Below are 264588 nucleotides of genomic sequence, written 5' to 3'. Positions count from 1 at the left end.
TCTCTGCCACTTTGCTAGCTCTCAGACCTTGGGCAGATTTCCTTAACCTCTCCAAGACGCAGTTTCCTCATAGGGTTATTTGCCTCATAGGGTTACGGTGAGGATCAAATGTGTTTATATACGAAGATGGTATCTGGCATATAGTAGGTACTCAATAAATAATTCTTCCCTCTTCACATTCCTTTCCCTCTCTCCCTGGCATTTAGCAGGATGATACTGGTTGTAAGTATGTAGCTATTTTGTGGCAATTCAACCTTCTGACACAGCAGCAGAAGCATAAATTGGTAAAACCCCTGCGGAGGGCAGTCTGGCAATAGCTATCAGATTTACAAAATCACTTCCCCTTTGACCCAGCAATTCACTTCAGGGAATTTATTTCACAGATATATTTGCACATGTGTAGCTTCATTTGTAATGGCAAAAAGAAAAAAAAATGCAAACAACCCAAATATTGTCAGTAGGGCACTGTTTAAAGAAATTATGGTACATCCACAAAGCTATAACAGACAACGAGGAAGTTTTCCTTCTACTGATATGGAAAAGACTGCAAGATGTGTTGTTAAATGAAAGAAATCAAGATATAATGAGGACAGGAGATAAGAATATATCGTTTGTTGTCATTGTTGATGTTTTGTTGTCTGCTTTTCATACCTTGTTTTCAAACAGTGTGAATGTTTCACCTATTCTAAAATTTTTTTACTGAAATTATCTATATTTTGCTTGCAGGCAAGGACTGGAATATTGTATGTTCAAGTAAAAGTAGTAATATTGTTATCATGAAATTATGATTTTTTAATTTTTTAAATAGTGCCAAGAGAAATACTCTTCTCTTGCATTTATTTTAGTTTGATTAAACTGAGAATTTTATCTAGGATTTTCCCTCTACCCTTTGCCTCCAGGAAACTCAGAGTTCAATTGTCCATTGTAGAAATTACATTAGCCTCTTAGGGTTTTTATAAATAAGTAAATATAGATTTATAAATAAAAAAAATAGTTGTTTATTTTCTCCTTTCTATGATATCTATGTTTTCTATTTTAATAAAGTTATCATCTGTGTGCCATTTATGAGAACCAACTCAAAAGTTTGGAAAGTCACGAGTTCCAATTAAAATAATTTCAGAGAATATCTTACAGGAAATGGCACAACTCATTTGCAGGGAGGAATTAATCAATTACCATTTGGGATTGTAAAAGTCTTTACAAGTTATGATCATAGTTTTTCCACTCTGAATATTTGGCAGAAGGGTGGGATCCAGAATCTGTCTTTTTCTCATTTGCAGCTATTTCGCAAGAGTTCTTTAGGAATGGCCTGATCAATATTTCCTTGCCTTTTTATTTACATGTTACCATACAGGATCATAATTACATACCAAAACCATGTTGATGTACTGTATAGGTGATTTAAAGTGTCCTCAGGGCTCAAGGATAATTTTGACTATACAGAACTTCAGCCTAACACATACTCACACACTTGAGATTCTATGCATCTAAGTTGCAATTCTACTCTATCTGATACATAGAGAGGAGAGATCCTTGAGGAATGGCGCTACCCTTGTGGATATCAACAGACCTTTGAGATAAAGAAGTGAGAGTCCTGCAAGTTCTTGGACAGCCCCCACCCCACCCCCCACCCCCATCCACCCCCCAAACACACATATCAAGGGTCTAACAGGCACAGGCCATGCTGTTTTGGCACTCAGCCCACTGTCCAAGTGGTTACTTTTGTTATGTTGGCTTGTGAGCCTATAAAGAATAGCAAGCCACTTGGGGTAACTGTTCTAGTTTGCTAATGCTGCTGTTCCACAAAAAAAAAACAGAAATAGATTGGCTTTTATAAAGGGGGTTTATTTGTATACAAAGTTACAGTCTTAAGGCCATAAAGTGTCCAAGGTAAGGTATCAACATGAGTATACCTTCACCGAAGGAAGGCCATTGGTGTCTGGAAAACCTCTGTTAGCTGGGAAGGCACATGGCTGGCATCTGCTTGCTCCCAGGTTGTGTTTCAAAATGGTGTTCTCCAAAATGTCAGCACCAGCTTTCAATGACCATCTTCAAAATGTCTCTCTAAGCTGCAGCCAATGTCAGGGGTCCACAACTCCAAGCATCCCTGAACTAAGCCAACCAGCTTCTGGGTCTGTGTATAGGTGATTTAAAGTGTCCTCAGGGCTCAAGGATAAGTTTGACTATACACAACTTCAGCCTAACAAATATTCATGCACTTGATATTCTATGCCCATGTAAGTTTTTAAAGGACTCCGGTGATTAAATCAAGACCCACACTGAATGGGTGGGGCCACACCTCCATGGAAATAATTCAGAGTTATCACCTACAGTCAATTGAGTCACATCTCCATGGAAACAACTTAATCCAAGGATTCCAACCTAATCAACACTAATACATCTGCCCACACAAGATTGCATCAAAGAACATGACATTTTGGGGGACATAATATATCCAAACCGGCACAGTAACTCAGACAACCAGGATTATTGGGCTGCAACAAAGAAGCCCCAATCTCAGTGAAATCCTGGAGCATGCCATGCCCTGGGATCATGGAGACTGGGACAGGAAGGTCTTTGAGAATCCAAGGTGGCTCCAGGAGCCCCAGCTGCAGGAATTCTGGAGCTTCCCTCTCACCCTCGACCTGCACCGGGGCTTGGCCGGTCTCTGGGTGTCTGTTTCCCTTGGTGCATCTGTGCCATCTCTCCCTGCCTGCAATTGGCTTCCTTGCCTCTGCTCTGTGTAACTCTTCTCCGGCTTCCGCTGCTGAGTCCTCCTAGTCCCATCTGTCCTCTCCCTTTCTCCTGGCTTCTCAGTTTCTACTGACTGTGTGATACTGTCCACATTTCCCAGGTCAAATTCTAGAAATGAAGGGTAGGGCACATGATATGATTGGCCCATTTGATTGGCTGGAACTTCCTCCATACCCTAGCCAGCCTTTGGACGGAATGACTTTGAGGTGACCAGCCCTGATCCAATCAGCAGTGGCAGGAGGAAGTCCAGAGCAGAGCTCCCTTATACAAGAGTGGCTCCGACCATTCCACGATTACCTGACTTGCATTATCCACATGGTCACAAATATATCAGAAAGTGATGGCAAACCATGTGCAAACTCAAGAGTCAATACTCCGGAAGCCAAATTGTGTGAGAGACATGTGCCAAGGCCACACCCCAGATGATTCCAGACCCAAGCAAGGGCTGGCGTGGAGACAGGCAGCTGAAAACAATTGCTGAGTTTGAGGTGGGAAGTACTTGACCATCAGAGTTCCCATAGATGACTGGGTCAGCCTGGCTCAAAAGCACCAAGTTAAACACTATAACAAGGTGGGAATATTTTACTCTCTGTCTTCAAATCCTTGGCATGGAAAATCCAAATTACACACTTAAGAAGAAGAGCATGACTACGTTTTATAACTTACAAGTCCATTATCATTTGAATGAGGTTAGCAAAATGTTACCCAGTAGAGCTATTAAGCCGCTCACTTTCATCATCCACAGAGTAGATTTTCCTTTGGGAGAGAAAATGCCTTTTGCTTGAGAAGGGAAATAGTCACAGCTCCTTTCCTTCAATTGAGAAATATTTATGGGGGTGTGCATGTGCCAGATACTGGTGAATAAGAAGTTTATAGGGTAATAGGGGAAACAAATAAAGGACAAATAGAAAAGTTGAGAAACCAGGTAATTTCAGAGAACGGCAAATAGAAGAGTGGAAGCACACAGACCCCTTAGCGATCCCCTGCAGGTTTCCAGGCTTGGAATAGGATGGGGGCAGTGGAGCTGGGCAACGGTGCAGAGGGTCAGGATACAGTTTAAAAGGATAATCAACAGGACATGCTGATGGATGGGATTGAGGGAGATGGGTCTAGAGCAGCCGTTTGCTGGCCCTAAGAACTTCCTCTCTTTCCAGTGGCAATTTCAGGGCCTGGCCCAGGTAGGCCCATGAGGGTGGGATGGAGGAGTCAGGCCTGGTCATGTTAAGGGGAAAGTGGCCAGCTGGTTGGGAAAATGACTTGGCTACCCAGTGATTCCCCACTTCTTTATTTCAGGCATCTGGAGAATGAGGTCAGCATCACAATTAAAAACTTTTCATTAATTTTAATTACTTTAATTGATGGTTTTTCTCCCCTCACTTGTCTTCTACTTCACAGATATATTTGGTAACCTTCTTTGTGCTCCCTTGGGCTCTTCACTTTAGCTAACACTGGTTCCTTCTGGATTTTTCTGTTTGTTTCATTGTCTGGGGTGAGCTTCTTTTTTCTTCCTTCAACTTGGACAATGGGGGGAAAACATAATCATGTAGATAATTCTTGTTTTTAAAGAGATGAATCTGATAATCTGGACAAAAAATTGGATAAGGCAAAAATCCGTCTGGAATTATCCATGTGCATTTCCTAAGAATATGAGGATTGGGGGAAAGAATTACTGAAATTGTGCTTGCAGACATTCAGTGAAAGCTTGCTGTGTTCCGGTGCTGATCTAGGGACTTGGTCAAGTGCTATTGTTATTTCCAGTTTATGGGTGAGGAAGCTGAGCCACAGATTACGTCATTGTTAAGATCATAAGTAGGGGAGCCAGGTTTCAGACCAGGCTATCTAGCAACAAAGCCCTCATGCTTGCTGTGCTTGGCTGCCTCCCATTCATTAAGCTTAGCCAAGATCATGTTTTCTCTCTCTTGACAAGTCCTCGCTTAATAGTGAAGTAACAGATGCCAATTAAATGTATAACTCAATAAGTATTCATTGTATGCTACTATAAATAGTTTACAAATAGAAGCAGAAATCATGTTCCCTGCCCTCAAATAGCTTCTCTATCAAGAGGTGAAGAAAAAAAGATGGGAAAAAACAAAATATCGACATTGTTTTAAAAGTCATTGGGTGAGATGCCAAAGGCACCTAATTAATTGCTAAATGGACGGCATAAATATTTACTTAATGCAGAGATCAGAGAAAGGAGAGGATACTTGAGTGGAAACTAACATGGAAATCTTTATGAAGGGAGATATAATTTGAGCTAAATATCAAAGTTAGAGAATAATCCTGGAAGAAATCAGGCTGTAGCCGAGTTAAACTAAGCCTCAGAACAGTGGTAGAGTATGCAGGAGGAATTATGTGCAACAGTGTGGCTGGGGTGGGGCAAGAGGAACCCTCCCTAACAGCCAGATCCAAGATCTCAGATAAGGGCTTTGTGAGAACCAAGTTAACAAACAAAAAAAAAAAAACTCTAGGAAGCAGGGACGATTTGGGCTCCACTGAAGAGGTCCCAAGACCAGGAAGGTCCATTTCCAGGCTGCCTGGAAGATTTCAGTCAATGACGTCAAATAAAAATGTGGATTTAATTTGTTCCCTTAATCCACAAATTTGTTCAACAAAATTGTGAAATGCAATAAATCTAATTTGGTTCCAATCTGGCTGTCAGGAGGACAATCGAGAGTAGTGGTGGTTGGAGCCCAAGACGACACCTTTGCCCAGGTACCCACGTCTCTGCTGTTGGGACATTTTCATGAGGAAATGCATCTCCTGCCCAAGGGCAGGGAAAGACAGAAGACAAGAGCTTTCTTCAGACTCGTAGTGGAGTGGCTGTGTCCTTAGCAGAAGGGATCTGGAGTCTCCTGGATACTGCCTTCCAGTAGCTTCGTGTCACAGAGCCTCGTCTCCTCCTCTGTCAGATGGAGCTACTATCACCGCCTTAGAGAGGCTGTTGGGACATTAAAGGGACATGATGACTGTAAAGTACAGTGCTAGAGCTGAGCAGGTACTTGATAAAAGGAGCATAACAGAAAAGTCCAGGTGGAACTAATTCCCGACACAGATTCTGGAGACTTTGGACTTTGTCTCACTCTCTCCATCCTTCAACTCAGTTTTCTTCTGGGCTGGACCCATTCTCATGCAGACTCTCCCTGCTGAGGAGGCAAGCTGGCTTCAGGAGCTTCAGGCTATATCCTTTCCTCTCAACCTCCCCAGTAGGAAGAAAATGCCTGTTCCCTCATAGTTGTGAGCCAAATAGGGCAATTGAGCCTATGATTCTCAGATTGGTTTGGATGTATGCCCGTTCCTGAACCAACCCTCCCAGCTAAAAGGATGCAGTGCTCTGATTGGCCAGACCTGGATCACATGCCCTTGCCTGAACTAATCCTTGTGCTCTGATTGGCCAGAACTGGTCACATGGGATAGCCAGGAAGAGAGTCCACTGTGGGAAGTAGGGGTTGAGTGTGGGGTCGGGGAAGTTCCCCAAAGGAAATCTAGGGTGCTATTTCTAGAAGAGAGGGAATGCATGCTTGGAAGATTTTTAAACTACTTTGTTAAGGTAGCAGTAATAATGATTCTTTACCTTTCCACAATGCTCTGGCAGGGTATTAAGTGATTTCACAGCTAGATCATCTTACTTGGGTCTCAGCACATCTAGACAAGTCATCTCTTGTTTAACACGCTGATGCCTGGGTCTCCTACAGCAGAATTTTCTTCTCCTGCCTTTGAGCCTGTTCAAAGTGCATGTCCAAGGAGGTGGCATGGCAGAACTGAAAGGACAGAGCTTTGGGGTCAAACAGATGTGGTCCAAACCCTGTCCCCTACCCCACCTTCTTCACTGTGTGACCTCAAAAAAGTCACTCCATCTTTCTGAGCCCCAGTCTGTTGGATCATAACATGGGGTTACATCTACATACCTCCCAGCCCTATTTTGAGGATTAAGTAATAATAGTCAACTTTTATTTAGTGTTTAGTATGCTCCAGGCACTATTCTAAGTGCTTACAGACATTACCTTATTTAATCTTTGCAACGAATCTACGCAACAGGTACTATCAGTGTCTTCATGATACACATAAGGAAACTGGGGCACGGGGTACATAAATATCCCAGGGTCACACAGTGGTAGATGGTGGAGCCAGGATGTAAACACAGGCAGGCAAACTCCACCACGTGCTCCAACCCCACCCAGTGCTCCTTCCGGATTAAATGAGGTAATGCACAAGCAAGAGCTATGTAAACTATAACACACTATATAAATGTCACTCGTTATTACTTCTCTCCTCCCACCCTGGTCAATAAAGCCATGAGAGACCTAATGAATCTACCATTCAGATATTTTCTTACAGCTCTAGCCTCGGTCCCTTGACTAGGGCTTGCTCCCAGACTGCCTTTTGACTCCTAGCGATGCTTTTTTACTTGAGCTCAGGCAAAGTCGTTCCTTGGATGTGGCCCGTTAAGCTCTAGAGGGGAATTCAACAAAGTGATACGTAGGGAGAAATTATCAGGCACCAGCTAAGAACTCTGGCCAGGGGAATTTTTCTTGCACACATGCATTCATTCACTCAACAATTACTAATGACCACAAGGATGAGCTGGGGCCATAATGAACAGGAGAAATATTTTGGTGACCAAAATATAGCTTCCTTGTGGAGTTTCCACAACACAGTTCCCTTGTGGAGCTTCCAGTGTGGTGGGGGAAGCAGGCAGAACGGGATCTGAAGCCCAGATCTGCCAGGACGTGGGGAAGACACTCGGCATCATGTGTGAAGTGGGCAGAATGTTAGAACCTGACTCCGAAGTTATTATGAGATGTGTATGAATTCTACTGCCTCCCTCCCTCTGATTCAGAACTTAACACTTAATGCTAACGCACTCGTTCCCTTCTATCAGCCATTCTTCATTTTTCTTGGTTTTTACTTTATGTCTCATATCAAAATGTTTACTTTTTGGCCAAAGTTCAGAAAAAAAATAAAACTTAAAAGTATATTTTTAAAAAATAACAGGAGTAAAGAGACAGAAAGCAGATTAGTGATTGTTGGGAGCCTGTAAGAAGGTAAATGGGAATGACTGCTAATGTGTACAGAGTTTCTGTTTGGGCTGATAAAAAAGTTCTGGAACTTGATAGTGGTGATGGTTGTCCAACATTGCAAATGTACTTATTGCTACTGAATTGTACCCTTTTAAGATGGTTAAAATGCTGATTTCCTGTTGAGTGTTTTTTTACCACAATAAAAACAAATAGCAGGGGAGCATAACCTCACTACCCAAAGTCAGCCACAGAAATATTTTATGCATTTCCTTCTAGTTTTTTGAATGCATATTTTAGATAGTTTAAGGTCATACTGCAGGTTCAGTTTTGTATCCTCCTTTTTTAATCCAACAGTACGTTATAAGCATTTTCCCATGTCCTGTATAACATGGGACATTTAGGGGATCCTTGTCTTCAAAGAACTATTCACTATTAGTAACACATTAGAAAAATGAAAGGCAAGCCATAGACTAGAGGAAATCATTCACAATGCATATATCTGACAAAGAATTTGTATTCAGAATATATAAAGTTCTCCTACAAATCAATAAAAAAAGACAGGACAGACAACTCTATTCTTTAAAATGTGTCATAGGTTTGAATAGACACTTCAGAAAGAAAATAGATGGATAGACAATAAGCATGAGGAAGGTATTTATCAGGTACATGCAAATTAAAATCACAATGAGATACTCCTGGCAATACAGCATGTAGACAGAGAATGTGGAGCCCTAGAGATAGTGAGAGAGTAAAACTGTAGAAACTACTTTGGAAAGCGGTGTGGCAGTTTACTATAAATGCGTACTTACACCATGTCCCGGTGATTCCACTTCCAAGTATTTCCCAAGAGAACTGAAAACAAATGGCTGCAAAAGACTTGCACAAAAATGTTTTTAGCAGCTTTATTCGTAACAGACAAAAACTGGAAACAACTCCATAAGTAAATGTTGGTATATTCATACAATAAAAGACCACTTATAAGTAAAAACGAATGAACTACTGATCCATACAACAGCACGGATGAGTCTCAAAAACATTACATTGCACAAAATAAGCAAGATGCACGAGTGTCTAACATCAGAATCCAGGCAAAACTATGGTAACAGAAATCAAGTCAGTGTGGCAGGAGGTATATAAGGAAACTTTTTGGAGTGATGAAAATATTCTATACTTTGATCTTGGTGGAGTTACATAAGTGTATACTTTTGTTGAAATTCAACACACTGTACACTTTAAGTCTCTGCATTTTATTGTATATAAGTTATACCTCAACAATGTTGATTTAAAATGATAAAATTATACACCTACTCAACAATCTCACTCCTAGATATTTCCCCAATAAAAAAAAATACACCCACAAAAGTCCTGTATAAAAACATTCCTTGCCAGTTTATTCATAAGAGCCACAAAGTAGAAATGGACTAAATACTCCAATTGAAACAAAAAGATTGTTGATATTGATTTTTTTTAATACATGCTGCTTACAAGAGACACAACTTAAATATAAGAACCCAAAAGGGTTAAAAGTACAAGGATGATAACAATAGCCATAAAAACACTTTTTTTTAAAAAGGCAGGGATAACTCTACTAATATCAAATCACATAGATATTAAGGCCAGAAGTATTATTAGACATGAAGTACAATTCATAATTATAAAGAGGTCAAATCAATAGGAATATAAAGCAAGCCTAAATTTAAATGAACTAAATAATATAGCCTCAAAAAAAAAAAAATACACACACACACAGATACATAGACCAAACACTGTAAGAACTAAAAGGAGAAACAGCCAAATCCATAATTATTGTGCAATATTTTGACACACATCTCTCAGCGACTGATAACACAGATACAAAAATTAATGAGGATATAAATCTATATGCAACATGAATAACAAACTTCATTAGACCCTGCATTAGTAAACTGGAACAGATTTTGGTACCAGAGAAGCAGAGTGCTGCTGAGTTTGCAAATACCAAACATGTTGGAACGGCTTTTTAAATGGATAAGGGGAAGATTCTGGAAGAATTGTGAGGAGCTTGATAGAAAGGGCCTAAACTGCTTTGGAGAGACTGTTTGTGGAAATATGGACTCAAGATACTTCTGATGAGGCCCTGAGCAGAAATGATGAATGTGTCATTGCCAACTGGAAGAAAAGTGATCCTTGTTTTAAAGTGGCTGGCAAAATTGTGTCCCAGTGTTGGACTGAAGGCAGAATTTGAAAACGATGAGCTGGGATGCTTAGCTGAAGAGATTTTGACACTAAATATTGAAAGTGCAGCCTGGCTTCTCCTGGTAGCTTATAGTAAAATGTGAGCAGAGACAGATAAACTTAGAACTGAACTCTTGGGTACAAAGAAACCAGAAACTGATGGTTTGGAAAATTCCAGGCTTCCAGGGGGTGGAACCCCAGAAGCTACAGCTGCACATGAGGATTTAACCAAACATGGAACCCGAGTGCCGTTTCAGTAGAAGCCAGTATTGGAGATGGAGTTATCCAGAAAGGATTTGTGGAAACTCCTGTTGTCTGATGGTCTTGACCCCTGTAAACTGTATGCCAAACTTACAAGATTTTTGCAAGATCTGTATAGACGGATTCACTGCTGATCTGGACTGGAGGGGACACAGAAGGAACAAATTGAAGGAAACATTTTTTCAAGGACAGAATCATGGAAGTTGAGGTCTGGAATCAAAAAATCTTGGGCAGGGAGAGCAGAGCAACCCGTGCACGTGGAAAGGGTGAGTTTGCCCCAGAGGTCGAGGGTGAGTCTTCCACCTCGATGAAGAAGAGTGTTGCCACCCCATGCCTCAGAGAGGGTGGAGCACAGTCCCCAGGGATTGGGGAGAGCCTGGCCGCTGCTCCACTGTTCGGAGAGGGGAGAGCGTTTGCCCAGGAGAAGCAGGGTCTGGGTGATGCCCTGATGTTTGAGGAGGGTGGGGCCGATAAGGTGGTCTCCCCATTGTGTGGATATGTTGGAGCACTCACCCCAGTGTTTGGAGAGAAAAGGGCTGCCACGAAGGCCCTTGGAAAGGTTTGGACTCCTGGTCTCTCAAGTCCCGAGTCATTTGATAAATGACTCACAGACTTTGAAATCTAGTAAGTATGCCCTGCGGGTTTTAGGAACTGTTTTGGTCCTGTGAACCCTGTTTTCCTTTCAGTTTCTCCTTATGGCAATGGGAATGTTTATCCTATGACTGTTCCTCCTTTGTATATTAGCAGCAGATAACTTGTTCTAAATTTCACAGGTCCACAGCTAGAGAGGAATTTTGCTTTAGGACAAGACCACGCCTATAATTGATTTTGACGAGATCTTGTACTTACCTAGTGTTAATGAAATGACTTAAGCTTTTTGTGATTTTGTGATGGGATGAATGTATTTTGTATATGGAAAGATCATGTCATTTTGGGGTCCAGGGGATAGAATGCGTCCATTTGGATGTATTATGTCCCTCAAAATGCCATGTTCTTTAATGCAATCTTGTGGGGGCAGACATATTAGTGTTGATTAGGTTGGAATCCTTTGATTGTTTCTATGGAGAGGTGACTCAGTCAACTGTGGGCAAGAACTTTGATTGGAGAATTTCCATGGAGGTGTTACCCCACCCATTCAGGGTGGTTTTAATTAAATCACTGGAGCCATATAAAAGAGTTGACACATAGAAGGAACTCAGAGCAGCTGGGAGTGACATTTTGGAGAGCAGCTTAGAGAGACATTTTGAAGACAGCCATTGGAAGCTGACATTGACATTTTGGAGAATGCCATTTTGAAACGCAACCTGGGAGCAAGCAGACACCAGCCACGTGCCTTCCCAGCTAACAGAGGTTTCCAGATGCCAACAGCCTTTCTCCAGTGAAGGTACCCTACTGTAGTGCCTTACCTTGGACATTTTATGGCCTTCAGTCTGTAACTTTGTAACCAAATAAACCCCTTTTATAAAAGCCAATCCATTCCTGGTGTTTTGCAAAATGGCAACATTAGCAAACCAGAACAGACCCAAACATATACAGTCACTTGATTTATGCCAAAGGTACCAATACAATGCAATGGGGGAAAGAATTATCTATCAATAAATGATACTAGATCAACTGTGCAACTTTATGGAAAATATGAACTTTAACTCTCACCTCATACCATACTCTAAATTTCTGATGAATCAAAGACCCAATGTGAAAAGTAAAACAGTAAAACTTCTATAATAAAACATAGAATACTGTGATGGTTGTAGATACACAAAGATTTCTTAAAACACAAAGAGCACTAAACATAAAGGAAAAGATTAAAAAATTGGACTACAATGAAATTAAGAATTATTCTTCATCAAAAGATACCATTAAGGAGAGAGTGGGATGTTTGGCTTCCAAGCGAGGACCTTCATGTCGTGCGCGATGAAAGCGAATTCAAAATGGGTAATGTTGAGAAGGGCAAGATTTTTGTTCAGAAGTGTGCCCAGTGCCACATGTGGAAAAGGGAGGCAAGCACAAGACTGGGCCAAATCTGCATGGTCTGTTTGGGCAGAAGACAGGTCAGGCCCCTGGATTCTCATGTACAGATGCCAACAAGAACAAAGGTATCACTTGGGACAACAAGACACTCACAGAGTATTTGGAGAATCCCAAGAAGTACATCCCTGGAACAAAAATGATCTTTGCTGGCATTAAGAAGACAGAAAGGGAAGACTTGATAGCTTATCTCAAAAAGCTACTAATGAGTAGTAGTTGGCCTCTGTGTTATTTATTAGTAAACAAATGTCTTCTGACTTTTCTACATGGACAATATTTAAATTAATCTCATACACCAGAATTCAGATCATGAATAGCATCATTTCTGTTGGACAGTCCTGAGTTAAAAATAAGATTAGCTTATAGTTATAGAATATGATCAAGCTTTTCAAATTTTGATAGTAATTCTGGTTTGGCAAGTGCTATCACTATTTCCCCCTTCTAAAGGTTTAATTGGACTTGAGGCTAGGTTGAATTAGTAATGCTAATTCTTTTCAAGAGATGGTGAATGTCAACTCACAACCTATATGAGATTGGTTTTATATTTAGATTTATATAACTGGTTTTATGAATATATTTAAATACTAAGGAAATTTCTTCACTGTTTCATAGAACAGAGCAAGACTCACTGGGTTTCAGATGGTGTTCATCAGCCTGTTTAAAGGCAGGTGCTGAAAATAAACTAGCTATGTCTACTTTATCTTTCTAGACTTAACTGTGTAAATCTAGTTAAAATTCCCTGTATCTGAAATGTTGCCTTTTAATTAACAAAAGGCATTTTGATGTGGTTTATGTATAATACCAAATAAAGAATGCTGAACACTTAAAAAAAAAAAAAAGATACCATTAAGAAAATGAAAAAGGGAAACCACAGAATGGGAGAAGATAATTACAATACATTTATCTGGCAAAGGACCCATCCACTGAAAATTCCTACAAATCAGTGAAAAAAAGACAGATACCCCTCTATATGTGGAACAAACCTTGAACAGGCATTTCACAAATGGGCAAGTCAAACGGCCAATTAGTTACTCATGAAGGAGTAATTAAAACCACAATGAAGTATCACCACCTACCACCAGTGTCTAATTTGTTTTTTTCAACTGACACCAAGCGTTGGCAACGATGGAGAGTTCTTGGAACTCTCATATACTCCCGTGGGAGTGTAAACTGGTGTAACTGCTTTGGAAAACTGGAAAACTGTTGGCCAAACATACACATGCTTTAATGACCCAGAAATTCCACTCCTAGATATATGCTCTCAGGAATGCATGTTTATGTGTACCAAAAGTCAAGTTCAAGAATATCAAAGCAGCATTATTCTTAATGGCTAAGAACTAAAGACAATTCAAAAGCCCATCAACAGCAGAATGGACAAATAAATAGTGTTACACTCAGACAACAGAACATGATTGAACAATGAAAAAGGACAAACTGCTAACAGATGCAAAACCAGGGATAAGTCTCACGAATATAATGTCGAATGAAATAAGTCAGATACAAGAGGGTACATTCTATAGGCTCCTATTCATACGAAGTTCAAAGCAGGCAAAATTAATCTAGAGAGATGGAAGTCAGGATACTGTTTTTTTCCAGGGGGTAATGATCAGGAGAGGGCACAAAAGACACTTTTGGGGTGCCAGTACTATTCTTTACCTTGATCAGGATGGTAGACAACTGGTTATGTTCACTTTGTAAAAACTTCTCAAGTTTTACACTTAAGACTCATGCATTTCACTGTATGCTGGTTGAACTTCAGTTTCAAAGACAGCAGTACATAGCACATGAATTTTATTAAGGTTCATGCTATATATTGCCAAACTACTTTTGGGTAAACTTGTACCAATTCCCACCAGCAGTATATAGGAGTTCTGCTCCAACGAAACCCTCCCAAACATTAAGTATTATGCTCTTCCAAGACATTCTTTAACTTCATTTTAACTTGATTTTATCCAATGTCAGCAAATAGTTATCACACCTCAAGGTACAATGAATTCAGATAAAACTGTTTTCACAGTCTCACTTGGCTCCCTCCTTTCCCCCACCCAGTCAGTGGGAAGAGAAAGGAAGAGATGAATTCGAGACAGATTTATCAGGGAGGATGGAGAACTTACCACAGAGTGTGTGTGTATTGTGCTCAGACCCCTTTTTGAAAGCAGTCCTTAAGGAACTGGTGTGGGGGAGCCATCCTGAAAGACCCATGTCTGGGGCAAAGAGCACTAGGTGATCAGGAGGTCATGGTTCTTACGCCATCTCTACCAATACTCCAAGGTGACTTTGAACAAGTTCCTTGCCCTCTCTGGGCATCTGTTTCCTAACTTATAAGGGCTGGGTTAGCAAGTTTCCAAGGCCTTTTTCGGTTTGAATAGGCCATGATCACATATGATGCTGTGGGTCTACATAAAGCCATGTTAAATGCCCTGTGAGGCACATGGGTACATGTATGCAGGAGTTGAACAACAATTTATTCAGCAGAATTCTCTGAAAGGAAGGGAAATGAATTTGTTGGGGGGTGAGAGCACCCACAGGTCTCTGAGCATGCAATGAAGGGACTCTCCTTTTGAAGAAAGGAGACAACTTTGCCTATTTTTCTAGAGAAAGAAGAAGGGAGAAGCTGGGAAGAGAAGTCCAGTAGGGCAAGCAAGATGGCGGAAGGCTGCGTGGTCTGTGATGCGTCCACTTCCTATGCCCTCAGCAGCTCAGGGGAACACAGGGGGCAGGAGGGAGAGAGAAACATGAAGATATTCACCACAGGAACCAGGCGAAACCATGGAGCAAGCACTAGGCTTGCACATCAAAAGCATGTAATTGGGGCACAGGAGAGCCCCAAATGACAAATAGGTCACATTTTCTCTCCTGATGACTGCTATACACTGCCCTCAACTTGCATGAAATAATCAGACAGACCCCATCTCATCTCTCTCCCCTCCTTTCTGACTGAAATCCCTGCCTTGGGTGGGGTGGGAATCTCCACCCCACCACCCACCACCTGCCTCTTGTTTGAGGTCACCCCACTTCAGCAGGGAGAGTACCTGATGGGTTGGTAGTGGGTACTCCTATAAACTCATCAGAGGGTACAACATGGACCTCTGCACCCATCAGACCGGCTTTGCACCCTGGAAACCATTTCCCTCAAGTCCCTTGATTGAAAACAAAGTTGAATTCATAATTCTACAATTTTTCAAAACCACCTAACTCTAAGGAGGAAAAAAAGGAGCTTTCAGTAACCCCTATTCAGTAGCCAAGAATTAGCAAGGAAAACACGGCTTCCCCCTTTCTAATTGATGCCTCTGCCAAGTGCCCCAGGTACATCGGATTCTGAACACACATCTTTGGGGAATTAGTCTCAGAAAAACATATCCTCCCGCGTCATGTGGGCTTCCTGTCGCCAGCAGTACCCCCATGGCCTGTTGGATGTTAATTTTCTTAATGTAAAATAATTTCTTTTTTCGAAATGAAAAATGACTGGATAAACCCCTCCTGGGTCACTTTAGTTTTCCCTCCCAGAGAAACACATTAAAGTAAACAAACGTGAAATGTAAAATGAAAACAGGGGCCCCCCGTAGCACCTGCAGGGTTTACCAGCTCACATTACAAAGCCTTGTCTGAAGTGGCCCCAGAACTGTTTCCATTACAAATAGCTCGTTCTCTTGGAAGTAAGGCAAAAGCCAAATTAGTCAGATTACATCAGGATATATTTCCCTGTAGCATAAGTTCTTTGGAAACACCTGCCTGACACATTTTAGACGTGTGCCGAGGCAAACCGGGCCCTCAGTGGCTTCAGGGCTCGTCAAAGCCTCAACAAAAAAACGGGTGTTTGGGTTTTACTAAGTAAAACTGGTGAGATGCCTGTGAGAAATGTGAATTGCTACAGCCTGACTTTCCGGCATCTTTTAGCCTCCAAGGTTTAACCAACTCTTGTCCCTACAGCACTTGATGGTGTCACGATATCCTGGACCACACTCCCTTGTATGGGGAGAGGGAAGTGGGGTGAGGTGACCAGGAGGGCTTGAAGGGGCAGATGGAGTTAGGGAACAAAGCAGAAGTAAGGGGAGCCTGTGACACCTGGGTTAAAGGTCAACAGGAGGAGACGCCCCCACCCCATCTTTTCCCTTTTCCTTTGACCTAATTAACATTCAGCCCTAAAGCTTTCTCTCACGTTAGACTTTATGATTTATTTTGATATCACTCGGTAATCACGGGTAATTCACTTTTTCAAATGATCTATGTTGCTTAAAATGTGCCCCATCAATTAGATTAAATAAATTATAGTTAATCCATATTAGGGAACACTGTGTAATCCTTTAAATGAATGAGGGGGCGCAACAGGCACTCTCATGGAAACCCCTCTAAAATATACTGAGTAGAAGAAACTAAGGTGCAAAACTATAGATAAGATGATCCTATTTATTAAAAAAGATAAAAAAGCAAAAACGGGTGCATACATGCATATACATACCAGAAAAAGCTTAAGTGAGGTGGGAGGATGATGGCAAGAAAAGTAAGGAGGGACTGTCCTATTCTGTTCAGAATGTTCCTGAACCATTTACAATAAAAATGGATTCATATATGACTTGTGTAGAGAGAAATGTCCATAATAAAACTATTATGGTGCTTCGTCATTCCAGTTGAGTTCCTAAATATGGAAAGCGGAAGAATCCACACGGCCACATGCGCATGGTTTGTCCTTGCTGTGCTCTGATTGGCTGAATTTTCCTGCACCTGATTGGTTCACAGGCCGGCCGGCCGTGCACATTGGCAAGGCAGGCGCTTATGGAAACCACTCGTGCGGTGACCTCGGCATATCTAGTGGTACAAGCTGCAGGGTCAGTCAGCCTGGATTCAGACCTTGTCTTGTCCACTCACTAGCAGTGTGACTTCAGGCACCTTCCTTGACCTCTCTGTACCTCTTTTATCTCAGCTATACAACGGGCATGATAATAGAACCTACCTGTTACGGTTGAATTGTGCCCTTTCCCCAAAACTTTGTTGCAATCCTAACCACTAGTACCTAAGAATGATCCCTTATTGGAAATAGGGTTGTCACGTGTGCAGTTAAAGATGAGGTTGTACTGGAGTAGGGTAGACCCTTAATTCAATATAGCTGGTTCCTTATAAGAAGAGAGGAGGCACAGGGACAGACAGACACAGCAGGAAGAGGCCATGTAAGGACAAAGGTAGAGGATGAAGTGCTGCAGCTGCAAGCCAAGGAACACCAGGGGTGCTGGCAAACCCACCAGAAGCTAGGAAGAGGCAAGGAAGGACGCTCCCCTGCAGGTTTCAGAGGGAGCAGGGCCCTACAGATTTCAGACTTCTAGCTTACAGAACTTTGAAAGAATAAATTCCTGTTGTGTTAAGCTACCCAATTTGTTGTACTTTGTCACAGCAGCCTCAAGAAACTAAAACACTACTGAATAGCATCAATGAGGAGATAAAAATAAGTAAAGCAAATAAAGGCTCTTAACACAGTGCCTGGCACATGGCAAACACTCTAGAATGAGAGCTATTGTTATTATGTGATCAATAATAAGGGTTTTCTTTTTTACGTTTCTGTCTTCTAAACAAGGATCTGGTAGGACTCAGTTTTTGCAATGGCTTTGGCAGATGACCACTTCCCCCTCAAATAAGATGTAGGTTGTATTCATTGGCACAGTAGGGCCACGCAGATGACCGTGTATGGGTGGAACCAGACTGAGTTCTTTTGCATGGATCAGAGAGCTCTTCATTCTTAAGTGACAGACCCACACCCAATCTGTAGATAGAAGAGTCCAGTCTGCCTCACATGAAGTATCCTAACAGGGCCAGAGCAGACAGCAAAACCAGAGGAAAGGTCTGAACCAGACCCCAAAGCCAAGGAGAGCCAGTCAGCTGTGCTCAGGGAGCCCCACACCTGGCCATCTGCAGGAAGCAGAGTGAAGAGGGGCAGGGAGCTGTACCCCCAGCCCCCCAGCTGCAGCACCTTGCTGGGGCATGGCAGCTGTATTAAAAGGCCAGGGTTGCACTGAACAGCCAGAGTCTGCCTAAAGCCAGGAAATTATTGACCTGGAGAGCAACTGTAGATGATCATCAAATGCAATGTGTGTCAGGTCCAACCTGCCTTCTTTCCTAACCGGCCGGAATCATAACTGTACAAACTCTGAAATCAGCCCCCTGGACTCCTTTGTCTCATACATCACAGCCCAAATCGTCAGCACAATTCCCTGGGTAGGGTTTTTATGACTGGTGATGATGTAAGGAGGCAGAGAAAACACAGCTGGTCCTGCATGCAGTTTACAGAGAGGGTGCTGGGAGAATGTGTGCCTGTCCCCAGACACCAGCCCTTACAGCTGCTCAACTACCCCCCAAGAGCTGGGGGTCCCCGCAACCTCTCACGGAAGGAAACATGTGGTTCGGACCAGTGAGACATTTCTTTAAAAAAAAGAAAGAAAGAAAGAAAGAAAAAACTCAGATATAGACATTATTAAAGCACTGAGGATCTGCACTGAAATGTTTGGAGTCCCCCCACCCTGTCCCCACTCTCCAGTGAGTCCTCATTCATCCCATTTCTTCATCCCCACTACCATTTCCTGGGTAGGGGCCTCATTATCTCTCACTAGGATTCTAGAAACATCTTAGTCTTGGCCCCTCCAGTCTGGTCTCCACCCAGCAGCCAGAGGGACTTTCTCAAACCAAATCACATCCATCCCTCTCCTGTTGAAAAGCCTTCAATGGCTCCCTATTGCTTCCAGGAAAAAGTCTAAATTCCTTTTTCATGACATTTATTACCATCACGTGCCCACCATCTCTTTCTCCCCTTCTTTCCAGCAATATTGAGCACAAGGGTGGGCACATAACCACCTGGAGCCAATCTTAACATTCTATGCCCTTGGCTGCAGTGATTGGTCCAGATGTTGGCATATGACCCAAGCACAGCCGATCAGAGACCTTTCCTGGGATGTTTCTACTGAAACTTGCAGGGGCGATTCGGGAAATTTTGGAATGGATGTGGAAAGATGCTTCTTGCCTCAAAGGCCACGTCGGATAGAAAAGAATGTAACTGAGGATGGGAGAGAGTGAGAGAAAGGCAGAGACTGGTTTTCTGTACTTCTGCCCTCAATTTTCTGAGCTATTGTGGGATGCTTCAACAAATCCACTTTTTTGTTTAATGTCATTTGGTTGCCTCTTACACCTAACAGAATCCAAACTAACACCGAGCAGACAGACAGACCTTTCATGAGCTGGCCCATGTCTCCCTTCCTTCTGCAGTGTTCTTACTTTGAAAGTTATGCTGCAGCAACATAGGAGCATTTGCCCCTTCCCTCTCTGCTCCCTGCAGATGGCCAGGTCTGGGGCTCGCTGACCGCAGGTGACCTCCTTTCCTTGGCTTTGGACTCCTGGTTCAGCACTGTCCTCTGATGCTGTCCCTGTGGACACCCTGCCATTCCATACCTCCACATCTGTGCAAGCTGTTCCCTCTGCCTGGAACCTATTTCTTCAGTACTTAGCTCAGCTAGTATTAAGCCCCTCTCTGGCCCCTCAGGCTGAACTATCTGTCCTGCTAGCACCCAGACCCAGCTCCACTCTTATGATATTGAACTGATAGACCTTGAAGCAGAATTAGTTCATACATCACTTAGCAGGGGCCTGGTGTGCTGGGGATGCTCAGTGGCAGGGTGATAAGCTGCTGAATTTTTGGCCTAAAGTCCCAAGTCCAGGTCTCTGCTGCCACTTTGTTCCTGAGGCTAAGCAGGTGCTGTTGAATTCGGCCCTTAATAAAACACTTCACTTCTGAATGATGTCTTGTAGTTCAAGCCTTTTCCGTGCATGATTTCATACAAGCCATATGACAGCCCCGTGAGGTGGCTGTGTCCTCTCCCTTCAAGGAAACTGAGCATCACAGCTAGTTGGTGACAGGGCAGGGCTTGGAATGCAGGCCTCCTGGCCTTGAGGCCATTGGGTTCTGGAGCACGATGAAAAGTTGTGTCCTTCTTAGACTGACTGTTCCTGAAACTCAAAAAGCCTGTCCACGTCATCTCACATGGATGAAGAAAGTGGGTGGAAAATGCCCCACATGGGAGAGGAGAGTGGCCAGTCCTTTGCTGTCTTAGTGGAAGGAACATCTCACATAATCAAAAACTAGACCATGAATACTGTATGAACCATGTTCAATGAACCATTTTCAATGTGTCTTAAAAACTCTGCAGGCCCTGTCACCTTTAACCCTCACAATTGGGTCACCAACTCATCCCAGCTATTTTGGGAAGTCCCAGTTTTAAAACAGAAAGTCCTGTATCCTGGAACCCCCTCAAACCCGGAAAAACCAGGACAGTTGGTCACCATATCTCACAACAATGATAAGAGGCAGGTGTTGGCATTGTCCCCATTTTATAGGCAAGGCAACTGAGACTCAGAAAGAGAAAGTGACAGTCAAAGGTCACACAAGTAATTAATTAGTGGCTTATCCAAGACCCAAACCAACATCCAACTGATCCAGAGCCCTTAACACCCCTCAGCAAGGTCTCCAACCAGTCAATCAATCATCCAGAAGGTATCAGCAAAATTCGGAGGTGATGACCACAAGGAGAAGAAGTGGGTGTTGGACCACAAACACAACACAGCCACATAAAGAGGGAAACAGTGGATCTAACCACCATGTAGGTTGGGTCTATACTTCTCATCAGACCCCAACTAGAGTTGTTTCCCCCTAGAGCTTCCAGATCACCTAGTGGAACAAGCTTGACAGATGTTTTCCGCACTGAATTGGCCAACGATTTGACTGTAAATGTGTCTGTGCCCAATGCCAAAACAACAGGCCAATCAATCCAATTCCATTGGCCAATACATTGGAAAGAGTAAATAAACAGAGCCAGTTGTCTGACAGAGTCGACCCAGTTGAGAATGGAATCTGGCTAGTTATTTCCCTGCATTGACCAGTAAACTTGATTTATAGGGTCACCTTGAGGCCCTTGGCAGACCCAGTTGGAACCATTTCTTTTGGCAAGGTCTACAGGTGGCTCCTATCTCCTCATCTTTAAAAGACTAGATCAAATTAATGATGGGAGTTGTGCATTTTTCCACGTTATGTAATGACTCCCTGTGTTAAATGCTTGCTGGAAATCATTATTTTCAAAGGCGCCTGAGTTGCATTATGTAAGAGGTACTAGCTCATGCATTATGAACAGACCAGGACAAAAATGACATTTAAGATATTGTACAAGTTTTAAAACTAGTGGCTCTACAAATAAATAGTGATTTTCAAAAGAAAGGGGAAAAATGAGTTTATAAACACAATAAAGATGTGACAGAGGCCAAGCAAGATGAAAAGAAGAAGTTAAAAGCTGTGGTGAGCCACCTCTGATGCCTTCAGAACACTCAAATCCAGAACAATTTCCTTACACAGAAGGAAGGGGCGTATTCTCAGAAACTCCAACCAATAACTCACCCTGCCCCCTCCCTCCCCACCACCACTAAATTGTTTGGATTCTATGTAGAAAGAGGGAGCCAGCCAAGAATTTCACCAAGGAGTAACCCAACTGTCTATTCCTTTTCGGCCCTTTCAGCAGAATCAGGACAGAGACCTTGCCCAGCTCATCTCCAGAAGAACTAAGAGCCTCAGAGAAGGAAATAGACACCCTCTCTGCTTGCTACTCACCCAGATCACATTGGCTTACACATTAGAAGAGCCAACAATCAGTAATAGTTATTAAGCATTTACTGTGTACCAAGTCCTGTTCAAAGCACCTTATGTACATTGTCCCACTTAATCCTCACGCAGTTTTGTGGTAAGTGCTATTTATCAAACCCAATTTAAAATTGAGGCATAGAGAGGTTAAATGATGTGCCCTAGGCCCCACAGTGGTGGAGGGGGCGGGGCAGGTGTGGGATTTGAAACCACCAATCTGATTCTAGAGGGGACCTTGCTTTTTGTTCTGAGTAGCTGTTCCAAATCTCCCTGTTCCCCAGCTATGCCGGTTTGTATGTATTATGTCCCTCAAAGCACCATGTTCTTTAATGAAATCTTGTGGGGGCAGACATATTAGTGTTGATTAGATTGGAACCGTTTGATTGAGTGTCTCCATGGAGATGTGACTCAATCAACTGGGGGCAAGATCTTGGATTGGATAGTTTCCAAGGAGGTGGTTACCCCACCCATTCAGGGTGGGTCTTAATGAAATCACTGGAGACATAAGAAGAACTGACGAACAGAAGGAACTTAGTGCTGCAGCTGAGAGACACAGTTTGAAGATGGCCATTGAAAGTTGATGCTGCATTTTGGAGAAGGCCATTTTGAAACACAACTGGGAGAAAGCAGATGCCAGCCACATGTCTTTTGAGCTAACAGAGGTTTTCCAGGCGCCATTGGCCATCCTTCAGTGGAGGTACCCTATTGTTGATGCAGTAGCTTGGACACTTTTATGGCCTTAAGACTGTAACTTTGTAACCAAATAAACTCCATTTATAAAAGCCAATCCATTTCTGGTATTCTGCATAATGGCAGTATTAGCAAATGGGAACACCAGCCATTGGTGCAATTACTGCCTTATGTTCTCTTTATTTAGGCAGCCTCAGCTGGAGCCCTAAACTCAGATTGAGATGAGGCTAAGTGGGCAAGGGTGGCCACTGGGGTTGGATTAAAGAACTACTCTCTAGAAAGAGTCTACCAGCCAAGGCTTGTGAATGTGCATCTGAGTCCTTTCAAGAGAGGAGCTAAAGACAAGTTAAAAAGAGCTAAGTATCCATCAAAATGCTTCAGAGAGCAAAGAAAAGAAATACCAATTCAAACTGCCTTAAGATAATCAATTTATCTTAAGAGGAGTCCAGGCACTGGAGCACTTCAAATTTAGTTGATGCAGTGTCTCAAAAATATTATCAAGGACTCAGGGTCTTTCTGTCTTTCCATCCACTGTCTGTAGCATCAGCTCCATCCTGAGGCTCGTTCTGTGTGGTGCTAAGAAGGCTCTCAGCAGCTGTCAATGGCTATCTGCATTCCCATCATTTTTGGTGTGAGAGAGAGACTTTGGCTCCCAGTAGCCCTCTCAAAACAGTGAGAAAGCTTCCTTTTCCAGAAGGCACTCTCCCACTCTGCCTGGAACTCATGCTGGCCCCAATACAGAACGAGCTCCAAAAATCATGTGAAGGGTTCAGCTTTGGGAGTAATCAGGGCATCACAACCTTGGCCAAACATCTTGACCTTATGGAGGTCACCAGTGGCATTGACACTGGTAATGCACTGCCCTCAAGTAGGTTTTTGGTCAGCAGATATTATTAAAGGGACTGGAGCATCATCTAAGAGGACCATCTGTGGGTTCACATGAGATGACCCCAGAGATTCCCAGAAATTACCAGGGGAGACATTGCGGAGCCTGATGTCCTATATTGTGTGACTTGTAGTAAGGGTCTGTGAAAGTTGAACACATTTGCACTGAGAAACTGGAGAACCCTGGGGGAAAAAAATAGGTTACATTTGCTTTAGTGACCCTTTTGGAGCCACTTGTACCTCTATCTGACCCTCAGCTCTCACTCTCAGACATATTTGTCCTCTCTGGTCCTTTGCATCAGAGCACTGTAACAGAGACTCTCAGCTGGCAAGACCTGTTCCAAATGGGTCAATTATCCTTGCTTCCCAATCAGGGAAGAGGCTCAGACACCAGTCAACTCAATTTACACATTATCTGACACAGTCCAAGTAATGAAAAAATGTCTTGGCTTAAGTAACCAAGTTTCCATCTGGCTCCAATCATTCCAGTAACCCCATTTCTTCTCTCTTCAGCCTAATAGTCCTATGATTACCTCTACCCGGATAATGTTTATTAGGGAAATGTGAAGGCCAAAGAATGACCCTTGTAGCCTACCTGTCTCTTATCAACCAGTCCACACCATAGTCAGCTGACAAAGAGAACATTAACATCAGGCTTTGGTAGATCTGATGCCACCACCAAGACCAGGGAACTCACTGCCCTCACCTGCTAATGGCAAGACCCATAACATCCCAAGAAGAATGACAGAGATGAGTGCCACTCTTAAAGATCTAAAGGAGCATGGGTTGTTGTCCCATAATACTTCAATTTAACTCACCCATCTGGCCCCTACAGAAACCAGAAGAATTTTGGAGGATGACAGGAGACTATCACAATCTTAACCAGGCAGTAGCAACAATTACAGTGGCTGTTCCAGATGTGGAATATTTGCTAGAGAAAACTAACACAGCTCAAATATGGTATGCAGTTCTGGCTCTGGTAAATATATTCTTTTCTATCCCTGTCAAGAAAGAGTATCAAAAGCAGTTTGCATTCCCATGGAACAGTCAACAGCATAAATTTACAGACTTTCTCTAGGGCTATATTAACTCTCCCATCCTTTTTCATAATATAATCCAAAGGGATCTGGACCATCTGGACATTTAGCAGAACATCCCATGTATCAATGACAGACATGGCACATATCACTGTGTCAGTGACATCAAGTTAATCAAACTGGAAGCATAAGAAGTAACAAGTACATTGGAGGCTCAGTATGCGAGAACATGCCAGAAAGGACTGCTGCTGCTACATTACAGCCCCTCTCAGGGGTGTCCCTGGAAGACAGCATTGAGGAGACATCTTCCTAATGGAAGGACATCAAGAGGTATACCTAGTCATCCACTTCATGTGGAAAGAAAAGTGGCCCAAGATAAGAGAATACATAGATTCATAGGCTGTGGGAAAAGGCTTAACTAGCTGGTCAAAGGCCTGAAGGGAGAAAGATTAGAATACTGGGGACCAGAAAGCCTGGGGAAGAAGTATTGATAAACCTCTGAGAGTGATCATGAACAGTGAAGAGCTTTGATCAAGTGTTAACACCCCACCAAACAACATCCACCATGCAAGAGGAAATAAACAACCCAAGAGACAAAATGACACAAGCCAGTTAGTGTCAGCCGCCTCTGTCATCAGACACCCTAGTATCAGAACGGTGGGCACAGAGTATCCACAAGGGCAGGATTAAGGCCATGCATGGGCCCAATAACCTAGGCTTTTACTCTCCAAGACTCATCTAGCTACTGCCACTGCCGAATGTCCAACCTGCTAGCAACAGAGACCAACGCTGACTGCCTATTCAGTACCATCCCTTGAAGGGTCCTCTGGGGCACCCCTTGGTAATCCCCTGCCCAGTTTTGATAGTAAATTGTCAAGTGCAGCAGCCATGGTCCAAGAAGGGCATGGTGACCAGAAGCTCAGATGCACCAGAGATGAATGTCTGATTTGCCTACCAGGTAAAAAGTCAAGACCTGCAGAGGGGCTAGCTGAGTTTGAGGTTAGGAGAGGAGGAAAATAACGACTATAATTTTTGTCCTGAAGACCAACTGCAGTGTATATGTGGAAGAGGTGGAGGTATTTATACTTCATGCCACTCCTGTAAGTTTAAGTTTCCCCAGGATATTCTAGAGGGACTGATCCCAGATGTCATAATCTTGCTGCATGAAGCAAATGTATCTAAGGGACGGACTGTAGTGGGTGTTTTAGCATACCACCCAGAATCCCCTTCAAACCAAGTCACTCATATCCCCAGATGCTGTGAGTGTTATTTGCTGACAGCTCTCAGCTGAGTCCTTTCCCAAGAATTCCCTCTGCTAAAAAAGACAGCGACATCACTTAAGTTTATGCCCACGGCCAACTGGGGATTCAAAATCCAGCCCCCTTGCCTCAATTTGGAACAACTCTGCAGTGTCATCCCAGCTCTGGCACCCCCGATAGGATTGGCTGACGCCTCTGTTGCAACCACATAGGTGTCCGACTTCTCCAGCTGCCCTATCTTCTTCCCTCACTCTCTCACAAGTATTGTTCCCAAGAACATTCTCCAATAAACTTCACATATACACTTCTCCGTCTCCAAGTCTGTTTCCTGGACAACCCAGCCTAAAGCAAGAAGAAAACGTGACCCAAAGCTCAAACTCACCTGGGGGTCCAAGAGACCAAAACCTGAAAACTCTTGCAAACATTGAGACAAACCCATGAATAATAGTAAAACATTCTCCATAAAGTGAGGGGTGGGGAGGGGACTGCATTTGTTAAGCACTCATCAAATGCCAGGCATTGTGCTAGGTGATTCACATAAAGAAAACTCCATTTGAGAGACAATATTTGGAAGCCACATATCCGATAAGGGTTTAATATCCAGAATATATAAAGAAATCCTTCAATTTAACAACAACAAGATAAACAATCTAATTTAAAAGTGGGCAAAAGACTTGAGCACACATTTCTCCAAAGAAGATATACAAATGGCCAGAAAGCACATGAGAAGATGCTCAATATCATTAGCCATCATGGAAATGCAAATCAAAACTACAATGAAATACCATTTTATACCCAGTAGAATGGCTTCTATTTTAAAAAAATTAAAATAAAGTAAACAGAAAATAAACACGTGTTGGAGAAGATGTGGAGAAATAGGAACACTCATTAACACTCATCCATTGCTGGTGGGAATGGAAAATAGTGCAGCCACCATGAAAGACAGTTTGGCAGTTCCTCAGAAAGCTAAGTATAGAACTACCATATGACCCAGTACTTTGGTTTGCTAAAGCTGCCGGAATACAATATACCAGAAATGGGTTGGCTTTTCCAAAGGAGATTTATTAGTTTGCAAATTTACAGTTCTAAGGCCATGAAAATGTCCAAATTAAAGCATTAAGATATAGGTACCTTCTCTGAAGAAAGGCTGCTGGCATCTGGAGTTCCTCTGTCTCAGGGGAAGGCATATGGTCCATCTGTCTTGGGTTCTGGTTTAAATGATTTCTCCAAAATGTCTCTGAGATTCTCTCTTAGCTTCTCAGGGTCCTTGTTAATTTCTCCTGGGGCATTTTCTTTCTAAGCGCTCTCTCTCTCTCTCTGTGAGCTCTCTTAAAGGACTCCAATAAAGGATTAAGACCCACCATGAATGGGCTGGGTCACATCTCCATGGAGACAACCTAATCAAAATGTCCCATCCAACAATACATTTGTACCCACAAGAATGGATTAAAAGAACATGACATTTTCTGGGGCACATAACAGTTCCAAACCAGCACACCTGGCAATCCCACTACTAGATATATACCCAAAAGAATTGAAAGCAGGGACTGAAACAAATATTTGCACACAGATGTTCATAGCAGCATTATTCACAATAGCCAAAAGATGGAAGCAACCCAAGTGTCCATCAACCAATGAATGGATAAACAAAATGTGGTATATACATACAATGGAATATTATTCCACCATAAAAAGGAATGAAGTCCTGATACATGTGACAATATGAATGAATCTTGAAGACATCATGTTGAGTGAAATAAGCCATACACAAAAGGACAAAAATTGTATGATCTCACTGATTTGAAACAATTAGAATAAGCAAATTCATGGAGTCAGAATCTAGATACTAGGCGACAGGGTAGAAATAGGGAATGGAAAGTTAAGGCTTAAAATGTACAGATTTCCTATTTGAAATGATAAAAATGTTTTGATAATGGATGGTGGTAGTAGTCATGGTAGCACAATATTGTGAATGTAATTACCAGCACTGAAATATATATCTGAATGTGATTAAAATGGGAAATGTTAGATTGTATATATGGTAACAGAAAATTTTTTAAAAATCCATGAAACTGCACTACCCAGACAGTTAAACAATGGACTTTAATGAATAATATGATTATAATAATATGCTATCATCAATTATAACAAATGTTACAAACCAATGCAAGGTGTTGGTGGTAAGGTGGTATACAGGAATCCTGTATTTTATGCGTGATTGTTCTGCAAACCTACAAGTTCTCTAAGAAAGAAAATAATAATAATAATAATAAAGATAATCACATCACTTCTTTGTGATAACTTTAAGTAGAAGCTCACTACAAGAAATTTGTTTTAATTTCTTACCAAAGTAAAATAACAGTAACCAAGAAGGCCCATGGAGAGGCATACAGAATTAAAAAAACAATGCAAGGTGTTGGTCGTAGAGAGGTGTCTGGGAATCTTCTCTTTTATGCATGCTTGTTCTGTAAAGCCACAACTTCTCTAATAAAGGAGAAAAAAAAAAAAAAAAAAAAAGGAAACCCTACTTGAGTCTCACAATCCTCCAGTGAGGTGGCTATTATTAAATCCATTTTCACAGATTGGGAAACTGAGGCTTGGAGAAAATAAGCAACTTGTCCACAGTGACAGAAAGGAAATGACAGAGCCAGAATTTGAAACCACGAAGATCAGCTCCAGAGTTGGATATGCTTTCTACTATATCACTCCTCTCTAGAAAAAAATTAATAAAGCATGAAGACAAAAACATGATGGTTCAGACACAGAGAACAACCAACTGAGGTCTGGCCCGAGAAGGAAGCCAACCAAGAGCCTGAATTGAAGATTAGGTGTTTTTTTTTTTTCCCCACTTAAGCACCGCCCCCTGCCCAGCCCCCCAGTGCCAGCCCTAGAGTGATACGAGTGCAGATGACTCACCCCGGGTGCAAAATTTAAGGGGTCACCAATCTGAGTAATCAAGATAAATAATATTTTAACACAATATTAAAAAAAAAATCAATTCTAATGCCAAAATATGCATGATGAACAAGATAGAATCTGACCCTGCACTTGCAGGACCCATCCCCCTCGCCTCACACTAGTCCCAGTGCCGGTTGACCCATCTAAGTACAAATCTGAACCTCAAATAGTACGGGATACTGGACAGAAAATGATTCCGCCAACGTCACATACGCTCACCGGTGCATTTCTTTGATTTATTGACACAGTTATGTCATGAGGCTGTTCAGGTGAGTGGTTAAGAGATGGAGAACCAGTTTGGGATCCCAATCCAGCGCTGACGCTGTGACCTCAGGTGAGTCTCGCGGCCTCACCCCTGTCCCTGGGATAAGGTCCCTCCCTCCCCGGGGTGGGGGCGTCTGAGGATGTTCGCAGGTGCAAGCACGTGGTGAGGGCCCAGGGAACAGGAAACACGCCGCAGAGCCGTGGGCGCAGACACGTTCCCCGACGGCCCAGACCCTGTGTCTCCCCTCCCGCGTCCTTCTGCTAAGTTCCTGCCAGATAAAAGTTGAATTTCTGTGAAACTTCCTCCATTGAACACAGTGAACCTTCCATAAAAATCCAGACTGTCTTAGAGGAAAGAGGTTTCCTCAAGGGCATTTGAACATTAATCAGGAGAGCTCAAGAAGGCGGGTTGTTTGGGTTTTTTTTTTTTTCCTCCCCTGAATTGTGGATATTTTTAAAGCTGGTTTGCGGTGCGCACACACCCTAATCCTCTCAGAATGCTTGGTCTTGGAGCGCCTCTCACTGAGTTCTGCTCGGTTTCCGCTGAAACAACAAACATCTCTAAGTTTGTACACAGTGAGGTTGAGACAGGCCAACTCTGACCCATCGCAGCTGCTTCCAAAATTATCCAGCAAGCTCGCTGGCGCGGGTTCATGTTCTTTCAGGTTTCAGCAGGGACAGAGGATGAAAATTGGCCTCTTGAAGCACCCTTGGCTGAACTAAATTCATGAGAAGGAAAAAAAAAAAAAATGTGTGGGAAAACAGCTCCAAAAAAATCCTCTTTGGTCAGCTGTTGTGTCAGGTAATCTGACCTTTTCCAAAGTAGGTTAACCATCTTTATAGGATAAAATGCCCCAAAGCATACAGGTACACCGCATGGCATAGTGGGAATTACACAGGCTTTGGCATCAGAAGGAGGCAAATTCAAATTCTTGCTCTGCCTCTGTGTGGCCTTGAGCTGTCAGCTTAACCACTCAGAGCCTTGGTTTCTGCATCTGCAAAACGGGGGTGTTAAACTGAATTCTCACAAAGAGAGAGTGGCTGTGAGGTACCTGGCACCCAGCAGAGGCTCTTGGATGCCCCTCGCCATAATTAGATCAACTTTTGCAGAACCAGAGTTTGTCAGAGTTGGAAAGGGTCAGAGAGAGCACCTTGTCCAAGTTTCAGTTGAATATTCAATACTTACAGACCCTGGGGCTTCTGTCTTGCGGCTGACCACATCCAAAAAAAAAGAGGTATAGAGGTCTCAGGAAATCAAGACTACGTTTTATTAAAAAGAAAAACACTAGAAGTTATATTCCCCCCACCTTGGTTTCTGAGATTTTGCTAACATCCATGGCTGTTGTGTTAATCTGATATATGGACCATGGCAGGAGATGAGGAATGAAGATGGAGGGGGAGGTGAATGGGGCTGGTGCTTGGCAGATATACAGCAACCCATGACCTCCCCCACATGTCATCCCTTGAGCCCAGTGCTGGGAATAACTCAGCAAGATGGCCTGGAAATGCTTCCAAAGAGAAGAACACAGTGGAGGCAGTAGCTCTGTAAATCACTTAAGAACAACTCAGTCCCAAGTAACACAAAACCAATGCACTTAAGAGGACTTACTGGCTCCCACAATTGAGAAATCCAGAGGCAGGAAGGGTTTCGGCAAGGTTTGGTTAGAGGCTCAATGGAGTCTCCAAATACTTCATTTCTTTTGACATCTCTCCACTCTGCCTTCTGCCGATGTCTGCCTTACCCTAAAACTGCCTCTCAGTCACAAGATGGCTGCCAGCAACAACGAGTACTTCCTAGTCCAGTGGGAAAAGAGAGCTCTCCCACATAAGCGTCTGTGAAAGAACAGCAACAAAAAAAGTTTCCTTTTCAGAAGTCCCCAGCAGATGCTTCCCTGGGCCACTTGCCAATCACTGTGGCCAGGGCATTGAGCTGTGAGCACAGGCTGAAGCCAAATCAGGGTCCATCCACATCCAGGAACTAGGGCTAGAGTCTGCTTCCCCTGAAGGTACAAGGGCTATTTGGGGAAATCACCCCCAAAATTGGAGTGTTCATACCAAGATAAAGGGGGAAAAGAGGCTGGACAGTCAAGAGCAGTGAATGTGTACTGCACCATCAAAAAGCTTTGCCCAAATCGGGCCAAAGTGAAAGGTTGAAACTGACTGTGTGTTAAAACTTCAACTTCCATGTGAGACCAAGGGAAGAAATGTTTATTTGGTGTAGGATCTATATTTTCTAAACAATATAACTTCTACAGTCAGTTTGTTCAAACACCACAATTACACGAACTTTGAATAGGAAGTGAGATATGGTAGGTCTGTATAGGTTAGAGTAAAATAGCAACACATCCCAAAGTAATTTGGGCAGAGAATAAAAACATATATTCGGGGCCTCCCTGAGGAGCTAGGGGAGGATGCGGAGATGTTGGACTTCCTCACCTGGATTGTTGCTGATGTTCTCACAAACATTGGGGACTGATGGCTTGACATGCTGAGCCCTCTGTCTTGGGGCTTGCCCCTATGAAGCTTGTTACGGCAAAGGAGAGGCTAAACCTGCTTATTATTGTGCTAAGAGTCTCCCCCTGAGTGCCTCTTTGTTGCTCAGATGTGGCCCTCTCTCTCTAGCTAAGCCACCTCTGCAGGTGATCTCATTGCCTCTCCCCCCACCCCAAGTGGGACCTGACTCCCAGGGGTGTAAATCTCCCTGGCAATGCAGGATATGACTCCCGAGGATGAATCTGGACCTGGCATCATGGGACTGAGAACATCTTCTTGACCAAAGAGGGGATGTGAAATGAAACAAAATAAAGTTTCAGTGGCTAAGAGATTTCAAATGGAGTCGAGAGGTCACTCTGGTGGGCATTCTTACGCACTATATAGATAACACTTTTCAGGTTTTAATGTATTGGAATAGCTAGAAGTAAATACCTGAAACTACCAAACTCCAACCCAGTAGCCTTGACTCTTGAAGATGATTGTTTAACAGTGTAGCCTACAAGGGGTGACAGTATGATTGCGAAAACCTTGTGGATCACACTCCCTTTATCCAGTGTATGGATGGATGAGTAGAAAAATGGGGACAAAAACTAAATGAAAAATAAGGGTGGGATGGGGGGAGAATTTGGGTGTTCTTTTTTACTTTTATTTTTTATTCTTATTCTGATTCTTTCTGGTATAAGGAAAATGTTCAAAAATAGATTGGGGTGATGAATGCACAGCTATATTATGGTACTGTGAACAGTTGATTGTACACCATGGATGATTGTATGGTATGTGAATATATCTCAATAAAACTGAATTAAAAAAAAAAAAAAAAAAAAAAAAACTGCTTTGCCTGCCCTAGACATGGATCAGCTCTGATTCTTCCACCGAGTCCACTGCTTTCTGTTTTCATGAAGGTAGGCAAGCAAATCTAAGCAATTCATCTGTCTCCAGAGTAGCTATGGCTCCTTGATTAACTAATGTTTTGATGGGAAGGTTCCAGGCCTACCCAAATTTTGAAATCACTGGTTTTATAACCTTTGTTCCAAGGACCACATTTTTCCCAGAGGAGTCTCAGGGGGGCCATTATAATTGCAGCAGAAAGAGGGTGCCTCAGGATGGAGAAAGCAGATGGGCCAGGCTATAGATCCCCCTTCTTCTGCTTTAAGCTCATACACCTACCCTGGCACCATGTTATAAAACAGGTCTCTGAAAGGCACTCATTATTTGATCCTGGCCCTTGGCCCTGTCCAACATCCTATGCAAATGCCAAATCTTTCCAGCTTCTGCCTTCAAAAGTTCTTTTCTTACTTGTTTGCGACCTCAGTCTTCAAACTGAGATTTGCTTTGCTCGTGGCCCTGGGCAGACCCCTAGACCTTCTATTTGCTAAACTGGAATGAGCCTTGGCAACTTCCTACCTGTGTGACCTTGGGGGTATCACTTCACCTCTCCCAACCTCAGTTTTCTTGTCTATTAAATTGCAAGAACAACCCACAATTTAGACCGACAAAAACGCTGGCTACTTGGGCATTGGGTAAACTGTCATTACATTTGCAGAGTCCCTCTTTTTATTATCAATAATGGCTGGAACTGCTTGACCTGTTGTAACACTAATGCTAACAGAATCCAGACTCCATTAAAAAAAAAAAAAAAGACTCTTTGTAAAGGGAATTGGAGGCCCCTTAAAGACAACACTTGCACTAAGTGGGCCGAGAGTGGCCCCAGGATGGTTCCCCAGAGCTCCATAACTTTATAGAGCCTCTGCAAATAGGATGCTTAAAGCCAAAGTCTCCACCCCAAAGCTGGGTTCGTTTATAAACAACATGCCTGGTCCTCAGAACTGCTTTCTAGTACTGCTGGTGAAAGCAAGCAACTTTAAAAGTTGACTAAGATGTGCAGGCCCATGCCTTCTTTTTGCTGCTCCATCACAATTGCCTTTGGAAGTCCAGTTGCTAGACTCACCTCAAACCCTGATAGTGAGCCAAAAGCTGCATCAAGGAAATGCACCCATTCATTCATTCATTCATTCACCCAAAAACTTATTGACACCTGTCCTGTGTCTGAAGTTGAAGTGGGGGGTAGATTGGGAAATATTTGTTGGTGTTACCATCAAGGACCCAGAAATGCCTGGACCCACCTTTTACCACCACCACCACGACCTACCCTTTCCACCTCCCTGCCCACAGGGAATCCAAGGAGCAAGGGCAGAACAGAAACCAGAGGAAAAGCATCCCAAGTCACCCTTATAAAATGCAGAACACCCTAGACAGGTGGCTTGAATTCAAGGTCAAAGTAGGACCACCAATCTCTATTCCAAATCTTAACCTTAAAATCATCATACGAATGTATGCTGAGAGCAAGAGTGAGAGTGAGAGTGAAAGAGAACATACCCATGAGAGAGAACCAAACACCAAGAGGAGTTCTGAACGCCCCTTACTCGCCCAGAGGTGTGAAGATGGACAAGAGGAAGCCAACTAACCCTTGGACCCAGGCCTTGATTAGTTAGGAAGGGTGTAATGGGGTTACCAGGCAGACAAAACAGGGAAGAGCATTCTAAGGTCCACAGAATAGCATGTGCAGAGGTACAGAGCATGAAAGATCAGGCATGTCCAGGGAACACAAGTAGTATGCTGTGATTGGAGCAGAAGTGCCAAGAGAGAAGAAAGAGATGAGGCAGGTGAGGTCTGCAGGGGCCAGATCACAAAGGATGGATGTATTATGCATCCACAGCTTTGTTATAGCCCTCCAAGTGTACTTACTGCTCCTTGGCTTTCAGTGACTTGCTTTGGCCTGTGGATGCTAGCAGATACGAGGAGAGCAAAGGCTAGAAATCTCTCTCCAAGGCTATGATGCCCTCTTGTACTCCTGCCATCTGTCATGAGCAGAACATGCTTTGGGCAGCCACCATTCCAAGGAGGATGAGTCACATGGGGCAGATTTGGAACTCAACACATGGCCTGGTGCCAAGCCCGGCTGGGCCCAGCCAAGATCAGTCACACCCTATCCAACTGCAAGTGCCTCAGAAAGAAAATAAATGCTTATTGTTGTGTGCCACACCACTAATATTTTGTGGTAATTTGTTACACACCAAGTGCTAACAGGTACAGCCTGCTGTGCTTAGGTAAGACAATCGGAATGTATCCTGGAAGCAGAAGAAAATCATTTAATAATTTTATGAAGAGGACTAAGATAGTTCTCCTCATAGTCTTCCCAGCTAAAATCTGGGGTATGAAATTCATCCCCACCCTTTGGACATCTAGAACATACATACTAGATCCTTGATGATGAACTGGGAAAATCATGTGACTGCTCAAGCTATTTACTCTGCCTGGAAAAACTTCCCCCACTTCAGCCACCTAGCAGATTTATTTTTTTACTTCAAGCATCCTCTTCAAAATCTCGACAGAAACTTGCCCAAAGCTGGATTAGAAACACCAGCATATATGCTGTTTCTGTGGCTTCTCCTCTTTGAGACCGTGAGCTCCTTGAGAGAAGGGGCAATGCCTCTTTTCTCTTGGATTCCTGGTAAATATTTTTTGGTTTTTTTGTGTGTTTTTTTTTAACAAATAAAATAGACATTTAATTAATGAAAATCTGAAAAACCTGTACACCAAAACAAGTGGCTACTAATGTTAAAATTTAAACTTCGAAGAATCTGTATAACATGATTCATTTTTTTAAACTTTATACAAAAGCTATATTACAAATAGAAAAATGGAACTATTTAAGTACTAACAACACAGTTTATACAAAGAAACTTAGTAGTAAAATGCAAATACATAAGATGTTTATTCTTGGTTCTTCTGGAAAAAAAGAACTAAGTCTATTTCTTTTTTTATATATGGCTCCAGGCACAAAATAGAATATAATTGCAACATCTCTAGTGATTGTCCTTGTAATTCTTTAAATGTCACCAGTCATAATGGCAATGATCTCCTCATGATTTATTGCTCCATCACCAACTTTATCAAATTCACCTATCATAGCCCGAAGTTCTTCATCACTCATGTTTTCACTCAATTCTCAGGCAACATGTAGCAAATTACTCAAGCTTATTTTACCTGAATCATCATCAATGAATAGTTTATATGCCCTCAATATTTCCATTCTGCCAATCCCTGCCTTTTGACTGAAGAGCTTAATCCATTTACACTTAAAGTCACTATTGATAATACAGGACTTTTTTCTGCCACTTTACTATTTGGCCTTTGTAGGTCTTAAACATTTTTTGTTCCTCACTTCTGGTAAAGTCTACTTTTATATTTATTTGATTTTTGTGTTGTACCATATTGAGTGCCTTCTCAGTTCTATCTGAATATATTTTCCATCTCTTTTCCTTGTGGTTACCATGGAGTTAAAATTTAACATCATATACATATAACAATCTTATTTGGTTTGATACCAACTTAACTTCAGTAGCATGCACATATACTTTTCCTATACCCCTCTGTCCCCCATCATTTTTTGTACCTATTACCATTTATATCTTTGTTCATTATACATCCAGAAACCTAGATTTATCATTACTTTTTATGCATTTACATTTTAGCACCCAAAAGAAGTAAGAAGTGGAATTACATGCTGAGTGATACAATTATACTGGCATTTAAAATTACCCAAATGGTTACCTTTACTGGAGCTCTTTATTTCTTTATGCTGCTTTGAACCACTGACTAGTGTCCTTTCCCTTCAGACTGAAGAACTCCCTTTAGCATTGCTCATAGGGCCAGTCTAGCTCCTCAGCTTTTGTTTATCTGAAAATATCTTAATCTCTCCCTCATATTTGAAGGGAAATCTCAAAATATAAAATTCTCAGCTGGCAGTTGTTTTCCTTCAGCACTTTAAGTACTTCAACCCACTACCTCTTGCCTCTATGGTTTCTGATGAGAAATCAGCACTCAATCTTATTGGGACTCCCTAGTACGTAACATGTTGCTTTTCTCTTGCAGTTTTCAGAAACCTCTCCTTGTCCTTTGCATTCATTAGCATGATCAATATATGATGGGGTGTATTTTTCTCCATGTTTATCCTGTTTGGTGTTCTCTGGGATTCTTGGATGTGCATATTCATGTCTTTTGCTAAGTTTGGGAAGTTCTCTCTCATCATTTCTTTGACTATTCCTTCTGCCCCTTCTCTCTTTCTTCTCCTTCTGGGACTCCCACAGTGCATATATTGGTGTGCCTGATGATGTTCCATAGCTGTCTTAGGCTATTTTCACTTTTAATATTTCTTTTTTTCTTTCTAATCCTCAGCCTGATTCATTTTAAGTGTCTCGTCTTCAGGTTCACTGATTCTTTCTTCTGCCCACTCCTTTCTGCTCTTGAAACTCTCCTGGGCATTTTTCATTTCAGTTATTGTAGTTTTCAACTCCAGTAATTCTATTTGGTTCCTTTTTAAATTTTTTATCTCTTTATTTAGACTGCCATATTGTTCATTCACTGTTTTACTGATATCCTTTAATTCTTTCTCTGTACTTTCCTTCATCTCCTTGGGCATTTTTAAGATCATTTTTTAAAGGTTTTGTTTGGTATGTCCACACTCTTGTCTTCTTTACTAGTGTTTTCTGTATTTTTATCCTCTTCCTTTGGATGGGCCATCATTCACTATTTCTTTGTTTGTCTTGTACTCTTTTGTTGAACACCGTACATTTTAATATTTTAAAATGTTAACTCTGGGATTTACTCCCTGGGATGTCTGTTTCTTGGTTTTGTAACCAGCTGGTGATAAGACAGAGATTTTCTTGAGCTTCAGCCCTCCTATCAGGAAGGTCTGCCCAAGGCGAATGTAGTGTGCGAGGTTTTCCCTGTCTTTCTGGGCCTCTGTCTTGCCCTGGGCCTTTGCTTTTTAGTTGTTTTGGAGTTACTCTGTTTACAGGAATTTGGTTGTGCCCTCTGTTTCCAAGGAGATAGACCTTCCTCTCCCAGGTAATTGACACTGGCAGGTTTTTGTCCCAGATTGTCTGCCTCTGTAGTTCTTTGCACTCCTTTCATTGTTTCATACTGCTTTTACCTGGTGGGAAAATTCTGGGAAGAGGGTCACCCCAGAGAGGATGTTCCCAAATCAGCCTTTCTCAGCCAAAACAGAGCCAGATACCCACAAAGTGGGCAGAGACTACCCTCCAAAGTGCCCTGGGGAAGGGATCAGGAAGGGCTCCAAAAGTTTCTCTGATGGCTCCCAAAGCTGAACTTTCTTGGCCTTCCCAGCAAATGCAGCTCTTCAGCTAACCATCCTCCACAGCCCTGAGGAAGTTCTGTGTCTCTAAATCTCCACCACCTCCACGCCTGTCCAGAGTGGGTTGAAATAATATCTGCCCTCAGAGTCGGGACCCAGTGATCTGAATGCACTAATCAAAAACCACTATCAGAAATTGGCAGTGCCCACCCCAGTTCTTGAGAAAGAGGATTTTTATGTCCCTTTGTCTTATCAGCTACTAGCCAGAGACTAGACCCAATGGCGGCCAGCTGCACAAGTGGGGGGTGGGTGCCAGTCGCCACCATGCGGAGAAAGCAGTTTACAGTTCTTTGTCATAATTTAACTGCCTCTTTCTCTTGCTCTTCCCTGGATGCTGTACAATGTTCTTCTGGCTTCTGAAGTTTCAAAATCATTGTTTTAGACACCTCCTGCCTAATTAATAGTTGTTTTGGTGGGTGGACTGAGTCCTGGAGCTCCCTACTCCGCTATCTTCCCCAGAAGTCACCTGGCAAATGCTTGTTGAATAAATGAATGAACTCCTCCCCACAGCTCCTGGCACACCTGGCTGCCAATATTTGTCCCAATTTATCCCCTCACCTGTTATTTCTTTCTTTCCCCATTTAGAATGGCAAACTCCCTTCCATTTGCTACTCAGCCTCTGCTACAGTAACCTCTTTATTCTAACTTAATAATACCTAGACTATGGACAGGGTGACATAAAGGAAACCCATGAGTCAAAACATCTATGGTAGGCAAAATACAGGTGACTTATAAAGTAACTCACCAACTTTCCTGAACACTTCATGTTTGGACCTTATAAATCATGGTGTCTGTCCGTCACAGGCTGGGCCAGTCTTGCTGCAGCGAGCTGCCCATCTTTAAAAGGCCTGTAGCACAATGGCTTGTTGATGCAGGGTATTTATACAGAATTTCCCACATCAGTCTTCATGTAAAAGGGGATGTGATGCCACTAAGTGGTGAAACAACTGTCATCCATAGAAAACCCTAGCAGCCTCAGCAACAGAGCCACACTTGTTTACTTATCCCACAGTGTAAGGATTGTAAGATGAACACTGACGCTGTGCTACCAAGACCAGGAGCTTTAAAAATGTTCATCTCCTCAGACCGAGGAACCATTCCCTTTCCAGGAATCTGTCCTAATAAAATCATCAGGGAGGCACACAGAGAGATGCACAAAGATTTATGTTAATAGTTCGGTCCTTGGAATGGTATTTAGAAAACAAGAAAATTGCAAACTACCTCTACTTAATATAGCTGGGGATAGTTAAGAAAACTGGATTACATCTGCTTCATGCAGTGTTTTGCAGTGATTAAGAATGATCTTTTGGTAACCACCACCACCCCCCTCCCCTTTCCTTCCTGATTAATTCAGACCAAAAGCCATTAGGTACAACCAACCATGGTAGGTGTCTGCAGAGGGTGCAGGTAGGGTGGGAATTTCAAGCCTGAGCCAGGTGAAGAGTGTGAAGAGGGTGGTGGTGGTGGCAGAGGTGCCCAGCCCAGGGTGTTGAAGCATGAGTGTCCATGCAAGAGGATGGCCTGGCACAGGGTGCTCACGAGGGGGGTTGAGAAGGGGAGCACACAAGGAGCTGGTGGTGATGGCGCCTGGTACAGGGAGTTCAGAACCTGAGTGGGTTGAGGAGGGCATCTACAGGAGGGGAGCAGTGGCACCACAGTGACCCAGCATGGGGTGTTGGAACCTGACTGAGGTGAAGAGGACCTCCATATAGGGGGAAAGGAGAAGCATCCCAGCACAGCAGGTCAGAACCCTAGTGGAGTTAGGAAATTATTCATGTGACTGAGGGTTGGGTAGCAGTGACAAGAGATTGGTCACCTACAGGAGGGTTAAACAAATAAATATATTCATTTTTGGTTTCTCATTGTCAGAGAAGGATGTTGCAGATGTAGAAAGGGAGAAGACTAGAACAAACCTGTGGTACTGGATTGGAGTTGGAGATATCAGCATGGATGCATGGTTTTAGATAGACAGATGATGGATAGAAAGATGATAGAGAAATAAGCATAAATGTGTGTATGTGTGTGTGCTTACATATATTTCCTAGCTCTGTCCACTGAGAGCATCTGGGAGCAACCACAGGTCAATAGCAATGAGCACATCTAGCAAGATGACCTTAGTTTCTAAATACCATTCTCTACCAAAAGAAATCAGGTAGCTTCTAGAGCTAATAAATTCAGCTAAGTTGCAGGGTACAAGATCTATGCACAAACGTCAGTCATGTTTCTGTATACCAGCAATGAGCAATCCAAAGCAGAAATCAAGAAGCATCTAAAAAAAATGAAATATCTAGGGATAAATTTAACCAAGGATGTGAAAGACTTGTACACTGACAACTACAAAAAATTGCTGAAAGAAATTAAAGATGACCTACATAAATATTCATGGATTGGAAGACTTAACACTATTAAGATATCAATACTACCCAAAGTGAGCTACAGAGTCAATGCCATCCCAATCAAAATTCCAGCAGCCTTTTTTGCAGAAATGGAAAAGCCAATCATCAAATTCATATGGAATTGCAAGGGACCCTAAATAGCCAAATCAATCTTAAAAAAGAACAGTTAGAGGAAACACACTTTCCAATTTCCAGACTTAGTACAAAGCTACAGTAATCAAAATAGTGTGGTACTGGCATAAGGATAGACACATATACCAGAGAATAGAATTGAGAGTTCAGAAATAAACCCACATATTTATAGCCAATTGATTTTCTATGAAGGTGCCAAGTCCACTCAATAGGAAGAGTCTCTTCAACAAATGGTGCTGGGAAAACAGGGTTTCCACATGTAAAAGAATGAAATTGGACCCCTACCTCAAACCATATACAAAAATTAACTCAAAATGGATCAATAACCTAAATAGAAGGGGAAATCTTCAAGACCTTTTATTTGCCAACGGATTCTTAGATATGGCACCAAAAGCATGAGCAATGAAAGAAAAAATGGATAAATAGGATTTTATCAAAATTAAAAACTTTTATGCCTCAAAGGAGATTATCAAGAAAGTGAAAAGACAAAGTACAGAATGGGGGAAAATAGTTTCAAAACATATATCTGACAAGAGTTTAATATCCAGAGTATGTACAGAACTCCTCCAACTGAACAACAAAAAGACAAACAACCCAATTTTAAAATGGGCAAAGGATTTGAATAGACATTTCTCCAAAGAAGATATACAAATGGCCAGTAATCACATGAAAAGATGCTCAACATCATTAGCCATTAGGAAAATTCAAATAAAAATCACGAGATACCACTTTACACTCATTAAAATGGCTGTTATTTTTTTTAATGGAAAATAACAAGTGTTGGTGAGGATGTGGCAAAATTGGAACTCTCACACATTGCTAATGGAAATGTAAAATGGTGCAGCTCCTGTGGAAAACAGTTTGGCAGTTCCCCAGAAAGTTAAACACATAAGTACCAGATGGCATTGCAATTCCATCCTTAGGTATATGCCCCAAAGAAATGAAAGCAAAGATTCAGATACTTGTACATTGATGTACAAAGCAGCATTATTCACAATAGTCACAAGGTGAAAAGAATTCAAGTATCCATCAATAGATGAATGTATAAACAAAATGTAGTATATACATAATAACGGAATATTATTCAGCCATAATGAGGAATAAGCCATAAAAAGGAATGAAGTTTTGATCCATGCTACAACATGGGTGAACCCTGGAAACATTATACTAAGTGAAATAAGGTAGACATAAAAGGATATTATTTTATGATTCCACTTATAGGAAAAATATAGAATAATCAAATTCATAGAGACATAAAGTAGATTCAAGGCAACAAGTAGGGAATAAGGGGAAATTATTGCTTAGTGGGTGAGGTGCTTCTGTTTTGGATAATGAAAACATTTTGTAATGGATGGTGGTGATGGTAGCAAAACATTAAAAATATAATTATTATTACTAAGTTATACACTTAAAAATGGTTAAAATGGAAAATTTTTTTGTTATATATAGGTTTCCACAATATAACAAATTAAAAAAAAAAAAAAAAAAAAGGAACTGGGGTCCTTGTAGAAATGGCCATTGAAAGAGACAATTTGCTGCAGGCCTGAGCATCCCTGCACATTCTTGCTTGCTGCGCACTCTTTCCGAGGCCTGTCAAGGGTTCTGTTAAAGTGAGCAACCTTATGGAATGAGCAATGTCTCATTCCAGAACAAATAGCAGGCTTGCTTACTGCTTGCTATAAAAGTCATGGATTCCCTGAAACTCAGTGTCTTCAACTGTCCTGCAAATCCAGAGCACTCATCTGGGCCATCCCACATTGGCTCCATTGGACTTTGATAAAGGAAAATCAATGTGGTTATGCTGATTCTCATGTTGCTTGCTATTTTGTGAGTAATAAACTCCTTTTTCTCTGATTCAGGAGTCTCTTGTGTCATTAACAGGCTATTATTAGCTTGTAAGTATGGTAAAAAATCAAGTCTGAGACCTGATGAGACTGATTCCAGTGCCGGGGGCAGGAAAAGTAAAAGACAATTCTGGAATTTCTTTTGCCAGAAAATAAGTGCTCAGAAAAAGATGGGGGCACTTCAAAAGGATTCAGAATGAAGCTTGAAGGGGCTCTCAAAGGCCAAATCTGGAACAATTTGATCATCAAAATATTGATAGTAACAGATTATATCACCCATTAAATAAAATAGGAACCCATGACTTCATACTCATATGAATAAATACATGTATAAACTGAAAGATAATCAATCAAAAATAAAATTTCCTATGCTGGCAAAATAAAATGTTCAGAAGATGTTTTAGAAGATGTGGGCAAAATGTTCCTCTCTATACATAGGATGGAAGATGGGAACTGGTTGGTTGGTTGGTTGGTTGGTTTTTCATCAGAATCCATTTCCCATTTTCCACTATTTGTCTGAGTTTCCCCATCTCCTCCCAGGCTATGAGCTCTGGATGAGAGTCTTCAGGAGTTGAGCACAGGACCCACTCCTGGCCCATCTAAGCAGGCCATGCTGGGACTGGATCACAAACAGGCACTTGATCTAGCCTGTCAATTAAAATGAATCTCAAAACTGTGGGAAAATAAAAAGACTCTTGCTCTTGTCCATTGGTCTTAAACCTGAAATGTGAGTTTGGAGATGCTCAGCCATCCTGTCACCATCAGGAGAGCCTAGAACTCTGGGGACACCATGCAGAACTTGTGAATGAAGTGTAGTGAACATTTGTCATGCTGTCTGGCTGCTCAGTAACTTCTGAACATCCTTGATGTGTTTATGGAATGTCCAGCTTTATGAATACTTCCTCCCTAAAGTGGAATTCAGAAAACTTGCTTCTCTGGTCCTCTTTGCACCAGGCCTGTGTTCTAGGGGCCACCAATAAGACGTAGTCATGCAGACTTTGAATATGAAGTGAGAAACATGGGAAGGAGGCTCTGATCAGAATCCTTGTTGCTGGTTGTTCTAGTTTGCTAATGCTGCAGAATGCAAAACACCAGAGATGGACTGGCTTTTATAAAAAGGGGGTTTATTTGGCTATACAGTTACAGTCTTAAGGCCATAAAGTATCCAAGGTAACACATCAGTAATCAGGTACCTTCACTGGAGGATGGCAAATGGCGTCCGGAAAACCTCTGTTAGCTGGGAAGGCACGTGGCTGGCGTCTGCTCCAAAGTTCTGGTTTCAAAATGGCTTTCTCCCAGGACGTTCCTCTCTAGCAAGCTTGCTCTTCTTCAAAACATCACTCACAGCTGCACTCTGTTCAGTCTCTTTGAGTCAGCATGTTTTATATGGCTCCACTGATCAAGGCCCACCCTGAATGGGTGGGGTCATGCCTCCATGGGAGTATCCCACCAAAGTCACCACCCACAGCTGGGTGGGGCACATTCCAAGCAAATCTAAGCAGCACCAAAACGTCTGTCCCACAAGACTACAAAGATAATGGCATTTGGGGGACACAATACACTCAAACCGGCACACTGGTGCAGGCAGCAGCAGAGGCATCTGGTTTCAGGGGTGGTGGTTGTTGAGAGGCCAGATTATTGGCACAGAAACAGCATCAGTGCTGGCAGCAGTATTAATTGCACTAAAGTTGAGTTGCTGGTAACAGGGCAAGCATCTGGTGTTTGATGACAGCAGTAGCAACAGTTTTCTCATCAGCACAGTTCCCCAATGTTTGGGTTTGCCAAAGCTGCCAGAATGCAGTATACCAGAAATGGGGATTTATTCGTTTACAAATTTACAGTTCTAAGGCCATGGAAATGTCCCAATTAAGGCATCAACAGTATGATACCTGGAATTTGAAGACAGGCTGCTGGCATCTAGGGTTCCTCTCTCAGATGGCAATGCACATGACTGGCGTATGCTGCTCCTCCACTCTCGGGTCTTGTTGCTTTCAGCTTCTGGTTCCAGTGGTCTCCTCTCTGTCAGCTCCTCTGGGGGCTTTCTCTCCGAGCTCTCTGGGTGTTTCTCTCTGTGAGCTCTTTTCAGGTGTTTCTCTCTAAGCTGTTTTTTCCCTCTCATAAAGGACTCCAGTAAAAGATTAAGACCCACCTTGAACAAGCTGGGTCAATCTCAATTGAAACAAGCTAATCAAAAGGTCCCACCCACAATAGATCTGCCCCCACAGGAATGTATTAAAAGAAATGGTCTTTTCTTGGATAGTAATAGCTTCAAACCAGCACACTCCACTCTCTGGACCCCAAAAATACATGCTCTTTCTATATGCAAAATACATTAATTCCATCACAATATCACAAAATCCTTAAATCATTTCAGTAACAATATTAAGTACAAAGTCTTATCAAAATCAGCTACAGGCATGGTCTGTCCTAGGGCAAAATTCTCCTCTGGCTGAAGATCTGTGAAACTTAGAACAAGTTATCTGCTTCCAATAAACAAAGGAGGGATAGTCACAGGATAAACATTCAACCAAACAGGAGTTATGGGTCTCAAACAGTTCCAAAAACCTGCAGGGCATATTTCATTATATTTCAAGGTCTGAGAGTCATCTGTAGAAAGATGTTTTGTCCTTGGAGCTTGAGAGAGCAGCAGTTCCACCCTTTCCAAGGTCTGTGCAGCAGCCCTGCTCTCTCCAAACACTGGGGTGAGGGCTCCAACATCTTTCAAGCATTGGGGAGACTGCCATGTTCTCACCCCCACCCTCCTCAAGCATCTGGTTGGCGGCCAAACTCTCTCCAGGGCACAGACTCAGCCCCCTCAAAACAGTGGGGTGGTGACCAGGCTCTTCACAATCCCCAAAAATGTGCTCCAACCTCTCTGAAACCTGGGGCAGTATCATTCTTCCTGAACAATGGTGTGGCCAAGCTCCCCTTAATTCCCCAGGCATCTGAGAGCCTTAGGGCAGTAACGTTCTTCCTGAACAATGGGGAGGAAGGCACACCCTCTGCAAACTCCTGGGCAAACTCACCCTTTCCACTTGCATGGGTGGGTCTGCTCTCCTGGCCCAAGGTTTTGTGGCTTCAGATCTCAGTTTCCATAGTTCTGCCCTTGAAGTCATTTTTCCTCCACTCTGTCCCTTTTCTGTCCCTTTTCGTCCAGGCTGGCAGTGGTTCTGTTCATACAGATCTTGCAAAAAAAACCCTCACTGGTTTCACATGATGCACAGGGGTGCCAACCATCAGACAATAGGACTTTCCACAAATCCTTTCTGGATAACTCCATCTCCAATCCTGACTCACACTGAAATGACTGGCTGGTAAATCCTCATGTGGGGCTCTATTCTCTGGGGACTCACTTTCTGGAAACTCAGAATTTTCCAAGCCATCAATTTCTGATTTCTTTGTACCCAAGAGTTCAGTTTTCAGTTTATCCCTTTCCTCTCACATTTTACTATAAGCTGCATGGAGAAGCCAGGCTACATTTTCCACATTGAGTTTGGAAGTCTCTTCAACTAAGTATCCCAGCTCATCACTTTCAATTCTTCCTTCCATCTAACACCAATATTCAATTTTGCCAAATTCTCTACCACTTTAAAACAAGGATTGCCTTTCTTTCAGTTGGCAATGACACATTCATCATTTCTGTCTAAAGCCTCACTGGAAGTACCTTAGCATCCATATTTCTACCAACAGTCTCTTCAAAGCAATCTAGGCCTTTCTATCAAGCATCTCACAATTCTTCCAGAATCTTATCCATTAATAAAGCCATTCCAGAATTTTTGCTATTTGCAAATTATAGCACCCCACTTCTCTGGTAAAGCTATATTAGTCAGGGTTCTCTAGGAAAACAGAACAACAGGAGATATCTGTAAATATGAGATTTTATAAAAGTGTCTCAGACAACTGTGGGGATGCATGAGTCCAAATTCCAGAGGATAGGCTGCAAGCTGGCAACTCCAATGAAGGTTTTTAATAAATTCCCCAAGGGAGGCTGGCTGGCTGAAGTAGGGATGAAAATTCTCTCTTCTGACTGCTGAAGTCATCACTTCACCTTTTAAAGCCTTCAACTGATTGGATCAAATGTCTCTCATTGAGGAAGACATTCCCCTTAACTGATTGTAGATGTAATCAGCCATAGAAACAATCAACTTACTGATGATTTAAGTCCATCAAATGTCTTTGCAGTAGCAATAAGGCCAGTGCTTGCTTGACCAGACAAGCGGGCACCATTACCTGGCCAAGTTGACACACGAATCTAACCATCACACCCAGCATGATTAGGAACATCATTTCTGGAAACTTACTCTTTAAACCTGATTTCCCAGCCCTTGCAACAATTCTAAATTAGCCAATAGCCTTTAATTAATCTCCTTTTCTGCTTAATAAGCCAGAATCAACTTCTGTTGCACAAGACTCAAAGTCCTCTGTGATTTAAAATAAAAATTGGTACCAGGAGTGGAGTGCAAACACTTATAAAACCTCAAATATGGAGAAGGACCTAATCATTACTGGCTGAAGCTGCTGACCCTGTTTATTCAGTGGCAAACATTTGGTCAAATTGTTGCCTTCTGTATCTTAAGATTTCATGCCAGTTAAAGTTTTATAGAGTCAGGAAGAAGGAAAGGAAAATTTCAGAATATTAGTGCATACTGGCTACTTCTTGCCATTTTCAACAAAGTCCTACAAGAGAAAGATGATCTCAGACAAGAGCTAACTGGTCTTCAAGTCAATGAAACAGATACAGTTTTGCAAAGAGAGACACTAACTCACTGGAGTCTATAATATAAATTGACTGAGAAGCCCATAATTTGAAGTCTTACAAGTTGAAAAAGTCCCAGATGAAGCTGGCACATGTATTAGCAATGAAGCAAAAACCATAGCAGGAAATTAGATTAGTGTCCAAGGCCTCTAACACCTTCCCTTAAGAGTTTCTGCCAAGTAGAATGGGAGCACCAACATGCAAAGATCAAATGAAAGGAGGTGTCTCTCCACCCAAGGTTACTATTTTACCATTTTAAATTGCCTCCAAGGTATCAGCCAATACACAAAGGTCTAGAGGGTTAGGCAGAGCACAGAAAGGGTGAGAAGGAGGGTAAAAGATGAGACAATTTAGACTTACTATGTCTAGACCATCTCTTTTGCTATGGATCCTTACACATGGAAGCCTCTGAAATCACAAAGACTGGATCCTTATTTCATTTTTGATTCCAAAACAATCTGATCTTGGCCTATGATAAGGCTGTGATCTTTAAGTCCTAAAATTAATTCCTGGGCAGAACTTGTACAAAGGATAAATGGGCTGCTAAAGCTGTGCAGCCCCCAGAAAACATACCCTCCCCCCTCCCCAATTTCTGTCTCAGACGTAGCTAAGGAGGATAACAGACAAGCAGCATCCTCCCACATCTGGACCTGATGGAGTGGACTGCACATCACTGGGCTTCAACATGGATGCAGTAATGAAATCTGGGTATGTTTTGTTGGTAAGGGGTGAATGCATTTCCTGTAAGGTATAAGTATAGAAAGAAAGGCATGTGTGAATGTTGAGTAACAAAAGAGGCGAACCATGGCAGACCTTTTGAACTGGCCATCCCAAAACATTCACAACTCCCTGCCTCCTGGCTTTCCTCTACCAGCCAAGCTAAAAAATATTCACCTTCTCAGACTCTTTTGCTAAGGGTGGCCATGTGACCCAGTTCTGTCCAATATGGAATTAGGGAAATTGCTTCCAGGAAAGCTTTTTAAAAGAGATCTGCTTTTAAAAGGTGACATGCACCTTCAGTCCTTTGCCCAACCCCCCTTGATTCCAGACTGAAATAGGTTTCTTGTGACAGGGACAAGTGTGAAGAATCCCAGAACTCACAGCAGGCATGGACAGAAAAAACTCCAAGAGAAATCCTCACTCTCTGCTCAGATAGCCTGAAAGAGGGACCCTCACAGGAAGGGAAGTGTGCAGGAAATTTCTGGATATTTTTCTCTTCTAGTCCTGTTCTGAGGCAAGCCCCAGTCTCTTAGCTGAACTCCTGCAGCTGAGGTGCAGCTACCTAAAACATTTGACTGCAAAGGCACAATACAAAGGAATCCAGAGAGATGGAACTGCTATGAACGCTGACTGTGGTGGTGGCTATGCAAATCTCTGCATGTAGTAGAATTCATCAAATTATGCATAAAAATAGTAAATTTTACAGTATGTAAATTTAAAATAAAAATTTAATTACAAAAGTAAGGCAATTAAAATTGTCATTAAAAACTATCAAACACTTTACATACACAGCTGAAGTCTCCTTTAGCCATGCCTCTACTCCAGCCTTTTACCTTCCCCTCCCATACCCTTCCATACCCTTTCCCATACATTTGAATATATTTATATATGTATGTGTATGCATATATATATATATATATATATATATATATATATGCAAAGAAGATATATAATATTGTTGGGGGGTACATAAATGGCATCATATTGAGGATATCATTCTGCAACCTGCTTTTTAAATTTAACAATTTGTTTTGGAGATATTTTCATGTCATACTTCTAGATCAATCTCATTCTGTACCTGCTGCAGTTTTCCATAATATGGGTGCTCCAAAATTTATTTAGCCATTTATTTGTTGACAGACATTTCGACTGTTTCTAATTATACTATTTACTGTTTACTCTTAGGAACTACACTGCAATGAAAATTCTTGTACATGGCTCTGTGTGCACATGTGCAAGTATTTCTCTAGGGTAGACAGTCAAAAGTGTAATTACTGGGTCAGAGGCTATGCACATTTTTTATTTTTATGTCCTTTTAAAATTTTAATAGATCCTGCCAAATTTCCCTCCAAAGTGGCAGTGCAAATTTATAGTCTCTCAGCAGTGCCTGAGAATTCCCCACACTCTCACCAATTTTAATTCTTTTTTCCAATCTGATAGGTAAGAAATGGCTTCTGGTTGTGTTCATTTGCAATTTGCTGATGCGTAGCAAGTTTGGCCGCATTTTTCTGACCTCTTTCTCCACGAAGTCTGTTTTGGTCCCAGTAGCTCATAGGGTTCAGGTTGACTCTGCACCATGTGGGGGACAGGGTCTCTGGAGCAGGAACCACCAGACAGGCCCTAATATCTTTGCTGAAGTAATTCAAGGAAATTCATGAACCTTCCTGGTTCAGAGAGGCATGTGGGGATTAAATGAGACAATGCATCGAAGGGATTTCACCCAGTGCCCAGCACATCAAAAGCAGCCAATAAATGCCAGCTTTTGTCACCAGCCTCGTAATTATTATTATTATTATGCCCACCATCTCCACTTTTATGATGTGTGTGAGGTGGCTGCTGACACGGCTCCTGGTGAGCCTGGCCTCCTGGCATTTATGCCCTGTGTAATCCCTCTCCTTGACCTAGTGACTAGCTTCAAAGGGGATGAATCCAGCAAAGACAACAGGAGGTCACTTCCATGATTAGGTTATAAAAGGCTGTGCTTGCGTCTTGCTGACATACTCATATTGCCTTCTTGCCTTGTGCTTTGATGAAATAAGCAGCCATCCTGGGGAGGACCCTGAGGTAAGGAACTGAGGGTGACTTCCAGCCACGAGCCAGTGAGGAACTGAGGGTTAGGGTTAGGGTTAGGGTTAAGGTTAGGGTTAGGATTAGGGAAACCAAATCCCACCAACAGCCTTGAGACGACTATAGCCTGGACTGTGAGGGACCCTCAGAGAGCACCCAGACAAACCATCCCAAATTCCTGACCGACAGAAACTGTGACATGCACTGCTAAAAGCCTATAAATTTGTACTGCCCATTTGGAGGGAAGTGTTGCTGTTTCAAGACACCAGTTCTGGGGGTAATTTGTAACATGGTGTTCTAGTTTGCTAATGCTGCCGGAATGCAAAACACCAGAAATGGATTGGCTTTTATAAAGGGGGTTTATTTGGTTACACAGTTACAGTCTTAAGGCCATAAAGTGTTCAAGGTAAGGCATCAACCAATAGGGTACCTTCACTGGAGGATGGCCAATGGCATCCGGAAAACCTCTGTTAGCTGGGAGGGCACATGGCTGGTGTCTGCTCCAAAGTTATGGTTTCAAAATGGCTTTCTCCCAGGATGTTCCTCTCTAGGCCAAAGCTCCTCTTCAAAATGTCACTCTCAATTGCTCTTGGGGAATTTGTCCTCTCTTAGCTTCTCCAGAGCAAGAGTCTGCTTTCAAAGGCCACCTCCAAAATGTCTCTGTAAACTGCAGTTCCTCTCTCAGCTTCCTGTGCATTCTTCAAAGTGTCCCTCTTGGCTGCAGCAAGCTCGCTCCTTCTGTCTGAGCTTATATAGTGCTCCAGTAAACTAACCAAGGCCCATGCTGAATGGGCGGGGCCACGCCTCCATGGAAATTATCCAATGAAAGATCTCACCCACAGTTCAGTGATCACATCTCCACAGAAACATCCAATCAAAAGTCTCCAACCCAATCAACACCAATACATCTCCTGCCCACACAAGACTGCATCAAAGATAATGGCGTTTTGGGGGACGTAATACATCCAAACCAGCACACATGGCAACAGATAACTAATACATGATGTCTGTTTCTTAAGGAAACAGGCTCCATTAACCATCTTTCTTAATCAGTCCATGAAACTTAGAGACCCTCCTAGAAATGTAGCAATTATGTATATTTCACTGAAAGTAACCCTGCTGAATAGCTCCCCAAGACTCACGGGAAGAACTGTGCAGTATTTGGAAGAAAAGCAGTGTGTGACTTCTAGGCATTTTCATGGTTATTGGCTTGATTCACCAGCCCATGTTTCCAAAGATGAGAGACAACAGACTGTGACAGAAGGAGCAAGGGCTTGGGAGTCAGACGGAGCTGCCCTTCAAGTCCAACTCTGCAACTTCACAGCTGTGCAACCTTGGGCAAGTCACTTCTCCTCTCTCATCCTCTTTTCCCCCAACCATCAAAAAAGTTTTAAAAGATGAGAACAACCTCACCAATCTCATGGGGCGTTCCTTGCGAGGATTTGGAGATGTATGACATATGCAAGCACCTAACACGCAGAGGGTACATCAATATTTCTTTCTTCTTTTAAGACTCATTACCTTGCATTGACAGCCTCTTGACAAAAGTGTCACTGAAATGGTAAAGGAAAATCCCAGCTCTTTCGAGCTTGCACCAGAAGAGAAGGGAGGCCCAGGATTTTCCTCATGGTACTAAGAATAAAAGCATATGAGGTGTGTGAATCCACTTGAAAATGGACAGCTTCATAGTATTAAAGGGGAACATTATCAGATTGCCATATACATTTGCCCTCCCTTCAGCCTGAAAAAGAGAGAGAGAAACAGACAGAAAAAGGGATCGATTTGGAATGGTAACTAGAAGGGTGAGTATGGCTTTTTAACAGTTAATCTTTTCAATCATACTCACTTAAAGGGTGAGTATGGCTTTTTAACAGTTAATCTTTTAACTTAGAAGTTAATTCACTTCTAAGTAATTAAGAGCTGAAAGCAAAGTTCTGCTGGCTTTAAGAAGACCTTATCTGGAGCACTTTGCCTTCTTTTTTCCAAAACAAATATTCTCTCTAAAACCACAGACCTGCACCTGTTTCCCTAAAATGATGTTTTCAGTGATTGCATGCCTTACTTTCTAAAAATGATCTTAGGCCAGAGATTTATAGCTAAAATATCAACTATCTTTCACCACTGCCACCCCTCTCCATTCCAAAAAATAAAAAACATAAGAGAATGAAGAATCCCATGTTTCTTACTTTTCATTAATTTTTTCAATGTGAAAATTCAAACTTTTCCTTTGGTGGAAGCACAGATCCTTTGAAATTGGAGCAAGAAACAGCCCCAGGCCAATTCTGGCTGTGGCCCAGACAGCCAACCCGTCTGAGGATGGCTCAGAAGGTCTGGCGGTGATGGCTTGAGTTTCAGTTTTGGCCAAAGCCTGCTCTGTCTGCTTTTCTCCCCATCCACAGGATTCAAGTTCTGTCTAGACAGTCAGCCCCATAGATTGTTTCCATTTCAGCTCAGCTCCTTCCTTCACCTGATCGGGAGTGGCAAGGGCATTCCCAAGAGCCTTGAATTCTCTGCTGCCGCGAAGGCCTGGGGTGGAGGCTAGTGAGATGGGAAAGCAGCAGCCTTTGAATAATGAAAATTGGGCACAGAAAATGTTCAACCATGTGGGCATTCCTACCACCAGGCCTTGTCTGGGTGAAGGCAGCTGTGCTAGGCCCCTGGAGCAGCTGTAACACAGAACCACAAACCGGGTACAGCAGAAATGTTTTCTCCAACAGTTCTGGAGGCCCAAAGTCCAAAATCAAGGTATTGACGGGTTGCATTCCCTCTGAAGCCTCTAGAGGAAGATCTTTCTTTGCCTCTTCCAGCAATGGTGTTCCTGGGCATCCCTTGGCTTGTGGCAGTGTCACTTTACTCTCTGTCTCCATCTTCAGGTAGCTGCTTTCATTTGTGTTCCCCATGCATACTGGATTTAGGACCCTCCCTAATCCAGTATGATTCAGCTTAACTAATTACATCTGCAAAGACTATTTCCGAAGAAGATCTGAGGTTCTGGGTGGGCATGAATTTGGAGAGGACACCTTTCCACCCAGTACATCAGCTTTGAAAACAAATCAGGATAGTGACTTAAAAAAAAAGGGGGTTCTAAGGAATTGCAGTTGGCATTTTCTTTCCTGACTATTCTACTTCCAAACAATGCAATCAATCCAATCCCCCCAAGATGGGCAGTCTCACCACAGAAGGTGGAAGGGGCAGACATTCCCTCCAACAACTAGAGCTGGTCGCAGGTCCAGAACTGGGCCAGCAGATGCTCCCTCTGCAGAGGGTTGCCAGATTTAGCAGATAAATACAGAACACCCAGTTCAATTTTAATCTCAGATAAACTTTCTTTTTTCCCCTACAAAAATTTTCTTTTGTTAATCTGAAATTCAAATTTTCCTGGGCGACCTATATTTTATCCAGCAGCCCTGCCTCTAGGGAATTTGATCTGGAAGGAGTGACCCAAAGGTACAGAGTGAGAGGTGGCTCCCAGAGCTTTGGTGGAGTCAGGAGTGCAGGGGATAGAGCAGGACCCAGTGCTGCCGTGTGCCTGGTAGCAAAGAACCCGTGGTGATGTGCCAAGGGTGATGCAAGAAGCAAACTACGACCAGGCAGGGGCTTAGCTGTGCCTCAGTTTCCTCTGTTCCTGCCTGTATTAGTCAGGGTTCTCTAGGGAAACAGAACCAACAGGAAATATCTGTATTTACGAGATTTTATAAAAGTGTCTCATGCAACTGTGGGAATGCACAAATATAAATTCCATAGGGCAGGCAGCAAGCTGGCAGCTCTGATGAAGATCTTTGATGAACTCCCTAGGAAAGGCTGGCTGGCTGAAGAAGAAGTGAAAGTTCTCTTTATTCTCCCTTAAAAGTCTCCAACTGATTGGATTAAACCCAGCTGATTGAATTATCTCATTGTGGAAGAAACTCCCTTCATTGATGTAGTCAGCCACAGATGCAATCAATTCACCGATGATTAAACAAACCAGCCTTCTGGTTTATTAACTAGCCACAAATGTCCCTGCAATAACGGTTAGGTCAGTGCTTGCTTGACCAGACAACTGGGCACCATCGCCTGGCCAAGCTGACACATGAACCTAACCATCACACTGCCTAAGGCTGATTCTCCATGCCACACTCACCACCACCACCACCACCCCCATCTTCCTTTTGATTCTGGGAGCTACCTACTAATCATCCAAGAAATTCCTTTCCTGAAAATTCATATTTAATTGTAGCTTCTCCAAAAGTATCTCCTTTCCCACAAAAACCCGATACAAGAAAAAACGTGCCATCACAAACTCCACCTCTGGTTCTCAGTTCTCTTGGAGGCTAAGCAACGTTTGCCTCCCTGGGCAGTCCCAGCAGGGGACAGGGACCAGAACCCCTCACCACGATCCCAATCCCTTAAAAGGGATTGTCCTTTTCCCCAGGGGGACGTGGAGCCATTCTTCTTACTCTTGACCTTGGAGGACTCGGTCATGCTACAGAAATTCTTCTGGTTGGCCTTGTTCTCTGCTGTCTGTGGGTTCACAAAGAAAGGGGCCATTGAGCCCAACTCAGATGCTGCTGTCGCAGTGCCCACAGAGTTTCGTTAGCCTCAGAAGCCCCATGCGGGCAAGGGGGTTACTGTGCTCCATCCTCTGCAGGTGGAAATAACAAGTCCCTCAGTCCTCTTTCAGCTCCGTTGAGTGTGGGTCCGATGGAGCCACTTGGTAAGGAATTTGGAGGCGCACGGGACACAGCACCCACCAAAAATGAGGGACCTCTGCCCTGTGGTTCATTCCTGCCAGCCATTCTGCAGCTGATCCAGGCTCTGCCCTCCACCCAGTGACTCTGTCCCTTGATCTTTCCTTCAGCTGGTTTCTGCATGCATCTGCCTTGTTTACAAATTCAGGATTGAACCCCAGCTGTGCCACTCCCTAGTGGAAGAATCTCAGTCACTGTCCTTCTCTGAGCCTCAACTTTCTCATCTGTAAAATGGGGGTAATGACTGAATCTAGCCTATAGGGTGTATTTGTTCCCTAGGGCTGCTGTAACAAATTACTACAAACAGCGTGGCTTAAAATAACCGAAATTCATTCTTTCACGACTCTGGAGGCCAGAAGTTCAAAAGCAAGGTGTCTACAGGGCCAGGCTCCTTCTGAAGGCTCCTTCCTCACCAATTCCTAGCTTCTGGTCACTCCCACATTCCTTGGCTGGTGGCTGCATGGCTCCAATTCCCACCTCCGTCTTCACATGGCTATCTTCTCTGTCTGTGTCTCCGAATCCAAGTTTCCCTCTTCTCATAAGGACACCAGTCATATCAGATTTAGGGTCCATCCTAATCAGTATGACCTCAACTAAATATATCTGCAAAGACCCTATTTCCAAATAAGGTCACATTTATTCAACCCAGTACGGAGGGTGTGAGTGAGGATACAGTGAAATGATGCAGATGAGACACTTAAACAGTGTCAAGGACAGCTGCCAGCCTTTCGTCTCCTGCAGAATCAGAATGTTATCCCATCTCAGGAGGCAGAGTTCCCGAAGGGTGCCAGCTGTGATGTACTAGTCATTCCCACCCAGAACACAAGCCCACAGGCAGCCCCTATAGGACGCTGCACAGAACAGTTAGCCTCAGTCAATGCCAGACGACAATGAATCATGATAACAATAATAACTGCTCCCATTTATTTATTGCCTTTACATCCTGTTCTGGTTTTCTAATGCTGCCATTATGCAAAATACCAGAAATGGATTGGCTTTTATAAAAGTGGTTTATTTGGTTACAAATTTACAGTCTGAAGGCCATGAAGATGTCCAAATTAAGGCATCAACACGAGTATACCTTCACTGAAAGAAGGTCAATGGCATCCAGAAAACCCTGTTAGCTGGGAAGGCACATAGCTGGTGTCTGCTGATCCCAGGTTGTGTTCCAGCTCCTGTGCATTCTTCAAAATGTTGCTCTTGGGGCGTTTTGCCCTCTCTTAGCTTCTCTGGAACAAAGTGTCAGCAAAAGTCTGCTTTCAATGGCTGTCTCTAAAATGTCTCTCTTGGCTGTAGCACTGAGCTCCTTCTGTCTGAGCTCTTATAGGGCTCAGGTAAACTAATCAAGACCCACCCTGAATGGGCAGGTCAACATCTCCATGGAAATAATTTACTCAAATGTTTCACCCACAGTTGATTGAGTCACATCTCCATGGAAACACTCGATCAAAAGATTCCAACCTAATCAACACTAATACATCTGCCCCCACAAGATAGCATTAAAAACACGGCATTTTCGGGGGACATAATACATCCAAACTGGCACACCTCCCAAGAAGGGCAGCTGGGATAAACTAAATAAATTGATAAAACCCCTGCCCTCAGGAAGATCACATCCTTTATCTCAGTTGGTTCCTGCACTGGCGCCATGAGGTAAGTACCACTGCTAAGCTCACTTTGCAGATCTGAAAACTGAGGCTCAGAGAGAGTATGTGATGTGCCTAAGGTCACCCAGCTTAGTAAATAAGTCAACTGGAATTCAAATCCAGACTCCAGGGTCTGTCTCTTTAAGATTGCTTTGTTTCACTTAAGCTGCAGAAGAAGGCTGTGAGGTTGAGATTATTGGTGCCATTTTGCCAACAGTGAGGAAAAAAGAGACTCAGTCAAGGGAAGTCACTTGCCCCAAGTTGCCGGGTTGGTCAGGCATCAGGTGCAGAGCTGTGAGTGAACGCTGACATGTCTGATTTCACAAGGTTGTGATGCTCTCATCTTACTGTCAGGAGGACGACCACCAAGCATCCTTGAAGGAGGCCGACAGAGCATCGAGCCCAGAGCCCCTCAAAAAACATCCATTGAAAGAGACTTTGCATTCAGCTCAGCTGCCCCTAGAATGAGATCTATACAACTAACGCAGACTCCTCTTTTAGACATGACTGATTGCAGGAAATGCCAGAGATAAAAACCATGGCAAAGTCAGGGCATCCACATCATGACCAGAAGGAATAGAAGCTGAACTCCCTCCTCCTCCCAAATCTAATTCCTTCTCCTTGTTTCTGGATGGTTGATGGGCACTTCCTCAGCTTGGGCTCCTCCTTGCTCTGCCCCCAATCCCAGCTGCCCCCAAGCCTTCTGAGTTTCCTCTGAGCATCTCGGGGCAGAATCCACCAACCCGTGAAACAATGTCCTGAGTTCGTCTTCACCAGCCTCAACCAAGGCTTTTCAAAATGATTCCTTCCCTTCTTAAAACCACAAACTACTGTCTTATTTTTCACTCCCAGTATCCCAACCTGGTCCACACATTAGGAACGTGGTGGGAAAGGAGGTTTCTTTGGCCCTGTCCTGGGTGGCTACAGAGTCAATGTGGGAATTTCAACCTAAGCAGGAGGAAGCTAGAGCCAACTCTGCTCATTTTTTTTTCTTCTGTATTTGCTCTCTCTAGCCCTTGAAATTAGACAGGTCTAGGTGCAAATACAAGCTCCGTCCTTCCAAGTGATAATTTAATTAGGGTAGACTATCTAAATAGTTTACTAACTGGTTCCCCTGCATATTACTCAGGAATTTTGTCTGTAAGTGACAGAACCCAACTCAAGCTAGTTTATGAAAAAATAAAAGGGGGTTGGGGGGACACTACATATTTCTTGGCTCATGGAACTCAAGAGTCCAGGACAGTATTAGCTTCGGCTTCAGGCACAGCTGGATACAGAAGCTCAAAGTTATCAGGACTTGGTCTCTCCCTATGGCTCTGATATGTTTTCTTCTGTCTTAGTTTTATGCTCAGGCAGGTTGTTCTCACATAGTGATAATATGGCCCCTGGCAGTTCCAGATTCATATCCACCATTCAGCAACTTCAGTAAAAAGAGTCTCTTTTCCCCAACAGGGCCAATAAAAATCCCAGAACCGAGTCTCATTAGTCTGACTTGGGTCACATGTACACTCCTGAGCCAATCCCTATGGCCAGGGGAATGGCAAAGGCTGATTGGCCAGACCAGGGTCATGTGCCTGCCCCTCAATTTTAGATTGGCATCAAGGCCATTCAGATCATATGGCCTGAGAGTGAGGAGTGGGTGCCAGGAGGTTAAAACAACAGGCGACCATTCTCCTCTGTCTGGAATATAACCCTCATCCTGCAATACATCCTCCACGGAGCAGCCAGAGAGCCCCTTCTTCATTTTAAATCAAACCATCTTACCCCCTCCTTAAATAGGATTTCATTATCAGGCCCTGCCTGCCTCTTCTTCATACCCGCTCTGAGGACATATACACACCTGTTGCAGGAACTGGCATACGGCAGGCTCCCTCAACTGCTGGGACCCTGTGTTGCTGCTTTCCTTCCTCAGAAACCTCCCTCCTGGCTCCCAAGACCTAGACTAAACATCACTCTCTTTGTGAACCCTTCCCTCTTGAGACAGACCCCCTCATTTCCAGGGCTAGGCTGGATAGCGTGATGGTAAGAAGCTGGACAGACTGCCAGAGTGCAAATCGAGCTTTGCCACTTGCTTGCTGTGTGACCTTGGGTAAGTTACTTCACATGTCTATGCTTCCTTTTTCTCAGTACCTAGCTGGGTGAGAGAACTTAGCAAGTTAACACTTGCAAAGTGCTTGGAGCCATGTCTGGTCCATGGTAGTAAGTGTTAGCTATTATTAACTCATGTCACTGGGACACCCCTGTTGGAAATTATCTATTTGCTTGTCTGTTTCCCCTGAGCTCTCCTGTGAAGGAGGGAATGCCCATTCATCATCAGATCCCCAGTGCTTATAGATGTGCTAGATCCCCAGTGCAGAAAAGTACTCAGAGATTTCTCAAATTCATGAATGCAGGAATGAATGAGTGAGTACAAGCAAGTCAATGAACACAGAGGAAGACTCTTGGACAACAGATGGAACAACATCCTCCCTCCATCTGCACAAACCTCCACCTGCCCCTAAATGTCCTCACCCTAGAGCCAACCCCACCCCTTCTCTTTGAAGCCATTTTCTTCCTGCCCCCTTCACCTACTTCATTCAGTCGAAGTTCAAGCACAAACCGCCAGGAAAACCCACAGAACGTTCATCGGATAAATCACCCGATTACTAATCAAATCCATCCCATCCCACCGTTGACCACTATTTTCCCCGCGAAAAGTAAACACCATCACCTCCTCCTCGCCCAACAGCGAAGGTCATTAAACCCAGGAAGGGCGTGTCTCCACAGCAGCTCAGAAACAACTTGAAAGTGGAAAAATACGGTGAATTGGGTGATTCAGTGGCCGATGAGATAGCCAAAATGTTGGGTTTCAGCTCTGTGGGAACCCACTCCTCTCCTATTTCGGCCCTTCCGGGATCAGAAGGGGCGGAGCCTGAGAAAACACCTGCCCGGCTTTGGTATCTCTGCGCTCCCTCTGGTGAGCTTCGCCGAGCCCTGGAGGCCCTTTCAGACTGGCCCCCTCCGGGTGGGACTGGGCCCCGCGGTGTCCGGCGGCGCCGGGTGGTGCCGGGAGCCGCCTGCATGCCCGTGCGCGTGCGCGGCAGGTGAGCCCGAACAGCGCCCCCTGCAGGAAGCGGAGCGGCGCTCCCTCAGCCCGCGAGCACGGCCCCCAGCAGGCGGGCGACACAATTGGCTTGCGCTCCTGGCAGCTGAGGCCGAAGACAGAAACACATCGGGTCGCATAGTTTTCATTTTCCGACAACAGAAAACATGTTCAAACCTCGGCAGAGACAACATTTTTACTGGAACCAGGCTCCAGAAGGAATGTATTAGGGCGCTCCGGGGATAAAGGACACGGGGTGACAAAGCAGATGATTTCTGCAACTGCAGTTGCATCTGTGCCCGCATTGCTTCGTTCGTTCACCTGCTGAACCACACGCTGTGCCTGATCTTGGTGGGGGTTTGGAGCCACAGATGATACATGACACGGTCGCTGCTGCCCCTGGGCTTCTCCCTCGCCCTTCAGTAACAACCAATACAGCAGTGTTACTCAGCCTCTACCATGTGCAAAACAACACTCTAGGTGCTGGATTGGACTTCTTCCCTGGCTCCAGGATGTATCCATTTGGAGAGGAGATGGGGCCAGTTGTAGCCCACAATACACATAGGTGCCTCCAGCGGCCAGCCTCCCACTTCACCTTTGCCAACCACTTCACCTTTGCCAACAGAACCTGTCTTGGCAGGGTGTGCCCAGCCCTAGGGAATGCATGATTGATCCAAGAAAGCCAGGGCATTCCTATTCCCTGTTGTTAGATACTCACTTTACCATCCCTTGTAGCTGGGGCTAGTTATGTGGCCAAGTTCTGGTCAATGAGAGGTCTTCCTAAGGCCTCTGGGAAAGTTCTTTCCTCACTAACAAATAGCCCCTACTTTCTGCCTTGAGCATAGAGGTGGAAAGACATGATCTCTGGAGCTGTGGCAACTGTCTTAGGACTATGAGATGGTAAGGCTGTACTCCTAAGGAAATGCATTCAAAAATGACCAAATAAAAAGATAAAAAGGATTTTGGATGTTAACTTTGAACCAGTGAATCAACCTGTCTTACTGCACACCTCCAGATATCTGGAATAAGATGGGTTTATCGCTTATACTCTTAGTCTATTCCTTGCAGCCAAATGCATCCTAATTAATACAAGAGGCATACAAACAATGTAAGAAAATTCAGTCCTGGGAAGACCTCAGGGAGTTGTGAAAAGAAAGCATGCTTTGGAGTAAAATAATTCTGGCTTTCATCTCGGGCTCTAACATTTACTTGCTTTGTGTTCTCAGAAAGTCATTTTTCACCTCGTCAGGCCTCTGTGTCCTCACAAGCCTGGTGTAAAGATGAAAGGAGAGACTAAATGTGAAAGTACTGGACACACTTTCTGGCTGGCTGGTTGGCTGCCTCTAAGCTTCCCTGGCATCTAGAAGCAAGTCTAGAACATAATAGGCCCTCAGTAAAGTTTTGTTAAACAAAGAAATAAATTCCTCTTTCCCTCTTGTAAAATGTGGATTTGGTGTTCATTGCCAAATTTGCCTCCTTGGTTAATTCAGATCTTCTCCCCATTCCCTGCATGTCAGTTGGCCATTTGAGCCTCACCAGTGGAGTGTTTAATGAATACTATCTTGATAAATGCTATCATAATATTCATTTGACAAACACCAGAAGAGCCCTTTCTTGCCCTTTCCAAAGCACTGTCTATATCTATTATCCCACTGCCTCCTAGTGGTGTTCTCATTTTGCACATGAGGAAACTAAAGCTTAGAAAGGTTGAGGGGCTTTCCCAAGGTCATTTACTAACAGCGGAACCAACGGACCGGAGGCCTGAGAATCTGACACTGGGACCTGGCCTCTCCCCACTGCCTCAGGATGGGGATCTCCAACCTCTTCATCAGGGAAACTCTTTCCTGCAATTAGTCCCCGCCATGTCCCACCCCTCCCAATCTTTCACTTCATACTCCAATTTTACCCAACTTCCCTGACACACACACTATGCCACTTGGGGCTCAGCACTGTGGACGGGCTGTGTTCTCTGCAGAGCATGACCTTACCCTGCTCCTGTGCATCATCCTTCACATCTTCTCGATTCCTCCAGAAAATGCCTGCACTCCCTTCCCCTGTAATCTCCATAGTAGCCCTCACTCGGCATTTGAACACTGTCCAAGACTGGTGCCCTCCCCACTTCCGGTTCACTCCTGCATCCTCTGCACCCAGCGCAAAGCTGGGCATGGCATTCTTGCTTGGAGAATATTGATCTGAACCAATTTGAAGCCCAGAGGGTTAACTGAGGTGCCCAAACTGCAAATCTAAGAAAGGGAACTGTGGGCAGAGGCAGGAAGAAGAGCTTGTCACAGGAAAAAGCCACCGTGATCACGGTCTCCAGGAGGGCGGGAGTTGGGCTTGTGCACGGATCGTCCCCACCCTAGAAAAACAAGGAGTGGGCCTTGCCTCCTGTCTTTCAGCCAACATCTTAGCATCCTGCATGTGACTTCCTTGCCTGGGGAAGGAGGAAAATCCTATTTTACTGCCAAGGAGGAGGCCCAGTTAGCTTTTGGTAGAGAAATAATGACATCCAGTGGACATCTGTGTCATCCCTAGACTCAGGCAGTGACTGCCCCAGCTGGGAGGCCTTTGGGGCTGAGACAAGGAGAAGCAGTGGATCGAGCACTGGAAAGTTGGGTTTGAATCCTGATTTTGCTGTTCAGCTGTGTGATCTTGGGATAGTCACTTCACCTGCCTGGGCCTCTGTTTCTCCCTATTGAAATGGAGAGACTCTGTAAGCATTTTTGCAAATGTTAAGCAGAAATGTTCTGTTTTGTTTTGCTTTCTGTTATCAGACCTTGCGTTTCTAGCTAAGAGGTTTGAGGCAGTGTTGTGAAGTAGAAGGAGAGCATGCTTTGGAATCAGAAAGACCTGGGTTCGAATGCCAAATTCCTAGCTGAATGTGCAAGTTAGCATCTCCCTGAGCACTTAATTCTGCAAAATGGGTTCACGGCATCTTCCAACCCAGAGGTTTGTTGCCAGTATAGGGTAAGACCCTCTTACAGGCAGACAGGGGTTAGCATTCCTGGAATGTGGGAAGGCAGACATCCCCAGGGGCACTCCAGATGGTAGTGCTGACTGGCAGCATCCAAGAAAACCAGGGGAGAGCCTCAAGTGCCCACCTTTCCCTAGTGGGTTCAAGCAGTAGCTGAAAGAGAGCCAATGGCCGCAGAGACCTCAGGCAGGGGTCGGGAGTGGGGCGCGGCTGGGATCCCACAGGTCTCCAGGGCCAGCAGCAGGTCAAGGATAGAAAGGTCCCCCAGCGAGGGAACCAGGATGGAGAGAAGTGGAGGGGAGCCAGGGAAGAGATGAACTCCCCCAGCCACCCCATCCCACTGCTGCCTGGGGAAGGAGGAAGAAACCCCGAGGGACCATCAAACTTGAATGTGACTGGATTGTAAACCCAAACCAACAGAGTTGGTTGAATTTGGACCAAGGCAAACCTGAAAATGACTAGATTAAGTGGTCCACTATGAGGCACCCGGGGGAGCTAAGAAAGAGAGAGTTAGCCTGCATTCTAGAAACAAAGTTGCATTTTTTACAGGCCTAGGTTTGCCACTGTGAAATTAATGTTCTTGATTTAGGCCAAGCTTCTGGGAATGGGAGGCCCCAAGTGAGGTCCTCTGCCTTTCTGTTACCACAAAATTAGCTCCTGTTTGTTTGGAACCCCCAGACCCCATTTTGCACGTCTGCACTTGAGCATGTGCTGAGTCACCCATCCAGTTCATCTCAATTTCCTTTCCAAAAAAGGTCATCTCCACAGGTATACAAAGTTTAGACTTGAACGTATCTTTTTGGGGGACATGATCCAACCCATAAATAATAATTGCCCATGTGCCCTATATCAGGCATATCCTTATGCTATAAACAATATAAAATATTTCTTTTCTCTTCCCATCTCTACCTAGCTCCACCACCTTGTACAAGTGACCCCACTTCTCTAAGCACCAGTGTTCACATACATAAAATGGGGACTTTACACCCCGTCTCCAAAAGTACTGTGAGCTTTTGTTTTCATCCTAGATCTCTCTTTTCCCTGATAACACCTGTAGGTGTCCTCTTCTCCCCACCCCACCTTCCAGACTCCAGCCCACCAGCTCTCTGCACCTGGCTTTTAACCTGGGTCCCTGCCAAAATCCAGAACGTCTGCCTGACACCACCGTGGAACTCTGGCCCTGGGCTGGGTCCTGCCAGCAAAAGGTTTAAACAAACAGAGCTGGGCAGAAATGAAATGGCCCGTCTGTTGTAGAGTCATGCCTCATGCTCGGGTGCTCAGGTTTCATGATAATCAAGTGATGGTTCTCCTGAGGAGGATTAGGAGGAAAATGGTAGGGGGGCTTCTGAGGGAGCAAGAAAAACTGGTCATGTACCCAAGGCAAACACTGCCAAGAAAGTGGCCACAGATGTCCAATAAACCAAAGTTTGCGGGGGGGGGGGGGGGGAAGGAGGACACTGGATGAAAGGAAAATTGGGGTTCTTTCCAACTCTGCTAGTGCCTAAGTCAGACCTTCACTAGTGGGAGAATTTTTCATTGAATTTGTGCAGATAGACTACCAACAACCCCAAAACCACTGAGTTCAAAAGATGGGAGCGGTAGCCTGATGGGCAGGTAGGACAGCAAATGCCCTTCGAGGCCAGGCATTACTAGAATAAGGAAAAAAACAGAACATACACAATGACTCATGGCAATGACACTCAGCCTCAGTGTTGGGAATCAATAGGGAGTGGCGGGGACTGCGGCGAGTTGGCGCACATGCACCCAAGGTGGAGACATCTGGGACTAAGCTGTCAGCTCCAGCTGATCTCTGCAAGAGACAGAAATGCAGGCCCAGTGTTGTCAGATCTTCTGTTTTGTTTTCAAATGAATCTGGAAATAACGGATTTTGTTTTTTAATGTGCAGTTTCCCGATTTTTAAAAGTTGACAACCAATCCAAATGTTTTTAAAAGACCGTGTAGGCCAGACAAAATATATCTGGGAGCCAGATTTGATTCCCAGACCACTAGTTTGCAATTTATGAAGTTAGAGTCATGGTAAAGGCAATGGAATCTGCCTGGATATAAATGCCAGTTCTTCCTTTTACTGGCAGAGTGACCTTGGGCAAGTCACTTAACCTATCGGTCGCTTCATCTGTAAATGGGGATTAGAGCAGCATCTACTTCATATGCTAGTTGAGAAATTTAAATGGAATTATGCAGAAATTCCTTGGCCCAATGCCTGCCATGCAGTAAGCCCTCTAGAAATGCCAGCTATTATTATTAATGCACCCCTCTGCAGGGCCCCCAGGGGACAGAAAATAGAACAGCTGCAGTGGGCAAAGAATGAGGCCAGGAAAATAGACCAAGCAGGAGAAAGAGGGCTGAGTCTGAAAATGCCAATCAAGAGTTCTCTGTCGTGTCATGTCAGGAATGGCCCTTAGAGGATTATTGTTACAAATTGGCATCAAGTTGACAAGGGATCTCGAAGAGGCCAGTCAGTGATCTGAAGAGTGGCCCTCGGCTGTCCCTCCACCTCTTCCCAGAATATATCTAAAGACACCTGTGGAACCTGGACACTGTTTAGTTTTATTTTGTTTTAGTTTTTTTAATGCCATTTTATTGAGATATGTTCACAGACCATATAGTCCATCCGAAATACACAATCAGTGGCTCACAGTATCATCGTATAGCTGTGCATTCATCACTGCAATCAATCTTAGAACATTTTCATTAATGCAAAATACAGAAAAAAATAAAAATTAAAAAAAATACTCAAAATACCCCATACCCCTTATCCCCCCCATTATTTATATATATTTTTTGTCTTTATTTTATTACTCATCTGCCCATACGCTGGGTAAAAGGAGTGTCAGTCACCAGGTTTTCAGTATCATATGGTCGCACGATAAAAGCTATAGTTATATCATCATCAAGAATCAAGGCTACTGGGTTGCAGTTCGACAGTTCCAGGTATTTCCTTCTATCTATTCTAATACACTAGAAGCTAGAAAGGGATATCTAAATAACACATGAGAGTAACCTCCCAAGTGACCTCTCAACTCCATTTGAATTCTCTCAGCCACTGAAACTTTATTTTGTTTCATTTCTCTTCTGCCTTTTGGTCAAGAAGATTTACTCAATCCCACGATGCCAGGTCCAGGCTCATCCCCAGGAGTCATGTCCCACGTTGCAAGGGAGCTGGTCTCTGTTTTGATTGCTACAGAGACAAAGGTGTTTGGGGAGTGTACCCTGGGGTGTCCCAGGTCTGTGACTCAGCCATTGCCCGTGGAACTTTGATCAAATCATTTCATCTCCCTTTGAGACTCTACTTTCCCATCTGCAAAATGAGATGACAATAGGGGTTTCTCAGGCTCCTGGTGTAACAGAACTGGTATTCCACAAATGGGAGCCACCGTTATTGATCGTTGTTAATTATAGTTATTAGTTTTAACTGAGCTGGAGAGGTGCTTGTCTGACCAGCCACCATTGACAGATCCTCTGGGAACCATCCCTCCCCTACTCCCAGTTCAGGTGGTTCCCTTGGTGTCGGCTCCATCCCAGGCTCCAGCTTTCCCTATTGAGAGTAGCAGAGTCTCCTGGGCCAGAGATCTAGGACATTTGTTCAAACTGTGAGGGAAGAGAATCTTCCTTTCCCACCAGACTTGTCATGGTGAGAAGGAGGCCAGAGCTGCTGGCAGCCATCTCACCACCAAACGGCAGGAGCTCAAGAATGGAGCCAATATAAAGGCAGGCAGAGCAAAGAATAGGAACAATTCTTGATTCTTGATAACATCATTTGATCACCTGGATCCAGCTGTGCCTGAGGCTCTAGAAATATGTTTGTACTATTTGGTTACACAAGCCAAAAAGAATTCCCTTTTCTGCTTAGGCTGTTTTGGCTTGGGTTTACTGTTACCTGCAACCAAGAAGCTCAACCGTGAGAATTAGTAAAGAAAATCCTCAAAAGGGAGAGCCTAATTAGCTGGAGGTCTTATAGGCTCTCCAATTGTGCTCTGGGTATTATAGCAATGTTTGCCTTCTTCCAAGAATCTACATACTCTATAACTAATAACATACTCAAAAAGAGGCCATGGTCAAGCATCCCTTAAAGCAATGGTTCTCAACTAGGGGCAATTTTGCAACCCAGGAAACATTTGGCAATATCTGGAAACATTTTTGGTTGTCACAATTTGGGGGATGGTGGTAGAGCAGTCCTTCTGGAATATCATGAGTAAAAGCCCGGGATGCTGCTAAATATCCTACGATACACAGGACAGCTCCCCACAACAAAACATGATCTCACTCGAAATGTCCATGGTGCTGAGGTTGAGAAACCCTGCCTTAAAGAATTGCTGAAGAAAAGAAAGCAATACTTCATTCAAGATATTACCCCTCTCAAATCCTACTTTAGAGCTTCCCTAATGTAATATATTCTTGAAGACAATGACCTGCTGCTTTGTGGAGGTTAAGTGTGCTGGTTTGGAGCTATTATGTACCCCAGAAAAGACCATGTTCTTTTAATCCACTCTTATGGGGGCAGACCTACTGTGGGTGGGAACTTTTGGTTAGGCTATTTCAACTGAGATGTGACCCAGCCCATTGAAGGTGGGTCTTAATCCTTTAATGGAGTCCTTTGTGAAGAGGATGAAAAATGGCAAAAGCCCAGAGAGCAGAGAGAGAACCCTGGGAGAAATAAGCCAGGACCCACAGGAGCTGCAAGAGACAGCCATTGAAACCAGAACCCAGGAGAGACAGACCAGCAGATGTCACCATGTGCCTTCCCGTGTGACAGAGGACCCCCAGATGCCAGCAGCCTTTCTTTGGAGAAGATATCCTCTTGTTGATGCCTTAATTTAGACGTTTTCAGGGCCTTAGAATTATAACTTGTAACCTAATAAATCCCCACTGAGCAAGCCAATCCATTTCTGGTCTATTGCATTCCAGCAGCTTTAGCAAACTGAAACATTAAGGAATTGTACGTACTTCATGATAGATGCTTAGAGTAGGCAATGCTGTGATTCAAGCCCAGTTCAAAGAAATAAGCTTTGCCCAAGGTTAGGCATAGGTTATGCATAAGCCCCTCCCAGGTCTGCAGCCTCACTCCCGTCACTACGCCAACACAACCCATAACTACTGGCCAACAGGAAGAGCAAGCAACCTCTCTGAAGATGAACAGTTTCACACAGTAACAAACACATACCCTCTACAGGTCCCCCAGTAATGGATCAGACAAGTAAGCAAATGATGTAAATCCTACATATCCAATAAAGAAGAAAGATAGAATTTCCTTTCTGTCTAGACTAGCATTTCTCAGTGTGGTGTCTTCAGAGTGCTAGTCTTGTGAGATTCCCACAGGAAAAAAAGAATGATTCCAAGATCAAGCAAGTGTGGGAAACCTGAAAGCCTTTATTCCCTTCTAGGATTGTCACAACGTGCATTAGCACATTAAAGGCTCTGATAAGTCTCGCAGTAAATAAACCTATTTAATTTGCTTTAACTTGATGTTTCCCAAACTTATTTGATCACAGAATCCCTTCTCACTTGCGATGCTTATTAATACCCCATGGAACTATTGTCCCACGGGACACACATTGGGAAACATTTCAAGGGAAGTAGAGAGAAAAGGAAATATAAAATGCTAAGGAGATGTAAAAGCTGATCCAGGGAAACCAAGTGTTGGTAGAAACAGACCAAGGCACTTTGGCCTGAGAACTCTGCCTCTCAGAATTGCTCATCTAATTTCATTTGAACATCCTTATATTTTTATGGCTACTCCAAAAAAAAAAAATATCTTGGGGGCAAATTAAGCACCATGAATTGTGCTAGATACTGGGGTTTAGAATTAAGTCAGACTCCAGTAGAGACTGCAAGGTGGATAGAATTTGGAGAAACTGCTGCAGAGAAATGAAGGAGACCCTTTCTGATGAGCCTTCATACCTGTGCCAGGAGCAACGGAGAATAGGGGCACTTGCCACACTGAATGTTAAAACCCCTGAATAATTTCAGGATCATGCAATTCCCACATATGAGTCAGTTATGCTGACCTTATAAAAAGTTTATCAGGCAGCTTTTGGGGGTGAAGGAGGCAGAGCCCACCTGGCAGGTTGTGACACTGGAGATGTGAATGAATGATGGTGTCAGCCACACCAAATTACTCTCCAAAGGGAAACTTCCCCTCCCAAGGCCACCGTGAAGGGAAATGGGCTGCACTTGAATGAGGGATGGCCGTAGCTTGGACAAAAGGGGTCATGTGGCTCAAGGGCAGCCCATCTATTAGCTGTGCAGTAACCAGTGAGGAGGCTGGAACAAAAAGCCCTGCCCAGTAGTTCCAAGTAGTTGATCTGATCAGGCTTTGTCCCTCCGCAATTTGAACAGGAAAATATGGAGTAAATAAGCAAATTGGTGGCAAGGGAAAAAAAGGTGCCCTAGGAACATAAATGGACCCCAAAGTGATGGAGCGAAGATTCATGAAGTCTGGCTTTTGAGGGACCCAAGAGCAAAACCCCACCCAAATTCCTGATTGTGGACCCTGACTGTGGACCCAAAGCCCAGGCTCCAAACCCCTAGGTCAGCAACCAGAACCAGTGTCACTGCGGGCCTCACCTCTCCTGAAGGAAAGACGGCAGGTTTAGAGCAGGTTGCTTTAACCCACAGCCAGGGGAAATGGGGCCTTGTTAGTGGTGACGGTCACATGTCCAAATGCCAGCTGGGGTGGACCTGGGGCTTTAGCAGCGAGAGGCAGCCCCTTCACCTCTGAAGGCACCTTTGCAGCTGGGAGCATTTTGAAGTCACAGTTTGCCTTCTTCCCAAAGGAGCCTGCAGTGATGCCATCTTATGGCTAAAGTCACACTCAGAATTTTGACCCAGCTGTCCCAGAAATCCCATGGAGGGCATTTGCAAAAACACAACCAGAGGATGTTCTTGGAATAAAAAAGCCACACTGCAGTTACCAATAGCCTCTTGACAGGCTTGGTTTGGGGGCTTTTTATTTTTTCTTGATGGGGTAGTTGGTGATCAAGTTTACATACTTGTCTCGAGATGAAATTATACTAAAGAAGGCTCACAGAAAAGGGGCTTAGGCTGACTTCACTTGCCTGAGTTCTGTTGCTTGGCCACCAGAGTATGGAGAGGAGAGCAGCAGCAACACAAGTCACATGCTCCTGGAGTCCCATCCACCCACCACCCACCCTGCTTTGAGACCTACACATCATAGGAGCAGCAACCGATGTCTTGGAGCATGGGGGTGAGAGTCCGTCAGCGGATGCACCGCCAGGAGACATGGGAGCAGAGGCTCAACCTTTCTCTGCCTCTGCATCTTCCCAGGGAACGGCATGTATGTCAGAACACCAGGCACAACTTGATTCAAATCCCACCACATTTACTGAGCTCCGGCTCCTTGCTACACCCTGCCCTGAAAGCATTTACAAATATTGTCACATTGCTTTCCCATAACACACAAGCTCTAACACGTATTAAAGCTGTACAGTAGGGCTTGAAATTGAGCCAGGAAGGAGTGAGCCTTGCAGGCGATTTAAAATCCCGCCTCTCTTTCACCCTCGCTAGTTATCTGAAGAGAAGAATCATTCGAATGACCCCAGGACCTGCATTTAGACTTTGCTCTGATTTCCTTAGTCCCGCTTGGTGGTCCTCAAACTCTAAGTGTGGACAGGAATTACTGCACTGGATCATCCAGCACACACCTTGGCTTCTATAATGAATTCACATTTTAAAGGGTTTTTCAAGTCTTTGACCCTATGATTTTTCACCCGAAGGGCTCACTTTAGAATCTGAATGCAATTCAACTGTGAGACTCCACAGCACCCTGTCAGTTCTGGAATCCACGGGTTTGTTAGTTCAACTCACACTTATTCTTATCTGTGATCCATAAGGGCTGGAGACACAGAGGTGACAGGTGACGAGGGCATGGATCTAGGTGTAAAGGAAATTAGAGGCTCTTGGTGAACCCAGGCAGGGCAGCCTTTATCCCGTTTAATTTTCAGAGCAGGCCCGGAGAGAAAGGTGACGTGCCTTGTCCTGGGGCCCCGAACAGCGAACAGCAGGGATGGGATCTGAATCCAAAGATCTCTAACCCCAAAGGCATACTCTTTTACCCTTTGCACCAAGGGGCCTCAAACTTGCACACGACAGCTACAATACCGAGGAGAAAGTGATCAGGGCATAAGGAGAGTTCAGGGGCTGTGGAGTTAGCTCCTGCTCAGTGGACAGGGGAGGAGGAGTGGTCACTATAGTGGAGCCTTGAAGATAATGCAAAATTTGTCATTGACCATGAGGAAAGGCATGCATGGAGGTGGGAGCTGCAGACCCTAGATTTTGCCTGCCCAGCCTCCATTCCCCTTTCTCCTCGGACACCAGCACTCTGATCATCCTTTGCAAAGCTGACTCTCTGCTGTTCTCAGTCCATGTGGTTTGTATGGACCCCGACATAACTCCGGGGCAGCCATGTGACTTAGACCTGGCCAATCAGAGCATCATGTTCCTCTGACAACAGTGCTTGGTGTAAGGATGGGCACACAACCCAATCTGAGCCAAGGAAGCTTAATTCCAGGACTCTTTCAGTCTGCTGGGGATTTGCCCCATTGGAAAAACTCAGAGGGTAGGATGTGCTCCTGGGAGCACTGGCAGCCATCTACCCACCATGTGGGAAAACAGCCTTCCTGAGGATAAGACCATGAGAAAGGAGAGCAGGACAGAGAGGCAGAGTGAGACCCAAGAGTTGAGGACACAGTTTGAGCCCCTGGATGCAGCCATGCCTGAAGCCAACCCCATTCCTGGACTCACGTGTAGTATGAGCCAACAAATGCCCATTTTACCTAAGCCAGATTGAATTGGCCTTCTATCCTGGATCAATAGCATGAACAGAAGTGGAGGGCTAGAAATACTAGTCTGAGAAGAGTCAACAGCTAAGACTACGTTGGATGATACTATTCAGCTAGGGAGGTAGAAATCAATATCATGCTGCAATCTCTTATTGCTCACAATTTACTGATTGATCAGAAGGCAGGATAATAGAATCTTAAGAACTTTAGCAGATCTACTGTGGTTCAAGCTCTCTTTCTACTGATGAGGAAACTGAGGCTCAGAAAAGGATCATCTATGGCAACACAGAGAGCTTGTAGCCCCACAGAAAGTAGGATGCTAAGGGAATGGCTCATGGGCAGGTAGCCTTAGATGTGTGTGTGGAGGCGGGGTTGGGGGTGGACTTAAATATTGGGCTGGGGAGAAAGAAGCAGTGGAGAAGGCATCCTTTAAGAGGCCTTGGGGTGGGCAGACAGTTGTGGAGCCCCAGCTTCAGAGCCAGAAAGAGCTGGCTTCAGAGCCCTGCTCCTCCATTTTACTAGCTGAAAGCCACTTCCCTGTTTGATACCTTGATGCCATTGTTTATAAAATGAGGATTCGGTCCTTCATTTACCAGGCTCTGATTATGAGGCCCCCAAATGGTCTCTGAACTAGATAGACAAGGCCCTGGTCTACAGGGAGGTTACATTCCTAGTGAGGGAAGTCAGGAAATATATTATTTATCATCTGCCTCCCGTCACTACTATATATCCAGTGCAAACTTCAGTGTCTGACACATAGTAGGCCTTCAAAAAATGTCTTGAATAAATACAAGTGAACAAATAAAATAATAAAGTGGTAAGTACTATAGAGCCGATAAAACTCAGGATGTGAGAGTGACATTGACAAATTTTGACTGCCTGGTCGGAGAAGGCTTCTCTGAGGATGGAGCATTTAAGCTGGGACCTGAATGAAGGGGACGCAGCCCGGAGAACACCTGGGGAAACACATGCAAGGCAAAGGGGATGGCAGTTCCAAAGGCCCTGAGACAGAAGGAGGAATTGACAGTGGTGAGACTGGCAGGGGCTAGATCGCCGTGGATCCTAATGAGGAGTTTGAACTCGATTCTAAGCACAATGGGAGGAGGTTAGGCAGGGAAGTGGCAGAACCTGACTTAGGGCTAAAGGAACCACTCTGCCTGCTGTGTGGCAGCTGGTCTGCAGCAGGAAAGACAAGACTGTGTTGCATACAGCAGCTGGCACACAGTAGGTTCTCAATGAACAGAAGCTTGACTCACCAGCCCTAACTGCACATCCACAAATGCTTGGCAAATTCTGTTGCAAGCCAAGAAACGTGGTCTTTAGCCTCGAAGTTGGGGCCCTCTCCAGCTCCCCTCTGTGTACTGTGATGATCATAGTAAAGCCAACAGGCCAAGCTTTGGGGAAAATCCTCCCCTCTCCTTTTGGGGGGCAAGGGGGACGGGGAATGGCAGCCTTCTGCTCAATGTTGAGTTGCTCCCAACATACTTTTTAAACATTTGTTTGCTTTTGCCCAGTCTCCTCTGTAAGAGACATGCTTGCGGATGTGTTTTGAAAAATATTCCATATGCTAATGGAATGTCACCATCTGCCAAAGAAGGCAAAGCTGTTTTTAAAGGAAAAACTATTACAGAAATGAGGTATTCACAGAGGGGCACTAAAGAGCCCAAATGTCGCTGGCCTGAGGCTGACCTCGCCGCCTTGTTTTACCAACATGAAAAGAGAGTGAGAAAAGCTGAGGCCAATTAACTTCTCTCTCTCCCTCTCTCCCTCTCTCTTTCTCTCTCTCTTTTTTTCCCCCTCCCCTTCTTGGAGACATGATGAAATTTCCTGAAACAAAAACTCGCAGCCCGTTCTATAAAATAATTTTGCCTTTGGTGGAAAAAGCCCCGATGGTCCCTTTTATCTCCTCATTCCTGAGGCGCAGACCTGGCCCCCGTCTGTTTGTGCAGATGGGCTGCAGGGAACGTTCCCAAGGAGCAGGCAAGGGCCGAGCGGGGAAGCTATTCCCGGGCGCCTGTTTGTTATTGCTGCCAGAGCCCTCGCCATTAGGGAGAGTGCAGTGCTGTCTTGGAAGAAGTGAGAAGCAGGATTAGGCGTCCTGCGGCAAAATTAGTGGACAGGCATTGTTCCCCAGGAGGCCCCGGGGCAGCTTGGAGGCAATCGTTTGGCAAGGAGGGTTTTCCAAGTTCTGGGAGCATCACACAGCCCCTGAAAAGACGGCTTGTTATCTCACCTCTACCTTTCCGGCTGCTCCTTCTTTGCCTTTGTCGCTGGCTTGTCCCCCCCACCCCGTGCCCTTTTTTTAAATGCATTGTTCCTTAGGATTCAGTGTTTGGCCGCCTTCTTTCTGAAGCTGCCCACTTGCCTATCTCTTCTAACCAGCTGGAGTGGGCTCCACGTAGATATCCTCTAGGCACCAAATGTGTCACTCTTCTAGAATCCAAACCAGCTCCTCATTTTCTTATCTGGGAGAGTGAGCAGCTCTCTTCCCACTCACCAGTGGCCCCCGCCAGGTGCCTTCCTACCCCAGGACCTTTGCATTGCACTTCCGTTCCCTTAGCCTGAAATCTCTCTTCCCCAGTTCTTTGCATGGCTGGCTCCTCCTTATCATTCAGGTCTTGGCTCAATTGTTCCCCAGGGCACTCCAATCCATTGCCCAGTTTAATCTCTGCACAATCTGAAATCATCTTAACTCATGAGTTTATGGGTATTGTATATATATATATTTTTTCAGCTGGAGTCTATGCTTCCTGAAGGCAGGGTCCATATTTTGATTTCCATTGTAGAATATTTAGTGGCACATAGGAGACATGTATTAAACATGGGTGCCATTCCCAACCCCTCCTCTCACACCTCACAAGACCACCCTCTCTTCACCTCCTCAGTGTTCTGGTTTGTTCCAGACCTCAACATCTGTCTCCTGAATCATGACACTAGCCGCCTTACTAGCCCCAACATAAAACCATCTGTTGGCTGCCCACCACCCTCAGGGGAAAGCCCAGACTCCTCGGCATAGCCCTTGGGGCTGGCCAGAGTCAGGCCCCCCGGCACCCATCCTGTGCAGCTCCTTGCCCTCCACTGGTGAAGATACTGTGCCCAGTGGTTAATGACAGAAGAACATAAACTGGGGACCCACCAGTGGGAGGGAAGAAGAGGGTGCAGTCTGTTAGTGCCAGGAGACTGCTCAGTGCGTGGCTTGGGGAGGCACTGCTGGTCAAAGCTCCCATGGGCATGGCAGAAGGGGGCGTTAGTGCAGCTTGGTGTGGGGGGTCAAGGTCAAGGTCAGGGTGGTTGCCAAGACTGACTGGAACCAAAGCTAAACTCAGCTGCTCACTAGCCAGAGAGATCCGAGCCCCAGTTTCTTCAACTGTAAAATATTAGTATCTACTGTGCAGATGTTATCATGAGGAGGTGAGAATGCATCAAGCCCTAAGTGGCAGGCCGGGCACTCAACTATGTGGCAGATGTTTCTGTTCTTGGTGTGGCTGTAGTTGGTGTTGACTTTTACCCATTACCATCATCTAGACACACACACAAATGTGGAATTCTCCCCTGTCCATCTTGGAGAAACTACAAATTGCATGTGCAGATCTCATCTTCTTCCCAGAGACCCTTGTGGGGTGAGTTCCTAAGAAGCTTTATTGTTTTTAATAACAAAGTTAACAAAAATAACCCCCCGGCCCATATCCCTCTCTCCCACCCAACAGCCAGGTCGTGGTCACCAATCTAGCCCTCGCTGGGACCAGTCCTCACGGGGGCCATCAGTACCCACCTCAAGAGTGTCGACTCTCATATTTCCCTCCAAGAGGCCCAGATAGTGGTGGAGGCCTATTATATACCAGGCACTGTGCAAGGTACTTTAGACCATATCATTTCATCTTTACAATAATCTTGAGATGTTGTCTCCACTTTCTAGGTGAGTAAGCTCAGGCTCGAGGAAGCAAATCCCCTTGCCCATGAGGTCTGCTTCCAATCAAGTGGCAGAACTTGAATTTGGAGATAGATCTGCTTGGCCCCAAAGATCATCCTCTTTCTTCTCTAGCATCCAAGAGATGGCCTCAATCAAGAGCCAAAGGACATAGTGTTCAAAGAGCATTCCCTCCCAGTCGCCAGAGCTGTAGAGGATTTGGGAGTGTAAATACAGTCCAAAGAATGGACAGGTCCGTTGAATCCAGAGATGGTGGCGAAAAGGAGAGGGAGCTTAAGTTGTACTAAGTGAGATCTCCTTGGAACCTCAGGTTTAAGCTGTTCCTAGGGCAGGTCCCCACTACAGATTAAGTCTCTGGCTTTGTACCTCCAGGTCCTCCCAGGCCATGTACTCTTGAGCAATCAAGCCATTCCTGGAGACAGGATGACTAGGCTACAAAATTGAAAGCAATGCAACAGTACAATTGCATTCATAGGATTCTGTCTTCCAGGTTACCCTGCATGCACTGAGAAAACAATTACTTACGATTTGTACTACAATTCTTTCAAGTGGATGCACCTCATTTTCAAACTTCAGTGCATTTGGTGTGTGTGATATATACCCCATCTTTGAGCAGGTAAACATCTGAAGACAGCCATACAGTCAGTCATCCTACAGATGTATTGAGTGGCTCCCCGGTGTTAGACTGGGCTTTATGCGACGGACGGACAAGGCAGATACCCCGAGTTCTTCTTGGAACTCTCCAGGGACCAACTTGAAGAATCTTCCCCAGCTGGAAGGCAAGGCTGATCTTAGGCTTAAATTCTGTCTTGCTTTAATGTGTGCTCCAACTCAGCACAAAAGCAGGCAGCTCCTCCCTCCTCTTCTTCTTTTCAAACTTTTTTTTGGGGGGTGGGGGTGGGGGGTGTCATTTTTCATAAGCAAGCATGTATTGAGTGATTAGTGTGTGCTGGTCACCTTGATATGTGACATTTAATATGTCCCTTTTCTCTAGAACTTCTTCAGTTCTTCAAGAGTGCAGCTGCCAAACTTGGACAGAATGCTTAAACAGGTCACTAATAAGAATGCTTAAAATCATATTGGCTCAGAGATGGCAAACTCATGCCCCAGCCATTTATTTAATATTAATAATAATAAAATTTAGTTGCCAACTTTCAGAAGCTGGTTCTCTATATAATCTGGATTTCCAGCTTCTCTTGAAAATTCAGACTTGGCATCACTGGTCTGAATCCTAAGTAACAGATCATCCAGCTGTCCCCTTGAGATGGGGCAAGTGCCCACCAGGACCTGCACTAGTGAAGCTTTCTCCTTTGGAGCACAGGGAAGCTAAGATCGCAAAGGGGGTACTGCCACACAGCTGATTAGTAACAGGATTTTCACCCAAATAGCATAACTTCCTTTCTCCTCATTAACTATAAAACAAATAGGCTGAAATGGCAAAGCATCACTCCAACCTCTGATTATATACCCAAGGAGTTCTACAAAATCTATCTTAGAATTTTTCCATAATGAATACAGGATGCATTCGTAGCTGTGAATTTCTTGCAGTAATTCACCAACTATGTGAGGGGAAGAAACAGGACAGGAGAGGTTAAGAACCAGTCTGACACCTGTACTTCTGTTCTTTCCACTCTGCAGCAATGCTGGGGTTTAATATCTGCTGTTCATAATGATCAGCCCAAATCATCAAGAATAGTTAATTATGTTTAGCACAGGCAGGGATAGAAAAACCTATGTAAAGGAATAGAAACAACCTAAAACTTCACCATCAAGGAACTGGTTAAATAAATTACAGTACATCTTGATAACCAAATACTCAACAGCCATTAACAAGAATGAGGTAGAATTGTATGTACTGATTTGGAATGATCTCCCAAAGAATATGAAATGAAAAAGCAAGGTACAGCCAGCATGCACAGCTGATGCTGGGAGGTAGGGGGAAGCAACATAGCCTTCTGAACATAGAGTATCTGTTGAAGGATAAGAAACTAGTTATCAATGACTGGGCAACTGAGGTTGTCAAGAGTGAGAGGGGAGAATTACTTTTCACTCCATCTACTGATGGTTTGTAAATGTAAACCTTTTTTTCTAAAAAATAAAAAAAGTAAGTAATGCCTTATAGAAATAATAGTCTAATTTCATCCTGAAGTCCACAGTTGGCTGATTAATGGGGAAAATCCTGTAGGTGCTAACTGTATTCTTTCTGCTTTACTACTCAACAGGTGACGTGTGAATTTACAAACACGAGAGACTGAAGGACTTCACTGCTGCTGCGTAAAGTGGGATGGGCTCTATCTGCACCCACAGACCTCCACCATCTTCCTCAGGACAGAGGGGTGCATGAGCCACCACCACTCTCACATGGAAGCCACCTGGGACATTTAAGGGGCTATTTCATATTTATACAGTAACTTGTAAAGCAATTAAGTATGTGTGGGAAGCAGATCTGCAGAGAAAGAGTCTTGAACTAGCCATTTGCAGAGAAAAGAGTCTTGAACTAGCCCCCAGCTCCTGCAATTAAAGACAACTTTCAGCAAAAGACCCCACCGCATGGAATCACATAATCTTACACAAAGTTCTGTAGACTGAAAGCAGTTTTCCTTCAACCTCATTTTACAAAGCAGATGATTGTTTGTTTGTTCTAATCTATAAACTTTAATTGCATGTCACTGAATTACTGATAGCACAAAACAGTTTCCTTGAAAAATTCCTTAACAGGACATCAGAGTATTGCAACACTTTTATTAAGAGTATTGGTTTTGAATTAGTAGCTGAAGTAACAATTGCATAAAGCCAGATTAGGTGTACTGCATAATACTCATACTTGATTTATTGACATTACTTAGCAATTTATTGGACAAAGGTCAAACTTTTTGTTTTTTATTAAGCACATTCCACGGTACAAAGCTGTTATGAATAATATCTGTACAATTTAACAGTTTCAATAGCTGTTCAGACACAAATTTATTTCAAACAGATAATTGGCAAACATAATTAATTACAAGTTAGAATTAGACTATCCCAGTGCTTTAAAACGTTAATATAGCAGTAATTTACAGTTGCTCAATTATGGTAGCAAAATAAAGTCCAGAGTACGGCTGGGAATTACTACTATAATCCCAGAAAGTCAGATTTCCTTGGGTGCCAAAGTCCCCTGCTATAATTTACTAGGCACAATTCAAAGGTTGTGTGCATATTCAAAGGCCATGATCTCCCAAGGAAAAAAAAGGAACTTCTATATTAAACATGCAAAAACAACAAAAAGAAATCCATTCTTTCAGAACTGCCTCCGCCCCTCCCCACTCCCCCCTTCCCCTGCCTGGGCTTTCCTAACCAGTTTGCTATTAAAGCTGTAAGATGAAGAGTGGCAAAAGTTAAAAATCACTTTCTCAACCATGGTCAAGCATACAACATCCACTTTACAATGGAGGTTTAATTTTTACACTTTGAGATTCAACCTCTCAACAACAGAAATGAATTGAGTGACATAAAGGAGGAAAGGATGTATTAAAAAAAAAAAGGAAAAAAAAACCTAAAAAGCAAAACTAACCTCAATAAACAAATCACATACACACACATTGATCCCCACACCGTTCTCAACGCAAAGGACAAAACTGAGCCCAGTGACCTTCCCTGTAGGACTGCAAGCGTGTTTCCCCGGGTAGAGGTTCATAAGTAGGAGGTTGTTCATTGGTCCTTTAACATGTTATTGATATTCCTTGATCTTTGGAAACAATGGCAAGGAACAAATCAAAACCTAGTATCAAACAAGGAGAAAGGAGTGCAGACTGGATGTCAGTGTCCTCACAGTGCCCATTCAGGATGCCGGGCTGTTCGCACCCTGGAGCTGTGGTGCACTCGGGAGCTCTGAGCACCCATCAGCCACAGCAGCAGGGGACACCAGCGATGAGCTGGCTGGGACCCGCAAGCCTGAGGCTTTGTCGCACTTTGAAGTACCCTGCCCCTCATGTCAGCCTCTCAACAGACTGACCTAGAAGACAGGCGTGGACACTCAGGGAGGCTCTGCTTATCTATGGAGCCTCAGCCTGTGGGTTCTAGGGGTAGGAAAACCCAGTCAACAGGGCCTGTTCTTCCCCTCCCAGGGTTACTAATGCGTGGAATACAATTTTTGACAGTAAGGCCAAATGAATACTATGGGAAGTGACCACTGGTACTCGGGAGTACTTCTGAGGAAGAGAACAACAAAAAGTTTTAAGGTACCTCTCTATTTATATACTGCACAACAAATAAAACATTTTGTGTTAAATTTCAGAAATTGCATTTAAAAATAAGATTCTCGTTAAAAACACGTGTACACACACACACACACACACATGACAACAACAAAATAAAAACACCATATGAATACTGCAGGAAGGGTCCTAGGTGATCCATATCAGCCCCGGCATCAGGTCACTGAGCCCAGCCCAAGGCCAAGTACGAACACACTCCCTATTAGTGTCTCAGGCACAGGCCTGACCTGGCAACCTGGAGGTTGAACTGTTATGTACATTTTATCTACATGTGGATACAGTATCTTAAATTAGGCGGCAAGCACACATGTAAAGGTGTTATTCTACCAAGTATCAGGAGATGGTTGGGGTACAGAGAACAGTTAATAAAAGAGCTATATTACCTGATGGGAGATAATATAACCTGATTTATCGTTCTTTAAATTAAAAGAAATTGGTACAGAAAGGAAGTATACTCCAAAAAATATTTCTAAAACAATCCAGAGAGATTTTTCTGTTGTCCAACATGCTCCTAACACAAGTCAGAATTCATAATGACTTGGACGGTCAAAAGGAGAACGCCGATTGCTGAAAAGGAAAGCCCTGGACATTCTGGGTAGGTGATTGGCACCCAAAATTTCACTGAAGAAGAATGCTGTTCCTTAATATCAGACCAAAGTGCAAAGCAATATAAATTAGAGGCCAAGTCTTCTCTTGACAGTTGATTTACTTCCGTAAAACAAGACTGTACGTTCCTTTTATATGAACAATTTACATTTGAAGCATTAGATTTTTTTTCACTGATGGGGGAGGAAAGTGGGCTTCTGTTCTACTTGAAGTCAGTGAAGCTAAGGTATCCTTCTCAAAGTAGAGGCCGGGAATCAGAGGTGAGAAATGTCGGTGCTGAAGAGTTAGGCTGCTTTGCATCTACCCAGCATCTAGAACCAATTCCAGCTTCTTAACTCAGCTGTGAATGAACTCCCTTAGGCATTTGGTAGCCATGTAGCCAGTAGTTCAAGACTAGGAAACCCTGAAAAAAAGCAAAGGGGGTGTGGATGGGATATTCTAATTAGACCCGGATATATAACACCACATACCATCTACATCCACACATTCACTTACATCTGTACACAGAATAGATTATGATTTTCAAATAAATAGCAACAAAAAGTAGAAGCTGCCAGTTGTTTTGAGTGTACCATATACCAGACATCATATTTATTTAAAGCTCACAACCTTATGAGATAGAAACTATTAATATATCTACTTCACAAATAAAAGAACTAAGGCTCAGAAAGGTTAAATATTTAGTTCAAAGTGTCAACCAGTAAGTGACAGAGAGGAAATTCAAAGAGAGGTCTAACCCTATAGCCTGTCATCTCTCGGTGCTGCTGCTAAAAAATATGCATATAACAAAATATGCTTAATATTAGATTTTACATTTACCATAATCTTTTACAACATTCATGGCCTACAAAGGACCTGTCTCATATCCTCACAAGGGCCCTCATCTATCACACACACTGCGAAACAGAAATATACAAAGCGAATAAATAAATTATTCCTTCTAAATTAAAATGCTAATAATCAGAAATGGCTTCATTTTAAAATAAATAGTAAGTAAAAGGACAACACAATGTAGGGGGAAAGACCACTGACTGTTCCATAGTTTTTCGACCATGGCCTTGAGTCAGAAACACATTTTAATTGCAATCTCTAAATTCATCCATGTTATGTAAATAAGTATACACACACCTCAAACAGAACATTCATGAGACAATACTTACCATTTCTATGTATAATGCAGGCTGACATTTTTCTATTCTAAATTTCATCAAAACAAAGTCATAAGTCATTAAAATGATTTCTCAATCACTAATGTGTCACAACCCTTTTCACATACTACACTAAACTATTTGCCTAGAAGATCTAAAATCATCTTTAGGTTTAAAGTTCTAAGGTTAAAAAAAAACAAAAAAGTTTTTGGGTTTTTAAAAGGTAACTTTCCTAAAGGGATGTCAATTTTCAGGAATATCAAGAATCCTAATAAGCTTTCTCAAAGAATTCAAGAAAGGGAAATTTCATTCATAACTGTTTTCCCATTAAGGATATTTAACAGTATCTGAATTATTTTGCAAATCCTAATATCAGGAGTTTAGAAATGAGCACTCTCAAGCACTGCTGGTGGGAGTGTTAACTGGTTGAACTCCTCTGGAGGGTAACATGGCCGTATGTATCAGAAGTCTTTAAAATTATCCCTTTTAACCGCGACACTCCGGACATTTCTAGACTTCTATCCAAAAATAATAAAGGACTGGGCAAAGATTAAGAGAAAACAATGATCATGACCCTGTTTTTTCATAATAATTAAGAGCTGGGGGCAGGAGGTGGTGGTGCTGCTGCTGAAATATCTAACAACAGGGCATATCGGCCATTAGGAATAGTTAAGTTTATCTAAACTTAACTAACATTACTGACATTCAAGTTCACAACAAAGAAGAACAGGGCATTTAAAAAACAACATGTACAGTTAAAAACCAAAGTTTTTAAAGCCTGAAAGGATGTATCAAAGGACTTAAGAGTAATGAACCATGAGTGGGATTTTTTCTTCTTCTTTGAGCTCATCTATTTTTTCTAATTTCTTAATATTGATCCTAATATTGTCTTGAAATAAGAAAAAAGAGAATAATAAACTTTGAGCTCCTGTACATACAGCCCTTAGGAGTCAGTAATTTTAAAAAAACTCGGCAAACACATCTATAGCTTCATTTCCTGACTTGGAGATGATCTTACCTGATATTTCAGAGGTGAATATTTTACTGCAAGGTTAAATCATCATTAGGGTAGTTTTTCTTGTTTATTTATCAATCTTACAGCGTCACATGGTGATAATTTTTTTCATGTTACAATAAATGAAAAGAATTTGGAAAAGAGCAATAAAATCCATAGAGCTGAGTGCCAGGATTGTCAAAAGTAACTCACTTTGAAGAGACAAACACATTTGGGGTTTCATTACTTGTGCTGGGATACATAGAGCCACTATCTTACAAAGCAGATAAGATTTTCCCACTGATTTATAATTGTGATCCTAACTAGTCAGTTGTTCTTAGGTTCCCAAAAAAGGGGGTGGGAAGAAGGGCCTGTTTCACACTTTCATTTCTACCACAGCCAAGGAGAGAAAGGACACTGGTGGTCATTATTTCATCTCTCAACCATAGGAATTTTATTTCAGGGCACTTTTAGGTAATATATATAAGCTACCCAACCGTGAAAGTTTACTAAGTTCTGTAATTTATATATTAAATATGCCAGAAAAAAAACAAAACAAAAAACACCATACCATGGATGCCTGGGATTTTACCATGTGCCTCTTTAAACAGTGTAAAGAAACAAATGCTAACCAAAAACACAAAGGAGGTACACTTAAGTTGTTCCCTGAAATGCCTACTCCCCTGAGTCTATTCATTCCAGAACCACTTATAGCTATACTCATCCATGTTCTGTTTTACATGCTGCTCTTTTGTGGAAAAACAAAGCAGGATGCAATGCAGCTCAAACAATAAATAGAGGTAAAAATGTATAGCTTTAAAATTTTCCATTAGAAAGAAAAAGTTAAGACTGGAATAAATTTAACAAAAGTTGTGCAAAAAATCTTCACTGAAAATGGAGAAACATTGTTAAAAGAAAACTGAAGATGACCTGATTAATAGAGTGATACCCTATGTTTCTGACTGGGAAACTCAACATCTTTTAGATGGAAACTCTCCCCAAGATGATCTTTAGATTCAAAGCAGTCCCAACCATAACTCCAGCAGTCATCTTTATAGAACTGGACAATTTGATTTAAAAATGAATATGAAATAAAAAAATAACAAAATAACAAAAGATATAAAAATTTAAAAAAATATGAAAATTTAAAGAACCTAGAATAGTCAAAGCAATTATTAAAAAGAAGAACAGGGAGGGGGTGGAATGGGTAGATTTAGGCTGTATATATGTTTCCACAATTGAAAAAAAAAGACAGTCTAAATAGATGACAATTGAATGCCAAGGATGAATCTGGATGGGATTGGAGGATGGAGGACAGAGGCTCACAGGAAAAGGAAAAGGAAATATAGAATGTAAGCTTTGTATCATTGTTGAATCTCTTGTACTTCTTAGCTGCACTTAACAGGATTGCATAAAAGAATGTTCTTATTCATGGGAAGTGTATATGTGAATTATAGTGTTTGTTCAAGGGTATGTGCAGGTAGCTCTCATATGTTCAGAAGACAGAGCAATAGATGATGGATGACAGGGAGGGAGGGAGGGAGGGAGGGAAATAGCGATGTGACAGCATGTTAAATTTGGTGGATTGGGCTATCGGGGGAAGGGGGTCAGGGTATGATGGAATTCTGTGTATGGGGTTAGTATTGTTTTTGTAACTGCTCCTATTACTTTGAATTTATTTAAAAATAAAGGAAAAAAAAAAAAAAGAAGAAGAAGAACAAAGCCGGAGATCTTATTTCAAGATTTACTATAAAGCTACAATAATTCAAGACAGTGTGGTACTGGCAAAAGGACAGCCACATAGATAACAGAAGAGAATAGAGTCCAGAAATAGACCTACATATAAGCAGTCAACCGACTTTTTGACATAGGTGCCAAAGTATTTCAATGGGAAGAGGAAAGTCCTTTCCACAAAGAGTGCCAGAACAACTACAGAGCTGTACAAAAAATAAGAACAAAGCATTGACTCTTACCTCACACTATACACAAAAATTAACTCTAAATGGATCAAAGACCTAAATGTAAAAGCTAAAAGTATAAAACTTCTAAAACTATGTCAGAACACAGAACACAGTAGTCACTACCCACACATGGTTATTTACACTGAAGTTCAAACAAATTATAATTAAACACAATTAAAAATTCAGTTGATCAGTCATACTAGCTACATTGCATGAGTTTAAGAGCCACATGTGGCTAGTGCCCACCATAGTGGGCAAGGCAGCAAGCTCATCTAGTGAGAGAAAGCGGCTTGGCAGTGGCCAAGGGTGAAGTGGAGCAGGCTCTGACTACATAGGGACACAAGGGAACTTTAAGGAGTCAAGCCTGTACCTTGACCGTGGTGATGGTTATAGGGCTGTATACATTTGTAAAAATCCACTAAGCAGTACACTTTAAATGGAAACCACCATTTTATACAAATCATACCTTCATATGTAGGGGCATAGTGAAGGTGAGGGGGGACGGTAGAAGGAGACAAATATAATTAGGAACCTTTCTATGTAGAAGATATATCCAGGTATTTGTCTGTGTCCATTTAGATAATTTGTTTCAAGTTTTTACTAAGTTATTATCTTTGTACTTGCTAAAGTACACAGGGGCTTCATAACATTTATTTTTATCCAGGTGAATTCTGACATTTATTTTTATTTGGGTGAATTCTTGTGTGGCCTAGGTGAAAGAGCACAAATATATTTATTATGGTAGCCCTGGATGCTTATAACACACTAGGCACTATATGATATACTGGGGCTCATGATAAAAGGAGCACCACAGCCTTATGGCGGAGCCAGGCAATTTCAATACTAAATACTAAATTAAGCCAGGTGAAGTAAACAGCAGGGGGTGGGGTTGGGGGGGACCTGGGTAGCCATAATAACACAAGCAAGGGGAAGTAGGTGGTAGAGGACTGCACTACCCAAGTGTGATGATAGAAATAAAACATAAGTCAGTCTAGTTGGAACCCAGGATTTTTGGAAGGGATAATGGGAGATTCGGTGGGGGTGTGGCTTAGAGGGGAAAGAAGGTGATAGCAGATGGTGAGACTCCTGTCAGCTAACCTAAGTGTTAAGGTTTGATCCTGAAGGCAACAGGGAGTGACTGACACAGAAGGTTGGAAGGCAGGGCTCAGATTACCCTAATTGGGTAGAAGGAGGGAGGTGGGCTGAAGAAGGGAAGGAAAAAATAGGGAGGGAAACCAGTTTTTATTTGAGTCAATTCCTCCTTCCCTATATTTTCCTTAGGCTTTTCTGGGGGAGGGGGGAGAAAGCAATCATTCGAGAGCTCCTTGCCTTCTTTCTCTGTAATTCCCTATAAAGTCTACTTTAAGACTCCATTCAATAAATGTAGTATTTCTGCCATATGGAAGTTTCTACTGACTTACAAAGACTCTACCAGAGAGAAAGCAGCAGCAAGGAAGATGGTTCTCATCACAAGACACAGAATGAACACACTTGAGAACAGAAGGGCAAGCTGTATATGGTTTTCAGTCCACTGCTGCTTGCCTCCCAAACTGAAGGCAGACAATGCCAACCCAACGCAGCACTCATTCCTTTGGAGTCCACCTGGGGTCCCAGAATCCTGCTGCAGGCAGCACTCCAGCCAGTCACTACTGATCCAAGCTGAGGTGGCATGAAGAAAATCCTTACTTGCCATTCCTGATGCAGACCCTTGGTTTATCACTAATAGATGGAGCAGGGGCAAGACCAGGGAGCAGCATACTTTTTCTTAAAGTTTGAGAGTAAACATTTTAAGTGTTGTGGGCCATCAAGCCACATATCTGTTGCAACTACTCAACTCTTGTCAATGAAGCACGAAAACAGTCACTGACAAATGAGCATGGCTATGTTCCAATAAAGCTTTATTTAGGGACACTGAAATTTTAATTTCATACAATTTTCTGTCATGAAATGTTATTCTTACAACTGTTTTTCAACCATTTAAAAACGTAAACATCATTTTTACTTGGGGGCAGTTAAAAAAAAAAATCAGGCAGTGGGCCAGATTGGCCTGCAGGCTATAGTTTGCTGTCCCCCATTTCCTAGAGGAGATCTATTTATTGGGTCTTAGAATCTTGAATAAAGAGTACTGAAACGATGGTAACTTGGTGATCCAGGTATCATGGCTCCCAATCTTTTCATCAAAAAAATTTCTCAATTCTGCACAGGGACCTTCTTTATACTTTTAATATTCAATGAATAGAAAAATATAAAATGATATGTAAAGCCACTAAGAATTAAGTCATGTTTTGAAATAAATACAAATTTTATTAATCGCAACAATGTTTACGTACATATACACATGGTACTACAAATAAATGAAAACTTATTTATTCAATCTACACAGTTTCATGTGCACAGGATTTACTGCTTCTCAGGGACCTGTTGTGTCTCATGACGAAGACTGTGTTTCAACAAATAACCCTGCTGCCGATTCATTTTCTAGGGAATGATGGTGGTTGTTGGGATTAGGGAGGGCAGGTAAATTTTGAGTTTTTTGTTGGTGGTGATTTTCTTTTTAAAATAAAAGACAGAACTGAAAGACAGGAAGAAAAGAGAAAAAGGAGATTTCTGAACCCCAAAATAGGACTCAGGGGACCTAATGATGTTTAACTGATATGCCCTGGGAAACCTTAGGAAAACCGTTTTAGAAAACAGGAACTGTGTTGTCTGTCAATGTGGAAACCCACAATCTGCAGAATTTCGATTTTAGACTTTATTCTGATATGACCATAAAGATCTAGCCTTACAGTAGAATTCTACAAAAGTTGGCACACGTAATAGAAACCACCTTGGATCCCATCACCAAGGAAACCAAGCCACAAAACTTCCCCAAAGGGTATATGAATGCAACAGCAGCACAATCAAAAGGCTCGACAGCACTCACCTGAAGTGGGTAAAAGTGCAGACTGTTATCTGGAGATGTAAGTGTATGTTCTGGAGGGAGAGCGCGTCTCATTCTGGGCACTGGGAGGCACATTTAAGAAATCCCAAATCAAAATAGTGTCATCATGGGAGCTGCTGATGATTTGAAACTCATCAAACTGAAGCCGAAACACACGACCAGAATGCTCCTAGGAAATTACAACAGTTTAGTGAATAAAATGAGACCTTCATAATCCCTCATATCTCACAGGGATTTAGCATAGGCTGAAAATGCAGCTGCTTACATGGGCTTCCTAAATAATTTTCCAGAGCTTACAGAGCTTTGTCCTTCATCCCAGGAACAAATATTTTTCTTTTCCTTCTAGATTTTTTCTTTCATTAAGCTTTGTATCCTAAATCCTGGCCCATTAATATATCAAAGAAGGAAAACTATGTGATCATCTCACAAAGGGCTTTAACAGAGTAAACAATCATATTTAATACGCATTCTTGATACACTGTAAAAATTAGAACCAGAAGGATAGTTTAACATGGCCAAGAATATTTATCTCAAGCCATAGCCAACATTAAAATTAATGCTGAAACATTAGAAACATTCCATTATAATCATGAAGACAACAAGAAAGGCTCTAGCTATAGTTATGCACATTCTAGTCAATGCAAGATGTGATAAAATAAAAATAAAAGGTAAAACCACTAAAAATGAGAAAAATCTATCAATATTTTCCAATGATTGTCTCCTAAAAAATACAAGACTCAACCAGACTATAAGAAATAAGTTCCATAAAATTGGTAAAACAAAATTAACACATCAACCTAAAAGTATGCCAATATGTCAAAGCAATAATCCATAGAATACAAATCAGAGGAAATTCCATTGTAATAGTACAAATACGTGTTACAAATATATAACAAGCATACAGATATTAGTACTAAGAAAAACTTACAGGAAGGAAATAACTATGTGCTCTATGAGGAAAACTGGCCACCTACAAATGAGGATGCCTGCTTTCATATTTTAAGTTAACACTCTTTAGGAAAAAGCTCATGATAATATAAATGTCAAATATCCTCTAATTTTAGCTAAACAAATTGACACAACAATGAATCTCTCTGAAGGCATGGCGTGAAATCGACAAGCCTTCTTGTGATGCACAGGCCCATCTGCAGATGGCCATCCTCCAGCACAGGGCCCCCATTCCCATTCCCACAGATCACATACCACCAATGTGCGCAAACACAAAGTGCTTGCTGGTGCGCGGGGGTCAAGAGCGGCTTGCAAGTCCCAAACTTTAATCTTCCTAGAAAGGAAAATGAAACTGAGATTAGTGAAAAAGTCAAAGTTTTGTAAATATCTGCATTTCCTTGACAGAAAGAAGTGTGTCTGTACTGCCTGAGACAAAAGCTAATGGGAAATGTGCTCATGTTTTTATGTTCTTTCAACCTGTTACACTTGATTTTGGTAAAAATAAGGGCCTACACATTCTCAGAATTGCTGAAATTCTGCAATATCATTTAAAGGGAGACAAGAAGACAACTTCTAACTATGTGAATTCAAGTCCTGACTTGATAATCTATGTCACCAAACTCATTAATCAGGGGGCTCTCTGGGGCTGAGGAGGTGCTGCTGACAGAGGCTAGAGCTCTGTGTGAAATTCCAAAGATACCTTTCTCCAAACTAAGCAAATGCTGAAAGTTAGTAACAGGAGTATAAACAGACCAACTAAACTGTTTGTGAGGTATATATAAGGTCATCTTGAAAGGTTTACAACCGCCATTTGTTCATTTAAAAGATCATGAGGCTTATTTAGAAGATTTGCTCAATTCACCAAAAGGAGAAAAGAAGAAATTTATCTTTTAACTTGACCAAAAAAAAAAGAAAAAAGCCTGATTTAATTTAGGGCTAAGGCAAAGAACTGAGTTCTCCTACAGCCTAAGTTACACCCTCATTTTACAACAATGTCTAAAGCATAAGCTTAGGAGTCATGATGCCTCTGCTACTGTGTCATTTTAGGGAAGACAGTTCATCCTTCTGGGCCTAGGTGTCCTCACCTGATCAGCTGCCATCCACCATTTACAAAGAAAGTACCTAGCACAGGACCTGGCACACACACAGCTGCTTAATATACAGCAGGTCTCTTTCTTCCTGATACAGTCAGAGCAACGCACTTGAAAGTTTAAAGCACTTACCCATCATAGGCCCCACTGACAATCCTCTTGTTATCAAACCGGATGCAGCGGACCAATTCTTCATGTCCCTCTAAGACTCTTAAACAGGCACCACATTCGATATCCCATAGCCTTGAATGAAAAATGGACCTCTGAGAAATGACTTTCCACACAAGAGTCACACTATCCTAAATTCCTTTATGTCCGTCCCATATGTGATTTTCACTTCCTAGAATTCTCTAAATCTATCTCACTCCTGGTCCACACACTACACGTATGCAAGGTACATATGTACATATGTACTATTACAGCACTTTTGTGCTCATAAGCAATAACTGGGAAGGAAGCCTTACTTTATACAGTTCAAAATTTTTTTTAACCATGTGCGTATTTTAATATTTAAATAAGATCAACAAACAAGAAACTATGATTATATTTAGTTCCTAGGCATGTCCTTGATGTCTTTGTTGATGAAACCATGTTGCCAAAATGGTCTACGAAGGATTTTCTCAGGAAGAAAGGGATTACCGGCAGTAAAGGAGAAAGAGCATGCAAGTAAGGTGGGGTGCGTGGGAACAATACATGTAGCTGGGGAGGTCGGCTTCCACCCCAGGCACTTCCAGCCAGGAGTCCATGAGGCCCGCTAAGGTCAGAACTGGTGAGCCAGCATGGTGGTCTCTCTCCTGATGAGGCTTAGGGACGCTCCTTCCTTGATACATTCTGTATGGGAGCATTGTCTGGTTTACAAAGTTAGAATGGGAAACTCTCATTAGGTATATGAAATGTCTTAGAAATATAAACCCAGTGACTACATCCAGCCATTCTCTCTCCATATAATCTGTATAACAATTCTGAAGTGAGACTTTTTTTCTTTTTTCATTACACTGATTTTTCTACATTAATTGCAAAAGGAAATCACAGCAAACTAGTATGCACAAAATAAAGTTAGCAAACTAATTCTATAATGACCTTTTCTTAGCCTCTCCAACAGGAACTCCTGTCATACATCCAATGAATATTCTACCCACATCTGCCGTCTGCAAGTCTTATCAGTGTCAGCAGAGATAGTTTCTGTAATCTACTGTGAATAGATTCATTCAGCACTGTAAAGGTGACTCCAAAGGGGTTCCCTTCTATCAGCTGTACAGCATTATACATTATTTTTTTGTAAAATCTCAGAGAATCCAATGAGAAAGTTAAGGATTGTTTATTGCTGAAACATTAGGTAATATCACAAAGCATGAGGAATGTAACAAAACAAGATTCAAGTTCTACTCTAATGATATCTTAAAACTTAAAATGATAATTTACAGTTATAGCTCTTTCGTTGTGGTTCACTGACTTTTTTTTAAATAACCTTTATGTCTTCATTTTGGTCAAATATTAGGCAATTTGGTTGTGAATCTCCAGGTTATGATCGTTTATGTAAAGCTGCTACCATGTGTTGGGAGAGTGACTTGGGATAATTAAATAGATATCTACAGGAAGATTTAATATGAAATAAAATGCTTAAGGATGGCCATCATTATTAGAAAGCAAGGAGACAGACTGTTGGGAAGAAAAAAGGGAAGTAAAACAAATGATTAAACAGGAGCAGATGATTCTGTAATGCAGTCTTGGGAGAGCTCTGTTAGGGAGGGAGGCAAGAGTGCACAGGTAAGGGAAAGAAGACTCAGGCTGGAGCACTCTACCCTGTTCTGAGGAGCTCTGGTACTAGGTGATCCTGGGTAGAGTTGAGGTTATAAAACATTACACACTCGGGGAATCTTGGAAGAACACTCAGGGTGTACACAATTTTCCCACTTTAGGATGCAGAGCCAAATAGATTAATCAAAGGTACCTAAAATGTTGTTATGTGAAGCATCCCATTTATTCTGAGTCTTTTGAGCATTTGGACTGGGAAAGGAGTCAACACCATGGGAAAAAACCTGCTCTGTCAGCACACCATCTACCCACCTAATGGTATTATCTGATGATCCACTAACAACGAGCCGATCCCTGTACTGCAGACAGGCAATGCCTCGCTTGTGCCCATTCAGAGTACGAACAAATTCACAGGTACTCGTGCTCCACACCTGTATAACAAATTAGCAATATTTTTGAGAAATGAACACAGAAAAGCCCTCCCATAATAAACCTTTTTAACAATTGGAGCGTCTGAGAATGACCCAAATACATGATTTTGAAATGCAGTCTAACTCAAAGTTGGGAAGCTGAGGGACAGGTTGGACAGCATAAAATTCTCTTGGCTGCTGCGTGATAGAACTGGAATGAGATACAGAGGGAAGTTTTGAAGTCTCCAGACCTTGAGAACTTCACAAAGAGAACATCTCCTGGATGGTTTAGACATTCATTTGCCTGGAGGGAAGAGTTTGGGCCAGATTTTATGTTTTTATTCCAGCAGACATGTCAAATCCAATGTAACTGATGTAAAAAAGCTTCACCTTTCATATCGTCTTCTTTTCCAGGATAGCTTAAGAGCTCCATTCGTTTTGAACACTCCTTCCTAATATTATGGATGCAGAATAAATAATCCCCTTTTATGAAATCATCTCCAAGACTCAGATGTTCACTGACACATTTAACTATATTACAAGCTGATTACAGAAACCCAAAGCAACCAGAGTGCCCTAAATTATTTTTATTTTACCAGCTGCATTTGTAGCTCTATTAACATAAATAGGACAACTGGATATCCACCTGCAAATGAATGAAGTTAGACCCCTTCCTTACCCCATTTTCAAAAGTTAACTCAAAATGGCTCAGAGGCCTAAATAGACGAGCCAAAACTATCAAATTCTTAGAAGAAAACAGTTAACTCTTCATGATTTTGGATTAGGCAGTGGCTTATTAGATAAGACATCAAAAGCACAAGTGACAAAAGAAAATAATAAATTGGACTTGGCCAAGATTTAAATATTTTGTCCTTCAAAGGACACATCAAGAAAGCAAAAAGATAACCCACAGAATGGGAGAAAATATTTGCAAATCATATATCTGACAAAGGACTTGTATCCAGAATAGATAAAGAACTTTTACTACTCAACAATAAAAAGACAACCCAATTAAAAAATGGGAACAGGATTTAAACTGATGTTTCTCCAAAGAAGACATATAAATGGTCAATAAGTACGTGAAAAGATGCTCGACATCATTAGTCACACAAAGCAAAACCACAGTGAGATATCCCTACATATGCACTAGGATGACTATAATAAAAAAGACAGATAATAATAAGTGATGGTGAGGACAGATAGAAACTGGAACCCTCATACACTTTCTGTAGGGTTGGAAAATAGTAGGGCCTCTTTGGAAACAGGTTAACAATTCCTCAAAATGTTAAATATAGACTTACAACATTACCCAGCAATTCCACACTTAAGTAGATACACAAGTAATTGAAAACATATATCCACACAAAACTTGTACACAAGTGTTCACAGCTGCATTATTCATCAAAAAGTGGAAACAATCCAAATGTCCATCAACTGATGAATGGATAAACAAAATGTGGTATTATCCATATAGTGGAATATTATTCTACCATAGAAAGAGAAGTACTGATACAAACTATGCCATAGATGAACCCATGCTAAGTGAAAGAAGCCAGACACAAAAGGCCATATATGGTATAATTCTATTTATATGAAATGTCCAAAATAGGCAAATCCATAGGGAGAAAGTAGATTGGTGGTTGCAGAGACTGGGAGTGGTAAAGGGGTGACTGCTAATGGGTATGGGGTTTTCTGGGGAGGGGGTGATGAAAATCTTCTGCAATTAAATAGCAGCAATGGTCACACAACATTATGAATGTTCTTATAAAGGCCAACTCAATTGTACACTTCAAAATGATGAATTTTATGGTATATAAATTATAGCTCAATAAAGCCATTATAAAAATATAAGAAAGCTGAAATTTTAAAAGTTCACATGGATACTGGGATCAAAACTGCAATGACCATATGCTGTGGCTCACCCTAGACTACAATTGCTCAGCACGAGTCTCCTTCCCTCCCACAGTGTGAAGCTTCTTGAAGGCAGGAACCTGCCTTGTTCATCATCCTATCTCTAGTATCTAGCCCAGGGTATATGGCATGCCGGCTTTCAAAATTAGGCAAATGAATCAAAGCTCATCTCTGCCACTAACTAGCTTTATGATCTCCAGAACAGTTCTTCACTTCTCTGAGCCACTTCTGGGAAATGGAGGCAATATCTAGCTCACGGGAGTACAGTGAGTGTCAAGTGAGATGGTAATCTAAAGCGCTCTTGGCACACAGAACACGCCCAAGTCTTTCCCTTAAAAAGATTATCAACAATGTCATTTCATGGGATAGAAGACTGTTCTCTATCTTGAGCTACAACTCTGTCCTCCCATCTTGCCTGTGACTCTAGGAGCATGCCGTTGAGATGGCCTCATGGAGGTCCATTAGCAAAGAGAAGAGAATTATTATCTTGCAAGGTACCAGACTAGTAGGAGCCACCTCTGATCTCTCTCTGCTCTAAAAGGGACTGCAGACAGACTTACTTTGATGGTTCTGTCACCAGAGGCAGACACGATGTACTTATCGTCAAAGTCTACCACATTGACAGCAGCACGGTGGCCAACCAGGACACGGCGTAAAGTGATATCGGTGGCAGAAGCCATGTCCCACACGGCGATGGAGCGGTCCTTGGAACAGGTCACCATGAGTCCATTGCTGAAGCGTAAGTGCAATACAGCCTCATTGTGGTGGATCAGTGTATTCAGAACTTCGCCTGTGTTCACATCCCAGACTCTAGATGAGAACAGAAAAGCATGGTGCTTATTTACTGAGACAGCCAGGAAGAGATTCTGATGTCTGAGCCCTGGGCTCATTCTTAATAGGCCAGGGTGGTGTGGACTCTACTCATGTTTGGGGATTGGGAGCTGACATTTAAGGACATGCTCAAAAGGAGCTTCCAGAAGCCATTTCTTTATTTGCTGAGAAGTTGCTGAGGTGTTTTCAAAGAAGGCCAATTCTGGCTCTGCCCAGGCTTAGGTCTGACAGTCAGGTATTCAGGGATGGTGTTTGCAGGCCTGTGTTGACAGCAAAAGATGATTCCTCAAGTGGGTGGGCTTTGCAATGAGTTTGAAATAAAAGGAGGAAGGAGGCTTGGGGAATTAGCAACAGTTCCAAGCTTAAGGTTCTTTTTGACCTTTGACAGTTTATTATTTATCCATGAAAACTGGAAATAGTGAGTTGTGATGTCTCATCAAATCCCAAACTCATTTATTTACCCAACTGTTTTACAGACAAAGCCACTGCCTCCCAATTGCTTCACCCTTGGAACATGGAGTTCTTTGGGGCAGCACTTTCACATCACAGCTTTTCAGCAATCCCAGTCTCCTAAGAGGAGACGTTCACACAAAGCAGAAGAGGAAAGACTCAAGCTTCTAAGACTGAGACATGATCTATGACAGAAGTAGTGACCTAGAAGCACAGCATCAGCAAAAGAACACGAGGCATGCTGAGAGGCTGGGATGGGGAAAGAAACCAGGGATGTGGAAAGAGACTAGTAACAAAAGTACTAAAGTAACAAACACAAGGAGAGGAGAGAAAGGAAGAGAATGTGGGAACCCCAAAACAGACTGAGTGACTCTTCCTATCCCTAAGGTGCTCCTATAAAACACCCAAAGTATGTGACTCAGCCCTGAAGAGGCATTTGCTTCTCCTCCACATCACATGCTTTCCCCAAGCCACCAGCTGTCCAGCTGAGGTTTCACTCAATCTTGAGGCTCATGAGCTCATCACTACACCCAATTCCAAAGCTCATCCTATGTGGGGAAATGTTCTTGCCCCAGCAGTTTAGGATTGAATCTCAACAATGTTCCCTTTCCACTCTCAACTCCCAAAGAGCAGAAGATACATTCCTTGTACTGTAGAACATTGCATTTTTTTCATCTTCATCATGATGCCCCTGAGGTGGCAACTGACAACTGGTGCCTCCATTAATGCAAAGGCTACATCATATGAAGACAGTACTGACTGCTACAAATCCCAGGTTTGAAATTTACTAGGTGACTGATAAATTATTTAACCTCTCTGGTCTCAGTTTCTTAATTCAGCTATATAAAAAAGGAGATGACATCTACCTACTTTGAAAGGTTGAAGGGAGAATCAATAGGCTAGCATTACAAAAAACACCTAGCACACTATCTGGCTCTCAAATTTTACTTTCTCTGTGTCTTTCAAAGGGTTCTACAAATATCTGCTTATGATTTTTCCAGTATTCATAGATTGCTACCCACATACTCCTAGAACACCTGCTGCCTTCCTTTTCTTTCCTCTGGCCCACAATCTCCCCAGAGGAGAAAACCAGCCAAATACTAGGCAATGTGCTTTCATTTTCTGGGAAAGCATGTTGCCAACTCTATAATGGATGCCACGGCAAATAGGACCCAGTTAGCAAAAATTAACTTTCCTGCTTACTTTGCTCAAAACAATCAATCAAACAAAATAACCCAAGTGTTTTCGAAATATAGCATACCAAAACATATGCAAAGTAAGTGCATGCCTCTGCCACAAGACGGTGTGAATCTCAGTCTCCTCAGAGAAGGCACACAGGTTCAGACCAATGAAGCCAAACTACTCACCTCACTGTAGAGTCTGAAGAGCCGGTTACAATGACACGTTCGTCATACTGGAGACAAAGGACAGAGCCTGTGTGTCCCGTTAACACTTTCAAACATTCCAAGCTGGTTTTATCCCAAATCTATTGAGATAAGATCAACCACAAACAGTGATTTAGTGTAACACATTTTGGTAAATATTATTGTCTCATCTTATCTTCTGAATCACAAGAGGGGGGAAATGACAAGAAGGAAAAGAGGCAATACTGAAATGCCAAAACAGATTTGCTCCTTTGTTTACTTTGTATCCTTAACTACTGTACTCATTACACCTACCAAAAGCCTTATAAAGGAAACTTTTTAATAATAAAATCTGTAAAAAGAGCTGGCTTACCTTCTGGAACACAATTTGAAAACATCTAATAAGAGGATTTAAAATTTCATACCTCTTAACCCATTATGTTTGTTTACAAAAATGAAAACTGAGATGTTCAACATTACAGAAAAATTTCAAAGTAAACCATGAAGAGCTTTTAATGAAAAAAGTATAATGCTTACATTACAGTGTTAAGCTTAAAAAACTCAGAATAAAAATTGTCTGGATAGTGACATCACCACTATGTTTATTTAAAATAAGAAAAAAATAGATTAAGGGCAATAAAGTGTTAATAATACTTTTTAGGGTACTCTGAGTACTCTTCTTCTCCCTTCTTTTTATCTTTCCAGTGTTCTCCAAATTTTCAGTATTATCCATATATAATGGGGGATGGGAAGTGATTTTTTTTTAACAACTGGATTGTTAAAAATGGACTCTATGGACCTATTTCTTTACTACTGAAACAAAACTATCATAATTTGCAATGTCCCTAAAGTTTACTGCAAATAGCAAAGATATTACAAGTGCTATAGACATTTAAATGCCTTTCCATAACAGCCAAGGTTTGCTTTTAATTTCTGACCTAGTGGAGCCTGAGTTATTTTGAAAGAGTGATTAGTAATCAAGGACTAATGGAGAATAATGTAAAAAAGGTTTCTAACCACTAGACTAGATAAACTCTGTAAAGTGCATTTCTGCTCTACTATTCTTTGTCTTATAAATCAAATGTAAGCCTGAGTCAAACACGGGTATGCTTCTTTAAATGACTCCTTTAGAATCACAAGTGAAAGGCAAGCCCAGGGTCAGCCTATGCTTTGACAATCTCATTATAAACCATTCTTATCTATCTCTTAAAGTAGAATTATCAAAATTAAATAATAATGTATGTCACTCTTTCTAGGGTATATTTGTGGTCACAGGTTAGGGCTATCAACAAGTTATTACATAAAAAATAGAGTTCTGTGGTCAAATAAAATTTGGGGAAGTGGGAGACACTGGGTGTCTCTACTGTAGGCCTTCTCGGAGCCTTTACAAGCTACTATAGCCTGTGAATTTCTAACATGGAAATATAGGATGCAGTGTTTTCTAAACTTCTTTGAAGGGAATTATTTTTTGCCTAGAATGCCTATCAACAACCTTTAGATTCACATCAACCTTTTGAGAAACACTGCCATACATGTAGGAAAACAACAAAGCAGTTTCTTTAAATTCTATATTTTAGTGTTCTTTGCCCTAGTTATCTGAATTACTGAAATTACACTGTTTCTCTCTCTCTCTCTCTCTCTCTCTCTCTCTCTCTCTCTCACACACACACACACACACACACACACACACTTCTTTAGCCAAAAGAAAACAATAAAGAAAACCTGGCCAAGATGGAGAAAGCCCACTAAAGCCTCTCTCCAGTTGATTACAATTAAAAACTCTAGACAAAATACAAAAAGCAAGTAGCTGAGGACTCCAAAAAGTAAAAAAAAAAAAAAAAAGGGAAAAGAAAAGGCAGGCGGATTGTGGCAAGGAGTTATAATCTGTAGAAGCAACCCACATGGGGTTGAATTTACCATTGTCGTTATTTGTTGTTTTCCCTTTTCTTTCTATTGTAGCTTTGGCCAGAGGCAGGCCCCAATCAGGGAGATGTGCAGTGGAGGAACAACACAGGCAACTAAAATTCTGAAAAAACCCGTCTTTCTGGACTAAAGGGCTAGAAAAGGGACCCCTTGGGGGCCAAAGAACGCATGAGGAAATTTTGTTGTTTGTTTTTTTTTTTTTTCCTCACATGACTTTGACCCAAAAGCAGATCCCAAAAAGGAAAAAGGGTTCCCATGGCCCAAAGAGACTTGGGGAAGTGCCAAAGAGGAAAGAGTCAGAAAAAGGGATCCCCTAGTTCTCTATAAGAACCCATATAGCACAGATCTTGGGTTCACACTTGTGCTGCACACGCACAGGACAGACCAAACCAGCACAGTCAATGCTCTAAAGAGTGAATTGATATTTAAACCACTGCTGATGTCTCAGACTAACTCTACCTGGTACAAGCCCAAGACAGACCCAAAGCAGCAGGGAAAGGCTTTGAAAAGCAGAAAATAGATTAGAACCACTCCCCAACCCATCCATTCCCACCCACCCCTGCCCGCCTCTTTGCTGAAGTCAAGACAGAACTTGTGTTCTGAACCTAGCTGAACGAATGCTTGTTTAACACTACTCATCCACACTCCCCCAGAGGATTATAAAGGGACCCACCGCCTTCACAACATAACACCCACAAGGTCCAAGATACAATCCAAAATTACCTGCCATACCAAGAACCAAAAAAAAAAAGTGATCATTTTCCAGGGGGAAAGACAATCAACAGATGCCAAGCTGGAGATTATGCAGATGTTGACATCGTCAAAGACTTTAAAGCAGCTACTATAACTAGGTTCCATGAGGTAAAGATAAACATATGTGATGCAAAAAAAAAAAGACAGAAGTTCACAACAGAGAAACTATAAAATAAAATATCTGAAATAAAAAAAAATTCACTGGATGGGGTCAATAGTCAAATGGAAATGAAACACAAAAAAATTGGTCAACTTGAACATAGACCAATAGAAATTATCTAGAACAGAGAGGGGAAAAAAGATGAAAACAACTGTGGACAATAATAAAAGGGCTATTATTTGTGCAATTGGAGTTCCAGAAGGAGAGGAGAAATAGATGGCAGCAGAAAAATATTTTAAAAAAATAATGGCCAAAAACTTTCATTTGGTGAAAGATATAAATCTACAGATTTAAGAAACCCAGCAAAAGACATCTTAGATATGACACCAAAAACTTGACCCATAAAAGAAAAATTTAATGAACTGAACTTCATCAAAATTAAAATATTCTGCTCTATGAGAGAGATCATCAAGAAAATGAAAAGACAAGCCAGAGATTGGAAGAAAATATTTGCAGAACAGACATCTGACAAAGAACTTGTATCCAGAATGTATAAAGAACCCTCAAAACTCATTAATAAGAAAACAAACAACTCGTTTAAAAAATGGTAAAAGACTGTAACAGAAACTTCACCAAGGACTATAGATGGCAAATAAATAAGCGAAAAGATGCTCACTATCATCAATCACTGGGGAAATACACGGGATATCTCTACACACCTATTAGAAAAGCTAATAGCAAAAAACCTGAAACCATCAAGTGCTAACAAGGATGCAGAACAAAAGGAACTCAAACATTAGAGATGGTAATGTTAAATGGTACGATCACTTTGGACAACTGTTTGGCAATTTCTTAACAAGTGGAAGATACACTTACTAATCTAGCCCACTCCTAGGTTTTTACCCAACTGAAAACCTAGGTTCCCGCAAAAACCTACATGCATATGTTTATAGCAGCTTTATTCATAATTGTGAAAAACTGTAAACTACACAAATCTCCTTCAATGGGTAAATGGATAAGCATACTGTGGTGAACACATACAATGGAAAACTATTTAGCAATATAAAGGAAAGAACTGATAAACACAACATGGATGAATCTGAAATACACTAGACTAAGTGCAAGAGTCTTTTTATAGGGCATTCTGGAAAAGGCAAAATTATAGGAAAAGAAAAAAGATCAGTGGCTGCCAGAGCCTAGGGGGATGTAGGGGAGGAGTTGACTACAAACAGGCAGCATATCAGAATTTGGGGGGATGATGGGGCAGTTCTATTTCTTGATTGCTGTAATGGTTATGCAACTCTATGTGTTTGTTTCATAGAGCTTTACATCAAAAAGAAGGAATTTTCCTGTATCTAAATCATACCTCAAATTTTAAAAAAGTTAAAAAAAAAAACAAACCCAATGTTTTCTTAAACATGAGAAAATAAGCTACAAGCAATGTAAAATAAAACCAGTAGGTCTGGCCGTCAAGCAGATTATGTCAACACAGAGAAATAATCCAGTTTGTTATTGAAAAGTGAGTAAAAATAATATGGATTGCTCTATCATTCTTTTGTGTTATCATCTGAGCCCTCTCAGAATCCATATAAGGTAACAGATTTGATTTACAAGCAAGCTAGCAACACTTTCACCAGCTAGCAAAGTAATCAGGAGTCCTGGGATATTTTCTATTTGCACCTAAACAGAATACAGAATATGAACATGCTTAGAGGAGGATAAGAAGTGAGACAGTCCAGAGGTCTGGTGTTAGTTAAAAGGAAAAGCTCTGGCTCTAGTTCTTTAGAACCACACTAAGAGCTGCCAAGATTGAGTGGTCCAGATAAAAACCAATCTGGAGTAAATGGAGAGATTGTCATATCTGGTGTCTAACACATAACCATGATTCTAAAAATAATACAAACAAAATGCAGTCATTCACCTTAATAGAATTATCTCGTAGGCCACTGATAATTTTTTCATCATCATACTGTAAACAGTAGACACCTTTACTATTTTCAGAGCGGCACTGAATCCTCTGTAAGTTGTGTCGTCCACACCGCCAGTTAGATTCTATAGTCTAGGGGAAAAAGGAGACAACAGATGAGTTTTAGCGAATCAACTATTGTATTAGGCTTCAGACAGTGGCCCTGCTTCCAGAAACAGCATACCACTGATATCCCGATCTTGGTTTGCATAAGTGTCTGTGAAGAGGAATCACACTTTCTTCCAAGTAAGACGTTAGGCTCAGCAATGTTTTCGCTCAAACTTTTCCTGCCTGTCTGGCAATTACCATAGGATTTCCAACAGACAGGGTTGGGTTTGAGAAAAATGGCCCAGACAAAATTCAATATGTTTAAAGAATGCCATTTGCACACAAAACACACAACTAAATAGTAACTCATAGGGTCGCTTCCTAATGCTAATTACAATATATGGCCAAAGAGTACCACCATCATCAAGCATATACTGACAACACAAGCATCTATTAAAAGCACTGCTCTGATCACTGAGATACTGAGCAACTACTACTGTCCACCACTGAAAAAGAATTTTGTTATTTTTAATCTCCCACCACACTAGAAACTCCTTTAGAGTAAGAAAGGTACATTTCAGCAGTGGATTCTCATTCTTCCATCATCCACGCAACATGTACATTCTAGTACATTCCAGGTACTGTGCTAGGCACTGGAGGTACAAAGACTGACAAGAAGCATGCTGCTTCAAGGGAGGCACCACTCTTAACACCTAGGCACACAGGATCTGGACCTGGATGTACTCTAAACCTAAGTTTATTTTATTAAATGATCAACACAGTAACCTTGGGAGGACATTCTTATTTTTTTTAACCAATTAACAAACAAGAAAACAGAGTTAAATTTGCCTGAGGCCACAAAGCTAATAATTGGATGAGCTGGAAATCAAACCCAGTTCTTCTTGATTCTTTGCCCATGCTTTTTCTATCAAAATATGCAGGGCCTATAAAGAAGTATGAGGCAGTAAACACAGAACATAAAAAGATCAGTAACGATTCCAGATAAACTGTAAGTGCAAAATGAGTGGTAAAAAATGGAAGAGCTCCAGCATCCAAAGGAACAATATGGACTGGGACACTGGGAAAAGTTGAATGAGGAAGCGGGTCATGCCCAGAGCACTAAATGACCTAACTTCTGCTAGTGGATGAGACGGATTTTTTAGGATCAAAAGATATGTTCCTACTAATAACAACAAAGGTCTAAATTCCTGATCCTTGAAATCAGGGGACAATAAGAGACTATAATAACTGGTTATACTTCAGCACATATTTTGAAAGATTGTCTCTGTGTAGCTTTTAATCTAATTATTAGCTGCTTTGTTGAAGAAAGTAGACAAATTTCATCTTTATTCCCAATAAGGCTTTAAATTACCGGCTCTGTTGACATCTAACAAACAGCATTTCCCATTATTTTGAAGGAAGTATGCTTCTGTATGCTCCAAAATGTTAAAATTTACTGTCTGCTATGTGCCAGGTACTATGTTACTGTAACACTATACTATGTGCTTTATACAGTTTAAGCTTATTTAATTTAATCATCACAACTCTGAGGCAGGAATTATTGTTCTCAATTTTCAAAAAAGAAATGAAAGGTTGATATATTTATACTTAAAAGAAGGACTATTCCATCATTTGTGGCTCCATACTTAACAAAATGGTACTGGAAATACAATCCCTGCCCTCCAAGCGTTCCCACACACAGTCTTGAGAAAGGGCAGGATAGCATATTTCCAATACTCAGGAGATGGAAGGAGGTGCTGTGGAGATATAAGGAGCAAGGAAATGCTCATATGCTCACCTGCCCATCGGCCACCAAGTCCGAACTTCCTTACCAGCTTCATCACTCCAGTGACTGTGTAAAATGTCAGACATATAAACCCACATTTCAGAACCCAAAACACTAATTCACTCCACCTCTCTACCTCTATTAAGGCAGACAACATACCTGTCTGTATAATCAACTTTTTAAAGAGGGATCTGGAATATAAAGAATTTCTTAAACTGAATTCGATGTGTAGAATCATTTACAGAAATAATTTATTTTTACATAGTGACTGAGCCACTTCAGCATGCCAAGTATACCAGCAAAATGCTGACTTAAGAGGCAGGTGTACTGGTAACAAGTTTTATTCATGGTCAGCTACTCTTGGCAGTGGTTACCAATGTTCAGGCTACACCCTCTGGGAGCCCAGAAATTTGGTGCAGAATTTGACTCCAAAGGAACCCAAAATATTACAAAGATACACAACATGTCTTACATATATAACAGGTGTCCTCTCTAAAATTCATATGGCTGTTCTTAGCTTTCAAACAAATGCAACTGCTTTAAAACTGGACCAGCAACTAGCTTTGTTACTCTATTTCAATTATTTACAGCACATTTATTATTACATAAGAGTTTGCCCAAAAGAATTTTATTTAAAAAAGAGAGGGTGGGGGACTCCCCATAGCAAAAAGCATTTCCTGTATGCTATTTCACAACTCTAACATGTTTTCAAGAACTGGTGACTAGAACTTGGTGACCCAATTGCCCTGAAGCTACAGAAGAGTGGACTACAGGAAAGGGGAGCAGTTGAAAGGCTTCACTGTTAGCTTGTGGTAGAAAGTCCCCGAGATGTATGGACAGAGAACCACAACCTGACCTGAGTCATAACCTCCATCCCTGACCCTCAAAGAAGATCTAGAACAGAATCTCCCCAAAACCCTGCTAGAAATGAGAATATTATTCTAAATAAAATGGAAGTTAGCAGGTAACGGCTTAGCTTCTCAATGCTTATAAAAATCCTAATTTTCTAAAATACATTTCTGAATTTTAGAAGAAAAAGTTTGCTAAGTTATTTTTAATGGGTATTTTAGGAAGCCCCATTTAGGCTTGTTTTATAAATTATTCGGTCCCTGAATCCCAAGACAGGTGTAGCTTGTTTTGAAACGCCACAAAAACAACATTGAACCAGATCAGGACGTCATTCACGTTGCCGCACACGAACCCAGTGTAATTCCTGAGACTTCAATCTTCTCAATCGCTCGGGCCACCCACAGGAGAAAGTGGCACTTCCTGCTGACTAGGACTGCCCAAAAGACTACCACCATGAGTGATGGCCTCAACTCTTACTTGAATGCATAAGCCACGTCTTTTTTAGAAAAACTAGACCTCTAAAAACAGGAGGCAGTCCAGTGTAGTGGGAAAGTACCCAGGTCAATTAGCAGCTTTGGCAAATAACTTAAGACCATCTGAGCTGCAGAGTTTCTTCCTCTGTAAAAAATGGGAATAATAATATCCACCACTCCCCTCCTTTGAAACTACTGAAAGGATCAGATGGGATTACATGCATAAAGTGCCCATTATAGTGCCTATAAATGCTAACAGTTATGCTCTCCCTTGTTTGTTGAGAACACTGACCAAAAATTGTGGGCTATGACAACAACAACAACAACAACAACAAAAATCATCTCACCCAACTGCCAGAAATTGTTGTCTCAGTCTCCTAGGCTGATACTTAATGCTGATGGCCTAAGCCTGCCCTAAATGTTCTCAAGAATGGACTCAATCTTCAAATGGAATTCAATTATTATCTTAACTTTGGAAGTAGGAATACAGGTCATATACAGGTGCACCTCTTTCAGTTTGTGGCTACCTGCCATTTCACTTGAACATCATATGGTATGGCTACTGTAGAGGAATATTTCATGTTTTTGAGAACTTGTAAAATCCCCTTACCCTTCGCAAATTTTCAAAATACTGGGAAAGTAGCCATGATACACAGAGTATACAGCGGCATTTAAATTTGCAATAGAGTAAAAACAGATGTCTGAATATGGAGGAATAACATTATTTTTAGAAGCCTAAACACAACTGGCTGGGTGGGCAAGTTTCAGCATTTTCTGGTCAGTACAATTAATATCAAGTTTGCAAACCACAAGAAAGCTCCCCACTTTCCCTGAATAAAATGTGGTTTATTAAAAGGTGCGATACAACATACCATCATTTTACCAGTGGTCTGTTCCAAGGAGAGCGCTTCAAAGACTTAAATCCAGTGAATAAAAAGAGGAAAAAGGCAAATTACACGAAGGAGTTTGCTGTTACTCTGAAAGGGCAAAAGAGAAAAATCCAAGTTCGGGACATCAGGACTCTGACTTTTAAACCTATTATAACAACTCCCATTTCTCTGCTGAAGGGCACTCGGGGACATGATAGAGTGAAAAAGCGTGGCCTTTGGAGTGAGAATCTCAGTTCTGGAAATTGGAGGATTAAATTAAGTCACGGTAGCAAAGTATCGCGCAATAAACTCACTAATAATAATAACAACAACAACAACAACAACAGCTAAGCCCCTAGTTAGCAAAGGAGAATACGGCTGCTTCTTTAAGAATGTTACCTCAGATTTTTCAAGAATTCCTTCTCAATTCAGAGTCTGTGTGTGGCAAGAACACCCATGAGAGATGAACCTTTGCAGAAAGCTAAAAATTCTTACTTACTCTCCCCAGACTTCATTTCTCATATCCTCATTTCCTAAATAATGAGAGTTGGTCACACTAAGCCAGACACTCTACTTTTACCTTAAAAATCATCTAATTTCTGGAGGGTCAATGTGGAAAGGCAAATTCAGGGATGAACATTTCTATTTCTGTTCTGCTTGTCAGAGCCAAATCTGGGAATGGAGGAGCCAGTACATGAACCAGAGCCGTCACGGTAGAGTAAGAAGAGAAGAAAGAAAAAGGTGGTGTAAACTGGCAACCTTGCAAAACTTTAGGGAAAAAACATGGAGACTGCAGTTGTATATGGACAAACTGAGGAGGAGTGATGCAAACATCCACTTGACATACATGGTATAATTTATCTTTTGGCAACGTGCTTAAAGCCCTTTAGAGCACTATCTTTCCCATAAACGGACTGAATCGAGGCCAACTAATCCTATCTTAACTCAAACTTTTTTTCAACTAAGAGTCAGGAACACTGAGTATTAACACAATTGGAGAAGAATGAGCCTTGAGATATCTGTAGCAACGTCCCTCTTTCTCCCTCACTTTGAAAATGACAAACAACAATTCTAAGCCTAGAAGTAGACAGACCTCAGTTAAAATCCCATTTCTTCTACGTATGTGGCAGGTTCTAAAACTTCTCAGTCTTGGTTTCCTCCTATTACAGATGGGGATAATAATATGTACCTCATGTAAGAATTACCTGCAACAATTTATGTAAATTACCAACACACATCACAGTATACTGCCGGGGCACAAAAGTGGTTCCTGGTAATTATGATAGACTGCTTTTGAAGGTTCCAGACCATCCTTATGGGCTAGAGCCAAGCCCGTGGGTCTCAGTCTCTCAGTTTTCCAATCCATGATCACTGAAAGAACTCTACATGTAACGCTACTCTGGACAGAACAAAACATACTCCCAAAACAGAGGTAAGAAGTGCTATTTTGATGAGGTGCCGGTGACATATAGTACAAAAAAAGTTTTATTAACTGCAGAAGAGTGTAAGGTTGATCACAGACTCCATTACTCACTAGCCATGTGATCTTGCGCAAGCCACTTCCCTTCTTTGGAGATTACCTACCTTTCAGGTTTTGTTTAGAGTGCTAACTGAGAAAATGTATTATAAAGGGCTTAACAAAGTATCTGGCACAAGTAAATGCTGTATAAGTGGTAAATTGTTTTTATCATTATTACTATTAATGACTATACCAAAGTAAAAATATCACCCCTGAGAATAAGCGATCAAGCTCACAAAAATCTGGAGGAGACTCTTGCAGCCAACCTGTGGGTTTCCCCAAACCACACTTTAAGAACCACTGGGTAGACCACCATGATGGAGAGGTTTTGTGTCAAATAGGGTTTTCCCCTATCACTCTGTTTTCCCTCACATCTGCCTCCTCTACTAACTTTAAAATATTATTTTAGCCAGAGGAAATGGTTACAGTAGGCGGTGTCGCACACCATCATGCCACAAAATACTGAGTTCATACAGTCGATTATAAGAGTAGACATGAGGAAGGAATTAAATAAAATAATCCAGGTCACCAAGTCTTCAACCTGATCAAAGTTCTTCCAGAGATCCTGCTTATTAATGATTGGGTATAAACACTGTCCTTTTTACAATAAAGGACTTGATAAAATTATTCTAAGAAATTTGGAAATGCTTTATAAAGGATACTTGGGGGAAAACGGAGAAGGTACTATAGTTCCTTAAATGTGTGCACAAACAATGCCTTGGCCCACTCTACATAGGGGTAAAAAATAGCCCCACTCCTCTGAAACATACTGTGCTAGTTTGAATATATTGTGTCCCCCAAACGCCATTATCTTTGAGGTAATCTTGTGTGGGCAAATGTTATCAGTGTTAATTAGATTGCAATTCTTTGAGTGTTTCTTTGGAATGCGCCCCACCCAACTGTGGGTGATAATTCTGATTCAGTAATTTCCATGGAGGTGTTGGCTGCCCATTGGGTGGGTCTGAATTAAATTACTGGTGCACTATATAAGATCAAACAGAAGGAGCAAGCTTGCTACAGTGCAGCTGAGAGAGACGTTGAAGAGGAGCTACAGCCAAGAGGGACACTTTGAAGAAAGCACAGGAGCTGCGGATGAGAGACATTTTGAAGAAGGCCAGTGAAAGCAGACTCTTGCTCTGGAGAAACTAAGAGGTCAAATATCCCAAGTGCAACTGAGAGTGACATTTTTGAGGAACTGCAGCCTAGAGAGGAACGTCCTGGGAGAAAGCCATTTTGAACCCAGAACTTTGGAGCCGACGCCAGCCACGTGCCTTCCCAGCTAACTGAGGTTTTCCAGACATCAATACCCTTTGTTGATGGACATTTTATGGCCTTAACACTGTAACTTTGTAACCAAATAAACCCACTTTTATAAAAGCCAATCCATTTCTGGTGTTTTGCATTCCGGCAGCATTAGCAAACTAGAACACATACATACACACACTGCAAACTAAGATTAAAGTTAACATTATGTCTCAACTACTAACACAGTAGGGGCAATTTATTCTGCCAATGGATCAGTTAATCCCTAAACTTTGTGATTTGTCCAGCAAAAGTTTTAAATTATTTAACCCTCCTTAAAAGGTAATTTATAGCTCATTTTAGAGAAGCAGATTAAGTGAGACAAGGGTTTGTGTTTTAAATAATGATATTCCAGTCACATTCAGATTTACTGTTAATGGAATGATTCCATCAGTTCACATCTGCCTAAATAGGGGCGAACCCTCCAAAAAAGCAGATGTTTCTCCACTAATGAAGTTTGGCACAATAACTTTTATGTCTATCACCTGGGGGAGAGGATTACTTCACGTTTGGGAAACTGAGTGTAACTTTATGGGTGATACAACATTGCCTAGTTAAGGTTAAACTTTTCTGCCAAGGAGGAAATAGTGAAGTAACCAAGACGTGCCAAGAACACATGTGAAAGAGTTTATGAGAAATGCCTGTGCATGTCTTTCCTGGTTGAAGGAAAGGGGTTAAATAATAAAATCGAACTAATTAAAATACATGAACAATATCAAACATCTACAATGTTTCTCATCAAGTTTACAAAGTTTTACTGGTCTGGTGAAGGTACACTCAAACACCAAAATTGAACAGGACCATAATTTGCCCAAAAAAACCCACTTGACTATTGCTCAGATCATATTTCAGTCATTTTTATGAAAAACTATGGGTAATTTATAGAGGAAGCTGAGACTATGACTTCTCTTATTTCTCTAGAGATGGCTCAAAATGTAGGACTATGCTTATCTGAAAAGCTTTGGATTGTGGAAAGCTTAGCAAATTAGAAAAAGTCAATTTTGTATTAAGGTTTTAATATAGCCCTGCAGAAACATTTCACCTTTTAGAAATTTAGATTATTTTTTGCAAAAAGTCATTATCTACTCTGAAGAACTGCTGATTATACATAGATTGTAACACTGTTGCTCCAAGAGCAGCTCAACTTAAAAAAAAAAAAAAAATTACTAGTTCCATGAATTTTAGAAAAAAGAACACACCAGGACAACATAAAAAGTTGAGAACAAGACACAAAGCCCCCACAAAACAGATAAATCATAAAGTTACCTCTATATCCTGGATAATCTTTGGGTATAATGACCTATAAAATGAATTGGGAGGGCCATCTGTGGGTCTGTTTTTAAACAGGTACTGATCCCTGGCAAATAAAAACAAACAGATGTTACATTTTTGCACATCAAAGGGTGAATTTTACTTAAACATGGTGCTTACAAAGATACTGTATCTCCCGTGTTTTTTGACATGCATTGAGTATTAGTGGTTCAAACAGTATTTCTGACTATTAATTAATTTCTGACAATTTTATGTTAGAGGCAAATTTACTTCAACATACAGTTCTGTAACATGATCCTGGCCTTTTTATTTTGTGACTGTACCTAAAATACAATAATCTAGCCTTTCATTCTAGTGAGTTTTTTTTTAAATAAAAAAAGTATGTAATGCTAATGTAGCTTTAGTCCTTACTCACTAAACTTCCTCCAGTAAAGAAAATACTTTCCTAACCCTCACTCACACCACCTGTACTGCCATCTGTAGCTCCATTTTTCTTTGTGCTAACTGGGCCAGGTCACTGACCTGCATAGAGCTATAAAGCTGCATTTAAGCTAATGGTATTTCTCTGAAAAACCCCACCCCCAGTGCCCCCCTAATCCTCAACCTGGAGCAACAACAAATAGCAAAATGGCATTATTTGGTGTCTCATATTTTCTTTTAATTATCTTCTGATAATTAAGAAAAATGTGGAGGGAAACTCACAGTTTTCAAAAGTCAAGTCACCCATACAAATGGTATGGTACTTCCTAATGTTCAACAAATTTAAAGAAAATATACATTTCAGAAGGGAAAACGGAGGACATTCTAACAGCTTTAACCTTTTTTTTGCCTTAACTCTTAACCACTCACCTTTTTTCCACTTGTTTAAAACAGGCCAACACATTGTGAAAGTATAATTGCCTTTTTGGGTAAACAAGCTGACCCTGTGCCCAATAAACTTTTTTCCAAGGGTCCAAGCAACCCAAGTACTTACCACCCTCTTCTTTCTGAAAGTCCCTTCCATAGAGGATCTGTGCGTACCATTCGTTCAATCAGCTTCTTCCAAAGCATTCCTTCTGAGATCACTCGTTGCCATTCTTTACAAACCAGCTCTGCTGCACACAGAGACCTGGCATCCAGGTAGGAAAGAATGTTTTCTGCTATGTGATCTAAGCCTTGCTCTACAAAATAGAAAAGGCAATGAAGAAATGGGAAGAGCAGATGGAGACACATCAGCCATTATTTCCTTAAAGATAAAAGGAATAAAGATATCCTGAACCAGGTAAAATACTGAAGTAATATCAGAAGTTCTACAGATATACAGTGCATGAGTACATAAACAAGTATACTTCTTTTTGGCTCTGATTTTTTAACATAAAACAATTAATGGCAACTGTTCTCTGTGTGTAAAAGCTGACCTTGGACAGGTCTATAATTGTCAGGACTATGATTAAAAGACTTATTTTCATTTTTTTTTTCACATAACTCTTACAAAACCCTTCTAAGGTAATGACTCCAAGTGTTACAGATGAGACACAGAGCGGTAAAATACTCAAGATTACACAATTAGTGAGTGGTAAAGCCAAGAAGGGACTCAGATCTCTCATTTCAAAGTCTGTGTTCTTTCCCCTCACATTCACTGTCTCAGTAAACAAACCATATCCCATTAATACATGGAATCCCTGGGTGATAGGGAGGCAAAAAAGGTAAACAATGAATGACCTCTTAAAAAGTTGATGAAAAGTTAAATGATGATGAATGTGGACCTGGCATCGTGGGACTGAGAGTATCTTCTTGACCAAAAGGGGGATGCAAAATGAGACGAAATGGTTTCAGTAGCTGAGAGATTCCAAATGGAGTCGAGAGGTCACTCTGGTGGACATTCTTATGCACTATATAGATAACACCTCTTAGGCTTTAATGTATTGGAATAGCTAGAAGTAAATACCTGAAACTACCAAACTAAAACCCAGCAGTCTGGACTCCTGAAGACAATTATATAATAATGCAGAGATTACAAGGGGTGACAGTGTGACTGTGAAGACCTTGTGGATCACACCCCCTTTATCTAGTGTATGGATGAGTGGAGGAATGGGGATAAAAACTAAAGGACAAATGGGGTGGGATGGGGGGATGATTTGGGTGTTCTTTTTTCACTTTTATTTTTTATTCTTGTTCTGGTTCTTTCTGATGTAAGGAAAATGTTCAGAGATAGACTGTGGTGATGAACGCATAACTGTTATCATACTGTGGACAGTGGATTGTATATCATGGATGATTGTATGGTGTGTGATGTATTTCAATAAAACTGAATTTAATAAAAAAAAAAAAAAAAAAGTTAAATGATGATCCAAGAGTTAAAGTCAGTTGTACTTAGATGTATTTTTGTCAATCTTTTCTTCATCTTCTTGTGGGTATCCATTTTCTATTCCCAAATAGATGGTAAAAATCTCAAAAGCAAGAGCTGCATGTCTACAACTTCTAGAACTTTAGAGGTTATTCGATTCAGCCTCCCACTCAAACACAATACAAGGGTCCTCTCAGCCACTGCCGAAGATCACTAAGGAGTGCACAGTTGCACCTGTAAACTCCCACCCTGCAGGTCTGGTCACGTCCTCTGCAGCTACAAGAAATAAAGCTCATACCCAAGTCCATTCTGTACAGTGAACACTGAGCATTTAGTCAGAAAACTGAACTTTTAAGTCTCAGTTTCACCACTGACATGAAATACATACTGAAACATCTCTGTGCCTTGGTTTTCTATTCTATAAAATGGTAATCACTAGTATGATGGTTTGAAGCTGTATGTTTTGCAGCTTAATCCGTTTCCATAGATGTACACTCATAAGTAGGACCTTTTGATGAGGATACTTCAGTTAAGGTGTGGCCCACCAAAATCAGGATGGGTCTTAATACTATTACTGGGGTCCTTTATAAGTAGAATAAAATTCAGACAGATAGAAAGCCACAGGAAGCAAGAAGCTGAAGGTCAGTGGAACCCAGAAAAGAAGGGAGAGGTTGCCATGTGCATTGCCATATGATAGAAATGGCACACAGGACACAAGGATCACTGTCAGCCACCCCAGAATACTAGTCTTCAGAAAGAAAAGCATCACCTTGACGACACCTTGATTTGGAGTTTATCTTAGCCTCAAGACCATGGGCTAATAAATCCCATTATTTAAGGCAACCCACTGCATGCTATTTGCTTGAGCAGCCAAGGAAATTAAAACAACCAGTAATAACTTTCCTTTCCAACACTGTATCTGTAAGAATCAAATTAATTTTATGAAAATATTTTAAAGATAATAAAGCACTATGCAAGGTTAATATTTGTTCTCTTTTACAAGATAAATAAACATAGTATAGTAGAACTAAACTCCGTATTCAAAGAACAGGATATAGGTATATAACTAAACTTTCAGAGCCACAGCTTCCTCATCTGTATAAAATGGGGACAGAATAATCTATGCCTTATTTTGAAAACATCAAACATTGTATTACAAACTAACATCTTATTCAATTCTAAGAATGACTATTATTACAATGTTGATTATAGTTTCCAGGCCTTACATGTATTAATTCTCCTACTCTGAACCAGATCTAATACCCAAGCTACAGACTGATGATGAAGACCACACTGGGACTACTATCTTTTCTTGCACTCACCATTGTATTACAGCTAATATAGTCAGATTGCATCACCTTCATCTAATACTCATATCACAGCCCACTTATAAAGTGGCAGTAAGTTAAAATAAAATCCTAGGCCTTTCACCCAAGAACATATATTAAACAAATTCCCCTAATTCTGTATTTATACAGCTGGTTGTGAGGTTAGGTGACTGCTGTAGGCAGGAATTTATAATTCACCTTCAAAATCTTATCAGACCCATTTGTAGTGGGTTTAACTGTGCCCCCAAAGAGATATACTCAAGCCCTAATCCCCAGTACCTATGAATGGTACCTTATTTGGAAATAGAGGCTTTGCAGATGTAATCAAGGTAAGATTGGGTCACACTGGATTAGCGGAGATCCTAAATCCAATGACTGATACCTTCATAAGAGGAAGACAGGGAAATTTGGAAACAAAGACATGGCAAGATACACCAGAAAGAAGGCCATGTAAAGACAAGAGGCAGAGACTGGAGTGATGTAGCTACAAGCCAAGGAATACTAAGGATTGCCAGGAACTACCAGAAGCTGGGAGAGAGGCATGGAACAGATTCACCCTTAGAGTCTCCAAAAAAAGCCAAGCCTGCCAACACCTTGATTTCAGACCTCTGGCCTCCAGAACTGTGAAAGAATAAATTCTGTTGTTTTTAATTACAATGTACTTAGGTCTACTTGTTTACAGGAGCTATGTGTTTCCCAACTATCTTCACATCTTTCCTGGTTTTAAAGGCATTACCACTGGAAGGAGAAAAAGGATAAGTTAAATGAGAGTGAAACTGTCCTGTTTCTTTTTATTATCTCTATAATACCATCAATTCCAAATAAACTATCTCTTCATTTTTTAATCATCCTGCTCCAAGTATTTTGATTATTTTGTTCATTTTCAACTCTCCCAGATTACTTAAACACTTTGGACAATTTTACATTATTCAGGCTTTGCCCTTCTTGACAACATTTCTCAAAGATTCAGGCCACCTCTTTCGGTGTATCTCCACAATCCTGTGTCCCTTTCTTCTATCTTGTATCATGTTTATTCAAAATCAGGGAAGTTCAAGAACAGTCCCATGAGATTCTATTTGTGCCTCTCCATTGCTAGGATTGACAAATTATTGACCAGAATTTCAAATTTCAGAATCTCTCAGCCCTCTGTAATTATATTTTCTTTTAGAGTCTCTAGCCATGAGCTAACAGACTTAGTTCTTCTCTGAATTTTTCTAATTCTGGGGTGCTAATATATCTTCCTCTTCTACTTTCTACATTTAATTATTATAACAATCACTTCTCAAGATTTATATTACTTCCATGCCACAAACCAAATTCTCCTTATTGGTTATAAACCCCAACCAATTACCCTCTTAAGTTCTCTATTCTCTAAGAGATGAAGCAACTAGCAAGACACGAATACATTAGATATTTGGCTTTTCAGGACTCAATGGCTCCAAAAGCCCCATCATCTATGTATGAAATGGGAACGCAGCATCCAAATCTCTCACCTGGCCGCAAGGTCTACAAGCTGGTTCTGTGGTATGCATCTGAATTACCTACAGCATCTGATTTTAAAAACAAACAAACAAAAACAACAGCAACAAAAACAAATCCCTGGGATCTTCCCCTGACCTACTGAATTAAATTAGTCTCAAGTTGGCCAGGCCCCCAAAAATCTATATTTTTAAGAGTTGTCACCAGAAAATTTGACATGCTGGGAACTTTGGTTTATAGCAATGATAATTCTGCTAGTTCTCTTTGACTCCCCCACCCCCACCCCCAAATGCTCACCACTAGGCTATCATTGAGATTCTGCACAAGTAAATCCCTTACTAACACATAATTACTCCTTTTTCACATGCCATCAGTCCAGTTAAACAACATCTCTATGATATTTAAGAGATTAGATTTATTTCCCTAGGTTAATACTTCAAATTTACTTTATCCTTCTAGGAGGCAGCATGTTCTAGTTTGTGGAAAATGGAGAATCAGATAACATGGGTTACATCTTGGTTTTGTCAACTGCTAACTGTTTGACCTTAAACAGATCAAGTTTTCCTCTGCTGATCTTAGTCTTCTATAAAATAAGAATTGTGTTAAATGCTTGAAACAGATTTATCACATACAATCTACACAATAATCTTTTGAGATAGGTACTCTCAATATCCTCATTTTACAGAGAAGTAATCCATAGGTTTGTTAGAGAAGTTAATAAGATAATGTTTATAAGGGGCCACATACATAACAAGTACTCAGTAAATGCCAGCCTTTGTTCTTCTTTCCCTCTCCCCCAAATCCCCTTAGTTGATATGAATGGTCAATGAGACTATGCAGTGTGAGAAAATACTACACACCTTCTCCAGCAAAAGGCTAAGCCCACTCTAACATCTTGGTATACGTCTGTGCAGGTTTGGATATATTATGTCCCCAAAAAGAGCCATGATCTTTTAGCCCAATTTTGTCAGGTGGAAACTTTAGATTGAGTGTTTCCACGGAGATGTGACTCACCCAACTGTAGGTAATACTGTGATTAGATTATTTCCATGGAGGTGTTACCCCACCCATTCAGTGTGGGTCTTAATTAAATCACTGGAGTCCTATAAGAGCTCACAGACAGAAGGAGCTCAGTGCTGCAGCTGAGAGAGACTTTTGGAGAGATGCTTGGGGGCTGATGGTTTGGAGATGCTAGCCCAGAGTTTGCTCCAAAGAACCTACGAGGGACAAGCCCAGAGACATTCTGGAGAAAGCCATTTTGAAATCAGAATCCTGGAGCAGACTCCAGCCACATGCCTTCCCAGCTAACAGAGGTTTTAAAGACTCCATCAGATGTTCTTCAGTAAGATACCTTCTTACTGATGCCTTAATTTGGACACTTTTATGGCTTTAGAACTGTAAATTTGTAACCTAATAAATCCCTTTATAAAAACCAATCCATTTCTGGTATTTTGCTTAATGGCAGCATTAACAAACGGAAACAGCATCCCATATCCCCTTAAATGTGTGGGATTTTTTTTTTACCAGTTTTATTGAGATAAAATAAGAGATTGAGTTATCACACACCATAAAATCCATCCAAAGTATACTATCAATAGCTCACAGTATCATCACATAGTTGTGCATTCACAACCACAATCATCTGTAGAACATTTTCATTACTCAAAACAAAAACAAAAACAAAAACCCAAAACATTCCATATCCTCCTCTATTTTGACCCCTAGCATTGGGTGGTACATTTGTTGCTGTTGACGAAAGAATATTAGAATTTCACTGTTAACTGTAGTCCATACTTTGCCAGAGGTGCACTCTCCCCATACACCACTCTATTATTAACTCCTTGTAATAGTGATGTACCTTTGTTCTAGCTCATGAAAAGAACATTTTTATATTTGTACTATTAATCACAGTCATTGTCCACCACAGGGTTCACTGTGTTATACAGTCCCTTGTTTTATCCTCTAGCTTTCCTTTTAGTGAAAGAAACGATTCTAAACTTTCCCTTTCAACCGCAATCACACACATAATTCTGTGCTGTTAATTACACTCACAATATTATGATACCATCTCCTCTATCCATTTCCAAACATTTAAATTCAACCTAGTTAAAAATTCTGCACACATTAAGCATCCGCTCCCCATTCTCTACCCTCCTTAAAGGTTTTCATTTTTTTGAGAAGAACAGGAACCACACAACCTGTGTTTTGGAGCCTTGGAGTAGCTACCCCAGGGAGTCATGCAGTCCACGAAACTTTCTGGTTTCAAGTCTATTCAGGACAAAGAGGTTTCTGAAAAAGGTAGTCCATTTGCCCAGACTAAAAAGTGCTTTGAGGTGTTAAAACTAAGCATTTTTTCTTAAGTACCAATGTCTGGCTCTCATTACTCGACAGTGAAGAGACTTCCCCCATCTCCTACCACCACCCCCTACCCAAGGCAACAAGAGGACAACATTATGGCCTAAGAAAGTGAGGACAGAATACTACACAAAGAGTGCTGAAGAAGGGCTGCTGTTGCTAATTACAGGCACCATATGAAGGTCTGGAAAATTTTCAATAATAAATTAAAACAATTAAAAGGCACAAATTTCAAAGCTCAATATGTAAATAACAATGTATCAAAATGAAATTCAAATGTGTAATGTCACTTCAATGCCCTTGACTACAGCCAGTTTTACCACAGCTGCTTAGATCATACAATTACAGAAACTTTTATTTTAGAAGTGAGTTTCAAAGAGCAGCTGTAAAGAAACTTCCTTCCTCACCCACCCCTGCCTCCTTTCCCTCTCCTTCCTAATCACAGATCTAGTTGCAAAATCTGAAGTTAGAAACTTTTAAAAGAAAAACATTTCAATTGCTGATATCAACAGTCTATCAATGGACATATCTGAATTGAAATACACTGACCGAAGGATTTAAACAGAAATGAAGTGAAAAGATGCTCAGGTCACAAAGTCCAACATCTCTTTCCTTAACACATTCAGGAAACAAAACAACAAAGAGGCACACACACCTATGTGATGTCAAGATGAATCAGTTCGGAAATTAGTGGGTGAATAATTAAAACTTCCTAGCAATAAATCTTATTACCTCTAGAGAAGCAGGTGTTTCCTGCCTCACTGGGCTTTTTTTTTTTTTTTTTAAGCCATTATCTTCCTAGTACCCACTAGATACCAAGCATATTACATACATTGTCTTTAATCCTCACATTATTCCCATGAAGTATTATTATTATTATTCCCATGCAGATGGGGAACCTGAGGCTCCAAAACGTGAGTCACATAGCTATTAAGGACAGGGGCCAGGATTCAAAACTAGGAGCTATCTAAACCCAATACCCACACTCTTTCCACTTGGTCATGCTGGGATTTTGACCCTGCATCCAGTCTGAAGCCTTAACTATACTCTTCAATATTTTCCAAGACCTTTGATCTAGTCTTTGTCACATTTACAGTGCATAATGGCTTATCATCCTTTCTTGGTAAAACAACCGAATAAACCATAGCCAGGAGGGTAAGTGTTTCAAAATTAATTGCTTAGACACCTCACTAAACTGACCACCAAAGCTTATCTTCTTTTTTGAAGTATGATCTGCCTCTACTTTAAATGGTATAAATTTCCCCTTTAACAACAGTTCTTACAAACCACAAACTTTGCCGGCAGAAATTGACATTGCAGACTAAACATTTACCATGATTTTTAGAAAAGCATATCATAATTATCACTTTTTCCACTGAACCAAAAGGAGCCAAAAACCACAAACATTTTCCATTTTCTTTCTACTGACAGGTATGATATTCACAGTAAACATTTAAAAGTCAAAACTATAGATAATTTCTATAAAATTAATGGCTTTCACAATCAAAAGAAGTCTTCAGTTGACTATCAGTTTCAATAGAGTAAAAATTCAAGTTCAAGATCATCTACAGTAATAATTAAACACCAAACTAGAATAATGATTCATAAAGTCACCCCACACATTGTTAAATCTAAGTAAAAACATACACATGGACTTGTTTTTCTCCTAATGCTCTTAAGGCAGGGTCTGTGTTAAGCAACTAATGCCAGGTTTAATCCAAGTCTGCTAGACACTAACTAACACAATCAGCTAGGCCAGCTTGTCCCCAGATATTAGATTCATATGTATGATATATACTGACATGTGTATACATGTTCAGATCAAATCCTGTTAAAACAAATACCACTTTAACAAAAATATTTCCACGTCCCAGCCAATGGTCCATTCATTTCATGTAATATCCAATACCACAGAATTCCACTTTAACAGAGATATGGACAATACCTTAAAATTCACTATAATGAAAACAGAATTGTATGAAATTATACTAACCATATTTATATACATAACACATGTTCATCTGTTCTGTCTCTTCTCCAAGACTATACGCTCCCCAAGAGAAGGGGCTGCTTCTGATCTATACTCTGCAAATCAAGAGAACTTCAACAGTGCCACCTTGTGGATATTCTATAAATACAAGATACGTTCCCTGGCACTCTAAAATATTTGATAGCAAATAAAACCAAAATAGTGGAAAGCAGACAATCAAACAATAAACAGATTTGTTTGAGAAGCATGGAGCCATAACCTCATTTAGTTAAAAGCACTTATAAGGAACAAGAACAATCATCAACTTAAAAAAACTACCACGTCTTTTCTCGGTGTGAGATGAAGTCTCTCACAAAGTCTTGGATGATTTCGTTTCTGAGTTTGGGCACTGCACAAACAGAGGAGCCGCACCACATGTGCACTCATCTCACTTCAATGTAACTATAATTTTCATATATTTTCTCTGTTTCTCTCTCTCTCTCACTTACTTAAAAGCATCTCTCTTTCTCTCTCTTATAATTAAAAACAAATATTACTGAAACAGGCTGTAAATCAGATATTCTATACTTAGGGCCAATTTAAGGAATTTTCTCAGCGTGATCTTAACTATAAGTGATTTTAGCCTTTGCACTAACTTTTGAATCAACCCATCCTACCTCCTCCCCATCATCACACGATGCATGATCTTGGACATTTCACCTAATTTCTCTGATCTTCTCTTTCCTAATCTATACAATGAGAAACAGGACTAAGTGACGGCCATGATCCCTTTCAGCAATTAAGTACTATGATTCTAGAAAAAGGGAGCTTGTATTTTGCTTTTCCAGAGATACTAATGGAAGAAATGGGGCAAATAGTGCTGTATTTCAGCATAAAAGGAAAAGGAGAGTCCACAATTTCTAAACTAACTCTCAACAATCCTTAAACACTTCCATTGTAGAAAGTCAATTTATAAGTTTTGAAGAGAGGATTAGAAATCAGAAGCTAGTCTGTCAATTTGCAGCCCTATATTTCAGGCCTGAGACCAAGTTTGTGTTGGTTTGCTGTATAAGTACTTAGAAATGGAAATCACAGAAAGGCCAAGGGAAGAGCTTCTCTTTAAGGAGGCATCCAGTGGTGCTAATGAAGACAGGGTTAGCGACAGTGGTGCTGGTTCATCCCAGCTATTTCTCAGCCTACCCCGCATGGCAGTTGTGACCTCCAGACTGACCACAACAGAGGAAATGTTCTGGCCAACATTCTTTTCAGGGTTGAAATCTCTATACCTAACCAATTATAAATCTGAAAGAGAGAAAGAAGACAGAAAGGTAGAGAGAGGAAAAAAAGGGAAAAGAGTGATCAAAAATCAAACAAACTTAACCAGGAGACTGTGTGTATGTGTGTGTTTATGTACCTATGTGTGTGTGACAGAGAGATGGGGGTAAGGTGGTAATGGAGAGGATGCAGAAACAAGTTTTGAGAAATGTAATAAAGTCATCCTGTAAGTTTTTGCAATGTATATGCCATTTAGCTAAGTGTCATTTCATATACAATTGAGCATCCTAAAGTTTGGGACACTTCCCAAACAATACTACAGGAAAAACAGTCATATACTTAAAAATTCCCTATACAGACTATATTAAAATAAAAAGCATATTATTAACTCATTTAACAAATGAAATAAAGCAAAAGTATTGACCAGGGAACACTATAAATTGCAGAAACTGACTACACTTACTAAGTAGATGCTAAATTATAATTCCTCCTCAACTGCCACAGATTAAAATGCAGTATGTATACAAAGAAACGTTGTCTCACACAATGCTCATCCACAATGCTCATTCATTCATTTCACAAATATCTACTCAGCTCTGCCCAAATTCTTGGCCTGGGCATTCTTCCAGTGCTCAGCTTTGCTAAAGACGAGTGTAGTTACCTGGTAAAGCGGTAATAAAGTCCCGCTGCAACATGGGCTTCAGGTAAGAGTTAATATGTCCATGCTGATAGTGACACATTCGTGAAATAAGATGTTCCACAAATTCCACTTGATCTGATTCAGACCACTGGTCAAAATATTTAATACACAAGTCTTTTTCTTTTTGATAGTTTCCTTCTGATGGCCTCTTTCTGGAGACGATCACAGATGATGTTCCATTACTTATCTATTTCAGGAAAAGAAAAAAGAATTAGTTTTGACAAGGGAAAGAAATCTAATTAATATTTCATTAGAAACATTTTTTACCCTGGGTATTTAATCTTAAAAGCCAAATTTATTCCTTTATTAATTCATTAGGGAAGTAATTTAAAATGTATTCAGGACCCAAATCCTCAAACCAGTCACTAAAGTAAATAGATGTCAAAGTTACAGACATTTCTAAAGTTAAATGGTATATTACATGATCATTTTTCAATTCTTATTCCAAAATTTGCTGTTATGAGGTAGCTCAAGTTAGAAATAACCATCTTAGAGGAACTGCTCAACTTGGCAAAAGGGCAACTGATTGACTATTAATAGTTTGCTTCACTGCCTACAAGTTGAAAGTTAATGCTAGATACAGTGTATTCCAAAGGTTCTCAAACTTGAGCGCACATCAGAATCACACAGAGGGTTTATTAACACACAGACTGCTGAGTTCCACCCCCAGAGGTTCTGATTCCATCTGTCTGGGGTAGAGCCCAAGAATTTGTATTTCTAGTAAGTTCCCAGGTGATGCTGATACTGCTGGTGCAGGGATCACATTTTTGAAAACCACTGGTCTATCTAATGGAGAAGATAAGCAACTTGTGTATTGAAACCTGGAGGCAATTAAATCTAAAAAGCTTTGTTTTACCCAACCATTTTTGATCCCCTCCATATTGTTTCCCAGTGCAGCTAAACTGTTGGCAATATGGTTTAATCCTTCCTTCCCTTCTTTTAACCACCTTGTCAAAAAGTGACCCAAGGAAATCCATAGGCACCTATAAAGTTCCTCATCTTGTATAGATGGTATATGGATAATCCATAAATTTCTATATTAGTGATGTATTTCTCATCAAATCTACCCACCACGTCCTTGGATAAAATCAGGATATAAAAAAAAAATTTCAAATTTCACACACTGCATCCGAAAAATAGCATAAAAAATAATCTAAATCCCCAGACTCAAGCAAAAACTACTACTGATGCTATGAGGCTCAGTAATTCCCTGTTTAAAACCAAGAGAGCTTCAACACTTGTGTTAAACATTTGCCAAGCCATCTGTCCATCACTCCTCTAATAGGCTCCTAGTGTATAAAATCATAAGGAGAAACATATAAGAGAATTTTGAAAAACTGAAGAGTCCCACTGAAAATTTCTATTAATTTCATTACAAACTTACCACAGACATCTTCCATAGAAAGAACTAAGAGTTTTCATTATCAGTATGTCCTCTGACTTAAAGTGGACTGAGTCCATCCCATAAAGAAGACACCCTAAAATATCCAAAGGAGTCTTCAGCTTTCCTTGATAAAACCTTACAAATCTTTCATGTCTACAGCAAGTCCTGATGTCCACATTTAGAGGTCTCAAGTAGGAAAGTATTTACTACCCAATTATCTAAGAATGTTTTTCACCTTGGGTGAGGGAGAACTCACTGACACCACGTACCACCAGGGGGTAGCATTGAACAGGGATTTTTTTCAAAAAGAATTTGACCTTGTTTGTGGTAGAACATTCATATCTAACAGATCCCCAAATTTAAAAAAAAATTAAAAAAATAAAGAGTTCAAAACAGTTAGAGGTGAAGTGAGAATCCTCAGCTGTGGTGAATATCAGGAGGTATAAGTAAGGGACATCTTTGCTGTTTAAGCATAAGGATGTTCACCAAAATATGAGAGAAAAATGAGAAATAACTCTGCCCAATGTTAGGCAAATAGTTAAAACAAATTATAACACATCTACACAAAGTGCCATAATGTAGCCATTAAAATTAGGTTTATAAAATAAGATTAATAACAAGAGAACATACTTAGGAATTAATGTTAAGAAAAAAAGGCAAGATCCAGAATTTTATATAGCATTTTGATCACAAGAACTTGTATGAAGGGGAGCGCATCAAGACAGACTAAAGGATATATATACATCAAAATGCTAAAAGTGCCTAAACTTGAGAAAGAAAGCTGTTCTGTATTCCTTCTCCTTTTCATTCTATACTTTTTTCACAATAACTTGCCAAAACAATTGTTTTCATAACTGGTTAAATAGCCTTTAAAAAGAAAACCAGTAAACGCTACCAGATAATGATGGTAACAATTTGTAACTGCGCCTTATATTTTACAAAGTATTTTTACACCCATTATTTCATTTGCTAAGCAAAAGTGTTATTATTTCATTTACAGAAACATTCCTAACCATCTAAGCTCCCCAGAGCACTTGTATACCATTAACAAGTTGACTGGAAAGAGAAATTGAAAGCTAAAGTGTTAATAACCACTGTGAGTTGAAAAATCAATAGGAAATAAAGAGAATCCTATTGCAAAATAACCAATGTGAAGGAAGGAACAAAATATAGTCTGCACAAAATGTCAAAAAAAAAAAAAAAAATAGTGGCATGTGCACTGTTCTACAACAAATTTTCAATATTCTGTTTTCAATCACCACCTGGACCAGAAAGATCTTCCTGGTATTGTTTTGCTTTGTTTCATTTTATCTTAAATTTGTTGGGGGCACTTTATTCTTGCTAACCAACCTGCCTGTTTAGCTTCAAATCAAATGAACCCAGATAATTTCTTTACATTATTCTCCCCTGATTTAGATTTGTTTTGCCTTTAATCATGACTTCATGAATGGAAAAACTATGTATGCCATATGGTTGATGAAAATACCAAATCATAAAACATCACACGACTACCCTCTTCCTCCCACTCCCCACATCAAAAAAACAAAAAACAAACAACTGAGGGGTTGGGAGAAAACTAGTAAACTAAAATAGAGTGAGGAAAGAAGGAAAGTGAATCTAAAAGGAAATGGCAAAACAATCAGAAATGGGAGAGAAGGGATGGGGGTGAGGGCAAACGGAGAAAAAGTCATCAATGCAAACACTAGCATGTAGTCTGGTGCCATTAAGGTGACAGAAGATGGCACCATTTTTCATCTTTGGCTTCCACAATGGCCACAGACAGAACATTTTGGGCTACAGTCACTTCAGAATCTTTATGAAACCCCAAAACACTTCATTCTTTATTAGACATGAAGACATTTCCCTAAGGAAAAGAAGACCAATTAGGGTAGATTCTGAAACCAGCAAAACTGCATAAAAGTAAGCAAAAAAAAAAATGCTTGGCTCTTGTTCTCATTGAGGACATTAGCTAAGGGAGCACCTTATCTACATTAAGTCAATTGCTATCTTATCTGTGCGCAGTCATTCCTACCTGCCAAAGAGTATTTTTCTTTGGGGACTCATCTTCATTTTGATCCTCCATAACTGAAGTGTTCTAAGGGGGGAAAAACAGGTTATTTGAATTATGCCAAGTTTTGCAAATTCTAAATAACTACACCAAGATATAATTTTGAAAACTCAAACTAGGGTCTACCAACACGAACCCAAGAGCTATTTTGGCTTGTGGCTAACACACGCCTTTTTGGGTCAAAGGGACTGTACTCAACACTCATAAATCAATATAGTTAACGGCTGGACAAAATTTATTATTTAAAAAGGTTGGGCGTGCTTAGAAAACAGGCTAAATTGTAGAAGCAGGGCTGAAGTTCTACCTCAATCATCACTGTTATTCTTTTACTTGGACAAGAAGCCCCAGAGACCCTCTAAGTTCCCGCTGATTACACAAAACATTTACTAGACTGTCTGCTATTCAGTAATCCAGCCCAACCATCAGCAATTAAAACTGACAAAGCCTTGGAAGCCCCCTGGCCTTTCTCTTTGCTCTCTTGATAGCCTTGTTTTTCTGGAATGGCTTTGCAATCTCCCCTAGCAAGCATGGTGGGTGCCCCAGCCTTTTCCCTGAAGAGGATGCTGTTAGCCTGTAACAATCTGGCTTGCCTTGGGAATGCATTAGCTTTTGATTTTTGTGTTTACTGCACAAAGAGGCACTGTGTAATTATTCTTTCTGGTGACCTAGTAGCTCAATAGATGCCCATTAACTGGAGATTATACATGATTGGCTTTTCCCTTTTGAAGCTCCTACCTAATGGCTAAATGGAAACTTAATGAGAAGGGGAAGTGGGAGAGTTGTGCTCTGAAAGGAGTAACAACTCATTTATCTCTCTAAGATCCCTTCCAGCCCTAAAATTCTAAAATTGGAGTACAAAATTTAGAAAACATTTATCCTATAGCATTAGTCAAAAGGATCCTGAAGGTCTGTTTAAATTATCAATGTTTACAAGAACCTGCTTACTGCCTTTAGGGGATAAGCCCATCTTCACATTTTTCCTATTTTTTCTTTATGTTCTTCAAGTCCTAAAATGTTTGGACCCATACAGTATTTCCAAACAATGTGTGTGAAAATACCCAATACAGGTAATGGTAGAAGAATCATCACTGAACACTAGTAGCTCTATAGGTCACATAACTACCTGACCAAGTATGCAATTTAATGTAGTAGGAAAGTCAAAAGCTTTGGAACCAAAGTGAGGGTTTTGAATACTGTTCTGGTCAGGTAACTTACTCAATGCCTGTGTGTGACCTTGAGGAAGTTATTTTACCCATGTAATGAATATAAATCACAGAGAGCTGTGCGGATTGAAACTACCTCATAGAAAGCTTGCTGCACAATGGGTAGTTCAAAAATATTAATTCACTCCCTACCTTGAAGATGCTACTTCCCCCCTGAAGTGTCTTCTCCCACCTTTCTAAACTCAAAGACTTGAACAGAAGGGCTCCAGATGACTAATTATAGGGAAACCCACTGGCTTCCTCAATAAAATCTTCTAAGCCCCATAGCTCCAAGGTCTGCAGTAGGAAAGGGATGGAGAGGGACTCTATATGAAAGCCAACCATGAGGTACAGAGGAAGGCAGCATGTGTACAGGAGATAAATTGTCCTTTATAAACCAGATTACCTAAATTTCATGTTGCTCAGTATTCATTTCCCTTTTGCTATTCCCAAGTTCTTCAGTAAAACCTTGTTTAAATGTTTCTGCCTGGACTTTGCTAAGCTACAAGAATTTAAGCAGACAGAATTCAGGAAGAACCCAGTGTCTAAATCAGGGCACATTGGCGGCAGCAGTAAATAATCCCAAATGGGGAGAAGGGAATGAGGAATAAGTGAATAAAAGTAGCATTTATAAAGTCTTCTCCACACAATTTTTCTTTTACTGCCAGCTTAAAGGACCTTCAGATTAATAAACCCAGCAGGTTTCCTTAGGGTAATGAACAAGGTAGGGACAGTGACTCAGTACACCATCTCACAGATTTGACTGATACATTTACAAAGCCATCCATGCAATGTCACAATGTCCTGGGTTCTAAGAAGGTGGCAAGGAGAGAAAGAAGAATGGCTGGAAACATAAGAGGTGAGCATGTAAAGGAATGACAAATTAAGTGGAAGACAGATGGGAAGTAAATCCCCACCCTCGTGTCCCCAGATACCTCAGGAAATGTATGAGGGATATATATATGTTTTAAACTAAAAACTCTTGAAAAAACAGGAGTCGGAATTCTCCCGAGTTATTCTGACCCAAGTTACCTTAATACTTTCCTCACTGAGGGAGAAAGTGAAAAAAGTCAGAAGTCCCTGGAGATGACACAAGAAGCACTTGTCATTACAATGAGAAAATCTCATTTTTCCTTTCATTCATTCCAAAAGAAAGAAATGGTGTTTACTTGTACGGTTGAGAAGGCAAGGCATAATCCCTCTGATGAAACTATTCTCTTAAGGCCTGATAAAAGTGGATAAAGATGTACAGTTTAATAGAACTGTATTTAGTAAAACCCTCAAGGGGCTGGAATAGCTCCACCATCATACATATTTTTTCAACTCTCTTAGAAAGCATGCCAAAGGGAAAATTCTGTTCTCAAGCTACATTAAGAGGAGAATCATTTCCAAAGAGTATTTCAGGTAACACTAACCCCAGGAGATGTTCAGAGAAAAAAGGGTCCCATGGTCTAAGTAAGAAATGCTACACACTCTAGCTCACTCTCTCAGAGGATACAATACACTTCAGGAGTAACGAAAATGTTCTAAAACTAACCATGGTGCTGAGTGCACAACTATGTGATGATACCGTGAGCCAATGATTGTATACTTCAGATGGACTGCAGGGTGTGTAAATACCTCGATATAATTGCCTTTTAAAAAAAGATACTAAAGGCTCTGTAAATCCCTACAATTTAAAAATCAGGCTATTTTATAACATAGTTTAATTCAGCTTTCCCTAGCTTGTTGGACACAGACACTCTCCACTCTCTTTATAATATATCTATTAATAATAGCTCAGCACATATTGGCAACACTGGACTAAGGCAATTGCATGGCATATTTCCTTCCTCCTCCTACTTCGCCAGATAAATAGTTCTGGGAGACAAAAGAAACACCCACTTTGGTAAATACAAAACATTCTTCTCCTCTTCCCCATCATCTTTCTCAGCCTGCTATACGGGGTCATGAGGGTGAGAGACGACAAGTATAGAAAATTCTTACAGGAGCTACAAAACTTTTTTTTGTTATCACTTTGACTTAAGGCAACAGACAAAAGATCACAAGTTCAAGAACAAGGTAAGTAAAAATGATGAGCCTCCAAAAGAAAAGGAAGGTTGTTTTCTACATCCCAACTCTTAGGTGAAACCATGAGATAAGGCAATCAGAGAGCTGAAATCCTCTTTGATCCTCCAACATTTCTGGGAAAAAGCAATTCTTTGAAATACCATACCAGCTTACTCACTTCCTACTTTCTCACCATCTTCTCTTTCCTTCTACACCTACCAAAGAAGCATCACAAGTAAACAGATAAAAATGCAGATCCTCCTGTTCTGATAATACTAACAATGAAAGCTAGAATCCAGGAGGAAGCAGCTAGACTCTAGAGCAGACCAACCTTGGTACTAATGACATTTTGGGCCAGATAACTGTTTGCTGTGAAACTGTCCTGTGCACTGCAAGACGTTCAGCAGCATCCCTGTGCACCACCCACTAGAAGACAGCAGCACACCCCAATGCATTTCCAGCTGTGACAACCAAAAATGTTTCCAGATTGCAAAAGATCCCCTTAGGGTAGGGGGCAAAATCACCCCTCCTCTTGAGAACCACTGCTCTAGGGGCACATGAACTTCTAAACTTGGCTTTTTTGAAAGACAGATTAAATCACAGTCATCACAGGCCTGATTTTTCTTTCTCCTTGGGCTTCTTTCCTCAGCCTCTGTGACGGTATGTGATGTTGTCCAAATAAAGCCTGATCTCACCATGAGCAAGTAACAGATGTCATTAATTGCATACTTGAGAAACTTTCACTTAAGGAAGTTCTTTACTACAGGGTCATGCACTTGGGGGTGTAGGTGAGGGCTACAAATATTACAGAACTATACAAAAGTTAGTTTATGCATTTCTCCAGAAAAATCCAGGGCTTTCATTAGATTCCCAAAGGTACCTCAAAGGCAAGAAAATAGCAAAGCACATCTTTGACCAAATAACTGACCAGAGAGACTGGGCTGAAGCTTAGGCATATATAGGTTTTTGTTTTTTGTTTTTTTAATTCCCCTGGTAACTTTAATAATCTCTAAACTTAAAATCACTGCCCATGTGGTAGGATCAACCTAAGTATGGCTGCATTGACATGACAGACTCCATCCTACTTCATGATATTTCAGAGTTACCAAATACCACTAGAATCTAATACCTGTTCCTGGGTATATTCCTCAAGTAACACTGTCAATTACATTAAAAATGTGACCAACCATACACTATAACCAATAGCTCCATAGAGGAATAGAAATGACAATAATTAATGATTGCCTATGATATGCCAGGCATTGTGTCAGAAACTATACATAATTATCTCTTAACACTTACAGTAACCCTGAAAGATGGTACACATTATCCCCATTTTACAGACAGGGAACAATGGCTCAGAAATTTTATGCAACTTCCTTGTGGTTATGCAGCAAATAAGTGCCAGGATTCAAAGCTAGCCTCTTTCTATCTACACTCTATCTTCACAACACTGCCTCCTCAGTTACGTAGCATGTATAGCTATTTGCAGCGTGACGAAGATCCTGATCTTATTTAAAAACACTTGTTCCACCACTGTAAAGGAGAACACAGGCACAAGGGGTGGCTCTGTTTTCGAAAATGGCATTGTGAGAAAAACAGAGTATTATAACTTTCCATTCAAAGGACAATTAGTTGGTTGGTGAGTTCAATTAGTCAGGTATCCATTATCCTCAGAGTCAGATTTGGAAATTTTATACCCCCAATCACAAATGAGTCTAATTTGAAGAATAATCAAATTCAACAATGCTGTTAAAAAAACAACTGAAAATACATATAGGGTAGTCTTTGAAAATGGTGACAACCTAAGCAAATTGTAACTTTTCTTTTTATCCATGCATTTTGATTAACACTGCTGCTATAGCAAAAATTTCTGCCCTTAATAAACAAACACATTCTAGGTAGCCCTAATGTAAAGTACATTTCTTAAAGTGAATTCTTTTTAAAAACAAAACAAAATGACAAAAAGTTTACCCACTGTACCATTATTAAAAAACACACAAACAAAAAACTCACAATATCGTGAGTTGAAAATTTGTTAAGAAAGATAGAAGTAAGCTAGTATTTTGATCAGCTGGATAGTATGGTAGAGCAGCATTACATCTGGTATGGAATCTCAGCCTCCATCTAGGATTCCTTTTTTCTTTGTAGTGTTTCACTAATCCTAGAATCTCTTTTTCACATTCTGCTTTCCATTGTTATGCCGATCAGTGCAAGTGGTAGGCTAGTTCCAATAATCTACCCTCCATTTTATCTTAACGTATAGGCACAGCAGGCTCTAAGCAGTGATATATCTTTGCCAGCAGGTGCCCCCATCTAACAGAGAATATATCTCATTTGGAAAATACACTGCCTTTGAGAGTTATATAAGAGGAATTCATTCCCTACTTTAAAAAATGCCACAAATTCTGCATTTTGAGTTTCATGATGAGAAATACTTACACAATCTAAGATATTAACACAAAACGCATCTTTACTCCTGAAAGGAAGCAACAAAAACCTGGGGGGTGTTCTGCCATTTTCTTGTGTTTTAAAGATTTTTGAACTTAAGACAATCATTAAGACAGAAATACAATCCAAAATGCAATTAGCTAACTTTATTGAGTCTCTGTACTAGGTACGTTTGTACACGTCTAATCTTTGAAAAATATGAAAGTAGATATTCCAATTTTACAGCAGAAAGTGAGAAGCAGACAAATTAAGCAACTGGTTAAGAGTCATTCACAGCTATAAATGACTTAGGACTCACATCTAGGTCTATTCTGTTTAGAAGTCAGTGTTGATTCAATTCGGAAAAACAAAAACCTAGGATATTTTCTAACTGCTCTTTATGTTCCAGGGGATCAATTTAATGGGTTGCAATGAGCATTTTTTAATAAAATAAAACTAAATCTGGGCATTCCCCTGCCCACAGAGGGAGGCATAATAAAATCACACAAAAAGGCTAAAAGGAATGAACACAAAAACATAATAGGAAAATTCAAATAAAAAGGAAAGAGTCATTATTGCAAGGAAAGCAACATTTAAGTCAAACCACTGAATAACATAAAGAGTTTTAAAAACCTCTAAAGAGCAAAATTTATAAAGAGGATAATATCTGCTTTCATGTGCTGAGTAAAATCCCATAAAGTACATCAAGGAAAAAAGTTAGAAATATATTTTACTTTTTCAAACACCTTCCCATCTTTGACAGCTCAGACAGAAAAATAAAAATAAATTTACTAGCTATATCTCAAATTTTCTACCCTACAAAAAAATGATACATTATTTTCAAGTTTACATGGAGCATTTAAAAAAACAACATAGGCCACAGAAGAAATCTCAAAAACAGCTAGAAAGCAGGATGAAATTGCTATATGTTTAAAAATTATAAATATACTCTGCCAATCACCACTTGCCCTAAATTCCAAAGATAAACACATAGGACAATGACTGGCAAAGGTAAAGAAACTTTTGTGGTTGTTAATTCACTCTGGGTTCCTAATCTCTAATCTAGCACTCTGGTAAACTGGATTTGAGCTCATAATCTAGCCTAAGGTCTATAAGTATTTACCCTCCCCTTAAACCTAAATCTTACTATTCACAGTGCTGGGAAGTGAAATCACTGAAAAGATATAAGCATTCTTTGGAAAGAGAACTAACTTTTCCAAAAACAGTCCTTATCTCTCACACTAATCTGACAAATCAGAAGGAAGAAAGCCATATAGGCAATGACCCCAGCCACCATTCAACCTACCTCAATCAGAAAACATCTCCTTCCTCCAACCAAATGCTAAAAATAAAGGAACACACAAGTTGTTCTTTTCTTACAATACAATCAAAATATAAACATTAAAATTTGAATCCATTGGGAAGTTGGTTGACACTGCTGCTACACGAATTTTTATAATGTAATAAGTTTTTTTCTACTTAATCTAAATTGTAGTTCTATGCAAATTTCTAACAGGTATTTTGTTGTTGTTGATATCATATTACAAGATTCTGGAAGAATGTACATAGGGGAATGTTTATATTCCTTGCTTCAGAACCAATTTTTAAAAGAAGGATGTGCCAGTGTGATTATATTTTAAGGTTTATTCTTACAAGCTACAAAAATTAAAACCGTGTGGTCCTGGTAAAGCAAGACAGATCAATGAAACAGAAGAGTAAGCTCAGAAACAGATTCATTTGCATTTATGAACTTGTGAATGATAAAGTTAGAACTTCAAATTGGTGGGAATAATTAACACAATAAATAGTACTAAGTATAAAATATAAATATAAAATTAAATATAAAAGGCATATGTTACATCATGCCACATAAAAAGATAAACTACAAACAAAAAGAATCAAGTGTAAAAAACAAAACCATAAAACTAAAAAAGAAACCACAGTTGTTGAAAGACAGACTGTCTAGGCATGACACTTAACAAAGAAATAGATTGTGATTTCACTAAACAAAGAAATTTTTAACTCCTAAATGTTCAAAACAACAAAAACTTAAAGTGCATTAGGGGAAATATTGTAATGCACAACAAATAACTTACTATATAAAGATCACTTACAAATTGTTAGGAAACAAAAAAATTAATATCTTAATAGGCAAGGAAGCAAAAAGGTAACTACAGATATTTCAAAATAGAAATTTAAATGGCTGCCAAAAATGAACACCTATAGTAACAAATGAGATGCAATTGTTCATCTATCAAATTAGCAACTCTTATTTTTCTATACTATATAAAAATTGGGCTCTCTGGTACAGTTATATATGGTTACCTTACAGGGAACATTTATAGATATGTAACTTTAAAAAGTATTTTGTGAGGCTGGACAAGATGGTGGCATAGGGAGATGTGGAATTTAGTTAGTCCCCTAGACAAAAACTAAATAATCAAGAGTAACTAGAAAATAGTCTGGAACAACTGTCTAGGGGATATCAGTGACCAGACACACATCAAACACGAGTATGGAATGGATAGAATAGCTGAGACAGCAGCTTAGAACTGTAAAGTAAAGCTTTCCAACCTGCAGAGCTGGCATCCCTCCCCCACTGGCACAGAAGACTGAGTTGGAACACTTCCCTGTGGGAAAAAGACGTGATCTCTGCTGGGAGCAAGGGAAGGTAGCTGTCAACCAAGCTCCAATTGCAGTTTTAATTAACAAATTTGGTCTACTGAATACAAGCTATGAGCACAGACAAACCCAGAGCAAGCAGGAAAGAAACTCTGAGGTCTCTCCCAGCAGACAGGAGGTGGGGCTAACAGGAAAAAAAATAAATTAACACAGAGGCTTTTGTAGTCTGCTGAGCTCAGAATACTGTAAAAGGGCTGTGTCCCAAGAAAAGCGGCACATAGAACTGGTACCAACTCCAATCGACAGGCAAAACAGGGGGCTGGGGACTGGCTATGAAAGGGGGATTACTTTTTCTTTTTCTTTTTCTTTTTCTTTTTCTCTCATTCTAAGATGCTCATGAGAGAAAGCCTCAGGCATTTTCAATTGTCAGCACTGACCCAGGCAAGGGTGGAGTTCAGACAGAGAGACAAAGAAAGAAGTCAAGTAAAGGAGTTAATTCCCTAAAGAGCCTATCTTCCCTAAGAAAAGGGGAGGGGAGGGCCAAGCTCAAGTGGCTGCCCTCCCTCAGAGAATTCAGATGCCAGGGCCTGGGGAAAAAGCAAGCAAGCAAACAACAACAACAAAAACAAACAAAAAAAAAACAGCTTAAGCTTGGCTTCTGATTCACCCTCAGCCCTAGGCATGGACAGGGTCTGAAAGGCACTGCACCTCTATATGCTAGTGGGAAGCTACAGGCTTTGTGTACAACCTGGTCAGTCCCTGTAACTTCAGGTATCTATGTGACACCTGAGACTCAGCCGGAGTCTGGCATCTATGAATGTTAGTATTACCCCATACAGCAAATGGTTAAGGAGTCTGAGAAAAGAGATCAGACTTCAAATAGAGATATGAAAGAAATGGACTTGGTTAGGATTAAGGTAAATCAGACTAAAGGGTAACAGATGATTTGACAGTGTTTTTAAAATTTCAACTTCTGTGTGAGACCAAAGGAGGAGATGTTTGTTAGGTGCAAAATCTATATTTTTTGTAATATAGTATATAATTTAACTTATGTGGTCAGTTTATTCGAACACCATATTTACATGGAACATTGAATAGGGAGTGAAATCTGGTTGATTTGTATAGGTTAGTGTGAAGAAGCCCCAAAACATCCCAGAATAATTTGGGCAGAGAATAAAAAGTATCTGTAAAACCCCCTTGAGAGACTCGGGGGGGAAATGTGGTAATATTAAACTTCCCCACCTGGGAATTCCTGATATTCTTGCAAGCATCGGAGACTACCAGTTTAGTAGGCTGAGACTTTGATCTTGGAGCTTGCCCTTATGAAGCTTATTACTGCAAAGGAGAGGCTAACCCTATATATAATTGTGCCTAAGCATCAACCCCAGAGAACCTCTTTTGCTCAGATGTGGCCTCTCTCTCTCTAAGCCAACTCTACAGGTAAACTCACTGTCTTCCCCGCTATGTGGGCCATGACTCCCAAGGTTGTAAATCTCCCTGGCAACATGGGACATGACTCTTGGGGATGAGCTTGGACCCAGCACTGTAGGATTGGGAAAGCCTTCTGGACCAAAAGGGGGAAGAGAAATGAAACAAAATAAAGTTTCAGTGGCTGAGAGATTACAAATAGTCAGAGGTCATTCTGGAGGTTACTGTCATGCACTACATATATACCCCTTTTCAGTTTTTAGTGTATTAGAATAGCTAGAAGGAAATACCTGAAACTGTTGAACTGCAACCCAGTAGCCTTGATTCTTGAAGATAATCATATAACCATATAGTTTGCACAGTGTGACCATGTGACTGTGGCTCACACTCTCTTTATCCAGCGTATGGAGAGACGAGTAGAAAAACAGGGGCAAAAAGTAAATGAATAGAAGGGGTAGAGAAAGGGTGATGAGACGTTTTGGGTGTTCTTTTTTGCTTTTATTTGTATTCTTATTTTTATTTTTTGTAGTAATGAAAATGTTCAAAAATTAAATGCAAACTATAAGATGGTGTGAACAACTGATTGTACACTTCAGACAATTGTATGGTTTATGAATACATTCAATAAAATTAATTTATTTTAAGAGTACTTTGTAATACATGACACAGATTATCTTGCAGCAATTTATCCTATGGAATTATGGTCCCATACAAAATTGTAGTTGTAACAATTTATAACATGGAAAAATTGAAAAAAAAAGAAAATGTCCAACAATAATGTATCATAAAAAATACGATACGGAGAGATGAAATTTTTAATTATTTTAAAAAAACATTTTTAAGTATAATATGGTAAATAGCATGCTTTCGAGTGTAACTGGTATTCAGGTGAACATAAAGAATATTACCAGGGCCCTAAACCCCTTCCTTCATATTACCCCCCAGTTATTAATGCTCAAGGTAATCACTAGATTTTGACTATTCCCATTGATTCATTTTGTCTGTTTTTGAACCCTATGCAAATGCAATCATCTAGTATATACTCTTTGAGTCTGACTTCTTTTGCTTAACATTATGTCTTTGAGATTCTTGAGTATAGCAGCAGTTCATTCACTCTCATTCTTGTATACTACTTAAAAATTACTTATTCATTCTTTGTTGATGGACAAATTGGTGGTGTATGAAACTCTGCAGATCACCCCGTCAACCAGAACAATGACTAAGCTGGAAAAAGGGACTGGATTTCCAGAGTAGGTAACTCTGAAACCAGAATGGACACTTAGAACAACCAAAGAACTACCAAACAAAAGTAAAAGATACCAACTTTACAAGCTTTCTTAAATGAAGGCATGTGAGTGTGAGCAACCATCCCAATTCTTCCACACCACAGCAGCAGATACAGTAACAGTGGTCTGCATTCTGGGAGAGGCCAGCAATAGAAACCTTACCTCCAAAAAGTTGGGAGTACAAGTCAAGGTCAGTCAGGCAGATCCCTGAGGGACCAGACCAGATGCTAGCCTTGGTTTCAGATCTCTTGGCAGCAGAGATTTGTCACCAGCATCTTTAAGGAAACTTAAAGTGGCACTGCACCCTTTTTATGTTCTTTTTTTTTTCTTTAATCTGGTGAACCCTTAAGGAAAAGTCATATATGGACAGCTCCAGTTGTCAACAGTAAAAATCAGAGTTCCCTTAATACTGAGAAGTGGGAAAACTAGATTTCCAGGAAGCCACAATATAATACTTATAATGTCCAGTTCTCAACCAAAAATTTAAAAACATAGTAAGAGCAGGAAAGTATGGAGGCCCAGTTACATGAAAAAAAAGAATTTAACAGACACTGTCTCAGAGGAAGACCAGTAACTGGAATTACTAATCAAAACATTTTATAAATTATTTTAAATAGGATCAATGATTAAAAAAGAAGAAGATATGGTAAAAGAACTAAAGGAAATGATAAAAAATGATACATGAACAAAATGACAGTTTCAATAAACAGATAAAGATGATAAAGAGTAATCAGAAATTCTAGAGCAGAAATGTACAATAATTGAATTGAAAAATTTGAAAGAGGTGTTGGACAGCAAGTATCAGCAGGCAGAAATAAAGATTAGCCAGTAGTTTTTTACTCTTACCCAGAGTTAGGAGCATGAAAGCCAGGGGTGTGTCTTCGTGAGGTGGAGGTGGGGGGACGACTCGGAATCTGGAGATGCCATCCACAGCCAAGAAGTGCTGAAAACCGTCCAATACCCATCCTAATTCCCGGGACAAGGTGGAAGGTGACAAGATGGCGGACTGGTGGTGGTGTTTTAGTTACTCCTCCAGGAAAGTAGGTAGAAAGCCAGGAACTGCGTGGACTGGACACCACAGAGCAATCTGACTTTGGGCATACTTCATACAACACTCATGAAAACGTGGAACTGCTGAGATCAGCGAAATCTGTAAGTTTTTGCGGCCAGGGGACCCGCGCCCCTCCCTGCCAGGCTCAGTCCCGTGGGAGGAGGGGCTGTCAGCTCCGGGAAGGAGAAGGGAGAACTGCAGTGGCAGACCTTATCGGAAACTCATTCTACTGATTCAAACTCCAACCATAGACAGACTGAGACCAGACACCAGAGAATCTGAGAGCAGCCAGCCCAGCAGAGAGGAGACAGGCATACGAAAAAAACAACACGAAAAACTCCAAAATAAAAGCAGAGGATTTTTGGAGTTCTGGTGAACATAGAAAGGGGAAGGGCCCTGAGGTGCATATGCAAATCCCGAAGAAAAGCTGATCTCTCTGCCCTGTGGACCTTTCCTTAATGGCCCTGGTTGCTTTGTCTATTAGCATTTCAATAACCCATTAGATCTCTGAGGAGGGCCCGTTTTTTTTTTTGTTTTTTTTTTTTTTAAACCTTTTTTCTTTTTCTAAAACAATTACTCTAAGAAGCCCAATACAGAAACCTTCAAAGTCTTGCTATTTGGGCAGGTCAAGTCAAGAGCAGAACTAGGAGAGCTCTGAGACAAAACGCAATAATCCAGTGGCTGAGAAAATTCACTAAACACCACAACTTCCCAAGAAAAGGGGGGTCTCCACTCACAGCCATCATCCTGGTGGACAGGAAACACTCCTGCTCATCGCCAGCCCCATAGCCCAGAACTGCCCCCAGACAACCCAGTGTGACGTAAGTGCTTCAAATAACAGGCACACACCACAAAACTGGGCGTGGACATTAGCCTTCCCTGCAACCTCAGCTGATTGTCCCAGAGTTGGGAAGGTGGAGCAGTGTGAATTAACAAAGCCCCATTCAGCCATCATTTCAGCAGACTGGGAGCCTCCCTACACAGCCCAGCAGCCCAGAACTGCCCTGGGGGGACGGCACTCACCTGTGACATAGCACAGTCATCCCTCAACAGAGGACCCGGGGTGCACAGCCTGGAAGAGGGGCCCACTTGCAAGTCTCAGGAGCCATACGCCAATACCAAGGACTTGTGGGTCAGTGGCAGAGACAAACTGTGGCAGGACTGAACTGAAGGATTAGACTATTGCAGCAGCTTTAAAACTCTAGGATCACCAGGGAGATTTGATTGTTAGGGCCACCCCCCCCCTCACTGCCCAGAAACACGCCCCATATACAGGGCAGGCAACACCAACTACACACACAAGCTTGGTACACCAATTGGACCCCACAAGACTCACTCCCCCACTCACCAAAAAGCCTAAGCAGGGGAGAACTGGCTTGTGGAGAACAGGTGGCTCGTGGACGCCACCTGCTGGTTACTTAGAGAAAGTGTACTCCACGAAGCTGTAGATCTGATAAATTAGAGATAAGGACTTCAACTGGTCTACAAACCCTAAAAGAACCCTATCAAGGTCAGCAAATGCCACGAGGCCAAAAACAACAGAAAATTATAAAGCATATGAAAAAACCAGACGATATGGATAACCCAAGCCCAAGCACCCAAATCAAAAGACCAGAAGAGACACACCTAGAGCAGCTACTCAAAGAACTAAAGATGAACAATGAGACCCTAGTAGGGGATATGAAGGAAATCAAGAAGACCCTAGAAGAGCATAAAGAAGACATTGCAAGACTAAATAAAAAAATGGATAATCTTATGGAAATTAAAGAAACTGTTGACCAAATTAAAAAGATTCTGGACACTCATAGTACAAGACTAGAGGAAGTTGAACAACGAATCAGTGACCTGGAAGATGACAGAATGGAAAATGAAAGCATAAAAGAAAGAATGGGGAAAAAAATTGAAAAACTCGAAATGGACCTCAGGGATATGATAGATAATATGAAACGTCCAAATATAAGACTCATTGGTGTCCCAGAAGGGGAAGAAAAGGGTAAAGGTCTAGGAAGAGTATTCAAAGAAATTGTTGGGGAAAACTTCCCAAATCTTCTAAACAACATAAATACACAAATCATAAATGCTCAGCGAACTCCAAATAGAATAAATCCAAAAAAACCCACTCCGAGACATATACTGATCACACTGTCAAACATAGAAGAGAAGGAGCAAGTTCTGAAAGCAGCAAGAGAAAAGCAACTCACCACATACAAAGGAAACAGCATAAGACTAAGTAGTGACTACTCAGCAGCCACCATGGAGGCGAGAAGGCAGTGGCGCGATATATTTAAAATTCTGAGAGAGAGGAATTTCCAGCCAAGAATACTTTATCCAGTAAAGCTCTCCTTCAAATTTGAGGGAGAGCTTAAATTTTTCACAGACAAACAAATGCTGAGAGAATTTGCTAACAAGAGACCTGCCCTACTGGAGATACTAAAGGGAGCCCTACAGACAGAGAAGCAAAGACAGGACAGAGAGACTTGGAGAAAGGTTAAGTACTAAAGAGATTCGGTATGGGTACAATAAAGGATATTAATAGAGAGAGGGAAAAATATGGCAAACATAATCCAAAGGATAAGATGGCCGATTCAAGAAATGCCTTCACGGTTTTAACGTTCAATGTAAATGGATTAAACTCCCCAATTAAAAGATATAGATTCGCAGAATGGATCAAAAAAAATGAACCATCAATATGTTGCATACAAGAGACTCATCTTAGACACAGGGACACAAAGAAATTGAAAGTGAAAGGATGGAAAAAAATATTTCATGCAAGCTACAGCCAAAAGAAAGCAGGTGTAGCAATATTAATCTCAGATAAAATAGACTTCAAATGCAGGGATGTTTTGAGAGACAAAGAAGGCCACTACATACTAATAAAAGGGGCAATTCAGCAAGAAGAAATAACAATCGTAAATGTCTATGCACCCAATCAAGGTGCCACAAAATACATGAGAGAAACATTGGCAAAACTAAAGGAAGCAATTGATGTTTCCACAATAATTGTGGGAGACTTCAACACATCACTCTCTCCTATAGATAGATCAACCAGACAGAAGACCACTAAGGAAATTGAAAACCTAAACAATCTGACAAATGAATTAGATTTAACAGACATCTACAGGACATTACATCCCAAATCACCAGGATACACATACTTTTCTAGTGCTCACGGAACTTTCTCCAGAATAGATCATATGCTGGGACATAAAACAAGCCTCAATAAATTTAAAAAGATTGAAATTATTCAAAGCACATTCTCTGACCACAATGGAATACAATTAGAAGTCAATAACCATCAGAGACTTAGAAAATTCACAAATACCTGGAGGTTAAACAACACACTCCTAAACAATCAGTGGGTTAAAGAAGAAATAGCAAGAGAAATTGCTAAATATATAGAGACGAATGAAAATGAGAACACAACATACCAAAACCTATGGGATGCAGCAAAAGCAGTGCTAAGGGGGAAATTTATAGCACTAAACGCATATATTAAAAAGGAAGAAAGAGCCAAAATCAAAGAACTAATGGATCAACTGAAGAAGCTAGAAAATGAACAGCAAACCAATCCTAAACCAAGTAGAAGAAAAGAAATAACAAGGATTAAAGCAGAAATAAATGACATAGACAACAAAAAAACAATAGAAAGGATAAATATCACCAAAAGTTGGTTCTTTGAGAAGATCAACAAGATTGACAAGCCCCTAGCTAGACTGACAAAATCAAAAAGAGAGAAGACCCATATAAACAAAATAATGAATGAAAAAGGTGACATAACTGCAGATCCTGAAGAAATTAAAAAAATTATAAGAGGATATTATGAACAACTGTATGGCAACAAACTGGATAATGTAGAAGAAATGGACAATTTCCTGGAAACATATGAACAACCTAGACTGACCAGAGAAGAAATAGAAGACCTCAACCAACCCATCACAAGCAAAGAGATCCAATCAGTCATCAAAAATCTTCCCACAAATAAATGCCCAGGGCCAGATGGCTTCACAGGGGAATTCTACCAAACTTTCCAGAAAGAACTGACACCAATCTTACTCAAACTCTTTCAAAACATTGAAAAAAATGGAACACTACCTAACTCATTTTATGAAGCTAACATCAATCTAATACCAAAACCAGGCAAAGATGCTACAAAAAAGGAAAACTACCGGCCAATCTCCCTAATGAATATAGATGCAAAAATCCTCAACAAAATACTTGCAAATCGAATCCAAAGACACATTAAAAAAATCATACACCATGACCAAGTGGGGTTCATTCCAGGCATGCACGGATGGTTCAACATCAGAAAAACAATCAATGTATTACAACACATTAAAAACTCGAAAGGGAAAAATCAATTGATCATCTCAATAGATGCTGAAAAAGCATTTGACAAAATCCAACATCCCTTTTTGATAAAAACACTTCAAAAGGTAGGAATTGAAGGAAACTTCCTCAACATGATAAAGAGCATATATGAAAAACCCACAGCCAGCATAGTACTCAATGGTGAGAGACTGAAAGCCTTCCCTCTAAGATCAGGAACAAGACAAGGATGCCCGCTGTCACCACTGTTATTCAACATTGTGCTGGATGTGCTAGCCAGGGCAATCCGGCAAGACAAAGAAATAAAAGGCATCCAAATTGGAAAAGAAGAAGTAAAACTGTCATTGTTTGTAGATGATATGATCTTATATCTAGAAAACCCTGAGAAATCAACGATACACCTACTAGAGCTAATAAACAAATTTAGCAAAGTAGCGGGATACAAGATTAATGCACATAAGTCAGTAATGTTTCTATATGCTAGAAATGAACAAACTGAAGAGACACTCAAGAAAAAGATACCATTTTCAATAGCAACTAAAAAAATCAAGTACCTAGGAATCAACTTAACCAAAGATGTAAAAGACCTATACAAAGAAAACTACATAACTCTACTAAAAGAAATAGAAGGGGACCTTAAAAGATGGAAAAATATTCCATGTTCATGGATAGGAAGGCTAAATGTCATTAAGATGTCAATTCTACCCAAACTCATCTACAGATTCAATGCAATCCCAATCAAAATTCCAACAACCTACTTTGCAGACTTGGAAAAGCTAGTTATCAAATTTATTTGGAAAGGGAAGATGCCTCGAATTGCTAAAGACACTCTAAAAAAGAAAAACGAAGTGGGAGGACTTACACTCCCTGACTTTGAAGCTTATTATAAAGCCACAGTTGCCAAAACAGCATGGTACTGGCACAAAGATAGACATATAGATCAATGGAATCGAATTGAGAATTCAGAGATAGACCCTCAGATCTATGGCCGACTGATCTTTGATAAGGCCCCCAAAGTCACCGAACTGAGCCATAATGGTCTTTTCAACAAATGGGGCTGGGAGAGTTGGATATCCATATCCAAAAGAATGAAAGAGGACCCCTACCTCACCCCCTACACAAAAATTAACTCAAAATGGACCAAAGATCTCAATATAAAAGAAAGTACCATAAAACTCCTAGAAGATAATGTAGGAAAACATCTTCAAGACCTTGTATTAGGAGGCCACTTCCTAGACTTTACACCCAAAGCTCAAGCAACTAAAGAGAAAATAGATAAATGGGAACTCCTCAAGCTTAGAAGTTTCTGCACCTCAAAGGAATTTCTCAAAAAGGTAAAGAGGCAGCCAACTCAATGGGAAAAAATTTTTGGAAACCATGTATCTGACAAAAGACTGATATCTTGCATATACAAAGAAATCCTACAACTCAATGACAATAGTACAGACAGCCCAATTATAAAATGGGCAAAAGATATGAAAAGACAGTTCTCTGAAGAGGAAATACAAATGGCCAAGAAACACATGAAAAAATGTTCAGCTTCACTAGCTATTAGAGAGATGCAAATTAAGACCACAATGAGATACCATCTAACACCGGTTAGAATGGCTGCCATTAAACAAACAGGAAACTACAAATGCTGGAGGGGATGTGGAGAAATTGGAACTCTTATTCATTGTTGGTGGGACTGTATAATGGTTCAGCCACTCTGGAAGTCAGTCTGGCAGTTCCTTAGAAAACTAGATATAGAGCTACCATTCGATCCAGCGATTGCACTCCTCGGTATATACCCGGAAGATCGGAAAGCAGTGACACGAACAGATATCTGCACGCCAATGTTCATAGCAGCATTATTCACAATTGCCAAGAGATGGAAACAACCCAAATGTCCTTCAACAGATGAGTGGATAAATAAAATGTGGTATATACACACGATGGAATACTACGCGGCAGTAAGAAGGAACGATCTGGTGAAACATATGACAACATGGATGAACCTTGAAGACATAATGCTGAGCGAAATAAGCCAGGCACAAAAAGAGAAATATTATATGCTACCACTAATGTGAACTTTGAAAAATGTAAAACAAATGGTTTATAATGTAGAATGTAGGGGAACTAGCAGTAGAGAGCAATTAAGGAAGGGGGGAACAATAATCCAGGAAGAACAGATAAGCTATTTAACGTTCTGGGGATGCCCAGAAATGACTATGGTCTGTTAATTTCTGATGGTTGTAGTAGGAACAAGTTCACTGAAATGTTGCTATATTATGTAACTTTCTTGGGGTAAAGTAGGAACATGTTGGAAGTTAAGCAGTTATCTTAGGTTAGTTGTCTTTTTCTTACTCCCTTGCTATGGTCTCTTTGAAATGCTCTTTTATTGTATGTTTGTTTTCTTTTTAACTTTTTTTTTCATACAGGTGATTTGAAAAAAGAAGGGAAAGTTAAAAAAAATAAAAAAAAAAAGAAAAGAAAAAAGACAAGGGGAAAAAAAAAAAAAAAAAAAGATGTAGTGCCCCCTTGAGGAGCCTGTGGAGAATGCAGGGGTATTCGCCTACCCCACCTCCATGGTTGCTAACATGACCACAGACATAGGGGACTGGTGGTTTGATGGGTTGAGCCCTCTACCATAAGTTTTACCCTTGGGAAGACGGTTGCTGCAAAGGAGAGGCTAGGCCTCCCTGTATTTGTGCCTAAGAGTCTCCTCCTGAATGCCTCTTTGTTGCTCAGATGTGGCCCTCTCTCTCTGGCTAAGCCAACTTGAAAGGTGAAATCACTGCCCTCCCCCCTACGTGGGATCAGACACCCAGGGAAGTGAATCTCCCTGGCAACGTGGAATATGACTCCCGGGGAGGAATGTAGACCTGGCATCGTGGGATGGAGAACATCTTCTTGACCAAAAGGGGGATGTGAAAGGAAATGAAATAAGCTTCAGTGGCAGAGAGATTCCAAAAGGAGCCGAGAGGTCACTCTGGTGGGCACTCTTATGCACACTTTAGACAACCCTTTTTAGGTTCTAAAGAATTGGGGTAGCGGGTGGTGGATACCTGAAACTATCAAACTACAACCCAGAACCCATGAATCTCGAAGACAGTTGTATAAAAATGTAGCTTATGAGGGGTGACAATGGGATTGGGAAAGCCATAAGGACCAAACACCACTTTGTCTAGTTTATGGATGGATGTGTAGAAAAGTAGGGGAAGGAAACAAACAGACAAAGGTACCCAGTGTTCTTTTTTACTTCAATTGCTCTTTTTCACTCTAATTATTATTCTTGTTATTTTTGTGTGTGTGCTAATGAAGGTGTCAGGGATTGATTTAGGTGATGAATGTACAACTATGTAATGGTACTGTAAACAATCGAAAGTACAATTTGTTTTGTATGACTGCGTGGTATGTGAATATATCTCAATAAAATGATGATTAAAAAAAAAAAAAAAAGACTAATTTCAAACGACTAATGGAGGACAACTGATTATAACTATCTTACTTTTGAAGATTTTAAACCATGTATTATTACATTGATGCTGTCATTTTAAAAATTCCTTATCATATTATACTCCATCTACTCCAATCATAAAATCAACAGTTATGAGGCAGTTGAAAGTAATAAATATCAGTATTACTAGGCATAAGATAATGTAGAATCTTATTTTAAAGCATCATAATACTGTACTTTAAAAGAACTATAGGACACTGAATATAGCCAAGGCCAAGTGCATTTCTTCTTGTTTGCAACTTTTTTAAAAATAAAATTTTATAAAAAAAAAAAAAAAAAAAAAAAAAAAACATAGTAAGAGCAGGAAAGTATGGAGGCCCAGTTACATGAAAAAAAAGAATTTAACAGACACTGTCTCAGAGGAAGACCAGTAACTGGAATTACTAATCAAAACATTTTATAAATTATTTTAAATAGGATCAATGATTAAAAAAGAAGAAGATATGGTAAAAGAACTAAAGGAAATGATAAAAAATGATACATGAACAAAATGACAGTTTCAATAAACAGATAAAGATGATAAAGAGTAATCAGAAATTCTAGAGCAGAAATGTACAATAACTGAATTGAAAAATTTGAAAGAGGTGTTGGACAGCAAGTATCAGCAGGCAGAAATAAAGATTAGCCAGTAGTTTTTTACTCTTACCCAGAGTTAGGAGCATGAAAGCCAGGGGTGTGTCTTCGTGAGGTGGAGGTGGGGGGACGACTCGGAATCTGGAGATGCCATCCACAGCCAAGAAGTGCTGAAAACCGTCCAATACCCATCCTAATTCCCGGGACAAGGTGGAAGGTGACAAGATGGCGGACTGGTGGTGGTGTTTTAGTTACTCCTCCAGGAAAGTAGGTAGAAAGCCAGGAACTGCGTGGACTGGACACCACAGAGCAATCTGACTTTGGGCATACTTCATACAACACTCATGAAAACGTGGAACTGCTGAGATCAGCGAAATCTGTAAGTTTTTGCGGCCAGGGGACCCGCGCCCCTCCCTGCCAGGCTCAGTCCCGTGGGAGGAGGGGCTGTCAGCTCCGGGAAGGAGAAGGGAGAACTGCAGTGGCAGACCTTATCGGAAACTCATTCTACTGATTCAAACTCCAACCATAGACAGACTGAGACCAGACACCAGAGAATCTGAGAGCAGCCAGCCCAGCAGAGAGGAGACAGGCATACGAAAAAAACAACACGAAAAACTCCAAAATAAAAGCAGAGGATTTTTGGAGTTCTGGTGAACATAGAAAGGGGAAGGGCCCTGAGGTGCATATGCAAATCCCGAAGAAAAGCTGATCTCTCTGCCCTGTGGACCTTTCCTTAATGGCCCTGGTTGCTTTGTCTATTAGCATTTCAATAACCCATTAGATCTCTGAGGAGGGCCCGTTTTTTTTTTTGTTTTTTTTTTTTTTAAACCTTTTTTCTTTTTCTAAAACAATTACTCTAAGAAGCCCAATACAGAAACCTTCAAAGTCTTGCTATTTGGGCAGGTCAAGTCAAGAGCAGAACTAGGAGAGCTCTGAGACAAAACGCAATAATCCAGTGGCTGAGAAAATTCACTAAACACCACAACTTCCCAAGAAAAGGGGGGTCTCCACTCACAGCCATCATCCTGGTGGACAGGAAACACTCCTGCTCATCGCCAGCCCCATAGCCCAGAACTGCCCCCAGACAACCCAGTGTGACGTAAGTGCTTCAAATAACAGGCACACACCACAAAACTGGGCGTGGACATTAGCCTTCCCTGCAACCTCAGCTGATTGTCCCAGAGTTGGGAAGGTGGAGCAGTGTGAATTAACAAAGCCCCATTCAGCCATCATTTCAGCAGACTGGGAGCCTCCCTACACAGCCCAGCAGCCCAGAACTGCCCTGGGGGGACGGCACTCACCTGTGACATAGCACAGTCATCCCTCAACAGAGGACCCGGGGTGCACAGCCTGGAAGAGGGGCCCACTTGCAAGTCTCAGGAGCCATACGCCAATACCAAGGACTTGTGGGTCAGTGGCAGAGACAAACTGTGGCAGGACTGAACTGAAGGATTAGACTATTGCAGCAGCTTTAAAACTCTAGGATCACCAGGGAGATTTGATTGTTAGGGCCACCCCCCCCTCCCTGACTGCCCAGAAACACGCCCCATATACAGGGCAGGCAACACCAACTACACACGCAAGCTTGGTACACCAATTGGACCCCACAAGACTCACTCCCCCACTCACCAAAAAGCCTAAGCAGGGGAGAACTGGCTTGTGGAGAACAGGTGGCTCGTGGACGCCACCTGCTGGTTACTTAGAGAAAGTGTACTCCACGAAGCTGTAGATCTGATAAATTAGATATAAGGACTTCAATTGGTCTACAAATCCTAAAAGAACCCTATCAAGTTCAGCAAATGCCACGAGGCCAAAAACAACAGAAAATTATAAAGCATATGAAAAAACCAGACGATATGGATAACCCAAGCCCAAGCACCCAAATCAAAAGACCAGAAGAGACACAGCACCTAGAGCAGCTACTCAAAGAACTAAAGATGAACAATGAGACCATAGTACGGGAGATAAAGGAAATCAAGAAGACCCTAGAAGAGCATAAAGAAGACATTGCAAGACTAAATAAAAAAATGGATGATCTTATGGAAATTAAAGAAACTATTGACCAAATTAAAAAGATTCTGGACCCTCATAGTACAAGACTAGAGGAAGTTGAACAACGAATCAGTGACCTCGAACATGACAGAATGGAAAATGAAAGCATAAAAGAAAGAATGGGGAAAAAAATTGAAAAAATCGAAATGGACCTCAGGGATATGATAGATAATATGAAACGTCCAAATATAAGACTCATTGGTGTCCCAGAAGGGGAAGAAAAGGGTAAAGGTCTAGGAAGAGTATTCAAAGAAATTGTTGGGGAAAACTTCCCAAATCTGCTAAACAACATAAATACACAAATCATAAATGCTCAGCGAACCCCAAATAGAATAAATCCAAATAAACCCACTCCGAGACATATACTGATCACACTATCAAACACAGAAGAGAAGGAGCAAGTTCTGAAGCAGCAAGAGAAAAGCAATTCACCACATACAAAGGAAACAGCATAAGACTAAGTAGTGACTACTCAGCAGCCACCATGGAGGCGAGAAGGCAGTGGCACGATATATTTAAAATTCTGAGTGAGAAAAATTTCCAACCAAGAATACTTTATCCAGCAAAGCTCTCCTTCAAATTTGAGGGAGAGCTTAAATTTTTCACAGACAAACAAATGCTGAGAGAATTTGCTAACAAGAGACCTGCCCTACTGGAGATACTCAAGGGAGCCCTACAGACAGAGAAATAAAGAAAGGACAGAGAGACTTGGAGAAAAGTTCAGTACTAAAGAGATTCGGTATGGGTACAATAAAGGATATAAATAGACAGAGGGGAAAAATATGACAAACATAAACCAAAGGATAAGATGGCTGATTCAAGAAATGCCTTCACGGTTATAACGTTGACTGTAAATGGATTAAACTCCCCAATTAAAAGATACAGATTCGCAGAATGGATTAAAAAAAATGAACCATCAATATGTTGCATACAAGAGACTCATCTTAGACACAGGGACACAAAGAAACTGAAAGTGAAAGGATGGAAAAAAATATTTCATGCAAGCTACAGCCAAAAGAAAGCAGGTGTAGCAACATTAATCTCAGATAAAATAGACTTCAAATGCAGGGATGTTTTCAGAGACAAAGAAGGCCACTACATACTAATAAAAGGGGCAACTCAGCAAGAAGAAATAACAATCGTAAATGTCTATGCACCCAACCAAGGTGCCACAAAATACATGAGAGAAACACTGGCAAAACTAAAGGAAGCAATTGATGTTTCCACTATAATTGTGGGAGACTTCAACACATCACTCTCTCCTATAGATAGATCAACCAGACAGAAGACCAATAAGGAAATTGAAAACCTAAACAATCTGATAAATGAATTAGACTTAACAGACATATACAGGACATTACATCCCAAATCACCAGGATACACATACTTTTCTAGTGCTCATGGAACTTTCTCCAGAATAGATCATATGCTGGGACATAAAACAAGCCTCAATAAATTTAAAAAGATTGAAATTATTCAAAGCACATTCTCTGACCACAATGGAATACAATTAGAAGTCAATAACCATCAGAGACTTAGAAAATTCACGAATACCTGGAGGTTAAACAACACACTCCTAAACAATCAGTGGGTTAAAGAAGAAATAGCAAGAGAAATTGCTAAATATATAGAGAGGAATGAAAATGAGAACACAACATACCAAAACCTATGGGATGCAGCAAAAGCAGTGCTAAGGGGGAAATTTATAGCACTAAATGCATATATTAAAAAGGAAGAAAGAGCCAAAATCAAAGAACTAATGGATCAACTGAAGAAGCTAGAAAATGAACAGCAAACCAATCCTAAACCAAGTACAAGAAAAGAAATAACAAGGATTAAAGCAGAAATAAATGACATAGAGAACAAAAAAACAATAGAGAGGATAAATATCACCAAAAGTTGGTTCTTTGAGAAGATCAACAAGATTGACAAGCCCCTAGCTAGACTGACAAAATCAAAAAGAGAGAAGACCCATTTAAACAAAATAATGAATGAAAAAGGTGACATAACTGCAGATCCTGAAGAAATTAAAAAAATTATAAGAGGATACTATGAACAACTGTATGGCAACAAACTGGATAATGTAGAGGAAATGGACAATTTCCTGGAAACATATGAACAACCTAGACTGACCAGAGAAGAAATAGAAGACCTCAACCAACCCATCACAAGCAAAGAGATCCAATCAGTCATCAAAAATCTTCCCACAAATAAATGCCCAGGGCCAGATGGCTTCACAGGGGAATTCTACCAAACTTTCCAGAAAGAACTGACACCAATCTTACTCAAACTCTTTCAAAACATTGAAGAAAATGGAACACTATCTAACTCATTTTATGAAGCTAACATCAATCTAATACCAAAACCAGGCAAAGATGTTACAAAAAAGGAAAACTACCGGCCAATCTCCCTAATGAATATCGATGCAAAAATCCTCAACAAAATACTTGCAAATCGAATCCAAAGACACATTAAAAAAATCATACACCATGACCAAGTGGGGTTTATTCCAGGCATGCAAGGATGGTTCAACATAAGAAAATCAATCAATGTATTACAACACATTAACAAGTCAAAAGGGAAAAATCAATTGATCATCTCAATAGATGCTGAAAAAGCATTTGACAAAATCCAACATCCCTTTTTGATAAAAACACTTCAAAAGGTAGGAATTGAAGGAAACTTCCTCAACATGATAAAGAGCATATATGAAAAACCCACAGCCAGCATAGTACTCAATGGTGAGAGACTGAAAGCCTTCCCTCTAAGATCAGGAACAAGACAAGGATGCCCGCTATCACCACTGTTATTCAACATTGTGCTGGAAGTGCTAGCCAGGGCAATCCGGCAAGACAAAGAAATAAAAGGCATCCAAATTGGAAAAGAAGAAGTAAAACTGTCATTGTTTGCAGATGATATGATCTTATATCTAGAAAACCCTGAGAAATCGACGATACAGCTACTAGAGCTAATCAACAAATTTAGCAAAGTAGCGGGATACAAGGTTAATGCACATAAGTCAGTAATGTTTCTATATGCTAGAAATGAACAAACTGAAGAGACACTCAAGAAAAAGATACCATTTTCAATAGCAACTAAAAAAATCAAGTACCTAGGAATAAACTTAACCAAAGATGTAAAAGACCTATACAAAGAAAACTACATAACTCTACTAAAAGAAATAGAAGGGGACCTTAAAAGATGGAAAAATATTCCATGTTCATGGATAGGAAGACTAAATGTCATTAAGATGTCAATTCTACCCAAACTCATTTACAGATTCAATGCAATCCCAATCAAAATTCCAACAACCTACTTTGCAGACTTGGAAAAGCTAGTTATCAAATTTATTTGGAAAGGGAAGATGCCTCGAATTGCTAAAGACCCTCTAAAAAAGAAAAACGAAGTGGGAGGACTTACACTCCCTGACTTTGAAGCTTATTATAAAGCCACAGTTGCCCAAACAGCATGGTACTGGCACAAAGATAGACATATAGATCAATGGAATCGAATTGAGAATTCGGAGATAGACCCTCAGATCTATGGCCGACTCATCTTTGATAAGGCCCCCAAAGTCACTGAACTGAGTCATAATGGTCTTTTCAACAAATGGGGCTGGGAGAGTTGGATATCCATATCCAAAAGAATGAAAGAGGACCCCTACTTCACCCCCTACACAAAAATTAACTCAAAATGGACCAAAGATCTCAATATAAAAGAAAGTACCATAAAACTCCTAGAAGATAATGTAGGAAAACATCTTCAAGACCTTGTATTAGGCGGCCACTTCCTAGACTTTACACCCAAAGCACAAGCAACAAAAGAAAAAATAGATAAATGGGAACTCCTCAAGCTTAGAAGTTTCTGCACCTCAAAGGAATTTCCCAAAAAGGTAAAGAGGCAGCCAACTCAATGGGAAAAAATTTTTGGAAACCATGTATCTGACAAAAGACTGATATCTTGCATATATAAAGAAATCCTACAACTCAATGACAATAGTACAGTCGGCCCAATTATAAAATGGGCAAAAGATATGAAAAGACAGTTCTCTGAAGAGGAAATACAAATGGCCAAGAAACACATGAAAAAATGTTCAGCTTCCCTAGCTATTAGAGAGATGCAAATTAAGACCACAATGAGATACCATCTAACACCAGTTAGAATGGCTGCCATTAAACAAACAGGAAACTACAAATGCTGGAGGGGATGTGGAGAAATTGGAACTCTTATTCACTGTTGGTGGGACTGTATAATGGTTCAGCCACTCTGGAAGTCAGTCTGGCAGTTCCTTAGAAAACTAGATATAGAGTTACCATTCGACCCAGCGATTGCACTTCTCGGTATATACCAGGAAGATCGGAAAGCAGTGACACGAACAGATATCTGCACACCAATGTTCATAGCAGCATTATTCACAATTGCCAAAAGATGGAAACAACCCAAATGTCCTTCAACAGATGAGTGGATAAATAAAATGTGGTATATACACATGGTGGAATACTACGCGGCAGTAAGAAGGAACGATCTCGTGAAACATATGACAACATGGATGAACCCTGAAGACATAATGCTAAGCGAAATAAGCCAGGCACAAAAAGAGAAATATTATATGCTACCACTAATGTGAACTTTGAAAAATATAAAACAAATGGCTTATAATGTAGAATGTAGGGGAACTAGCAATAGAGAGCAATTAAGGAAGGGGGAACAATAATCCAAGAAGAACAGATAAGCTATTTAACATTCTGGGGATGCCCAGGAATGACTATGGTCTGTTAATTTCTGATGGATATATTAGGAGCAAGTTCACAGAAATGTTGCTATATTAGGTAACTTTCTTGGGGTAAAGCAGGAACATGTTGGAAGTTAAGCAGTTATCTTAGGTTAGTTGTCTTTTTCTTACTCCCTTGTTATGGTCTCTTTAAAATGTTCTTTTATTGTCTGTTTGTTTTTTTTTTAACTACGTGGGATCAGACACCCAGGGGAGTGAATCTCCCTGGCAACGTGGAATATGACTCCCGGGGAGGAATGTAGACCCGGCATCGTGGGACGGAGAACATCTTCTTGACCAAAAGGGGGATGTGAAAGGAAATGAAATAAGCTTCAGTGGCAGAGAGAATCCAAAAGGAGCCGAGAGGTCACTCTGGTGGGCACTCTTACGCACACTTTAGACAACCCTTTTTAGGTTCTAAAGAATTGGGGTAGCTGGTGGTGGATACCTGAAACTATCAAACTACAACCCAGAACCCATGAATCTCGAAGACAGTTGTATAAAAATGTAGCTTATGAGGGGTGACAAGGGGATTGGGAAAGCCATAAGGACCACACTCCACTTTGTCTAGTTTATGGATGGATGAGTAGAAAAATAGGGGAAGGAAACAAACAGACAAAGGTACCCAGTGTTCTTTTTTACTTCAATTGCTCTTTTTCACTCTAATTATTATTCTTGTTATTCTTGTGTGTGTGCTAATGAAGGTGTCAGGGATTGATTTGGGTGATGAATGTACAACTATGTAATGGTACTGTGAACAATCGAAAGTACAATTTGTTTTGTATGACTGCGTGGTATATGAATATATCTCAATAAAATGAAGATTAAAAAAAAAAAAAAAAAAAGACATAATGCTGAGCAAAATAAGCCAGGCACAAAAAGAGAGATATTGTATGTTACCACTAATGTGAATTCTGTGAAAAATGTACAATGTTTTATACTGTAGATTGTAGGGGACCTAGAGATACCAATTAGTGGAGGGGGAATGATAATCTAATAAGAACAGATAAACTATGGAGGGTAATCTCAATGTTATGGGAATGCTCAGGAATGATTATGGTTTGTAAACTTTCTTGGATATAGTAAGATCATGTTGGAAGCAATAGAGTTATTTTAGTTTTTTTTTTTTTTTCTCTTATTCCTTTGTTTTCTTAGGGGTAGTTAATTTTCTTGTGGTATGGTAGGAACATGTTGGAAGCAATGTAGTTATTTTAGATTATTTGTTTTTCTTACTCCTCTGTTTGGACATGGTTTATTAATTTTCTTGGGGTATGGTAGGAACATATTGGAAGCAAAGTAGTTATGTTAGGTTATTTGTTTTCCTTAATCCATTGCTTTGTTTGAAATGTTGTGGGGTTTTTTTGGTTGTTGTTTGCCTGTTTGTTTTTAATTTTTTGATAAACAAAGTTAAAAAATTGAAAAAAAATCAGTAGAAAAATGGGAGTAAAAACTAAATGACAAATAGGGTGGGATGGGGGGATGGTTTGGGTATTCTCTTTTCACTTTTATTTTTTATTCTTATTCTGATTCTTTCTGATGTAAGGAAAATGTTCAGAAATAGATTGTGGTGATGAACGCATAACTATATGATCATACTGTGAACAGCTGATTGTATACCATGGATGACTGTATGGTTTGTGAATATATTTCAATAAAACTGAATTAAAAATAAATAAATAAATAAATAAATAAATAAAAATAAAAGGGGGCAGAGGGTTATTGGAGCAGAGCATGTGTAGGCTGCTGAGGGTAAATTACTATCAATACAAAATGTAATAAATTTAGGATAAATGCAATAGATTTAAGATGTTACATGTAATCCCCAAAGTAAACAAAAGAAAATATCTAAAAAATTTACACAAAAGAAAATGAAAAATAATTAAAGTGGTTCACATCAAACGATCATATACACAGAAAGAAGGCAGTAATAGGGGAAAGGAGGGACAAAAAGGTATAAGGCATACATAAACATTAGCAAAAAGGCAGAAGTCTTGCCTTATCAGTGATTATCTTAAATGCACATGAGTGAAACGCTACAATCAAAACAGAGATGTTGACAGAATGAGTAAAGAAGAATGATCAATCTACATTCTGCTTTCGGGAAACTCACCTCAGAACTAAGGACACAAAGATGTTAAAAATGAAAAGACAGTAAAAAAAATATTACATACAAATAGTAACAAAAAGAGAGCTGAAGTGGCTATAGTAATGTCCAACAATATTGACTTTAAGTCAAAAACTGTTATGAGAGACAAAGAGGGACTTTATAGATTAAAAGTCAATTAAAAGAATAAATAATGATTATAAACATATATGTACCTAACAACATGTCTCCAAAATACATGAAGCAAAAATTGATAGAACTGAAGGGAGAAATAGACAATCCTAATTAATAGTTGGAGAATTCAATATGCCACTTTCATTAACAGATAGAATATAAGGACAGAAGGCAACAGCACATGAGTAACATTACAAGCCAATTAACCCTAACAGACATATATAGAACACTTCTCACAACAACAGCAGAATAAACATTCTTCTCCAGTACACATAGATCATTCTCCAGAACAGACCACATGTTAGAGTATAAAGTAAGTCTCAATGAATTTAAAACTGTTGAAATAATTAAATGCATCTTCTTAGACAACAATGAAATGAAGGCAGAAATCAGTAACGAGGGAGAAATCAAATGACACTCAAATAACCAATGACTTAAAGAAGAAATCAAAAGAAAATGAGGAAATACTTAAGAGACAAATGAATATGAAAACACCACACACCAAAACTTATGGGATGCAAAGAAGGCAGCACTCAGAGAGAAATTTATAGCTATAAACACTTATATTTAAAAAGAAGAAAGCTTTCAAATCAATAACTAGCTTCACATCTTGAGGAACTAGGAAAAGAAGCCCAAACTAAACCAGTTAGCAGAAGAAAGGAAATAAGATTAGAGCTGACATAAATAAAAGAGAACAGAAAAACAATGAAGAGAATTAATGAAGCTCAAAGTTGTTTCTTTGAAAAGATCGATAAAATCGACAAACCTTTTGCTAGACTGACAAAAAAGGAGAAAAGATGCAAATACCTAAAATCACAAAAGAAACTGGTGAGAGCACTGTGGTCTTTACAGAAATAAAAGATTGTAAGAGATTTTATTCCCATTATTCTACTCATCCATACACTAGATAAAGGGGGTGTAGAAAAATGGGGATAAAAACTAAAGGACAAATGGGGTGGGATGGGGGGATGATTTGGGTGCTCTTTTTTCACTTTTATTTTTTATTCTTGTTCTGGCTCCTTCTGATGTAAGGAAAATGTTCAGAGATAGATTATGGTGATGAACGCATAACTATGTTATCATACTGTGGACTGTTGATTGTATGCCATGGATGATCATATGGTGTGTGAACGTATTTCAATAAAACTGGAAAAAAAAAAAAAAAAGTGAATGAAGTCCAATGCATGTGACAACATGGATGAACCTTGAGGACTGAGTGAAATAAGCCAGGCATAAAAGGACAAATGTATGATCTCACTGATATGAACTAAGTATAATAAGCAAACTCACAGAGTTAGAATCTAAGATATAGGTTACCAGGGGATAGACTGGGGGTAGAGAATGGGGAGCTAATACTTAATTTGTACAGAGTTTCTATTTAGGTTGATTGTATAAGTTTGGAAATGGATGATGGTGATGGTAGCACATTATTGTGAATGTAACTAACAGTGCTGAATTATGTATGTGAATGTGGTTGAAAGAGGAAGTTTTGGATCATGTATGTTACTAAAATGAAAGTAAAGATGTAACATGGGGTTGTATAACACCTGAATCCTGTTGTGGACATTGGACTGGGGTTAATAATACAAGTATAATAATCTGCTTTCATGAATTATAACAAATGGATGACACTAATATAAGGTGTTAATAATAACGTGGTATGTGGAAAAATACACCTAATGTAAACTATGGACTATAGTTAATAGTATTATTTTAGTATCCTTTCATCAATTGTAACAAAGGTACCACACTAATGCAAAGTGTTAACAATAGGGGGATATATGGGAATGCTGTATTTTTACATGATTTTGCTCTAATTAAAACAATAATAACAACAACTGTAATAATAAATCAGTTGGCCATAGGGGAAAAAAAAACAAGATTATAAGAGAATATTATGAACAATTGTTGTAGGGAAATAAATTAGAAAATCTAGAAGAAATGGACAAATCCCTAGAAACACACAATTACCTAAACTGACCCAAGAAGACATAAAAATCTCAACAGACCTATAACGAGTAAAGAGATTGAATCAATAATCAAAACCCGCCTAAGGAAAAGTCCAGGACCAGATAAATGGCTTCACTAGAGAATGCTACCAATCATTTAAAGAAGTATTAATGCCAATCCTCTCAAACTCTTCCAAAAAATGGAACAGGAAGGAACACTTCCTAACTCATTCTATAAGGCCAGCATTATCCTGAAAAAGGTAAAGACAACACAAGAAAGGAAACTTACAAATTTCCCTTTGGCCAGAAATGCAAAATTCCTCAACAAAATACTAGCAAATCAAACCCAACAGCATATTAAAAGGGTTGTAAAACTGACCAAATGAGGTTGTACCAGGAATACAACAGTGGTGGAACAAAGGAAAATCAATTAATGTAATACATCACATTAACAGAATGAAGGGAAAAAACATATGTGATCATCTCAATTGACGTAGAAAAAGCATTTGACAAAATCCAAAACGCTTTCATGATTAAAACGCTCAGGAAGGCAGGGCAAGATGGCGGCATAGAGAGGTGTGGAATTTAGTGAGTCCTCTAGAGCAACTAGTAAATAGCCAGGAAAACTAGTAAACAGTCTGGAACAACTGTTGGGGGATATCCATGACTGTTCACAGATCAAAAACCAGCCTGAAATAGGTGGAATGTCTGCGATCGGAGCATAAGAACTGTAAGTAAAGCTCCCAAAACTGCGGAGCTGGTGCCCCTCCCTCACTGGCACTGCAAACGGAGTTGCAAAACTTCTGCGGGAGAAAGAAGCAGTCCCTGCCAGGAGCAAGAGAATGTAGCTCAATCAAACTCCAACTGTGGTTTTAATCAACAAATTTGGACTACTGAATACAAGCTACAAACACTTATAAATGCAGAGCAAGAAGGAATCTGAGGTTCCTCCCTGAGGAGAGGAGGCAGGGCTGTAGGAAAAAAAAATACGTAACTCAATAAAATCAAAGGCTTTTGGAGACAGCTGAGCTCAGAACACTGGAAAATGGCTGTGTCCCAAGAAAAGGGGCACAGAGATTTGGGTATCAACACCAGTTGACCAGTGAAACTGGGGGTCTGGGGACAGGCTCTGAAAGGGGGCTTTTGCTGTTTTTCATTTTTTTTCCCTGTCTCTCTCATTCCAAGTAGCTCATTAGAGAAAGCCCTGAGGCATTTTCAATTGTCAGTGCTGACCCAGGCGAGGGTGGAGTTAACAGAGTCAGAGAAACAAAGGAGGAAATCAAGTGTAGAAGATAATTCCCTATAGGGTGTATCTTCCCTAAGAAAATGGGGGGGGTGAGACACTGCTCAAGTAGCTGCCCTTCCTCAGAAAATTCAGACACCAGGGCCTGGGGGAGGGGGGACAGAAACAACTTAAGCTTAGCTTCTGATACCCTCAGCCCCTGGCCAGGACAGGGTCCACAGAGAATTAAAGGGACCACACTGCTTACAGAAGTGGGGAGCTGCAGGCTGACAAGTGCTACCTGCTGGGCAGGAAAGGAAAAGCACAGTGTCTAGAGGCCTCATGGGAAAGTCAACCAACCTACTGGATTTCATCCCCAGGGAAACGCAATACTGATTACATCTTCCTCCTAAGACCTAGGCCTGTCTGGTCTGGAAAAATCTGAATGGGGTAATCAAGGAAACCAGATGCCTAGACAACAAAAAATTTCAAGTCACCTTAGGAAAAATGAAGATACAGCCTGTACCAGTTTGTATATATTATGTCCCCCAGAAAAAGCCAAGTTCTTTGATGCAATCTTGTGGGGGCAGACATATTAGTGTTGATTAAGTTGGAACCTTTAGATTAGGTGTTTCCATGGAGATGTGACCCACCCAACTGTAGGTGAAAACTCTGATTTAGGTAATTTCCATGTAGGTGTGGCCCCACCCATTCAGCATGGACCTTGATTAGTTTACTAGAGCCCTATATAAGAGTTCAGAGAGAAGGAGCTTGCTGCTGCAACTTACAGAGACATTTTGAAGATGGCTGTTGAAAGCAGAGTTTTGCTGACGCTTTAGAGGTTCTAGCCCAGAGTTAGCCCCAAGAGGCAGATAGAGAGACATTTTGGAGAATGCCACTTTTAAACGCAACCTGGGAACAAGTAAACACCAGCCACATGCCTTCCCAGCTAACATAGGTTTTCCTGATGCCAATGGCCTTTCTCCAGTGAAGGTACCCTATTGCTAATGCCTTACCTTGGACACTTTATGGCCTTAAGACTGTAACTGTGTAACCAAGTAAACCCTCTTTATAAAAGCCAACCCATCTCTGGTGTTTTGAAAACGGGAGAATTAGCAAACCAGAACATGGCCGAAAGGAACAAACTTTCAAGAACTGAAACAACTATTAACCAAACAAATCTCCTAAATCAATTGAAAAATCAAATCAATGAGTTGAGGGAGGCTATGGCAAAAGAGCTGAAGGATATAAAGAAGGCATTGGATGAACACAAGGAAGAACTCAAAAGTGTGAAAAACAACTGGCAGAACTTATGGGAATGAAAAGCACAATACAAGAGATGTAAAGCACAAAGGAGACATAAAACAGCAGATTTAAAGAAGCAGAAGAAAAGATTCAAGAACTGGAGGACAGGATATCTCAAATCCTACAAACAAAAGAACAGATAGGGAAAAGAATGGAAAAATATGAACAGCATCTTAGACAACTGAATGACAACATGAAACACATGAATGTACATGTCATAGAAGTTCCAGAAAGAGAAGAGAAAGGAAAAGTGGCTGTGCTGGTCTGTATATATTATGTCCCGCAGAAAAAGCCATATTCTTTAATGCATTCTTGTAGCAGCAGAAATATTAGTGTGGATTAAGTTGAAACCTATTGGCTCAGTATTTCCACGGAGGTGTGGCCATGCCCACTCAGCATGGGCCTTGATTAGTTTACTAGAGCCTTATATAAGCTCAGACAGAAGGAGCTCACAGCTAACTGTAGCTGAGACAGACATTTTGGAGAATGCCATTTTGAAATGCAACCTGAGAGCAAGCAGACGCCAGCCACGTGCCTTCCCAGCTAATAGAGGTTTTCCGGGCATCACTGGCCATCCTCCAGTGAAGGTACCCAATTGTCACTGTGTTACCTTGGACACTTTATAGCCTTAAGACTGCAACTGTGTAACCAAATAAACCCCCTTCTGCAAAAGCCAATCCATTTCTGGTATTTTGCATTCTGGCAGCATTAGCAAACTGCAACAGGGGCAGAAGCAATAATAGAGGAAATAATCAATGAAAATTTCCCATCTCTTATGAAAGACATAAAATTATAGATCCAAGAATCACAGCATACCACAAACAGAATGAGTTCCAAACAGATCTACATCGAGACACTTAATAATCAGATTATCAAATGTCAAAGACAAAGAGAGAATTCTGGAAGCAGCAAGAGAAAAGCAATCCATCACATACAAGGGAAGCTCAATAAGACTATGTGTGGGTTTCTCAGTAGAAACAATGGAGGCAAGAAGGCAGTGGTATGATATATTTAAGATACCGAAAGAGAAAAACTGCCAAACAAGAATTCTATATCCGGAAAAAATGTCCTTCAAAAATGAGGGAGAGCTTAAAATATTCTCTGACAGACAGACACTGAGAGAGTCTGTGAACAAGATACCTGCTCTACAGGAAATACTAAAGGGAGCACTACAAACAGATAGGAAAAGACAGGATACAGAGGTTGAAGCACAATACTGGGTGATGGTAGCACAATAATGTAAGTACACTGAACAAAGACAACTGTGAGTACAGTCGTAAGAGAAAGGTTAGAGGCATGTAGGAAACCAGAAGGAAACACAGAAGATAAAGACTTGAACTATATAACTTATTGTGGTCAATGATGTTGATTAAATGTATAAATATATTTTTACATGAGGTAGAATTAAATGAATGTCTACTTTGCAAGGTGTTTAAAATGGGTGCTATTGGGGAAAAATACAATCAATGCAAACTAGAGTTTATAGTTAACAGTAACACTGTAAAATGGTTCCACTAATTGTAACAATGGCAATATACCGAAGCTAAATGTCTATAAGAGAGGGATATAAGGGAGAGTACGGGATCATGGCATTGGTGTTATTGTCTGCCTTTTATTTTGTATTTTATTTTTTCTTTTGTTGCTTTTTAGTTGTCACTTTTTTCTTTCTCTTTTTTCTTTTTTCACCTCTTCCTCTTTCTTTGTGGAAGAAATACAAATGTCCTTATATAAATAATGGTGGTAAATGTGTAACTATGTGATTATACAGGGAACCACTGATTGCTTACTTAGGATGGAATGTATGGTGTGTGAATAACACCATCTGAAAAATAAAGAGAGGGATACAAGTGCTGGAGAAAATGTGGAAAAAGGGATATACCTAATCACCACTGTTGGAGAAGCAGAAAGGTGGAGCCCATCTGGAGGGAAGTGTGGTGGTTCCACAGGAAGCTAAGCATGGGGATGCCATATGATCTTGCAACTTGGTTATTGGGTATATACTTGAAAGAACTGAAAAGAGGGACATGAAGAGACATTTACACAGTGGGGTTTATGGTATCAGTATTCACAATTTGCAGTGGATGGAGGTGACCTAAGGGTACACTGACTGATGAATGGAATGGTGAACTGTGAATGGAATACTGAGCTGCCACATGAAGGAGTGAAGTTGTGACGTGAATGGATATTGAGGACAGTATGTTGAGTGAAATAAACCAGAAATGAAAAGAAAAACATTATAATGCCTCACTAATATAGACTAAATATAATGTGCAAACTCTGAGAATTGAATCTCAGAGCATAGGTTATCAGGGGAGTGCTTAGTGTAAAGCTTCCTAGATTGTAAGCTCTTAGAGCAGTTACATCTATTCCTGACTTGTAATGGTTATTTCTAAATTCTGAGAGGCTGAGATCTTTGTGTATACACATGGTCGATCTCTGGAACTTTGGGTATCTATGTGACACCTGAGACTCAGAGCCAGAGTCCAGCAGCTATGAACGTCAGTATTATTCCATACAGCAAATATTAAAGAGTCTGAAAAAAAGAGATCAGACTTCAATTAGAGATATGGACTTGGTTAGGACTAAGGTAAAGCAGACTGAAGGATAAAGGATGATACTGACGGTGTTTCTGAGGTTTCGGCTTCTGTGTGGGATCAAAGGAAGAGATCTTTATTAGGTGCAAAATCTATATTTTTGTAACACACTATATAATTTGACTTGCGTGGTCACCTTATTCAAACAATATAACTACATGGAGCGCTGAGAGGGGAGTGAGGTCTGGTTGGTTTGTGCAGGTTAGTGTGAAGCTCCAATACCTCTCGGAGTAATTTTGGCAGAGAATGAAAATGTATTTGAAAACCCCCTTGAGGGACTGGGTGAAAATGTGGAAATATTAAATTTCCCCACCTGGGGAATTAATGATATTCTCACAAGCATTGGGGGCTACCAATTTAGAAGGCTGAACTCTCGATCTTGGGACTTGCCCCTTATGAAGTTTGTCACTGCAAGGGAGGGGCTAAGCCTACTTAAAATTGTGTCTAAGAGCCACTACCAGAGAACCTCTTTTGCTGCTCAGAGGTAGCCTCTCTCTCTAAGCCTACTCTGCAGGTAAACTCACTGCCCTACCCCCTACGTGGGACGTCCCAGGGGTATGGATCTCCCTGGCCATGTGGGACATGAGTTGTGGGAATCAGCTTGGCCCTGGCAATGTGAGACGGAGAAAGCCTTCTTGGACCAAGAAAGGGAAGATAAATGAAACAAAATAAAGTTTCAGTGGCTGACATCTCAAATAAGAGTCGAGAGGTCATTCTGGAGTTATTCTTATGGATTATAGAGATATAGTTTTTTAGTTTTTAGTGTATTGGAATAACTAGAAGGAAATACCTGAAACTGTTGAGCTGCAACCCAGTAGCCTTGATTCTTGAAGACGACTGTATAACTATGTAGTTTACACTGTGAATGTATGATTATGAAAACTCTGTGGCTCCCACTCCCTTTACATAGTGTATGGACAGATGAAGAGAAAAATGAGAACAAAAAGTAAATGAATAATAGGGAGGGATGAGGAGTATGGGATGTTTTGGGTGTTCTTCTTCACTTTAACTTTTATTCTTATTCTTTTTTGTTGGTGGTAATGAAAATGTTCAAAAATTGTTTGTGGTGATGAATGCACAACTATATAATGGTGCTGTTAACAACTGATCATACACCATGGATGACTGTATGGTTTGTGAACATATCTCAATAAAATTGAATTAAAAAAAACACTCAGGAAACTAGGTAAAGAAGGGAACTTTCTCAACATGATAAAGGCCATTTGTGAAAAACCAACAGCAAACATCATACTCAATAGTAAAAGACAAAGTTTTCATTCCCCCTAATAGCAGCTACAAGACAAGGATGCCTGCTTTCATCAACGGCATTCAACATTGGACTAGAAGTTCTAGTCAGAGCAATTAGGGAAGAAAAAAAATTAAATTAAATTAAATTAAAATATCCAAATTGGAAAGGAAGAAGGGAATTATCTCTATTTGCAGAAGACATGATCCTATATATAGAAAAATCCCCCAAAATCCACAAGACTACTACTAATGCTCATAAACAAATTCAGCAAACTTTCAGGACATAACATCAACACACAAAAAGCAACTGGGTTTCTATAACACTAGCAATGAACAAGCCAAACAGGAAATTTTAAAAATAACTCCATTTAAAATAACATCTAATGTAGCTTATGAGGGGTGACAGTGGGATTGGGAGGGCCATAGGGACCAGGCACCACTTTGTCTAGTTTATGGATGGATGTGTAGAAAAGTAGGGGAGGGAAACAGACAGACAAAGGTACCCAGTGTTCTTTTTTACTTCAATTGCTCTTTTTCACTCTAATTATTATTCTTGTTATTTTTGTGTGTGTGCTAATGAAGGTGTCAGGGATTGATTTAGGTGATGAATGTACAACTGTGTGGTGGTACTGTAGACAATCGAAAGTACAGTTTGTTTTGTATGACTGCGTGGTATGTGAATGTATCTCAATAAAATGATGATTTAAAAAAAAAAAAAAAAAAAGCTAACATGGAAAAAAAAAAAAAAAATAACATCTAAAATGATAAAATATATAGGAATAAATTTAACCAAGATGCAAGGCTTGTACACTGAAAACTACAAAACACTGCTGAAAAAATTAGTAAGAATTAAATAATGGGCAAGATATCGCATCTTCATGGATTAGAAGACAATACTATTGTCAATGCAACCTAATGCAAACTACACATTCAACATAATCCTTACAGAAATTTCAGCAGCCTTTTCTGCAAAAATGGAAAAGCCAATTTCCTCACATTCGTATGGAATTTTAAGGGGTCTCAAAAGAGCCAAAACAATTTTGAAAAAGGAAAACAAGGTTGGAGGAATAACAACTCCCAATGTCAAACCTTAGTACAAAGCTACAGTAATCAAAGCAGTGTGCTACTGGAATAAAGAGAGACATACAGACCAATGGAATAGAACTGAAAGTCCAGATATAGCCTCACATATCTATGACAATTGATTTTGACAAGGGCATTAAGTACGTGAAACTGGAAAAGAATGGTCTCTTTGACAAATGGTGCCAGGAAAACTAATTTCTGCATGAAAAAAGAATGAAGTTGGACACTGTTCTGGTTTGCTAATGCTGCCTTTTTGCAAAACACCAGAAGTGGACTGGCTTTTATAAAAGGGGGTTTATTTGGTTACAAAGTTACAATAAGGCCATAAAATGTCCAAGGTAAGGCATCAACAACCAGGTACCTTCACTGGAGGATGGCCAATGGCATCCGGAAAACCTCTATTAGGTGGGAAGGCATGTGGCTGGTGTCTGCTTTCAATGGCCGTCTTCAAACTGTCTAAGTTGCAGCTCTTCTCTCCATTCTTGGGCATTCTTCAGAGTGTCCCTCTTGACTGTAGCTCCTCTTCAAAATGTCACTCTCAGCTGCACTGAGTTCCCTCTGTTTGTCAGCTCATTTATATGGCTCGTGATTTAGTTCAGACCCATCCTGAATGGGTGAGGTAACACCTCCATGGAAATTATCCAATCAAAGTGATCACACACAGTTGGGTGGGTTATTATCTCCATGGAAACATCCAATCAAAAGGTCACACTCTAATCAAAAAGATTACTCAATCTGCCCCACAAGATTGCATCAAAGATAATGGCATTTGGGGGGCCACAATACATCTAAACCAGCATAGACACCTACATCACACCATATACAAAAATTAATTCAAAATGGATCAATGCAGCACCATGGCGTCCGGCTGCAAGATTGGTCCATCTGTCCTCAACAGCAACCTGGCCCCCAGAGTGCCTCCTGATGCTAGACTCCAGGGCCGATTATCTGCACCTGGATGTAATGGACGGGTAAAGCAACTAGACAAGATTATACCTGGTTGAATGGATGAGTGAATGACTTGATACCTGTTAGTAATTTATCATAATGGGAGGGGTCTCAAGAAATCTTTTTTGCCCCCTCCCAGTCTTATGGCAGACAGAGTTTATTAAGGCATTTTGTTCCCAACATCACCTTTGGTCACCCTGTGGTAGAAAGCCTCTGAAAGCAGCTAGGCCAGGACCCTTTCTTTGACATGCACAGAACCTTTCTTTGAGTGGGTAAAAGCCGATGGCAGTAGCAGGGGCCAATCAATATACCTTTCATCTTGAGGCTACTAAGAACCCAGGAGCTTTGACCAAAGACATTCAGGAGAATGGGATGAAGGTTCGCTTGGCCATCAAAACAGGAACTACAGTTGAGAATTTGGTACCATGGGCTAATCAGATAGATATGGCCTTGGTTATGACAGTGGAACCCGGGTTTGGAGGGCAGAAGTTCATGGAAGATATGATGCCAAAGGTTCACCAGTTGAGGACCCAGTTCCCGTCTTTGGACATTGTTCTAGTTTGCTAATGCCGCAGAATGCAAAACACCAGAGATGGATAGGCTTTTATAAAACGGGGGTTTATTTCGCTACACAGTTACAGTCTTAAGGCCACAAAGCGTCCAAGGTAACACCTCAGCAATCGGGTACCTTCACCCGAGGATGGCCAATGGTGTCCGGAAAACCTCTGCTAGCTAGGAAGGCAGCTGGCGTCTGCTCCAAAGCTCTGGCCTCAAAACGGCTTTCTCCCAGGACGTTCCTCTCTAGCAAGCTTGCTCCTCTTCAAAACATCACTCCCAGCTGCACTCCGTTCCCTCCCCCACCCCCAGTCAGCTCATTTATATAACTCCACTGATCAAGGCCCGCCCTGAACGGGCGGGGCCATGCGTCCATGGGAACATCTCATCAGAATCATTACCCACAGCTGGGTGGGGCACATTCCAAGCAAATCCAACCATCACCAAAATGTCTGCCCCACAAAACCACAAAGATAATGGCATTTGGGGGACACAATACATTCAAACCGGCACAGACATAGAGGCCAATGGTGGAGTAGGTCCTGACACTGTCCATAAATGTGCAGAGGCAGGAGCTAACATGATTGTGTCTGGCAGTGCCATTATGAGGAGTGAAAACCCCAGATCTGTGATGAACCTATTGAGAAATGTTTGCTCAGAAGCTGCTCAGAAACATTCTCTTGATCGATGAAACCTCAGAGAGTCCAGTGTTTCTGCTCATTATATCTTTTTATTGGAAAACAAGAAGGTTGTCTACCAAATCATATTGCAGTTGAAACTGTGTTGCTTTTCTGAGAAATTATTAATTCCACTGACTAAAATCTATTGTGCAGAATGTTCTGAGAGGTTAGAAATTGGTGTTATATTATAACTACATTTTTAGTGAAGGAATTTAACGATTAGTATGGTAAATACCATTTTTACTTTTTTATATAAGAGTATGGCTACATTATTAATGTTTTAAACAAAAATGTGTCCAATGCCTAAGGGAGGCATATTAGCTACTATAAAAAAAAGGATTTTGTGCATTTCTCAAAGAATTTTCTGTTTTTTCTCAGCTGTTTTCCAAAAGCAAATAAGTCTTTATGTTTTTACTGTTTCATGTCATTTGTGATTTGTGTTTATGCTTAACACCATGACTAGAATGGAACTTATGAAAAATCTAAGCATGGATCTGGCTGGAATGGGATACCATATTCTTATGTCACTTAAAATATCTATTTTTCACTTTTTTCCTTCTACTTGATACATCAAAACAATTTAAAAAATAGTATTAAAAAAATGGATCAATGACCTTAAGTATAAAGAGCTAAAACCATAAAAATTTTAACAGAAAACAAAGGGGGGAATCTTCATGACCTTGGATACACAAGAGAATTCTTAGATATGATCCCAAAAGCATGAGCAACAAAAGAAATACAGACAAATACAATTTCATCAAAATTTAAAACTTTTGTGCATCAAAGGACATTATCAAGAAAGTGAAAAGACAACCTAAAGAATGGGAGAAAATAGTTGCAAATCATTTATCTAATAAGGGCTCAATATCTAGAATATATAAAGAACTGCTACAACTCAAAAATAAAAAGACAACCCATTTAAAAAAATAGACAAAGGACTTGAATAGACTTCTCCAAAGAAGATAATACGAATGGCCAGTAAGCACATGAAAAGATGCCCAACATCATTAGTCATTAGAGAAATGAAAACTCAAACCAGGAGATAACTACTTCACACCTACTAGGATGGCTATTATTTTAAAAATGGAAAATAACAAATGTTGGAGAGGATGAGGAGAAATAGGAACCCTGTGCATTGTTGGTGTGAATGTACAATGATGCAGACAGTGTGGAAAACGGCATTGCAGCTTCTCAAAAAGTTAAATATAGAATTACCATATGACCCAGCCATTCAACTCTTAGGCATATGTCCAGAGAAAAGAAAACAGGAACTCAAACAGGTAATTGTCTACCAATGTTCACAGCAATGTTATTCACAATAGTCAAAAGATGGAACAAGAAGTACCCAGCGACGAATGGATAAACAAAACATGGTGCATGCACACAATGGAATATTTATTCAGTTGTGAAAAGGAATGAAGTTCTGACACATGCTGCAACATGGGTGAACCTTGAAAACAAGCTGAGCGAAATAAGCAAGTCACATAAAGACAAATATCATGATTTCACTTATATGAAATATCTAGAAATACAAATTTATATATTAGACAGAAAGTAGATTAGAGGTTATCAGGGGATGAGGAAGGGGTGTAAGGGGGGAGGAGGCTTGATATTTGGTGCATATAGAATGTAATAGTAAAAATAAATTTTTTAAAAACTAAGAAAAATAATCAGCCATGTCTTTTGGTGTAACATGAGTATGCATTCCTGTTGGGTCTATATCTAGGAGTGGATTTGCTAGGTGATAAAAGTATACACTTCACTGTTCCAAAGTAACTCGACCAACAAGCACTCCTGCCAGCAGTGGTTTGTAAGTTCCAGTTGTTCCTCATCAGGCATGCGTTCTGTAGTTTTGTTTGTTTTTAACCATTCTGTATCTCTCTATGGTATCTGCATTTTCCTGATAACTAATGATGTTTAGCACCTTTTCACAAATTTATTAGCCATTCTGATATCCTCTTGTGAACTTCAACGCTTCTGACCATTTTTAAAAAATAAATTTATTTAGTACTAATATTTTTACTATGAAATAAAGCAGTATTTTATATGTTAACACAACCTTACAGTAAAAACATTTTATGATGAAGAACCACTGTACAGATAGCCTCCAACTTAAAAATGGGTTGTATTTTAAAAGTACACTGAGTTGTTTTTGATAAGTAAATTGGAAAATATTTGCTCTGCAGAAAATGGCAAAAATAACACTTCCCAGGCTAGCCCAACAAGCCTATTTAAGTCAAACACTAATTGAATTATACATTTATAAATATGGTTTGAGTTCTGGGATCCAGAACAAACTTTAATCTTCCCTCTTATTCTTGATTTATGTCTGATTTTTTTCTTTAGGATAATCCACATCAAGATTTTAGCTGTCTTTTCCTAGAGGACAAGTACCATATCCTTTTGGCAAGGCACCCATCCCTATCCAAATCAGGAATGTTCTGGTTGTCATTAAAGCCTGCCCAATATCTGGGTAAAACCAGAATCTAACCTAGTAAATTATAATCCACAAGACACAAATATGTGGACTGATCCAACACTTTCCTCTAAGTCCCTGCGGTTTTCTTGGGAGCCAATGAGGAATAGGGATAGAAGTGTTAAAACTGCCTGACCATTTTTTAATTACCTGTCTTCTTCTTACGTATTTAGAAATTCTTTATATATTCTGAAATGAAGCCCTTGTCAAATATATTTATTCTGAAAGTCTTCTCTGAATCTGTGGCTTAATTTTTCATTTTCTTAATGGTATCTTTTGATGAAAAGAAGTAATTAATTTTAATGAAGTCTAATTTAACAATTGTTTGCATTATTGTTTGTGCTTTCTGTGTCCTGTTTAAAAACTTTTTCATTTCCTAAAGTTAAAAAGACATTCTCCCATGTAATATCTTAGAATTTTTAAAGAACCTTCCACATTTACATCAAAAATCCATCTATACTGATTTTTATGTAAGGTAGGAGTCAAGAGTCAAATTTCTCAATTTGGAGTCCATGTTTTTCAAACTGAAAATTGCAATTCAGTATGGGTTATAATATCAATTCAATGCATAACCAACATTTTTTTAAGAACTGACATAGAAAAGAACACACCACTTGTGTCAGTTTTCACATCTTAAAATCTTAAGTTGGGATTTTTTTTTATAATCAATGGCATCTCACAATTAAAATTGGCAGTGCTTTTTCTGAATGCTGTATAAAATAACAGTGCCTCTACAACTGATGCCGTCTTACGTATGATGAAATACAGTATATATAGAGACAGGGTTGAGGTGTGTGGTTTTGTTATGTATATGAGACACACACACAAATATATATACATATACATCAATACATACGCATGTATATATAAATTACACATGCACATATAAACACACATGCTCATATGTACTAGGTCTGATATAAAATTTATTTCTCACTGTGAAAATAGTTAAAAACATTTGAAAGTCTATGGCTAAGGTATCAGAGTACAATGAATCCCATAGTGCAAAAGTTACCAACTTTTCAGTTTTCTTTCAATTCTTCTAATTACATCAAAAGAAATTCTTACATCTCTCTAATACTTACAATGGTTTGTTTATAACAAAAGGAGAAGAACTCCAACTCAGTCTTCTGTAAAAGATAGTATCTGGCTAGAAGAATTTCATATGGGTTTTGTTTTTATGGTATTTATTTTTACAGTAACTTATTTCAGCAAGTGCCATGGATTTTTCCAGTTATGCAGTGATACACAGTTTCCTTTCTGATTACCTAAGAAAGCGGATATTGTAAATATGTAAAGAAGATCAAAGAATAAATTATATGGAGATATGTCAAAAATTGTGAAGGCTGTAGTCAACTGTCTAAAACCGTTTAAATACTATTTTAGAAAGCAGTGACATGTAAAAAAGTCTCAACAACATGCTAAGTGGGGAAAAAAGCAGGCTGAAATGTCTGTATGATATCATCTTTATGAATCAAATTTAAATATTTAGTTATTTAGAAAAGCAACTAGAAAAGGCATACTAAAATTCTAACCATTATTTCTGTATTTTTTACTTTTTTTGCTCACATATACTAACTTTTCTTCAGAGATTTCTTTTTTTAATATAGAGCAAAGTGGCTTTTAGAATTAAACTCAAAAAAGTAAAAGATACAAGCCAAGAACCCATATATACGGTCTAGGAGAGGAAATCAGAAACTAGTAATTGAAAGTTTCAGGAGAAGTCAGATCCTCTCACATGGCTTTTGACCTTTCTGTGCCTATTTCCTCACCCATAAAATCGAGGGGAAAACAGGGCTTCCCTTACAGGGAGAGAGAGAAGTTAAAATCATCTTGGCACTTAGCAAGGGCTCCCTTGATCAAATTAAAGCTCCACATGCAGAGCTGTTTGGCTGCTTTGATCATTCTATGTCCTTAGCACTTAGAACAACTCCTGGTGTGCTACATAAGTATAATAAACATTTGCTGATAATTAATATTAACTATAATTATTATAATCTTCCTTTTAATTGTAGCGCAAAAAATAGTAATGCTGTTTTTGCTTACTCCTATCTCTTATTTTCCAAATTGTCTGCAATGAGTTAGAATTTAAAACGTAGGGGGAAAACACTCAACACCATTTCTGGTCCCTACAAAAGGTGATAAGAAAGTCTATTTTCAGAAAGGTAGTCACCCTTATCACCCCCAATGTATTCAGTTACCCAGGTAAAAGACGAATACCTCATTAATTATTTGCATGTTTGAAAAGTTCCACAAGAAGGATAGATACAAGTCTGCTAATATCTTCCCTGAGAAAAAAGACATGGGGTGGCATGATGTGTGTTTTGATTCTTCCCAGTGCAAAGCACTTCCTAGTGCTACCAGGATAATTATAAAAGGGGGAAACACTTTATTTTTGCACAGTTAAAATAAAAGTTATAGACTAATACACAGCAATCATGCATGGGAAGAGGGAGCTATATCATTTTATTTACTGTAAAAATGGAACTAAAAGGAAGGTTTTCTGTTAATTGTTGAGTTTAAATAAATACTTTATACTGGGGGGGGGGGGGGTGCTTTGCTTTAAAAGTAAAACTTGTAAAATTCTGAAGGAAGCCAGAAAAGTAGGTGCTTTTAGAAGCTGTCATGGAAAACCAGTGAAAGGACACCAAGTCGAAGAATGGCACAAAGGAGGGCATCAGTATGCTGATGTATAAAGAACAGGCCTTTGGCGGGAGGCATATCCAAGGCAAACGCCAGGCTCTACCAATGATAAAATGCGTGACTTCAAGTAAGTTACTAGACCACTCTAAGACTGAGCTTCCTCTTTTATAAAACAGGATTAACACTACCTACACTGTTTGGATAGAAATAATAAATGCACAACACACATAAGGTAACTCTGTCCACAGAGGAAAAAAATAATAAAGCCAGAAAAACATCTTTAGTCTTTTGCTTCTACTATAAATCATTTTAAAAGAAACATATCTGTCAATGATGTCAAAGCAAAGCTAGAGAAATACTATACCACATTACAATCATTTCTAGTATTACCATATTCAAGTTTTACTTGACAGACTCATCTAAGACTCATAAATAAAACTTACCCAAGAGATTATAAAGCAATGGCTTACTGAGCACCTGTCAGAGATTATCTCATTTAATGAAAACCAGGAAAAGAAAACTGTAAACCCACCAAAAACTTAAAATAAATTCACCAGAATCCCAATCAAAATTTCAGTAGGCTACTCACCCCCCACCACCACCAAAATGAGAAGCCGATTTTAAAATTAATATGGAAATACAAAGGTCTGAGAATAGCAAAGGCAATCTGAAAAAACAAAGCTAGAGGATTTACACCATGAGACATCAAGATCTATTATACAGCTATAATAATTAAGACAATGTTATAAATGCATAAAGGTAGGCAAACAATCAATAGAGCAGAACAGCATCCAAACACAAATCCACACATATAAGTTCATCTGATTTAACACCAAGGTGACACTTCAGTGCAGATGCGGGAAAATGGTCTTGTCAGTAAAAATCAATTCTAGATAGATTGAAGATCTCAATATGAAAAGTAAAATAATAAAGCTTTGAGAAGTCATAGCACATCTTCATGGACTAGACAAAGCTGTCTTAAATAGGACACAAATACTAACCATAAAGAAAGTTTTGATAAATTGAATTATATTAAAATAAAAAAACTTCTGTTCATTAAATGTACTATTTAAGAGATTGAAAAAACAACCCACATTACCGGGGAGACTAAAATGCTCTAAAACTGACTTATGGTAATGGTGCATCAGAACTGAACACTTGAAATGAATTAATTTTATGATATGCAAAATATGCTTCAATATGTTTTAAAGAATTTTTAAAAATCTTTAAAGGCACCCACAGGAGAATGCAGGGGTATTCGCCTACCCCACCTCCATGGTTGCTAACATGACCACAGACATAGGGGACTGGTGGTTTGATGGGTTGAGCCCTCTACCATAAGTTTTACCCTTGGGAAGACGGTTGCTGCAAAGGAGAGGCTAGGCCTCCCTATATTTGTGCCTAAGAGTCTCCTCCTGAATGCCTCTTTGTTGCTCAGATGTGGCCCTCTCTCTCTGGCTAAGCCAACTTGACAGGTGAAATCACCACCCTCCCCCCTACGTGGGATCAGACACCCAGGGGAGTGAATCTCCCTGGCAACGTGGAATATGACTCCCGGGGAGGAATGTAGACCCGGCATCGTGGGACGGAGAACATCTTCTTGACCAAAAGGGGGATGTGAAAGGAAATGAAATAAGCTTCAGTGGCAGAGAGATTCCAAAACGAGCCGAGAGATCACTCTGGTGGGCACTCTTACGCACACTTTAGACAACCCTTTTTAGGTTCTAAAGAATTGGGGTAGCTGGTGGTGGATACCTGAAACTATCAAACTACAACCCAGAACCCATGAATCTCGAAGACAGTTGTATAAAAATGTAGCTTATGAGGGGTGACAAGGGGATTGGGAAAGCCATAAGGACCAAACTCCACTTTGTCTAGTTTATGGATGGATGTGTAGAAAAGTAGGGGAAGGAAACAAACAGACAAAGGTACCCAGTGTTCTTTTTTACTTCAATTGCTCTTTTTCACTCTAATTATTATTCTTGTTATTTTTGTGTGTGTGCTAATGAAGGTGTCAGGGATTGATTTAGGTGATGAATGTACAACTATGTAATGGTACTGTAAACAATCGAAAGTACAATTTGTTTTGTATGACTGCGTGGTATGTGAATATATCTCAATAAAATGATGATTAAAAAAAATAATAATAAAAAAAAAAATAAAGGCACCCACAGGTGGGAGAAGATAGAGAATACATCCACAATATTTTTTAAAAAACAAAAAAATCAATAAAGAAAAAACACACATACAAACACCCAACAATGAAAAACTGGCAAAAGACAGGCACTTCACAAAAGAAAATATCCAAAAGAAATTTGAAAAAAGAAAAGTCAATCAACCAAAATATTGCCAACAAGAGATAAACCTCTATTAGCATTTTGGTACACAGATTGAAAACTGCATAGATGAAATAGATAACACAATTATAGATAGAGAGAGAAAAAGATATGAATATGGAAACTGTTTAAAACACGATTCTTAGTAACTGCTTTTTTCCATGTGTCATGGACATCTTTCCATGCTACTGTAGATCTACATCTTTGTCTTTAATGACCAGAGTTCACTTCATCTCATAATTCACGTGTTCAATAGAGGTAATAATGGACTTTTTGCTATTATACACAGCACTGCAATGAATCTTCATGCCTACTTCTTTTGGTTAAATTCCTAGAATTTCTGGGTCTATAAGAATATGCATTTAATAAATGGGTGACTGAAGAGAATTTCATTTCCTTTGATTTATTTATTTTCACCGGAACAGTCTTCATATTACAAGTTACTAAATCCAATGGTAAATTCTCATTTCTCATATTTCTTGACCTATCAACAAGGTTGAGCACCCCGCTCCTACTTGATATACTTCATTCCCTTGGCTTCTAGTACTCTTTGCTCATCTAGCTCTCGTCTTACCTCTCTGCTTACAACACACCCATTGCTACCATCCCGGTCCATGCCACCACGGCTTCCAGCAGTGTCTCCTTCACTCTATTCTCAACATAGCAGCCCAAGCAATCCTTTTAAAATTTAAGTCAGGTCATGTCACTTCTCAGATCAAAACCCTCTAATGGCTATCTATCTTTTAAATAAAAGCCAAAAACATGCAAAGCGCTACAGAATCTGCCCACCAGACCTCCCCATCTTCCGGCACTCCCCCTCTCATTCACTCTGCTAAAGCCATCTTGGCCTTCTTGCTGTTCCTCCAGGTATGCTCCCAACTCAGGACCTGTACACTTGCTGCTTCCTCTGCCTGGAACATTGTTCTACCAAGTATGTCCAAAGCTAACTCCCTCACCACCTCTTGCAAGTTTTGCTCAAATGTCACTCTATAATGAGGTCTTACCTATCCATCCCATTTAAAATTGAAACCTCAAACTAGCAATCTCTATTTCCCATCTCTTTATTTATAATTTTATTTTTCTCCATAATATTTATCCTCATTATCTGATATATTATGGATTTTGCATCTATTACTTATTGTCTGTCTTCCCTGCTAGAAATATAACCTCCATGAAGACAGGGAATTTTGTCTGTTTTGTGTATCACACCCCCAACACATACAACAATGCCCACCACAATGTAAGCATTCAATATTTATTGAAATTATGAATTATACATGATCACCTGTATGATACTGGGTCTGAGACCAAAAAAGGGGGCAGGAGAAGGAAGGTTCTGTGAGACAGGGTAAGACAGTGTCCAAGGCAACCGTGGCTGAACAAGGGCTCAAACTTGTATCTCCCATTCAAGGGATCTCTCTAATGTACCACAAGCAATTTATAAATCAGGGAATCCAGCGGATAAATTTCAAATTAGCTTAGGTACTAGAAAGTAGTAATTTGGGTGGTAAATAGAAAAGGCAAGATTTTTATTAAATAATGAAAGCCTTGAGCACAGTAGCTGGTACATAATGGGCATTTTAAAAAGTAAGGTCTCGGAGAAGCAAACACATTTCCATACTCAGGGCCTCCATACCTACCTGAATCTCTGCAACACTGTGCCAGTTCTTCCCGCCCTGGATTAGGCCCTACGGCTGCAGAGAAAAGAGTCTCAGGTGAAAACTCAAGGATAAAAATGGAGGAAGTGATGCTTCAGCCTGAAATTACTAGAAATCTCCAGGAAGTAAAAGAGGAAGAAGACACTCAAGAACCAGAGAAGCCCTCAGGCCAGCTAAATATTCCTTGGAGTGATGAGGAAATCAGGAGTTTCCTTCAGGAATGGGAATCCCTTGAACATGCGATGTATCCCATTCAGAAGAAAAAGAATTACATGCTGTCGAAATCAACTGCCCAGGGGCTCAGGAAGAGGGGTATAAAGAAGAACTGGTGACAGTGTCTCCACTTGTTGATAAGTTTGACGGACTGATATTGGACTGTACATGAGGCCAACCAGAAGTCAAGGACTGAATCCCTGCCCTGTCCTTACAGAGAGGCCCTACACAGGATAATGGAGTATAACTGGGAGGACAGTGCCTCCTCAGGTTGCCACCATGCAGGCATGGCCAACCTTTCACCTCCCGAGTTCCAGCTCCAGGCCTGCACCATCTTTGTGCGCCCTGAAGAGCAGATGTGGACTTCCCCACATGTGATCTACATGGAGAACCCTCAGATGCCAGGATGGGCACCCTGGACCCCAAGCCCTCCATGGTATGGTCACCTCCATACCTGTATCCTGCCATTCTCCCAGGAGACCCCACCCCCCAGCAGCAGTGGTCGACCGCCTTTAACTGACGCAGATGTTGGTCTTTAAGACAACTTGAACTTGGATCCCCATTCTGTTTGAGATGTAACAGAATATCTCAGATCCATGCATTCATTCCAGGTTCCTTCCCTTCACCAAATCTAATGTAATGAAAATAAAATTTGAAGTTGAATGAGAAAAAAAAAAAAAGTAAGGTCTCCCTTTCCCCCTTTACCTATAGAAGTAACCAAGAAGAATATGGAAAAATAGGCTTCTGAATGGGTTAAAATAAATAATGACCATAGCCTGGACACTGGCTATCAGGGTAGAAGAAGGTCTGTATAAGATCTGAGAAAGAGTGATGTCATCAACATGGCAACATAAACAAGAACTGAGAAAGCTTATTTACAAACACAAAGATATATCTAATTGTATCTATGTTGGTTTGAAAATAAAATTAGAAGATAATCACCATGGTCTCCCCTATATTCTTTTAAGAATAAATTCTCTTTCTGGTTTTTCTAATTATTAAGTTAGGCACTTCAGATTTTCTACCACTTCTACAGTCTTACAATTTTCTACCAGCACCATTTTGGGATTGAGAAAGAAAGACTAGGACCAATCCTGGAGCCAGCCAATCTAAGAAATCAGCCTCAAGAGATAACTTCTAAGTATATAATTTAGGGAATATAAAATACATGGTATTTGCGACCCAAGATAGCACATACCTAACTTGCAAGGCCCCTGATGGATTGTGGGAGGAAGGAAAAAGAGGAAGCAGATAAGACTCCTCTGTGGCTTCTAACCACTCTATGCAAAAATACAAGGTAGCAGGAATTATAAGATGGTAGAGAAAGGCTTTGGGTTTATTTCCTATTATGCAAGCAAATCAAGGGGTGGTTAGAAAAAGGAAGAGCCTAACTCTAGTTTTCATGGGTCTCTATGGCTGGTAAGATCACAAAGGATTAAGTTACCATTGAGGATACAGAGGTCAGTAATCAACATGAGTTGGAGCTAATTCGAGGACTGGTTAACTCCACCAAGAACCAAGGAAGTTAACAGCCCCAACTACGTCAAAAGGGGGGAGATAAGTTCACAAGCTAGAGATGTCACTAACAGCCAGGCTGCTGAAACCCTTCAGTATGGACAGCACCCTTCTAGCCCTTACCAGCTTCCCCAGCCCTGCAAGGACACATTAAAACCCTGAAATAAACAACCAGATGCTACCTATCTTGGGGGTTAAAGTTGGGCAGAGAAAAGAAAGGAAATCTGAAAAATTGACCATTAATCCAAAACTAGACTGATGTGTCAGAGACTTATGTATATAATTAAGCAAGAAGGGGTTTATGAGATTATATGAGAAGGTCTGTGTAACATCTGAGAAAGGGTGATGTCATCAACATGGGTTTACGAAATTATATCAAATTCAACCAACAGAGGGGTTTACGAGGAAGAGCTGTCAAGCTTAGAAAAATGAAGATACACTTTCTATGATGAATGTTATGCATATAAATTACTGACCTTACTAGAAAGTTGGTATTGCAGCCATCTTTTCCACTACAAGTTCAAAAGAATAAGAGATTCTATTTGTTTCAATTTACTGAATCATCCCAATACATAGCACAGTGCCTGGTTCCTGGTAAGTATGTAATAAATATTTGATGACCTAATTAACAATTAATTCTCACCTTTGAATTTAATTAGGCTGAGAAGACATATATATACCAAAAACATATGAGGAGAAGTTCAAAAAATAAAGTGTTAACTATGCTTGTCAAACTTGTGGATTTTTAAACACTACAGTTCACAAGGATTTTTCTGAAGTGAAGTTTTTTTTTTTAATTCAGTTTTACTGAAATATATTCACATACCATACAATCATACATGGTATACAATCAACTGTTCACAGTACAATCATACAGTTATGCATTCATCACCACAATCTATTTCTGAACATTTTCCTTACATCAGAAAGAATCAGAGTAAGAGTAAAAAAATAAAAGTAAACAAAGAACACTCACCCCATTTTTCTACTCATCCATCCATACACTAGATAAAGGGAGTGTGATCTACTAGGTTTTCACAATCACACTGTCACCCCTTGTAATCTACATTATTATATAATCATCTTCAGGAGTCCAGACTACTGGGTTAGAGTTTGGTAGTTTCAGGTATTTACTTCTAGCTATTCCAATACATTAAAACCTAAGAGGTGTTATCTATATAGTGCATAAGAATGTCCACCAGAGTGACCTCTCGATCCATTTGAAATCTCTCAGCCACTGAAACTATTTCATCTCATTTTGCATCCCCCTTTTGGTCAAGAAGATATTCTTAATCCCACAATGCCAGGTCCAGATTCATCCCCGGGAGTCATATCCTGTGTTGCCAGGGAGATTTACACCCCTGGGAGTCAGATCCCACGTAGAGGGGAGGGCAGTGAGTTCACCTGCCGAGGTGGCTCAGTTAGAGAGAGAGGGGGCCACATCTGAGCAACAAAGAGGTACTCAGGGGGAGACTCTTATGCACAATTATATGCAAGTTTAGCCTCTCCTTTGCAGTAACAAGCTTCATAAGGGCAAGTCCCACAATCGAGGGCTTGGCACATCAAACCACCAGTCCCAATGTTTGTGACAACATCAACACCAGTCCAGGTGAGGAAATCCAACATGAAGTGAAGTTATTTTATCTCAATGAAGGCAGGTGCAAACTTTGGGGACACAGATGTGCTTTGTTTTTTTGTTTTTTTTTTTTTGAGGGGGGAGGAATCCTTGCATTTAAAACTTGCTTTTCTCCTAGTACTTTGAAGAAATTTTTCCAGTTCTTAGAAGAGCTTAGAAAAGTTAAGGAAATGAAAAATTTAATGTCTTCCATGTCTAGACACGATCAAGTAACTAAAAGCAAACTTAATCTCTACAAAACTAGGAAAATGGAAATACACACACGCATACATATGTGTGTGTGTGTGTGTGTGTATTCACACATACATGAAACAACATTTTTTAAACACAGGAAAACAGGAAGTAGACGATTGTGATTCCAGAGAGTAGGCAAAGCAGGTCACATGGATATCACTAGATTCAGAAGACATGGATCAGAATTCAGCAGTTAGAATTTGTGGTGCAGAGAGCTGAAAAGCAGAAAGCTACATGGGGGGGGGGGGGGGGGGGGCGGGGGCCTGCTCCAGAAATCCACGTAAGGATACTCTTGAGTCAAGTGCTGAAAACCAAACTAAGCATGTGTATATGACATTCCACAAGGCCAAAGAACAACTAGGAAGATGCAACTTGAAGAATCCCTATAAAGCACAAATAGCTGGGCAACATTTAAGTTCCAAGCATCCAGAGTGGAGAGTTCTCACTGATCATGAGGCACATTCAGTAGAGACCTTAAAAGAGTTGTGCATTAGTAATAGGGATAGACAGAAGATTAAAACAACAGACAATAAGAAAATAAGCCTAGAAAGGATCAAGCTGATTCTTAAGCAGCATAACTGTCACCACAACAATGTCTAACATTCTTTGAAGGAAGACAACAATATTCAGCATTCAGTAGCATAAAATTTACTATGTGCTTCATCGAATCAATTTATTACACATGCTAAAAAGCAGGAAACTATGACCCTTATCTAGGACAAAAACCAGTCAACAGAAAAGACCCAAAAATGATAGAGTTGATGGGTTAGGGGAACCGAATTTTAAAACAGTATAAATATGTTCCATATGCAAGTATTTGAAAGAAAACAAATACAATGGAGACAGGAAAAAAAGGATAAACAATAATAAAAGCATTAAGTGGAACTTCTAAGATGAAATATACAATAAGAAATTTTTTTAAAAGATCAACTTAAAGTTTTATATACAACAAAAGCTTCTTTCAAAAAATGTAGGTAAAATAAAGACTTCTAACAATAACGAAAAAAAGCAGAGAGACTATGTTGACAGCAGACCTCCACTACAAGAAATGTTAAAGACAGTTCTTTAGACAGAAGGAAAATGAAGCCAGAAGAAAACTTAGGTCTAATGAAGGAATGAAGAGCACTAAAAACGGTAAACAGGGTAAATATAAAATAATTTTTCTTATTTCTTAATTTCTTTAAAATTTGATTGGCTAGTTAAAGCAAAGTATTAATAACGGATTGTAGAGTCTATAACCTTGGCAGAAGTAAACTGTAAGACATCAATAGCACCAAGGATGGGAGGAGGGAAATGGAAGTATACTGTTATCTTTCTTCCAATACACATATTATTTTAGGATAGACTGTGATAACTTTAAGACACAAATGGTAAATCCTATGACAACCATGAAAAATAACAGAGCAAAGAGGTTTAGTTAATAAGCCAACAGTAGAGCTAAAGATAGAATCATTTAAAAACTGAATTAATCCAAGAGAAGATAGAAAAAGAGGAAAAAATGAAAGAAGAGCAGAGGGGACAAACAAAAAAGAAATAATGAGACAGAAGCTCCAAAACCAAACATATTAATAATTAATTAAAAGTAAGTGATCAAAATGTCCCAGTTAAAAGGCAGAAATTGTGACGTTAACTAACTGTTTATAAGAAACCCACTTTAAACACAAAGGCACACTGGTTAAAAGTAAAAGGATGGAAAAAGATATACTAAGCAATCACTAATCAAAGGAAATCTACCAATTCTGTGTTAATACCAAAGTAGATTTTTTAAAAAGAGGAAGAGTATAGAGGACTTGTACAATGCTATCAACCAACTTGACCTAACTGACCTATATAAAACACTCTACCCAATAAAAAAAGAACAAACATTCTTTTCAAGAACACACACTGAATATTCGCCAAGATAAATGTGATTCTGGGCCATAAAATAAGTCATTGACATTTCTATGTCATTGAAACAATCAGTAAATTTGATAGAACCCTAGTCAGGCTGAAAAAATGAGATAAGACAAAAATTACCTAAATCAGGAATAAAAGCAGGAACAACAATCAGCTCCTACAGACATTATAGGAAAATAAGGGAATATTACAAACTTTATACCAGTAAATTCCACCACGCAGGGGAAAGAGACAAATTCTTTAAAAGATACAAGGATACCAACACTTACACAAGGAGAAATGGTTAACTGTAATGTATCTGTTAAAGAAATTGACTTCAATGGTGAATTTATTTAATATTTAAGAAATAATACTTATGCTATAAAAACTCTTACAGAAAGTAGGAAAGAATACCTCCAACTCATTTTTTGAGGCCAGCATTACCTTGATACCAAAACCCAGCAAAAATATTACAAGAAAAAAATATATATCATGATTGTTGTAGTGATACTACCTTCATTTGCCAACCCTCACTGAAAAGTAAACATAGTATTGGTGAATTACATTGTACATAAATTATACATCATAAAGTTGATTAAAACAAATTAGCTGTTACACAAAAACAAAAACTTTCTCACAAAGCAAACTCAAGGTCCCAATGGTTTCACTAGAATGTACTATTAAACAATTAAGGAAGCAATAACACCAATCTGTCCCAAACACTTTCAAAACACAGAGAAGGTAACCCACTTTATGAAGACAACCCCGACACCAAAACCTAAGGAGTGACATTATCAGTAAAGAAAATTATCCATCAATTGCCTTCATGGTAACTGGACATGGACATGCCTGATCAAGTCCTAACCCCTGATCTTGTGAATGTAAACTCATTTGTTAACAGAGTAATGGAGAAATAGGGTAATAAACTCATTTGTTAATAGGCTATTCAAAGATCCTATCAGTTAAGGTGATGCCAAACTGGAAACAACCAACATGCTTAAAAATAGGAGATTGGCTGAATAAACAATGACATCAATATAATGGAGTATGATACAGCCATAAGAAAGAATAAGGGAGACCTCTTTGAACTGATATGGAATAATCTTCAGCACACATTTTTAGGCAGAAAAACAAAGTGCAAGAGAGTATCTACAGTACAATACCTTTTGTGTAAGAAAACTGGAGAAATAAGAAAATTTACATGTACCTGCCTGAAGTTCATAAAGAAACTCAGGAAGGATAAACCAGAAACTAATGAGATTGATTATCTAAAGGGGATGACTGGAAACACAATAGAAAGGAGAAGAGGTACTCACATTTCTATGGGTATATACTTTTTTGTATTGTTTTGACTTTTAGAACCACGTTAAATGATTTCTGTATTTAAATACAACATAAAATCAGCAACGATTGGGAGAGAAGGATGGAATATCAGCAGAAACAAATGAACCTAAAATATATCAAACAAGCAACAAAACCACACTTAATGGTGAGGGTGAAAAACTAAGCCAAGTGACTCCAATTCTATAGTTGGACTATACAGCTACAGGATAAAGATTTAAAAAGAAAGAAGGAAATATTCACATATAGTTAGAACATTTCTTTTCAATGATGTAGAAGAGCAATTCTAAAATAACTTAATATATATTCTAGGACTGAGCAAGTAAGTAAATATATTGTAGAAAATAAGAGCCAAGTTAGGTAACTGACCGTCAGAGAAGAGAGTTGTAAGGCAGACCAGAATGAAATCTGTGGGGGTGCACTGGAATTCGAGATACAGGTGTGAACTCATGGTTTTTAATACATAGAAAAGGAGGGAGACAAATTATGTGTGTGTATGTATATATATTTCCTAGCTTAGGCTACTGAGAGGGCCTAAAAGCAATGACATCCAATGGTACTAAGCACACCTACCATCCAGATCTAAATTTAACCATTCTTCACTAAAAAGAACCAGGGCAAAATAAAAGATGAGCCTAGAATATCTTGTTGCAAGTGAAAGTAAGGAAGTGCTTAAAGACTTATGAGGACAGATCAAAAGGACAAAAGAGATGGCTTGAAAGGGCACCAACTAACCAAACTTGGAACAATGTGACCATCAAAATGATGAAAACAGATTATAACCCACTGAATAAAATAAGAAACCATGAGTCCACTGACACAATAATAAATGTTTGATGAAAACAAGGTATTTACATAGTTTCAAAGTATCTCCCCACAAAATACACAGCGAAAAAGGATGACTGTACCATAAAGAAGGCTGCTAGACACCCCCTTATTCAAGTGATCAAAGTGATCACCCTTACTAATGGGACAAATCAAAATCAGGCACCACCTGCTAGGATGCAATGAGAACAAAGCATCATTTTTGTGATATCCCTACCAAAGATACATCAACTTAATCTAATCAGAAAGAAATATTAAACACAGTTTGAGGGGGAACTACTACAAAATAACTTGATCTGTAATCTTCAAAAGTGTCAAGGTCGTGAAAGTCAGCCAATGACTGAGAAACTGTGCCACAGTGAAAGAAATTAAAGAGCCATGACTACTAAAGGCAACTAATGATTCTGAACTGGATTCCTTTACTAAAAAGGATATTCAGAACTTTGGCAAAACTTAAAATAGGGACTGAGGATTAGGTAGTAATGAATCCATGTTAACTGACTGGTTAGATTATCATATTATGATTATGTGGGAGACATAACAGAACTATACACTGAAGTATTAGAGTATGATGGTGCATTCAAACAGCAATGCTACTTTCAAATGGTCGCAACTTTTCTGTAAGCTTGCTACTGTTGCAAAATAAATAAACAACTGATCTTTCAATGATTTGTACTAATTAATACCCTACACTTCAAATTGTGGATTCATATCCCCAGAAATAAATGCACTGTAATCTTCTGTGCCCTTTATTACCACCTCTGTCAGATGACCTTAACAAACATCTCAAACAATACTGACTGAAGACACTGCAGGTTATGTGCCTTCTCCAAGCCATTCACTACTGGTCAACAATAAGGGGTTCATCCATCTCTCCCTTTCCTGTGAACTCTAACTGAACTCGTTCGGCAATATATCTCTAGGCAGTCTTTTTCTTCAAAATTAATTAGATGATAGTTTCTTACTATCTACCATCACAGCTAGCATTACTCTAATCCTTTTCATTTCCTGTCTGCTTAAAAATGAAGGACTTAACATTTGCTTTTTACTCCAAATAAAGTAACTGCAGGTTTGGAGCTGTTATGTACCCCAGAAAAGTCTTGTTCTTTTAATCCATTCTTGTGGGTGGGACCTTTTAATTAGGTTGTTTCCATGGACATGTGACCCAGCCCACTCAAGGTGGCTCTTAATCCCCTTGCTGGAATCCTTTATGGGAGGATAAAAGACAGAAGAAACTCAGACAGCTCAGAGAAGCTAAGAGATGAAATCCAAAGAAAAGCCTCTGGAGGAGACAGAGCCATTTGAAACCAACCCAGGACAGAAGGACCAGCAGACATCAACAAGTGCCTTCCCATATGATAGAGGAACCCTGGATGCCAGCAGCTTTTCCTCCAAGAAGGCATCTTCCTCTTGATGCCTTAATTTGGACATTTGTTTGGCCTTAGTACTGTAAATCTGTAGCCTAATAAATATCCATTGAAAAAGCCAACCCATTTCTGGTATATTGCATTCCAGCAGCTTTAGCAAACTGAAACAGTAATTAAGAAGCATTATTTTAGAGATTTTGCAAGACCTTCAGTAAGTGAGTGACTCCTGGTTTTCTAAAGGGGGGAGGAAGTATCAAAAGCCTGCTTTAGATTAAAGTGTCTTTATATGCAATCTTTCTATCAAGATTGGCAGCTAGTATTAGATTTACCAGGTTATTGGATAGGGTATGGCACATAGTAGGTGCTCAGTAAACACACTCAAGATGTATGAGTGAGTCTATGCTTTCTTAAGTATTCAGTGAATAACATCATTCTAAATGAATGATCCCAGTTTTAAATCAATAGCACCCAGGCAATTGGGATAGAAGACATGGGCTCAAACAGTTGTTCTGTGTTTCAAAATGTTTCTGGAGTTCTTTTCCTTGGCCTAGCATATCCAATAGTAGATCTTCTTTTAGAAGGCCATGCCTTAGCTAACTTGACACATACTCAAACTACTCAATGAAGAGTCGCCACTTGTGAAGAGGTTTGTGGACACGTATTTAGGGTATGCTACTAAATCATACAGAGCAATAGGCTTACTAAAAACTTTCAAAATAATAATATTCAATGCTGAGGGTACAATGAGATGCAAACCCTCTGGAAAACAACTGTAAAAGACATATATAGATAGATATAGATATAGATATATTTTTTATAATCAGAAAAGAGTACTTTTCTAAAGCAAAACAAAAATAAAGTTGAAGTTGAAAGCAAAATCAATTTTTACTCAATACACTCTTTCAGCTCACATCAATACTTGGATTCACAGAACTGAGAGAAGTCCAAAGTAGTCCTGACTATAATAGCCAATAACACTGAACAACAGACTCCTAACAAAACTTAGAGATGGCCATTCCTTCACATTCCAGTTTATTATGCCTATTCTTCATTCAATACTAATCATTTAGCATCTACCACCTGTCAGGAACTATTCTACAAACTAGTGTGTTTACCAAGCAGTGAACAAGAAGACATGACACTTTTTCTCATGGAACTTGCATTCTGGTGGGAGAGAAGACAACAGACAAGAAAAACTAAATAAACATGAAATATAGTTTCAGGCAGTGCTAAGTGCTGTGAGGAAAAAAATAACGTAGGGTAAAGGAATAGAATGGAAAGCAAGAAACTATTTTAGTCTAGGAAGACAAAAAAGGCCAGAATCTTGGTATAATAACATAAATAGCATCCCTATTGCATAATTGTTTTAAGATTCGGAAAAGTCAAATATTAAAATACAATATTCACATCTATTAAAATAGTTTCTACTTTAAAAGGCATTAAGATATACTGGAAATAGAGAGACCACTTAAAATCCTGGCTCTGCCACCTACTGGATCGGATATGTACCCTTAAACAAGTCACAGGTTCACTCTCTCTGAGTCTCGACTTTCTCATGCATAAAACAGACATAATGCCACCTAGTTTACAATGTTGTTCAAAAGATTAAGGAAGATAATGTATGAGAAAGAGCTTGGTGCCTCATCTGGCATATGTGTTCACTAATTGTGAGTTCCCTAAATATTTGTGTTCTTCTAAATGTGTTCCATACATATGCTCTATTCTTCCACAAAATGAGTGCCATATACTGAATGATTCTTCATAAAGCACTATTTCGTTATTGCAAGTAGACAAACATATCATATTTTTATCTTCCAGGATTCCAAAATCCAAATCATCTCATGATTAAATTCCTGATAGATACTGGTGATATCAATGATATTACTGGCTTGACAAGATTGATACCATTTCTACTAATGTCACACTCATCTCCTCTTCTCTCTTCATTCTGTCATGAATTGCCTCTGTTTTCATACCACAGTGTGACCTCTCCCCAGTGAACAGACAACCTTAGAGTAGGATTAAAACTATTCGAAAGTAAATATGACTAATCTCTGAATCAATAAATGAACTCCCAAAATAACAGTATTACCTCAGAAAATCTTTACAGGTCCACCTTTAATACATACCCAGAATCTGGCAATTTCTCTCTCAACCTCCACTGCTACTACCCTGGTTCAAGCCACCATCTTCTCTCACCTTGATACATACTGATGTTCACATTGATACTACAACAGCTTGCAAACTGCTTCACCTCTTCATTCTACTGTCTACACAGCAGGCAGAGCAATCCTGTTAAAATGTTAGTCAGAAAGATGACTCCTCTGTTCAAAATCCTCCAATGACTTCCACCTCATCCAAAATAAAAGCCAAAGTCTACCAAGGCCTACAAGCCTCACGCAATTTGTCCTGTTTTACCTCTCTGACTTCATCTCCTGTCTCCCTCAGTCCACACTTCAGCCACACATCTGCCCTCTTGCTGTTCTTACACACCAGGAACATACCTACCTTTGGGCCTTTACACTTGTTGCTTTCTCTACTGGGGATTCTCTGTCCCCCAGATATCAGCACAGCTTGCCCCACATTTTCTTCAGGTCTTTGCAAAAATGCCATCCTTTCAGGGAGGTTTTCCTTGATCATCCCATTTAAAATTGAAGCCCTTTCCCAAACCTTGGCACACCATATCCCCCTTTTCCTCCAAAGTGCATATTACCATCTATTTAACAAATTATGTTTTTCCCTAATTTCCCTTCTTCCTCACTAAAATGCATGTTCCAAGACAGTATGGCTTTTGGCCATTTTGTGCACACCTGTTTTCCCAGCACCTTTGCTAACACCTGGCACGTGGTAAGAAGATAATAAATCTTTGTTGACTGAAGGAGAAAAATGAATGAAAAAAAGGGCGATTTTTAATTTATTCTTTGTGTTTTCCTACAAATTTTCCAGTTTTCTATATTGTGCATTTATTTCTATTATGACCATACACTGCTGATAGTGTAAAGTAGGATAATCTTTCTGGAAGACAATTTGGGATAAATTTAAAAACCTTAAAAAAGTTCATATCCTTTGACTCAGAATTTGCCAATCAAAAATAAGACCTAAGAAATTAACTATGAATTAACACATCCACTGATTAAAAAAACTGATTAAATTCCTATAGACCCCCATAATGAAACTCTACACAGTTAAGAGTGCAGACCTAAGTTTACTAATATGAACCATATTGTTCATGATACTGTTTAAGTTTTAAAATCTGGTTATAATTCAGTATATATAGAATGAGCTTGTATGCAAACAAATAAATATATATATATATATATATATATAAACACACAAACATATATAGAAATAAAACATCAAGAGAAAAAAAACAATGGACCCCAAAATGAAGTGAGATTATGGCTGATGGGTAATTTCTCCTTTATACTTAAATACTGTCTAAAATTTTTGCAATGGAAAGTGTTATTTTCACAAGAACAAACAGTAAATATGTCAATACAAATGAGTAAAACCAGCATTTTTACAATCTACATAATTAATGTCCATAGTATAAGCTTTGTGAAATCATTTCATTCAAACAGTAAAGATTTTTTTTAATGTGGCCCATTTCCCTATCCTCAAATTACACTGTTAAACCTTATCCATGCATACTGTTTTGGAAACCATAAATTATAACTGTTGATAAAGCAAGATATAGCTTTAAAGGCTCTCTTCCATATGTGCTTTCTTGAGTACCAGTCCACATGCCTGGCATTGTGTTATCACTAGAACTTTCTCTAAAATACTAAATTACTTACTGCTCATCTACTGCTTCAAATTCTTAGATCACCAAGTCACCCTTGCTGCTTTCAGAAAATATGATGTGAAAATGATAAAGAATAGAGAAAATCATTATTTTAGAAAAATGTTTTTTAAAGAGTCTCTGTTTGGCACAGAACTTTTTTTAAAGCCTATCTTCATTAACAAAATACCTTCATATTAGCACATGTAAAAGACAGCATGATATGGCATGTGGACCATGAGCCTATAGATGATGACTAATGATTGATGATGATAATAGGGATGTGAAGAAGAATAAAAATGAGAAAGAGACTTCTGTATCTGGATACAATGAAGTGAAACATGTATGGAGGATTTCAAATTTATGGGAAAAAAACAGAAGAGTAAATAGCATACAGAAAACAGACTGGCCATTTAGAAAGAAATATGGATTCCTAATTCACAGCATATAGTAAAATAAATTACAGAGACTGAGAGATTTAAATGGAAATCATAATGCCATAAACCACTAGAAGAATACATAATCTTGGGATGAAGGCCATCTTTCTAAGCATGACACTCTAAGGAAAGGAATAAATGTGACTACATAAATAGAATATCTTTTCAAAGCTTTCTTCATGGCAAAAAGTATTATAAACAAAACTGAAAGGCAAATGTCAAACGGGAGAAAATATTTGCAATAAACAACAGACTTACTATACTAAATAAATATATAAAGAGACCCTACAATTCTTTTTTTTAATGAAGACATCAACAGAAAAATGGAGAAAGGACATTAAGAAGCAACTCATAAAACAAGAAGTAAAAACGGCCAGTAAATAAATATTTATATATGTATTCCACCTCACTAGCAATCAAATAAATGTCAAAATACCATTTTCACAGTTTTATCCATTAAAATGGCAAAGAAGTAAAAAATTAAAATATCCAGAGTCAGCCAGGCAAGCGAAAAAGGAATCTTCCCTACCCAGCTTTTAGAAGTGTAATTTGACCTAGCCTCTCAAAAGTGCAATTTACCAACCTTAAGTCTTTAAATGTGCACAACCTTTTACCTAAGGAAATAACCACAGAAGTATACAAATGTTTAGCTACAATGATGTTCAATTCAACATGGCTTAAAATGTCTCAGAAATGGGAAGCATTTTTAATATAGAAGGGAGGGTTTCTTTAAATCAATAATGTATCTATTAAATGAAATATGCAGTGACTTTAAATGAGGGTACAAAGTATTTATTCATGTTACTAGTTGTCACTTTTTGTTGGTTTAATTTTGACAAGCATGTGCTATTTTTAAAGACAGTTTTTAAATAAACCTTAAACATTTTTAAATGACGTTCAGTGCTTATGGAAGTAACTAGAATATAAACTGGTCCACCTTCCATGAAAGCAAATTTGCCACACCTATCAAAAGAAAGCACTGTTCACTTTGTGATAAATCACTGAGGTGTACACTTAAGATTTCTGCACTTTTCTATATGCATGTTACACTTAAAAAAAAAAAAAAAAGCCCCTTCCCCCCCACAAAACAAAAACAAAAACAAAAAACTATGGATGATAAAAGTACCAGTGGTGAAAATTAGACCCTTATGTACTGACCTGGGGACATGTATGCAATGTGTGTGTGTTAAGTAAATAAAGCAAGTAAATTTTTCCTATTTAAAAAAATGGGAAAATCCCAGTAATTATATGGTTGCATATATTCCTACGAACAAAAGAAGAACAATTATGCAGGGATAGACAACCAACTGTATTGTTAACATTTGTTTCGAGAATAAGAATGGAAGAAGGGAGAGATTATTAAACTTTTCTGCATACAGATTATTTAATTAATTAATAATGCACTGATACTCTTTGACAAGCAACTGCACTTCTAGGAATTTATTCTACAGACATAATCATGCAAGTCTAAAGATTTATGTGCAATGAAATTACTTAACTGTTTATGATACCAAAAAAAAAAAAAAAAGAAAAGAAAACTGAAGGCTAAAGGTTCATCAACAGAGAACTAGTTGCATTTTTTTTAATGATATAACTATAAGTTGGAACACTATTGTAGCTGTAAGAATAAAGTCGATTTTTATCTTTGCTGATATGGAAAGAGATCAACATGTAGTATCAATTTAAAATAAAATTAATATACATAGTATGGTTCTATTTGTATTTTTAAAAGCTTTTTTTCTGAAAGAACAATAAGAAGCTGGTAATTGATATTTTGGGAAGTGAGATCTGGGGTCAAAGAAAACATTCTGTGTCCTTTTGTATCCTTCAGTAACAACTGTGTAATTTTTTTATTTTTTGAACCTTGTTTGAAATTTTTAAAATGATGACATAAAACAGTGATTAGCCAAACACTTTTTTATTAAGCCATCTTAGATTTGCTTTAAAATGCTCCAGAAAAAACAAAGTTGGAGGAAGGGGAAAGGTGAACTAAGAATAGCATGATTTTGAAAATTGTTGAAGGTGGGGTTGAATGATACTCTATTTTTGTGTTTGTTTTGAAATTCCACAGTAGAAAGTTTTTCAAATAACATCTTACTGAGAGTTCCTCTATATAAAACAGACAGATCCAGAGCTACTCTGGTGAAGTAGAAGTGGGAAGGGGCACTATGCTAGGCCCTACTTTATCCCTCTAATGACCCCCAGAGCCAAACTTCAGGATTTCATGGAATATTTAAAACACCACTATTAACATCATCATCACCACAACCACATAAAGAATCTGCACAAGGTGAAGGAGTTCTCCCTGCCCAAAAGGCAGGAAGAAGACAGACCCTAAAATAGCAACTCTGGGTGGTAAGGTTACTAGCGGATTTTTTTTCAAAAACCATATTTTCAAAATTTTTTAATAAAAAGAAAAAAAACATGCTTTTAATATGCATAAGATATTATGGACTCCTCTCACCGAGCAACTCAAAAGGTTACTCAGAGCCTTCACATTATTGGACCCAGAATGCAACAGGATAATCAACAGGAAATGAAAAATCCTCAGTGCTTATTAAGAAATAGATAAAGGCAGTGAGTTGGGACAGATATGCCTGCCCTAAGAAGACAGGTCCTGGCTTCAGTTTACCTTCACTACATTATGGACAAAAGGAGAACATATAGCCTTTTACTTATCCTTACCCTACTAGATTAATCTGAACACTGGAATCGAAGCCTATAAGCTTCGAATTCCCTTTTCTTGAATAAGGAACCAGGAACAAGTAAAGAAAGAAATGAATTTTTGTCTCCTGTGGCAAACAGAAGTAGTAGTTATTAACTTCCTCTATTTCACAACGTAGATACGACTACCTCCATTTATAAGGATAAGGAAACTGAGGTTCAGGAAAGTAAAGTAACTTGTCCAGGATCTCAGAGCTATTAAGTAGTGGGAACAGGACTAGAATCATGGTTGGTCTGGTCCAAAGCAGGGTTCTTTCCGCCAAGTTATCTCCCTTCTCTAGATACCAACATATCTTTTTATGTTGGTAGCTATAAGTTCCAAGTATAGTGTTCTTAGGCCACTACAACTCACTATACCCTCATGATCAGTGAAAGTAAGAAAACAAACAAGAAAAGCAGCTATCAAGAAGTTGCATTATTGCCCAATGCCATACACACTGGAGCTGGGATAGAGGCACTAAAACTTAATTCACATGGTCCTCTCTGTCAATATTGAAAATAGCTTATCACTAATACTCTTCCCCACTGAGAGGTTGCAAATGGCATTCCCAAGAAAACTTGTCAGTCTGCTACACAGCAACTCTACATGCTAGGTGCATTAGCTTTGAAATGTTTAACACTGAAAATAAAGAACTTGCATCAACTAAAAATGAACGTTGCCAAGTTAAATGTTATTACAGCATCATAACTAGAGCAATGGCTTTGGGGTTATCCAGACCTAAATTCATAGCTCAGTTCTGCCTCTCAAATATATATGTAACCTTAGGCAAATCAATTCAGTTCTATGACTCTGTATACAAAGGAAACATGAAAAATAACTTCTCCATATAAGAATACATGAGCTAACCATAACTTCCCCATAAAAGAGTAGATGAGATAACCTAGTGCCTAGAGCCTGATACAAAGAAAGTAGAAAACAAATGTTAATATTACTATCATTAACATTAATTAATATTACACAAATTAATATTACTAATATGGGTGTTACTCTTGTGCCACAGAAGCCTTGGCAAATCAATACCCTACACGTCACGGTCTGAACTCTTGATTACCTGAGGTTACAATCAACTACAAGTATCTGAACCAAATGAAATATTGATTCAGTTCAGCTTGGTTCAGAGACATCTGGATATTCCAGTTCAACTGTTCTAAAAAATGTAGATGATTAGTTCTAGTTTAAACTGGTTTATATTTTTTTGAAAGCACCAATAGGTTTGGCTAACTTCAGCGTTTTATTATACACACACACACACACACACACACACACACACACACACACACACGGACTTAATTTGTGGTTCAGTCTAGATTTCGTAGCTTCGCTTCACTCAAATCACTGAAGGGTCAATACATCCTAAACACTATAAAAGGGTCATCCTTGAGAGCAGGGAACAAGTCTGTATTATTCATCTTTATATGCCCAGCACCAAGATGGGTCCTGGCACGTACCAACTGCCCAGTCAACATTCGTGGGATTAAACTGCAGAGAGGATATTCAGGAACCTCATTTGGGCAAAGGGAATTCCAATTTTTTACCTCATTTGGGTAAAGAGAATTCCAATTTTTTTTTTCCCTATAGATATTTCATAAGTTTTTCTCTTTTTTATTTCCAAATAAATGACTAACCAAACCACACACCAGATATCAATAGTACAGGTTCCACAAACAAAACTAAGGTGAAAAAATCTAGAAATAGTGACATTCCAGTGTAAAGGAAAGAAAGCCAGTTTTGGAATCAGACAAATATGGGGTTCAAATCCCAGCTCCATCACTTAACAACTACGCAAATATTAACTGAGGTCAAATCACACACATCGCCTGAGACTGAATTTCCACATTTGAACAATGGGGATAATAATGCCTACCTAAAGGGTTGTCACAAAGCTAGTGTATAAAGCACTAAGTACAGTCCATGGAAGGTGATTTTTTTTTTTAATTTTTTTTTCTACTATTCCTCTACCCTTCTCATAGAGGGCAGAAACTGAAGTGGTTGTATTATGCCTAAAGGCAACTACTATCTTTGCTCTTGCTTTACAAAAGGTACAATAATTCAGTCACAGAGATAAGCTATTTGGCTGAAGTTGCAACTATCAGTGGGTCCAGTGTGACAATTTTAAGGGGGACGCTTTCATGTAACTCCAGAGCCCAAACAAAGGCAATCAGACTCTGCCCTTTCCAGTTAGCCTGTTCCCTCTCTTTTTAGGCCTGCTTAAAATAAGTTTACAGAAGGGGCACAATGCCAAGGAATAGTCAGTCCCCTTTGTATAAGACAAAGATGAAATATATAAATAACAGGCATTCCTTAAAAGCCCAAATCCAAATTAAGTCAGTAAATTTAGCATTGTTTGGAGACTGGAGGGAGAAAGGAACACACTGGCATTAAATAACACATAAAACAAATGAGTTGGGAAGGGAGTTTCCAGGTTCATTAATATATGTTTACTTTTCATTCACACATGGAGCAAAACAGAATAATGATTTGCTAAACCAATCAGCTGAGTACACATTTCATTTTACTGTGCTACATACCCTCAATTGTATACTAGGAAAAATAAAACCTAAGTAAACAAAATTCCCTACACACCTCTGAAGTCAATATTGCTTCATTCACTAAAATAAGGTTCAATTCAAGGTAGAGTTGCAATTTTCTCTCCTAAACGTTTTTCACTTGGAGAGACGAGTTGAATAACTTTTAACACATTGGATTTCCATTTTCATCAAGGTAGGAACCAATACTTCCTCCCACTCCCCCCGCCTCCAAACAGAGAATTCACAATACTTATACTTCAAAAAAAAAAAAAATGGTGTCTTCCAATGGTCAATTACTTTTAACTGAATGCAATAAAAAGAATCTGCACTTCCAGACCTTATGAACAATTCTTACCCTACTTAAATTTCCAGTTCTAGAAAAAACAGGGGCAGCCCACTAAATTCAGCAACTCTAATTGTCTAGTAAGCATTTTCAGAAAAATGCAAATATCCATTATATAGCAACAAGGAGAGAATATGCAATAATGTCTGCTATTTCAATGAATTTTTGTAAAAGTTCCATTGCATGCAAGGAAGCTGTTTTTCCAAAGATAAATACCCATTACAATGGAGCCTCACTGAAGCACCCAATTCTTGGATCCCAAGATTGTAACCCACCTTTTTACATGGAATCTAAGACAACTGGGCCTTAAATTGAATTCATTCGCCAGTTAATTGTATTATAGTCAGGTTCCAGTACAATTTGCTAAATAAAGCAATTTGAATCAATAACTACATCAATACTGGTCAGAATGTCTGTCAATAACTAAAAAAATTAAAATGCACAACCCCAATATGAGGAAATTTTTCCTCCTTTCTGGTACTCAGCTCCATTTAAAGACTGTAAACATGAATAGAAAGATAAGCTTGAGAACATTAAATCACCCATGCCATCAACAATATCCCTCTACTCATTTCCTAATTATACACTACTTTTCTTAAAAAGGGAAGTTTCCACAGGACACTGGGAATTCAATACTGCTTTTTAAAGATATATCAAACTGTCTGGAATATATAGAGTGATGAAAATAAAATATTGCTATTGAAACCATATTTAATTAAACACATGCTTTCTTAAAATAGAGCATACCAAATAAAGCCACAATATTTTCTGCCTTGGCTCCCTTAGAACCCATCCAATAGGTGAGGTCAGTCCAGCTGCACTCCAGCTAATAGTATTTTCCTGAGCATCCCTCCTCCCCCTTCCACATCCAGCCCCCCAAAAGTTTTACTTTTCTCTGTGGAATTCTCTGCCAGCCTCGGCCTGGAAAACCGGGTGAATCCTGAGGATAGCTGTCAGATCTGGCCTTTGGGAAATGGCCCAAACTGACCATTATTAGCAGCATAAAGCTATGATCTTTAAAGACTTCAATTTGAGTTTTATACTATTAGTGATTCTATCCACCCCCATCTCCCAACTTTTTTGAAGGGGGGAAGAGAAAAAGCAAGTCAAAAGGACAAGTTTCAAAATAGAAACATCATCACTTCAATTATGAAACCCTCCCAACTCAACAAAGAACTATTAAAGGTAGCCAAATGGAAACTGCCAGGTTTTTTTTTTTTTTTTTTTTTTTTTTTGGCACATGCACAACTATTAAACATGAGAATCACAAGTTCAAGGAGGGGAAGGGTTTATAAAAAGCAAGAGCAGAAAAAGGGGAAGGAGATAGGGCCCAGCCAAAGACCCATTTGCTCAGAAAGGCCCCTCTTGGTCCTAACTCCTCCATGTGGAGCACCCAGGCTGGAGGAAAGCAGAGGGTTACACAGAACATTTAGCAGACTTAACATTGGATTAAACACACTACTGCAAGTTTCAACAAATGTTCATGGCATACGTAAAAAACACATTTACAACAAGAAAGAAGAGAGGCACCTGGAGACATCTGACACTGGGCATGCTCTGCAGGCAACTCAGTGCGCACATGCTCTCTACCAGGTTGGCGCAGCCTAGCCACAAAGACCTTGGCACAGAACACTGCAGGATGACAAAAAGGAAGGAAGAGAAGAAGCAGTTAGAGGCCGCAACAAATCACTCCTTCACACAGGCATCTTGAATGTTAGTTGGGGAGGGAGGTGCACCAGTTTGGAAATCAGTGATAGTCCCAGACAGCTTACTGAAATCCTTTGGAGAGGGACCCACTTTCTGTCCTTTCTGTCCTGCTACTACCCATTAATTTCTCAGGATACAGCGAACAGAATTAAGAAGGAGAGAGAGAGTGTGTTTCAATAAAAACCCACTAAAAGGAACTATGAAAATCTGAGGGCAAAACAAAATTAGGGGTGAGACTGTGACTATAACCTCATAAAAGTTACGGTTTCTGGTCTATTTCATATAATCATAATTGCCATCATTGCTTAAGAACCTACTATTTGCCAGTCATTTTATATGTATTCTCTAATCCTCACACCACAGTTTAAGAAAACCGAGGCTCAGAGGTTAAGTGATTTGCACAAGAACACACAGCAAATGAGGGAGAACCAAAAACAAACCGTTTTGTCTGCTACCAAACCCACAGACTATGATGCCTCTTATAAAAACTTTGATTAACCCAAATTTTAAAGTACATTTTTACATTTCCCTGAAACAAAGTCACAGGAGACCTAGAGACAAAAGGCAAAAGAACAAGAAAGATGAGTGATAAGACTGATGGATTCAGGCAAATAAAAGAGCTGATTAAAATCACATCTGATTTTCAGTGACATCCACATCTCTACCTTCCCAAAGTAAAAACTTGGGAACAGTGTGATTTTCATTTTGGATTTTGTTTACCAAGTTCATATGACATGACTATAAATTAAAAGCTTATTTCATTTACCCATTCCCATCCTCTTTTAAAAGCTTGCTGATCTTAAGCGTATAAAGAAAAAAGTATAATATAAAAATGAATGTAAATATTATGGTTAGTATTTAATAACTATTAGATTATTTATGTTATTCAACAAATACTTTTTCAGATCTGACCAATTAATTTACCATGGCAAAATCAATAATCATGCAAAAAACTTAAGGTGGTCCAACCAAAATACTCCAGGAGTCTTAGACCCAACTTTATAAACACCCTCCTTTGCCTGGGATAATCCTGGTTTACATTTGTCCCAGCATAACTTTCTTATTTACAAGTGTTCTTGTTTGGTGAATCAATTCTATGGTCACCCTAACTGTAATATAAACAAACCCAGCTTCCTTGAAATCAAACAGACCCAGGTTCCTATTCAGCATCTGCTACTTAATAGTTTCACGTCACCCAAAATGTAATGGAATATTATGTCGTCTTTAAATGTCTTTTCTAAATAATCAGAGGAAGCAAATGGAATTAACAAATTGAGCAACTTTCTAGTTAACATTATGAAAATGCCATATATTTCTAATTTTTGTTATTATCCCAAAGCTTACCACAACTAATACTGCAGAAGGTTATCACTTATAATCTAGACATACATATTTTGTCAACCCAACACTTTCAGCAATTGCCAAGCACACAGAAGATGCTTAATGTTTGCAAATTATAATAGAAGAAACTATCATATATTAAGTTCTTGTTACGTGCTAGACAGCTGATATAGTAAACCCTTGTAAGATAGGTTATTCCCATTTTACAGATGAGAAAACTGGATCAGAAAAGGGGAACGTGGTTTGTTAATAGCCAACTTGTCCAAGCTGCAAGGAAACAAGCGCTAATTGATGGCAGAAGTAGGACTAGAAGATATTCCTATCTGACTCTAAAACAAACTGGTTTTCTTTCCACTGCAAGAGTCTCTATCCATAAAGATACTCTAGTAAATGCTTATTAAAAGAGCATTTACATCAGCTTGTTTCAGAAGTGCATGGACAGAGAAAGGCCCAGACACATTACCTATTGAAAATTACATGGATTATTTAATTTAAATAAACTAGCGACATCCTTGTAGTTCAATTCTTTTTGGAATATTTGTAGTTATCCAAATCACAGAATCATTTAGAGTCAAGGATACAGTTTAAGGATTACACCTGTATCCAGCAACTAATATCAAATTAACAACACAGCTCAACAGTATATCAATTTTCATTTATTTAGTAAAAACAGACAATTTCCCTTTGTAAGGTTTAACATGTAATTTGCCTCGAAGGGTAAAAACCATGAAGACAGCTGGTATCATAGCCTGATTAGATTTTGCTAATAACGTGGGATTTAAAATTAAAAAAGAAGAAGACAATTTTCACATTCAATAAATCAAAGAATCATGTGCTATGAGAAATGGAAGGAACCTTAAAGACCATTTAATCCAATCTCTGATTTTAGAGGTGAAGAAACTAAAGCCTAAAGAGGAAAAATTATTTTCCCAAGGTTTCCTAATCATCTAACGGTTAGTGTGCCAGTCTGAACGTATTATGTACCCTCAAATGCCATTATCTTTCATGTAATCTTGTGTGGGCAGAATCAATAACCACGCAAAAAACGTAAGGTGGTCCAACCAAAATCAGTGTTAATTAGATTGTAATCTTTGACTGTTTCCATGGGCATGCACCCCACCCAACCGTGGGTGATGACTCTGATCGGGTAATTTCCATGGAGGTGTTGGCCCGCCCATTCAGGGCGGGTCTGAATTAAATTACTGGAGCACTATATAAGATCAGACAGAAGAAGCAAGCTAGTACAGCCAAGAGGGACACTTTGAAGAAAGCACAGGAGCTGCAGATGAGAGACATTTTGGAGACGGCCACTGAAAGCAGACTCTTGCTCTGGAGAAGCTAAGAGAAGACAAATACCCCAAGTGCAACTAAGAGTGACATTTTTGAGGAACTGCAGCCTAGAGAGGAACGTCCTGGGAAAAAGCCATATTAAAACCAGAACTTTGGAGCAGATGCCAGCCACATGCCTTCCCAGCTAACAGAGGTTTTCCAGACACCATTGGCTATCCTCCAGTGAAGGTACCCAACTGCTGATGTGTTACCTTGGTCACTTTATGACCTTAAGACTGTACTGTGTAACCAAATAAACCCCCTTTTATAAAAGCCAAACCATCTCTGGTGTTTTGCATTCCGGCAGCGTTAGCAAACTAGAACAGTTAGTATCTAATCAATACTTAGAAAAATATGGGAAACAACATAATGAAAATTTTTCTTAATTTCAAAATATTAACATTTATTACAAGTGCTTTTTAAAGCTTGATATTGAACCTGTATTTTCAGGAAAAGACCTTTAAATGTGTATTCTGAGGGTCTGATTTCCAAGAATTTATCTTTATAATATATGTGGAAGATACGGTGGGGTATAGAGAATGATGCCAATATTTATAAAAGGCCTACTAGGTGCCAGTGTTGTGTTCAATTCTTTATAAGGGATATCTCATCTCATTTTCACAATAATCATACACACAGGAGTCACTTCTTTCAGCATTCAGAAGAGAAAATGCAGGCTCACAAGAGATGAAATACTTTATGTGTATAATGTTACACAGTGATTAAGTGCTGGGCTTATTTAAATCCAGGTCTAGAGCCAGAGTCACTTTTCACTATGTCCCTTTACATTATTTGCTTCAGAATAGAACACAAGAAGGGACAGCTTGATTCTGGGCATCATCCAAACTGATAAGTGATACAACTGCCAAAATCTATTAATCAGAGGTCGCAACTATCAGGTCAGTTTCAAGACCTGCAGTGTTATCCATTTGGTAAGCGTAAACACAGTGGTAGTTAAAAGGTATCAGAACTGCCCTACTTTCACACTCAATTACCTTAGAGCTAGAGCCCAACCACACTGCTGAAAAATAGTCTTTACTCAATAGAAGAGACTTCTCTAGGAAACAGACCTAATTTTTAATAAGGAAGTCTGTACCTGCTGGTCTGAACAAGATTCCCATTAGGTCTACCAGACCAGGAGGATACTGATCAAACTCGCAAAAGGATAAAAATAAAAGGTCCACATTCATCAACCAAAGAGCATGAAAATGCAGCTAGAACACAGCATTAACCGATTCTTGAAACTTCTGATTTTAAATTTACGGACCTGGTCAGAACCCCATCTTGTCCATTCTGGAATAACCACTCTCCATCATTCTTTAGCTGAGTAATGCAAAGATTCTTATATTAGCTATATTCACAACAAAGACTATAGTCTCTCTTATTAAAAGTTAACAGCAATTTATCTTCAAGTTTCTGGAACACTATCTAATTGTTAAAATATGTCTCAAAAACTTACCCTGAAACCCATGAGTATTTACCAATTTTAAGAAACACTTATTGGCCTTCTTATTAAGCTAACAACCATACAACCTGAGCCTCTTTCCTCCTGAGACTTCAGCCTTGTGCTCAAGAGAAACCCAGAAGGATCACACTGGGGATACTTAAGAGATGACTTTTGGGAATGGAAAAACTCCAAGATATGTTTTTTTTTAATATCACATTTAACTACTTATAATGACCAATATTCTCACTTAGGAATGTTCATAGAGAACAGGAAATGATTCACACTGGTTCTGATATTAACAGCAATTAGACTGATTACATCTGTAGGTTCTATAGCCAAAGTAACATTAGCCAAGAAAACTAATAGTGCTTATTAATTTTGTCATATCCACTGTACAATCAAAAAACAAAATCAGGGCCACTATACTAAAAAAACATCAAATCAGTAAAGAAAAGAATAATGCTTTCAGCATTCTTCAAAAACAAAAAATATTAACAGAGGCAGAAGAGAAATGTCCTAGGCACTCTTCCTACTGCCTTAGGAACCACAAATCAAAAGGAAAAAGTGGTTGCAGGCACCCTGTCTTCCAAGTGGCTGGCTTTAAGAAGATCCACAAAAAACTAATTTCTATCTAATTCTAGATAGGATGGCTTTGAACCTCCTGCCCTGATTCTTTCTCAAAGAGACAATTCTTTTTAAAGCTATCATAGAGGGTATTTTGTGTTAATCATCTCTCTAATGACACTCAGATTTAGAAATCTACCTTATTTCAAGTTTTTTACACACACCCACAACATACACATTTTTTTTTCTTCAAACCAGCTCCCACAGAATCATTATCAGCCTCTTCTAACTCATCATCATGCACAGTGATAACTAAGTTGAGTGGCTTAAATATAAGTTCCATAAAACAAAAAAAAACTCATCTGAACTTGCATCTGCAAACAGAAATGCAAGTTAGGACATATTCTCTATCCTCCAGGAGTTCATAGGAGGGAATCTTGAGAACGTGCGATATAACTACACACACATACACACTGAGAAACTTAACACCACCACCCCACCCCCAAAGGAGGAGGATGCTTGAACTAAGCCATGAAGGATGAGTAGGAGGCAGCCAGGGGAAAAAGAGGGAGAAAAAAATTCCAGGCAGAATAGCATAAGCAAAGCTAAAAAGCTAAGAAATGGTACATCCTAAGCAAGGATCTGCTTAATACTAAAGAATTAAGTGAAAGATAAGGAAAACTTAGATAGAAACGGGCCAATCACAGAGGACTCCCTATGGCACTCTATGACTACATCCTATATAGCAAGGACTCTTCAACTATGTGCCAAAGCCCACTGGTAAACAGCCAATTCTTCCCAGGTATGCCATCCAATTTTATATCAACATATACAAGAATTTTTCCTGCAACTTAGCATGTAAACTATTTCAACAATAACTAACAGAAAATAATTCTAACAGGTCATGCAACACATAGGTGGGGGGTCAAGGGAGTTCTTAAACTAAGACTAAGGGGTGAAGCAAAATATCAAGCCAAAGCCAAGCCAATTCAAGCATCAAAGAGAGATACTGTTTTCTAGAACAGTGGAGAAACATTTGCCACAAGCAAAGTCAAGAGAGAAAAGAAGTTTGCTCAACAGTAACCCAATGGAATGGCTGTTTTTATAGATCCTGTGAAATGTTATTATACTTAAAGACTAATAAGAGTGTTTTGAATTTTTTCATTCCTTCAAGTGAGACATTGAAAACTTTAATATTCAAACCACTATCAGAGGCAATGATGAGATGGCTATTAAACTGCTTTAAGCTGAGGAATGACGCTTTAGCAGCTGGAGTGAAACATGATTTAAAGAAAAGTCTTTTAGTGAACCTACAGGACATTCTCTCATTTCTCTTTTACAACATGCAAATTTCTTTCAGCTGGGCTTCAAAAAGTAGACACAAGGGCTAGCACTTCCCTTTGGAACATGGTCTAAAGCCAATTAACTTTCATACTCGCCCTTCTTTTCCCATAAATTTCCACCATGCCCCACTGATAGGATATAAAACAAAGAGCTTAAGGACAAAAATGGGAGCACCCAGAAACATAAGGAATGAAACAAAAGATCCATTTTATGGTAACCATCTGGTGGTAACACCTACCCCACTGGGACTCCTACCAGGGATGGGGACTCAGTTCTGCAGAATCATACAGTAGGTGGGCTCAAGGAATGTATGTAACCCCAGCTCTCTCAACATGGGTTTGAGAGCTACCAAGTCCTCATTCAGTCCTCTTGGAGGCGGTCCTCACCTCAAGCTAAATAAAGCAAGCATTAAAGTTAATCCAAACTGGGAACTACCCTATTGGGACTAATTCCACGGACTATTGTTTTACAAGAAGTAGCAGTATTTGTAGCGAAACAGGGCCACAAAGCTTTATAAGAATCTTCCAAGATTCAGAACCTAGGCTTCTGCGGTTAAAATGTTTGATGGCAACCTATAAAGAAATAGCACACTCTCACCAAAACAACCGTTTTGTTTTTAAAACCAAGAATCATAAAACACTAATTAGGTTGCAGAATATAAGTTAATTCACAATTTAAAGATATCTTCCAAAGCTTTTAAAGAACTGAATTAATGTGTTAAAGACTTTCTTTTCTTTATAATGGTATCTTACTATTACAGAATTTGACAGTAAGCATGTGACATATAGCCAAGAAAGTTGACACTTTCTAATTCTTAGCAACTCTATTTTATAATTTTTATATTTATTTATCAGAGATAATACTCTACAAAGTATTTTCAGGCTGGGATATATACTAAGGGTAGAAAAGGAGATGGGAAGGAGGAAGCAGCAGAAGGGGGAGACAAAAAAACAGATGAGAAGAATGGGACAAACTAAAATTTACTCTCTGGCAAGTTTTAGAGATTTAAACAGAGCCAAAAAATAGTGAAATCAGGTTTCAAAGTCTGAGCCCAAACTGTACTTAAACGCAATAACAATTTTTTTTTAATTCTTTTAATGTCTGATCATCTCATTTTGAATGATTATCTAAGATAAGATATCAGAACCCAAATGATAACTAAGCAAAAATGGATCTTCCTGGTCATCTCCGGTAAAGAAAAAAAGGATAATTTTTTCTTGTTATATTTGTATTCATTCATATTTTCTGATTTTTCTCCAATATCATCTAGCACTTGTGTAATATTTTAATACTACCTTGTGAAATTTTAAGTGATTTTTTTGTTTTAATTATAAATAGTAGTGACAATTTAAAGTAATAAAAACAAATCATTTTCCCAAGAATTAATTCTGAGTTCATCTTAAACACCTCTGGTTTAAAATGTGTTAAAATGCTAAGTGCTAAAAAGATGTCTGACCTAGTGACCCTGTGAAATAGCAGTGAACATCGAAATAAGGCGTTATTCCTGAGGAACTCTAAAGGGGGGGGAATCATCCTGTCCACTTCAGATCTTCCACCCATGATTCAAAAATGTCATCTGTTTTTTCAGAGCTCTCACAGAGCTGGAGAGGGGAAGGATTAGATGTATGAGGCGGAAAGCAGAATCTCTATTCTAAGAAGCATGACAGAGAACAGGATGTAACAAAATAATCTATTTCCGGCATAGCCACATGGGTCCTCAGTGTTAGGACCAGTCTGAGAATTGGTTGCCAAGGAAAAACAGATTCCCACAGCAAGCTCCAGGTCAGATCAGTCAGAACCCAATCCCAGTGGGGTTCCAAGATCCACAAATCCTGAGACTGGAGAGAATTTAACAGTTAAATTAGGAACATCTGGCCCTTTGTCAGTTAGCACCTGTGGTCCAATTAGGAATGTTCAGAAGGAGGGAAGCCCACGAAGTAAGCTGAACCTGCTTTTCAGTACTAAATGATATCTAAATTTACAAAAAAAAAAAAAAAAAGGATAAATTGGGAGAGTGGTGTCAATTGTTATTTCCAGAATGCCTACAATGTGCCAGGCACTGTACTAGGGACGTTAGGGCTCTTGTAATCCCAGTTTTTCTCACACAACCTCTGGCCAAATAGGTATTACCTTAATTTTACAGAGGAGGAAAATGAGGACCAGAGACATCCAGTAATTTGCCGAAAGGTCAAACACAGCAGAAGTGCAATTTTATCTGACTCCAAAATCCCTGCCTTCTTCGACTCCAAAATCCCTGCTTTCTTCCCTAAACTATACTGCCTGTCACTTCCTTTGCATGGCATTAAATGTCCTAAAAGCAGCAAGTTCTCCTGATTTATTTTCAAATATTATCTACTTGTCACTCTTCTACACTGCTGATGGGAATGTAATTGGTGCAACCTCTCTGGTGTGCACTTTTCCAAAACACATTTAGAAGTCTTGAAAAAATGTGTACATCATTTGTCTCAGCTATTTCGCTTGTAGAAAATGACAAGGAAAAAATATATAGATGCAAAAATATACATTAAAAAGATGTTCATCACATTGTTTTTATATAGCAAAGGGGAAAAATGCCCAACAACAGGGATTGGTTAAGTAAATTATGGATCATCCATAAGGCAGAATATTATATGGTCACCAAATAAAAATAATGTTGTAGGAGTATATTCAATGACAGAAGAAAGTTTACAATACACAGAAAGAATTCAAGAAACATTAATAAAGGCTACAAAGCAGGACTTAACATTGTGGAGCTATTTTTATTTAATATATATAAAATATCCAAAATTAAATACAGGTGATTTTTATTTTATTCTTCTTGTCTACCATATTTTTTCAGATGCTGCCAATATATAAACGGCAATACACACACTTCTCAACCCTTTCTCCTTCCAGGTCATCTCAAAACAGAGTAACTGGCATTGACACACAGGTGTTGCTCTGTTACTTGGGTATATGTCTGGTCCTAGCAAACTGCCCCCTTGATTCTAGGCCATTCTCCTTCAGTGAAGTTGGAGAGCAGGTGGGGTTAAGATAGCTATTGGAGTCTAGTTGTACTCTGAGGTGACAAAGACACTATCCTAAAATCATGTCAATGTCTTTGCCTTCTCAATGAGAATACCCAGCCAGAAAGCTTCTAAGAAAAGGTATTGTCTTATCAAGCTCCCCTTCTAAATATCTGCCAAACCATATTCTATACTGCATGACACCTGAAGGACTTGCAGCTGAGAGATAAAATCCCACCTTGCTTTTTTGACATCATCTGAGAACTGAGTGACATCTGCTCTAAGTACCTATCCCAGGACCCCTGCCTCTACCCTTGAGTTAGTCCGACTTCTGCTTCCTTACTCTCCCAGACACAGGTACTGGCTATGTCCCTTCCTAGTCCTCCTACCTGGCCTCACAAGCCAAAAAACTTTCATCAGAGAATTTCTCTAAGTATCTGCACAACATCTGATTATCCTCCAATGTATCTAGCAAAAACCTTTCCCTAACTTCAGGTAAGGGAGTGCAGTTTACCATGTTCTTAAAGAATATTAGAACATATTGAAAGCAAAAACTTTTTCTTTTCCCTGATAAACTGAACATTCTCATTTTTTCTAGGAAGAGTTATCACTTTCAGGAAGGTGACTTCAGGAATATTATTTTATTTACTCTCAGAAAGGTATGACTCAAGTATAGTCAGATCTCATAATCCTATTAAACTTTTTCATTTTGAACTGCTTATTTAGTCAAAAAAGTTTACTGAACATGCCAGTATACTATATGTTTCTATAGACAACATAAGAATTTTCAAAACCAAATATTAAAGTATCAAACCTATTTCTGCAAATAAAGCTATTTTATTCTCCAGTTCACTAAAGGGAAACAGCTGGCTGAATTCCTGAAAGAGTATAAAACATTTTAAAGAAATGTAGTTTCACTGCTTTCAAGAGTTATTATACTTAAACTCAACTAATGGGATTTAGAAAAGTCCTTTGTAGATTTATCACTTCCAAAGACTTTCAAAGCTCCTCCATTAGCATACTGTCTCATTGCAAGCTCTAAATAAGCACCTGTAGAACGAAATTTGGCCCTAAGAAACCTTTTCAACTTAAACCTTACAACATTTTAACAAGCCCTCTACTATTTTCTTTACACTGCTCATTTCTTGAATACATATTTATTTTCAGAGATGTTACCAGACTCATCCCAAATAAACACATATTCCAAGTTGGGAGAGTCTCAATGTTTAAAATTTTATACACACACACAACACACACACACCGATGCAGAAATCACTAACAATCAAATTTTACTCCTTTAGCTAGGAATAGCATAAAAAGTGACTTGCCAAAGCTACTAGATAGAAAGGGACACATTTTATGACCCTTTAATTATATTTATAGTAAACTTTACACTTGCTCTTCTATCTCATTGTTCCTCATATACTAAACTGACGTGGCTCTCAATTGAGAATGAAGATGTGTTCCTTACAGTCCACCAGGCTCCAAGAACAAGTGAATTTGTCTTTTAGCCAGGGGCTAAGACAGCCTTGGTCAGGGATTCCTGCTGCTTGCCGCACAGTGAGAATGTCTTTGATTCTATTCACACTGCTTCCTGCAGGCAAATGGGTAAGGGGAGTCTTCATTGCTTGAAGCCAGACATTTTTTCATTAATTCTGTCCATGTTTTAAAATATTTTACTAGCCTAGGTCCTCTAAATCTCTTGCATGGTGCTTTTGGTATGTACCCCCTTGAGGGCACCTGTTCTCAAAACCATATAATTACTGCTAAATATATGATACAATAAAGTCAACTTATAAATTTATGGATTATTTTTGCATGGGTGCAAGTGAATAAGGACAATATACAACACTCTGGATCTCCTCACACAAAGGAGGTAAGGAAGTCATTGACATAAAGGCCCAAAATAAATTTAAGAGATAGTGGACTGCATATCAAGTTCTTTTATCAAAAGACATGTTTAACTCCCTTGTGGGTTTTTTTGTATTTTTTTATTTTTAATTCAGTTTTATTGAGGTATATTCGCAAGCCGTCCAGTCATCCATGGTGCACAATCAACTGTTCACAGTACCATCATATAGTTGTGTATTCATCACCACAATCAATTTTTCAACATTTTCATTACTCCAAAAAGAATAAAAATAAGAATTAAAATAAAAGTAAAAAAAGAACACCCAAAGCATTCCATCCCCCACATCTCACCCTATTTTTCATTTGGTTTTTGTCCCCATTTCTCTACTCATCTGTCCATACACCGGATAAAGAGAGTAGGAGCCACAAGGTTTTCACAATCATACAGTCACACCGTGTAAGCTATATAGTTACACAATGGTCTTCAAGAATCAAGGCTACTGGGTTGCAGTTCAACAGCTTCAGGTACTTCCTTCTAGCTATTCCAATACACTAAGAAGTGATATCTATATAGCACATAAGAATGCCCTGCAGAGTGACCTGACCTCTCAACTCCATATGAAATCTCTCAGCCACTGAAACTTTATTTTGTTTCATTTCACATCCCCCTTTTGGTCAAGATGTTCTCAATCCCACGATGCTGTGTCCAGGCTCATTCCCAGGAGTCATGACCCGTGTTGCCAGGGAGATTTACACCCCTGGATAACTCCCTTGTTTTAATAACTTTAGGAACGACTTGAACATAAGAATCAATCAAGATGTTCTAGACAACACAGAACACAGATGTCACCATGATAAAATTTTCATAAAGTCTGGGAGAATACAGAATTGAGTGGAGGATCAGAGGACAAATCTCATGGAGACATTTCATGCTGCATCTGAGAGTAAAACAATCCATAATCCAAACTTCTTTTAATTGATGAGTTTTTAAAAGTCTATAAAGTAAGAATAGAAACAGCCTCCAAGATTGGGAGATGGGGAGAGGGGTGGCAGGGTTGACAGGGTGACAATACTCTTAATTTGAAAATAAATTCAAAAAGCAAGAAGTGTCTATAAACCACAGAAGAATACTTAAAGTAATAAAACAGCTGTAATTGCTCTTATATGTCTTAACTGGGTGTTTTATTTCCAAAGCAATTTATAAGAAATAAAGCAATTTATAAGCAATTGGTAAAAATTTGCCAATTTACAATTTAATGTTTTCAGGTCCATATAGAGCCACTGTAACACACTAGCACAGTAAGGGAGCAACCAATATTTGCTGAATTATCAAATAATTAACACATAAAGTCCAAAGAAGTTCACATATAGAGCAAAATTTGATTAGGAGGCTATAGAAGAACATAATGTCATAATTTTAAGGGGCTTATGGACATTTGTTTTTGGTCACATTCCCTAATTACTGTGATTCATTCAGGAATGGGCACATTTCAAACTGAATCCCAGGACTTCTATGGGAGCCACAAGAAAAGAAATCTCTTTCCTTACTGAACTTAAACATGAGGGGATGAAGTCTGGAGCTGCTGATGTCATTGTGCTACCAAAAGGGAGAGCCTGGGGCTGGTACAACCAGTAACCACATCAAATCTGAAGAAGCAACCTGAATTCAGAACTACCTCTGGATTTTTCATATGATAAATCTTCTTTACTGGTTTAAGACTGATTTGAATTGAGTTTTCTGTCACTTCCAAATGGAAAAATGAAAACCTTAAATATTTAGTTAAAATAAAATAGAGAAAACCCAAAAAAAGATACTTGGCATGAACAAAGTTATAAAGATATAGTATTCTGTGGATGAAACATTCTTAAGTTATATTTACTTTTCTAAGTACTGAAAAGTCTGACAAAACAGAGGTATTCAAAACTAAATGTTCCAAGAATATCCCATGAATAGTCCATTCATGCTCGAGTCATAGACACTAGAGAAAGAAAAAAATATGTAAGAGAATAAACTAATCAAAACTCTTACAAAAACCACAGAAAGAAAGCACAAAAGAAAAATGAGAGTCCTGATTTTTCCAAGAGCTCTTACAACCAAATACTCAGTAACCTGGCCCACGTCTTAACGGTACTCCATTCCCACTAAGCAATAAGACTACCAAGTATAAACACCAACTAAATAGGTAAATAACCTTAGAGAAAGGAATATATTTATCATCTAAAATTACAATAGTCCTGCAAACTATTGCAGACAAAGAACACTACCATTATAAGTAAAGCCTAATCTGTGTCCCTCCTGCCAACCAACCTTGCTCTATGCATTCTGTATAACTTTGCCCATGAATTGCTATTTTCCTACATTATCTTCAATTTCCCACTTATTTTACTTTTATTGTCCCATGTTGTATATGTCACTGTAATCACTCAAATCATTTTTTGTAGTAAAGTTTAAGTATATATTAAAAGTAGCAAAAGTGTTCACATTTCTGAGCTGAGAAAAACAAAGACGACGAAAATTTTAAAACTTTAAGGCTAATATTCTGATTTGTCAGGGCCATAAAATGTGTCATCCCTGTCCTTGGAAAAAGTGACAACCACATGAGGATTTTCCTGCAGCCGAGTTATTGCTTCACTATCGACCATCAACAAATTGTGCAGTTTTTAACTCGGACACTAGCATAGCACATATTTCTTCAAGGATCACTTACTTGGAAAGGATGGAAAATATAACAAAAGTAAGAAAGCACAATGGCACAGTGAAAAGAGCATGGGTTTTTTGTTTGGTTTGATTTTTTTAATTCAGGCAGAAATACACTGAATCTGAATCCAGCAAGCCTCGAGACCCAAGTAAGAATTTACAAGAAATACAAAGAACAACAGATTATGCAGACCTCACAGGAACATAATCAGCAAAATCCAGAATATGGAAAGTCATCAAGAACAAATGACCAACCCAGTTTCTTCAATAAATAAATGATAAGAATAAACAATGGGAGAAGCAATTTTCATAAAGCAAAAGAGATTCAACAGACTATCAACCAAGTCTGGATTATGAATTTTAAAACTAACTACAAAATAAAAATTTATGACAAAAACATCAGACAAAGTCCAAGAAAGGGCATCCTACAATATCCCTAAGCAGTACTCCTCAAAACTGCCCAGGTCATCAAAAACAAGGAGAGTCTAAAGATACATGACAACTAAATGTAATGCAGTTTCCTGGGTGGGATACTAGAACAGAAAAAGGACATCAGGTAAAAACTATATAAAGTCTGAATAAACTATGGAGTTTAGTTAATGATAACATTATCAATGTTGGTTCATTAATTTTAACAAACATAACCAAGATGTTAATAACAGGAAGAGGGGGTAAACAAGAACTCTGTATGATCTGCTCCATTTTTCTGTAAATATAGAACTATTCTTAAAGTATATTAATTTTAAAATGTTATGAGACAGTTAGGCAAAGATGATCACTGACTAGTTGATATTAAGGAATTATTGTTAATTTTTTAGGTACAATAATGGAATTGTGTGTAATGTTTAATGAACCTTTATTTTGTTTTTGATTACTCATCTCTTCTGGATACATAGTGAAGTATTCATGGGGGTGGATGAATAGAGGGTAAACTAGAGGGTAGACCAGAGGCAGGCTAGAGCAATGTTTCCCAAAGTTTGATACTCAGTGATTTCTGATAGTACATGAAGGCCTTTTAAAAAAAAGTTTAATAATTACATGTTTATTTAAATCTAAATTATAAAAAATAACCAGCACATCAAACCCAAGATTTCACAGATTTTAATTGTTATGGGCAGATTTCCTTTAAGAATAAATTTATCGAGCTTAAAAACAATGGGCAGGGAGGTGGGTAGGCGGGTAACGTATCCCCAGGTTCCAGGGACTAAGATGTGGATGTGGGCGTGGGGAGAGAGGCATTCTGCCTACCACAAAAGTGTCCTGAGGTGGACCCAAAATCCCGCATAACAAGGTTCGGGGCAGATGGCACAGGCCCTCCTCAGGTCTCAGGCTACCAGGTAGAAGAGGAGACCCCTGCCCGATGGGAGGCCTGGTCCTGGGAGCTGGCTCCTGCAAGCTCATATGCATCCCTGCTGGTCTCCAGGCCCTGGCCATGCCCAGCCTCAGAGCTCAGCCCACGGAAGCAGACATGGAGCTGACAGGACTGGGGCCCTGCCCTGGAACCCCTGCTTCCTAGGCCTGTGTGAGTGACGTGCCTGCTGCCGCCTACCCTGGATCTGCATTCCTTGGTTCCCTCTGCTGCCACGATGCTGTGCCAGGAGCCATCCACCCTCACCGTCAGCATCCAGCTCCTGATATTCAAGGAAATCTTGTCAAAACCCTGGCCGAACACAAGCTAAGCCTTCCACAATCAAGCAAACAGCAAACCCTGTGGAAAGTGAAGAATCTCATTTTCCGAGTCACCCTGTTATATTTCAATGAGATTACAACAGAAATTCACAAAACGTACAAAGGATTAGGAAAGTATGGCCCAATTAAAGGAAAAAATCAAAATTGTCCCTGAGGAAGCCCAGACATTGGACTTACTAGGAAAAGACTATAAATCAACTGTTTTAAATGTGTTCAAAGAGCTAAAGGAAATCATGGACAAAGGACTAAAGGAAACTAGGGAAATGATGCTTGAACAAAATGAGAAAATCAATAAAGGGATATAAATTGTTAAAAGGAAACAAATAGAAATTCTTGACTTGAAAAATACAATATCTGAAGCAAAAAGTTCATTAGAAGAATTGAACAGCAGATGCAAGTGGACAGAAGAAAGAATCAGCAAACTTGATAGGACAATTGAAATTATCCAGGCTAGAGGAATAGAAGGAAAAAAGAATGAAAAGTGAAGAGAGCCTAAGGGACTGATGGGACACCATCAAGCATGCCAACATACACATTGTGGGAGTCCCAAAAGGAGAAGAGGCAGGGGGGATGGGAGATTGGAGAAGAATATTTGAAGAAACAATGGCTGAAAACTCCATAAATCTACACATCCAAGCAGCTCAATGAACTCAAAACTGCACAAACTGAAAGAGATCTAAACTGAGATACATTATACTCAAATTGTTGAAAGACAAAAGAGAGACTCCTGAAAGCACCAAGCAAGAGGTGACTAATCATGCATAAGAGATCCTCAATAAAACCAATAGCCGATTTCTCATTAGAAACCATGGAGCCCAGAAGGCAGTGGGATGACATATTAAAGTGATAAAAAAAAACTGCCAGTAAGGTAACCATTAAAAAATTAACAAATATACACACAAAAGGAAAGAAGGGAATTAAAATGGCCCACTGCAAATAACAACTAAATATTAAAAAGTAGCTATGGAGTAATTAAGAAACAAACATATAAGACATACAGAAAACAAATAGCTAAATGGCAGAAGTAAATCCTTCCTTATCAGTAATTATTTTAAACAAAAGGGGAGATTAGCAGAATGTATATTTTATTTTATTTTTTTTGGATTTTGTTTTTTTAAAATTCATTTTTGTTGGGCTATGTTCGCATACCATGCAGTCATACAAAGTGTGCATTGAGTTGTTCATAGTGCCATTGTATGGTTGTGCATTCATCACCAAAATTAATTTTTGAATATTTTCGTTGCCACACACAAAGATAATAAGAATGGGAATTGAGGTGAAGGGGAGCAATTAAAGTAAAAAAGAACAAAAAAAAAATAAAATAAAATAAAAATAAAAATAAAAAAAATAAAAACAATGGGCAGATTCCAAGTCCAATACTATGTGACCTTAAGCAAGCTGCATAACCTAAGAGCTTGCTGCTCAGAGGGTCAGAGAGGTATACCACCCCTGTACATCCAAAGCAGGCTTCCAATAAATATTAGCTACCACTACAGTATTGACAAAAGTCATCCTAAGACTCCCAGAAAGGAGCCATCTGCCAGCAGAAAAGACTGAACCTGAGGAGTGTGAGTTCAGCCTGAAATGAGGGAGGAAAGGAGGCATGAGGGCTGACAGAGGCAGTTTGAGCAGGGGTAGTCTTTACTTTACTTCTCAAACTGCAAATCACCCCCTCCCCAATACTGCTGCCCACCCAGAGCCTGGAGATCCTGCTGCTCTGAGCCTATGGCTCTCCTGAGAGTCCCAAGTTGCCACCTGACACTCCTCACACTAAGACTGGGTAGCTGGGAGTACATAGCCTCTAAAATAATCATTAGAGTTTTTCTTATACCCCAGGTTGGGGTGAGAAAGAGCACAGACTTTGCAATTGAAAAAAAGAAAAAAATCCAATCATCTTGCTAGCTATGTGACCTATGAGCATGTGAGCAAAAAAATAATCTCCTTCGCCAGCTCCCATCTGCTCACATGTATAGTGAAGGCTGAAAGGAATAATGGAAGTAAATCTAGCATAAAGTAAGTATTGAACAAGTGCTAGTTCCCTCCCTCCTTACTTTGGCAGAGTGATCAAGAAAATCCTAGTGAATAAAAGAAGTTGAGATGAAATGCACAAAAAGGAGTTGGAATGAAATGAAAGGAGTTGGGAGGAACAGCATTCCCAAAAGCGTGTCCCTTGGTTTGCATAGGTTTTGAACCAAAATAAAGGGGGAGGAGTAGTCTGGGGACAGGAAGTTTATGAAATGCTGGGAAACACATTATTAAAATGACAGTGAATCTCCAAGAGGAGATTATATGCAACATTTACTACATTTACTTGACCACAGGAAGCAATTCACAGGAATAATGATCCTATTAATCACTGATACATAGTGATTGAGGAGAGAGAGAACACCAAGAGCTTAAGGAGATAGGAACTGATTAATTTACAAAGTACATACAGACTTCTGCTGCCACATGGTAACTCCCATCTGCCCTCCCAAATTTATTCCCTCATTCAACTGGGCAATTAACTACACCAAGCACTGTGCTAGATGCTGGGAATAGGCTATGTATTGAATATAACCTGCTTCTTCGCCCCATGGAAATTGCATTCTAGTAACGAAGTTTACTGTCTAGAGGGAGATTATGCAATACATTTATCAAATACAATTATGTTAACAGTTATGAAGGAGAAGACCTAAGTACTGTGAGAGTATAACAAGGGTACCTAACCTGAAGGGTATCCTAGGGGACCCAGACCCAGACCCTGAGGAATTGATGCTTAAGTGCAGACCTGAAGGATAAGCAAAGTTAAGATGGTAAGAAAGGAGGAAGGAGTGAAGTCTCCTTGATAACAATAATGAGAACTTGATGGTAACATATGATAATACCTGTTAGGTCCCTAAAGCAGGATCTGGTGCAATGGAGGAACAGAAACAAAACAAACAACAACCAAAAAAAAAAAAAACCACTGTGACTGAAGTGCAGAAAGGTAGGGTGAAAAAGCAAAAATAGACAAGACTTTGAAGGAAAAGGAAGGTGTCATGGTTGGGGTTTCTATCTGGTGCAAGTGGGATCATGAAATGAGTATCAAAATAAAAGACAATCTACACTGGCATCAGAAACTCAGCAAGGGTAACTTCCACATACAAAAGACATTTCAAGAAATTTCTACAGAATAAAATACAGGAAAAAATAACCTGGACTGGAAATAGGGTTCACTGTGTGAAAACAAAACAACAACAACAAAAAAGCCCACCCGGGAATAGAAGGAATTTCCAGCAGAATCCTCTCTCCTAGCTCAAAGCAGCAGAGGCTGGTCGTGGTAGGGAGTGCGTATCCTTGACACTGTCAGTGAGGCCAACATGACTGATCCTGAAGTGTTTCGGTAAAGAGCATCAAGAGCCAAGGTCTACCCGGCAAAGAGACCTGGTTCATGCATGATATGGACAGTATGTTGAGTAAAGCAAAGACACTTAGACACTTCAGCAACTGGCTTCTAACAAAAATGGACATTTCAATCACAAAAAGGCAGTGCAGCTCCAGTCACAACAAACTCACAAGTTTCTCACCATGGTCATTTCCTTCCACCTCACTCCCCCAAATGCCCCTGGATCTAGAATCAGTAAAGGAGAACTATGGCCAATCTAAATATATCCTTTTCTTCACACACCAAAAAAACAGAAATAACCACAGATATAAGGAAAAAGTTGTTCAATATCACTAGTAATTAAAGAAATAATTAAAAAAAAAACCTTTACTCAAACTGGGAATTGTTTTTAATTATTAATACCCTAAAATGGCATAAACATGGAGAAAAAAGTACTTTCATACATAGAATATGGTCTGTCCTATAGTGTTCATATATGTAAGAGTAGAGACTGGGTAAAATCTTTGGCTATATAAAATGTACATGTTTTTAAAAATGGGCACACCTTACTTTGAGATGGTAAAACCATAAAGCTTCTAGAAGAAAACAGGAGAATATCTTCAAGACCTTAGAGTAGTCAAAAAAATTTTAAATAGGACATGAAAAATAATAACTATGAAAGAAAAGATTGCTGAATAAGAACTTCATGTGACCATGAAAAAGCAAACCACAAAATGGAAGACGTCTGCAACATATGTATCTGACAAAGGACTCATTTCCAGACTATATAAAGAAATCCCACAAATCAATAAGAAAAAGACAATTCCATTTTTAAAAAGAGGCAACAGCTCTTAACAGGAACTTCTCTAAAGAGGATATTCAAACGGCCAACAAAAAAATGAAAATATGCTCAACATCATCAGTCATTAGGGAAAGTCTAATAAAACAAAATGAGATACCACTTCACGCCTGTCAAAATGGCTAAAATTAAAAACTGACAATACCAAGTGCTGACAAGGATGTAGAGCAATTGGAATGCTCATATATCACTGGAGGGAGTGCAAGAATGCACAACCACTTTAGGGAAAATTCAAACATATATCTACACTATATTCCAGCAATTCCCACTGCTAGGTATACCCAGAGGAAAGCAAACATGCACACAAAATTTAAACACAAGTGTTCATAGAAGTTTTATTCATAATAGACAAGCACTTGAAACAACCCAAATGTCCATCAGCAGAAGACTGGACAAACAAACTGTTGTATGCTCATAAAAAGCAATACTACTCAGCAATAAAAATGAATGATGGAGGACCAAGAAGATGGCAGCATAGAGAGGAGTAGAAGTTAGTTAGTCCCCCTGGAACAACTAATAAACAACCAGGAACAACAAGTAAATAATCTGGAATAATTGCTGGGGGACAACCGAGACTGCCCACACATCATACACCAACCTGGACTGGGAGGAATGCCTGAGATTGCAGCATAAAATCTGTTAAGTACAAACTGCAGAGCCAAGCCGGGAGCCCCCTCCCCCCACCGCAGCCCAAACGGCAAAACCTCACTGTGGGAGAAAGCAACACTCTCTGAACAAGCAAACATACCTCAGTCCAGCTCCAACTTGGGTTTTAATTAACAAATGTGGACTGTTCAATACAAGCTACAAATCCCCAACAAGTAGACAGAGGCTGTTAGTGATGACTGACCTTAAAGAGCCAGAAGAATTCTCTGTCCCGGGATGGGGAGCCCAGAAGACCAACTGCTATCTCTGAATGATGAGTGAAACTGGGGGGCCATGTACTGGCTCTGAAAGGGGGCTTTCAGTCCCTTTCTCTCTCTCTCAACCTGAGGGGCTCAGAGGAAAAAACCTTAGCCATTTTCAGTTTGCAGCACTCTGACTCAGACAGGGGTGGAGACAGCAGAGTCAGAGAGACAAAGAACCTGTTAAATGCAGATGATAACTCCCTAAGGGTGTATCTTCCCTAAGAGGAAGGAGGTGGTGCCCAGCTCTACTATGGGCCTTCCGTTCAGAACAGATCCCAGAGCCTGGGGGAAAACAGCAAAAACAGAAACTAAGGGGTCCACACCTCCTTACACCAGTCAGGAGTGACAGGCTGACAGGCGCCACCTGCTGGGAAGGTTGGGAAAAGTACAGCAGCTAGAGGCCTCACAGGGTGTGTCAATCTTCTAAGGCACACGCTCAGGGAAACCGGATACTGAATATTTCCCCTTTCTGGGACCTGAGCCTGTTCTGATCTGGGAAAACCTGATTGGGGTAACCAAGGAAACCAGACACCTAGAAAACAGAAAACTACAACCTACCCTAAGAAAAACAAAGTTATGGCCCAATCAAAGGAACAAACTTATACTTCAACTGAGATACAGGAATTGAAACAAATAATGCTAAATCAATTCAAAAAGTTTAGAGAAGATATGGCAAATGAAATGACAGGTATAAAGAAAACACTGAGCAAACATAAGGTAGAAACTGAAAGTTTGAAAAAACAACTGGCAGAATCTACGGAAATGAAAGGCATAACACAAGAGACAAAAGATACAATGGAGACATACAACAGCAGATCTCAAGAGGCAGAAGAAAACACTCAGGATCTGGAGAACAAGACACCTGAAATCCTACACACAAAAGAACAGATAGGGAAAAGAATGGAAAAACATGAGCAATGTCTCAGGGAACTGAACAACAACATGAAGAGCATGATTGTATGTGTCATGGGTGTACCAGGAGAAGAGAAGGAAAAAGGGGCAGAAGCAATAACAGAGGAAATAATCAATGAAAATTTCCCCTCTCTTGTGAAAGACATAAAATTACAGATCCAAGAAGCACAGCCTAAGCCAAAACACTTAAATAATTAGATTATCGAACATCAAAGACAAAGAATCCTGAAAGCAGCAAGAGAAAAGCAATCCATCACATACAAAGGAAGCTTGATAAGACTATGTGCGGATTTCTCAGTAGAAACCATGGAGGCAAGAAGGAAGTGGTGTGATGTGTTTAAGTTATTGAAAGAGAAAAACCACCAACCAAGAATCCTATATCCAGCAAAACTTCCTTCAAATATGAGGGAGAGCTTAAAATATTCTCTGACAAACAGACAATGACAGAGTTTGTGAACAAGATACCTGCTCTACAGAAAATACTAAAGGGAGCACTACAAATAGGAAAAGACAGGAGTGAGAGGTTTGGAACACAATTTTGGTTGATGGTGGCACAGCAATGTAAGTGCACTGAACAAAGATGACTGTGAGTATGGTTGAAAGAAGAATCTTAGGAGCAAGTGGGACAACAAAAAGAAAGAGGAAAGATAAAGACTGGGACTGTATAACTCAGTGAAACCTAGAGTGCTCAACAATTGTGATAAAATGTACAAATATGTTTTTACATGAGGGAGAACAAATGAACGTCAACTTTGCAAGGTGTTAAAAATAGGGTGGTATTGTAGAAAAAATACAATCAATGCAAACTAGAGACTGTAGCTAACAGAAACATTGTCTTATGCTTCCTTTAACGTAACAAAGGCAATATACCAAAGTTAAATTCATATAAGAGGGAGACATAAGGCTGGGGTATGGAACTCTTGGCACTGGTGAGGTTGTTGTCTGACTCTTTATTCTACTTTAGTTTAATTCTATCTTTCCTTCTGTTGCTTCCTAGCTGTCATGTTTGTTTGTTTGTTTGTTTTGTTTTGTTTCTCTTTCTTTTGTCTACCTTCTTTGACTCTCCTCCTTTTTTGTGGAAGAATGGAGATGTCCTTATATAGATAGTGGTGATGGTGGTAAATATATAAATACGTGACTATACAGGGAACCACTGAATGTTTATTTAGGATGGAATGTATGGTGTGTGAACAAAACTGTCTAAACAAATGGGCTGATGAAGAAACCTTGAGGGCACTATATTGAGTGAAATAAGTCAGACTCATAAGGACAAATATTGCAGGGTCTCACTGATATGAACTAATTATAAAATGTAAACTCACAGACATGAAATATAAGTTACCAGGACATAGAAAGAGGCTAAAGAATGGGGAGCGGTTGCTTACTATGAGCAGAATGTTCAACTAGGTTGAACTTAAATGTTTGGAAATGGACAGAGGTGACAGTAGTAGCACGTTGTGAGAATAACTAACAGTGCCAAATGTTGTGTGAATGTGGTGGAAAGGGGAAGCTCAGAGTCACCAGAAGGAAAGTTGGAGGTTAAAAGATGGGAATGCATAAAACAGTGACTCTTGCGGTGGACAATGTCCATAATTAGCCATACAAATATTAGGAGTCTCTTTCACAAACCAGAACAAATGTATGACACTATAACTAGAAGTTAATAATAGAGGGGCATATAGGGAAAAATAAATACCTATTGCAAACTATATACTACAGTTAGTAGTATTTTAACATACTTTCATCAACAGTAACAAATGTACTATACCAGTACTATGAATCAATAATGGAGGGGGGTTAGTTAGGGGTATGGGAGGATTTTAGTTCCCTTTTTTTGTCTTTATTTCTTTTCTGGAGTAATGAAAATGTTTTAAAAATTGAAAAAAAAATTAATTGTGGTGATGGATGCACAGCTGTATGACAGTACTGTGGGCAACTGATTGTACACTTTGGATCTTTGGATAATTATATGGTATGTGAAGAATCTCAATTTTTAAAAAAATACATTGTACTTTAAAAAAAACGAATGAAACTCATATACTCAACAAGGATAAATCTCAAAAATATTATGCGGAACAAAATGATTGCACTGATACGAAATTCTAGAACAGGCATATCAACAGCGACAAAAAGCTGGTTACCTGGGGCCAGGGGTGGGGGAAGGAGGTGGGAATGACTGCAAAAGAGAAGGAGAAAACTTTTCAGGAGGGTGGAAATGTTCTATATCTTAATTGTGTTAGCAGTTATGAGTATGTATTTCTCAAAGCTCAAACAGTACACCTAAAATGGATGCATTTTACTGCATGTAAACTATACCTCAATAAAGCTGATTAAATAAACAAAAACCACAACGCAGATACCACTGCACACCCATCAGAATAGAATGGCTAAAGTTAAAAGGACTGACAATACCAAGTGATGACTGAAATGCCCTACATTAGAGGTGTGAGTGTAAATCAGTACAAACACTTAGAAAACGGTTTAGCAGTATCTATTTAAGCTAAATATACGCCTACTCCATGACCCAGTAATTTTGCTCTTGGATTTTTACACCCAATAAAAATGAGTGCTTATGTCCACCTTATAAGTTTTTTTCATAATAGCCAAAAATTGGAAATAACCCAAGTATTCATCAACAGTAAAATAAACTAACTGTACTAAATATATACACAATGGAATAATGAACAGAAAGGGGAAAAAACTACTACATGCAACAAAATGGATGAATCTCACAGATACAATAATGAGTGTGGGAGGGTGGAGGGTGGAGAGGTGGGGAGAACCACAAGAGTATATACCGTGTTATTCCATTTATGTAAAATTCAAAAACAGGCATAACTAATCTATACTCAAAGAGGTCAGAATAGAACTTTGAGGGTTTACTGACTGGGTTAGGCAAAGGCACTGGAAATGTTCTCTATCTTGACCTGGGTAGTGGTTACCAAGTATGATGTAAACATAAGCAACACTGAGCTGTATACTTATGATGTATGTTCTTTGCTGTATATGAGTTATATACAACAAAAAGATATACAAATGCTCAGCCCCTAGAGGCTGGAAGTTTATTACAGGGTAGCCAGATGCAGCTTCTTTTGGTGTGAGTCAATCTCACTTCCAGTCTACTCATTTATGTGTTCTTCATGTCTATTTCCCTCAGACGATCTAAGCTGGGGGGCTTTACTAAATATCCGGAGTAATGGGACTGGATAAAGGCATACCCCAGGCAAACAGGAAGAATTCCCAACAAAATGCTATTCAACAGTACAGACGGTCTTAATATGTGTAATTTTAAGTATATGAGAGCAGAACCTGGTGGACCTTGTAGATTCATATCCTTTTGATTAACTTCTTGTGAAGACTGTGGAAAAATTAAACACAAGCAAAGTAGTTAGCTCTTTGAAAATGAGTATACAGCATCGCTAATATTTTTTTATGTTTGAAAATAAAACTCTATAATTATAAGGTGATAAAATGATAAATGATTTTTAAAATTTTGCAATACAAATAATCATTTTATATACAACTTTCAGAAATAAAGTCAGAGTTATACTCATTAGCAAAGCATGTTATCTGCATATTGCAAAGTTAAACTTTACACAGTTCATCAATTTATGAAACTATTACTACTGTCTTCTAAAACTGACCCACAGATTACAAAAAAAACAAGTGGTTAACATCCACAAACCCATTTATGGATGCAAAGCTTTTTAGAAACAGAACCCCATGTTTTAATAGTTAGATTTACATTCTTGCCAACTGCATATACACACACACATACATCTACAAAATCTATCCATTCTACATTTAAAATGTCTTATTTCCTCCTCCTTCATACCATCTGTCACTACCTTGTCTTTTCTTCCCTGGTATCTTTCAACAGTCTATTAATTAACTGGTCTCTGCTCCCATTTCTCCTGCTCCAAAGCATCCTCCGAACTGACTGCCAGAGTGATTTTTCTAAAGCTAAAGCACAGATCTTGTTCCTACACCTTCAAAATCACCTCCACTCTTAAATCGCACTTCCCACCTCTGCCAATTCTTGCCAAGGTGACAAACTGAAAAGCATATAGTGACAAGGAGAGTGAGGCTGTCTTGTATAGGGGCTACGTTGAACAGGAAAGTACCAAGCCCTGATGCAAAAGAGTAGCCACTACTCAGCTCCAATTTTCAAGCAAAAACAGACATTAGCATTTTGACATGAAATGTTTCAATTTTTTAAATTGTGAAGGGCAAATCAAATTTGCCTGTGGAGCCCTATCTATTCACAGGCTACTAATTTGCAACTTCTGGCCTATAGTATTAATGAAGTCCAAGATTTAGTTACATTCTGTCTTTCCAAATTTATCTACTTCAGTCCTTTAACACAGCTATTCTGCAATAATCCACAGAACCACTTATTTATCTCTTTCAACATACAATACATAACACTGCATGCCAGCCTCTATTTATTCGGCTTCCTTTACTATGAAAGCCCTCCCCAGCTCTAATGCATCCACATCTAAATTATGCTCAGGCCTCAAAGGGTAACTTTTAAAAAAGTTCCTTATGAAATTTCCTTCCTTTTCTAACTCCCACAACACCGTACTTGACAATCTTTCATGATCATTATCAGTTGTTACGTTATACTAGTTATTTCTGTAAAAGACTGCAAGCTTCTTTAAGCAAGGTGCACATCTGATTTTGTTCTATATCCCCCACATACCTAGCACAGTACCTAGCACAGAGTAGGTGTTAAAAAAATGAATGAATGAAACTATTTATCTGCCTATTTACATAACAATGTGTACCTTAATTCGATAGCTATTATACCAATATGGTCCCTTTGATTTGGAAAATCAAAAGGCTATCATTTAAGGAAAAAAATTCCTATAATATTCAACTCAAATCTGAAATTACATGAACTCATGATATTTTTTAAATGTTTCTTAGCTCTGTCAACTGAAAGAGTCAAGAAGCAATGACAACCCCAAAGCAATGATTTTGGTTTCTAAATACCATTCCCCACTAAAAGAAACCAGAGAGAGCTTCTTGTGAAATGACTGATCCCTGATCTGTAGGGAAAGTACAAGGTAAGTTTGGGATATCTTATGCCAAAAAAGCAAAGAAACATGCCAAGACTAATGGTATCATGTCAAGAGGAAGGAGGAGCTAGTGTGAAAAGGCTCTCAATCACCAAATCCAAGATAATTTGAGTATCAATAAAAATAATAACTGTAGTTGACTTTTAACACACTGAATAAATAAGTCAGTCCATGAGAGTATGGTGATATACAAAAGGAGAGAGGAGAGGGAGTACCCTTTGTGAATGCTGCCTAATAAATGAAGAAGGAAAAACAGAATTAAAAAAACCACAATTTTGTAACCCTTATTGTAATAACCAATTTCAGGACTGTTGCTGCAAAGGAGAGGCTAGGCCTCCCTATAATTGTGCCTAAGAGCCTCCTCCCAAATGACTCTTTGTTGCTCACATGTGGCCCTCTCTCTCTAGCTAAGCCAAACTGAAAGGTAAAATCACTGCCCTCCCCACTACGTGGGATCAGACACCCAGGGGAGTGAACCTCCCTGGCAACATGGAATATGACTCCCGGGGAGGAATGTAGACCCGGCATCGTGGGACAGAGAACATCTTCTTGACCAAAAGGGGGATGTGAAAGGAAATGAAATAAACTTCAGTGGCAGAGAGATTACAAAAGGAGCCAAGAGGTCACTCTGGTGGGCACTCTTACACACAGTATAACCAACGCTTTTTAAGTTCTAATGAATTGGGGTAGCTGGTGGTAGATACCTGAAACTATCAAACTACAACCCAGAACCCATGAATCTTGAAGACAATTGTATAAAAATGTAGCTTATGAGGGGTGACAATGGGATTGGGAAAGCTGTAAGGACCACACTCCACTTTGTCTAGTTTATGGATGGATGTGTAGAAAAATATGGGAAGGAAACAAACAAACAAACAGACAAAGGCATCCAGTGTTCTTTTTTACTTTAATTGCTCTTTTTCACTTTAATTATTTTCTTGTTATTTTTGTGTGTGTGTTAATGAAGGCATCAGGGATTGATTTTGGTGATGAATGTACAACTATGTAATGGTACTGTGAACAATCGAATGTACGATTTGTTTTGTTTGACTGCGTGGTATGTGAATATATCTCAATAAAATGAATATTAAAAAAAAACACCAATTTCAGGATTAGGATGCTAAAACCATTGGGTGAAAGACTGTAATGGAACAGGATATTTACAAAGTGCCAAAATATTGTCCCAAAAACTACTTTCTCATAGCCGAAGAGAAAATTGTACCTTTATAATACAGGAATCGTACTGTTGCCACCTTAACCATAGGATCAAATTTAGTGTAGCTCCTAATGGGACAACCTGTCATTAAGTGCCTCCCAATGTGACTCATTATCAAGGACATTTTACCTATGATGAAGTATTCTTGTCAAAATGTTTACCCTGGATGTAATCAAGCCTCACACCTAACTTTCAAGTTACAGGAAGCACAGGAGCTAGAGAAACAAGTTAAATGACACCATGAAGAAATACTCAAAAAATGCATATCCTATAAGACAACTAATTTGCCTGGACCCTACAAAGATGTCACTGCCAGGAAAGGAGGAAAAAAAGGGTGGAGGGGCTATTATAAATTAAAGAGATTAAAGAAGCATAACAACCAAATACAAATGGTGTACTTTGTTTGGATCCTGCTTTTTAAGAAGTTGATGGAGGGCGTACAAGATAGCCCCGAGACCACTGGGGAAATTTAAATTTAAATGAATACCTGATACAATGATATTATGGAATTACTTTCATTTCCTTAAATGTGAAAATAGTACTGTGGCTTTATCTGTATGTATAAAATATATGATTTTTTATACATGTGGTTTTGTACATGTATGTATGTAAGTATGTATGTATGAATGACATATATACTGTCATTCTTTGGAGAAACATGCTGAAATAATAAGGGGTGAAGTGTCATAATGTTTGCAGGTTATTTTCAAATTATTTAACAACAACAACAACAAAAGGATATGGATTGGGAGAGGGAGAAAGAGAGGGAAAGGGAAGCAGAAGAAGGGAGGAAGAAGGTGTGAGAAATGGCCCAAATAATGGCAAAACATTAACAATTGTTGAAACTATATATGTATGAAAATTGTGATACCATTCAAGATGGCAAGTGAGCCACTTTAGGGCTCCATCTCCCCACAGAAGCTTTGAACAACCAGCAAGAACTGGTAGAAACATCTTTCCCAAAGCTCCAAAAAACAGTTAAAGGACTGCATTAACACAACAAGCACCAGATCAAGAAAAAGGCTACTTAAAAGCAGTAGGATCCTGTGGCACCCTAACTGGCCCTTTCCCTACCTCTCACCAGCTGGGCACTGAGCCAGCCCATGCTCCCAGTCCAGATACCTGATCCTGGTTCGGGAGGGAGCAGAGTAACCCTCATGCAGACACTGGGAACCCAATCTGTCTGGTGTGATCCAGAACTTACTCTGATGTAGAAGGCAGCTCACAGAACTCCCCTACAGAAAGCTGCAGGAGAACGGTCAAGTGCTGCCCGAGGCAAGAGACTGCTGGCTGCAGGACCCACAAAGCAGTGCCCCGGACCATGAGGAAATTTTCCTAGGGAAGAGGGGACATGTGTATCCATGTAAACAGGGAGATTCCTAGGGCCATATGCACATGCCCAAGAAAACACACATGGGCAGAAAGGATCAGGAAGCCCTTATGCTTTATTCTTGAGCTATTCTCTAAACTCATTGTGTGCACAAACCCTAAAAGAAAGCACTTTCACAGGTCAATCTGCAAAGACTATGAAAGGCATTTTTGTTTGTTTTTATCCCTTCCCTTTTCTTGTTGTTTTGTTTTTTGTTTGTTTTGTTTTTGTTAGTTCCTGTCATTCAAGGAAAATTCTGTCACACCACCAGCTGGATATAAGATTAAGGAACACATACCTCAGGGTCTAAATTCCAGCAATAACACACATTAAAATATACAAATGTCTAGGTCTTGACAAAAGTTTACAAAACATACAAACAAACAGAAAGTGAAGGCCCAGGCAAAGGAGAAAGTTAAAGCATTAAAAATCACCAGTGAGGCCTTCCCCCTATGTGGGACATAACTCCCAGATGTGTAACTCTCCCTGGCAACGTGGGACATGACTCCCAGGGATGAGCTGAGTCCCAGCATTGTGGGACTGAGCAAGACTTCTTGCCCAAAAGGGGGAAGAGAAATGAAACAAAATGAAGTTTCAGTGGCTGAGAGATTTCAAATGGTGGAGAGGTCATTCTGGAGGTTACTCATATGCATTACAGAGATATCCCTTTGCAATTTTTAGTGTACTGGAATAGCTGAAAGGAAATACCTGAAACTGGAACTGCAACCCAGTAGCCTTGACTGTTGAAGACAACTGTAAGATTATATAGTTTATATGGTGTGACTGTGTGATTGTGAAAACCTTGCGGCTTATACTCCCTTTATCCAGTGTATGGACAGATGAATAGAAAAATGGGGACAAAAATTAGATGAATAATGGTGGGGATGGGCGGATGGGATGTTTTGTGTGTTCTTTTTAAAGTTTAATTTTTATTCTTATTTTTATTTTTCTTGGAGTAATGAAAATCAATTCAAACACTGTGGTGATGAATCCACAAGTATATGATGATATTGTGAAAAACCGTACACTTTGAATGATTGTACGGTATGTGAATATATCTCAATTAAAAAAACTGACAAAGAAACATAATTTTAAAAATTAAAAAAATAAAAAAATAAAAAACCACCAGTGAGGAATAACAGATCTGGGACATACCAAGGACTTTTTTAAAATGGTCCTAAGTATATTCTAAGAGCTAAAGGAAATCAGAAAAACAGTAGATGAACACAAAGAGAATAGCAAAAGAGAGATAAAATTATGAAAAGGAACCAAACAGAGCTGAATACCACAGTAACAGTAATTAAAAACCCCTAGAGGGGTCCAGCAGATTGCGGCTGGCAGAAGGATCAGTGAACGTGAAGATCAGACAACTGAAATCATTCAGTCTGAGAAGCAGAATGAAGAAAAAAAGAAAAGTGAACAGAGCCTGAAGAACTTATCGGATACCATCAAGAATACCAATATACATATTGTGGGAGTCCCAGAAGGAGAAGAACAAGAGAACAGGGGGCAAAGAGAAAATTCAAAGAAATAATGGCTGAAAACATCCCAAATTTAACAAAAGACATGAAAAAACACTTCCAAGACACCAGTGAACTCCAAATAAAATAAACCCAAATAGATCCACACCGTGGCACATTATTACCAAACTGTCAATGTCAAGGTTGTAGTAATGAAAGGAGGTGGTAACAATACTGCAACATTGTGAATATGATTAATCCCATTAATAGTATGCTCAGGAGTGGTTGAGATGGGAAAGTTTATGTTACATGCATGGTCCCATAATTAAAAAGAAAGAAAGAAAAAACTAAAGAGACAATGACAATGAAATGAAATACACGATCCTGGAAGATATCTAGCAAGGGAAGAGAAAAGATTCAAAAGGACATTACTGAGACATATGAAAAAACTGGAATATAGACTATAAGCTTTGTATCAATGTTAAATTTATCTTACTAGTAACAGTAATTATGGTGGTTATAAAACTGCATATCCTTGTTCTTAGGAAATGTACATGGTAGCATTAACTATTCAAGGAGTATGATGCATAAAACCTACACTCAAATGTTCAGAAAACGAACTGACAGATAAGACAAACAGACAAAATGATGCAGCAAATGTGACAAAATGTTATAATTGTTGGATCTGGGTATCTTGGGGAGGTAGAGGTATGCTGGAGTTCTCTGTATGGGGTTCTACTACCTTTTAAACTCTCCTGTAAGTTTAAAAGAATTTCAAAATAAAAAGTTAAAAAAAAAAAAAGTTAAGAGGGACAAAGGAAAAGAGCGACCAACTCAAAACACATATAACAACATGGTGAGATTATCAGGAAATAAGCACTCATGCAAAGCCTATGAGAGTATAAATTGTTGCAACCTGACTGGAGGGCAATGCAGCAATGTCTATCAGATTTTAAAATCACCTATCCAGGAAATCCAACATTACCAGGAATCTGTCCTGCAGATAAACCACTACATTGTGAAGTGACATATGTACAAAGCTACTCTTTATAGCCTTAAGTCTAATAGCAAGACTGGAAATAACCTATATATGCATCAGGTAGGACTGGTTGCCCAAATTACGGCACATTTGTACAATAAATCTGCATGCATCTTTTAAATTATCTGCTTTCAATGTTTGGGTGGTCTTTAGGAACTGATACAAAAGATCACTAAGTTATATCCTACATAAAAATATCAAGGTACACAAGAATGTGTCATCCTCACCCCAAACCCCCTCACCCCCACAGGAAGGCTACATAAGAATCTTGTTGGATGGCAGGAGCTAGAGGGAATGGGAAACTTTTTTTTGTTGTTTTTAACTATGGCCTCCCCTTTGTACCTTAAGAATTCTGTACCACAGACATATATAACTTATTCCAAAAAAAAATAGGTATTGACTGGAGCTGTAATAAACGATTCATGCTTCCATTACCAAAATTAATTATAGTGGAGTGACGTCTTACCTTGGAGTTAGGGTCAAAAGTCAGCACATAAGGTACAAATAGCATAAAGTAAAAATTTGCCTCAAAAATCCCTTAAGGTTATGCCATACTGGAGACCAACACACCATCTCAATAATTCCAACATAATTAATTTCTTCTCTAGCACTGGAACAGTTAGCTCACTATTTCTTCAACTGACTACCAGATAAAATAGTTCACTTATAATACCATAATATTGTAAGCTCTCATGTTATAATGTTTAAAATGTCTTTAAAATACCATAATTGCACTCACTCATAACAGCTAGATGAGAAGCATTCAAGCTTCAGGCTGAAGGTAGAGTAGATTTCCACTTCCCAAATCTCACACTCACTCCAGAACCTTTAATGTTTAGGTTATTTTTCTCTTATTTTTGTCTCAGATGCAAAGAGTTGGATTTACATAAATGTACAGATAATGTGAAGTGACAACACTGAGTTTCTAAAAACATGTTTTCAAAACTGTGCCTCTGTTAATTAAACCACTGAAGTGAAAGGGAAAATCACAACCCAAACATAATGGGCTGATTTGCAGACTAGGAATAGGTACTAGCTGGCTAAAACAGAATTTGCAGCTCATGGTGAAAGGTGAGAATGGTAACAACACCTCTTGGTCATCATTACATATTACCTCAGGTTGTGACCTTAGTTGCAGCCCATTCTTTTATGTTGGTATGCTCATATACCAACATATGCATTCTTCAATCAACACTCCTGATAATCTTTTGCAACTCCTGAAGCTAAAAACTCCAAATCTTTCTCTCTACCCTGCCCTCTCTGGTGAGTTCCAGACCAATATTCCTACTAGATAAGTTCTTCTGGATGACTCACCCATGGGCAACTCAAACTCATTATAACCCAAAATGAACCTATTCTTTCTCCTCCAAACCTGATCTTCTACTTTTGCCTATCTTGATGTGGTAGGTTGAATTAACTACCCCAGAAAAACATGTTCTTAATTTTAATCCATTCCTGTGGGCTAAACTCAGAGTACATGGGCCTTCTGAAGATGTTATTTTCAGATAAGGTATGGCCAATTGAATCAGGAAGGGTCTTAATCCTATTACCAGAGGCCTTATAGAGAAGGCCACAAGAAGAAAGCCACCAGGGGAGAAGTAGAAGCTGGAAGTCAATATAACCTAGAAGAAATGAGATGTCACTATGTGCACTGCCATGTGACAGAAAAGGCAAGGACCCAAGGATCATCAGCAAGCAGCCCCAGAACACCATAGTCCTCAGGAAGAAAGCAACTCCTTGCTGACATCTTGATTCTGGACTTCAAAACCGTGAGCCCAGAAATTCCTGTTGTTGAAACCAACCCATCGTATGATATTTGTTTTAGCAGCTGGGAAACTAAGACACTTGGAAAAGAGAACAAACATCCATCCATCTGCCTACCAACAAAACCTAAAATTTATATTAGATTCCTTCCCTCTCCCACTCTTCTAATCAATCCCCAAGGTCAGCAGATACTACCACTTACATCTCTTTTAAATTCATCCCACACACACCCCCTTCCATTATCCCTACTGCCAACCTCAGTTTGCTTTTATCACTGCTTGCTTGAACTACCTCGTCTTCCTGACTTCCATCATTCAGTTCATCCTGCACACATCTGCTAAAGTTAATTTCCTAAACTATGAATTTGCTTATGTCACTCTTTCTACATCAAGAACAGAAGCAAGAACAGGTCCCAATGTAATGATATAGTAAACTAAAAGCAAATTCCATTTAATAGCATGATGTAATGCAGACCTATGTTCCTATTCCACCACATATCATGTGACGAAATTAAAGACACTAATACACGTGTTTTCAGTAGAAAGAGGCTACAGTGAAGCAAGGAAAATTCAACTGCCTTCTTAAAATTGAAAATGAATACATAATGGATTGTAGGAGTGGTAAAGGCATTTTGAGGAAATCAAAGGGCCACCGAGACCTATAAGTCAAGAGTACATTCAAGCTGAACATAATGATGCATCTAAAAACGAATGCCTTAATCAAAAAGGGATTTGGGAAACAAAAGCAAGCAGAGAAGCTGAAGGAAGACATCTTGCCATAGGGAAAAACCATCCATCCCTAAAGTAGGCTGAATGAGGTTGTGTGGGTCTCAGTCCCCGTCATCACATATCTCACTTCTCTGGTTGAGTCCATACTAACCAAGCCACCTGTTTACACTCTGACCTGATAGGTAGGTTCTACCTACATGAAGAGAATGTTCCATTCATTTGGCTTGAGTATTTAGGCTCCTCTAACTCCTATTTCTTATTTGAAAAAATGTAATAATCAACTGGCATATTCATTAGGACCTAGAAAGCAAATATGCCTATCAGTAAAGAATAGACTAATCATGTCAACAGAAATAAATCATTGTAAATCAATAAACTGGCATTCTGGTTTTACACATAATCTTGTAAGCCTAGTTAATGTGAGTCCAACCCTGGGATAAGACGCTGCTTTTAGCATGGTGACCAAATCAGATTTCTGAAGGTGCTAACCCAAGGATCAGACCTAGGATGATGGTACGTTCTAAAATGGCACTCTATAATATGGTAGCCACTAGTCACAGGTGGCAATTTAAATTAATTAAGATTAAGTAAAACTAAAATTCAGTTCCTCAGTCATGGAGTCACATTCCAGAACAGGTTTATGTGGCTAGTGACTCCCATACTGAACAGGGCAAATATTGAACATTCCTGTCATCAAAGATGCTCTTTTGGACAGCATTGTTCTGGAAGATAACCTCAAAATAGTCCTGTGAGGCCTCTTGGGAAACAGTCTGGCAGGTAGCCCTGGATGGTTACTTGAGAGGTAGACTGTTTTCTAAATAAGGTAAGTAGATATTCAACAATTATTTCCTTTCCCTTTGCAATGTTTTCTTGAAATCTAAATATACAATAAGTGTTCAGGATTTCTGCCCCTCTATTTATTACTGGATGATACTCTAAACTAGAGGCAGTATAGCACAGAGGGTAGAGGCACATTCTCTGAATCCAGACTGCCTGGTTCATACTTCATCTTCATCCCTTACTAGATATGTGACCTTGATCACATTATTTCACTAGTCTATCTTTCAGTTTTCTCATCTGTAAAGTGGAAGAAAACTGTACCTATCTCACCAGGTTACTATAAGAATAAAATAAGTTTATACCTACAAAGTGCCTAGAATAGCACTTGGTACAGAGTATAAGTGCCCAATAAGTGTTAGCGGCTATGACATTCACTACTACGATTGCTGCCACCACCACCACCCCAACAGCCCTTCAGATAAGTGTCAAAAATGCTCACCTAGGAGAAATATTAGCAAATAAAAACGAATTAAGCTAAAACAAGGATCACATACTCAGAAAATTAGTCTATGATACAAAATAAATAAAAGTTAAAAAAAATTAAGATCAAAGGGAGTGGGTAATCAGGAGAGAATATTAAATACCAAAGAGAAGTCATGTTTTGAAGGAGAGTTGCCTGACAATGTCTTACAAGTAAGGCTAGCAGACCACAAGTCAAAAGAAATCTACATAATGAGCTACAGTGCTATTTAAATAACCAACAAATACAAAGGAGGAACTGAAAAGACAAAGGTTCAAGTTCACTAGACCAAATCAAACTTCCCATGTATTGACATTTAAATGCATTCTCTTTCCTTCACTCCCAAAGTTACCTTTAAGTTCACTTGATGAACTGTCTGAAGATCTGAGTTTTCATTTAAGCAGAGCACCAGACATTATGCCATGCCAACACCACGCCAAACAATGGACCAGCATGTGTTCTTCAAGTGGAAACCCATTTTAGATAACTACGCATTGTTCTTGCAGATAGGCAATTTGAAAATCCAGAAGATCAAGTACAAACTTCAGCATATATAGTAAAATGGAAAGTGTGGAACCTTGGGGAAACACAGACCCAAGCTTGAAACTTGACCCTGGGCAACTAGCACTTACTTAATGCTTATGAGCTTCATTTCACTCATCTGTAAAATGCAGGTAAAAGCATTCTGCCAATTAAGTAAGTACTATATGTTAAGGGCCTACAACAGTGCCTGACACATAGCAGATTTTCAATAAAGGTTGCTGCATACCATTAGTAAATCTTCCTGAGAAGGCCCTCCAAGAGTCCTAAGAATAAAAGACTACTACTTTACATGGTAGCTACAAAAAAATTTTGACCAGATATCAACTATAAATCATATAAGATGATGCCTCAAAATTACTATGTTTTCCATATTTTACAAGCTATCCCCCAAACAAAATATCCTAGTTTACTGCATTCCTATTAGACTATGCCTATAAACCACTTGGGCCTACATAAAAAATAACTGCACTTCTTACACCGAAACAAAGTTTGTACTAGCAATTCTGCCACATATACTTTCACTACTCCACAACAACCATGAACACTAGGTACAAAATCTATGATATTTTCCTTTCCCTACTAGTGGGGGAAAAAAAGACTTTTTTTTTTTTTTTTTTTTTTTTAAGTTTCTTTCAGTGAGTTGAGTTCCACAAAACATAACAATACAGGGTAATTGCTTACCTGGAAAATATTTTGTACTTCAGATCCACCAATCCAGAATGAATGGGTGTATTCCCTTTCAGACTAGTCTGAGAAAAGACAGCAGTCAAGCATCTTCCAAGATTCTTTCCGTTTACTGTAGCCAGCTTTCTTCAACAAAATCCCAAACATGCACTTCGGCAACTGTTGAAAGACAGAAAGCAATCCATACACCCACCATGGCACCAGCGGCAAAGGACAGCCACCAAGAAATGGAAAGAAGGGTCTGAGGAGTGGTGGATCTGAGGCACAGAAAAGAAGTTACAACCCCTAAGTCAAACATTTGGCATAAAAGGTCTGTGTCTATATTCCTCACCTCTATGTTGAGAGAAGACTAGGAAAATCTACATAGCAAAGAATGAAACATCCCTTATATAATATTTATTCATGATAAATAACATGCAATTTACAAAGGAGAGCAGCTAAAAACTTACCCTACCATCCAAATAAATTGTCCCAGGCTATTCAGCTACAGTGAACTTCCTTTTCCATTTTCTAAGACAGTTCATCCACCATTCCAAAAATAGTGTGTCACCCAAAATTAATATGGGAGGACTCAAAAGTCTACCAAAAGAGATACTTATTTAAGTACCTAACAAGAAATCTTTTGGTTTGCTACATATAAAACTTCAAATCTATACATTACCCAAATCCTCTTCTCTGAGCTGAAACATCAGACATTTTGAAACACGTGATAGAAATTAAGAGTGAACTTCAGATTTGGTAAAGACTAATCCCCCACAATAACCAGTCACTGGGTAATCTAGGGAAAATAACAACACTAAAAAACAATTTACTAGCTAACACCTTTAAATACATAAGCCCAGTCCACACTGTATCAACATTTTCTACCATACCAACTTTTATAATTTGCAAATTTTAAGCGATAAGGAAGAGAAAAAAAGCATTCAACAGACGAGACAGCAAAGATTAAAAAATTTTTTTCAATCAAGACTGTGAACTTATTTACATATTAATTTGCTACTTCCTCAATTTACACACTACTGCCAAAGTGCCCCTGCAGTAATTATAATAATACCTACCTTTATTGAAGAGCTACTAATGTACTAATGAACCAGATCTTTTACATTCACTTCCCCTATTAATTCTCAAAAGAGAAATGAAAGGGAAAAAAAAAAGCTTGCCCAAAGTCCCACATCTACTAAGTGATAGAGGAGCCCATGCCCTTTTCAAAGATCACTACTATCTCCCAAATCCAAAAGTCAGGTCAGAAATAGCATGATTCCTGGGGCAGGAGAACTAAGCCTCACACTAAAAGCTCCTAAGTTAATTAACATCAGAATGGAGAGCTACAAAAATACAGATGAAGACCCATTTCAGCCTAGCCGAACTAAAACACAACTGAACAGTTGAGTCATTCTTAAAGAGCTAACTCTGTAGATCTGGCCCCTTAAAAAAAGTATTTCATTGACAAAGAGTCATGTAATTCTAAGACCCACAATATTAACGTTGAAACAAAACACACAACAATGATACTCAAGCAGTCTTTGTGTTTAGCAACAAAGATTGTGTCCATGATAATCTCAGATACAACTGAAACCAACCAAGTAATTTTTAAATTTCAAGATTCGTTAACAATACACAGGCGATGACTAAGGATGCTGATTTTTCACATTGTAGGTAAAGCAACTGAAGTGACTAAAATACCAGCCTATGATTAGCCTTATCATAACAACTGGATGGAAGTATTTTAACACCCACAACTTAAGAGAGATCACATAAGTAAAATCCCAAGCAAATAACAAGGGCTCAAGATTTTCCCATTAAGCGATATTATTCTGGAGACTAAGAATAAATTGGAAATCCAAATTTGATAAAAGTTAGCTAGGGAGCTGTGGCTAGCAGCTAACTGCTAAAACAATACTCTGCTTTTCAAAGTATAACTTACTCTTATAACCAAAATGCAGACCAAGTTATAGCAAAACACAACTTAAACTAATGGACCCACTTCTGGACCTCTTGAATGCTCAGGCCCTTTCCCTGTACTAGTGGATCTAACTTTCCCCCTTCCCTACAAATAAACATTTATGGAATAGCTAATAGGTGGCAGGCCTTAAACTAGAGATACAAAGATTAAGAGATGCCCAACCAGGAGTGTCATTTCACAGAACCAAAATAAATTTTATTATCAGTTCCAAGACTAGCTAAATGCTCTCAATTTACAAATAAATAAATAGATAAATAAATAAATAAATACTCAGGTTCCTTTTTTTTAAGAGAAGAACCTTCACTTGATTTTTCTTTTTCTGTTGTGGATCAGAGGCTTTCTATTAGGGAACAGCTCCCTGCATTCATTACACTTATATTTGCACATCTCACAAGCAAAGATTTTTTTTCTTTCCATTTTTCATGTTCATGCCCCACTGTTTCTACTTTCCAGTTTTCCATTCTGTTAAGGTCTTCATTGTTGAGTAACCCTGAGAGGGAATTTCCTAAAAATGCTTCCTGCTGACATCACAGAACTCTGCAATCTTTCAGTTTTGTTAAAACAATAATACATTACAGCTTAGAGATACCCTACTGGATTGTCAGGTCTTCCTGGTCTGCCTCATTTGCCTACAAAGACAAACTTCCTGGTAAGCAATTGTGATCAGCAGAAACTTAGCAGAAGGTAACATGCACATTCTTGACCAACAGGTTTGGTCCCCCTTTGTCAACTAATTCAATGAACAACAAAACAACTCAGGAGGAAATCTTGTATCAATACTCACTGCTTATTCTGGTAAAGCTCAAAATCATCAGCTGTGTTAAAACAAGAATAAAAATTCAAAAACCATCATTTCTCAGTCTAACCTAAACCAATCAAACACAAATCACAATGCTCAATGTTAACATCAACTAATGACCAGTCCTTCTACGAGGATACTTAAAACAGGGCTGGGTGGGTTCCGTCTGCAGTTAAAGTACAAGTATAATTAAAATAAATTGGTAATTATTAGTAATTCTACCAGCAAGTCCTGGATTTTCCAATACAGTACTGATTCTGTAAGATTTCATCATTTCCTCCAAAAACGGCTCATTAAATATATGGCTGAAAGCTACTGAATTTAGTCCCCTGTAAAGCTTCACAAATAAATACATCCACAACTCAGGGGAAAAAATTAAACCTTTTTCACACCATCTGTCTTGTTTTTGCTTTACAAAACACGTCCCTATACTTGGGAAAGTTAGAATGGCAAGCACTTGCTGAAAGACAAGCTTCTGCAAGGTCCTTTCCCATATGTCTCTCATAATTCTCCCAACAACCCAGAACAATCCCTAAATTGTCTTATTTCACAGAAAATGAAACCATACCTCAGGAAAGGCTAATTTTCTTAACATCAAACAGCTAGCCAGTGATAAGAGACGGGATACAAACTTAGGTGTTTCAACTCTAAACAAAAGCCCAGGCCCTCTCTAAGTCACACTTTTCTAAGGTAATAGAATTCTTAGAACCTATCAACTGCTTGGAAAATGCACACCAGCAGATAGGAAAGGAATGTAGTCTCCTCAATACTTTGCACTCTGGGATGCATGCCAATTAATCTGAACATACATAAAGGTCTGCAAATAATGGTTAAAATGTCTATGGGTATGTGCCACACACCAAGCCTCCTCTTCCCCCTTACCAGTCCTCCTCTATTCCTCTTCACCTTTGCCTTAAGGTTAAATGAAGGGAAATCTTTAAAAAGGTTCACAGCAAGAAAAAAACACCGAACATTAATTTAATCAATAAATCTATTGGGCACCCACATGCAAGGCATTGTGAAGGATTCAAAGAGCAATCAGATACAGCCTCTGGAAAGGAAGGTTAGACACGTTTTAATAACAAGCAGAAAGTTATGGTAAGTCCCACAAGAACTAGGAACAGAGTATTGTGAGAGTTAAGAGAGTGGGTAAGAATTTCCAGAAAAGGAGATGGTTAAGATACAGACAGAAAAATGTGTAAAAACAATCAACAGGAAAATTCAACTCAACACTTACTGACCACCTTACTACATACAAAAAGACACTGTGTGAAGGAGCTGCATGCCATGAGAAGATGAGTAACCATTCCTTCCCTTGAGTCTATCTTTTAATAGAGGAGACAAACAGGTAACTATAATACAAGCCTGGAATGTGTTAAGTGCCATAAGATAAATACAAAGAGCTAAAATTCATTGATTTCATTTAAAAATGATTATCATGTAGGAAGTGCTATAGTTATAAAAACAAGATGGTATCTGCTATCACATTTCACTTGGACTCTACTTAGATTGGCTTCTATTTAATCTACACTTGGTAAATTAGCACATCATTAGAGGCAGATGAGGACAAGTAATGGTGACAAAGTAAGAACCAATTTCTTGATGGAGTCATTTAACAATGTCACTTACCCTACATTAAAAAAAAAAAAATTCAATTAAAGGAAGGGGGAAGAAAGATCCAAAAAGAAAAAGAAGAGAAAATTTTCCAATAACTTCACTTAGTTTTTTGGCCTTGTTGCCTGCCTGTACTCCAATGGCTCTAAAAATAACATTTTATCACATCTTCTTAATAAGGCCATATGTATTTTACCTATATTACTTCTTTCAACAAGTAATATTGCTGCTTAGAGATAAGACAGGAGGAAAATGACTTGCTCAATGTCACTTAGTAAAGAGGGGACTCATTCAACAGCTAACAACAGGATAAAACAGCCCATTAATTTGCTCCCTCATGCCCAGAGAGGAGCAGGATTATCTTTTCTAAGATTTTAACATCACCACCCGGCTATCTTCTAGTGGGGGGACTAACCGTCTTTCTCTTCCAATCAACAGCTCTCATGAGTGCTTTCCAGTGATGAGTGCCTGAACATCAACTGATATGCTTAACTTGAAAATTAATAAATACTGTATGGTATGAAATATAGAGTTTTCACTCTTTCCAGTGAGTCTACTGTATTAGATGTGGTCTGGTAAACTTTGTATATTTCTAAAATGGATTACTACTTTTCTACCTCATTAATAATAAGGCTGCTTTTATCAAAAACTGTAAGTATGAAAACCAGGCTCACTAACTAGGTAGGTCATGAAGGTCATTTAGTAGTTAAATTATTCATCATCAGCAATGGGCATATTCAGTCATCTCAATCAAGAGATAATAGCCTTTGTTAAAGTTTCAACCCTATGCAGGTCAAATGGAGAAGCACCCTCTGTGGGCCCAGGCCTTAAGTAGGAGTAGTAGTCACAAGAGGAGTTACGTTTTGGAGATTTAATTATTCTGCCATCACCAGCTTTATTTCTTAGTACTTAACAAAAGTGCAAGAAAAAATGGGAACCAAAATCAAAGGAAGTAGAGGGATGAAGATTAAGAGCTGGAGATACCCAAAAAGTCTGTTTGCTTCTTTTAATACAGCATGCTCCTGAATATCAAATAGAAGTTACCTTGTTAACTATTAAGTACTGAACTGGTACAAGCAGCACAATCACAAATATTTGAGCATTGAAGATGACTCATAAAATCTAAAACACTTCATGCTTTAGGTTCTCAAAATACCATCAGTTTAACCTCTTCCTCTCCTTCAATCATGTTATTTTGAATCCAATGTAAAAAAAAATTTTTTTTAACCTAGTTTTGGTAACTGTAATTAAAATGCAGTGAATACAGAAAACCACATGCAATTAGTTTTTAAGGCATTATCATTCCTGCATTAGATCCTATACTTAATCAGCAGTTAAACATCTTGTGTTATCTACATTATCTCTTCATGGGAAGGGTTGTTTAAGGATCTAAACTGACAGAAGACATTTTAGAACTGATCATAACCACTAAGCTATTTGTTTAATTTTCAAAGAATTCCAGTTTATAATGTCCTTGAAAGGCTGAAATGTGTTTTCAGATCAGAAACAAGTACTATCATGTAATATTAAAACTTTTTAAATTATGAGCATAGGAAGCCAGAAAATTTAGGCCTGAATTTTTTTTCCACACACTCAAAGACATCGAATTGCATTTTACCATATTTCTTCCATTCTTTTAAAAATAAAGAAATTTGTTATTTTTTAATAAATGAAAATGGAAGCTCAAAATAGACAATTTCAAAGAAGTACCAATGATACAATTTTTCAACATAATGTATTCCTCCTGTTGTAAGTATGTACATTATGTAAGTACATCCTTAAGAAAATATACCATATATGTAATCCCATTTAAGATATTTTACCAAATTAACCAAAATAATCCACTACAAAGGCTGCAAAATAGCAAGGACTTGACTACAATAGTCAGATAAATTATCCTGAAAAGGAAAAATTACTCTACAAATGAAAATAAAATAAAAACTCACAAGTGACAGTATTCCTTTGAAAACAATCAACTACACATACAAATATCAGAAACTACCAGGGTTAATCTTTTTTCTAGTTTCAAGAATGCTGGGGAAGTCCAGTTCTGTAAATTATGCAAAGAACAGCAAATATTAAGCTGCCTCTGTATTTATGCTATTGTACTTCCATTTTTAAAACGTGCATCTCAATTCCCCAGATACCATCATCCACAGAAACCATGCAGCTACCCAACAGACTTTCAGTGTCACCATTTATTATTTATAGCATTAAATGGGGGAAGTGGCTCTGATGTCACCGACCCTACCCAGTGGAATCACTGACTCAATAAACATTTTCACACTGGAGAAAATCTGGCTAGGAAAATATTCTGCTGGGTTAAGTAGATTCTTTCACCTTTCCTCCCAACCCTGCAATAGTTGTTACCGTGTTAGAAGAGATACAAAGAAACTGTCAAGGTTTCCAGAGGAAGAAACCCTGGGCATGTCCATTTGCTGAAGCAAAGACTTCCTGCCCCCAACTCTCCAAAAGCCCAGTTTGATTTCCCTAATGTTCAGATTAGCAGGTAATACCTGCCATGTTTTATTTCTTCCATCAAGTCATCGACCAATAAGCAAATTCCTCACTTCTACTAACCACTCTCTCAAGGTCCCGTTCCTAAAAGCCCCTTCTAAGACAGAAAGGGGTTGGAGGTGTCCATGGGCCAGGAAGTCTGACCTGGATACAAATGGTTTATAATAGAAGAGTGAGCACTTCCCCAGCGGCCAAGGACTCTCCCTTTTTTTTTTTTTTATTTAATTAATTTTTTTTTTGGGGGGGGGAACTGGCGGCAGGAATAAGGACGGACCCCTCCTCCCAAATCACAAAGCAGCTCCGGAAAACGTAAAGTTACGGTTTTCCTTTCCTGGAGAATGGAATCCTGAGTACCTGGGGCCTTGCCATGCATACATCTCTCTCGGCAGGGTAGGAAACCCTTTGTCCAAGAAGCCGGACACCACAGGAGCCCGGGAAAGAGGCCGCCTATCCGACACAGCCTCAAACCCGACAGCTCCCCACCCCCCAGCCCCGTAAGGCCTATTCCGGCATCCACACGGCCCCAGACTGGGGAGATGTTGAGAACCCTCCCAGGACGCAGAGACGAGGCGGCCCGGACCCGTCTCCTCCGTACCCCCTCCCACCACCACTCACTCGGCCTGAGTGGGGCTTTCAAGCACAGTGCGGGCCTGGGCCGGAGAAATGGGGGGGGGGGGGGGAATCCCCCTTCCAAGAGAAGGAGAACGAGATGCTAGGGCGAATGCGAGCTAAGGCCAGAGCAAACGCGAGCGAGGGTCTTCCCGCAGATGGGCCCGGAGATGGGACAAGGGGAGGGGGAGAACTAAGCGGCATCGAGGGCGGCCGGCCAGGGCCGGCCGAAGATCTCAAGGGATTCCGAGGAGCCGCGCAGGGCCCGATGCCAGGAAAAGCTGGGCAGCCCAAGTCGGGGCCCAAGCAGCGGAAAAGGACCAGGGCCGGCCTCGCGCCGGACGTTGAGATGGGCAGGCCCGTCCCGGGGACGGACGGACGGAAAAACGGACGGTCCAGCGGGCCGCACTCACCATGAGCTCGATGGTCTTGTCCTCAATCACCGAGTCGGGCTCCATGGCGGCCCCGGCAGCCCCGCCTCGCTCTCCTCGCGCAGCAGCGAACGGCTCCGGCGGAGGAGGCGACGGCGGAGGCGGCAGAGGCGGAGGCGGCTATCGCACCCACTCTAGCTGCCAGCCCGCCCGGGCCGCCGGCAGCTCCGCCCTCCCCCTTCGCGAACGCAGTACACAGAGCGGGAACTACAGCTCCCAGCAGGCGCCGCGGCCTCCGCAGAGCGTTGTGGGAACAGGAAGCCGGCCCCAGGCCAAAGTCTCCTAGTAGCCCAAAGGTGAATTCCGAGCTGAAAGTAGCGCTGGACTGTGAAGCGAGACTTGCAGACCTGAGGAATAAGAATTCACTCCGTGTAGAGCCTTGGGGGCACCGGACTACATGTCCCAGAAAGCCCTGCGTAGGGCCCCTCCTTCCGGCTAGTTTCTCCTGATTTCCTGGCAGCCCAAGGCTTGCCCAGACCGGGACGGAAACTCTGGGGCAACTCTTCACTTGTCAGAGATCCTGCGTGAGCGCCCGATTTCCGCACATGCGCGTTCGGTGGTCGCAGTGCCCGCTGCACGCTTAGGTAGCCGGGCGGCAGGTCCACTGGCGTGGGAGGTGTTAGGAACAGATGTTGAAGACAAAATTATTCTAGAATACGCTGGAAAAGGATGCTGGCCTTGGGGTTCAACTGTGGGAGGGACTGGTGAGCGAGAGAAGCTGAGGCGAGAGAGGAGGTTCTGGGAGCTTGGCCATCGTAGGAGTGAGGGATTTGGAGATTTACTTGGGACGAGAAGGTTCATGAAGATGTGCTGTGGTGCTAGCTGTATACAATACGAACTGGAAGAAACTGAGAGATGAACGGGAACCTGTGTATATTGATCCTCGCTGGCTCATTCATTCGTTCAGAAAATATCCAGTTTTTTAAACTATCAGCCTCTACTGAGCTCCACTCTAGGCACTGGGAATCAGCTTTAAACATGACAGACAGGGCCTTTTCTCATGAAGCTTAATTCGGGGGTATCGGGGGACGGACACAGGAAACAAAAGAGTGAGAAGTGCTAAAGGAAAGAAGATAGCTGGAGACCTGGAGACTCCTAGTGAGCTCTGCCTCCAACTCTGTGTGTACTTTGTCAGGTCTGTTAGTGCTCTCTAGCCACAGACCATCAGGAACTCACTCATAGTTGAAAAATGGGTTTATTACTAGTTGCAACAAAGGGGTCTGCCCACGGGAAGGAAATGCAAGGCTTCTCGGTAAAAGTTGTTTTAGGTGATTTGGGGGAGGGTTTAAGGAAGCAGGGCCTTTCCTCCGAATTGGATGCTGTCAAGAAATGAGGTTAATTCTATGACTGGGCATCTCAATAAAACTTATATGCAAGGATGGAAGACTAGACTGATGCAAAAGCTGAATTGATGAAGCAGCAGCAGACCCTCCTATTAGCCAAGATGGGGGCTGTTCAGTCATTTTTGTGGTTTGGACAATGTTCTTGTTTTATCTGTGTTCAGACATGATTATGGAATGGTCTTGTTTCTGTCTTGATCTAACATGGTTACAGAGAGGCCTTATCTGATGCTCATATTCTGTAGGTTCAACAGAACACAAGGCCTACCTGGGATTGCCAGACTATAATCTAGTAACGTTACAGCCTGGCTAAATTGTACCAGTCGCAGCTTCCAACTATTAGAGGCTGCTTTTCTCTTTCTCCAATGTTTTTGCCTTCTCTGCAACCTATTAGGAGAGGGGACTGGAAGACCTAAGGAATCTTTCCCTTTCCAAGGACCAAGTTATTACAGTAATTTGTATGCATGTAGGATGCAGTACAAGTTCCTGTGGGTAGGGTTTGAAGTTGCATAGTTTTATCTGGTGCTTTCCCTCTACCGAATTGAAAGAAATCAGTAGGAAGAAAGAGCACAGAATTAGAAAGGTATTGCCACTGAATTGCTATATGAATTTCACCAGGTTCTTTTCCCTTTCTGGACCTTGGATATTCATTAGTAAAACAAGGGGGTTAGAATAAATGACCTCTGTTTCAGTTACCTATTTCCACATCACAAACCACCCCAAGACTTAGTGGCTTAAAATAACAATGTCTATTATTTTCTACAACTGTGTGGCTTAACTGGGCTCAGCCAGGCAGTGCTTCTAGACCACATCAAGGTAAGGTATGTTCATGCTGTTAACATGCATTCAGCTAGGAGCTCATTCAAAATGGCTTCTCATCTTCTAGGGTCTCTTTTCCACATGACTTTTTTTTTTTTTAAAGAAACAAAGTTTATTTGATAAATATAAATAAGATGATCAGCACAAAGTACTTTTCATACATATGATAACAAATTTATGAACTATACATACCTTATATGTTGTACTTCTACTAAACACAAGGTTACAACAACTGATTAATACATGCCCACTGGTAGTTTCTGAGCATTCCTTAGTTTTGTTTTTTTTTATATTGATGTTCATAATCATATGATCAATATCACAACCCACATACCACTCACTTGAAGAAATATTACAAGAAACACTATCAAACAAGGGTCTCAGCTCTTGGAAAATTAGATACACTGACTCCTAGCAGCATTCAAATGCCACTTTACACAAAAACAACTCAGATAGAACTTAGGTCAACACATTTGAGGTCTCGTCATAAACACTGTTTCGAAAACAAACTGAAACTCACTTTCAAATGAAAGTTGACATACTGTTAACCTGCATACTGGATACATAAAAATCATTAAATGCAAAATTGAGACAGTGCATCAAAATTGAATGGGGTATAAAGTACCAACCTGCTTCTGCACAAAGAATACAAACTTCTAAATCTTAGCCCAAACTTGTTTAAATTTTATTATGATTAAAGAGGACCTGTTAAAGTTTGCACAAAGGAAATCTATTCCCAACATCACAGTGTTTGTTGTAAACCCAGAGACTATTTTTAATAGGATTTCTTTGTAATCCCCAAGCATCAGAGAATATTACATGAAATGGGAAAAGATGCTATGTTAGACAGAGTTTTAACATTTTAAAAGACTAGATGATAGACTCTCATAAAGGTAAGATCAATAATACTTTTAATCAACATAACTGAGGCAAGAGAGGATCCCAAAACAATACCTGTGAAAAAATTTGCACATAAGTAAAACAGCCAACTCTACACAGTTGTTTTTTTCGTTTTGAGGACCCTGTTTCCCCTAGTGGATGTCCTACTTCAAGTATTCAGTTGCAGAGTTCAGGTCAAGACCTGGCTATAGGAGGGAGTGATGGTCACCTATTTGAAGACACCCAAACTTCGTGGGGACATGTTTGTGGCCTGGGTTTTCAGTGTGACATTGTGTCAAATTGTGCTAAATATGTTTGCAAAAAACTCTGCTTGCATCTCCAAGAACTACATCCCTTTGATAGTTAAAAGACAAACTTTTAAACGTGAATGTATTTGGATTGTTTATGCAACAGGTAAGCTTTACATAGTTTGGCTATACTTAACTGACAACAAGAACAAAGCCAGAAGCAAGAAATCTGCTTGAATATATTACTCCTAACACAACAAGAATGAACAGTGCAACTCAGAGACGGTTTCGTTTTCCGCAACAAATAAGGTGTCTTTTAAATATCTCTGTGGCTCATGAGAGAGATCCAGAGTTAATTTCACCAACATTTAAGAAAGTACGAACAACAACTAAATTCAATGCAAGACTTCGGAAATCTCTGTTTAGAATCCTTTCCACAGCAGCAAAGAAAGACAACTTTTTATTTATTAAGGCCACCCATGCTTAAATTCACTGTTTGCCCTTTTAAAATGCAGATTTTCATCTCCCACGTGCATACCCATGGAAGGGCTTCTTCCATTGACAAGAAAATGGATCAATATAAGAGGTGTACATAATTTGCCAGACTCAGTCATGAGTTGTATAAAGTTATAACATTTTTTTTTTAATCTTCAGAGGAAGCAGTAGGAGTTTAACTCGCCTTAGTACCTCGTCATTATATGTAAAAGACCTCAAAATTTGGTCTCTTTCCCTGGCATGTGCTTTAAATAATGACTTGGTATCAACATACATGTGTAGAGCTGTATGCAGACACACAGCTTTGTGATTGCTCCTCATTCATCAATGTTTTCATATCTGATGCTGAAAATGCTTGGGAATCCATGTTGGAGACAATTTTAAAAATGCAAAATCACCCTTCATTTACAGAAGATCTAAGCTCACACTGTTTGCACAGAAATTGGAACTTGAAATGTGAATGAGTCCCAGCTTCTTCACGGAGACCTACATGTACAGGAATGATAAGAGTCTGAGACTGGGTCATGTCCCGCTGTGGGAATATATGGGACACCTGTATGCAGGTGTCTCAGACTTTTGCCACTCTTCAATACAAAGGCAGGATAGATAAAATCATGAATGATCAAATTGAGATGTGCCGTGCATTGTCAGAGACACACACCTTGTTCTTATAAGATGATTTTTTAGGCAAGTATTAGTGATTTAAAAATTTATTTCATTTGCAACCTGGCCCAGAGGTAACTACTAGTTACACTATCAAAATATTTTTCTTCAAACAGCAAATTAAAGACAGAGAAGGGTAAATGCTTGCAAATTTTGGTGTTTTAGTTTCTTTGCCAAAGAGTCCATGCATCTTGGAACACAAACACTTCCAACCCCACTCACAGCAAATTTACACTTTTTGATAATCTAATGCATTAGGAATGACCCATTTGTCTGAACCAGCAGACTAACTGGAGATGAAGCTAGTCATGCAACAGAAGCTGAACCCACAGAAAAAATCCCATGGAGTTCAAATTTACCCAATGATATTTAAATAACATAAATGTTATAAAATAATGGCTTTTAGAAGAAAGCATGAATCCAATGAAAAAATGGAGGATGTCTCATTTTTCTCTTCTTCTGGGTACTTCGTTTCCAACATATTCAAATTCATAAGATGAAACACGCACCATGACATTGGGGCACGGAAACAGTCCTATAGAGAGAGCCCCATGGTGAGGAACTAGGGTTGCCTACCAACAACCAGCACTAATTTGCCAGGCTTGTGAGTTCCGAAATAGTTAATTCAGACAGTTCCTACCAGTTTAATAGCTGTTTTCATAGGATAACCGATTCCCGAAGCTTCCCACTCTGCCATCTCCCCACAGTCCTTGTTTTAGCTTGCTAAAGCTGACAAAATACAATATACCAGAAATGGGTTGGCTTTTACAATCGGGATTTATTAACTTCCAAGTTTGCACTTCTGAGACTGTGAAAATGTTGGAACCAAGGCCTCATCAAGCAATGCTTTCTCCCCAAAGACTGGCTACTGGTGATCTGGGACTCCTCTGTCACGTGGCAAGACACATGGCTGGCATCTGGTGGTTCTTCTCTCCTGGGTTTCATTGTTTGCAGCTTCTGTCTGCTTTTCTCTCAGCTTCTCTGTCTTTTCTCTCTCGGCTTCTCTGGCTTTTCATCTCTTATGAAGAACTCCAGTAAGAGGATTAAGATCCACCTGGGGCATGCCTCAACTGAAATAACCTGATCCAAAGGTCCCACCCACAATAGGTTTACACCCTCAGGAATGGATAAGCTTTAAGAACATGATCTGTTCTGGGGTACATACAACTTCAAACCATCACAATCCTCTTGTTCAACTTATTGTTTGACTAATTGTGTTTAGTAATTATAATGACAACTCAATCCAAAAGGATTGTTTTTGGCTAATATTTAGAGCCTGTGCTCATAGAAAATAAAAATTATAATACAACACACAGAAGAGAATTATTTTTAAGCATAAGGATATATTAAGATAAAGTTTTGTGGGGAAATAGGAATGGAAATATGAGTTGAGGGAAAAAGAAAAAGAATTACATAAAATTCTCACCTATTAGCAAAGAGCTTGTTCATGTATACTTTAAATGGATGATGGTATAAAATTGCTATTTAGATTGCATTGCAAAGAATAATGGAACAGTTTTGTTTTTAATTGTTGATATTTACACTACACTGGAAGTTTTATTCTTTTCAACTGTTTAAATTTATGCTGAAAATTTTAGATGTCAATTTAAGAAATGGGCAATTACATAATGTTTCAAAATTCTTTTGGGGTGTGCACAAACCAAAAAAGGTAAAGATTACTGCTCTAGAGCACTATAGTGACAGCAGAAAGGGCCTGTGGTAACACCAGGGCAAGACCCTAGTCCTGGAATCTGAAGTCTGCAATCTTGGAGAAAATTAGATATCTACAAAAAAGTCCTTGGCCTAGATGTGAAAGAATTGGATTTGGAAAATATTTCCCCTCACTAATAACCAAAGACATAGAAGTTAAAAATAATAAATAGATACCCAATCCATTTGCCCCACTTCTCATCCCCTGAGTAGCTTCACTCTACCCGCCAGTAGCACCAAAGAATGTTAATCATGTAACTCCATGTTCCGGTTTGCTAATGCTGCCATCATGCAAAACACCAGAAATGGATTGGCTTTTACAAAGGGGGTTTATTTGGTTACAGAGTTACAGTCTGAAGGCCATGAAAATGTCCAAGTTAAGGCATCAACACAAGTGTACCTTCACTGAAGGAAGGACAGTGGCATCTGGAAAACCTCTGTTATCTGGGAAGACGCATGGCTGGCATCTGCTGATCCCAGGTTGTGTTCCAGCTCCTCTCTCAGCTCCTGTGTGATCTTCAAAGTGTCCCTCTTGGCTGCAGCACCTCCTTCTGTCTATGAACACTTAAAGGACTCCAGTGATTCAGTTAAGACCCACCCTGAATGGGTGCGGTAACACCTCCATGGAAATTATCTAATCAGAGTTATCACCCTCAGCTGACTGAGGCACATCTCCATGGAAACACTCAATCAAAGGACTCCAATCTAATCAACTAATATGTCTGCCCCCACAAGGTTGCATCAAAGAACATGGCGTTTTGGGGGACATAATACATGCAAACCAGCACACGCAGCATAGTTCCAATCTTGGAACTTCATGTCACCTTCTTGTCTTCATGTCATGTCATCTTGTCTTCTTGTCACCTTCTTCCCAGTGTATCTATTTCTCCTCAGTGTCTGTGTCTTATAAGGACCCCCACCATTGGATTTAGGGCCCAGCCTAATCCAAGATGATCTCATCTCGAGAGCCTTACCTTACAATCTACAGAGACCCTTATGCCAAATAAGGTGACTGTTTTAGTTTCCTAGGCTGCTTAAACAGGAATTTATTCACTTACAGTTGAAGCTGGGAAAATGTCCAAATCAAGGCACCATCAGGGCATTACTTTCTTCCTGAAGACTGACTGCTGGTGATCCTTGACTCCTCTACCACATGGCAAGGCATGTAGCAGTGTCTGCTGTGTCTGCTGGTCTCTCCCTTCTCTTCTGGGTTTTGTGGCTTTCAGCTTCTTGCTTCCATGTATTCTTTCTCTCTTTGTGTATTCATTCCATTTACAAAGGACTCCAGTAATAGGATTAACACCCATTCTGAATGTGGTGGGTCACACCTTAACTGAAGTAGCCTCCTCCAAAGATCCTACTTATAGTGGGTCCACACCCACAGGAATGGATTAAATTTAAGAACATGTTTTTCTGGGGTATATACAGCTTCAAACCACCACACTCCATCTGCTAGACCTCAAAAAGTCATGTTCTTTCCATAAACAAAATACATGCATTCCATCACAACATCCCAAAAGCCTTAAGTTATTTCAGTAACAATGCTTAGTACAAAATCTCATCAAAATCTGTTATAAGTATGGTCTGTCCTGGGGTACAATTCCACTGTCTATGGACCTGGGAAACCTAGAGAACCAAGTTATCTGCTTCCTGTATACAAAGGAGGGACAGTCATAGGATAAACATTCCCATTTCCGTAGGGAGAAATTAGAAAGAAACCAGGAGTCACAGATCCCAAACAATTCCAAAACCCTGCAGATTTTGAGGTCTGAGGTCATCTATGGAAAAAAGTTTTGTCCTCTGGGCCTGATAGAGCTGCAGCCCCAACCCTTCCAAGTATGTGTGCAGTGGCCATGCTCTCCCCAAATGCTGTGGTGAAGGCTCCAGTCTCTTCAAGCACTGGGATGGAGCAACCCTCTGAGAACACTGGGGCAGTAGCCAGATTCTCTGCAATCCCCAGGGAATTGGCTCCACCCTTGTCAAACTTGCGATCTCCAGAGTACAGGCTTCACTCTCTCGGAACAGTAGGGTGCCAGCACTCTTCCTGAACAACAGGCAGAAGGCCTGCCCTCTCCAAGCACCAGGACAGACTACCCTTTCCACACACGGGTGGGCCTGCTCTCTTGGCCTGAGAAGATGTCTTTGGTACAGACCTCAGCTTCCATGGTTCTGCCCTTGAAGCAATTTGTCCTTCCAACTGTCCCTTTTCTGTCCCTTTTAGTACAGGCTGACAGTGTTTCCATTCATAAAGATCTCACAAAAAACTTGTTGGTTTTTCTTGTAGTACACAGGGATCCAAACCATCGGACAGTAGAACTTTCCACAGATCCTTCTTGGGTAACTGCCCCTCCCATCCTGAATTGCTCTGAAATGGTTAACTGGATCCATGTTCAGTTTAACCTTCACATGGAGCACTACTCTCTAGGGACTGGCTTTCCAGAAATTCAGAATTACCCAAACCATCAATTTCTGGTTTCTTTGTACCCAGCAGCTCATTTCTCAGCTTACTCCTTTCTTCTCACATTTTACTATAAGCTGCAAGGAGAAACCAGGCTGCAGTTTCCACATTTAGCTTGGAAAATTCCTCAGCTAAATATCCTAGTTCATCTCTCTCAAATTCTGCTTTCCATCCAACATCAGAACTCAATTTCACCAAGTTCTCTGACTTTTAAAACAAGAATTACCCTTCTTCCAGTTTCCAATAACACATCCATCGTTTTCCTCTAAGGCCTCATCAGAAGTACCTTTAGCATCCATATTTCTACCAACAGTCTCTTCAAATGTGTCACAATTCTTCCAGACTTGTATTAGTCAGGGTTCTCTAGGGAAACAGAACTGCAAGGAGATATCTGTAAACATTATGAGATTTTTATAAAAATTGCCTCAAATGTCTGTGGGGATGCACAAGTCTAAATTCCGTAGGGCAGGCTGCAAGCTGGGAACTCCAATGAAGGTTTTTTGATGAATTCCCCAGGAGAAGCTGACTGGCTGAAGTAGAGACAAAAATTCTCTCTGCTGACTGCTGAAATCATCACTTCCTTTAAAGCTTTCAACTGATTGGATGAAACATCTCTCATTGCTGACAGCAATCTCCAAGGTTGACTGTAGATGTAATCAGCCATAGGTGCAATCAACTTACTGATGATTTAAGTCCATGAAATGTCCTCACAGTAACAATCAGGCCAGTGCTTGCTTAACCAAGCAACTGGACATGATCACCTGACCAAGTTGAAACATGAATGTAAGCATCACAAGCCTCTACCCATTACCCAACTCCAAAGCCATTTCCACATTTTTGGTATTTGCAGTAGGAGCACACTACTCCTAGTACCAAAACCTGTTTTAGTTTCTTGTGCTGCTCAAAGCAATACCATGAATGGGTTGGCTTTAAAAATGGGAATTTATTCACTTACAGCGGAGGCTGGGAAAATGTCCAAATCAAGGCATCATCAAGGTAATGCTTTCTTCCCAAAGACCAACCACCAGAGATCCTTGACGTCTCTGCCACATGGCAAGGCACACGGCAGCATCTGCTGGTCTCTCCCTTCTCTTCTGGGTTTCATTGATTTCAGCTTCTTGATTCTGCGGCTCTCTCTCTCTTTCTGTGTTCATTCCATTTATAAAGGACTCCAGTAATAGGATTAACACCCATTCTGAATGTGATGAGTCAAATCTTACCTTAAGTATCCTCCTCAAAAGGTCCTACTTACAATGGGTCCACACCTACAGGAATGGATTAAATTTGAAAACATGTTTTTTTTTTCTGGGTTATATACAGCCTTAAACCACCACAGATGGACAGATAGATACATATATATGTAGCAAATATGATAAAATATTAAAAGTTGGTGGATATGCTGTCAAAAAAAAAAAGCTGAAAAAGAGCCCAGACTTCAATTAGTGATATGAATGAAGCAGGTCTGGTTAAGACCAGGGCAAGCCAGGCCAAAGGGTAAAGGTTGAAACTGATTGTGTTTCTTTTTTTTTTTTTTTTTTTTTTTTTGCAGTTTAATGTTATTTATTTATGATTCCTTGTTTTATAAAACCCTGCAAGGTCAAGAAAACATTCTTTCATAAATCTCCACCAAATTGTTTTGTTTTTTTTTATCTTCATTTTATTGAGATATATTCACATACCATGCAGTCATACAAAACAAATCATACTTTCGATTGTTCACAGTACCATTACATAGTTGTACATTCATCACCTAAATCAATCCCTGACACCTTCATTAGCACACACACAAAAATAACAAGAATAATAATTAGAGTGAAAAAGAGCAATTGAAGTAAAAAAGAACACTGGGTACCTTTGTCTGTTTGTTTCCTTCCCCTATTTTTCTGCTCATCCATCCATAAACTAGACAAAGTGGAGTGTGGTCCTTATGGCTTTCCCAATCCCATTGTCACCCCTCATAAGCTACATTTTTATACAACTGTCTTCGAGATTCATGGGTTCTGGGTTGTAGTTTGATAGTTTCAGGTATCCACCACCAGCTACCCCAATTCTTTAGAACCTAAAAAGGGTTGTCTAAAGTGTGCGTAAGAGTGCCCACCAGAGTGACCTCTCGGCTCCTTTTGGAATCTCTCTGCTACTGAAGCTCATTTCGTTTCCTTTCACATCCCCCTTTTGGTCAAGAAGATGTTCTCCGTCCCACGATGCCGGGTCTACATTCCTCCCCGGGAGTCATATTCCACGTTGCCAGGGAGATTCACTCCCCTGGGTGTCTGATCCCACGTAGGGGGGAGGGCAGTGATTTCACCTTTCAAGTTGGCTTAGCTAGAGAGACAGGGCCACATCTGAGCAACAAAGAGGCATTCGGGAGGAGGCTCTTAGGCACAACCATAGGGAGGCCTAGCCTCTCCTTTGCAGCAACCGTCTTCCCAAGGGTAAAACCTGTGGTAGAGGGCTCAACCCATCAAACCACCAGTCCCCTATGTCTGTGGTCATGTTAGCAACCATGGAGGTGGGGTAGGCTAATACCCCTGCATTCTCCACAGGCTCCTCAAGGGGGCCCTACATCTTTTTTTTCCTTGTTTTTCTTTTTTTTTTTTTTTAACTTTCCCTTCTTTTTTAAATCAACTGTATGAAAAAAAAGTTAAAAAGAAAACAAACATACAATAAAAGAACATTTCAAAGAGACCATAACAAGGGAGTAAGAAAAAGACAACTAACCTAAGATAACTGCTTAACTTCCAACATGTTCCTACTTTACCCCAAGAAAGTTACATAATATAGCAACATTTCTGTGAACTTGTTCCTACTATATCCATCAGAAATTAACAGACCATAGTCATTCCTGGGCATCCCCAGAACGTTAAATAGCTTATCTGTTCTTCTTGGATTATTGTTCCCCCTTCCTTAATTGCTCTCTACTGCTAGTTCCCCTACATTCTACATTATAAACCGTTTGTTTTACATTTTTTAAAGTTCACATTAGTGGTAGCGTATAATATTTCTCTTTTTGTGCCTGGCTTATTTCGCTCAGCATTATGTCTTCAAGGTTCATCCATGTTGTCATATGTTTCACGAGATCATTCCTTCTTACTGCCACGTAGTATTCCATCGTGTGTATATACCACATTTTATTTATCCACTCATCTGTTGAAGGACATTTGGGTTGTTTCCATCTTTTGGCAATTGTGAATAATGCTGCTATGAACATTGGCGTGCAGATATCTGTTCGTGTCACTGCTTTCCGATCTTCCGGGTATACACCGAGAAGTGCAATCGCTGGATCGAACTGTAACTTTATATCTAGTTTTCTAAGGAACTGCCAGACTGACTTCCAGAGTGGCTGAACCATTATACAGTCCCACCAACAATGAATAAGAGTTCCAATTTCTCCACATCCCCTCCAGCATTTGTAGTTTCCTGTTTGTTTAATGGCAGCCATTCTAACCGGTGTTAGATGGTATCTCATTGTGGTCTTAATTTGCATCTCTCTAATAGCTAGTGAAGCTGAACATTTTTTCATGTGTTTCTTGGCCATTTGTATTTCCTCTTCAGAGAACTGTCTTTTCGTATCTTTTGCCCATTTTATAATTGGGCTGTCTGTACTATTGTCATTGAGTTGTAGGATTTCTTTATACATGCAAGATATCAGTCTTTTGTCAGATACATGGTTTCCAAAAATTTTTTCCCATTGAGTTGGCTGCCTCTTTACCTTTTTGAGAAATTCCTTTGAGGTGCAGAAACTTCTAAGCTTGAGGAGTTCCCATTTATCTATTTTCTCTTTTGTTGCTTGTGCTTTGGGTGTAAAGTCTAGGAAGTGGCCGCCTAATACAAGGTCTTGAAGATGTTTTCCTACATTATCTTCTAGGAGTTTTATGGTACTTTCTTTTATATTGAGATCTTTGGTCCATTTTGAGTTAATTTTTGTGTAGGGGGTGAGGTAGGGGTCCTCTTTCATTCTTTTGGATATGGATATCCAACTCTCCCAGCCCCATTTGTTGAAAAGACCATTATGACTCAGTTCAGTGACTTTGGGGGCCTTATCAAAGATGAGTCGGCCATAGATCTGAGGGTCTATCTCTGAATTCTCAATTCGATTCCATTGATCTATATGTCTATCTTTGTGCCAGTACCATGCTGTTTTGGCAACTGTGGCTTTATAATAAGCTTCAAAGTCAGGGAGTGTAAGTCCTCCCACTTCGTTTTTCTTTTTTAGAGTGTCTTTAGCAATTCGAGGCATCTTCCCTTTCCAAATAAATTTGATAACTAGCTTTTCCAAGTCTGCAAAGTAGGTTGTTGGAATTTTGATTGGGATTGCATTGAATCTGTACATGAGTTTGGGTAGAATTGACATCTTAATGACATTTAGCCTTCCTATCCATGAACATGGAATATTTTTCCATCTTTTAAGGTCTCCTTCTATTTCTTTTATTAGAGTTATGTAGTTTTCTTTGTATAGGTCATTTACATCTTTGGTTAAGTTTATTCCTAGGTACTTGATTTTTTTAGTTGCTATTGAAAATGGTATCTTTTTCTTGAGTGTCTCTTCAGTTTGTTCCTTTCTAGCATATAGAAACATTACTGACTTATGTGCATTAACCTTGTATCCCGCTACTTTGCTAAATTTGTTTATTAGCTCTAGTAGCTGTATCGTCGATTTCTCAGGGTTTTCTAGATATAAGATCATATCATCTGCAAACAATGACAGTTTTACTTCTTCTTTTCCAATTTGGATGCCTTTTATTTCTTTGTCTTGCCGGATTGCCCTGGCTAGCACTTCCAGCACAATGTTGAATAACAGTGGTGACAGCGGGCATCCTTGTCTTGTTCCTGATCTTAGAGGGAAGGCTTTCAGTCTCTCACCATTGAGTACTATGCTGGCTGTGGGTTTTTCATATATGCTCTTTATCATGTTGAGGAAGTTTCCTTCAATTCCTACCTTTTGAATTGTTTTTATCAAAAACGGATGTTGGATTTTGTCAAATGCTTTTTCAGCATCTATTGAGATGATCATTTGATTTTTCCCTTTTGACTTGTTAATGTGTTGTAATACATTGATTGATTTTCTTATGTTGAACCATCCTTGCATGCCTGGAATAAACCCCACTTGGTCATGGTGTATGATTTTTTTAATGTGTCTTTGGATTCGATTTGCAAGTATTTTGTTGAGGATTTTTGCATCTATATTCATTAGGGAGATTGGCCGGTAGTTTTCCTTTTTTGTAGCATCTTTGCCTGGTTTTGGTATTAGATTGATGTTAGCTTCACAAAATGAGTTAGGTAGTGTTCCATTTTCTTCAATGTTTTGAAAGAGTTTGAGTAAGATTGGTGTCAGTTCTTTCTGGAAAGTTTGGTAGAATTCCCCTGTGAAGCCATCTGGCCCTGGGCATTTATTTGTGGGAAGATTTTTGATGACTGATTGGATCTCTTTGCTTGTGATGGGTTGGTTGAGGTCTTCTATTTCTTCTCTGGTCAGTCTAGGTTGTTCATATGTTTCCAGGAAATTGTCCATTTCTTCTACGTTATCCAGTTTGTTGCCATACAGTTGTTCATAATATCCTCTTATAGTTTTTTTTAATTTCTTCAGGATCTGCAGTTATGTCACCTTTTTCATTCATTATTTTGTTTATATGGGTCTTCTCTCTTTTTGATTTTGTCAGTCTAGCTAGGGGCTTGTCAATCTTGTTGATCTTCTCAAAGAACCAACTTTTGGTGATATTTATCCTCTCTATTGTTTTTTTGTTCTCTATGTCATTTATTTCTGCTTTAATCCTTGTTATTTCTTTTCTTCTCCTTGGTTTAGGATTGGTTTGCTGTTCATTTTCTAGCTTCTTCAGTTGATCCATTAGTTCCTTGATTTTGGCTCTTTCTTCCTTTTTAATATATGCGTTTAGTGCTATAAATTTCCCCCTCAGCACTGCTTTTGCTGCATCCCATAGGTTTTGGTATGTTGTGTTCTCATTTTCATTCGTCTCTATATATTTAGCAATTTCTCTTGCTATTTCTTCTTTAACCCACTGATTGTTTAGGAGTGTGTTGTTTAACCTCCAGGTATTTGTGAATTTTCTAAGTCTCTGATGGTTATTGACTTCTAATTGTATTCCATTGTGGTCAGAGAATGTGCTTTGAATAATTTCAATCTTTTTAAATTTATTGAGGCTTGTTTTATGTCCCAGCATATGATCTATTCTGGAGAAAGTTCTGTGAGCACTAGAAAAGTATGTGTATCCTGGTGATTTGGGATGTAATGTCCTGTATATGTCTGTTAAATCTAATTCATTTATCAGATTGTTTAGGTTTTCAATTTCCTTATTGGTCCTCTGTCTGGTTGATCTATCTATAGGAGAGAGTGATGTGTTGAAGTCTCCCACAATTATCGTGGAAACATCAATTGCTTCCTTTAGTTTTGCCAGTGTTTCTCTCATGTATTTTGTGGCACCTTGATTGGGTCCATAGACATTTACGATTGTTATTTCTTCTTGCTGAATTGCCCCTTTTATTAGTATGTAGTGGCCTTCTTTGTCTCTCAAAATATCCCTGCATTTGAAGTCTGTTTTATCTGAGATTAATATTGCTACACCTGCTTTCTTTTGGCTGTAGCTTGCATGAAATATTTTTTTCTATCCTTTCACTTTCAGTTTCTTTGTGTCCCTGTGTCTAAGATGAGTCTCTTGTATGCAACATATTGATGGTTCATTTTTTTTGATCCATTCTGCAAATCTGTATCTTTTAATTGGGGAGTTTAATCCATTTACATTCAATGTTATAACCGTGAAGGCATTTCTTGAATCAGCCATCTTATCCTTTGGTTTATGTTTGTCATATTTTTCCCCCTCTGTCTATTAATATCCTTTATTGTACCCATACCGAATCTCTTTAGTACTGAACCTTTCTCCAAGTCTCTCTGTCCTTTCTTTGTTTCTCTGTCTGTAGGGCTCCCTTTAGTATCTCCAGTAGGGCAGGTCTCTTGTTAGCAAATTCTCTCAGCATTTGTTTGTCTGTGAAAAATTTAAGCTCTCCCTCAAATTTGAAGGAGAGCTTTGCTGGATAAAGTATTCTTGGCTGGAAATTTTTCTTACTCAGAATTTTAAATATATCGTGCCACTGCCTTCTTGCCTCCATGGTGGCTGCTGAGTAGTCACTACTTAGTCTTATGCTGTTTCCTTTGTATGTGGTGAATTGCTTTTCTCTTGCTGCTTTCAGAACTTGCTCCTTCTCTTCTGTGTTTGACAGTGTGATCAGTATATGTCTCAGAGTGGGTTTATTTGGATTTATTCTATTTGGGGTTCGCTGAGCATTTATGATTTGTGTATTTATGTTGTTTAGAAGATTTGGGAAGTTTTCCCCAACAATTTCTTTGAATAGTCTTCCTAGACCTTTACCCTTTTCTTCCCCTTCTGGGACACCAATGAGTCTTATATTTGGACGTTTCATATTATCTATCATATCCCTGAGGTCCATTTCGATTTTTTCAATTTTTTCCCCATTCTTTCTTTTATGCTTTCATTTTCCATTCTGTCATCTTCCAGGTCACTGATTCGTTGTTCAACTTCTTCTAGTCTTGTACTATGAGTGTCCAGGATCTTTTTACTTTGGTCAACAGTTTCTTTAATTTCCATAAGATCATCCATTTTTTTATTTAGTCTTGCAATGTCTTCTTTATGCTCTTCTAGGGTCTTCTTGATATTCTTTGTATCCCGTACTATGGTCTCATTGTTCATCTTTAGTTCTTTGAGTAGCTGCTCTAGGTTCTGTGTCTCTTCTGATCTTTTGATTTGGGTGCTTGGGCTTGGGTGATCCATATCGTCTGGTTTTTTCATATGCTTTATAATTTTCTGTTGTTTTTGGCCTCGTGGCATTTGCTGAACTTGATAGGGTTCTTTTAGGATTTGTAAACCAATTGAAGTCCTTATCTCTAATTTATCAGATCTACAGCTTCGTGGGGTACACTTTCTCTAACTAACCAGCAGGTGGCGTCCATGAGCCTCCTGTTCTCCACAAGCCAGTTCTCCCCTGCTTAGCCTTTTTGGTGAGTGGGGGAGTGAGTCTTGTGGGGTCCAATTGGTGTGCCAAGCTTGCGTGTGTAGTTGGTGTTGCCTGCCCTGTATATGGGGCGTGTTTCTGGGCAGTCAGGGAGGGGGGGGGTGGCCCTAACAATCAAATCTCCCTGGTGATCCTAGAGTTTTAAAGCTGCTGCAATAGTCTAATCCTTCAGTTCAGTCCTGCCACAGTTTGTCTCTGCCACTGACCCACAAGTCCTTGGTATTGGCGTATGGCTCCTGAGACTTGCAAGTGGGCCCCTCTTCCAGGCTGTGCACCCCGGGTCCTCTGTTGAGGGATGACTGTGCTATGTCACAGGTGAGTGCCGTCCCCCCAGGGCAGTTCTGGGCTGCTGGGCTGTGTAGGGAGGCTCCCAGTCTGCTGAAATGATGGCTGAATGGGGCTTTGTTAATTCACACTGCTCCACCTTCCCAACTCTGGGACAATCAGCTGAGGTTGCAGGGAAGGCTAATGTCCATGCCCAGTTTTGTGGTGTGTGCCTGTTATTTGAAGCACTTCTGTCACACTGGGTTGTCTGGAGCAGCTCTGGGCTATGGGGCTGGCGATGGGCAGGAGTGTTTCCTGTCCACCAGGATGATGGCTGTGAGCGAACACCCCCCTTTCTTGGGAAGTTGTGGTGTTTAGTGAATTTTCTCAGCCACTGGATTATTGCGTTTTGTCTCAGAGCTCTCTTAGTTCTGCTCTTGACTTGACCTGCCCAAATTGCAAGTCTTTGAAGCTTTCTGTATTGGGCTTCTTAGAGTAATTGTTTTAGAAAAAGAAAAAAGGATTAAAAAAAAAAAAAAGGGCCCTCCTCAGAGATCTAATGGGTTATTGAAATGCTAAGAGACAAAGCAACTAGGGCCATTAAGGAAAGGTCCACAGGGCAGAGAGATCAGCTTTTCTTCGGGATTTGCATATGCACCTCAGGGCCTGAGCTCTGCCCTTCCCCTTTCTATGTTCACCAGAACTCCAAAAATCCTCCGCTTTTATTTTGGAGTTTTTCGTGCTGTTTTTTTTCTATGCCTGTCTCCTCTCTGCTGGGCTGGCTGCTCTCAGATTCTCTGGTGTCTGGTCTCAGTCTATCTATGGTTGGAGTTTGGATCAGTAGAATGAGTTTCCGATAAGGGCTGCCACTGCAGTTCTCCCTTCTCCTTCCCAGAGCTGACAGCCCCTCCTTCCACGGGACTGAGCCTGGCAGGGAGGGGCGCGGGTTCCCTGGCCGCAAAAACTTACAGATTTCGCTGATCTCAGCAGTTCCACGTTTTCATGAGTGTTGTATGAAGTATGCCCAAAGTCAGATTGCTCTGTGGTGTCCAGTCCACGCAGTTCCTGGCTTTCTACCTACTTTCCTGGAGGAGTAACTAAAACATACAGCTCACCAGTCTGCCATCTTGCCCCGCCTCCTGATTGTGTTTTAAAACTTCAACTTCCATATGAGACCAAGGGAATAGATATCTATTTGGTACAGGATCTAAATATTCTAAATGGTACAACTCTACAGTCGATTTGTTCAAACACCACAATTGCATGGAACTTTGAATAGGAAGTGAGATACGGTAGGTTAGTATAGGCTGGAGTGAAATAATGACACCTCCCAGAGTAATTTGGGCAGATAATAAAAAATATATTTACAGTCTCCCTCTCCTCAGCCCCGAGGATCTGGGGGAAGGTGCGGATGTGTTGGACATCCTCACCTGGACTGGTGTTGATATTGTCACAAACATTGGGACTGGCGGTTTGATGTGCTGAGCCCTCGAGCATGGGACTTGCCCTTATGAAGCTCATTACCACAAAGGAGAGTCTAAACTTGCATGTAATGGTGCCTAAGAGTCTCCCCCTGAGTACCTCTTTGTTGCTCAGATGTGGCCCTCTCTCTCTCTAAGTGAGCCATCTCGACAGGTGAACTCGCTGCCCTCCCCCCTACGTGGGAACCGACTCCCAGGGGTGTAAATCTCCCTGGCAATGCAGAATATGACTCCTGGGGATGAATGTGGACCCAGCATCATGGGACTGAGAGTATCTTCTTGACCAAAAGGGGGATGCAAAATGAGATTAATTAGTTTCAGTGGCTGAGAGATTTCAAATGGAGTAGAGAGGTCACTCTGGTGGACATTCTTATGCACCATATAGATAACACCTCTTAGGTTTTAATGTATTGGAATAGCTAGAAGTAAATACCTGAAACTACCAAACTCCAACCCAGCAGTCTGGACTCCTGAAGACAATTATATAATAATGTAGATTACAAGGGGTGACAGTGTGATTGTGAAGACCTTGTGGATCACACCCCCTTCATCTAGTGTATGGATGAGTAGAAAAATGAGGATAAAAACTAAAGGACAAATGGGGTGGGATGGGGGGATGATTTGGGTGTTCTTTTTTCACTTTTATTTTGTATTCTTGTTCTGGTTCTTTCTGATGTAAGGAAAATGTTCAGAGAGAGATTGTGGTGATGAACGCATAACTATGTTATCATACTGTGGACAGTGGATTGTATACCATGGATGATTGTATGGTATGTGAATGTATTTCAATAAAACTGAATTTAATAAAAAAAAAAAAAAAAGTTGGTGGATATGGATACTTGAATGGGGAGTATAGTATATTGGAGTCCTTGTATGAGTTTTGAATTATTTTTGCAAGTGCCCTGTAAGTTTGATATTATTTCAAATTAAAAATTTATAAAATATGGTGACAAGCTTTTTCTTGTAATGTTAGGATCTGTAATCCAGTATATTATTAGTAGTTGTTTCAGTCACTGGGCTGCCAAAATGTAGATACCATGAAAAGGGTCAGCTTTTAACAATGGGAACTTATTAACTCACAAGCTTACAGTTTTGAGGCTGAGGAAAATATCCAAATCAAGGCATTATCAGGCAATAGTTTCTCCCCAAAGACCAGCCGCCAGTGATTCTGGACTCCTCTGACACATGGCAAGGCACAGTTCTAGAATTTGCATTTGGTTCTCTTTTCTAGCTTCTATTTCTCTGCTGCTAACTCCTAACTTTTCATTCATTGCACACATATTTTCCTTTATATCATTAAGTATAGTTACAACAACCTCTTAAAAATCCTTGCCTGAAAATTCCAACATCCCAGCCATCTCAGAGTTGGTCTTCATGGACTGTCTTTTCTCTGGAGAGTCACATATTCCTGTTTCTTGTATGTTAAGTAATTTTGGACTATATCCATGATGTTCTGCATGTTTTGCTGTGAAGATTGGATTCTGTTATAGAGAGTGTGTGTGTATTTGTGTGTGTGTATGTGTGTGTGTTTTAAACAGGCATTTACTTTGGTTGGATTCAAACTGCAAACACTGTCTCCAGGGCATCAGCTCAAGTCTCAATACCATTCTTTATCCTTAGCTGGGCTGCTTGTAGTCTCCCTGTACAGCTAGAGTTTGGGGCAGAGTTTATAGACACAATTCGGGACTCCTCCTCTCTGGCTTTTTCCTTTCTGGAGCATTTAACAGCAGCATGGTTGCCCTAAATTTGTCCTCTGGTTTGTTTGTTTGTTTTTTTTAATTAAATTCAGTTTTATTGTGATATATTCACATACCATACAATCATCCATGGTGTACAATCAACTGTTCACAGTGCCATCACATAGCTGTGCATTCATCACCCCAATCCATTTCTGAACATTTTCCTTACATCAGAAAGAATCAGAATAAGAGTAAGAAATAAAAATAAAAAAGAACACCCAAATCATTCCCTTCCCCCATCCCACACTATTTTTCATTTAGTTTTTGTCCCCATTTTCCTACTCATCCCTCCATACACTGGATAAAAGGAGTGTGATCCACAAGGTTTTCCCAATCACACTGTCACCCCTTGTAAGCAACACTGTTATACAATCGTCTTCAAGAGTCAAGGCTACTGGGTTGGAGTTTGACAATTTCAGGTCTTTCCTTCTAGCTATTCCAATATGCTAAAAACTAAAAAGGATAATCTATATAGTGCATAAGAATGCCCACCACAGTGACCTCTCAACTCCATTTGGAATCTCTCAGCCACTGAAACTATTTCGTTTCATTTTGCATCCCCCTTTTGGTCAAGAAGATATTCTTAATCCCATGATGCCAGGTCCAGATTCATCCCCGGGAGTCATATCCTGCATTGCCAGGGAGATTTACACCCCTGGGAGTCAGGTCCCACATAGAGGGGAGAGCAGCAAGTTCACCAGCCGAGGTGGCTTAGCTAGAGAGAGAGAGGGCCACATCTGAGCAACAGTGATGTCCTCTGATTTTTAAGGCCAGAAAGACTGAGAATTTTTTATCAGAGTTTTAGCTCCCTTGCACAGAACCCACGGCACCCCACCCTCGGGCTAAAAGCCTCCAACATTGGAAACTCACCTCATATTGCTCCCATCTTTCGAATTTTTCCTTCTCTTAAGTTTTAACTTCCCTCAGTATATACTTGTTTCTGTTCACTCTCCAGTGTCTTCAGATAGTTGCCTTATTGTGTTGGGTTTTGTCGTGCATTTGGTCCAGATTTATAGTTGCTATCTGTGGGAATGTTGATCCAGTAGGATCTTCCTCAGCCATGCCAGAATATACCCAAGTTTTTCCCCCTGCATCACCTGGTTATAGAGAATCCTCTCCCTCAATGAGGCCATAGATGTCAGCTAAGAGAGAGGCATTAGAGTAACAGACCCCACTCAAAACTGGCAACCCATTAAGTTACCCAAAAAATGAGTTGGAGCAATATTCCAAGGTACGGGATGTGCTATCCCTAAACCTGGAAGAGGTACAAGCAACAAAAGAAAAAATAGATAAATGGGAACTCCTCAAACTTAAAAGCTTCTGTACATCAAAGGAATTTGTCAAAAAGGTGAAGAGGCAGCCAACTTAATGGGAAAAAATATTTGGAAGCCATGTATCTGACAAAAGACTGATATCTTACATATATAAAGAAATCCTACAACTCAACAATAGCACACACAGTCCAATCATAAAATGGGCAAAAGATATGAAAAGACATTTCTCTGAAGAGGAAATACAAATGGTCAAAAAGCACATGAAAAAAATGTTCATTTTCACTAGCTATTAGGGAGATGCAAATTAAGACCACAATGAGATACCATCTCACACCAATTAGATTGGCTACCATTAAACAAACAGGAAACTACAAATGCTGGAGAGGATGTAGAGAAATTGGAAATCTTATTCATTGTTGGTGGGACTGTATAATGGTAGAGCCACTCTAGAAGACAGTCTAGTGGTTTCTTAGAAAACTAGATATAGAGTTACCCTTCGATCCAGCAATTTCACTTCTTGGTATATACCTAGAAGATCTGAAAGCAGTGACAGGAACAGATATTTGCACACCAATGTTCATAGCAGCAACATTCACAATTGCCAAGAGATGGAAACAATCCAAATGTCCTTCAACAGATGAGTGGATAAACAAAATGTGGTATATACACACTATGATGTACTACACGGCAGTAAGAAGGAACAAGGTCATAAAACATATGACAACATGGATGAAACTTGAAGACCTAATACTGAGTGAAATAAGCCAGGCACAAAAAAGGGAGATATTGTATGCTACCACTAATGTGAACTCTGTGAAAAATATAAAATAAATGGTTTATAATGTAGAATGTAGGGGAAGTAGCGATAGGCAGCAAATAGTGAAGGGGGAACAATAATCTAATAAGAACAGATAAGATAAGTTATGGAGGGTAAACTTAATTTTATGGGAATGCTCAGGAACAACTATGGTTTGTTGATTTTGGGGGGGGCATGGTAGGAACAAGTTGGCAGAAATGTAGTCAGGTTATTAAAAAAAAAAAAAAATGGAAGAGGCCTGCTAAATGCTGTGCTCCTTTGCTACTGGTAGGAGTTGCAAGTACAATAGGTCCTATACCTTAAAGATATGACATGCCCTGATCACTGGACACTTCAGAACTACATTGGCATAGCAAGGATTTATCTCCTAACTTCTGGAACACACAGACTTACCAGTGCATATAGAGTAATTGCCACTTCTCACTCATCAGGTCCAATTAACATGCTGTATCAATATAATGGATCAATTCGATATTCTGTGGAAGGTCCAGCAAAATCCAGGTCATTTCAGACTATATTTTGACAGAGAACAGGAGAACCCTAGGGGAAGACTGTGAATGTTTACTCTTGATCATCCCAGGTGAATACAAACTGCCTCTGATCCTCCTTTCTGATGGATATTGAAAGAAACACATTCATTAGCTTAGTAGCCACATACAGTATAAGAGAGGCTAGTTTGCTTCATTCTAGTACAGATACCACATCCAGCACAGCATTTGCAATGCGGCTAGCACTTAGTTAAGTTTGCAATAGTCCACTGTCACCTGCCATGATCCACAAAGTCTTTGCAGGGGCCAGACTGGTAAATTAAAATGTGAGAGTACGGGGACTACCATCCTTGCATCCTTTAAGTCTTTGAATCAGTATTGTTTGTAATTTACTATTTTAGCCAGATTTGGCGAAGGGGAAGGGAGGGAAGCAGCTCAGAGCTTTCACTTGACCTTTCCTACTACAATAATCCTTATTCCAGGGGTAAAGGAACTAACGTGAGGGATCTCCCATATTCAAAGTACATGCAACTTAATTACATATTTGGATACCAAGGAAATGATTATCAGGTGTATCTGTGGAGACTTGGAACCCACTGGGAGAAAGACCTGGGTCAGGACCATGTTTGTTTGCCTGACCTCCAACATCCCTACTGTCATGGTGGGTCTTTGATGATGCTTTAGTTTTGGAACTTCTGATCTGCTCCTCAGCACTCTGTTGTGATTCTGGCACGTCACCTCATTTAATGTGGGCCATCATTTTTTCTAAGTATATAAGCATTCTCTCACTACTAGGATCAGTTGCAGGGCCCCTTGTCAGGTTGTTAAATATTGAGTCATGGAAGACAGCCCCCATATCAACAAACAAACCTTTAAACGACAATATTTCACCAGCCCAATCCCTGGGGCAGCACCCTCAAGAAAACATCAGCAGCAAGCACTCCTGGTTCTTGCTGGTACATAGTAGCCTGATTCTGCAGTTCCTTTGCTCAATAATTCCTTTCCACCCTTAGTTATTGACCAGGATGGGAAATGTTTTAGTTTCCTAGGCTGCTTCAAAGCAATACCATGAAATGGGTTGGCTTAAACAATGGAAATATATTTACTCACGGTCGAGGCCAGGAAAATGTCCAAATCAAGGCTATGTTTTCTTTCCAAAACTGGCTGCTGGTGATCCTCGGCTCCTCTACCACATGGCAAGGCACATGGCAGTGTCTGTTGTTCTTTCCCTTCTCTTCCAAGTTTCATTGCTTTCAGCTTCTTGCTTCCGTGGCTTGCTCTCTCTCTTTCCCTCCCTCTCCTTCCCTCTCTCTCTCTCTCCCCCTCCCACCCTCCCTCTTTCTCTCCCTCTCCCTGTCTCCTCTCCCCTCCTCTTCTCTCCTCTTTCTCTTCTTTCTCCACCCCCCCCATTCCTTTTGAAAAGGACTCCAGTAATAGGGTTAAGACTCATCCTGATTGAGATGGGACACACCTTAAAGTAAGGAAGACACCTCATCACAAGGTCCTACTTACTATGGATTCACACCCACAGGAAAGGATTAGATTTTTTCCAGGTACATATAGCTTCAAACCACCAAAGGAAAGATATTGAGGAAGGCAAGAATTGTTTTCCAGGGCATCTACCTCAGTTGAGGCCTCTACATAATTTCAGACAAGGAGGGGGCTTCTGCTGTCCTCTAACAAGGGGCATTGTTTCACTTCTGCATGCCCAGAGAGTTCCAAGGGCATCTAGAGATGAAATGGTTTTGGGTGTATCTTCCCAGTGATGGGTGGCTAACTCAAGTCTCAGGGTCTCACTCCTTCCCTCCCAGGGTCTGATTTTGGTGTAGAAGACTTGCAAAGTTAGCCACCTCTGAAGTTCTGCTCTTAAATAGTCTTCTCCCTGGTCTTCAGCACAGTTTGCCTTCCAGCTACAGGAGATGACAGTCTTTTTAAGAGCTGCTAAAGAGGCCTTCCGACATTCACACTTTACCTTAAATAACTGCCTGACCTGAGGCTGTCATTTTCTCTCTTCAATGTATCAGCAGCACCCGGCAACAACAAACCGATCCACAGTCCTTTACATCACATTTCCTCTGTAATTGCACAAGCCAATGTAACCCCTTTCAGTTGAATCCAATGCCAATTTACCACTGGTGGATATTTTAGTAATTGCAATGCTACAGGATACAACGTCGCTGAGAGCACTACACTTACTTCAGTAATAGGAGTCATTATTGCCACCTGGCCAGCAAGTTATTAAACTCCAGAATCTCATCCTGAGAGTCTATTACCTGAGACTACCGCTAGGTCCAGATGTCTTAGGTAGGGTTCTCCAGAAGCAGACTCTGAAATGAGAATTTGTGTGGCTGTACTCTATCAAGGAAATGCTCCCAGGAGAAAATGGGAAATGAGTAGGGGAAGAGAATAGGGGAGGAAAATGAAGCTACCCATGGAGGGTAGCTTCAGCCCGATCCCACAGGGGAACTTTGGAATATAAATTATGCCTCAGAGTTTGTCCTGACATATTGCAAGGGAGCTGGGCTTTCATATGCCCACAACAGTCAGTCGTTAGCCAAAGGTAGGTGGATGTAAATTCCCAGGCACTTCTGATTCTCCGTGCCCATGGACAAAGTGGCTCCAGTAACCCAAGAGCAGGTCTTTGAAGAGGATTTCAGGTGTAGACTGTTAGAAGCAAAAGGCCACAGAACCTGGAGGAGCAACAAACAGCAACCACAAAAGGAGATCTGGGTGGAGAATCAACAGTTTTCACTACATGCTCCTTCCCTTCCCTCCACTCCCTTCCTCCCTTCTCATCCTTCTACTCCTGGAGGAGAAAGATGGAACCTAGTGATTGGAGAAGAGCAAAGAGGTGGAAGTGGTGAAGAAGCCAGTAGATAGGCAAGGTTATACACTAATTACAAACAACCCTAAAATCCTAGTGGCTTCTCACAATAAGGGTTAATTTTTGCTTATGCCTCATGCCCTGTGTAGATTGGCTGGGGACTCTGCTCCATAGGGGAACCAGAAATGTGGGAGATCAAATGGCACATTTGAGAACAATATCCCAACCGTGCCTAACCCTCTAAATTCAGGTCAAGCTTGAGCTGGGTGAGAAAAAGTGTTAAATCAAATGAGAAAGTAAATCTTGGTGACTAGACTAGACCAGATAGCTTTGGAAGAACTATGAGATTTACCAGAAATTTTCCCACCAAGGCATGAAGGGTAGACAATGATGCAAAAGAATAAAGTTCCTACTAAACAACTGCAAATGACCAAAATGCCTAACAATATAGTACTGGTTGAAGTAGATTATGTACATCCATACACTGATAGGTTATTCAGTTATTTAAAACTGTGTTGCCGGAGAGGTTTTGGTGACATTGTAAAACGATCACAATATAATGGAAGTGAAAAAAAAAAAAAAAGGGTGTGTGTGTGTGTATAAAACCA

At 39.8% G+C, this 264588-nt stretch overlaps 1 protein-coding gene across 9 annotated transcripts; it reads right to left on the bottom strand.

The window, feature by feature from the left end:
- Nucleotides 1-77555: 77555 nt before the first annotated feature.
- On the bottom strand, nt 77556-238618 carry FBXW11 (F-box and WD repeat domain containing 11). Of its 9 annotated transcripts, XM_037799522.1 has the most exons (15): nt 238424-238618; nt 230506-230667; nt 193855-193956; nt 123205-123267; nt 119750-119975; nt 109330-109516; nt 108351-108441; nt 100194-100331; nt 95500-95618; nt 93412-93661; nt 90843-90961; nt 88908-89018; nt 87940-88018; nt 86719-86905; nt 77556-80095 (listed from the first exon to the last, which is right to left on the bottom strand). In XM_037799522.1, the coding sequence occupies exons 3-14, from the start codon at nt 193903-193905 to the stop codon at nt 86744-86746; spliced, it is 1596 nt and encodes a 531-aa protein (XP_037655450.1). In that variant the 5' UTR covers nt 193906-193956; nt 230506-230667; nt 238424-238618; the 3' UTR covers nt 77556-80095; nt 86719-86743. The 9 variants fall into 9 exon arrangements, with proteins under 9 accessions (XP_037655450.1, XP_037655449.1, XP_037655447.1 ...); XM_037799521.1 differs by having other exon boundaries at nt 230506-238618; XM_037799519.1 differs by lacking the exon at nt 230506-230667.
- Nucleotides 238619-264588: the final 25970 nt, after the last annotated feature.

This window comes from Choloepus didactylus, chromosome 11 (assembly GCF_015220235.1).
Source record: "Choloepus didactylus isolate mChoDid1 chromosome 11, mChoDid1.pri, whole genome shotgun sequence".
Taxonomy (NCBI): Eukaryota; Metazoa; Chordata; class Mammalia; order Pilosa; family Megalonychidae; genus Choloepus; species Choloepus didactylus.
The sequence above is the reverse complement of the archived record's forward strand: the minus strand, read 5'-3'. Positions and strand labels throughout refer to the sequence as shown.

Bases quoted from the DNA above. Each gene is read 5' to 3' on its own strand.
- FBXW11 (XM_037799519.1), bottom strand. From the start codon at position 238,468: ATGGAGCCCGACTCGGTGATTGAGGACAAGACCATCGAGCTCATG. The intron at 90,962-93,411 runs GTAAGTCTGTCT...TTTGTTATACAG, and splicing joins CTGGTGACAGAACCATCAAA to GTGTGGAGCACGAGTACCTG. The intron at 86,906-87,939 runs GTATGTGATCTG...GTAATTTCCTAG, and splicing joins TGTGTTTGCGCACATTGGTG to GAGCATTCTGGTCGTGTGTT.